The sequence below is a fragment of the Melopsittacus undulatus genome, chromosome 6 (genome assembly GCF_012275295.1).
Source record: "Melopsittacus undulatus isolate bMelUnd1 chromosome 6, bMelUnd1.mat.Z, whole genome shotgun sequence".
Lineage (NCBI taxonomy): Eukaryota > Metazoa > Chordata > Aves > Psittaciformes > Psittaculidae > Melopsittacus > Melopsittacus undulatus.
This window is the reverse complement of record NC_047532.1, coordinates 71,953,866-72,242,223: the sequence shown is the minus strand read 5'-3', so window position 1 is coordinate 72,242,223 and position 288,358 is coordinate 71,953,866. Positions and strand designations below refer to the sequence as shown.

The following is a 288,358-nucleotide window of genomic DNA, read 5'->3' as shown; positions in this document are numbered from 1 at the left end:
TTCATTCAAGACCCTTTCCTTTTTCATGAAGGGATTTCAATCCATACAAAGGGGGCCTACAAGAAAGCTGGAGAGGGACTTTTCACAAGGGTATGTAGGGATAGGACAAGGGGGCAAACACCTATAAGCTGAGAGAGGGGAGGTTTAGATTAGATATTGGGCATTTGTTCTTCCCTGTGAGGGTGGTGAGGCCCTGGCACAGGTTGCCCAGAGAGGCTGTGGCTGCCCCATCCCTAGTAGTGTTCAAGGCCAGGTTGGACAGGGCTTGGAGCAACCTGCTCTAGTGGAAGGTGTCTCTCTGCCCATGGCAGGGGTTGGAACTGGGTGAGCTTTAAGGTCCTGTCCAACACCCATTGTTGAAGCATTCTATGATCTCCCACCTTCTGAGTGAAAATTCCTATTTCTCAGACACTGCAGTTTGTGGGCCAGGACTCAGCTCTGTCAGGGTAAAAGCATTTGAAATGGTATGGAATAGTTAAGTCATATATAGAAGAAGTATATATACGCCAACACAACCATATGGCTCAGGGAAATCACCTGAGTTGGAAGACACCCTCACCCCCCAACCAAATCACTACATTCCCCAGGGCTACAGGAGAATATAGTCATGTGCACTCTTGTCCAGTTATTTAATTCAAAGCAAATACCTACTATATGCAGGCAAAGCGTTTCTAATGACATCAGTGATGCATGGATAACATTTGCAAGGAGACCCAAAAGGTCAAATCAATATTTAAAAATGGAAAATGTAATTTGTTCACATTCTGATAACACTGGATTGCAGGAGTGAATTTTATGCAACTTTAAAAACTGTTTTTAGTATGAAAAAAAGGTTAAGAACTGATACTTTAACAGAAGTCACAAGTACAAAACAGATCTTTTGCAGATCATAACTTAAAAAGTTAGTATGGTCAGTTTTAACCTAAACTGTTGCTGCAGCATCACAAAGTGTTAGAAGTTGTGGATTTTGGGTGTTCACTATCATTCATTACTTCAAACTCATTTAAGCAACTGCTTCCCTGTAAAACAAACTAGAATTGCAACTTCTAGGCAAACGACTTTAACATTTGGTCTTCATGAGCTAACTACAGAATGCCTAGTGTGAAAAAAGATGTATTTCTTTGTGAAGAGAGCTGTTATTTTATCGCTTGAGAAGTTGCTGATAACACTCTCTTGATAGTCAGATACTATTTTAATTAAACATAGATGTAAAAATAAATTTCACTCTTGTCACTTTGTTTTAGCTCTTGCTTTTCTTCTGTCTTTACCTCTACAGAGCCAGAGTTGTAAGACCAGGGAGGTCCTAAAAATCTCCAACATGAGCTCATTCATGTAAAAAGCCATTAAATTTTACCTCATCACCCCTGTTTGGAGACCTGTAACTTTTCTCTCCACGCTTTTGTTTCCTCCAAAGTGTGACCTTTGGCCTGTATTCACAGTCTGTGCTTAGACTGTGGAAGCAGAGGGATTTGAGGTAGAAATATTTCCTCGGGCAATAGAAGTGTCAACAGCAGGAGTCTCAAGGAAAACCAAGTGTTAGGATAAATCTCCTCTAAAAGAAAAGAAATCACAATGCCAAGCTATTCCTCCCAGCTATACATATATATAGGGAAGAATCTTAACCACCAGCACATGAGGTACAGAATATAGATCTACAGAACTTTAGAATTAACTTAGACCCACAGTATTAATTAGAAATAACAGTAATTTTTTTTCCTAAGGGGTGAAATATTCTAGAGTGTTAAGACGTAAACCCAGTGTTCATGCAATTTTAGAGCACATTTATTGTGTTGCCAGTCAGCATACTGTATCTGAGAGCTCTGCTAGGCAGGTCTAACCAGTGCTTTCCAGATGCCAAGGAGAGCAAGAGACACAAGGCAGCTATTATAATGCAGCTATCGTAGAATAGTTTGGGTTAGAAAGGCCCTTAGGATCATCCAGTTCCATCCCCCTGCCCCAGGCAGGGATGCCTCACACTAAACCAAGTCCTGTCCAGCCTGATCTTGAACACTGCCAGACATGGGGCAGTTACCACTTCTTTTTTGACAACCTGTGTCAGTGCCTCACCACCCTCACAGTAAAGAACTTCTTCCTTATATCTAAGATGAACTTCCCCTGTTTCAGTTTGAACCCATCACCCCTTGTCCTGTCACTGCAGCCCCAATGAAGAGGCCTTCTCCAGCATCCTTGTAGCCCCCTTCAGATACTGGAAGCTGCTCTCAGGTGTCCATATAGCTTCTCCAGGCTGAACAGCACCAGTTTTTGCAGACTGTCTTCATACTGGAGGTGCTTCAGTCCCTGATCATCCTTATGGCCTCCTCTGGCCTTGCTCCAACTATCACCACAATACAAACCATGCAAGGAAATAGTAGGTATCAGTTCAGTGGGGGAGGTTTACTCAATAAAGGAAAAAGTCCAAACCACCAAACAAAAAAACAAACAAAAAATAATAACACCACCACCCCCCCCCCCCAAACCCACCCTAACCAGTAACAACAACAGCCACCAACCAACCAAAAAAGCCTCCAAAACAACAAAGCAGCATAGGGAAAGGCTCTGAGAGTGGCAGGGACGCCTGGAAGAAGGGGCAACTGGATTTCAACTTTGATAGCACCTACTCTGGTCAGTTCCCAAAGAACGATTCCGTCCCATTTACTTGCTGGTATTTTGTGCTTCAAAAGTCCACTCTTATTTCCTCAAATGCATTCCAAGCTTTTCGACAGGGTCATTACCATTTCATCTGTTCCATGAAGACTAAAGGTAATTCACAGTGGTCTTCCACAGAAACTTTCTGCTTTGTCATTAGCTCACAGGGTGGGCATTGTGTGTATTTTAAGGGTTGAAAATGCAGCTTGGGTGTCACCTTGTCCTTCCTATCTGACATTGAAAACACAAAACATGCCTCCAGTACTAAATACAGGCCAACATGTACTGGAAACTAAGAAATGTAAAGACACATGTACTAGTACACATAGCTCTAAGAGCAAACACTAATCTACAGCAATAATATTTGGGAACAAGAGAGCAGCAGAACACCCTCTTTGGTATCACCACTGCTGCATGTCCAGACCAAAAAGTGTTCAACTGTTACCCCTTTCCTGATAATTCGGCAGTTGTACAATGTGTCACTGAAATACAAGAAATTTCAGGAATTCAACTACGTTCCCAGTATCTGCCACATCACTTTCTCTGGTAGTAATTTTATTTTTGACTGTTATTAAGTGGTGATTCCTTTGATGATTTCTGTGAATCCCACAAGCATTATCACAGAAGTGTGAGATTTAAAGATACATGATCCTAGCACTCGAAAGTCTGGTTGGCTTTGTCTTTATACTTAAACAGTTTGGTACAGATTCAAGGTGATGCTTGAGACATTTACCTTAACATTCTGCTTTACTCTGTTAGAACTCTTATGTTTCTGTTGAAGACCATGTCACTTGATGTGGTGGAATAGGACAGAATCAGCTTTGTTCTCTAGACCAAGAGGGCAGCTTTCATTGCTGACAGAGAACAGGGAAATAAAAGCTAGTGAGATACTATGATCATCATTAACGTGACACAGGAATTAGCTAGAATTCTAATAACTCCAACTGCTTTCAAAATACCCTGTTGTTTTGAGACTTTCCATCAAAACATTGGGCAAAGGCAGGTATCTCCAAGTGGAATATTCTGATGGTGAAAATTTAGCAGAACATGGCTTTGCTTTAACATTTCAGTAATTTCCATTCATTCAGAACAGTCTTGTAGAAAAACCCCATGAAAATGAGATTTTGCAGGTACAGTTTTTTAAATATTATTTTTTTCCTAGTTTTAATTTAATAGCAGAAATCTTGGCAATGTTATTTGCTTAATATTCTTAACATGATGACTTATATAGCTAGACAGCATGTAGCATGTATCTGAAGTCATATAGAGTTGAAATTTACAGGAAATAGTATTTTTTAATGTTACATTTTGACATGCTAAGAACTGTTGACCATATATTTGGAAAGGATTAAAAGATATTCATTAAATGGGGGAGAGGAGATGCTATTTAGCAAATTTCTACTGGATAGCCACAGCATTTTAAGTAACTGCTATTTTAAGTATCAAAACCCACAAGAAATGTCTATAGAAATACTGAGAAAAGAAAAAATCCTAATGTTAAATACAAAAGATGCTTCTGCATTTTATTACTAATTGTTACATTAAGCCAAGTTTCTAGGTTAATAATCTACCAGTTCTTGGGAAAAAGACAAAATACTTCAATCATATACATTCAGTTTTTCTGCTTTAAAATGAATTCTTTTCAAAGAAGGTAACAGTTAACACTACAGAGGGATTTTTGCCCCTTTGCAATGCTATAGTTCTAAAACACTAGCTAGAAATAGGACTTCAAGGCAGTGGTGGGAAGCATAAGATGAGTTCAGGAGCTTTCTGTGATTCTGCATCCATTGAATCATTAGTATTTCTGAAACTCAAGAAAACTGGGTATTGTGTAAAATAGCTTGAGGGAACAGCTTCAGAACATTAAAATACAGTCCACAGGCAATTTTTGAAAAGAACTCCCTTTTCCATAGTTCTTTCCTCCTTTTTAATATTTTAAGATACATGCCTTAAGTGATATATGTATTACTTTCCTTTCAGTATACAATTTCTTAGACTGCTTTGGTCTGGGGGCCCCAGCGCTGCTGTCTGCTCAGTCCATGGGGACCCTGGCACACCTCTGCTATGACTGCTGCTGTGCAGGGTAGAGCACAGCTTCCTTTGTATGCGTTGCCGCCTTCTGCATGGGGTATAGAACACTTCTCTTATAAGCTGTGGGGCTTTGTTCTTGTGTTCATAGCTCTTCAGAGCCGAAAGTATGGTAGGCACATGGAAAATACCAGACAGTACCACTGCTGCTTGTCATTAATTGGTGAACTGAGGGATTAATTTTATCTCTGTTACACTGTTGTAAACAAGGAGTAACCACAGTTGGTCTGTAATGCTAAACTAAGATAAAATACACATAAACAAGAGTAGCTAAGGCCTGGAGTTCAGGGGAGGAAGGTAGACACTTAGAGATTTACAATTTTAATTGTTCTTTTAAACAGTGGGAGTTGGAGGCAATTTCCTGTGGTTCATGAGTGGGGGCAAAGGCTGAAATCATACCAGTCTCTTCATCATGGGAGGGGTGGGCTCAGAAAGGCTTGCTGGTTTTGTGTGGCTGTCTGTAAAAATCATCTGTAAGGGGTTTCTGCCAAGCAACAAGAATGAAAGAGCTCAAATTAAAGCACAAATATGTATAGTTTCTTTTGGTTTTATGGTAGTAAAACCTTGTGTGCATGTCCATATACATAAGCTAAATAGCAGACAAGTGGACACAGTTTTACTAATATGCAAAACCACATTCTCACATCAATGACAGCTTTAAAAAGTAACATAAATCCTACAAGTATGAAAGGTATTATCAGAAAAGTGTTTCATACAAAGTCAGTTTTCCTGCTGGAGCTGGTTCTCTTCTTTATCCGTCCTTTTTACGCCACTGATGCCAAAATAACAGAAAATGAGACTACTAACACTGTAAAAAAAAAACCAAAACAACAAAAAACACCCTAAATATTTTTAAATGAGCATCAGTGGGTAGAATGTAGACAGAATTCACAGTTTCAGAGTGTGCATAAAATACTGTACAGTTCAAGCAATAGTGTGCAGTATCATGCTTTCCTAGAATGATCTTTTAATTTAAAGAATTTAACCTTGCTAAGGGAGAATGCACATGTGAAACAGGTAAATACTCATAGAACATACACAGGGGAAGTTCAGCAGTATTAAAGGACCATAACAGTATCAGCAGTGGAACAATGAAATTACAATTGCTTAGAAACAGTGTAAGAGTCAAATTCTTGCCTTTTGCATCATTTTAAATGAAAGCCTGCATGTATGTCATTAGATCATATTGAAATTGACATTAACAGGATTCAGCCAATAAAGTTGTACTGGTATATATGAAAGGCAGGGCCAAATTATGCCTGAGCTTATATTATACGTGCAGTGCTTATTTTGTTTTGTTTTGCTCTATTCTGACCTAATGGTTGCTTCTGTCATCTGTGATGCTGACTTCATCCTTGACCCCAGCTTTCTTCCACTCTCTGTATCTCATATTGCTGGATCTTACTGCTGTCATTGGTTTAGCCATCTATTTTGCTACCTTAATTCTATCCTCACTGGAATCTTTCATTAAGAAATCTGATTAAAGTTATAATTGAAGCTATTTGCTTTCCTAATTGGAAATGCTTGTATTTTGACCTTAATGGTTCTCAGTATAAAGATCCAACAGAAACCTTAAAAATTGATCCACTTAAGCCACATTAATTGTAAAAACATGACCATTTTAATCTTCAGCTATCCCTACCAGCTCATCATTGATTTAAAAATCTGCTAGAAAATGTCTTTGTTTCTTCCATGGGTTTTCTTGAGACTTCCTTTTTTTCTAAAAGCTTGGCTTTCCATTCCACTTCTCCTTAGGAAGTAACTTTCATCAGAGCTGTGTGGGTACCAAATGCTGTCAGGTAAGAGACAGCATTGCACACAAGTTTATTTGCATTGTATGTATACGAATGCAGATAAAGTCAGTGGCAGATAAGGTCCCATTGGTCAGTGCTATGCAAGAGTGCCCTGGGATAAACAGACCATCCATGACAATACCCCTAACTGTCCAAAGGGTGTATTTTTGATGGGGGAAAAAAAAAAGAAGGAAAATAGGGTTTCAGTTGAGAAGGAATGGTTTGGTTAGGACCCAAAGCCTGTGGCTACAAGAATACTGACTACAATTTAATAATATAATATAATAAAGGGATTGTGATGGTACTCATCTCAGCCTTTCTCCTGGCACAAAAAGCAGCATTCATAGGGGTGGGGACCATTACAGTTGCCTTATTTCTTTTCCCTCACTCATAAATCTGAAGGAAGACACCCTGCTAAGTTGTATGCTTCCACAACAACTTAAAGACCCTTGTGACTTGGATAAACATGAGGACTTGTCAGCTTTCCCCAGCAATTCCAAATTAGAGCTGTAATGTTTCTGGGAATTCCCCCCACATTCCCAATTAGCACCATTCTCCATTTTATCCTTTACCAACATTGTTTATGGTAACTGCTCCTAAGCTGTTTCTGCTATCAAAAATCACCTCACTTTTCTCAGTCCTTCCATCCAGTCCTACTGCTTTCCCATTTGTCTTCAAGCTTCATACAATAATACCCATTTCTGAGCAACTCCTTTTATTTTGCTACAAATTCCAGTTAACAGAGGCACAAAAAAGAGTAAGAGATTGCTGTGACAGTGAGCAGCCTCTGAAGAGTGCCATGGACTTGCACAAATGTCAGTTTGCTATCACATTTGTAGGGAAACCAGTGACATCTCAGCACCTCATGTTTGCTGAGTATATGAGCTAGTCACTAAGTAGCTGCAGCTCATATGGACAAAGTGTGAACAGCCACCGTTGTCTCCCTCATTGCCCTTTCAGGGATGCTAGTAGCAAGTCTATTTCCAGCTAGGCAACAAGAACTCAAATACCTCTCTGTGTTATTAATAAATTAATTTTCAGTTGTGTTCTTAACATAAGGTATTTTAGAAATGCCTGTTGGACAACAGTATTACAGCTTTCTCTGGCTTACTGTATTCTTAAACAGTGACATTACTTTTGATCTACTTAACTCATCATTTCCACATTTTGTGGCTATAACAAGGAGAAGTTGCATGATCAGCTCACACATTGCTGGAGCAGGTTTGCATACCACAGAGTGAAGAACAAAACTAAAAATCAGAATGTAATCCTCAAAACCCTGCCCTGGAAAGCTCATGTGCAGCCACACGCTCCACTTGGAGCATGCCCACACCAAGGCACAGCACTGAAGTTTTCCCTCACTGAAGATATGATCCACAAACTCCAAAAATGACGTTGTGTGGGCGGACTTCTGGAAAAACTAATGTACTACACACCAGCCTGCAGAAACATCCTGTGGCAGAAAGCAGGCAAGCAGATTCAGGCAAGGCAACATGACATGGTAAGGTTTTCTCAGTTAGTTTCTATATTTAGAGGGATGTTAGAAACTATGGCATTTGAGGACTCTTTTGAGTTCATTTTTCATTTTAAAATGACCATCTTGCCTGTTTAAGATGCAGCCATATGTGCTGCTTGGTGCTGCATCTTATCTGCCTGGAGAGAGCTTGTCTCATACACCCAAATGTGTAACTTGACAGCAAGGGAAGCATGGCTCCCATTTATTTGCCAGGGACCACAGTAGACTAAAAAGATGGCATGCTTTTCCATGCAGGGAGGAGAAGAAAGAGCAGTCTCCCCTCATATCACATCTGTGCTAGAACCCACACAGGGCCTTCTGTATTCTGACACAGAGCTTCACCTGGATGGAAGCTACAGCGAACTTCAACATTATCCCCTCTCCCAGTCCATAGATGTTGCCATCTTTTCACACAAGTAGAAAGTCGGCTCGTTGTAGTTTCTCATAACAGTGAAGCTCATTTTCCTTTCATTACTTGTAGCTGAAAGTAACAAAAAAGGAAAAGAACCTCAGACGATTCTCTTTAAAAATAGATGAATCAGTCAATAGGAAACTCACAAGATAATTCATCCTTGGAGTTTAATACAGAACAAGCTCTACAGTGTACCACTACACACCTAGGTAATGCCTTTCCAAGGCATGCTATCTTCTCCTCTTACCGAAGGAAAAAAAAGGTTATAATATCCAAGTTCAATAACTGTTATCTCTACAGTAGCTGGTAGGCACTGCAGTAGTATTAGAGACAACTGAGTTAGAGGTATGACTACTATTAGCACAAGCAGATTGCAGGAAATTAGTTGCCCCAGGGAAAAACTGAAGTGGCAAGAGAAGCAAGTTACAAGTATATCACAACCCTGACTAATTGTTCTTATTTACTGCTGAGTTGGTAAAGCCTAAAAATCAGGTTACTTAGCTGCCTATGCCAGGATATACAGTTCCTGATTTAAATTCCTGTGTTTTTAGCCCTTGGCCAACTGACCTGGGAGTATGAACCAGAAACACACAGTTACATGCAAAGAGAGGTGCCAGGCTGGACACATGCAGGTCAGGACCTACCTGTCCAGAGGGTTTTCATGGAGAGTCTCTGCTGTACATCTCTGTAATGGAGGAGAGAAGTGATGGAGAGAGGAGTGCTGGATTTTTAGTTCACTAAAATACAGCTATAGTAATAGTCTTGTGAGGGCACATTAACAGGTGGCAGCTGTCTTCATGCTGGAAGGGATCCCCAGGGTGAGCAGAACCTCACCAGCCCCAACCAGGGGCAGCCCTCAGCACACATCTGAGGTCTCCCTGAGCATAGGACAGCCCAAGGCATCAACCCATAGGTTGGCCCATGTCCAGGCAAGGCTATGGGGAACAGAAAACCAGCATTGTTCCAGCATCACTAAAACAAAGTGATGGCTCCAGTCTGGGCTTCAACAGGGTCCTGGGCAGGGTGGGAAGAGGCCCTAGGTGAGGCTGATCAGGGCTGACGAGGCCTCCAGGGCCCTGGCAAGTCCAAATGTATGTAACCACTTCCAACAAAAACGGATGATGAAAAGTCAACATATCCCTGGTTTCCTCCCTCTGCAGAGCTAGGAGTAAGATTCCCATTCATTTCAGTACTCAGAATTAGCATCTGTCCTCTCCCAGGTGTGGCAAGTTAGGAACTGCTTATGAATATTTGGACCAGTAGCTTATCGCCTCGAGTCAGGCCCACAAAATGGTGTAATGTGCAGGTTAACAACTCATGCCTCCACATTCAGTATGTACTGAATTTCATAGGTGAAACGATACTTGAAGAATACCACGTGCACTTTTTCTGAACTCCCTCTACATTTAATTCTAGCCTTAGTAGAATATTGCACAATAGTCTGCCTTATTTTCTAGATGACATACAAGCTGCTTTAATTTTCAGTTTGAAATGGGGGCACCAGATACAACAAAATTCACATTGCACTGCTTCTTTTACTGCCCTTTTTCTTTGTAAATAAAGCTTCATTACATGTCCTAGGGGTTAGAATTGGAGTCTACTTTCAAAAAGAATTTTGGGTTTGGCATATCAAATGTCTGTAGCTTTAAAAATCTGCTGTTCTTGGCTATAATGCTGTTACAGCCACCTCAGCAAACCAGACATTTATACTTGTTTTACTTCTTGTTTTGCCTCTGCTTATTGTGAATAATACCATGAACAGGCAGCAAATAGATACTGTTAAAGGAATAACAGCATTACACTGTTGTCTAGAAGTTTTAGTTCTGTATTCCACATGCAGAAGATTAAAGAGTCTGCAGAAAAATGTTTACTGTAATGCCTGTTTTTTAAATCAAACTCCTGAAGTGAGTGTGCTTCAGTATTGATTCCTCTTCAGAAATGAATGCAGTGAGTACTTAGGGTTAGTGCTTTCAGGACTAATGTTATGAACATAAATGAAATCTGTGGTTTTCCAAGGTATCATAAACAGTGGTTATTTTAGGACTTTTGTAACTAACCATTGTGTGAACATGTGTAAAGTAGCACAGAATTAACATACATGATTAAACATTGCTCTGACCAGCATTAGGTTCATGATGACTATGCAGAGTTGAACATTTTTGGCACATCCTTTGCCTTCCTGATTCTGTCAACCAAATGAGGATCCTAAGGTGCCACAGCACTGGGTATCTCATGACTTTATTGCTCTATAGGTCTCATGCTTCAACTCCACGGGGAGAATTCAGAGCCAGTATTTCAAAAAGTGCCTATTTTAACTGCAGTATAGGGAGCTAATATGGACAAGCAATTTACACAAACTTAAGCACTTCAGTCCCTATGACTTTCTAAAGAAAATCCCTAGGTCCCTAAATTCTCCCTGCTGCATACATGAAGAGGCTGATGCCTTGACTAAGGAGGGCATCAGGGCATCCCTGTTCTTCCTGACCCCATTTGGAGGTTACAGACCCGGCTGTCCCAAACCAGGGTTCAGTGCCAGGGCTCAGCCTCTTTCACAGCACAGGTACAACTGAGTTCACTACAGGAGCACATTGACTGTGGTCTGTACCTGAAGGGAATATCAAGTGCTGGACACTTTGTGGTGGTTTCAAGGCTCTCCATTTCAGGCTGTGAATTGTGCCATCACACACACAGTTAATCCTCAGTCTGCAGAGCAGCTCCTCTGCCATTTTCCAGAAAGTGCCTCTACCAAGGAGAAATACATAAGGAAAGAGTATTTCATCTGGATAACTCAACGTTTCCATTACAGTCACATAACGTCTAATTATGTACTCCATCAATCTTCATATTTTGTTATGAAGCTCATAATAACAAAGTCTGATAAATAGATTATTTCCCCTGGCCACTACCAATTGAGTAGAAAAAATACTTATTTATGAAGCTTTATTAATAAAATCTGAATAATTCAAACAGCTTCTTCAGTGAAGAAACAGCAGTAGAGTATATTCTTATTTGCATATAAATGAAATGATGCTTTAGTGTCAGAGTGAAGAATTAAATAATAGGAACTTTTACAGTGCAGTCCTGACAGCCTCATAAATATTATGGTCATAAGTTGCAGTTCCCTAAAAATCTCATTTTATCTTTTATTACAAAAATATGACCAAAGGGCCAACTCCTGCTCATTTTACATGTGTGAGTATTCCCAGTGACAACACAATTACTCAGTAAGTGAGGTTACCAGAGTCAGTCTTATGTCAGATAGATGGAGCAAAAGCACAGTGTTATCTACAGATCTATTAGGAGAACAGAACTTCTTATTTAACCATGAGAAAAACCTCATGTGTTGATAAAATGCAGAGAACAACAAAGAAAACTGTAGCTCTGCATTCAGACAGATGCTCCAAGTAAAGAAAACAGGCAACATGGGGAAAAGGAAAGGAAAAGCACTTGGCACATAGCCATAAGATGCCACTTGTCCCCTTAGTTACCAAGGTACCAGTTTAGCCAAACCTAATATTCCTGTTAGACTGTGAGCAAAACCTGCAGCAACTCTTAAGAACATTCAAATGACTCTGAATGGCTTGTTGCTGCTGAGTAAAGCTTTGGTTTTGTCTATTCTGATTTGTTCTAAAGTCTGAAGAAGTCTCTGAAGTGCAGCTCTGATCAGCTGGAGAGAACTAAGCTGCATGAAGTGCATTCTCCTCGAGGACAAATAAAGGTGAGGGCAGGGGACACTGCATCAGAAACTCCTGAGGGCTGCTGAGCAGCTCAGCAGCTGGGACGAGAAGTCCCCATTACCTGCCAGTGATGTTTTCCTGGCCACAGTGCTGTGCAAGTGGGTCAGGATAGTCAAATATGGAAAAGGTGTACATGGAAAGGAAAGCTAAACCTGGGGTGGTTGGAGGAACATAATTATTTATAGAGATTTTGAAGAGTTTATGAAGTATAGAAATTTGTATACGAAGCCTAGAAGAGAGGGACTATGGGAGCATGTAGTCTGATCTGTAAATTACAAGCAGCTGTATCTAACCCTAAACTGAGCCTGCTGCGCTGAAATGCAACACAGCCTGCATTTGGCTGGCCTGTGTTTTCCAGTCTGAAGGCATCAAGAGCCAAGGAACCAACCACAGCTCTTGACTGTTCCAAGGAGTTATTTATTGTTAGTGGTTCTGAATCAGGTACTGAAGACTATTCTATTTTCATTTGCTTGATTCCAGTCGCTAGGCATTACCCCTTCATATTGCACTCACTGGTAGGTTCAGGTGGCCCTTATATTCAGTATTTTTTCCTGTTCATAAATATATACACTGTTATTAACTCTCTTTGATCCGGTGAATAGGTTAAGATTTTACTATCTTCAATTACATGGCATTTTCTCTGACTCCAGATCATACTGTAGCTCTTCTCTACACTCAGTATCGATCTTGCAATGTGAGCATCAGGACTGTGTACACCATGCCCTAATCACCCTCAGAATTTGCACAGACAGGTAAAAACTGCCACCATGAACTTCTGAGCTCTGGCTATAAGCTAAGGTTTTCATGAGCCTTTTTTGCTACAGTAAACTCATCAGTCTTTTTCAAACTTTGCATTGTGGAGGAGAGCCTGCATTCTTTATTCCCAGGTATGTCTTCTATTGATTTTATTACAGCATACTTTGTTTGAATGAGGCACAGTTTAGAAAAGGTCAAGAATTCCCCTGCATCTTTGCCTGAGGTAATTTTTCTATCTATTTTTAACCCCTTTAAATAGGCTGTGTTCTAGTATGTTTCCTGACACCACAGTAATTCTTGACATTTCAGATGCAAGTGATCAGAAAACCTTGGCAGAGATAGTCACTGCCACATCCCAGTGCATTCCTGTAGGGCTGCAGAGCTCTGGAAAGTGCTCATCTGCATTGTGAGAGCAAAGCTGGCAATCTCAGCTTCCTGCAAAGTGGTTAAGGTATGAAAATGGAAAATGAGAAACAGAAAAAAGGACTTTAGTCCCATGGTTTTCAAATCAATCTCTTCATGTTAGTGCAAGACTCATGAGTCCTGAGTGATTGAATTTGACAGGATTCCTAAAGGGCACAATAGTATGAAGAGATTTGTCTCAGCCTGGTGCTAAAGAGAACAGAATTTTGCTGCAGACTTGTATTGCCTAACAGAGGAATTAAAAGTTGGAAAGCATGTGGCATTTAGGCTAATGAAGACTGAATAATACATTTAACAGTCTATACTATCACTAAATTGAATTTTTATATATATGTGTATATGTATATATATTTTTAGTGCTGTCAGGGCAAGAGCCACTTTCATTTGCTCATTTGTAAATAGATTGATTTCTAATTCTAGGTTTCTTCTACTGGTTTAACTGATCCAGGAAAGGTTAATAGATGTGCTCTAGTGTCAGCAGGGATGCTTTTAGATCTGTCAGCAGACAGAAAAAATTGGATTGAGATGTGGATTCTGGCAGCAGTTGATGCAATCCACAGCAATGTTTGGAACCTTTCCTGGCAAGCTCCCAGAGGTGGGTTTTGGCAATTGCTTGTCAGCTGTAAGGAACATTCTGCATGGGCCTGGCTTGTCATTTGGCTTCCCATCCGTCAGATCCAACCAAGATAAATTGAGGTATTGCAGGGAAAGAAACCACAGCTAGGCAGGGTTTAGATCAGAAGACAATGAAATGGCTTTCTCCCTATTGTGATAAACACATAAATGTATTGGCTTTTGCAAATCATAGGTGTGGTTATGTGGATATAACTATACAAGTTTATAGTAACAAAACCAAAGCTCAATAAGGACATAAGATGAGCAAACTGGAGTTGTATAGTATAAGAATCTGTAAAGTTAAAAAGAAGAAAGGGAGGAGGGGGTTTTGCATGCTTGATAGAACAAAAGCTAGTGCCTGTAAAATATACAGTTAAAGTACTTTTTAGCTTAACTTAGGTTGTAGAAAGAGAACAATGTTTATGTTGTTAGCCTGTGGAATTTAGTTGCCCCACTAAATGTGAGTTAATTGTTTCACACTGGTCCTCTAAAGTATCTTTAGTTTTAAAGAACAATGTTTGTGTTTTAAGTCTGTGGTGAGATAACAAGATTTAGTGACCCCACTAAATATGAAGGAGTTATTTCACACCATCCTTGTACTTACCAGTTAGTTTAGACACAGAGCCTCCCAACCATCTGCCAGCTTGGGATACTCCTTTTCTGCCCGTCCTGCTATAAATTTTGCAGGAAGGTCACACTGTTTTAAATCTTTGTTAGTTATTAGAATAATTACAGATAGGACTGGTTTTAGTGAGTTGTGTGATTACTGGGGCGTCCAACTGTGCCAAAGGTGAAAAGTACATTGAGGAAGACTGCTTACTTCATCTTGAAGACCCCTACTCACATGAGGAAGACTGCTTACTTCATCCTCAAGATCCCCTGCCCACAAGTATTGAAGAGCAGTGCACAGACACCAAGAGGAGGAGACTTATGATAATAAATTACTGGACTTAATGATAATGTTCCCTGCCTATATGCAGGGATTATGAATAGGTATGTGATTAATGGGATTGTGAAAGTATATAAATCTGTAACAAATACTAATCATTTGCGCCTCTGGCTATGATCATGCACCCAGCGCTGTTTGCTTTTGCTTTATTGACTTTGTCCCTTAATAAAACCTTGTTATCTTGTTTAGAGAAGTGAATTTGTATTTCACACTATATATGAATGCAACCTAAGTGATGGGGAGAAAGGTGGTATGGATACGACTGACAGAGCAGTGCCAGTAATGGAGCTGTACAGAAATGCTGACAGTTTCATATTGCACAGGATGGGATGGTTCAGTACAGGATTCAGAAATCACTGCTGGTCCGATTGTTCCAAGAGGTTAATTCAGAGTGACCATACCTGTCACTAGCACTAAGACAAGCACTCACAATGCTTATGCTGCCCTTCCAACTTCCATAAGATTACCTGGATAAAAGCAAGAGGGGAATTTGGCCTGCATTATTCAGTCATGATCCTTCATTTAGTTCATATTTGCTACAGTCTGCCTTTAAATACTGTCACCCTTAACTGGAATTCTGAGAGTACTTCAGTAAATCCCGGCTGCTGCATTGGGCTTATTAGAGGTCTAAATAAGAACAGATTAGAGCAACTGTTGAAAAAAAGCCCCCACACATCACAACAATCGCACAAAACCCACCAGAGGAGCTCAGAACTCTGTCCTGCACCTTCCTTCTAAGGTGTGTAATGGGAAACAACACAGGTTAGCAAAAGTGATGGAACTTGTTTCTAATATCTTTGTTAACCTGAGCACAGTTATTGTAAGGAAATAGCTCCAGCATTACCTTGGGAACTCTGGCAACCCCTACTTGTTACTTACCAAGGGGTGCAGTTAGATACCTCTACATGAAGCATGCATTAAAAGAGGGCATTATATTCTAGTGAACAAGAGATTTATTCATTATCAAATGCCAGAGAGCGAGTCTCTAGTAAGAGCAGTGCTATTTTATCTTAGATTAAAAAGAAACAATGACCAAAATCGGATAAAGACAGAAAGTGCTAAATTCTTTTATTTACAAACGTGCAACTGCGTCAGCTTCAATAAAATCGAACTACTTTGAACAACAGCAAACCATTATTCCAACAGACACTTTTACTACGTGTGCTCATTGTTGGTCAGTGGCTACAGCACAGGTCAAAATAAGATACTTATTGTTGTATTCTGTGCCTTCATGTCTCACGGACCATCGACTACTTCAGTGTAATTTATGGCAGAGCTAACGCGACCAAGCTCTTGCCCAGGGACTGCAATCACTTTACAACGATCCCATGCAGAAAAGCAAGCACTCCGAGGGCTGGGTGCTGCTGTTCGGAGCACGAGTATCACGAGCAGCTGTTCCCGCACAGCTCCGAGTTACCGATGCCACCGGCCACGTCCTCCCACCGTGACACCGAGGGCGGAGGGTCCCCGGCCTCCCGTTGTGGTGACCGCGGTCCACAGCGGGCCCGAGAGCCGCGCTCAGGGCGCGCACCACGCCGGGACGGCTGAGGCCCCACGGCCCGGCGCTCGGTATGAGGCCAGGCCTCGCCTGACTTGGCCGTGGGGGATGTACCCCTGCCCCGGCCCCTCCGGCTCACCGGCGGATGCGGGACCAGGGCCAAGGCCCTAACCAGACCACATCGGCCGCAGCACCTCTGGGCGGGCCTCTCCGAGCTTGCCAGCCAATAGCAGCGCCCGTTCCTGCGATCGGCGCTCCCATTGGCTGAGGCCGCGGCTTCCGGCGAGGACCAGGATTGGTGGCGGAGGGGAGGTCGGCAAAAGGCGGCAGCAGGCAAAAACCCCGGTGCGCACCGCGAGGGCAGCTCTCGCTCTGGGTGAGTCCCGGCGAGAGGCCCCACACCGGCCCCGCGGGCTGCGCCATGGCGGCCCCGCCGCGGCTGTCGGGATGGGATGGGGGGTGGGAGGGACTCGGCTCGGCTGGGCTGTGGGGAGGCCGCGCTTTGCCCCCTTCGGGCCCGGCGATCCCCGTTGTGCCGGTCGGGGCCCCACGCCCGCTGGGGAGCCCCCGCGGATTCCCCTTTCCCTCACTCCCGCCCCTCCTGTCCCCGTTATAACCGCTCACACTTCCAAACCGCCGTTTAGTGCCCGAGTTCCTCCCGTTTGCAGTTCGCGCCCCCTCAAGAGTGCAGCTTGGAGACTGAGGGTCTCGCTGCCCTGTTGAGCCAGACGCGGTGACGAGCTCCAGATGTTTCCCTTGCGCCTGGCGGTAGTGGCACCGTTTTGGCAAACTGAAGTTCTGATGTGCGGCTTCTGCCGCTTGTCTTGTAATAAACTGGTTTATTGTGCGTGTGTACAAAATATCAGCTCATTGCAAGGCTTAATCCAGCCACAGCGTTTGCTTTCTGTGACTGCCCCATCCCTGGCAGTGTTCAATGCCAGGCTGGACAGGGCTTGGAGCAACCTGGTCTAGTGGAAGGTGTCCCTGCCCATGGCAGGGAGTTGGAACTGGGTGAGCTTTAAGGGCCTTTCCAACACAAACCACTGTAAGATTCAACAGAGTAGAGATATCAAGTTTTATTTTTGTCACATTTATGTTTCTCTCAGCGGTGTTCGTGTGTGAGTTCCCACTTAAAGGAGCTCTGCATTTTAGTATCAGCATTGCTTTAGCAAAGGATTCAGCAGCAGGATCACCAGTTTCTGTGTACAAGGTTCAGGTACCTGATTCAGAAACACCTGAAGCCGTGTGGGCTGTTTGAGTCTGTCACTATCTGTTGTTTGTGGGGTTTATGGTTTATTTCATTGGAGATGTGATTTAACTGCAGGGAGGTTCTTTGAGCTGAAATTTGGGATCATTTAGTCTTAATTTTTTATGTCTAATGATGTCGTTTAAGTGTTTTTTTAATATAAAACTAAATGCCCGACTGAATCAGATTTCATGTTCCATTTTATACCTGTTAAGCCCACTTCCAATCAGTAAACCATTTGTTAATATATGCATGCACTGAAGGTTCTGCACTTTGTAGCTTGTGTGTTACTATAAATGAATGGAAATAATACATGGGGTTTTGAGCCCCCTTCACCCTCTCATGGCCAGCAAGCCCTGAGTGTGTTCCCATGGCAGTTTGCAGGCAGAAGCGTTCATGTGCTTTTCCCAAACAAGGTGCTTGCAGCCAGCACTGAACTGGAAGAGCTGGGGCTGGCATGGGGCCGATTAGAGCTAGGAGGCCGTGGTGATGTCTGTTAATTTGCACTCCATATTCTGCTAATGAGGCCGTGCTCCTTCAGGGTTGGAACAGGCTTATCTGCCTACTCAGCAGTAGCAGAGGGAGTGTCTACCCGTGAGAGACCAGAAATCCTTCTAATCTCATTCCTTCAGTTTCCAAGTCCCACTCTCCAGCAAAGCTCCTTCAAAAGAAGAGGCTGTTCGCTGTCCCTGTTCTGTTGCACGAGGATGACAGACTAAAGGTAGCTCAGCTTCTTCGGGGATAAAATACATTTCTAGCTCCATGGCTCCAACAGATGAGTCATTTGATTTGAAGTTTTTCAGGATATGTTTCCCCCTTGTGGAAAAGTTCAGCCAGAAATTGGAAGGTTTGGCAAAGTGACAAGCAAGGAAGGTCTTTGGATGGAACTAGAGCTGGGCAGCTGGGAGAGGTGGTGCTTCCAGGCACACTGATCACCCGTTATCCTGCCCTGAGGCTCTCTGCCTTTCTTTTCTTAAGGAAATAGGATTATCAGGGGTTTTTGATTGTACAGTATGAGTACACTTTACTAATTTACAGTTTTATTACAGTGTTTCCAAGATTTGGAAAGAAGCAGCCCAAAATAAGCATATTCTATGATTTCTTGTTACTGGGGAGAACAACACCTAATTATGCCCTTTGTTAGTCTTATCTAGAAGAGGGAAATCTCATATTGAGAAGATATTTTGTTTTTTTCTTACAGTTTCTTTCAGGATGTTTGCTTTGTGTGTTGCGAACGCATTGCAGCTATTTTTTGTGCCTCAGTTCTTTGCCTTTAAAGCAACCTCAGGGAAAAGAAAATGCTTTTATGTGAATGAGGAAACACAAAAGAGATGAAAAAGGATCACTTGTGTCTAAGCTTATCCTGCAGTCTTCCCTCCCTTCCCCCTTTTTTACCTCTTACTAGAGATGAGTGGATTTACTGGTTTGTCTCTGGGATGATGGGTGACACTCTGTTGTTTTAGGTAGCACAGAAGAACTCTTCAGGCTCATTAAATCTCATCTCAGGAACTGAATGTGGGGCCAGGAAGTGTCTTACCTGATCTGCTGCTCTGCTGGCTTCCTAGGGTGTCCTAAAGTGGTCCTCACAGTCTTGGGTTTTTCACTTCAGGTTTGTTGTGTGATGGAGGCAGTGTTGAGGTCTCACTGTGATGAACAGCACCCTCATCAGGTTGAAGACTTCCATGGAAAGCACGAGGAGAACGGCAGGCTCTCAGGTATGTGCTGAAGCAGGGATTGCTGACACTGTATTTTGTGGCTGACATGCTTTTTCATCACTTCAGGAAGTTCCAGCATCGATTGTAAGCCTCTCTGTATGTCACCCTGTTGTATAAAGCAGTAATGAAATGAAAACATTTGAGGTGGTTCTTGATTTTAAGTTTATTCCTGCGTATTTTGCGTGTTACAGAACATCAGCAGCAGCAATTTGTCAGAATTTGCTCATCCGATATTCATTTATTACAGAATGTTCTAAGAGAATCACAGAATCCCAAAGGTTGGAAGGACCCTACTGGAACTCAAAAAAGGCAGCCCTTGAGAATAAAATTGTATATATAATGACTGTTGATTTTCCTAGAAATAGATAGTCCTGTCATTCCCCGTCACATCCGTGTCTGGAATTACAGAGTAATGCTGAATAACATTTAATTATCTCACTTCTTGCAAATGCTTTTCATTTGTGGAAGTAAAGGAAATTACTTTAAAATCTTCTCACAGGAAATGCTGGACATTATTTATTCTTACACTCTGATGGAATGATGACTGTATATTCTCTATACCCAGCTGGGGATTTGGGCCCTGGAAGAGAAGATGTGATGAGTATACTGAGAGCCTGTTAGAACTGTGTTGCTCTTAAACAACCTCTGTCCTGTAGCTGCTGACCTTTTGGGATGAAGATTGTATAGGACGTTTCAGAACTCAGCAGCAGGATTATCTTCCTGAAGGGAAAGGCCTATGTCTTCAAGTGATGCAATAACATTTCATTGTGAAGTTCTTTATAGTTCTGGTACATGGTTTCATCTCTTGATGTCTGTGAGTATTTGTGAGGAAAATGGAGCATAGTGCAAATCTCAGCCTTTCCTCTTCCTTTCTGAAGGTTTCAGAAAGCTTTTGTGAGTGTCTTATACTTGCCAAGCAGCACATGAGCATTTGTGTGAAAAATGGAAATTACTGCACAAACTACCTGTAAATACCACTTTTTAAATGATAAAACTTCCTAGTGACAAAGCAACAAGTATTGCAGCAATACTAGATATATTTCTTACTAGAGTTCTGAGCACACGGGCAATGTGAATACCATCAAGTCCAAAAGTGTTGTGTGGTAACTTCCTGAATTTTCAGTGTTACTTCAATAGAATTTTTTACTACATTGACAGGAAAATGAAGTGATTACTCTCTGTAAAACTGAGGAATACCCAGAATAACTGTCCAGATGACCTTAGCCTTTTCCTTCAGGGATTATTGGACGCAGGGCCCTGTACGTCTTGTACTAACAGTCAAGTCTGGTCATTCTTATCCTAGGATAGTTTTGCAGATGTTAGATATGATTCCTGGCATAACCAATTATGCTTTTACTTGTACTTGTTGATCAAAAGCATCTTAAATGACTGTTAGATGTTCTGGTGTGTAGCATAGAGGTTTGTTTTTTTCTTCCATTCCTGAAATATCTCCCCTGGAAGGACTTAAAACAACCTGGAGAAGCAGAGGAAACACCTTAAAGGAAAACAGTAAGTACCTGAATGTAGCAAGAGAGGCATCAGGCTCCAGTTCTCAGAAGTATTTTTAGTGTGTTGGGTTTTATGAATTATTGAAACAAGAAAAGTTACAGTCAGAAGTTACTTGTAACTTGAATTGCCAACTGATTTCTTGTGCTTTTTGTTCTTTAGGCATCCTTCAGCTTTTGTTGCTGTATGAAGTGATCAGACACAGGAGGTTCTGGTTTCATGCTAACCTGTACTTTGTTTCTGGCGTATCAGTGATACTTTAAAAATCATTCTCATTGCTGATGGTTTCCTGCCCTGGTACAACAGCACGTTTTAATGGATACAATACTATTTATGTTAAACTTCATTTAGTATTTATTTTTGGGGTGAAAAAAATCTGTACACTTTTTTTTTCCTTACATTTAATGGACTTTACAAATACCAGTTTGTGCTTAGTCCTGTATAACCAGGTATTCCTCACCGTTGCTTTACAGAAATGAGTCACAGCCTCTTCATACCTCATAGATTCAAAAGAAATGAGTTGTTATGCAGGAGACAGAGAACATTTAAACTACAAGGATTTGTAAACTGAATGGAAAACTACTTGATATTTTGCATTACTACGGTATAACGTCCTTGTCCTGCCATCTAGTGATAGCAGCACGAAGTGCAGCAACTTCAATGCAGGGCAAACATGGGGTTTGGTGTTTGCTATTGTAGGTAACACTGTGAAGGATTGCATTCTTGAGCTTAAAAAAAGGAATTTCCTACATTTTGGATTTGCATCTGATGGATGTGCTCCAGTGCTTGCAGAAGCAGCTGTTGTAGTTTTGTCTTTTAATGTAATTGACATTGCAAATCTCATGAAAACATTTATCAGTGAGCTGTAATGTGATGTTTTACTAACCAGGAGCCTTTTGCCCCATCAGAAACCGCAGATAATGGCAGTGTCAGCAGAGACAGGTACCTGACTCTGCTGGTTTTTCCTCTGCTGGTAAATTCACTGTCCTATGAACTCAAGTTACGATTTGTGATCTCAAATAGAAATAGAACATTGAATCAAGCAATAAAATTCCTATTTTCCCCATTCTTTCCAAAGCAGGAATAAAAAAAGATATTGAAAAGCTTTATGAAGCAGTGCCACAGCTTGTAAATGTGTTCAAAATCAAGGAGAAAATTGGAGAAGGTAAACATTTTATTTTAGCTACCTTAAACTTAGATTTCTTTTGGTATTTCTAACTTAAAAAGTATAAATCTAGGATGTCAGTTTATGCAATTTAAACATTTACTTAAATTTACTTGATTTACTTCTTAGTTTCTGTATCTACGTTGCTGCCAGTACATAGGGATATTTGCAAGGTATTTTCTTGAAAATCTGTCGTATTAAAGCCTTTCAAAAAAACAGTATTCCAGTTTTGACAACCACAAAGTTTGAGGTAGACTGGAGTAAATGCCTTAGCGCTCCATTCTTTTTCTCTTTTACATGAGGAATCTGTTCATATGCAGCTGAGTTTTGACATATTTAACTACTGTTCCCTAAGGTGGCCTTGTTTCTCCCAAAACCCTGTAGGCAGAACTGGAGGAGACTGAAAATTTATAGCTGCTTTATTTAAATCACCAAAAACTTACTTTCTCTTTTAAAGACATGTATCAAATTTTAGAATGCTTGTGTACACCTTGCCTTCAACAGACATTACTGCGGATACCTTCAGTTAATGTTAGGCAGGACTGTAAGTTAGATGCTCAGGGATTTCAGCACATTTTGGAACTTTACCCCTTGATCTCTGAAATGCTTTATGACACTACAGTTTAAACAAAGATGTTGATGAGAAGCTGGATTGTTCTATGGCTGTTTCATGATGGAATACCTGTGATGGCAGGCTACATGGCTAAAAGTTCTTGTCTCAAATCCTCTCAAAAAAAAAAACCCTCCCAAACCCAGCTTCGTTCACTTCAGCAATAACAATTTCAAAACCAAAACAGTCTCAAAAGGAGTTCTGCCTGTCATAAAAAAGACAGTATAATTAAAGTAAGTTTCTGGTTAAGGACAGTACTCTTGCTTTTGCTCTTGGGAGCAAGCAGTGCTTTTAAGAAGTACCATTTGCAGTTTGCAGCATTATGGGAAAACAACTTAGGATTCTGCTCTGGAGTCACTTTCATTTTAGCAGTTCTCACCACCAAAAATCATAGAATCATAGAATAATTAGGGTTGGAAAGGACCTTATAATGTCCTACATCAACTTGGTAACCCTTGTTGCTATAATCAGTGATACTGAATGTAGGCGACTCCAGGGGTTTTGTCACAGCAAGAAGCATTTAGAGGTTTTGCTGACATTTTTGCATGTATGCATGCACTTACACACTGTTGAACTGGCATGACACAAATGCAATACTTAATCGATGTAATTTGTAGTGTTTGTTCATGTGGAAGAATTCTTCAACTAGTGTATTCAGGTGTCTCAGATCATTAGGATAAATTAACTTTCTAAGAGGTATAGTGGGTTATACTTCAAAGGAAATGGGTGAGTGAATACTTCCTTTCTCAAGTGAGTCTGTCACATTCTGTCTATGCAGCAATGCTCTGGGCAAACAAGTAATAAAGTTATACATCATGTGAGAAGTCTTACTTTATAAGTAAGGTAACAGAATTAAGAAAAATGTAGCAATTTTAGAGGTGCTTTGAATAGTAAAGGCAGTGCTTTCCAGATTAGCATTATATAGCCCACTTATGTTGTAAGCAGAGAAGTTAGATGTCAGATGAAAGTACGCTACCCAAACAAGAACGCAAATCAAAAGACAGGCAATTTACATTCAAAGAGCTCTGTGTCCTAGGCAAGTTAGACAGTGTTACATTTGCATTTTTACTGACATAAAAAACTTGTATACAAGATCACTGAATTCAGGAGTAGAAAAAAGGAACTGCATTTTTCTCTTCTTGAATTGGCTTTTGATGTAGCATCAAATATACAGCAGCAGGATTGTGAACAGTTAGATTACTTCTGTAGAAATCTGAATTGACCTAATTAAAAATGCTGAAGACAGTGTTTTTCTCCTTTCCCTGCAGGTACTTTTAGTTCTGTTTACTTGGCCACAGCACAGCTACAAACAGGACATGAGGAAAAAATGGCTCTGAAACACTTGATTCCAACCAGCCACCCTCTGCGAATTGCTGCTGAACTTCAGTGCCTCACAGTAGCAGGGTACATAAAGAAAGAAACACTGGTTGTTTCAGCTGCTGAATGTTGGTCTCACTGTTCTTTAAGTTTTGGCATTTCACTTGCCTTTTTTTTTAAGCACAGAAATGTATATTCCTTTTATCAAGAGCAAATAAGAAATGGAGTGTCTTACCCTGTAATGGATGCCCTTTCTTGCTAGTCTCAGTTTGCAGATGTGTTTTCCATCTGAGAAGTTCTATGAGGTATCTCTGATAACAAAAATTCCAGGTCTGAAATGCTTGGGAAAAAAATGTCTTCATCAGAAAATGTGGTTTCAGATATTAGTAATTGTTACCAGAGTGTGCTGAATAACACCTTCTTAAAGGAGCTGGTATCATAAAGGTTAGGTCCTATGTATAATTACAGCGGTAACTACAAACCATGGTCCCAGAAATAATCTGTGGAGCCTTTACTGCAATTTGCAGATGGAACATAGCAGTGAGTGGCACCAGGATGTCAACTGACTGCTGCCAAATATATAATAAACTAGATTATAAAAGAAAGCCTGGCTGAAGTTTTTAAGAAATAAAGGGAAATAAAGATCCAGCTTCTGGTCTTTATTCAGTGACATTACTTATCTTCTAGGGGACAAGATAATGTTATGGGAGTTAAATACTGCTTTAGGAAGAATGATCATGTGGTTATTGTTATGCCATACCTGGAACATGAATCCTTCCTGGTGAGTCTCAGACTTTTTACATGTAGTAAAACCTTTTAATTGAAAGCACTTGCGTAATTACAGTATTTATGTAATCTTTCAGGACATTTTGAATTCTCTTTCCTTTGAAGAAGTGAGGGAATACATGTTTAATCTGTTCAAAGCGCTGAGGCGCATTCACCACTTTGGGATTGTTCACCGTGATGTCAAGCCCAGTAACTTCCTCTACAACAGGCAGCTAAAGCAGTAAGTCTGTCCAGATGCCCATGTTGTAATCTCAGGTGGGGATGTGTGCCTTGGCAGAACACAGTCAATTGAGCTTTTGGTGTTTTTTTTCCCCTTCCAGCTGCATAAGATGTGCTTAAGTAATAAAGCTAAAAAATACTAATTTGTAAACCTTTTATTTCTGTGTTTAGGGATTTGAGGGTAATTCTAAAGACCGTAAGCTTAAAAACTGGAGAAGTACTGATTATTTATTTATTCAATCTGTCAAAATGAATCTGTAGTGGTGTTTTGCTCTTCCAGCATTTATTTGAGCCTTAATCTCTACTTCAGGTATGGAGGCCATGGAGTTAAGTTTGGGGCCCAGAGACAGGGTTTTTGTCTCTGTACTGCTTGTAGCAGAAAAATAATTCTTTTAAAGACACATCTGAAGTGTGAGCAAATGTGGTCTTACCTGTTTGAAGACTGAAGTTAATTCCAGTAATATTGTTTGAAGTCTGACAAAACTCTCAGCATTTTTAGCCTTGTCTCCATCATTCCTGCATTTGTTCTCTGACCATGGGAATCCTGCACGGGTCAAGTCACTTGACTTGGCTGCAGGCTTGGAGCTGTAGAATTAGAAGAATCCCATAAAGGAGTTGCTGGGAATATTTTTTTAACGCCACTGGAGAAAGTGGAGCAGATTTTGAGGCAAAAACAGTGAAATAAAATAGGTATAGGCTGAAAACATTGAGGGGGTAGCTAAGAAAGGACAAGAGGAATAGGAGGAAAATAAGGCTCTGATGCTGGCAACAGTATAGATAAGCAATATATTGAGTAAAGCTTGAAAGAAAGATAAGTAAACAAGTAATGAATAGTAATTTGAACTTACTGATGAGTACTTTGTGACTTCTAATTGTAAGTTTGTGTGTTTCAGGTATGCCTTGGTTGATTTTGGCTTGGCCCAAGGAACCCCTGATACAAAAATTGAACTTCTCAAAACTGCCCACTATGAAGATCAGCAGGGAAGTTGTTCGCAAAATAATCCCACCATAGCCTCAGGAAATGGGGTTTCTGTCAGTGTCACAGCACCTACACAGATAGCTCAACAGTCAGCCTCAAAAGCAGCTGATAAAAGGTCCAGCTCACTATCAAAAATACAGATTAAACAAGGAAGAGGAGGAAAGGTTCTCAGACTTTTTTGTTAATATTATTGTATGCTTAATGTATTACTTCATCCATCAGGGGGAGATGTAATACTAGAATAAAAGCTGTACATGCATGTCTTGCAGGTCCTAATGTGATGCACAGAACTACAGCTTTCACATCAAAGTGACTGGTTTTACTGGCATCATTCATTACCTGATAGATATACAGTGCCAAAGGCTGTGTAAAAAAACCTAGCATGGGTTTCTATTTAGACAGCCTTAACTTTTCAGTGATGTGCTTTGGAACTCCTTTCCAAGCCAATAATTATTCATCTGTGCTTAGTTTCTAAGTTGCATAACAAATACAGCACAGATGACATTCAGATTTTCTTGGGGCGCTTCTGAGATGTGACTGGTTTTGTAAGCATGTTTGCTGTTCTGTCTAGACCATGTTTTCTTCATTCCCAGTAAACTGATGTCTGAATATGACTTACCATGCGCTGTTCTTGTTTTATGTCACTTCACACTTTGTTTTTCTGAACTGTCAGTATCCAGCTGTGTTAGATAGGATCCTCACTGTCCTTTCTGTTGGTATTGCAGGAGGATTTTGTGCACCATTCTGTCCAGCGCTCCGTCTTTGGAGAGAGAAATTTCAATGTCTATAGTTCCACATACCAAGAGAACTCGAGTACAAAAGTAAGAAGTATGACTTACCAGTAAGAGCAATCTGTTACGTATCTGAAAAATTACAGAACTGGTTGTTCGGTAAGATTAGACACTACTCCAGGATGCTGTGAAACTACAAGTTTTGGAGCAGATTATTAAGTGTGTCTTTGCTGAAATACTTGAATAGTTTTCCATGTCCATTTCAGCCCCTTTTGAAACTCTTCAAGAACTAGTCATGTAGCTGTCCCCCAAGCTGATCTTGTTTGTGTGCGGAATCAATCTTTTCTGCTACACGTGTATCTGTACAACTAAGATACACTTATCTTGTCAGAATTCTGTTTTATTGTGCAATTGAAACTGGAGATAAAACTTGCAGTAAATATTTTTCTGCACTTTTTCTAGTTAGTATGTAATATGACAGGGGGGAAACCCAATTAAATTAGAAGGTTTGGCCAACAGTGATCATTTTATTCTAAATTAGAGGTACTGCCTGTGTATTGCTGTGACATTTCATATACTTTGTTATTTTATTCTTATGTTGAGGCAAAAGAATTTGTGAAGCACTAGACTAACCTGAGAGATACCTCTGTTGTAGTTTCAGAATATCTAATGCATATTGGTTTTTGGTAAACACTGGAAAATGTTTTCTGAAGGGAAATGGGGGGAAGCCATGATATGTAGAAAGCTCCAGTGTCTGTTTTATAGATGTTGTGATATTATTGAAAAGGTTTGCTATTTTCTGTTCTAAAATTGCAGCTTCTTGCTTATGAGCATCTCTTCAGTCTTAGTATTTTAGGAACTGGCCTATCTGCATATAAAAGGGAAGTTTCTTAAATATGTCACCTTCTCTAAAATACCTACATTGCAGCTCATAAAACAATCCAAGGTGATAGACGTTTCATCTAGGAAGTTAGTAACAAAGAAGAAGATTATTTCTACCAAAGCAGTGAGCAATGGGGCAGCCAGGAAAACTGCCAGTGCCTGTCCCTCAAACCTGACCTGTGACTGTTACGCGACAGACAGAGTTTGCAGTGTTTGCCTTTCAAGGTAATTTGCTTTGATAATGTTGTAAAATTGCCTGTGTGCTACCAAACAAGGTCAGAAACATGGATTTTTGGACAGCTGATTAAGTAGGTAAAAGATAGCATTTGATCTGTGCAACCCTTAAAACGCTAAGCATTCTCTTTTTAAACAAGAAGTGTTCATGGAATTCATGGAGTAATTGGTTCACTATCTGCAGCAAGAAGGATTCAATGCTAATGATTTTGTTGTATTTAATTATCCACCTTCATGTGTTGTAGAAAATTGCTTGAATTAATTACAACACTTAAAGCATCAATCTGTCGTTAGTAGGTACCTATCTAATAGGCCTAAATCACACCAATGGTTTAGATTCTGGAAATCATGGAAGGTAAAAAGGAAATCTGACTGTTTGTATTTGTTCATTTAAAAATAATGCTTTTTTATAATTTTTAATAATAGGTTATAGAATCTTAGTAACTCAGCTCAACTACATCCCTCTGCAGTTAGCTTTGGTTAGGATCTGCTACTGCCTTTTATCGACACATTAAGGCACACAGATTAAGGCAGAGAATTCTGCTTACTAGGCATAGCCATGAAATTGTGGGGTCCCCTCTTCCCAGACTCAAAATACGGTGTTACCAACTTCAAACTTGGGGAATTTGCCCAGCTCAAAAGAGAAGTGGCCACAGAAGGAGGTCATACAAGAAAGCTCTGGAAGGTATTTTGGGGTTTTTTAAATAATGATAATCTCACACCTTTAGGTAATCTAATGAAAAGTGATTTCTTGTCAGCACTCAGAAATAGTGAACATTAGTTTGCTGTGGACTAACACAAAGTCCTGAGGCCAGAGCAGCCTCATTCAAGAACCTAATGCATATTTTTGCCTTTGGTTAATCAGTCTCAACTATAAAGCTTCCTATGGAAAGAAGTCTTTAGGGAAAACCAGTGCTGCTGTTGAATGAAACTAAAAAAGGTCATTGTGAATGAAGTATGCAATAAGTATTTCTGTGGCATTACCTTATGGTAGATAATACTATAAAAATAATAATAGAATAAGGCTTATAATTATCTTATGCAACATAATTTTATATTAGGTAATTATAAGACACTTCAAACTCCTACACAACTGGAGCAAGACTGGGTTAGGCTGTTTGCGTATCTTACATGAGTAACATTTAGCATAATTATAGTTAGAACTAATTTTTCAACTTTTATATTCTAAACATGTTTATGTCTTATTACAAGGTGTCAGCAAGTTGCTCCCAGGGCAGGAACACCTGGATTCAGAGCACCAGAAGTATTAACAAAGTGCCCCACTCAGACCACAGGTACTGCACCACAGACTGAAGCCAGTGCCATTTTCACCTTTTTATCATTGTTACTTATGCATATTATGTTGTCTTTTTTATGGGAGGATTTCTGTTTACCTATGAGATTCATTTTATCATCCCTTCTAACACTCATGAAGTATTTCCTGATTTTAATTAAAAGTATTATTCAGAGTAAGAACAAGTTAGGAACGTTTGTCCTGTGTTTAAAACCTGAATGTGTTGTTATTCACTTCAAGGGCAGTGCCGTGTGCAGGAGTTGAACCCAGTGCGTTTTGAAAGAAAACTAATCTGTAATTTTTATCAAGTTTCTTGGCTTGTGGGCTTGTTTATTCAAATAAAATCATGAATAAATCTGAGGGAGAGTTTGTAACTTTAGACTTCGCTAGTCAGATTGTCACATGTAGTTTGCTGTCACACAGTTAATGGTATAATTACAAGTATGTTTTAGAAAGCATTTGTTAATACTTTTTATCAGATTTTTTCCTTTTGGCTGTTGCTTTAAATAGCTGGTCTGAAAGGGCAGATTCTTTTCTTACTACTTTTTAATTCCTCAGTGTTAAAAACTAGCAAGCGAAGTTTCAATAGTCTGGGGAAATACCAATGAAAAGCAAAGGGATACCTTAATGCATTAACTGATACAAGTAGGATAGGAGAGATAGTGCCTATGTGGGGAATGGCGGACAAAGAAAAGCAAAGTTACCTGTTAAACATTTGGTGTATGACAGGAGCTTTCAATCCTGGGGAATAAATACAAACATTGTAAAAAAAATTTGATTTAAAATAAAATAAGCCACTTTTGCTGAATACCTTTTGACAAAATTGTGAGTTTGCAGTACTTAAAGTGTGTTAAGTCTCTTCTGAGTGTGCATACAATGTCTTTGATCAGCTTATCCCCAGATAGCTTAATGTTATTTGAAACAACATCTGCACTGGGGGCATGACTGGGGTTTTGAGAGGCATTGAAGGCTGTTTGGAGTCAGTATGCCTGTGCTGTAACAGCCAGCTTTATGGGCCAGAAGACATCCAGAAATCCAGGACAAGTTTAGACAATCTCTGAGTCTGTCTAGACAGAATTTAGGCAGAAAGAAGACATACCTAGGAAATTTTGGACACATGCTGGTGCTTAATACGTTTTCAGATTACTTTCTATTCTCTAATGGAGACCAGAATTACAGAGAATATGGATAAATCTGGAAAGCCTTGGGTGTGGCACAGACAGTACTGAAAGTACTGACTCACTGGTCCCAAGCTCTTGTATGTCAACAAAGGCCTTCATTAGAGCTGGGTAGACTAATACTAATATTTATGAGATGATGTTGTATTTGAGCTAACAAATCTTGTCCACTTCCATCTGGGGCTGCTGCAGTCACCTCCTTGTATTTTTGCAGTCTTACTACTAGTTTTGGTCTCTGTGCTGAGACCAAGTTACCAGATGGATCCAGCTGACTCTATCCAGAGCTACTTTAGTGCATCTGACCCAGGCTCACAGTGCAGGGAGTACAACCTAACCCCCCAAACTGACATTAATGCAGCACCAGTGACACTTTAACTTGTCCCTCTGTTCCCCATTCCTCAGTCTGCCCCACTGGTTGTCACTAGACAAAAGCATAGAGAGAACTTTGATGTCATTGCACAGGATTTTGCAGTGTGCTCATGATTGCAGCTCTACCAGAACTATAGGGCCAGGATTTACCAGCCATTCAGATATATAATGGCTGTTAATTTCACCATGAGTAATTAAGCTTCTTTAAAGATCCTGATCTACCACATAGTTGGGGTGATGTGCACCACCTCAGAGAGTATGGTCTTTTCAACAGTGATACAGGAACTACAAAGATATAACTTTTTCCACTGTAAATTATGCCAAATTATTAACTCAGGGGTTATTTTTTTCTTGAAAGACTTTGAATCTGGTTTTGCAACTGAAGTCAGCTTAATGCTCTTTTTTCCCCCTAAGTCCTGTGCTAATAGTATTTCTAAATAAAGCATTCAAATTAATTACTGCCTATTTTACTAGTTAGAGGAGAATAACTATGACTTTATTTCTCAATTGTTTTTCGCAAATTTTTTTCTCTTCAGAGTTTGAGAACCTTTCAAACTCTCTCCTGCACTTTCCTTGCCATCTCACAAACCGTGCACCTCAGGGAGCCAAAAACTTATGGCAGACAGGTATTCTCATAACTTTCAGTATTAAAGTTTCCATTACACGTTGGCGTCCATCCCCAGAGCACTCTCTGTACTCTTCATAACACAATGAAAGTGATGAATAACTTCTACTATTACAGTTCTTAAACTAGCTATCTTGTCAAATGATTTCACATTCAGGAGGAGCACAGTTCATAGCAAGATAAATTTCTTTAGTACTGCCTAACTGTGGCAGTCTCAGCACCAGAAAAAGTCAGATTTGCATTCATTTGTGAGTTAATTTTTATTTATGATCCTTGGATAAGGTTTTCTTCATATCGAAACTATTCATTTTTTTGCCCCACTCTCATCACCACAGGTAAAACAACCTCAAACATTGTTTTGGCACATTATAAATTTAGCAAGTTAATGGAATTACTCACATGAATTCTATGGAAAATCTCAAACACTCCCTTTGCATCTCCAATCTTAATGATAGTTGTTTCCACTGCTGAAGTGTTATCTATGTGACCAAAGTCAGTACCTCAGAACAGAGCCTTCTCCTGACAGAAGCTCTTCAGGTCATAGTATCTTTTTGCAGAAAGTTGTGATTTTGTTTGTGATGAAACCCTGCGTTTAGTTATCACTAAGTTTGCTTTCAATTCCAGCTATTGACATGTGGTCTGCAGGAATCGTATTCCTTTCTCTGCTCAGTGGACGGTATCCATTTTACAAAGCAAGTGATGATTTAACTGCTTTGGCACAAATCATGACAGTTCGTGGATCCAGAGAAACCATTCAAGCTGCTAAAACTTTTGGTATGCAAACCTTAATTATGGGGAAGAGGGGAAAATGTGTAACTGGTCTGCAGTTTAGTGCAGTGACTTACAATCTATGAGGTTTATAATATGTATATAAATACGTTTATAGGTTTGCAAGTCATCTCGGAGGTAAATCACACTTTTTGCATGTAAAACACTAAAAGTACTGGTCTGTATGTACAGAGTTTTAAGAAAGCTTTGTATTTTGCTATATTTTATAATTCCTATATGGGGCACTTCATGCCATAGATTTCCCAACCTTTCTACTGTTTTTCACTAAGCCAAGGCCACTCGAGGTGAAACATGCCAACTCAATGTTTTCTGCTGGCATTTAGTTAGAATTCTTGAGGGAAATGTTTCTATTCCTGCAAAATTTGCCCTGGAGGCTTATGTCAATATGACTTAATATTCAGATGATGTAAACCTTGCTTCCTGCCCACCTCCCCTCCCCAGAGGGCTAGGAAAAGAAAACACAAAACCAAACCCCAACAGATGGCCTGTTAAAAAACAACCCCAAACAACAAAACCCCCACCAAGCACACAAAGAACTGAAATAACCATTCACCTAATTGTTTGCAGGCCAAATGCTGCAGCACTTGCTACCTGGCAGTGTAACAGCACGGAATTTCATTCTCCAGAGGTGTAAGACATGAAGTTTCTCTGAAACAAACTTAGAATCCTGTTACAGTTGCATAGAAAATATAATGTTGCTTCCTGTAATTTTATTTCTAGGCAAGTCAGTTCTGTGTACTCAAGTTGTCCCAGCACAAAACTTAAGAACCCTCTGTGAGAAGCTGAGAGGAACACATAGCAGCTGTATGAGATCCCAGGATGAAGTGCCCAGCAAGGCTGGAAATGACTCAGCTGTGCCAGACAAACTGTGTGCTCCTGAGCCACTTGGAAAGCAAATTCAACAGTTAAAGAGTTTTCAGGAAGGTGATGGTGCTTTAGAAATGAAGGCAACAGACATGAAAGGATGGGATCAGGTTCCTGATGAAGCATATGACCTACTTGACAAGCTACTAGACTTAAACCCTGCAACAAGAATAACTGCAAAAGAGGCTTTGCTGCATCCTTTTTTTAAAGACATGAAACTCTGAGAAGATCCCATGTTCTGTTCTTCCTTTCACGTATTTTATGTGGAAATGGGATACTGAGATAGTTTTACCTCGTTGCTCTCAACATTTACACTCGGTGAAACGCCATCACACTGGGCACAGAACTCCTGAAGTTGTCTTGTACAGTTGGACTGCAAATGTCAGTTTAAGCAATACTTGCAGATGTAAAATTTGCATAAACATCACTAACATGGTCTTATCCTAAGACACTTGTGAGGGGTTATTGCTGTGCGTACCCGTTGTCTGAGAAAGTTAACTTTGATCAGAAACTACAAAGAAAAAGGATTTCACAAGCTCTGTGCTAAATTCTCAAGATATTCCCTTAAAATTTACAAACTTGCCTTAAGGTACAACTGAAATATGAAAGTGCTTGAGAAACTTTTTGCCGTACTTACATCTCTCTGCCTTGTTCCCCTTTAGTACGTGGGGGACTGACAATGGAACAAAGTGTGTTCATTTTGACTGTTTTCAGAGAGCAGGGTTTCTTTGGGAGTGTTGCTGGAGGAGGGGCCAGGTGCTGGGGGTTGTATCATCAAAAGGAATGCATAACTGTTTTAAAACTGGGCTTTCATATGGAGGCAATAGTAATAAATGCAGTTACTAATTTTGCATAGCCCATGTTTCCTCAGTGCTATGGGTAACTGTCTATTCAACAGCTCCTGCCTTCGGAATGTCTCATGTGATGTGCATAGGTTTGATTTGTGTTATGGAAACTGATTTTTTAAAAATAATATCTTTTAAATAAAGGATTTGTTTTTACAACTTCAGAAGGTTGTCTAGAGATGTTCTATAAAAGTCAGGTAGGGTCTTCCTGTGGGATGGTGCTGTTCAGGAAGAATCATGCACGTTTGTTTCCTGCATAAATTCCTCAGTGATAGAAACGCTTTTCAGATAGCTCTAGTGTATTTGACTGTTAAAGTGGAAGTATCTTAATTTTCAAGGAAGTCTTACCACAGAGTTAGGAGCTATTTTCTGGTGCTGAATAAGAAAACCAACCAATAACCCCATACATTCAATGCACAAAGTAAGTTCCATTATGCTCAGCAAAAGTTATTCTAAACCCGTTGATAATTCTGGAGACTGAAACTTTATACAGTGTTTTTCCATGTGCATTTCTTGAAATGCTAATGGAGTTGCTATAAGAGGTTACAAACCATTGCTTTGATAACTCCTATATAAGTGCTCTCACATGAGCTGGTGGTTCTGATAGTGCAAAGGTCCTGACCAGGGCTGGGGCTCCAGAGACAACATTTCAGTATATTCAGACCCTTCAGCACACACAAAGTGGGGGTAACATTGCTCTGTTCCTGGCATCAGCTGTTGGAAAAAGATCTTTGCAGATGTCAGAATATTGACTACAGAAACTCTTGAAGCCCACAAGCCCCAGGGGCCCAGGTCTTGGTCATTTTTGCTGCTTATGTAATTTAAACACAGCGCGTCACTGAGAAATTATTTGTCTAAAGGAGCTGTGGCCAAATTTGGCAAGCAATGTTGTCTTGCCAGTGTCTCCAGATGTATTGTTTCCTCCTACGTTCACTCACACTGTCTATGGTCTGATGAGAGCACTAGCTGACAAGAAGCAAAAATATGTTAACTATTTATTGTTGAGCTTTCTAAAGGGCTTCAGCTCTTCAGGCTTCCCTGCCAGACACAGCACTGAGCAGGCAGCTCCTTGCAGCTGGCACTGCAAACATTACCACTGGTGCAGTTTAACAGCCAAACAGGGAAAAATCATTGCTGATGGTGTGTCTATCAAAACTTTTGGGGTAAACAGAATTCTGCAAGGAACAATTCTAAGATTTGTATGTTCCATAATATGCTAGAAGAACACATTGTTATTCCTGCTTCCATACACCTATTAAATAGGCTAAATAATAAATAGGTTAAACCCCAGAAAGGTTTGGTTGGTTGTTTTTTTCTAGAAGGATGAAGTGAAAAGAATAATATGTTTGAACAAGCATATGTTCATGAAATACTTAGTGTAGCACTCTACAAAAGAACAAAAGCCAGAAGTAAAATGCAATAGACTCTCAATGGAGAGAGAGAATTAAGGAAACATTAGAGGCGAGCAGTGGCTGTCACTGAGTTTCTGCTGCACACCCCTGTGTGTCAGGTGACACACAATCTAAGAATCCCTCAAAGCCATAGGGAAGAGCCAAGTACCATATTCCTTTAAAGTTTAATTACACTATTTGAGATATTTGAGATGTTTATAAACTGGATGTCAATCTCCTATCATGAGAGCTGCATTTAGAAGAAACTGCATAGAAACGCCATCGCTGCAACACATGTTCAGTGGTGGTGAGGCCACAGCTGGGTTGGTTAGGTGCTGGCCACCATGCTATGACAATGATACTAATGAATTGGAAAGAAAGCAAAAATGGCAGCAAAAAGCAGCATGGACTTGGAAAGATGAAGAGAAACTGATATCTAAAATCCTGAGAACAGAATACTGGGAGCAAATGTAAATCCACCTGTGTATCTACCAGAGAGAACACTAGATTAGTCTCAGTGCTAAGCCAGACCAGGTTAGGAAATTGTGGCATGCATTAAGTTTATGGTATTTTTCCTAATTTTAAATGAAAACTAGCAAACAGGAGGGCATCCTATTAAAGAGTGCCCGAGGAAACACCTGCAAGACAGCAATTAAGTTTTTCTAGCTAGTACTGATAATAGTGGATAAATAAAATGAAATTCTACTATTGAGTTTGTAGTCAGATCTCTTTTGAGATTGTACTCAAGTGTTTATTTAAAGAAAAGTACTATGTGGATGAAACAAAAATAAATGGGGCATCACTATTCTGTTTGGAAATAATCAGTATGCTCCTTTTTCATGTATTTGCCACAGGCAGAGTTTAGATACTCTGCTCTCCAGAAAGTAAAAGCAATGTGGAACCAATATGCAGCTGAGACTTCCTGTGCAGGTGCAAAAGGCTCCCCTTTATCCTTAAGTAGCCTCTTGAGGCCACCAGGTGTGATGAGATCCTAAAGTGTTTCCACAACCACTCAATATCCAGCCAAATTCCTATGGTCGGGAGCTATGTTGGACCTTAAGGTAGAACATGAAGGATATTTTCATTGCAGAGCACCTCTGACATGGGTAATCTAGCAATTGGTACAGTGTGGTTTTGCAGGAATAAAACACACATTGAACTCACAGTGGACTCTAATCTGTTCTGGCTACAGTCCAACAGCTCATTTTGGATATGACTGCCAAGCAAGAAAATATTTCTTTTATGAAGATGTGTTATTTTTTTAGCATCTTTGACCATTACTTTCTACCAGGCTGCAAAATACACAGAAAAAGACAAAATCTTTAGAGCTTGCCTCAAGTATTTGTTGGTGATGAAGAGGTGCATTCTTCTGAATTAGCACATGGAAAAGAAAGTGTTTGCATTTAGCAGGCACACCTGAAATTTTCCTATGTTCTGAAGGCAGAGCACACAAGAGAAGCAAAAATACAAGACAGTTTTCTCCCATTTGTTCTGTTTATCACCACATTTCAAAGCTGCTTCAGCTAGGGGGAAAATTACCAACTATTGAGTGTAGCTCATAGAATAACAGCGTTTGAAAGGAAATTAATGGCTTCATGAATTCCTTTTCTATAATGAAACAATAGATCTCAGTTGTTAGGCTTACAGCAAGGACAGCTCTCAGAGGCATTACTTAGGCAGTGTTCTTACTGCAGCAGAGTTGTAGATGGGGCTTAATCTCTTTGGGTTTGTATGTTCGGGGTTTTCTTAAAGTACACAGTGAGTTTTTCTACTAATGTAGCCACAGAACGTTCACTTCAAATTCCTCATCCCTTTTCCAGAGAGCAGAACATGCACCAGGTCAGTGGCAGTACATACGTGGTTCATACTCCTCTCTGCTGCTGTGTTCCTGGCTGGCCAGCTTAAGGGGTAGTAAATATTTAAATTGGCAGCCTGCCCACAGTGGGTGGAAATTGGATAGTCCCTTTGATCATATGCTTCTGAAGGCCAGTGTATAGTCCTGCTATCCTGGGAACAGAAGTATTCTGGTACCACTGAGGTGAGGGTCCCGTAAATCGGGTATTTTGCAACAGGAAGGCACAGCATAACCCAGATAACTGAGGGGTTTCAAATGGGCCTGTTGTGTACTTAATTCTGCCTCTCTATGACTCAGCCCTTTTCACTTTCATGTCCTTTGACTCTGCAGGAATTTTATCCCTATACAATGCTTTAGTGTATCATGTTAAAAAGTAACCACTAATAACATTCCTGAGTGTCCCCAGAGTATCGTTTATTCCATTTCTGAAAAGACTTAAATCCTCCTGTGGGGCTATGGCAGGGAAGAGGGTGGTTTTGTTACATGTTATTTGCTTTCTTGCAGAAAGTTCTTCCATGGTTGTCAGAAGAATTGGATTTTAATCTAAGCCCTAATTATACCTTTGTTCCAAAAATACTAGTGTTAAGAAGTGCTTTACCCAAGGTGACAATTCAATCAATTTCTTTCATATAGCATGAACAAACTACTTGTAACAAACAATGCATAATTAGTGTTACTTCTTCATGTGAAGGGATAGGATGTAGCCTGAAAATGGGAATATTTTAAAGAAATATCCTTTTTATGAGAAAAGGTTATATAATTTGGTTTAATGAATGCTATGGGTCACGTCTAGCAGGAGGCAGCTCACTGATAAAATCTCTTGTACTTTCCATTCCTGTGGGCTCAGATCAGGAATATTTTTGTTCCTTTAGTACTTTCTGGTTTAATGGACTGTACCAGGGTAGTTTACCACAGTAAATCCACCATGGCACAGAACTGTCCTGCACACAGCTTATAGCCCAGTGGTTATCTCCTGCTGGGATCCTTCACATGTGTAACCTGGCATATGTTTTCCATTGTGGGTCTGCTTGCAACTAACTCTGTAACTTGAGTCACATTCATTACAGTGGCTTCATGAAAAAAGAGTGTGTAGTTTGGATTTATAGGTACCCCAGTTGCCTTTGTTAAAAAGAATCACAGTATTGTGCAATTCTCACTTACAGGCAGCATATTCTGGGAGAGGAGAGAGGTTCAGGTTACCTCCTGATTGCTATGCTTTTTGTTTGCTGAGTATCAATGATTTGATTAATTTGATGCATTATGACTGATGTACAGTAAGTCTCCCAACAGCCAGCAAAATGAGGACTGCAGAATCCCTGGTAAATTATTTTGGACATTTATGCAAATACACTGGACCAACAGTGCTCCAGAAGTGCATTCCCTGACCTTGTGTAGACTTAATCTAGCGCTTTTCCTTGAGACATTCCCATGAAGATCCATCATCTACAAATTTCATAGAACACATTAAGCTGTTTAATAAAATTGCTTCTGCCCATTTTGAATCCTCATGAATTTGGTAGGACATCACTGTGCCACTTCAGCTGACTGCTGCTGAACCCTACAGGTCCTGCTCTCACACCCCCTTTAGGACTACATACAGATCCTTGGAGATGAGAGCATCCTCTGGACATGCTTGAGTCTGCCTAGAGCCTCACAGTAAAATTTGAGGTGAAAACTTACAATTCCTTTACCAAACCAATTCTTTTTCACATGCTGACTGACCACGATCACAGTTCGTGAGGTGGTATTTGAATAAGTACAAATACGTACTCATTCAAAAGAGGAAGCTGTACCATCATACTTATAACCCACTAGTTTTACCTCTAAGACTGTGTATCAGGGCCATGAAATGCTGAGACATACCACACATTTAAATTGTAGCTACAACATCCATATGTCACTTTTAAGTGCCTCAGTACATGCTAAGCTTTGGCATGCAAACCTGAAAATTAGATTTACCACATAACTTTCAAATGTTAACATCACTCATCTCCTGTTGCTAGTATCAGCCTAGGTGAAATGCTAATTTGCAGTGTTCAAAGAAGCCTCAGAATATCCAGGGGAGAAATTCACTGCTGTGATTCAGCCAAGTGTGTGTTTGGGTTAATCCCACCAGGTCTATTTTGTGTCTTCCAGTGCAACAAACTGGAGTTTGGAAAATAATTCCTCCTCACGAGTTTTCTGGGAATTATGAGAAAGGATTTTGAAAAAGCTTCTGTAAAAACAGGACTACATTAAATAAGAGGTCAAAAGAAAATTCGGGTAGCACAACACCTGCAGTCATTACAGACAGTGGTAGAGCAGCGCTCAGCTTTTGGAGAGCAGGACAACACTGATCAGCAGTGCCCCGAGATGGCTTCATAGTCTCATTCTTGTGTGTATGTATGTTTCATAAAGAACTTTCAGATGCCAAGGCTGGAGTAGGTCAGCTCTAGATGACTGTGATTGTTCTCCAGCTTTATGTGCCTGGATGGCAGCCATCCCATGCCCATCACTTTCTGGAGGTTTGCTAAGGAAGAGATGAAGGAAAGCAGGACACAGTGCTAAGGTACCTCTGCTAGTTTCAGTGTCTGGGGACACAGGCAACTCATGGTCCCAAAAGCACTGGAGCTGGAGCAGTTTAAAGTGACCTGTATGACTGAGTAAGGGAGCTATAGGTGCAGAGGAGGAGCTCTGCTGGCCACAGGCTCTTGAGGCCATGGTTACCAAGAGGACAGCTCTTCCAGGGCACTGCTTACGGCCCAGCAGAAGAAATCATTCTTAAACAGTTAACACTGGTTCAGATAATCAGCAATCCTCTCTTTCTGTTCCTACTAATCTTTTCCAGTTTATAAAACTGACAAACAGAGGATAATAGAGGGCTTTTAAAGATATGCAGCTTATTTATCAGGAGGAACAGAGCTGGATACAGCAGCACAGGATTTTTTCCTTATCAGAACAGATGAAGAAATGAACGATGGATGCTACCAGATACCACAATAAATTCCAACTCCCAGCAAACAAACTGTAATGAGTTATTAACATCCCACACACAGATAGAGGGAGATATTCCTGCTAGTCTGTTCACAGAAACATGCCATTTGTTGTTAAGCCATATTTCCCTTGGTTCAGAATTAAGTCTTTCTAACAGCAATGAGCAAAAGGTGTTTCCCCTCTGCACCCTTCCTTTCACTTCTGCATTCATCTTCCAAAACAGATAATGCATGATTAAGTATACCAGACCTAAGCACAGGAAGGATATTTAACTTTTCCAAACCTGCTAGTGATCAAAAAGTCAGAAGAGGCCTCCAAATTGAGTTCTATCATTTGAGTGGAACAAAGCAACAGTTTGCACTGCCTGGGAGAGCAGAGCTCAACCAAAAGTGTTCAACAGACTAGTGCTATTTTGTCAGTAGTTTTTCAGGTATCACATCAGTGTCAGGGCAAGAATGTCATCTCTTCTGAATATATTCAGCCATAGTTCTTCTCAAAAGCTTCCCTCAGCTGTCTGCTGGGACAACTGAGATTTTAATTCAGACCTTTATTATAAATAATATATAGAATATTTCTACACAGACTGTTCCAGCTAATAATCAGCATGAGTACAGGAAGAGTCTGGACAGGTGTCCTGGGTTTAGCAGTAGCAGTCAATTTTCTCCTTCTTAGTAACTGGTGCAGCTCTGTGTTTTGACTCTCAGCCTGGGAACAGAGCTGATAACACTGATGTTTTTAGTTGCTGCTCAGTAATGTTTACCCTGACGAAGGACTTTGTGAGTCTCATGCTCTGCTGGGGAGGAGGGGAGGCCGGGAGGAAGCAGAGACAGGACACCTGACCCAAGCTAGCCAAAGAGGTATCCCATACCACAGCACAGCATGCCCAGGGAGGTAACTGGGGTTACCTGAAAGGGCTCTTTCTCTTCGGGGTCAGGCTCGTTTCAGTGGGTGGTATCATATTCTCTTCCCTTGTTATTTCCCTTATCATTATTATTATTATTGGTGGTAGCAGCAGTGATTTGTGTTATACCTTAGTTACTGGACTGTTCTTATCTCAACCTGTGGGAATTACATTCTTTCGATTCTCCTCCCCATCCCTCTGGGAGTGGGGAAGGGGGGGGAAGGAAAGAAAGAGGGGGAGAGGGTGAGAGAGAGACTGTGCGGTTGGGTTTAAACCACAACAACAGGCAAAACCCAGAAGAAAATAGATGAGAGAGAAACACACAGGTGGAGCAGCAACAAAATGAAATAGGAATGCAATTCAATACAAAAGGAAGAGCAATTTGTTTTCATAGCTTGAAGGAGTAGAAGAAACAAGCCCACTGCAAGTTTTCACAGCCAGATACCTCAGATAATTGCAGGAATATTGATCAGCCTACACACTGAAGTATTACTGAGCACACCACCTTACCTCAATGTGAAATGAGAACACTCAGAGCATTTTGTAGGCTATTTGTGTGCTGGGGCAGGTGTGCAAGCAGCAGCCCTGCAGTACCTGTCTCTTGATTGTCCAGATTGGAGATTCATATGAACAAGCTACAGCTGTCTTTTAGACTGGGGCACCCATGGTTCCCTCGCTCTGCAAACCTAACATATGGAGAAACAGAAAAGAGAAAGAAAAGGAAGAGAGGAATTTTGGGACTGCATGTCTATGTCTTGCCATACTATGAAAAAACAGTTTGAAGGTAAGGAACAAACTCCATCCTGCTCAAAAAGTGCTTTTCCAGCACAACCTTATGAAGTAAAACACTCAGTACAGTGATTACAAACAATCCCCCCCCCCTTTACTTAGCAAGTCATGTGGGAGAAGCTTAAAGCATATGCCTAAAGTTAAACAGATGTTTAGGTTTCTGCCCGAGTGGGGCCTGTGCTGACTCTGCAGTACTGCAGATTTACAGGACTGACTAGCAGCAACTGCAGGCCCTGAATTCTGCTCGTACCTCTGCTTTGCTGATACGGGCTCCTTGGTATGCACATACTGCAAACTCTGACCCAGATGCCAGATCTCTGTAACGTACACAAAGCCATAAAAGTACCTCTCAAACTCTAGCACTCTACCTGATTCAAATAAAGCACATACATTTCTTGAAAATGAAATAGGTATTTGTGTGCTAAATAGGTACAAAATATTTTCATAATCTGATTGTTGACCCAAATATCCTATAATGCCATATTAAACCAACACTGGGAAAGGATGAAATGCAAGAGAAAAGTAAAGAGAAAGTAAAAAATAGAGAGTTAAGACTGCTACAGGACACACTCTTTTCAAGTAGTGACATGTTAAAAGAGTATTGTATCCACAGGGTCTGGAAACAAATCAGTGTGTTACACATACTTGAGTTTAATCTCTAAACCGTTCTTCAAATCTCTGCCCTTTTTTAGCCTAAAACATCAGGTTATTCCAAATGGACGTTATCTGCTTTAGAGACAAACTCCATTGTGGGGGGAAGTTCTAGTTGCCAAGCACTTGGCAAGACAGATTTGCAATTAGGTACTTCCCTCTACCCTGGGGAACCTGGGCTATAAAAAGAGAGCAGGAGACAGACCCAGATTTAACTAAATGAACTGCACCCACTCCAAAAGCAGTATGCCAAGTTTCAGAATATTCTGGCTTGCAATAAAGCTTTAAAGATAAGTTTCCAACAGCCATCTCAGTACACACATGCATGCTAGGATCTTATACAGAAATATAGTTCATAGGGAGGCCTGGTCAATGCAACTTTTGCCAGAATTAGGGCATATATAGAGAGAGAACATGCTCATGCATTGCTTATAAAACTCAGTCCATTAATTACAGTTGGCAAGCAACACATATAAGAGAAAAGAGTGGTTATGAAATAGATTTCAAGATCTGCTGGTTAAAGAAAGTGTCTGTGCCAGAGGTACACAAGCAGTCTGAATAAATAAGCATATTTCTGCAAAGTGTTGCTGACTATGAAGACAAACTGGCACACAGATCCTTCACTAGTGCTACAGACACACAGCAACTGACTTGCTAATCAAGTTACACTGAGCATACCTGTTTCTTACAGTTTTTTTGTCCCCAAAGCCTCAGATGTGCATGTCATGTGGGAGGAAGAGGTAAAATGGCCACAAATGCTCAAGTCTTGCCACAACTAAAAAAGAATAAAAAAGGAATTATTTCCTAATTCTTCCTAGTTTTTGAAGCATAGAGGGCAGAAGCAAGATGAATGATCCATTTAAGAAGAATCTATGGAAGAAAGCCTAAGCCTTCCTCTTAAAAGGTTAAACGAATTTAATCCCTTCACGTGTGAGAATTGCAGAGATATTAGCAGATTCTTCCTTTCCTACCTGGCTGAGTTTGGTGAAACAGATTGGTCCCCCAAAAACCTCAGCTGTTGTGGTGATGAATGCACACACAATTGCAGGCAATCAGAAATATGCCTTAGACAGAAACAAATGCAATATGAAGCATATAAATGTATTAGGAAATATTTTCATTTACAATTTTTAAACAATCTCAACAACAACAGAAGATTATAAGATTTATGAAAGATTACTTTAATATTACAACAATTATGAAACTCATTCTATTAAATACACATGATTTTGAAATCTGATCTAAAGATGATCAATAGCTTGTGTAAGTCTTTACTGTACTTTGCTGGTCAGGCCAGCAGAAAGGACAAAAGCCTTGCTTGAATTTTCACATAATTTCCACTGCCTCCATACAGACAGAGCCCACAGCAAGCACATGGAAAGGGACAGCAGATCCACAGCAGAAAGGATTAAAATTCCTTATAAAAATGCTGGATTTCTAGTAGCACAAATCTACATAATATCTTTTCCAAACCTGATTTTCCCATTAGCTTTCATAATAACAAACAGCACTAGAAGTGTATAAGATACTTCTTCTCTTCCCTAGAGAGCCATAATTTTTAAGTGCTCTCTCAGATGAGGCAGTTCTGGAGGCACCAGAGTTCTGCAACATTGGGTTAAAGATCCTTTCAGAGGAACCAGAGAATATACCCCAAAAGATACAGCCAGTACTTCATGACCTTTTAAATTTCATACATCTATTTTAGCCTGGGTTTGTCATTATAAAGCTGTAATACAAGAAAAGTTTACAAAGTGTCTTGCTTCGGGTGCTGATGATGATAGAAGTATGCAATTTCAAAACAAAAACAAGTTTAGTTCATCTCTAAAGAATGCACTATCCTGATAACAACCATCTCCCAAGCAAACTGAGGAACCACTGGGAACCACAGCAACGTGAAATTCATCCTTCTCTGAAATACACAGGAACTGTTTATTTCTTCATGTGCTCAGCCATGATCTGGATTTTCATTTAGTTATTACTGTAGCACAGTGAAATGAGATCTATAGCATCCTGGTAGATTAATTATGGCACAATTCCCCTCCATCTTTTTTGTATTTTGATTCTAATGCTATAGACAGACAGTTTCCCTCACCTCCCATTTCTAGTTCATCTTTAGAAAGGACCATCCCACACCCCAGTTCAGAATTTGCTGAGTTTTAGCAAGACTTTTCTATATATTCCTTTCAAAACACAGGTTTGCTTTTAGATAGTGTTTGGTTGTTTCCAGTCATTGCAGTGCTGCTGGAGCTGCAGGTCCTGCTTCAGGTCAGGCTAGCCTGTCTTTGATACATAAGCACATCCTTGGCAGGTAAGCATGGAGGTACCATGGCTCAGGTGGGCTCTACCAGGGGAAGTTTCACCCTCTGGAGTAGAACCATGTAGGGCCAGCCAGGATGAGGGAAGGAGAGAAGGGAACATGCACACAGCAGCAGGTTTTAGTAAAGCACAGCCTGCTCTTTAGCACCCACACCACCAACCTCATCCTCCACTGCAGCAGGGGGGAGGTGGGATCCCAGTCTGTCCTGATTGCTTGCCTGGCCAGGCTTTTTTACTACCTTTCTTTTGTTTTAGGTTGTTCATACCAGAAAAAAAGTAGGCAGGAACTGTCTTTTTGCATTCTAGCAGGGGAGATCACAACTGTCCCAACCCTACCCATCAGACATCAAGCATCATTCACACCTGGTATACAGGGGAAAAAAGAAGTTTCTTCCTTATATCATCTCCTCCTCATCTGGCTCAAGATTTCTGTTTGCTTCAGTCTAAGATATCTGCACTATAGCTACTGAGCTCCAAAGGGCTCCAGATATCACCACAGGCTGTAAAAATACTTCTCAAAATATATTGGCAAGGTTCAGAGATGCAGCAAGAGCCCCAGAGCCTGGTAGCACACTGTAGGAAGAACACTGACGAAATTGAGCGTCGCTCCTGCTCCGGTCCCCACAACAACAGGAAATTTGTTAAACAAAAGTCTGATCTCATCCCAAGAAGCAATCAATGCCCCCAGTACACAGGAAAAAGATATGACCTGGAAAGAGAGGTCAGGAAACATGTGGGCAATCAGCTCAGTCTCAGTACATGCACAGCCACTTGAGAAGTTTTGATACCCCTTGAGATGCATAACTGGCACAGTCCTGCTCAGGATGAAGTTCATTTCCATCAGCTTCTGTAGTCTGGTGAAGCACAGGAGAGTTCAGCAGGCACATGACTGCACAGTTGGTATGCATTACTATGTGCCAGCTGCTTGGTACCTCCCAGCATCTGCAATTCAGCAGCAAGGAAATGCCTACTGAAGGCCAGTAAAAAATAGGAGCAGTGCTGCTCCATGAGAGGATGAGAGGCAAGAGCAGAGGTGACCACAGTGCAAACAGCCCCCTCACCAACATGCCACAATCTCACAGCATGGGAACAGCACAGGCAGACCTGGGTGCTGGCACATGGGCAGTCCCCAGTGAAGCAAAAGGGATATAAACTGGGTCCAACGTCTATGTAGAGGGTCCAGTCAATAGCAAAAGGGGATGGAGTTGGACACAAGGTCACAGCACAGGCCCAAGACCTATCCAGGAGGGAGGGCCACGATTGGAGACAGGAGCACTAATAAACTTGACCTAAAGCACAGTCTCAGCGGAGGCTGGTGCTGCACTGGGGAACCCAGCAGAATAGTTCACATCATAACTGCTCACCTTGTAGGAGGAGGTCACTATTGTAACCCTATTGCTTTTACTGTCATGTTCTCAAAACAGAAAGGCAGCTGCCTCAATACTTTGTCTCTCTATTAAGAGAACAGTTTTTAAACCAGCTGTTTGGGTAGCTTAAGCTTATGCTGTCAAATAAATTGACCATGAAATTTTTGAGGTTTACTTCATTTATATCTTTTAAAGCCAGCCTCTGGGACCCCAGAGTTGCTGTTCAAGTGAGTATTTAATTGCTTTAACTTAGTATTGAAAACATATTACTGTCACCTTTCAATCTCTGTGCCTTTCATACAAGCTGCTTCCTGCCACATCATACTCATTAATTTCTGGTTTTCTGCATAAAGAACAGAAGACAGAGGCCCAGCATGCTCCTGTTACGTAAACTCCCGCTAACAGGAGCAGGAATTTGGGATGCTGAGTGTCGTGGATAAGCGAGCACTCTTGGCAAGCTCAGATTTTACTTCCTGTGGAACTGGAATGCAGAGCAGTTTGCTGGGCTTTGGCATTTGTACAATTATTCCACTAAAGAGTTACTCTGGGAAAGGAAAATGAGGCAGACATTGAAGAAAGCCTAGTGTTAGGTCTGCAGAGCAGAACTCAGCTGGAATCAAGTGTTTTAAAGTAGGTCAGCACACCACATTGCACAGATGAGTAAGTAAGTGGTCACTCTGGTCAAATTGCCTGTGGGTCACTGGGCTGCAGCAGAACATACAAGAGCAGGACTCCAACTCAACATGACTCAGAAGAGTGAACAAGCTCTGTTGTTCCTTCTCTTCTCCTAACTCCTATACCAGCTTCTCCATGCCCAAATATTTCCAAGCTGCTTCATTTCTAACCAGATGGCTGCTCTGAGTAATGAAAGGAGAGTGAGTTTACTTTTGTGACTGCTGGATCTACAGAAGAGTGTCTTGTTCTCAGGCTCTGGTACCATGCACCCCAAATGTTTCCAGTCTCCAGGAGATGTTGCTGCAGGACAGGCTGCCCAGCCCTGGAGTCCCAGAGCAGGTCCCACTGACCTGCAAATTTTACCTGCTTTCTCCCAGTACTCAGGAGCACTGTGGAAATGGAGAACATTAAGCAAAGAGATATTCGATGCAGGATCCAATAGGCTAAATTCAGATAGGTCAAATATTTGCACATCCCCTGGAACTGGGCTGAACTGCTGCATCAAAACACGAACAGCTATGTTTCTCAGTGCAAACACAGACACACACATCCTCTCCTCCCCCCCAGGCCTGTGGTTCATGTTTTCCATGGAAGCTTAAGTATAACAGAGATAGTAAGTTTCATACTGATCATTTAGGGCACTGTTATCACCACTCCTGGGAACTCTGGAAAAGGAAGGCTAGTTGGATAGTTTTGAACAATTTATACATGCAAAGTTGTGAGAGCAGTAGGTTCTTATAACTTCAGCTAGTACAGGAGGCAGAACCAAAGTGTCCAATCCATAGAAATGTCCCTGCAAAGGGACAGTGTTGGTGGCAGAATGCCCACACCTGCTGTTCCCAGGACACTTGACCTCCCAGATCCCACTGGGCTTTGAGCTTCATCCCATCTGATACCCAAGCAAGTGCCTGAGTTACCACCAGTGTTGCTTGTCACAAACTGTTATTTAGTAAGCATGCACTAGTGACCCTCTTCATTTCTGCATCTGCTAGCTAAGATGACTTTTCCTAAGAGCCAGAACCAAACCAGCTCTTCCCAATTGAAGTGTTTGTATCAGAATCAAGATATGATCATTTCTTCACTGTCTGAGGGTTCTACCACTTTGTGACACCCAGCATGTTACTGGTAGACACAGCACCTCTGCTCAGCACTGACAATGAGTCAATGATTAACAATTAACATTGGTATATTCTCCCATTTTTAAAGGAGTTCACCATTTGCTGTAGGCAAAACACAGCACTCTGACCTTTTAGCTCACATCCACTCCTCTGCTACTTCCCTCTAACTTGGCACAGGGGCCACCATCGTGGGACTCCCACTGACTGGGCTCCTCCTAGCACTGAAGTGGTGGAAAGTGAAATATAAGCAGGACCCCTCCTCCCCATGCATGTTACTCATTTAAAAACCGGTAAGAAATAGCTACATCTGTTATGATAAATTTAGAAATCAAATCCTCTCAGATTTTTGACAGATCATTTTCCTTTGTTTTTAACAAGTTGTTTTTGTGAAGGATTCATGTAAATCCTATATTCTCCAGAATTCAACATTTTCTTCTTTTTCTTTTTTCCTTCCTGAATTGGGATTATAAACACATCACCAGTTAAGGACACGATCTAGCAACAGTTAAATAGTCCTCATTCCCCTGAAGATAATGGGATTGCACACATGAGACCATTTTGAAGCACAACAGATTTTTTTTAAACATTTCTTTAGGCTTAAAATATTTAGAATAAAATCTCCCAGTTTTCCAGCAGCAGCTGTTCTATATCTGGCTTTTCACCCGAATCTGTTTGTACCATACCAAGATTCCCAGTGAATAGCTGCAAAACCTCAGGGCTGATTTTCCCTAGCACTGGCAATTTATTCCTTAATCATGGAATTTTTAAATGGACTACTTCAGTTAAATTTCCTTCATTTCATTTTATAGCATTCCTTTGAGGATGCATTCTGTCAAAGAGCTATAAGATTAGGGATAGCTCAAGTTCCTGAGCAAATACCTGGAAGTGAGAAGTTTTGGCCAATGTTTCAGTAGGAAGATTTCAATTTGGGAGAAAAAAAAACAAACATCCCAATTTATTGAAAATTTCTCATAGGGAAGACCTGGTTTTGAAAAATGTCCAAAAAATCCCCAAAAGCAATAAAGAAATAAACCCCCAAACTCAAAGCCTTTGACATGTCTGAATCAGGTATGTCTAACTCAGAAAGAAGAGTTTGGGTCCAACATTATATTACTTAATGTATTTAAAAGGCCAAAATGTATACTTTCATTGGCTGAATTTATTTTTATAATCAACATTCAAAAAATGTAAATTCCACATAAAATTAGATTTTTATTATTAGAATATTATTAATATTAGAATATTTATATCTAATGTCTCACAGAATAAAAAAATCAAAGAGGGGAAATTTTTACTTCTCTAGACCTTTGCTTGTGCTTCTGAAGCTGGAATCAAATACAGTTTAACTTTTCAGAGTTTAACAAGTCTATTTATTTCTTTGACATACCAATGAAATGGAGGAAACCCCCAAACACCCTGATATCCTGCTTCCATTTGTGTGCAGGCTGAATCACATTTATCCAACCACCTTCTGACCGAGTTGAGGCAGTGGGAAATAGTTTGCCATAGTGATTTTTTGCTCCTGACAGTGGTTGCCCTGATGGAAAGTGATGTTATACTACACAGAGGACTGTGGGTGGTTTTGTGGAGGAAAACACCACAGAAATATAGTATTTTTCAGTACTGTGTGTTTCTAAATCTAAATTAAATGACAACAATAATAATAATCTAGATACTAAAAACTAGAATCTGGGCTTGTAAAGTTTTGAGTATCTTTGAGCACTGAGGCAGACACAGAACAAGCTTTTATTGCTCGTTTAACTTTAACAACCACTGAAAGTTAGATTTCAAAGCACAGTATATTTGACCATGCTTTGTAAAAAAGACCCAAACAAATCTAAGAAATATGTGGAGGTATTCAGACCAGAGAAGGAGCTTCACAGATTATCCATTTCCTTCACTACTGTAATTGAAAATATTTTGACCTATATTAAATAAGATACCAGCATACATTAGGCAACCCATTTTGCCAACTTCTACCTGCTAGCAGCTACCAGAGAAAGGACAGTCTCTTTTCCCCCATTCCCCTCACAGTGACTAGGCTACTTTACCCCACTATGGGATGTATATAACACCACATGCACATTTGTCACAGAAGTCTTATCTCTCTGATGGTCATGTACATGGTTATGTACAACCAGAGGACTTCAGAGATGCAAAAAGCCAAGACCACTGTCTAAACTAACTCTGCCCCACACTGGCTCACCTCCAGGCTCAGGCCACAAAACCTCCAGTTCAGTCCAGGTATCCTGGGCTGCTTACAATCTCCTACAGGCAAACCGCTTCCTCTTAGATGACAAAGAGGAGTAATAAACAAAGACTTTTCTGAATAAAAACCTTTCTCTGAACAAGCCATTCAGAGTTTGGGTATTTCAGAGCATGTTGCAATCCAGCCACGACAGAACAGTTTTGATCCAAAGTACAAAGCAACAACATAGTCTTTCAGCTGTGAGCTCTTGGCTTTGTGGAGCCATGCTGACTCCAACATTGACTCACTTGTGCCTTATGCTGTTGCTGCTATTAATGTATTCCTATAAGTGTGCACAGTTTTATAGTTCAGAAGTTCCCCTTCACGATTTCTGTATTACATATAAGGCAATAGCCTCCTGGCAAGCGGGCGTGACTAATCTCTTAATTTCTTTGCTCTGAGACTCTTTGCAGAATAGACTTGACTGAGCTATCTGTGGTCCCCAATAATAGTTCAGTTTCAATTTAAAACCTAAATAAAGTAGGAATTGACAGATAATCTTTGTGTCCTAAGGAAAAAAGGCATAGGCCTTTACAGCCAGAATACAGCACATAGCTTTTGGTGAGTTTCCTCAAATCACTGGTAGGATCACTTAAAAATAATAGTCTGAGCAATTGTTGGCTTCACTACATTTACCTTCTAGATTGTGATAGGAATCTACAGACTTCAAACACTTGGAATGCAATGGGGGAAGAATGCAGCAATAACACCTTTCTTCCCAAAACACATTTGGTTTAAGAGGACCCCTCCTGCAGCAGAGCATTCTCTACCCTCCTTCTCTCCCTATCTCTCACACTGACACAGTTGCTTTTTTATCCTTGTTGCAAAGTGAACCACTGAAACAAAGGAGCCCCCCGCTGTTTGAGAGACTTTGGTGCACCACCTGAGAGGCCGGATCAGTGCACAACAGCACCAACACTTGCAAGAATTCATCCAAAGATATAGTAAAGGGTAAGAAAAGCAGAGGGGCATGAAAGGACTAGGGTGTGGGAAAGCCACTATCAAGCTATAACTTCAAGTTCATTTAATCCAAATTCATGGTTAACAGAGCTGTTGAAAAGGGTACATCAAAATCCCAACCTAAGCATATACATAGCACACATATCTACCACAGTCATATTTATAGGTTTTCAAAACACACATGATCTTTTCTGATCAGCTCAACACTTTTGAAGTAATGTTTGGTGGAAATTTTTCTTTTGCTGGTACTACAAGTTCAGCTGTGTCGGTGCTGATGTTCAGAGCAGAAATACCTGATTAATAGTTTGGTTTTTGGAAAAGTGACAACACTGCCAAGGTGGTTTAAAGGCAGCTCCAAATAGAGAACAGATTTTAAGATACTGCTTTGGTGTGCTTCTGCCTTTTTTTTGGTGAAAATATACTGTGTGCCCATCAAATACTTGGATTTGTGTCCTGTGGCACAGGGTGTGCAGAACACTAACAGAAGACAGGAATTGACACTCCTCAAATAGTTTATTTATAGTGAATATTCTGGAATTTACCTCATCAAATAGTATTCATTGGAGCAAATCTAGATGAAAGTCATTTGGCTGATGCTATTCTTCCCACTATTTCATTCAAGTCAGCAAATGAACATGCTCTCTTGAGAATTTCTCTGCTTTGTAGAAACCCTGACGCTATTGTCTGGTGCTTTGAGTGGTACAATCAAATGAGTCCCAGCCGTTCATTCCCCTATCCAACATGTTCTTTCACTCAGCTCAATACACCCTTCACTTACAGAACTGATACTTTCCCCCTTGCATTCATTCATAGGCTTAGCTTTCTAGTCTGGTCCCCTACAGATTTAGTGATTGCACTGTTTGCACATCTATCACTTGTTTACCTCACTCCACAAAACCACTTTTGACCTCTTCTACAAAATCTGCTAAAGTGTAGAAATCTCTAAAATTTGTTAATAGCTGGCCCATGGATAGAAGAGAGACTCAGATTTGTTGCCCACAAGGGGACCATCTGTAGAATGCATGTCAGTATAGTATAAGACAGCAAGAAATCCACCCACAAGCATGCTAGGAAACCCATGAGCACAAAGCCTGAAGCATTACATCAGCGCCCAGCTGGATTTCCACATGCACAATCTCAGCTCTTCAAGAATACCTACAGATATAAGGCACGTTCATGCTTTAAAATCTGCTGAAGTAGAGCCATATAGTACATAGTACTGGCAAACTCCCAAGCCCTTGAAATACATTAGCAGAATTGCACAATCCTGCTGTTCACTTTCTTTCCTGTTGCCTATTTTCAGGGTTGGTTGGTTTGTTTTTTTTTTTCCCTAATTTTTCAAGTATTGTAAGTTTGCTACTATTGCTTATCTTTCCTTTCTCCTACTTTGCCATTACATTTCACATGGCTTAGGTGCAGGAACTGCCTTTCACATAAACAGTGTCACTGGTTAAAAATTGCCATTTAATCGTGATTGATCATTCTGCAGACGTTTGCACAGGAAAGGGCCTGTGCAATCTGCTCACATCAGCAGGATTTTCCCTGTTAAGCGCAAACTGCTAAAGCTTAATTCTCTTTCACTGAAGAGTTTTAAATGCAGAATGCATTTAATTCACAGAATTATCTATTGCCATCTTCTTACATTGCTTGTTTGAACTGCACTGCTTTCTGTTGTATTCCTCCCTAAATGGCACAGTTTACAACAGAAAATACTGAAACAGCCTTTATCTTTTATTCTCCAATCCCTTGCATTACTTAGTTCTATTTTCAGTTAATAAAAGCTTATTGTAGCCAGCAACACTGACTGTTGCTATGGTATTGTACCCCTTACGTTTGTTTCCATTTCTACTGGTCCTTTGTCAGTTGTTTGACATGTTTTTAGTTGCTTCAACTATGGTTAATCTCTCTATTGCCTCACTTGCTTAGGTATCATTTGGACTCAAACCATCTGATCACATATCTGGAATATATCCAGACTTTCAAAACAATATTGCAGGAGATTATGCTTTGAGTTAGATGGCAGTCTAGCTCTTAGCTACCTTCAGTTTTCTATTGGGTGACTGCAAGTCTTTTTAGGAATGTAACATACTCCACATTTTTATGGCCACATCAATGATTTTTTTTTTGTTTTCAACTGAAAGTAATTTTATATCCTATTACTCTTTATGATGTGCAGACAGGCAGACCTCAGGATGGAGCTTCTGCAGCCACCATTTTATTCCATGGATCTAACTTCTGGTGGCTTCCAACTGGGACTCTGGTGTTTTTCTGACCTTGCCTGAAAAACAGCAGGCTCTATTCTCTCTTGGATTAAGTCATTTCCAATAGTTCCAGCACTTAATATGCAGTCCTGTGTGAAAATCCCTTTGAAGCAGGCCATTTTCTTATCAAGAAAGAAATGGATGTCTCTATACTTGTGATCAGTGCTTTAGTACAAGATGCACCTACTTCCAATAGATGCTTTGAGCAAGGTTGGAGAGAAATAGGAAAATTAGAAAGTAGAAGTTGGTAGTGTTGTAAATCTTACTCCCATGACCACTCCACCAGGGCCAAAGAAATGACCTACACAAATGTTCACCATCACAACTACAGATTACACAATCAAGAATCCTAAAATAGCAGCAAAACTTACACAGACATAGTACTATTCTCAAATCTTCACCCAGACAGTTCAGCCTTCAAGATTTCAGGCCAAATAACTTTTCATACACAGATTGGCTGAAAAAAATTGCCAATTCTCTGTTTTTATCCTTCTCCAATACAACCCAACCTTTTTTAGGTGACATTTTTCTACCTTAAGTAATCCTGCTAAAATGGGCCATGGACTTACAGTTGCTGAATCTTGAGATACACTACACAGAAGATGACCAAGAAGAAGATTCAGGTTAGCCTTCTGGTGAACAATCATTGCCTAATCTATTCATCAGGGATGCTTTCAAAACCCTATGTCTTTATATTTGGTAATGTTTACCACTTTCCCATCCTCATCCCATTTGTAGTTACACTGGGTATGGGGGTGTTAACATCTATGCCACCAAGACCTAGACAAACAATTCTGCTCTCTCCCACATATTAAGAAGTGTCTAAGCTGTAATTACACTTCACTTGTCACAAGTACCTATATTCCTTATGCAGGACTGTGAAAGAGTATTTTGTGTTTTCTAACTCCTGTTAGAAGTACACAGCTGGTACACAAGTACAGCTGGTGGTCCATGCACAGTGGAGGTCAAAACAATTAGATCCTGTTTAGATCTGCAAGATCAAGGACACTGAAAATGTGCACGTTTGCTCTCAATATTCATGTTGCATTGTCTTATATCTATTCTCTAATACTGCTTTTTAAAAACTTGTCTTCTCTGTTCTGGGTATGTTTTCTTCTGCAAAATACAAGCCTGCACAAAGAACATGCTTAGGCAAAAAACTGCAAGCCTTCTCTTCCAGAACATTCCCCCTCCTCCCTGCATTTCTAAGTCCTTTCTTATCAGGGATTCAGAACTGATTACAAGTTGCTGTGCAGAAACAAAATATCTACTCAAATCCCACATATGGCAATATCCTTCATAATTAAATATTTATTTAGTGGTAAAGTTCATGTATGGAGTGTTTATAATATATCATTTAGTAAGTTGCATGCTTTCTATCAAATTTTTATAGGGAAAATCTACTTTGCCAGGGGAAAAAGTGACTTTTTTTACTAGTGAAAAATCACAATGGAAATCCTGCTATTAAAAAAGCCCCTCATAAACACTATCAAAGAATCATACCAAATAAGGTTTGTAAGAATCTTTTATTTAAATAACTAACAAACTATTTATACTTTTACAAGAGCCTGTCCTATTTTAGAAATATTTGGCAAAGTCATTTGATTAAGAGAGCAACCTGACCCTCATTTAACATGTTTTTTGTCAGAACTTAATCTTCCATCATTTGGTTTAACTACACAAATGATTTTTAGGTATCTTTAGGTTAAGTAATACTTTTTCCTATCTTGGTTAAGACTGGATTTGCCAAGTTAAGTGACCAAAGATCTTTGAAAAAGCTTTTATAGAGACATCTTAAAGTTGAAAATACTCTTAGCAACTTAGCACTAAGGGCTACATGGAGAACAGCATGGTCACTTCTTGTTTGATCATCAGATGCATCTCTGACTCCCATACCAAGGCTTTCTTTAGAGGCTATTTTTTGATCTCTGAGAGAAGCTGTGATCTCTCTTCTCTGCTCAGACACTGAAAGAACCCACATCCCCATGGCATGCTACCTGACATAGTGTCTCCAAGTGACTTGTATGTATCATAATCAACAGAGAGCTTGGCATTAGTGCTGCAGAGGTGCAAGGCAGCAAGGCACTATCATGCATCCTGAAATCATCTGCATGCTGTCTCCTGGAATATACCAGTCACTAGTACCTAGGCACACTGTACTCCTCAGACCGCTGCAGCATTTACAGCTCATCTCCAGCTCTACCACACAGCACCATTTTGCTCTCAGATATTAGGCATGGCTACAATGTACCACTCCACTAATGTTTTTTAGTTTGACTTTTCTGAAGGAATTTTAAAATTATTTCTGTAGAGCACTTCTCTTTGTAAAAGTGGAAACTCACTTTCTCATTCTGTGCACAAAGATAACAGTTTCAGCACAAATATCGGATGCACAAGAAATGCAGGGTTAGCTTTACAACTGATTTTTGGTTTGTAATGCCCAATAACTTCAAATAAGTAAAGCTGGTAATAAAAATCATATGCTCCACATATGGCACATCTGGAAGAACTTGGTCAGAGAGCACAGAACTCCAACAAGAGCATAAGCCAGTCCATCAGTTGAAACGCATTTTGCTGTACTTCATGCTAGCAAGGTACCGGTGTGGCTTCTATTTCAGAGTGTGCAGTGGCTGCCATACAACAAAATAATTTCATAAACCCATGCTAAGGTAATGATTGGCTCATATTACAAATACAGTGTAGTCACGAAGCTCTGCTGCAACACAGTTCATGTGGACAAGCTTTAGCCTTATCAAGATCCTGTTGTGATGGATTGGAGCTACTCTGCAACTATTAATGAACACTCAATGTTTACACAGTTATCAGGATGTTTATTTTATAACTAGATGAGGGGAATAGTCTCTGCAAACACTTGGGTGCTGATAAGAGACAAGTACAGCTGATGGCCCATGGGTATTGAAGGTCAAAAGGATTAGAGTAACCTGAAATGGACTTTCTCAAAGGAAGAAACAAACAAACAAAACATTTGGGAAAAAGAACAAGTAGACTGACACATAACTGTTTGGATGTCTATGGAAGTTAGGTCTGCCATGCTACAACAGACTAAGAAACGTTTATATAAATAACGGTGTATTTAGACTTCAATAACCAGTCACCTCCACATCCCAAGCACTTTCCTCCTCCTGATGAACTGAACTACTTGATTTTAGGAAGCTCATTGCAACTTCCAGAAAGAGATGTATTTTCAGGACCCATTCATGTTGCAACAATCAGGCTCTTGTTAGTACCTGTTTATAATTTCACCTCCAGGGAGGTAAAGGGACAGGTCTGTAAAAGCCACACTCAGTAATTAACTAGCATTTGTAGCATCTTATTTGTGGCATTTTGTGGATTTTGTCAACATATTCTAATCAGAATACAGCTATGCCCTCAGAGCATGTTAGGCCCTTTGGAGATCTGAGGCTGTTTTGAATATCAATAATTTGCATTAATTCCATAACACATGCTCTTCATAGTTACAAGCAATGACAGGACAACTTTTCATTCACTGTTTTTGACTAAGCCAGATGTTTAAAACAGCAAATCAAAAGCTGTCGAGAACCACGCTTCTGATTCTCCTGCAAAATGCGAGAGCTGTGCAGACCAGGATTTGAGCAACCACTTGTTTTCCACTTGCCTTATTCTGACACGAGCATGGGCTGCTGTCAGAAGAGCCTGTTGTACATTCTCGTTTTCCTTTACAAGTAGCAACAACAGTGAAACCATGAGACAAAAAATGGAGATTATCTGGCTGAAAATTAACTTCTTTCTCCTCTCCTTTCTTCCCCCTAAATTTAGTTCTCATTTCTGCAGGTTTGCCCCTGTCTGTCACAGCAGCAGTCTTTCATCTGATGAAAGCATCAGCATCACCATGACCCAAGTTCCACAGGAACTGATCCAGAGACCGTTTTCTGCAACTCATGACTTTCAAGAAGTGAGGAAAGAGGATTGTATTTTAGACTATAAAATCTTGCCACTGCTATTAATTTTCCTTACAGAAACACAGGTAGTCTCTTTAGACTAACCCTCTTTCTTGAAGAGAAGACACAACATGTCACATAAAGATACAAAAACCACAATGTGGCACATACTTGTCTAGCTGTGGACAGAAGCAGCCTCACCATGTACATAAAACCACCTATTTTATCATAGTGAAAACTCCTTAAATAGGAGATGAGATGTGAAATTCTCTTCAAACCCTGAGCTGGTCTAATCCAGAGTGTATAAGCAATTGCTCTACAAAGGGCTCTGTCAGAAGAAAGTTGGTTTAGATGACACTTCTCTCCAATATGTGAACTAATAAGATGCTAGTAAGATGAAGAAAAAGGAAACTCAAAATCATGATGGAGATAAGCCATCTTCACTGAATAGGCTATTTGTCTCTTGTTGCTTGTGTCTGGCAAACCCTTTTGTAGTTCCAGTTCTTTCTGGATACCCTGCTAACTGCTGTGAAGAGGACTATTTATCAGGACATCACACCAAACTATTGCTGCCATCTGTAAATATTTGTACCTATTACCAGAGCTCTGACTGTGCAAATTTCTGACAACTGAAATAAATCAAGCCATTTAAGTAAAAAGACGCAAATGCCAACCATAACAGCTGAAGAAAATATCAACTCTCACCCTCCCCCAGCAGAGGCTTAAAAGGAGAATGCTCTTGTTTCTGAAAATGAGCTTGTCATTAATTTAGTGAAGTTTTCCACTCCAACACTGAAAAAGCATGCAAAGAGGTTTTAAAGAGACCAACTTGTCAATGATTATGTCCAGCACTGGGGAGAAAGGTCTTGGAAGATCAGCAGCATTTGGAAGGAAAGTAAGACTCTCAAGCAAACAGATATCACAGCTAATAAGCAAGAAAAAGCTTAGTTCCTGCTGTAAGAACAGGACTGCTGCTGCCTCTTAGCTGACAGAATCATTAGGATAACCTTAAAAGATTCAAAAGGTATTTCTAATGATGACTGATAACATCACTCTAACAAGCATTTATGAGCTTCTAGTCACAGACATCTTACTAAATGGGATTTCAGCACCATGGGCCTGAAATAATGTTGAAGATACCAAGAAAAAAAAGATATTTAAAGCATGAGGCACCATGTTTTAAAGAGTAAAGGAGAAGTAGAGCACCAGACCAATCGCTGTTTACCTTTCTTAGCCACTAAATAAAAACCAACACCTTACTTCACACAAAAGGCAGTATCCATTTGAGAAAGTTTGTGATTCTTTAATCTTAAACTGCCCATAGACAACATGGACAAGAGTTTTTCTGGTATTTGGCCCCATTTAATAATTAATTGTATTTTTGCATATATGTTTGTGCATACACACACATGCTATAAAACCAATACATGAAAACACTGCAATACTGCTACTGCTTTTTTGCACCACTGCTGGAAAAGCACAGATTTATTAAGAGTTTTAAGCTTACTGACAAAATGCTCATTCTTGAGAGCTAGTCAGGAATAGATAAAGCTAAATCCTGTGCCAATAAATAGTAACATCCACTCACTAACATTAGCAGGAAACAGGTATCTGTGTAATGAAACCTCTTGTCAATAGAGATGACTTGAGCTTCAGAACACTAAAGCAAGCAAGTCTATGAAGCAACTGTAATCCTAATGTACCTGTTCTTTCCAAACACAGTGCTGCACAGGTTCCTTGAGGATGCTTTATTACAACAGGAAATTCTGTTTTCTTTTAATGTCACAAAATTCCTTTGGACTGTTTTTTACTTCAGTTTTCACACAGTAAGAGAGTGTTTCTTTGAAGCAGACCTTCAGGATTTGCCTTCAATAATTCAGCCTTCCAGATGGATTTTTTTGTGTGTGCTTGGTTTTGTTTTGGGTTTGGGGGCTCTGTGTGTTTGGTTTTGATTTGATTTTTACTTTTTTTTTTGGTAAGGATTTCATCATATTCTGGTACTTACAGGGAAGATTTCATAGATTCTACAAAACTCATGAACTGCACTGCACAGTTTTAGCACTTTCTACAGCATGTTATTTATGTACATTCACGGGTGACTAGGACAGATGTGATGTATTATCTGATTCAGTGCCCACTGAAGGAAACTGGAGAGAGTTTTGTACAACGTTATTATGAGAGGCTTTCAAGGAGAGAAATGTTGTAGCCTGTCAGTTCTCATTAGCAACATTAAACTGTAAAGCCAGTAATATTTGGTCACCTCAGTATAGGCAAGGGGAGCAGAGCATATGAAGTCCCATGGGGGATATCTCTGCAATCAGAGCTTGATTCTGCTTTGGAAGATCAATTTGCTTTCCATTAAAATGAAGGAAGAAAGTGTCTTTTATGTTTTAATTTTTCCTTAATGCACTCTGCTGGTCTCATACTGTCAAACACACTCTTGGCCAAGAAGCAGTCAAAAATCCAGTTAAGCAAACATGGCATTCCCCAAGAGAGCTGCCTTGCATGCATAGTGATGGCACTCTTGTCTGCTCTGTTTAAAACTCACTGCAGCCCTTCTGAGTGAGTAGCCTTTGTACTTAACATGCACAAGTCTCGTTTATAAAAAAAGCTTTAATTAACATCCCAGACAAAAAATCCAGGCCTGTAAAGATACTATAAAACTACACAGGAGAATACTGAATAAAGAAGAATTAGTAACATGCAACAGGAAACAACTTTTCCAGCTCTGTGCAACATCCACAGGGAACTGAGAGCATGCAGCAACTATTAGATTCAAGCCATTGATAATTCTTTTTCCCTGTTCATTTCAAATTAAACTTCCAGCATGAATCATTATGCAGAATATATGACTCAGATCCACATGATTATTTACACAAAGTTCACACTCCCCTGCAAACTCCACATCTTTGCATCTGTTGTGTGTAACTCCTCCTTGTCATTTGGACTCCTAAGAGCCAGAAGCCACTCACAACAACCTGGCTTGTTATGAGTGTACCCAGTGCAAGCAAGAATTGAGAACTACAGCATAAACATGCCCGCCTTGGCACATGCCCTCCAAGAGTCTAGGTGGAAAAGGGAGAAAATGGCCTTTGCAGGGTGCCCGTGGAACTAACATGTCCAGCATCAGGCAGACTTCTGGAGCAGTGTGCTCCCAATGACACTGTCTAGTGTGGAGTATAAGAAGTCCCCACCAGCAGCTCCCTTCCACTTCTCTGAGGGTACTCCAGCTCAAACACCACTGCTGATCTCCAGGGAGGCAGCACTTCCTCTGCAAACAGCATCCCAAACCATTTCAAGCTTCACAACATAAAACTGATCATAAAAAGAGAACAAGTTGCTGTAACTGCAAGTTATTATAATTGCCTATTCAACTACAACATAAGCTATGAAAAGTTTATATTATAAACATTCCACATAGCATTCTTGGGAAGACTGAAATAGCTAATTGGGCAGTGGCTGAAGGTGCACAACCTGGGAAGCTCTATCCTGGTGGGCAGGCTGCACCATCCTGCACTGGTCCTGTCTTCCATATCACAGAACTGTTCCTTCCGTCAGACTTTGAAAACAACATTTTCTATCCCAAAAACCTGATTTACTGTATTCAGAAAAGACGTTTTTGCTTTCAAGACTTAAAAGGGCTGCGTGTTCCTGTGGAGGTAATATACATCACACAGAATTTTAAATCTTGTTTTTCATAATGCATCATCATCTAGATCTTTCTCAACCTAACCCTGCTTTTCTGAAGGACTCCTGAAATGTGAAAGTTTGTGTCTTCACTCCATTTGATCTGTTGTTTGTATGCTCTCCTTCAGTTTTTCCATCTACTGCACTTATTCTAGGACTCCACATTTCAAGGAAGCCAGGAAAGATTATAGTTCCTGGTATCTGGAAAATATGTCTTCAGACCAATCCTGGTAGTCTGCTCAGTCTCAGCTTTCTCTCCACCAGCATCTGCAGCCAGGCAGGGCATTCTGCAGCATCACCCAACTGGCACACAGTGGATCAGGCCAAGGGATTTGAAAATCATTTGCTGCTTCTCGTGGACTAAAGATTCATTCCTTCCCAGAAATGACCCAGGTAGCTTCTTTCACAACCAAATGCTTAGTTTAAATAAACTTTATTCTAGAAGCAGACAGCTTCACTGTACTTCCCTTTGCCTTCCCATCCCTCTAAATATGGTGGCAGTGTTTGAACAGTCCCTACATGCCACATTGGCATAACAAGGTTGGTCTGTGTGTTTTCTTGTGTGAACTAATCGTTCAATAAAGGTCAGAAATGTAGTAATGACTGAAATATGTACAATAACTATTGGAATCCTTCCTAAGAACCGCTGTTGTCTGCTGATGTGTTTGATAGGTTTCTGCTAATGGCAGCTTATATCAGCAGAAGGCATCTACAGTGTTTTCTTCAGCACTGAATAACTCAGACCTTTGTGAACAATAAACAGGCAGAAAAAAACCTAAACATTTAAAGATCCAGCATCTTTGAAGAAAGACATCACCTAAATATGAGTTAGTCCTCATGAACACAAAGTTGACCATTGACAATCAAAACCTTCCACAAAAGACCATGTGAGGAGATGACAACAGCCTTCATGTACCTATGTGATATCAGAAAACTGCATTCAGGCTAAATAAAACAGCAATTTAATAGCTCTGCATTTCAGAGAAATAGAACCAGAAGTCACTGCCCAGGATAAGGGGTGATAGAGGGCAAGGCTTGGGCTATTTGAATCTCAACTATGTGGCTTCAGCTCTTCCCTCAGAGATGGAGCACAGACATGAGCTGGAGCACTGAGGGGTTGCAGTGGTGGGAGCTGTGCCGCAGAGTGAGACAGAGCCCCAGCCCAGGCAGTGGCTCACAGAGCTGGGGTACAGGACCCAGGCATGGCACTCACTGGAAGACAGGCTTGGATAACCAGAATTCTGCTCATTTCCAGTGTCTGAGGAACAAGGACATTGTGTACTATTTTTTTTTTTTTGTGAATAGAGCAGTTGCATTTCTGCCAAGGAAACACATGCTCCTGCCAGTGTCTGCTGACAGAGCAAGCCCTGGCCGCTCTCCTGGGCAGAGACAAGAGCAAACAAGTGGAGGAGGCCCAGTACCCTTCTCCTCTTCCCCAGCTAGTGACATTTGTGAGCATAATTATCTCCATCAGTTCCTGTTTCACCAGAAGCAGGAAAAAAAACACCTAGGTGCTTAAATCAACTAAGTACATCAAGCTCAGAGGCTAATAAAGCCTTTTATTGCAGACTGAAGTTAGATTTCAGTCTGAGTGGTTAATGTGCTTTGGTCAGCTGTTTGTTTTTCTCGTCAGTTTGCTCCTGACCACTTTGTTTGCTGTGAGGTATTTATGTCTTTTTATTACTTTTATTATTTATATGAGACATAAACCAAAACCACTTTCCACCCTAACTAGCAAAACAGTCCAGTGTTCTGTTTCTCTTACACAGGAACAGTCTGGAGGCGTGACAGCTATCTTTCCTCTCATTAGGTTAGCCCTTAAACAGGCAAGACTTTCTCCAAGGCCAACTGTCTGGATCCATCACTGCAGACTGTGTCAGCAAGCTCATACCATCATATCAACATGATAAAATACCAGTTCCAGCCTAACTTGTACTGCTTCCTAGCATTGCTAATGGTTCAACAGCCTCAGTAACACAAGAGATTAATGACAACCAGCAGTCTGCCACTCAATTTTTGTACAAGACATTATTCACTCAAGTAGGATATAAATCATCAAAAGCAACAAATTAGTGGCTGTCATAAAAAGAGTTTACATATTAAACTGTGTGCTACCCTGGAGATTTGACTTTGGAAATAGAGTATTGTGGACTGTTCACATCTAAAACTGCTTTGAAAGAGCAAGCAGGGAAGACCTCCTCTCAGAAAGCTTTCAGATGGACAGACCTCTCCCAGAGCAGAAATGATGCCAACTTGAATTTCTGCTGTATAAAGAGGGGAGAGGAGGGAAGAGACTGATTCAGAATGTTTTAAGTCCATGTTGGCAACTACTGCAATTTTATTGCCACTCTTCAATTTTGCCCTGGGGACCTATTTAATTAAACCCCTCAGATTTCATTAAAAATAATACCTTTGTAGCTGTCCTTGCAGAGAAGCCTTCTTTAATTCTATAGTAACTGCTATGCAGTTAAGAGACCAGAAATCCATACCAAGTTTTAGCCGCTGAGCATGGCTTGCAGTGACTTCTTTCTCCTAGTATATGCTTCAGCATAGGCTTCAAAACCTACTAGAGAAGCAGGCTAAGTACCAGGAGTAGCTTGCTCTCTCTGAACTTTGTGCTCCAAACTCTGCATGACAAAGCTTCAGCAACCTGGAGAGTGTGAGTGCCAGCTTGACAAGATTTTTACTAGATGTGATTGGAAGGCCTGAAATATAGCACTAACTGCATGCCATATCCAATGGGACATGAGGGTAGAAAAAAAGAGGGTGTTGTGGGAAGGGAGGAAAAACAGAAATAAGGAAAAAACCCAGGAAAAAAAGACAGGCAGACAGGTGAGCAGAAAATACAGCTGGAAGTATGGGGAACTAAGCCTAGTTAAGAGCAGGAATACCTGAGCGAAGCAGCTACAGACAAGCATATGAGAGGGAGTTGGTGCCATCTTATTAATGACATGACAAATGCTCACAGCATATTCAAACAAAAGAACTTGCCTTCTCCGCCTATCTGGGCAAATTTATTTCCACTGGTGCTCTTTTTGGCTAATTCATCCGTACAGAATGGGTGACAACTCCTTCCTGGAGTGGCAGTAGGGACAAGTTTTGAATCTCCCCAAAACACCATGATTTCCTTTCTTTTAAAATTAAAATCCTTTCAGCTTTCCACCGAAACACAGGCAGAGGAAGAGGGAGAGGTTGGGAGGTGCACAGACTATAACAACCCCTCACATGCACAAGTTTCCACACCAAAAGAGGTGAACAGGGTATACTGTACAGTATACTCAAGGATCTTTAGACCTTCAGATCCACTTTATTTGACAAGGTAGAGTAAATTTCATTACCAACAGGGATGGTATGAGGATTCAGACACTGTTGCTTTAGACACCGTACCGGTGCTTACACCAAACACACCACCAGATTCAGGGGAAGATTCTTTATACAGCCAAACACCAGTAGTACAATAAGTTCCATGCTAGGGAAAATTGCTGAACAAATTGTATTCTTTCATATCAGCATTTGTTTCTAGCAGTTGTTATCGCAGGAACACAAAAAGAGAAGTTGCTGTTAATGACCTTCTATATCTTAATTGATCTTAGCTTCCTTATCCAAGGCCAGGCAATGTGGTCTGCAAGTCCGTGAGTTAACACTGCATGGACTGTTGAATTTACCCTTATTTGTGTTAACACAGTAGAGATCTAAAAATCTCAGTACATAGCCTTGACTCTCAGCATGCATGAGAATCTGGCAAATTCCAGCTGGATTATAAAATGCAAACCCTCCAATATAAATTACAAAACAGCCTCCTGAGAACAAGCTCAATGGCTTCAAAATCAATATTCCACAGAGGGCTAATTGTGGCAAAAAAACTGTGTTGAAATTCTTGTGTTCCTGATGGGTTTCCAGCTTTCATTTTCAGCTGTAAACAGTCAAGGAAATAATGTTTGAGTTCCCCCTTCCCCTAAAGGAAGGGATACATAGAGCTTTCCAAAGCTTTGTGGATTCCTTTAGCACCTCCTAATTGAGATCTCCCATTGCCAAAGAATGAGTATTTTACTTTGTGATTGTTCTCAAAAATGTGCGACGATGTACTAGACATTTGGTCGGAATTACATTCGTTAGTATATTTCCATGGGCTTGACAGTAAATCTATCCTTAGCTGCATGGCTTGGGTCAGTACTCAAGGCTACATATAAAATGAAGTTTCCGAGCATAGAATCACAGTGATGAAATATTGCAGTTATCCAACCTTTGAAACTGTGGCCTTCAAGAAAGGACATATTGAACTGCCTTACCCAGAGATGCCATTTGCCCTGTGTCTGAGAACAACATAAACCATGACAGGGACGTTTTGATAGAGGTTCTGCCAAGTAGATTAACTACAAACCTCAGAAGCTGTATGGCTGCCAAGTAGGATAGACCTGGAGAAGAAGCATCTTGTCTTGTGTTTTCTTTGCAGTGTACTTGTCCTCAGGTACATGATGTAATCAGAACTGGATAATCACCACCTAATCTGCTCATTACCTTGAAAGAATAGCTCCATGTGCTGGTGGATTAAAAAGGGCTGCCTAAGCAAGTGGTGGGCTGCACAAGAATTTCAGTCGTGGCCTCTGGACCATGCCTGGTGGTCATGGGGTCATGTTCAGCCCATAACTAGGGTTATGAGAGACACATAGCTCCAAGTAGGGCCAGAATGCAAAGGGGCAGCCAAAAGAATAGGTTAGCAAAAATGAACTCCTGGCATATTTGTCTGGGCCATAACTGGGCATTATTATATACTGATTAGCCAACACGTGGGGTTAGTGTTAGGGCAAAAAAGAGCTCCTAGGGTTAGGAGCACCAGGGTTGCGGAGCAGCTAAGGGATGGCAGAGGGAAGGATAGGCTGTGCAAACATTTCAAACCTGGCAGTTTCAGGGCCATAACTGGGAGTCATGGGCTCAACTCATGACTAGAATTCAGGTTCAGGTTTTGGGTTAGTGTTTACTTGGGCTTTTTCTCTCTGTTAACCCTAAGCCCAAGTGTAATAAGACATGGACTGAACCTTTTTCTACATCTACCAGTCATCCCCTAAATTGTCAAGGACAAAGTCCTCATGCAGCCCACCCCTTCCTTTGGTAACCACTTTTTGCCTCTATACCACCTGGAGCCCTTGGCTTTTTCCACTTACTCTAACTGTAACTCTGGACTTGGTCTTCACCACATTCCCCAAGGTCAATGGAGCTTTATCAGCAGCTGATTCATATTGCTGTTTTTCACTTTAATAATTATTCTTGTCAAACCCACTTTGTGATCATTGCTAATCTTAGGGCAGTTCCACTGACTCTGGGAGTTCACTATCCTGGCCCTGAATATATCCTATATCTCATGGGAAGGAAAGAGACAGACCAGCTTGCAGCCTGCTAGCATTGCAAGCTGTAAGCACAGTGCTGTTGTAAACTGTATTTGTGGCCATTTTCTTGTCTTAGCTTTAGTATTTTATGAAGTTAAAGCACAAATATTGCTATACTACCTTAATGCTTTAACTGCTTCTATCCATCATCCCTCAGTTTGAACCCTTGTCTTTGATGCTGGACTAGGGGTCCAGAGAATAAAAAGCCCAGGAATGCTACACTGCTTGCTGGAGTCCTAAAATAGGAAAGTGAGATGATGTTTCTATGTAATGTCAGACTATTTGCAGAAGGGAAGGGAACAAACAATGCTGTTAATGATGTCAGCAACTGCAGATTTGTAAACACTAAAATAACTAAGGCAGCTGGCAAAAACTTCTTGAAGAAAAACTACAGCAAACTTCTGACTCCAAAAGCAGAAGTAGAGATTGGTTGGCACACACAGCATATTGTATGTTGAGAAGTAGTCCTCAAGATTCCTTAGGGGTTAGATGTGTTTTGCAACAAACACCACCTGCAAGAGCACTGCAGAGCCAAGGGATATCAGGGGTAGCACAGGAAAGGGATGATGATAGAAATCTTGCTGGCCAAGCTCACCATTTTCAGGAAATATTACAATATCACATACCAAAGTGCCTGGATTGTTTTCCTTGATTTATCATTTGATTTTCCGTATGGTTTTGTAATAAACCACCTTAGTTCATAGTACCATTTAACATCACTAGGAAATCTGTGTTATAAAATGTTTCCTCAAAGCAGTTTGTAAGCAGGTAACAGAAACTCTATAACACTGGCTCTGTGCATACAGCAGAGATAGAATTAACCTATTCCTGGCCATCTGCCATAAAACAATGTCTCTCAGGTCTGCTTAGCAGGCAAAATAGCATGGAAATGGCAGCCATCATGGCATAGTTGTACCAACCTCTTGTAAGTCCATAAACAAATAATTAGTTGATAGAAATAGAGCACAGGTTGCAATACCCCCAAATATTTATTGCCTCAACAAGCCATTTGCCATTAAAACAGATGCTGTACCTGGATTACTTGCCATTGTACAAGTATTTAGAAGTATTTAGTGAGCTCAGGCCATTGCACAACACCGTCTGCATAGAGAGGGAGGAATTAGTTTTTCCAGACTTGGAGCTGTATCAGAGACATCTGAGATGCATTCACAGCTGGGTCTTTTTGGACCCAGCACTGACATGAGTGAGCACTGAGCAGCAAGCGATCTGGTGCCTGTTTGTCAGTGGAACTTAGAGCAGACCAGGATACTGCAGTCACATAAAAAGTACCTCAGACACAGTTACAGACTGGCCTTTAAAAAAGGAGGAAAAAAAATCCATGAAACAAGCAAAGAAAACCACTGCCAACACAAAGATTTAGTCATCTGAAAAAGTTTAAGCAGCAATAAATAAATGTAGCAATGGCAATCACTGGCTATGATTCCCTATTGGTATTTACAGCCAAATCTGTTTTCAGCTCTTTCTGCGAGCCCTGTACACCAAGTCCCCTGATTTTTATTCAGAACAAAATCATGCTGTAAATTAACTAAGTTTATGGTGCTCTTGAATCACCCTTTGCCACTGTCCTCCTCTTTCAAGCACGATGACATTAGACTGCCTTTGCAGGCCTGTGCCAAAGCTAACAAGTCTTAGGTACTTCCTAAGCATTTTGGTATGAATCAGTATCCTCAATCTTGCTCCATTTAGAAACATGAAGAAATTTAATGAACCCATACATTTTCAGAGTTGCAAAAGTGAAAGAAGTGTAGATAGATATTATAGCCAAAGCTGTTTGCATCTGCATGTACTAATTTTTCCTCTATTTACCTTTTCTCTTGAAACCTCATTTAATGACCAGACTTGCTTAGATAAACAGCTAAGCACATCCAAAAGAAACAACAGCTAAAGTCTAAGAAAACTCTCAGTCAGCAACATTTTAATCATTGTTTCAAACCACCAATATTTTCCACAAACCAACATTTCTTAGCTCTCAGCTTTAGTAACACACTTGTTGAAAGTTGTGTTTCATCATCACCAAGTTACAATGTAGTAAATCTCCTATATATTAACATTGCCTCTGTCAGAAAGCATCTTTTCTGCCTTTATATAAATAAAAATAAATAAATCATTGGTCCAGCCTTCCACCACCTGATGTAGATGAGAAACCATTGGCATAAGACCCTGCTCCATATTAATAAATCTACAGAAAAACTCTTAACTCCAGACTGTGTTTGTGAGCCTGTTGGAGTCCCATTGGTTGCTGGAAGGCAGAGCACAGTCTGCACCAGCTGTGCTGCATTGCATCTGGGCTGTCAGTGTGCTCCTGCCTTTCCCCTCCTGAGCAATGACCCTGGGATGCTTGAACCCTGGTCACATTTCTGTTCCTCTGCAATGCTTGCAGGGAATCCCTAGCAGCTTGAGGAGCAGGAAAATAAATTTCTGCAGTAACACAAATACTGAAACAGTATAAAATCACAGGGAAATGGAACCACACCTAAGCTCAAGCATCTGGGCTCAGCTCTGGGAAGATGAGAGCTCAGTAGCCAAGTCTCAACTTGGCTCACATAGCTCACAGCTATGAGGGCAAGAGCTGAAGGTTCTGCTCTGTGCTGCATATCACACCATTTCCTCTGCCTGAGCAGCCACACAGGGACACCCTACTGCTTTCAGTCTCCCAGACGTTTGCTTCCATGAGAAAAACTTTGGTATTACCTTGGTGGCTGAAGAAAAGGAGAATATCCCCAAGGTTTAACTTGCCCCCTTCCCTGCCTGCAGAGACACACAATCTCCTGCCACTGTGGCCAGGATGAAACTCATTGTGACATTTTCATTTTTAATCTTAAGTAGAAGTGGACAGAAAACTGAACTATAACCCAAGCTCCTGCTCCACAAAAATCAGTTTTTACATAGACTTCAGAAGACATATCCTGACATGTGAATTTATTATGGATTTTAAAGCTGATATTTCTCTTTGCTTAACATGCACATTTTTCCCCAGTTTGCACTCCAACAACAAGCCATTCCTCTCTCCCTGCTAGCACATACATTCTTTTGTGAGTCTTAAGTGGAAATAAAGGAATGCAGTGCTTATCTGACATTCTGTTTACTCCTATATATCACCATGTGTAAGATCTGTAAATATTTCCATATGTTAGCTAAAGCAATCTCTTTATTTCAGCATCTGCAAGATCTGTCCACACAGCCTTTCAAATTAGCCTTAATACACTACTTCTGATGCAAGTCAAATAAAGAGAGTTTAAGGGCTCTTTACCCCCCCACTACTGAATATAGCTTTACCCTCACGTGCAAAATCACTGTAGGGTTCATATTCACTGTACCTCTGCAATTTTAGTTTCAAAGGCCTGTCTGAAAAGTAGAACCCCAGTACCTAAACTTTGTTAAACTACTTTACCTTAGTCTGCAGAGCTCAGAGAGGGCTCCAACATCAAAAATAGTCGAATGCTTCCCCCTGTACCAGGAAGCAGACCCTTGCAACATCCGCACCTGAGATGCACAACCCACACACCCTGGTGGCAGGTGTAGGCTGTTGACTCACTGATGTGCATTTAACACAGCTGAGCTGGGGAAACAAGCTGTGCTCAGCTGTGTTAGCTGTAACAGAAGGCACATAGGAGAAATCCAATTTAAGTCATTTAAAACCAAACCATAACTTGGCACCAAAACTTCAAGTCAATTCAATCAGCTGACATGATGAGGAAGGAGGAACATTAGAATAACTTAATGTAATTCTATTCCACCAAAGTCATTGATTAAATGAAGTGTTCTTCCTTATGGAGAGAGTCCTATCTCCATGTACAGGTTGCTGTGCTTGGCAGATTTTTGTGGGTAACAGATTCTGTCATGGTCAAAAATCAAAGTAAGATTTATGAACTTAATATTCTGTGTAAACAGATACTCTAGTAGAAATACGAATGTTAGTGCATACTCAGTATAAGAGAGTTAAATGGAGTAAAGAAATACATGAACCATACTCTAGCGCCTATTGATTTAACTACCTGCATGGATTTCAGTTAGGATCATATCTGGATTACTACATTGAGGGGAAGTATTTATACAACCACAAACAACCATAAATTGCAATCTATTCAAAGTTCTGTTTCTACTTAATCTTCCTTTTACCCTCTACTTCTCCTTCCTTCGCTATTTACTCATCTCCCTTGTAGCCCTTATTCCAAGCTGGCTGCACAGGCAGGAAAATGTCTTCCTCTGTAAGTAAAATCATCATTAACCTGAGAGTAGGATGAGAGGATTTCTCTGAAAAGTTAAAATGGGAATACCTCAGAGAGTTTACTAAAGAAAACTCAAAAGTTTTCTGCAAGGATACAGCCAATTTATTTCATTTCTCTTTCACCTCCTCCACTCAAGCAATGAGTGAGTCAGCTCCATAATGCGCCCAGCATACACTAATTAGATCACACAAAATAAATGTCTCAAAAAACAATTTGTGCTTCTAACAAATCTCCAAAACAGTTTGAGCTGCCCCTTTCCATGTCATCCAGTTTCTCATCCTAATTACAAAAAAGTCATCATGGATAAAGCACACCCTCCCCCAGTAAAAAACTGCTGCCTATGGATAGGATTCTTGTTTATTTGAATGTGGTTGCTCTCCAGTCTGAGTGGAGTGCACAGCAGGCAGAAGTCAGAATGGAGAAGACAGTCTATGGAAAGAGCCCTTCATGTGTGTTGGATATGCCTGGCTAGAGATGGAGCAAGATGTCCCAGAGCAGGAGCAAGATGTGTGCTGCAGGATGCTCCAGCCTGGTACAGAAGCAGGGGATGGAGGGCAGGAGTCCAGCAAATCCCAAGGGGTCAGGATATCCCTCATTCCTAGTAAAATGAGAGCACCACATTGCAAAGCCTGACAAAGGAAAAGGCAGATTTTGCTGCCAAGCATTCAGACTTCCTGAAGACAAAGGCTGGGCAAAGAAAACAGTACAAAAAGGGAAAACTGTTTATCCAAATTACAGAGCAGACAGGGCTTAGGGTCAAACCGAGTTACCCCAGCTCCCAACCTGATCGTCAGCCTCTGCCTGGGGGCTGGGAAGAGCAGTTCTGACCTCAGCCACGCCATAGGCTGTGGTCACACAGGTCTCTAAATAGAAGGGTACTTTGTACCAAATATCTCATTGAATGATGTGATTCACCCGGCTGTGATACAACATTAATCCTCCCAGCATGAGAACATGTTAAATACACTAGCCCCGGTGGAAGTGTGGGATCCGGTGTATTTCAACATCCTCTAATCATCTATGATGATTATTAGATTAATTCTCTTGACCTACAAATCAACTTTATTAAGATGGGATATTTTCTATGTCCATCTGCAGAACATTCTCCTTCCCAAGAATTAAAAGCTTATTAAATAATATAGGACACAGCATTCATTGCTCAGAGCCAAAGTAATCTCAGAGCATGCAATTACTTTTGAAATATGGAGTCAACAAAACACGGTCGTTTCAAGTTTACCCTGGACAACTATGTTTCCTCCCCGCATGAATCCCTTCATGATGCCTCCCATTCCTGGGAGTGTTTAGTTTACAGCCTGACATTTAACACTTGTGCAGATCCACTCTTCCACAAATTCCGCATGTTGTGACAGATGCACCATGCTGTAAACACACTGGATGATAACTGAAAAGAGGGAGAACAGCCTCTTACATCCTATGTACTACCCTTTACTGTAGCTTATGAATTTACAAGCTTTGTCAAGAAAAATATTGTGTCTATAAAATAACATCTCCCGAGTTCCATTTCTTCATGGACATATCAGTTGTTAGTGGTAAAATTGCCTCATTTATTTCTAATTCATAGTGTTATTTGCAGTAGGAAACAGTACTGAGTATTTCACTGTTTTACCATTGAAGATAGCATGGGGGAAACAAATTACCAATAAGAACAAGAAATACACACCTAAAAATTTCAGAGAAATCTTCTCGATGTACTGCTTTAAAATATAGTGAAGGATTACACTTTTTTTACCTGACAAAAAAATGTGCCTTTCAGCAAAAGAAGTTAGAAAACACTTACAGAAAACTGTTTTAACCTTTATCATTTACTGTTGATTGCCAAAGTAGCTAAACTAGAACAGAGACCTCCCCCTGAATGCCAGCTCTCAGATGTGCATCATCTTTAACGTGCTGAAGTGGATGTGAAAGGCTCATGTGCAGGAAAAGTGAGGCATAGAAAAGCTAAATGCCTTGGCAGGGCTACTGGCAGTGCTGGGCTCTCCACTGTGCCATGCCCTGCAGAGTGGTTTATATTGCTCCATAGGAAGTACAAAGGTTATCTTCTTTGAATGGCATTTTGGCTAGGGAATGTCATTCTTCAGAACCAATGCCTAAATGAAACAGAGCAGATAAGAGTTTCCCCCAGAGTGCTTCATGTAGATTATATACATCTCAAGCAATGTAGTAATACGTCCCCAATCCCCTGGATTTAGAACTATCAAGATCTGCTCTGAGTTTTCTGCGTCTGGGTACCAAAACCTGACTCAGGGAATAATCAGGAGTTGTGTCACAGAAATCAGCACTAATTCTCTGCTATAAAATCCACACCAAACCTCGAGATGTCTCAGACATGCAGACAAGCTGGCCTAAACAGATATTTTCTGTGTTCAATTTACAGTGTGCAAACCTTTTATTCTAAGGGTAATTCCACTATATTGCAGTACCTGGAGTATGTAGAAATAACAAAAACTAACAAGAAATAGTTTGCTAAGACCTATTTGTCACTATCAGGATTTAGAAAGGAAATAAACACAAGGTGCTTTTATTGCAAAATGAACTCAAACTGTGAGAGGAGGAAGATACATAAATGGAGATTAACAGTAAAGAGTCAATTGTTCAACTCGTCTGCAGGAGAGATATTAACATGGAAAATTCCCATTAGGGCTCCAACAACTTATACACAAACCCCCACATGCCTTGATTGGAAATCAGACCTGCAGTATTAGATACTATTGAGATACCAGTAAGCAATACAGTTTCAGCTCTCTGGCATTTGCCTGTTTGCATTGGCCTGATAGGAGCATCAAAGAGAAACCACTGCCATGGAGAAAGGTTTTCCTTAACTGGCATCACCAGTGAAGGTTCTTAGGACTAACATAGTCATAAGAGTAAAATCTGATGGCTTTGCAAGACGTACATGCTAGCTTTGATCAACCAGTTTCCCTCAAGAAAAAACACACGGGCATCTTCTCCATGAGTATGTTTTTAGTATCCCAGTGACATCCACATGAAGTTATCAAGTACTTTAGAAGAATAAAACAAAGGTGTGAAATTTCCTCAGCTGGCTTCCAGTACATATCTGAGTTCACAGCCAGAGGCATAAAGCTGTATGACGTAATTTAGTAAAGCAGTTTAACATAAGGCTTAATTTTAGCACTAGAAATCTTCAGGAAAATAAAGTCAGGCTTTGGGAAAAATACAAGGTTTCCCATGAAAGCTTTGGTGAAGTTTCAGTCTGAATCACATGTTGTATATGCCTTTTGTTGGGGTCATCTAGTGAGTACTTTTGTGGCAGTCAGTCCTGTGAAAGATGAGAAGTTCACAGAACATCCCTCCAATCTCTCAGTCCTGGATGATGAATCACAGAGTATGTTGAAAGCATAGCCCATGATACATAAAGAGTGGTTTTCTTAAATTTGATGACTGATAAAAGAACTACTCTAATTCCTAAAAAAAATAAAAATATCTTAGCACTGTGCAACAGCTTCATGTGTCTGTATTTACAGAACTGGAGAGTCATTTCTTTCCACAAACTTAAAATCCTCCCCCAAGAGTTCAACATAGTGCTTACAGCCCTTCTGTTTGTTTTCCTACCTCTGACTTGTCTAAGAGCAGTGTGTGATTTTACTGTTTTGATTGCTATTTCAAAGCATTTGATGAGCCCTGAATGCAAGTTGCAGTCTATTTGCTGTTTGCAGGCTGCTTTCTGGAAATAGTTCTTTATTACTGAAGGCTCAAATGCTACTTCTTTGTTTCCTGTGAGGTCACCTCTCTTACACACTTCCAGAAGACAAAGGCAGAAGCGTCAAGCTAGAGATGTGCTTGCTTTGTCCAAAAAACATGATCAGAAGCATGAACAGACAGCACTCAATGCAGGAATGGCAATGAGCTCAAGGGAGAAAGAGAAAGAAACCCTCCTAAAAACTTGGATCAATTAAACAGTTTTTAAGCCTCACTGGTAAGCAGCCTTCATCACATGCAGTGCTAACTAGCCAAGTCCCAGCCCAAGCATGGACACTCTTAAAGGAACTGCTAGCTAAAAACATCTGGAAACAGGCAATGTGAATAGGATTTATAATGGGTGGGATAGTTACAGCTGAATCACATATGACTAATGCTAGCTTTTTCCTTGGAAGACTAAGTGTTGCTTAAAGAAATGACACAAGAGCAGCAGTGGCCCATTGACTGCTGTCACCTCTGTCAGGAGCAAGCCCATAGGCAGCCTGGAAGCCATTTGGTTTCACAAGTTCAGAAGTGACAGCACCTGAGACACACAGCAGCAGCATTTCTCTACCTTTACAAGAATGACATTGCTCCAGAAAGACAATGTGTCAAATATATCCTGGTGTACTTGTCTGGGCAAGCCCACAACCACTCCATGAGTAAACAGGTACAGATCCACCAAGGACTTTACAGTGTCAGTTAGAGCTTGTGGGCTTTGCTGTAGAGTGTCTCTGTGACTAATCAGCACATTATTCACATGTGCATGTACCCTGCCCAGAACACCTGCTTCAGACTTTTGGGGGATTTTTTATAGTGAATTCACACACAATTCATTGGTGCCAGAATGGCTCTAGTGCATTGATACCTTGCAATCTCTGCTCAGACCACAAGCATCTTTGAAAAATTACCATGGCATTTTGTACTGGCTGATCTGAAATGTGGGTCATCTTGACCCAAATGCAAACAGGAAGACCAGCGCTGCAGTTGTCAGAACCTTGTCTGGAAATAAAAGCTTTTAATGCTGATAAAGCCTTTAAATCTGCAGAGCAGAATTCAGCTGAACTAGTGTGCTGAAGTTGCAAGAAGTATGACTTCAGAGACTAGGGAACAAGTCCTGTTTTCAATAAAAGTCTAAAGAAGGAGGGAAGAGCTGGGGTTCAAGAAATCATCTTTGCATGTGAAGTACACTGGCAGCTATTCAAACTGGCTGCTTGCCAGGTTATGTTTCTGTTATTCAGTGCTAAAGAGCAGCTTATACACTTGAGAGATGCTCTGCTGGTGTAAACAGACAGAATTGGGCTGAAGTCAGATGAGCAGGTTTATACCAGCTGAGAATCTGGCCCTTAGTTTGCTCTAAAAATGAAATATGGACTCTGAGTTACAACAAACTTTTTTTTCTTCCAACATGGCACTGAGCCTGGCTGCTGGCAAGTGGGTAAGTGCCTCCTGTTTAACACAGGTTGGTTTCTTTCAATGCTGTGAAAAATCTTCTGAAAGGTTAATAAGCAGAAGGCAACACCTGAATTATCCCACCTATAGATGGAAGCTGCAGGGCAGTGACCCTGGTCTCCTCTTAGCCTCATCCCATGTAACTGTTATCTTCACTGATTGTGTCGAAGTTACATCACTGTAACTCTACACTGGCACCACAGCACACATAAACACTGAGAATTTATGAGTTCATTCCCATTACATGATTTTTATGAGAACTCCCCAGCCTGAGCAACGCAATCTAGAGAAGATGGATGTCCAGATTCATCCTGGCCAGCTGCAGGTGCTCAGTTAGGAATGAAGTTCCTCTAGGATCTCTCCGGTGCCCATACAAGAGATAGGCAAGGTGTGCTCAGTCAGCCTCCAGCGACCACACAGGAAGCACAGGCTGATGATTCCCCTAACTGCCTGAATTAAGCAAAGGGAATCCAGACCTCTAAGATTTTGAAAGAGCACAACTAAGTCATATTTCCAGATGTACAACGCTTGTTTGCAGCACTGGCTTGCATACTTGAGATGCTTTCTGCACTACTCATGTGTCCACGTGCATTTGTCCTCTGACATACACATTGGTACTTTCCCTTCTTGAGTTCTCCCACTACTAGATGGAATAATTTGTGTTTGTATATATCTGTGGGTTTATATTTAAAAATGTAAATGCACAACGACCAAGACGGTTTTGTCTTTGCTCAGTAACAGCAATACAATACAAATACAACAATAACAGCTGGGATCCCTGTAACCACACTATTTGTCATTACTCAAACACAGTAATTAAGATTTCTTACAGCTTCTAAGAGAGAGAATGTCAAATTTGTTCTTAGTTCACAGCTGTTTAACCAGATATTGACTAACAAGTATGTGCTCTAGAAGTATGAAGTCTGACTTTCAGCCTCTTGTATGCTTGGCCTATGACGTAAATTTTTATTTAAGCTTTTTGTATTTTACCTCTGAATGAAAAAGCAATGCCACAAATGAAAGTTCACAAAAGCAAGCAATGGGGAAATCTTCTAGAATTAACTTAGCATAACCCTATTTTTACCATTAAACCAGAAAACAAAATCAGCTGTACACAATGCCTTGCCAGAGCCAGATTTCTGAAGTTCCCAGTACAATTACGGTCTCCTCAGTATGTTATTTCATAACGCTGGTGACAAGCACAATGCAAGCAGAGAAATCACTCCTTGTCCACAGAGCAGATAATCCTGTGCATTCCATGGCCCATGGGTACAGGAGAAAGGCCAGGCAGCCAGCCTGGCAAAAGCTTCTTGGTTTATGACAGACCCTTGTTGTCTGACATCTAGTAAAATATGACTCACTTCAGGGACACATATTTGAGGGAAGTCAAAGAAAAATTAACTAAGCACTGCCAGTAAAAATACGGGTGTACTTACTCTGGCTTTGTAATGGTACAAAGCATGTCAGCAGGGTACACGCTTTCCAGTGTAATCATCCCTCAACCCTCCCCAGACAGAACCAGTGCATTCTGCTTCTCATGCTACAATACTCATCATCGCAGCATTGATCCAACTTTCTCTGTCAGACAACTTGACAATAACCTCATCATGGATTCCTTCCTTTTTCCATCCTTAATTACCAACATCGCCTCCCCACTGAGGGCAGAGCCAGCTTAGTCTATGTGAAATAAAAATACAGCCTTACCTTTTTCCTAATGTCGATGTTTATCACCCCATGCTCGGTCCTGTCTCTCTCTGCTGACCATCTTCCACATCTTCAGCACCCTTCACCATCTTGCACCTGCAGCAGTCTGCTTTTTCCATGCTGCCTTGAGCACCAGAGGTGCTGACAAGAGAGCCATGCTTTATGACTCTCAGAGAGGGTTTGAAACACGTAGTGAGGGGACTGGAATCCAAACCCCACCTTTGGGTCTCTTTCCACTTAAAGGAAGAGAGAGAAGGCAGGTCTGTTTTGTGACCAGAGCCGCAGATCATGCGGAGGTGCTGTAGAGAGTCTCCAGAGGGCACAGGTGCCCTCATCACTCCCCACATGGTGGTTCAGTTAGATGGCAGTGGAACTATGGAGCTAAAAAGTGAGGCACCTTCCCTTGCTCTCCATCAAAATCCTGTGGAGCCTTTCTTGATCACTGCCATGTACCCCCGACTGTACCCCAGCACCTCTGTGCTGGAAGCTGCCTCTCCTCTTGCTTTGTCTGAGCTCCACCACAGAACCCCCTTGGTCCAGCCGCCATCTTGAGCCTGGCTGAGAAGCTGCCGGTCTCCCCCTGCCCCTCCACTCTAGTGTGAGGCACGAGTTTGCTCTCATCCATGACAGAGATTGTTAGTTAGAACTACGATTCAAGCTAAAGTTTCAGGTTGAACATGGCTTTCAGCAGCAGAGGAGCTCCTCAAAAGGCAGAACTAGCACTTTACTTGTTCTGACACTGCAGACACATGCCATCTGAGCACATCCCAAGTGCCAGCACTGTGGCTTGTCATTTGGTTCTGTGACTTCTAACTAGAGCCTTCTGTATTTCACAGCCTTTCCTCCTGAAGCAAAAGACAGAGAGAGCTTACACTAAAACCTTATTTGTCTGAAAAAGCCTGTTATTAAAGGGTTTATTACAAGAGATACCCCAAAGTTAGTATTGCCAAGTCTTGTCCATAATAATCCTGCTTCAGTTGCTGATGCCTAACACTCTGTGAGTTCCCAGTGATGGGTAACATCCCACCTGAACACTCTCTGCTTGCCAGAGACCAGGTCATGACTGCAGTGGTGTGTGGTGGCCCTGGGAGCCAGCCAGCTCCAGCTCCGTTCAGGATTAAGTGTGGCATTGAGTCTTCAGGCTCCCATTTCCAGACACTTCCTAACTGCTTCCTTCATGTTATTTTATTTCAATGATTTAAATTTTCTGTGACATGTTTTGGCACTCAAATATTTTGTGAAAACCTAAATATTCCTGCTGAAAGTGCCCTGCATGTATGAGCCTCTTAAACCTTCCTGTTTATTTTATTTTCCATTCTTAACAGCTAACGTTACTAATCACTTTTAGGATCACAGGCTAATAAAAACACAGCACAAAGCAAAGACTTTCCCTACATCCCAAGCGCTTACGACCCCATGGGATATGCCTGCTTGTACTAAAGGACAGACTGAGAACTCTTTTGAGCCTTTCATCCTATTTACAAAGCAAAGCTGGAAGTTAAATGCTTATAGAGAACTGAGAACACCGATGTGCAGGGACTGCACTTTAATTTTAGCAGGCATATCATAAAAAATGGACATGGCTGACCAAACAGAAAGGGAGTTTGCTGAACCACTTAAAGCATATTTAAATACCACGAGTGCTTAACACTCAATAGCCTGATTTTTACAGTACTCAGTCTTTTGCCAGTACACTCTGTTCCTTACCAGAGCTGGCAGTTTACAGGCAGCAGTAAGTAACGTCAGAGTGAAAAAGAGACTCCACCCAAATATCTTTTAACCAATTCTCCAGCAATACGCACCAAAATAATTAGATGGAAAAAACCTTGTCATTTTAAAAAAGTGCAAGAGGAACAATTTTATGCTGCTTTTCTTCCTCGACTGTCCATAAACCAATTCCTCTTTATCCTGAACACAGGAAGAGTGCAGCACTAAATGCCAGGCTGGCTGCATAGCAGGCCTGGAGGCACCACAGTGCACATCATCTTCTGAACGTGCTGCTTTGAGTTCCTAAGGGCTTGTAGCAAAGGAGAGACTATAAAAACTTAACGTGAGCCATATCCTTCTTTGGGAAGGTGAAGTGATGTAATTTGATCTTTTTTTATGCAAAGAATTCAGAGTGAATGCACACAGGTTCGCAAAGCCAGGGCTAGGGCCCGCAGATCTGGGAATACAGTACAAAAATCAAGCTGCAAACAGACTTCCAACCTCATAAATATCTGCTTTACAATTACAAAGTGACAGCTCTGAAAATGTATCAAAATATTGGCTCTTTTCCCTTTTGTATTATTTTGGAGGGAACACTGTGATAAATCTAATTTTGTTTAAATTTAAAGAGCTCTGGACTGTGTTTTTGCTGAAACTGGCACTTGGTATTTTTTGACTCTCCGAAGTGTTTGCTTCAATCGCAAATGCTTGATAGGAACAAACACGCACAACACTGACACCTCCTCTGTAATATGAGGAGACTTACTTCTTAATGTTATGCAAATATATCACAATTTGATGGCTAAAAATTGCATTCTAAAATTGATTCCTCATTTGAAACACTGATCAGGCTTTCAGGTCATGTTTCAGTTGAAATTCAAATCTTGAAGGTGAAGAACAGCTCCAGTATCTTTAGGCTGAGAGGCAGCTCTATGGAGTTCATTTCCAAAGGGGAAAAAATAGTCTTTACGCAGAAACTGAAACATGGTTGTTATGAAGCAATAAATCTCTGCACCTCTGGAAGATGTAAGTCACAGGCAACGTATAAGCTTACAACTGCTTCTAATTACTGGCCTTTTCTGTACTGAAGGAATCTTGATATTTACAAGTAATCATTGAACATTTTAGATCCCTTTCTTGTGGAACTTTCTTTTTCTGAGTTAATAACCACAACCTTTGAATAACCCAGTGAAATACCACTGAGACTGACTCCCCCAGTGTGCTCATAAAGAATATTTTGCACATGAAATACAGGAAACAAAGCAATAAGCAGGATAGTAAACACCCAAATCCTTGCCCTGCTGACACAAGGCCAAACTATTTGCTCTAGCACAGGAAGACCCCTCAGTAATGAAAACACACCTCAGCCTTGCTCATGTGGCTCCAGTGTACTTGCAGTCAGGGGTACAACAGTCCAAGGGAGCTCTTCAGGCACAGGACTAACAGCAGACTCCTTGGCTTGACTGTGCTCAAGCCAGGCTTTGTGCAGGATGGGACTGAGGCTGTGCATTGACATGCAACAACTAAATGCCTGCAGAATCAGAGCTTTGAACTTCAAATTCGAGTGAAGAACAGCAGCATTTAACTAAATAGATCTACTGGCTTCTGCAAGAAGCCATGATACGGAGAAGCCTGGGGATAAAAGAACACAGAAGGAAAATGGATGTTGCCACCCAAAATCATATACCACCTTAAAACACACAATCCTCACTGAAGTTCATGGGACATGAGGATGCAGCAGTGAAACAGAACTTGATCTACTGCTGTTGGCCCTGCACAACTTCAAATAAATGAATCACAGCACCAATTATTAATAAATTGGTATATACTTTATTATGCACAAGAGACTAAGATGACATGACACTGTGGTTATCAAAACTGTACAACTATGCATTTCCACAAGTCTCTGAAATACTGAATGTAATATGAAATACAAATGGGGTGTTCAGACTGGCCACAGGTATTAGCAAAGGTATTAGCAAGAAAATTTCTCCCATTCTTTGATTTAAAAAACATCTGGCATTTAGATCCTAAAGAAATGTACTTATTGAATTCAAACATGAGAATACTGTGTTAAGAAACACAATGAGGAACATGGCAACAAAGACCTCATAATGCTATGAACATCCCTACAAATGACAAACAACAATAGGACAGAACAGTCACCTCACACGAAGGGCTGTCAGCAAACCAACAGTACAGTCTTCTTGTGAAGCATGAGGTAGATATACGTAACCGAAGGAACAGTACATACAGGAGAACAAATGGTTACAAAAGGGCAGGGGGAAGGTTACAATCATCAGCATCTACAAATATTTCGCAAAATCCATTTCCATGTGGAAAATGCTACAAAAATAGCCTAACACAGAAAGATGTGATTTCTCAAAACATGAATATAGTAATGTCCAAAACCAAATGCTGTAAAAGGTTAGACCTAGTGATTAGACAATGCATAACACACGGAGCAGTCTACTTTGGAGTTTAAGTATACTACCAATAGCTTTTATAGACAAAAGGTGTCCCTTTTAAGCCCAATCCTCCCATTATTATATAAGAAGTTCCTTTGCAGTTGCTAAAGTTTACCCCTGTGCCTGTCCCCCTGAAGTCCTACTTTAAAGCCTCTGCTGGGACAGGACTGCCTTGCTGCCCTTCCAGCATGGCAAGACCAGGTCTGACAGAGATGGGAGCCAGTGGCTTTGCAGTTACACATTCACCACACACAGAAACTTACTGTAGAGACAAATGGCTGTGATAAAAGTAGAACTTATAGGTGGATCAGTACTCTGAACTGCAGGCAGCTACCAGCTGCTGGGAAGTACTATCCATTTTCATTATAAAGCTATTATCTGGGAATGCCCGGGTTTGGTTCTCTCTCTCCCTCTTTTACTGAAGCAGAAATGGCTGTTCCATCTGCTAATTACATGTAGTTTTGGTAACTCCAATAGTTAATTAATTCAGACTGGTTAAAATGTCTGAATTAAACAGCTGAGTACATCAAGTTCAGTTCATTTAAATTGTATTTAAATACAAGGCAACAAATGGAATCTTTCATCATTCTGTATTTTTGGTTTATCCAAAGGTAAATATAAATCTGTAAATTATTTTAAAATTAGAGTATTTTTTTGATAAAAAACACTGATAATGCAGCATGTTTCTCTCAAAAATATACAATTATCTATTTTACATAAAAGTTTTCAACCTGTCCATCCCAACAACCAAATCCAATACTTTCTATGAGAAACTACTTAATAAAATATCTGAGGAAGGAAAGGGTTAAAACAGGGAAAAAAATTTACAAGATATATAAATTTCACAGTAATTGAAATTAAACATTTCATATAGAGTAACTTACATTTATCTAAAACATTTAAATATATCTTTATACAGAAATTTAATGTAGTAAAATATAGCTATGATTGAACTTAAAGACTCTAGTCTTCTTTGAAGACATCTTTAAAGACTTTACACATAGAATATGCTTATGCAATACATTCTGCTGAAGGTTAGGCAAAGCGCTTTCTTTTCAACCACACAGGAGGCACATTCATCCTCCCAACATCTCATAACAGAGCCAATCCTGCATCCCCTTAAGCATGGGATTAACTACACTTACATGTCATCCTCCTGATGGTACCAGCACAGCTCATTGGCCTGGTAACATAAACCATTTTTTGTATAAGCAACCCTATACACTGACCATCTACAGGGACTCCAAGAATAGCCATAACATGGAGAGTTGGGCATGTGCTTGTACTAGCAAGGGCAAGGTGTGTAGTTACTCATATGCCTAAATGCTTGCAGGATTAGTAACAGATTTGATTTAAAATGAGCAATATTCCACCTGATCCTGTGCACTTACATCTATTGCATATCTTGCACTTTGACCATCCTGGCATCAGCAAGGCACAAGTGTAGAATCAGCAAAATAAATTTGCAGCTCAGACTTCAGAGCAGACTATCACTCTAGTGTAATGAATTCCCTTCTCCTCTTGCAGAACACAGGTAACCTTCTCTACAATTAATGTAAGTTACTGATCTCATTTTTAGAGGAAAACAATGCCTGTTTTTCTTCAGAAGGAGAAGGATCAGTAGAACACATTACAAAGTGGCAACATAACAGTCGACAATCACACATTAAAAGTGTCTTTTTTCATTTGGCATTGATTTGGAGGTCAAGATATGGCAATGACACTAAAAAATACTGTGACAATTAGTACCTTTCCGCCATTTCCATATTCCAACACTACTTTGGGACTATCCAATTGCAATGTTCATACACCAGTTTGACACAAGACTGCACAACTATCTTAATAGCTTCATTTTGATATGCAGTGTTCTGCACAAACAGGCTGTACTGTACATTCTTTGTGCCCTCAAAACCATCCCTTATTTCAAAGGGAATTTGGGCTAGCTGAGGGATTAGAACCAAATCACCTGTTCTATCTCCTCTATCTACCTACCGTAAACTGGAGAACTGATTTTTTAATATATGTATATATATGCATTATATCTTTCATGTAAGGAAGGAACACTAAGCTAATTTCCCAACTGTTAAAGTGGTAAGTTAGGCTCTGTATACATAGGTATACATCTATCTCATAAAGACATTGCCATTAAAGGTACACACATCTATGTTAGTGCACAAGACCATTATTTGTCTAAATGTTTGTGTGTGCCTCGATTTGGTATAGGATATTAAAAACCTCTGTTATTTAAAGAGCTTTGGCCCAAAGAACAAGAAAGGGAATGTTAGAGTGTGCTCCTCTCCAATTAGCAAATCAATACATAATAAAACAAAATACCTGGAACAAACTTGAAGCTGCAAACCCAACGGGAAAGCAAATGAGATGCTGTAGCTGTAAGCTGAACAAAACAAAGGTTACTCAAAATAGCTAAACATAGCTGAAGTAATAGAATGTTATTAACTAAAGAGATCTGACCTTGAGGCTTTCTTGCTTAAGACAAATAAAAAAAACCTTTGACCTAAGATTATCTTTCTTTTGCTTATGTTGTGTAGTGATAAGACAAGGGGTAACAACTTTAAGCTGAAAGAGGGTAGATTTAGATAAGATATTAGGAATAAGCTCTTTACTGTGAGAATGGTGAGGCGCTGGGGCAGGGTGCCCAGGGAAGCTGTGGCTGCCCCATCCCTGGCAGTGTTCAAGGCCAGGCTGGACAGGGCTTGGAGCAACCTGGTCTAGTGGAAGATTTCACTGCCCGTGGCAGGGGGTTGGAACTAGATGACATTTAAGGTCCCTTCCAACTCAAACCATTCTATGACTATGACTGAACTCCTGTAATTAATACCTCATGTCAATGAGAAGGCTTAGGGAAAGAAAAAGTCATACAGACAAAGCAGCATTTTCCCAAACTGGCATAGATTTCACATTGAGGGCCCACAGACCCCTAGAACAGGTTGCAGTACTGTAAAATTAGTAGCTTTGTCACATGTTGCACAACATCCTATAGAAGATCCAACAGGCTGTGTTTACCCATGCATTGTGTGCATGTATAGACACACACTCACACACACAGTGGCTTCCCCAAAAGAAAATAAGTCTTTTTCTTGTTTTTTGTAGAAAAATCCCTCCTCTTTTTTCCTTTTCTTTCCCAAAAGCAATCCTTTCAACTTTAAAAAGCTGATGTCCTCACACAGTCCTTTGAACCTATGCCCTCCTATGGGCCTCCGCAGCATTAGGTGGCACTGCTGCTGGAGCAGGGAGTGCTCTGCGTGCTGCCGATGCTGTGTGCTGCACTGCTGTTCTCCGAGGCTGGAGGGGATGTAGGCACCTGCTGCCTTCCCGTGGTTTCTCCTGAGGGAAAGGGGAGACAAAAAGTAGGATTGGGAGAAGGGAAATAGAAAATGTTAGTTGTCATAAAAAACAATACTCCATTCCTGCCCAGTCTTCCTCTTCTGGTGATTTGTATTGCCATGGAATGAATATCTTGGGTGACAGTCCTCAGAGTACTGCTGAAAATGTTACTAGACTTTGACACCTGAGCATTGCACATGGGGAAAACAATAGAGCTATTTTTTTTAAGCATTTTTAAAGCAGCTGATGAAAACTGCCACGATAGACACTGTCTATCTTCTGTTGTCAGCTGTCACTCAAATGGGTCCCCTTTCATGACTCTGACCTCTATAGTTTTGCTGTTTCATGAAAAAAGGCCAATGAAATATAGGCTTTAGTTTTAACGTCAGCTTATAGAGCAGCAGACTCAGTAAAACTGGAGCTGAAGACTAGGATCTTCAATTAGCTGGATACCACATACCCTGAGACATGGCCAGTCTTCTTTGTGTACAAAACCAACAAGCTACCCTGCAAGCTTGACTTGATTTACTCCAAGTATAATTTGCAGGAAGTTCCCCTACAGCTACCACAGTACATGCAGCACTTACAACCTGAAGTGGGAAGAAGTCTCACCATTTCTTGTTAATTGTTTACCGATGGTAAATTCAAAGCTCTTTGTTATTTGCACTGCCAAATCAACTATGAGTTAAAGCCATATGTATGGCTTCTGATAAAACCTAGATTTCTGTCTGTCCACCTCACACCTCTCTGGCACCTGTGGCTCAGATGCTATGAAAAAAATCCACGTCTCAACTATGGTGGAAGTAAAGATTATGTGAATACCTAACAGATCATAAAGAGGCCATGTAGGAAACCACAACTGACATTTTTAAAGTTACAGTGCTCAAATCTGCAACCTTAGCAATATTAAAATAGTCTCTTCAAAACAGATGGCAAGACTAAGTTTGTATGACATGCACTGTAGCTGGCCCCTCCCTTGAACTCCTCTCTGAGGCTGCAAAGCTGTGATCTCAGCAGCAGTAACAGATTGCTGCTGCTTGAGCTGCAGACCAACCATGGCAGCCAGCGCCGGTAAAGGAGCAAGATGGACACATTTTGCCGCATCATGGGCAGGGATGACTGGGGAAAAAAATAAAATCAAAGGCTGTTACATCTTCTGCCTCATGAGTTTATAGTGACACAGTTTTCCTGCTCTACATTGCCCTGATGCCATGGGCCAGTTCTGCAGAGTCCAGTTTTTCTACCCTGGTCATTACCCGGTGTCTGCTTCAGTGACAGGCTGAAGGCTGGAAGCACAGCCTGCATCCAGAGGGTTACAGAGCAGGAACGAGCCAACTTCCTCCCCCAGGAGCTGCTCTGGCACATCCCCATGCCCTGTGTGCTGCTGCCCAGCTGCCAGAGCTCCGAGCTCCTCTGGAATGCGGCTCCGGAGGAAGTGTGCCTTTAACACTTTGTGTCTCGGGCAAGAAGATGTCCTGCAGGCTGCTCAGTATTCAGAGGTCTGCTACAAACAAGGTTGCTCTGAGGACTCCTCACAGCAGAGGCTGCATCTGAACTTTGTAATAGGAACCAGCAGGTTCGCTGTTAGCTTGTGCCACAGCTGTAAGTGCACCGAAGGCCCCACCATGCACAGCTCTTGCCTTGCACCCCGCTGGCTTAGGAATGGGGAGGAAAGGGGGGGACGGGACAGGACAGTGAAACAACAGACCAAACCACATCGCTCAGGAGACCAATGAAATGCTCAAAAAGAGGGTGAGGATCTCACTCTCGAATTCAAGAACTCAGCCCAGCATTTACTGTTGTTGAGCAGATTTTGATTCTCTTTTTCTCAGTGTAAGAAATATCTACGTAGCTCATTCACGAGCAGCAGATTTCTGCTGCAGGTCAGAATCTACCCTCAGTTGTCAGTAAATAAACTGAGTTTCAGTTCTAATTTGCATTGGAAATGGGTTTGCAACCCATCACAGGAAACTGTAGCAAATCAGTGCCTGTGTTATTATACTGTAAAAGCTTTCATGAGCCTTGTTTGGATGTCTTCCCCTCACAACTCACTCCGTTGTCCTCCAGCTGTTTGTGTACACGTCTTCCTTCTTTTTTGTACTACAGGGTATATTTACAAAGACAGTGATAAGCAAACTCCCCTTCATTAAAGCAAAACAAGCGAACACAAACATGAGAAAGCAGCGAGGCAGTGAACCCTACCCCGGCAGCAGGAGGAGAAGCCGCGATGGGCGTGCAGAGGAGCCGCAGCTTCCCCGGCAGGGCCCCTGTCAGCCCTCCCTGCAGCTCCACTGTCACCCATTTTACAAACCACATGGTAACACACAGCTCTGCGTCAGCCTCGGCATGGCAATACAATCTGCATGCGTTTAGCCATAAATTCACTTATAAGCTAAACACATGTTGGTTTTGTTTTATGGCAGAGAGACAAACGCAGCGCTGGGGTCCCTGTGTGAGCCCAACAGCTCGCTTTACTCCTCCCAGCTCCTCTGGAAAGCATCTTAGGAGGCACCCTTCCTCTGGTTTGGGATAGGAGCCCCCTTCCCTCTGCTGTAATTCAATTGCCTCTGCAGCACCTCATCTCTAGTGCACAATCAGCAACTCTGATACACCAAACATTTGTCAAACAATAACAAATTCTCAATGTCCCCAGGCAAAAAACAATCCAAATCACAGGGACATTATGAACGTAGTCTAGCAACCACATCTGGGCTGGCTGACTTTGCCTGTATTTTATTTCCTCAACACCTAGCTAATCTGTAGTGAAGACTTTTTGAAGAATATTCACAAAAGGATGTAAAGAGATGTAAACTATCACCGCGAAGGCATTTTCCATTTGCCTTTTTCATGTAAACAGCTTCATATATCTCATGTTCCTGAACTAGAACTGCTCAAAATGGACATGTCTCATTTATTGACAGTAAACAAGCTTTTACCCATCTGAATGTGACAACATGCACTTTATTATTCACACTTAGGAAAGCTGCCAGTTGTACTCCCTGTCCAGGAAGTCTGAATGTTTGCTTTTGTATCTCCATTTGCCAAATATAATTGGTTGCTATGTTCGTTTATTTTAAATCAGATCCATAAAAAAGGGAGCAGTGGGGGAACATTTTACCCTCTATACTTGCAACACTGCCTGGAGAAGGAAAAACACTCTTTCTAAGAGAATGAAGCGACTGATATTCTGTGTAACACGGTTTACATGGGTTAGCAGTCTCACTAACTCATCAGACTTTCACATGTTCCTTCCTAAACACAGTCAATTATCCCTAAGACAGATACTACCTTGACAGATATTTATCTGGTTACATTTTGAAAGGTTTCTGCATCCATGCACACTGCAATATTCCTAAAGACACCCAGGTAAATTGGGTTAATTGTGGCAAATCTCTGCTACCTTCCCTTTGTTCCTCTCCAGCAGAACCCACACAACTGTGGAAAGCTTTCAGTCACATTCCATGTCCTTTCACTGACTGGAGAAAGAAAAGTATGGAGTCCTTTTGCAGAGCAGTTAGCTAAAATTCCTCCCCTGTTGCTGTAATCCTAGCCTTCCCTCTCTCTTCCTCTACTATCTGTGTATCTTAGGACATTTGTACTCGATTATTAATTGTTTCAGAGAGTCTGGAGTATTCTAAAGCACAATTCTTAGGCTTTGGCAGAAGTCGTCCATGACTGAAATTGGCAAAACACTACACGTAAGAAAACCACAACCAAACCCTCAACACAACAATCCTCTTTTAATATCTCGGGATGAAATCCTACGTATTTTGTAGTTCTCTTCTGCTGTCAACTGTTTGAGATTTAAATGTTAATGGCCTATCAAGATGAAAAAACCAGCTCCTTTATGTAAAGTTTTGTGTATGCTAGAATGAGTCTGACAGTGGAGATATAGTGATAAAAGCCTTTTGCTGTATTTCATACAGGACTACAGCAACAAAAAATACCTTTCTTCAGAAATTCCCAGTTGCCATTCTCCACCAGCAGTAGCCTTTGTCCATGCTCTTGAGCATCAGCTAAATACTTTAGAATGAGCTCCTATGTCTCAACCTTTGGTCTGAAGTACGTTAGAAACCCCCGTGCTACTTGCAACAAAAGATGAGATTTCAGAGCACAGTTCTGCAATACATGAATTCTCTAATGGCAGAAGACAGCCACTCTGTAGATGAAATTTAGATTATCTTCCTCCTCCCTCCCCCTTTATTTTAATAAAGGCCTGCAGCCAGCTCCAGAATGTTTCCACTGCAGCTGGATTATCTTGTCTGCCACAGCAGTTGGCCTTTAAGAGACTGTCCCTGCCAGAGCCTTCACTGCGCTCTGCTGCAAGTTGTGCTTTGGAGATAGAAGACACTATGCACAGAAGAATTATGTGCACAGGAACACAGTTTCACTTTCACAATCCTTTCAAAATCTGAACCTAGGGTTTTTTTTTATCATTTCTGCAAATCTCTGATGAGTTACAATGTCCCCTTCCTTTCTTCTCATTTACTACTTTTGTCTGGCTTTTTTCTCCACTTATTTTCATTTCTCAAACACAAACCAAGAGCAGCTGCCTGCTCTACTACTTGCATGCAGCCCCTATGATGTACTTTGTTAGTGTAATTCTTTTAATGGGACTGGTCCAAGTCCTGTTGTTCCTGAAGGATTTTTCATGTTGGCTTCTCAGTGCTCTTTGACTACTGACACACAACATGTGTCTACATGTGTCTCTGTTCTACATGTGAACAGACAGAACTTCCATATATAACTTCCAATATAAATTATATTACTTTAACAATGCTTAATTTTATGTTAATAAAATCTACCTATTTGGGAATCTTCTTAACTTACACATTCACTCATTGAAATTGCACCTACTTTGCTTCCACAATGTTTCAGTAGTCTATGAGGCAGAATTATGCTGTTCATACATGTTATCACAACCTTTAAATTTTCTACGCCTCAATTCAAAACAAGCTTCATGCACAGCTGAGGCATTGAGAAGTATTAAACTGCTTACACAAAGCTCTTGTACTGCTAACTAGAAAAAAAAACCATACATGTTTTGGTTTTGTTTTTTTTTTCCAAATTAATATAAACTCCTAGGTCATAATATTTACAAAAGCTCTGACCAACAGGGCTGGATGCTCACTCCTAAATAGCCTCCATGAGGTTTTAGATGTTGAAAAACCCTTTGGTGGGCTAGAGGAGAATTCCAGTGCTCCAGAGCCTCATAGGTTTGCAGTAACTGACTTTATTTTCCCCACATGCAGAGATCTTGGAAGGGTCTTGTCAGGTCAGAAGTGGAAGCAGTAGGGAATCCAGCAGGCTGTATGGATCCTGAAATACCCATAATCCACCAGCATCCAAGATAAGATGTTGCAAATCAAAGCCCCATCAGTGTCCAGTCTTTGTCTGTACCACCCTGCAGATTACATGCAACAAAGTTCCCAAAACTCTCTCTTCCTTCAATACAGTACTGTGTTTCTGCTAACTTGTTATGCGAAAAAAAAATCTAAGATACTGAAAAACCACCTATGCATAAAGGCTGCACCAATTCAGGCACATTCCTGGTTATTTGGTTGGACAAAATTAAGTGAGAAGACACTTGGCTTCTATCAATTTAATGTCACAGTTGAAGAATGGAGGAATAAATAACTGGGGCAAAATTTCTATGTAATCAAAGCACAAGAAACATTTTCAAGTCTAGTAACATTCCGAATATATCTATGTAAATAAAGCATTCTCTTGGTCATTTGGCCTACTACTCATACTGATCACATCACATTCTCAGTCACATCAGCCTAATTTAGTAACTGCAAGAAATCTTTTAAGGAGGAATATGGGAGCCAAAAGGGATCCATTGACTGAAACATTAACTAAATCTGAAATACAGAGATGCTACGGGGAATACTCAGTTTCATTCATGTCCCAAGTGAATTTTCAAGATCTGAATTTAAATTTATTTCAGCAAATTTCAAATCATGTTCATAACACATAACATGATTCCATCCCTTTAGGGAAGGGCGGGTTTCAATCTGCTGAGAGGCACCAACAGGCTCATGGGAGGAGGTGCTGGAAACACCCTAGTAAGAGCAGAGAGCAAGGAACAAAGCCCAGGATAGCCTCTGCAAGGGGGGAGGAAAGGGAAGACCGCATTTCCTGCAGCATGATCTGCACTGAGGTCTGCGGAAGCCCTCACCCTTACCTGTGCGAGAGTAGATGAACCAGAGTGCTCCTGTTAGCAGGGCGCCAATTACAAATGCCGCAAAGGCAATGCCCACCACAGTCAGTGTGTCCAGCCCGTAGAACACAGCTGCAAAGGTAAACACACATTATAAGCACTTCTCATGTTCAGTGGCAAATAGTGGTTTATAGAAATTCATCTTATACTTTCATGTGAAAGTCTTTTAAAAATTCACAATTAATTAAGCACTATTTTAAGGAACAGATGAGCTGATCTGCATCAAGGAAATAAAAGTGATGCTTTCAGACACTGGCTTCACTCCAAGCAACTGTTCCACATCACAAAGGAAAAACCCACCTCAGCACACCCAAATCTGGAAAATGTTGCAAAAATTAAGCATTTTCAGTTGGCATTAATAACCTGCCTTCAATGATACGTCCATTTATCTTACAAATGTATTTCCAAAGGGCTGAGGTTTTTAGCAAAAGATGCTTTTAATTTAAATTCCCTAATATTCAAGCAAACTTTCCCCTACATCTCCTACAAGTTCAGTCTGAAATCTAGGTGGGGAACGGAACTGCTGTTAAGAGGAAAGAGATGCCAGCAAAAAGTCAGTGAAAACATAAATAGAAACAATTGTTTTTCACATTTGGCAATGCTTTCAATAACTGAAATTAATTCCAGAGCACAAAAATAGAACCACACACACACGCAAATAACATTCTAGGGGAGAGGCCCTTTTGCAGTGCCATTTCCAGGGTAACAGCATCTGGTTCCTGCATGTATTGCCCCCAAGTGTTAACCAGCCAAACAGTGAAACTTGGCTTTTGTGGTTTTCTTTCTGGTGATTAGAAATACTTCAAAAAATAATCACCACTTTTAGTGATCATTTGGGGGAATTTCTTCTCACAAAACTGATTCCTAGTTTCAGTATTTTTAATGTCTCCCAGTGCACAAATGGTTTAGGCCAGTGATTAACATTTTACTAAGCTTGTCAGGAAATGAGCTGACTGGATCTTCTCAATAGTATCCTTCAGTGGAATTTCAGTTCCCAAACCATGACCAACACCTTCACTTTACATGTGCCTGCATCCAGCAGATATCCCTATGGACATCCCCCAGTCCAAAAACTCCTGAATTCCTGAGGGTCTTCTGGCAAATGGCTTCTCCAACAGTTCCTATTGGCAAGGGCCTTCAGGACTCACTTCTAGGTGCCTGTGATCAAGTTTGCATAGGCAATAGCTGACAGATAGTAGCTTAGAAGGTTTTTTCTCCCAGAAGCTTCATTTCTCATTCCCCTTGCTATTTTGAACAAATTTATCCCCAAAGACATAGGGACAAGGGCAGAGGAAAAAAAAAACAAAACCTTTGCACTTCCTCTTCTCTATCCATTCTTGATTTTGGCTACAAATCATTATCACTTTCCTGTTTACTGCTGTCTTCTAGTGATGCTTCCCTCCTTTTCTTCCCTTCCTATTGACCCTGATTAATTCAATACGTCAGACAACAGAAAACACAGAGAATTTAATCCATATCAAGTCAGTGATCTCATCTCCAGCATGACTTGTAAATGCTGGTGCCAGAGTAACTGGGGATGTGGCCAGCTGCGGTGCAGAGTAGGAGCAAGGTTTGAAGTAAAACATGGGAGCTCCGTTAGCTGACATTGCTGCTGAAATGCTGGTACAGGGAAGCAGTGAAGGGGAAAATAAAAATACACACCAGCAAATGCATTTCCTAAGGCTTTATGGTGTTTCCCCAGATTTGGTTTGCACATGTACAAAAGGTCACAGCCCTTCTATCTAAACGGTGATGGGAATCTTTCAATCAGCAATACAGTCAGAATTCTGTCTTGTCCCAGAATTTCACATGTACACACACACACTCTCAGAAAGCTTTAAGATAATTTTCTTCATTGAGCTAATACTCTCTAGATAAAAAAATTAAGCTTAAAGAGAACTACTTACGCGGCTGTCTCACATTTGGCTTTGGAAGGGAAGAATCTAATTAAAAACAAAGAAAGAAAAAATCAAACACCAACCATTAATCAGAGATCCACATACAGCCTACAGACTATGTAAGCAACCTTCAGGACCCGATCTGAAATAAACACATTAACTGCAATCTTTACAAAACAGGAACTTCAGGAAAACCAGCCCAAATTCAATAATCCTGCTCAGCTCAGAAGAATTCTGTTTGTGTATCGATCATTCCTTGGAGAAACATATCTATAGCACAGCTCCTGTGTGATATATTTTGCTGGCAAGTACACTGCAACTTTTCACACCCAGATGTCACCAGGTCTGACCCGTAATAACTGGTTATTCCTACATGGAGCTCTTAAAGAGCACAGATTGCAAAGGCTGGTTTTAAGGTGATGACATTCATCTGAGTATTCACTAATGACAAACATGAGATATGAATATGCTAGATCACAAAAATTCAATCAAACACTGGCTATCACAACTGAAGAAAAGTTAGTATTATGGCATGATACACACTGCTTTGTCCAAATTGCATGAATATGTGTTGATTCACAGTTTCCTGAGTCTATCCTACTTGGTATTCTGCTTTAGATGTTTGGTGATATAATGATACATACGAAAGAAACGCTCATAGCTATTATATCAAAGCTATTATTCTTGGCAAGAATATAAAATATCATCATTATCGGCATGTAACAGAAAGAGAGAAGTAAACATATACTTAAAAATGAAGAATTTTCCCTTCTTTTGATAACTGGCTTGGGCCACAAGGACCTGTTTGGTTAGCTGCAGTTTGTTTCTGGACTGCCCAGTAACCCAGGGATCACATTTAAATTCTGGCATATCTGAGTGTGTTCAGTGCAACAGCTGTAAAAGGATTTGGTAAGACAGTGTCCCAGTAGTTGTTTCTGTATCTTTAGCAACTGAGAAAAAGACTTGTTTAACTGCTATCTAAACACAGCAGCTCAAAAATACTGCAAATAAGTACATTAAATTACCCTTAAAACAAGCCCATACCTTCTGAACCCCAAATGGCAGCACTAAACTGCCAGTGATACCCTATAAGATCATTAGGCTCACATGCGCCTACAACATCCAAAAAAGCATTTTATTTGTTATGATTGTCACTTGTTCTAACACACAGCAAAAGTGTAACTTAATGCAAGATCTGTGAGGAGGACTGGACTGAAACCAAGGAGTACTGAACAGTACAAACATGGGTAAGGGCACTATCAGTTTGTCCAAACGCTCTGCTAGCACATCTCAAGTGCCAGGAAAATGCCTTCTGAGCTGAGGGGAGAATGAATTTTCCATGCTCATTCTGCCACTGGCCTCTCTACAGAGGATATAAAGTCTGCTAATGAGAGGCTGCATCACCCACTATCAATTCTCCCCAGTCACCCAGTTCTTACACATATTTTCATGTGATTTGCTCAGTGCAATACAGAAGCAGAGGAAATCCTTAAGGTCCAGGAAAAGCAGCTAATTTAGAATCACCAGCAGCCAGTCTTTAGAAATCATCATGATTTTGTACAGTTTTATAGCATAGAGGCACTTGTTAGCTGCTCACCTGACCTGCTTTCTATGCCCTGTCTCCTTTTGCTGTGGAAACAATAATCTATAGTTTCCACACTTAGCAAAAATCTGAACAATTGGTAGATCATTTCAACAGAAGAACACCTATTTCTTAGCATTTAAATGGCCACCACTAAATATGCCTCTCATTGAAGTGGGGGAGAATGTGTGCATGAAATGCAGGAATGCAAAGACAAAGTATATGGCATGGAGTTTTAGACACTTCAATTGGGATCTACTGCAGTAATGTAAGCAAATGATCTTGGAAATAACTAACAAAATTAGGAAGAGAATTATTCCCATTCAGACACACAGTTCTGGTTTCTATTATAGTCAATGACAGTCATAAGCCTAAGTTTGAAGAACAAAAGACAACACCTTTGCAACTACCAGTTTGTTCTGACTTTTGAAATGTCAAGTGCATGACTTCTGCATTTAGCTCAGAAAACAGGTCCAATTGCAGTAACTCATGTAAGATGTTTTACAACAACGAAAACTGGCCTGTTCCCATGAAAGCAAATGAAGGACACCACACCTCTGAAATATCAATTCTCCTGTTCAGCATTTCTTCTCCAAATCATATGTTCACATATTGGCCAACAATGGCATTTGTCTTTTAGAAAGGGGCTGCTTGATTCACTGCAGAACAACTGCATACCAACAAAGCTATTCTGTTCATGTGCCACTTTGTATGATGTCTGAAAGCTGTGATATGCTGGAGAGATTTCCACAAAACACCCCACAATTAGACTAAAGCACCCACAATGCAACAAAATGCTCTATCACACTGATGTCTTGTAACTAATCTTTATAAATTTAGCTCATCTTTGCACACTGAGAGCTTGTGCCGCTCACAAAGACAACATTCTCAGTGAAGCCCAAGACAGGAACTGTGCACAATGCTCCACACATCGGAAGGGCAAGAGACCTCGAAGTACAAGTCTATTTATTGAAGGCTGAACTTCAGTTGCAGGATTTACTCATTCCCAATAGAATAACCACTAAGGAAACAAGAAAGAGAGCTTTGCAAAAAGAAAGAGTTGCAGAATCAGGCCCAAAGCACAGTTTGAATTGTACCACACTGACAGATCAAATACTCGCCCTTAATTCAGACTGGATTTGATCTGTAAATTTGTAAAACCCCCCAAAACTAAATATGAGCTGACTTGCAGAGTTAAACAAAAGCAGTTGTTGCTTATGTCCCCTAGCAATGCTGTATGGAACTTTACACTGTTTGAAGACTAAAAGCATGCACTGTACAAGTGACGTTAAAGGACTTCTGATCTGCATCCTTTTGACACTCCCCAGAAAGCATTTCAAGGGTCAAACAGCCTTTGGACACAACTGGAAGATTTTAATGTGCACGTGAAGCTACAGAAGCTTCTGGTTAAACTCCCATGCTAATACAAAAAAAGGAAAAGACAACACACGCATTTTCTTCTCCAAATGCACCAGAATGTGACTGATGTTGCCATAGGGATTCACTATGAAAAACTTTCAAATTTAATGTAACTGTGAACACAATTCCTACTTCAGGGTATATTACTCTCAGGGCATAATCTTAAACTAGAGTCCAGTCCCATCGAGCTGTTTGGCATTATCTCATAGCGCTCTTTAGCATTTCCAATGCCTTCAACCAGATACTAGCCACATTCATGGGGTTTTTCCTTAAAGATTATAAAATCAAACAAGCCCCAAAGTGGAGCTAAAATCCCTTTTTGTGCATCTCACCTTTTGCTCTGAATATTAGGCTTTACAGTCCCCAATACTCTGAAATTCCATTGTTGTTATTCCTAAATATGTATTTACAAGCAAAATAAAGATATCATACAACAGGGAGAAGAGTACTGCCTTTGATCTCTGGCCAACTAGAAGTTGCTGCAACAAAATATGCTATATTCATAAATATTCATACTTCTGAAAACCATAATGGTGTAGGATGGTATTCCTTCCACAATGCCTGTCAAAACCAAATGCCCAGAGATCAGTAATAACACTCAAAAACCAGCAATGAACTGCCATGATGATTGCTGCCAGGGAGATGTCTCAACTAGTAACATCTTACAAACACAGTATTGTAAGATCATACAATGCCACATGGAGCACTCTCTCATTTCAAGCAGCTGTATCTTATACAACAGTACAAGCTCATTTTCATACCTTCTGGTTTTCCTTCATGTGATACTACAACAAGGGGCTTGGTGAAGGTTTTCTTGTTGTGCATCATAGCCAAAATCATATCCACATTGAGAGAAGTGCAAGCTTCATCAGGAGGAATGCACTGCAAGTGGAAGAAGCAGTGCATGAGGTCAGAGAGAGTCACCCATTGCCAGCTCCACAGCTGCAGCATCATCAGTTTTATCCTATATTCTTTACCAAAAAAAGAGGACAACCTCCAAACAACCCCATATAATGTACTGGCAAAGGTAATTCTTAGCTGTGCTTCAGGACACAACCTTTGCCTTCATTAAGGATCCTCTAACCTACATGACAGGTGTTACTATTGAACTTAAAAAGTAATAATTATTTTATGATAAATCTGTTTTTAAAAATCTGGTAACCAAAACTGTAGCTCCCAACACATGTTGATCAACATTGAAAAGTCATCTTTAATAACCCCAAACAAAACATTTTAAGGAGAACACACATAAACCCTAACGAAATTCCAAATTCTTAGAACATGTTCTTTAACAACTAATTTACAGTTATTTTCATTAGTTATAAAGCAAAATTTGGCAGTTCTCTTTTGTAGCAGTCAGATAGCTGGTATTTTGCATGTCTTTGGAAATTAAAGGTAACAGTGCTTGTGCTTTAGATTTTAGGTAGCAAAGATAAATTTGAACCATTTGTACAATAAAAAGCAATTTCTATTTATCCTATGTAACCACCTAATACAATTTAAACAAAAACTGTAAATCATGCAGTCAAAATGCTTAGCATCACAAGTCTTATCTATTAAAGCCTTGAACCTAGAGATAAAATGTGCACAACATCAATGCCACAGAAAAAAACATTTATTCACTTCAAAGTAAAAAATCTCTTATTTTCATCTAAATCAGAAACTTAAGACTTCAATAAATTACTGACCTTTGGCAGTCCTTGAGTATCTTTATCTTTGTTGGTACACAAAGTCAACTCACAGTGAAGAAAGAGCAGTGAGATGTTGAATATTGGCTTAAACACAAAGCTAAACCTCTTTTTGTCCTTTTGTGCATATGGTATCAGAAAGTTCACCTTCTCAGTGCTGTAGAATTTAACAGATTCATCTTTAGGACAAATGTTTTCTATAATGGTGTAGTCAGACATTCTATCGGGATTTGAGAATGCAGAAATGAAGCATGTTTGAATGGCAAAGCCCAAGGATCTGTCAGCTTTAGTCACAGACACCTGCATTAAAGAAAGGCAGTGAGATGTCAGAAATTGCATTTTCACTTTGCATTTCATTAATATTTTCAACAATTTTTCAAGCAGTTTTCCAGTGCCACTTCCAATCTGAACTATTTTGAAGGCTAAATGTTAAAGATAGGCTGTCAAACTGTGAGAAAGAAAAGCTGTCGTTTCAAAACCAGCAGCTGTTAAACCACACAACCGTGTCTAAATACAGCAATCTCTTATCTTTCCGAAAGCAGAACTAAAACCCAGTCTAGATCAGACACATAGTTAATGCCTGCAACTGCCACCTGAAATGGCTCTGCTTCCCTTAGACATACAGGCTGGAAGAGAGCTGTATGGAAGTCAATTATTAATTCCATGTCTTTGTATCCGCTTGAAACATTAATGAAAAAGGGCAAAAAAGAAAGGCAACAGACACAGCAGAGAACCCACCCCCAGCCAGGAGAGGAATGCAGAGGCAGAGAAGAGGTCATGGTCTGACATGTGGGTGGCACTCGTGGACTCAGGGGGCAGGGGAGACTCCTAAAGGATCCTTTTAGTTTATTGTAAGTCTGAAATTCATATTCCTTTATGAAAAATGACTGCAAACTTCCAGGACACTGATGCTGTTCAGCTGGGCTGGAATGCAGGCAAGAAATGTTACAGAATAATTAGGGAAAAAAATTTAATGGAATTTGTGACAAATGAAGCATGCTGCTCTTAATAAACAACAGAAGTGTTGTGCCTCAACTATTAACACTGCCTGATGAAAACAGTTACACAAGAAATTACTTTCTTCTTAGAAGAAATGTGCTTTATGTGCACTTAATCCTGATGTGCTGCATGTATATTTAAGGAAGAGCCTGCCAAAGTTTCCTGTGGTCTGTACAGAAACTTTTGGATGCTATGAGTTGTGCAGTGAATAAAGGCATTTTTTCTCTCCCTTACGTGAGCAGCAATCAAATTAGAAATAAAGGGATGTGTTAAAGCATCTAAGCAAGAAAGACCATCTTCTAAAATGAACAGAAATAAAGACTGATGAATGAAAGTCAAGTCACAGTTACTGACAGTTAAATAAGATAATGACATAAATTATGTCAAGGGTAGGCATGCTACACTATCATGAAACACCATCAGGTAAATAAAGGGAAGAATGATATTTCAAGGAAAGAAGAGAACGAAGGAGGATAGCAAGACCAAAATGTGGTAAGAAAATGACAGGAGAGAACAAAGATGAAAAAAAAATAGCCAAAAGATTCAAATACAAAGAAACATTTCTAGCAGAGAAACAAAAGGGAGCTATAGCATTCTTACAGGTTGTGACCTAAGCAATCTTTTGACCAAAAGAATTATGTATATTAATAACAAAAGCAAAACAGAAACAGAAATAAAAATGTTAGAAATCTGCATCAGCTAAAAATAGAATCACAGAAGTTCAAAACTGATACAGGTTTTCCACTGTGCAATAAGAAGCAGGGAAAATAAAGGCTTCTGCCAGGACAGGTGATGAAGAAATTAGAACATCTGTCTGAATAAACAGCTCCAAAACTGATCAAATCCAGAGGGCTTGAAGCCACAGGGATTCATCCCAGATCACTGAAGGAAGCAGCTGGTTTTGTCCAAATGAAAAAAAAAAAAAAAACGTATTCTTAACTGAACACAACACATTTTTGCTTCAACTGCCTTAGGTATTCTCACTGGGAACAGAACGAGGAGACACAACACATTGAAACAATGATGAAAACTGCACCAATGTCAAATGGGCAGCTACACTTCTGCAATATGGGCTCCCAAAGAGCTACCTTGGGCAAGAGAAACATGGCACAGTGCTGCTTCTGGCAACATCCTCATTTTCCTGGCCTTATAAGCCCAAAATACTGACTGTATTGGTCTGAAGTTCCTCACCATATTACCAAATAACATGAACTCTGAAGTCTTCATCAAGAAATGCCAGTTCAGAAGAGCTCAGAGAACACCTTGAAATTCTGCACAGAAAAGCAGATTTGGCAAGAATGACCCATTTACCTTGTTTAATTCACCCATTTTGCAGGAATCCCTTGGTTTTGACCCAAAATAGATTGTCCTGCTTCTTACCCCACAGTTTCTGTTCTCTGCAGCCACTAAAGTCTTGTCTGACTAAAGCAACTTCACAATGAGACCTTTCAATTGACAGGAACAAATCTGGCGCAGCTGCATGGCCTTGCAAACCATTTCCATTGGTTTGAAAGCCTTTTTCAGTTCGTTACCTCTACGTATACTGGCCCATTCTCAGCCACAGAGAAGAGTCCTTGAGAGGGAGCAAGGAACAGATCTGTTTTGTACAGCTCCATGTTGAAGGTCACATTGGCGATGTGTGGTTCAGGAGGCCAAAACATGCCTCTGTCATCCTCCGGCTGGTGCAGTGTGCAATTAAACTGAAATCAAACAAACCAATACAATAACATCCTGAGTCAGGGGTGGTAGCTGGATAAGAAGAAATTAGAAGTGTACGATACAGTGTAAATCTTCAATAGGGTCACAAGCAATATAAGAGAAAGGAAATGCATTAAAAGACAGATTAATTGCTACACAATTAATGTGATTTCTTGTGAAGTGCCTAGTACAATAGGCATTTCTCTAGTGTCAGGTGCAAACCCAAGAGGGACATACCGCTATTTCAGGCCAGCTTGAGAAAGCAACATCTCCTTCATCAGCATCCCCTGGAAATCCATTATCACCTGATTCCAGGTCATCATCATCAAAGCCACTGCTCTCAGCTGGTGATGACAGCTGAATAACTATCTGCACAAAAGGGATTGCAAATGCATAAAATTAGGGGACAACTCAGCACTCTCTCTTCATGGTTATTATTTCCTTCTCTCTTCAGAACAATACAAAGGCCAGAAGAAGTGCACCAGCTAAGCAGATAGTGAAAAGCACATCTTAAACAGCCTTGTGCTGAGCATGTAAGGTATGTAGGGTCTATTTAGAGAATGTCCCTTAGTTTTTTTCCACAATTCAGAGCCAGCAAAGACACCAGTCTGGGTGCTAGCGTCTGAATGAGCAGCCTAGCATTTCCATTCTATTTCTGGTATTCCTATAACCAATGCTGAAAAAAGAAATGGCTTTCTAAAGTGTTTTTTTTTTTTGCAACTTAGTTTTCCTTAATGAACTAATGGAAAATCACTGCAAGTGTTCGGGTCATTAAAGGATTTTCTCTTCTGTCATTTGACTATTTTTTTCAGAGATGTACACCTAAAACCACCATATCCCTTTCTTCATTTTTTCTTCCTTTGTTTTTCTCTGAATTACTACTGAATTCCCTGTCCCTTTTTGTCCTCCTTTACACACTTCTCCATTTCTTCACCTGACAATTCCTCTTTTTGCTTTCCAATGTTCTGCACTCTGCTGCTGTAAGCCCTGCAACTCCTCAGCTAGTTTCCTCCCCTCCAGAACTTCATCTTGGTTTTCTTGGCTATTGAGTAACTGCTCAGAAGTGACATATACACTCTGAGAGTCCACTGCATTGTGCTCATTTTTTTTAGGTGAAATGCTCCCAAATTCTGAAAGATACCATACATGTTTTGGAGTGTCAGGGATTAGCCAAGACCATTAAAAGACGTGATGCAGAAAGGAGAAGAGGCAAATACCCATTTTAGTTTGGGCCATAATATAAGGGCAATGACAATATTTAACTCTAGACCTGTGCTATTCTGTAGCTTGGAGATTTTTCTATCCACAGTCTTGGTCTGGGACTGTTTCTAAAGTTAGGTGCTACAGACTTGCCAGTACAGAATGGTTTTAAGCAGGCAAGGTAAGATCAGATTGCCTTAGCTGTGTTTGGGTTGGCCCATCATTTGCTGAGGTTAATTCTGTGTACTGGAAAGCTTAGCATGAAAAACGTGTCATTACTTTCTAACCCAGATCAGCTGCACTGTACTCAAGCTCATAAACTGAGTCAGTCTGGAAGCAGTTGCTTAGAACTTAACTGGCTCCTTAGCATCATCACTCATTCAGAGCACTCAAGAGTCCCTTCATTGTGTACATCAACTGATAGCAAATATGAATCCAACTTAGAAGAGAGAAGCATGCAAAAATAGTATCTTCTTTTTCACATACAATTTGGGAAGAAAAAGCTTCATTTAATGAAATAATGAATTAGCGAGTAATTCATAGAATCATAGAATAGTTAGGGTTGGAAAGGACATTAAGATCATCTAATTCCAACGCCCCTGCAGCATATGAATTAAATGGTATTGCTTTGTGCAATTACAAAACTTCATTCCTATTTCTCCTTACAGCTATGTAGTACTGTTATGTACAGGTACATCGAAGCTGCATAGGAAAAGCTGGTGAAACTTCTCTGAGATTGGTATGGATGGTCCCCAGATTGCAGTCACGCAGTTTTATAACAGTGTTTAGCTCAAACTCCTCCTTTTTCCTTTGGAATACTATCTGACCACAGGAACACACTGAATGTGCAGCCTTCATACCTCCTTGAATACAGGGACTGTGACTACAACTAGGCTTGAGCTAGACAGGAAAAGATCCGGATGCATCCCTTTTGCTAAGACCAAAGATAACTACAATGGCTTCCTTGTCCTTGTACCACTATGATGTGCAGTGCAGGAGGCTCTTCTTTGTAAAATACTCACAGAGTTAAAATAAACAATCTTGTTCAAGATATATGCTGTCCGGGTCCCACATTTGTTCAGCAAAGACTCCAAAATGAAATGGGTACCATTCATCCTGGCTTTGCAAGAGTGATCCAACAGCGAGAGTTCTGTCCTTGTGTAGCCACTAGCCTGAAACAAAAGTCCTTTGTAAGTGGCTGAAACACAATTGTGTTAGGCTCTTGCTTAAAGTGCAGCTCAGACTACCGCTCATGACTGCTAATAGGAGGAAGTGAAGTTCATTGTACTGACATTCAGGGAAGGTCACTCTCAGAATGCTGTTGTACAAGACATGGAATAAATGTAACATGGAACAAAGAAAACAACAGGTTCATTATTAATCTACTGATTAATAATGCTGACTCTGTTTGGTCTGAAACGAGCTAAAAACGCTGCCTGTGTCAGGCTCATTTCCACAATGGCCACAAGCAACCTGTCAGCTGGTAGATGGTAAAGACAGATCTATTCAGGTCTCATGCAACTATCAAAAGCAGCTTCTTTGTATTACAGAAGTTAAAACCAGACTGATGGCCGAGTACAGTCGTTTTCTGACAAACCAACCCTTCAAAGCTTTAATCAGAAAATCCCTCCACAAACTACCTGATTGCTGGGAAGAGGAAACATGACTTGAGTTACAACTATATTATAGTTTCCTCACAAAACTCTTTTCTGGGAGGCTGGCTGGTGATGGGTATAGACCTTAGAATGTTTATTTTTTATTATCAAAATACAAATACAATGATTTGCCCAGAAAAGCCTTCCCAAATTTGAGAAAAAGAGACACCACCAACCTGCAGAGAGTCTTTTTCTACAGCTACTGTCATGATTTTGTCATCACACTTTACTGACAGGGCCATATCAGCACTGCCCTGAACCTCTTCAGGTTCTTTATGTTTTGAGAGGGAATGCTCAAAATCATGATTTATTAATTTATCCACTGATTCCCTGGATGGGAAGATTCCTTCTCCCACTGTGTCATGTCTTCCTCTGTTAATGTGAAAAGGAAAAGTCAGGCCATCACTTAATGCAGGATTCTTTGGGGCAGGCAGTGGGTTAGCACCCAGCAATTCTGTCAGCTCTGGAGGAAGGGAATGATCTTCTTCATCATTCATCTCTTCTAAAACAAAAAAGGAAGGAAAAAGAAAATAAAAAATGGGAAAACATTAGGTTATTTGATATTTTTTCCTAAAAGTATTCAGAACTAATCATTTTCATACAAAAAAAAGAAGAAAAAAGTATTATCCAGAAAGGAAGTTCCTGAAGGACACCTAAAGCACCATCTTTGTATTTTCCAGATATCTAGCCACAATTCCCCCAGTAAGGGTTTAGTTGTTATTGTGACATCTGATCTTGGTGTATTTTAGTCCCTGCTAGAAATCTGCTTCACCAGGAGCTAAAAATAAAACTTTGAGGAGTGGGCCTATTATATGCAAAAGGCAACCACAGAGGTAAAAGGAACATCCCATTTAGAAAATATTCTAGTTTATTGCTGCTGAAATAGCCGAAGTGCAAATCATGGCATGAAATACATCACACATTCAGTCACTCCAGAGTTGTGGAACTACTTACATAACCAAAGTCAAGTTAAACGAGGCTTAACTTTATACTGTGTAAATGAGAACACTATCTGCTGGCTTAAACACGCAACTGCTCAGGACACAAGTCTCAACACCCACCCCAAGCAGGTAGTGCAATTGATAGAATTAAGCAGAGAGTGCAATTGATAGAATTAATGTGAACATCAGCTTTATCAAACCAGCTAAGCAACACTTCTAGTGGATGAAGTAATGAATAAGCAGATGCAGCTCTACTAGCTTCAGTGGACACAGATAATTATACATCAGCAATGCCTCTGGCCAAATAACTAATTTAAGGGTTGTATTTATTCAATTTGCTCAGATTTTTATGGTAAGACAGTTTTGTCTGAGAGCAATTTAAAAGTTTATTTAATTATCTCAAGGAAATACTATGCTCACACTTTTGGGAAAAATATTGTAGAACCAAAGCTGGGTTTATTAACTTAAAAGATATCCAGCTACTGAAGTCCATTGCAGTGAAGGCTGAGCATGGTCAGCTGTAACAGCTTGTGAGCTGGATAAACTATAACCATTTAATTCCACTAAAATTTCAGGAAATAACACAATTTGCCTGGATTTTTCTCATCAAAAAGCCACAGGATACTTAGTTTAACCAGCATTCACAGATACTCCAACACCAACTTTCTTGATGATGAGTAACGAAAGTAGTGCAACCCCCAACAACTGACAAAGCACCTTTCAAATCATCATATTCCTGGAAATACAAGACATATTTTCTATATGCTAGAAGTCCATTTCAAGTGTACCTGTATCTTCAAGTTGCAGATGAAATCTGTTAGCAACAGGGGCTTTTGTGTAGGAAATAACTGGACTGTAGTTATGCTTATAAGCCCACTTGATCAAACTCTCATGCGATGAGGGAAGATCAGGTATTACTGATTTACTCATGCTCATGGATCGTTCCGTTTCCTTTCCAAAACCAATGCTATTTGATGTCTGCAAAGAAAAACTTGGTTTATAATTTACCATTTAAGGATAATTAAAATGGAATAGTGACACTAACTGAACATGTTTTTTTACTCTACTAACAGAAAGCTGAGAACACCTGGGAAATAAACCAAACTCTGCCACTTTAGGCACAGAATTGCTGCATACACGGAGAAAAGGCCCCCCTTCCTCCAAGCCTCTACCAGGAGTACAATAAATCAAGGTAGCTCAGAACTGTTAATCCCTAATGAGACAAAGGCATATTTACAGCTGTATTTTCTTCAAAACTGAATTGAAATTACTTCTGAGGTAAAGAGAACTCAAGATGACAACTGATTCTTTCAAATGTCCCCTTCATTTCTTTGAGGAGAGCATTACTTAAGCTACATGTGGGAAAACCTTTGGTCAAATGAGCATTACTGAAAAAGTCAAAACATAGCATGCTCATGAAGTAGAGAGCTGATACCAGCAATGCTTTAAAGTCAGCTGGAACTGAGGATAGTCTATGTCTCTCTGAATGAGCTTCATGCTGTGTACCTCCTGCAAAATGTTGAGTATGTTAAACAGGACTGAATTCAACCCTTAATAGAGCAATAAGCATGAGCATATGCATGTATGCAAGGCCAAATTGCTTCAAAAGACAGCATACACTTTCTTCACAATAAAATTTCAGATTTCATTAACAATGTAAGTTTTGCACAAACACATTCATACAGTGAGCTCATAATGCACTTGCTGACCTCTTAGTTTTACCATTAAATCATTAAAAATAACAACTCCTCAGAGTTGGCCACGGAATACAGATGAGACACACAACCAGTTTTACTGTAAAAGTTCTGCAAAACCTCCAATTTTCTTGTACAAATGGGTGAGTATAACAAATGTAAGAAGCATCTCTAGCTGTTAGAGGGGCAGGTACAAAACATTCACTGATATTTCACTTGCTTTTAAGTGCTTGGCATCTTAAACTAGTATTCACACAAAGCTAAATACATATGTATTCATTTTCATATACACAACATTACTATTATGCCTGTAACAATCACATCAACTACTACAGAACAAGCTGAGCAGACACACAGCAGGAAAGGCACAACGACCCACTTGTCAAGGATTTCTGCAATGGGATCAAACTGCACTTTCCATATGCAGATGACACCACTGAATGCTCTACAACAAACACCTTAACTTCTATGTCTGATTACCTTCATGATATAGGCTGCATTTTTGAAATCCCCATTAGTTTCCCTCAACGTAAGCCACTCTTAATTCTCTTTCACTCTAGAACATCAAAAGATTGACTGCACCAATCTCTTTTGCCCAGATTGTTTTTACTCAGTGGTTGTATGGACTTGCTACCCAGCATCACTGAGCTCAGCTGCACGTCTTTGCCTGACCTCAGAAATGGAGCTTTTGAAGAAAGTAGCGAATAAAGCTTGTACAGAGTCCTGATGGAATGGCACAGCACAGTTTTTGTTTGGCTCCCTCCCTCGTTTCTTCCTAATGACCCAGTTCTACACCCTTTAAACACTCATAGCTTCACAACTGAAGTTACAGAGAATTTTAGGTGCAGAGTGTCTAGCTTGAAGATACTGTTGCCAGTACAGTTATCAATGACCAGCAAAGGCCACTGAAGTAAGAAACAGAAAGGAAGCAATAAGTATCCTAATTTTAGTGCCTTATTACTGTTTTGGATCAAAAAAAATCTCTTATTCTTCAACAGATACTAATCTGGATATGATTTATCACACATCTTCACATTACCACACAGCCTTGACTGGTTGGAATTATTATGCTACCCCAACATTGCTGGACCTCCCTCTCTGCTTTCCTTCTCTTTTTTGTCATGAGGAGACAGCTGAATAAACATTTATCTCAGAATTTTACTGTCCTAACTGGGACCTGACCATTTTGTTGGCTTGTTTTTACCTCTCCACTCCATGCTGAGTCTGTAAACATTCAGTCCTGCATTGCCTCAGTGAAACAAAACCAAGCACAAGGGCTTACAGAAATAGATATAATGAAGTGCCTTTACTTGCCTGCACTGCCAACACATTCACTCGCAGTAGATGAAACCAAGCAATGAAAGCCACCTTCTAACCTACTGAGACCATTTCAGAAGCTGCTGGGCAGTTGTTCTCCTGTAAAGAAGAGTCCCTCCAAGCTTCTGAAACCCTCATGGGTTTGCTCTGTGCATTTCAATTCTCTCACTCTTTGCCCCTCAACACATTTACTTTCTTTCTGCGACTTCACATCTTTGCCCACTGTGCAGCCCACAGCTTTCTCAAAAGATACTGAGTCCAAAGCAATGTGAATGGCAGAGTCCACAAGCACAGAAATACACAAGAACTGCACTGGGGTGAAGGAAGGACAGACTGCACACACAAGTTGCACACAGCCTGGGCGGAAAGCATTGTGCCTATATTACATGCAGTTACTTAAACTATTCCCATTTTACTTATTTTGTGTTCATCCTCTTTCAGAGTTTCAAAAAACACAGCAAGCTGGGAGCTGAGCCAGATGACCCAAAAAGTCTTTTTCATTTTGTCTATGAACTTAGACCTTAATAACTCATGGTCCTGAGTCTGAGGCAGCTTAGCACTAACCTTTCCCTCTTGGTTTGCCAATCCCCTCAAGACAATTCTGATTAGTACTGAGGGCAAGAAGTTAGGAAAATTGAAGTGCATGGAACTGCTTCAACTAATAAAAAGAACATTGTGAAACATTACCTAATTGTTCAGTAATGTTATTATGCATTGTCTAAACTTGGGCTTGGATAGGCCTTCAGCTTAATAGAGATATGAAGAGATCCTAAATGCTGGATGTACAGGCTTTATAATGACATGGGGGTGTTCAGTTCTCTCCCACACCCCTCTAAATGAAGGAGAACAAATACACATTCAGAAAATGAAGTATCTCTATAAATGAAGCAGTATAGCAAATGAAGCAGTATGGCAGTTACAAATCCTAATATAAATATACAGTATTTTATATACTGACATTTCCATATATAGCAGTCCTTTCTCTTTTTCTTAATCTAAATGTTATGATACGAAATATGGTACTTTGGCTATCTCCAAGCATGAAGTAAACTGATGCACAATTCTCTATCCTGTAGACCTATAAGCAGGCCTATTCAGGACCTGCAGAATGACCAGAACATCCTTTCCTGTCCATTAGATAAAGATGTGTCAGAGATCAAAAGGGAATTTCATCATCCACCCTGGACAATTTTTCCATTCAATTTCCTGATCAGCACAATAATTTATTTCCTTTTATTTCCCTCACTGTCAAAATCTAGCAAGAAATCCTGCTTATCAATCTGTCCTCTTTAGACTAAGCAACCTTCTGATCTTGTCAGAATTGCCGTTGCACTCATTAAAGGGAGAAAACTATTATGCAAAGTAAAATTCTTGTTAATATAGATAGCTGGAGCTTGAAAATGCATCCAAGTTACTGCAAAGCTTAATCAGGAGGCCACCCAGAAGTCCTGAGCAAGCATTCAGCTCAACTGCACAATATGTTCCTGACTGGTCACTTAAGATTGAAACAGGCCACACATTTACATGCTGCAAGATCTATTTATTTATTTATTTATTTATTTATGCAAGACCAATTGTATTTATTTGTTTATTTCAAAGCAAGAAACATTTTCTTGGTAGAAATGGTGTTGAGCCACAAAGCCTGTAGCAAAAATCATTCTGCATTACAACCTCCAGTTATGTGTAAGTATGGTTTCAGAAGTTTAGCTTTACAGATCCTGGGGTTATGTTTTTTAAAGCTTCCTGGTTGTGGTCTGAGGAGAGGCGAGGTCAGTTTGAACAAACATTGCTGGTGACAGAAGTACTGGCAGGGAAGAGGGCTAAAGACTACCAGAACCACAAGTGGAAGGAGTAAAAAAGCCTTCACTTCCACAGGGATGTATGTGCCATGTATCTAGGATTACCCATCCTGCATTCATAGGCATCTTTCCAACTTCTGAGATGAATCTGTAGTACACCCACTCACCAAAGTAACAGCAGAACATTCAACTCAGTGTTTAGGGTACTTAAGCAGAAGCCAGAAAGACACAGACCCTAGATCCTTGCATTTTTACCACCTGGTTTCTGTGATGTGCCGATCAGTTTAATAGCTCATATATTAAGTTAATAAGGAAAAAACCCATAGTTCATGATTTTACTCCTTGAAATGCACGTTTAAATGGATTCTATATTGTTGCAGAAAATGAAGGTGTCTTAACTTACAATCACTTCCAGCTTTCCTTGGACATCATGCGACTTGATAACCCAATTGACAGACTTTCTACACTTGAGGATAAGTATGACATCTCTGACAAGTTTGGCACCTGGTTGAGATGGTTTAATGTCAACGATTATATCCACCTGGAAGGCACTGTATGTGGAAAATAGGGAGAAAGTCAGACCAGAATGCCAGAAATTTTCAGCTATCAACCTTCTTCCAATCCATCATGTTTCCACTGTCTGGCCAGCTGATTAAAATGCTGGAGATTATCCCAGGCAACACAACATGTGCAAAACAGATTGTTACTCCACATACGCTTAAATGATTTTGAACAACAATAGAAATAAAATATTTTTTAGATAAATCATATTTTTGGTCTCTTGTTTATGAGAGCTCTGCTACTCATTTCAGCTATTAGTTAGAGGAGGTTAGTTCTATGACTAGCATTTTGCTTTAGAAAGTAAATATTGTTTTCTTATTTCACTGTGACAGTGCTGAAATATAGCTGTTACAATTTCCTTTGGCTATAACAATATTAAAGCTCAAAATCATACCTTAAAAAAAAAACAAATTAAACAGGTTAAAACAAACAAACAAAAAAAATGCACAAATACTACATTGGGGAGTGTCTCTGCCTAAGCAGTTAAACTGTGGAAATGACTTTGCTTAGGATCTTGCATGTGTTGAAGAATTAAGCTGTGTATTCAGTTTCCAATACTTCTGGATATATACTTTCTTCAAAATGAAAAGAAAAGCAGATGTCCAGCCTACTGCTTGCTGGAAAATAGATGAACACTATCCAGATTTTCGAGACCTCAGTAAAATAAGCAGAGCAAATAGGTTCGTACCCATCAATAATAACTTGTCGTGCAAAGTATTAGTTGAACAGAAAAACCTTTACTTCCAGATTGTCTTATGGGGCCATATGTCACAAGAAGGTGCTCATCCCTAAGTAAGATACTAAGTAAGATAAGGTAAGTATCTTGGGACCTTTGTTTCACCTCCTACAGTTTTACACATGCCCAGCTTAGCTTCTGTATGCTTTTTTCTGGATATAAACTTTGCAAAAATAGCTGCGAATAACAGATAAAACTAAAACTAAACAAGAGGAATTTATTACTTTTTTTACTTTTAATAACAAAACATTTTGCAGTGTTATCATCTGAAAAACAAATTCCTATCATACTACCAGCCAAAGCCAAAAGCCCATAGGACTTGGAGACAGGGCTGTCATTGCGCAACACTGCAAGTGACTTGCTGATGTGGATGCTGAAGAGCAGCTGTGTTTAGAATGGGACTGCAACTCAGGCCACTCAGAGGCAGATAATTTGAGTTTACCTATACTCCACTTCCACTATACCTCAGCACATTTTTACTCTCCTGAGGTTGATAGGCACGAATATTCCAGGCTCTGGATTCACCATCTTGCAATGAGATATCTACCCTTCTTGCAAAGACCCTTCCTCCCACCTTTATCTCCCTGTGTGAATGTCTCCTCATGGAATGGATATGCCCAAATGTAACTATATGAGGAGTACAATTAAGACAGTGCTGGATATCCAGTGTCTGCAGTACACAGAGAGGATTTTAATTCTACCTGATCTGTGAGGAAATTGTATTTTCTTCTTGCATACAGAGAGTTAAGTGATTTTCCCTAACCACTATTTATAAGCCTTTCTGGACAGTGGACCACTGTCAACTCTGAACATTTCTTGCAATACTCACTATCCATTAAACTCAACTGGAAACTTGACAGAAAACACTATTATGGTTCCGCAGACCCGTACTGCAACAATTATCATGGACCACAGACCACTTGTGACCTCTGGACTGTTGCTTGAGAGCGACTGCCCCAGGCCTTGCTGCCAGCTACCCCTACCTGTGACAGGTCAAGATTACTTTTAACTTCTCTCTCACTTCCTCATACAGTGGTCCCATATTTAACAGTCTGTCAGATGCCGATTGACTGACCAAGAAGAGGGGCAGGATACAGTCCATAAGAAATGTGCTTTGCCGGCTCGTCCAGAAAAATCCAGGGATCATGAAGCAGAATTCAAAATCTTTACCTATTGAAAAACTGATCTCTATTTGAGGCAAAGTACTAAGGTCCAAGCTCTTCTTGTAAGGTTGAAATGGCTAGTTTCAGCTGATTTTCAACAGACAGCTAAAACCTTTAGCTGTGATTTCAAACAGATTTAGTGTATTTAAACAATACTTTACCTGTATGGATTGGAATTTGGAGTGATTAGTTCAATGATGTGAACTTCTCTTTCTTGGACTAAGTGAGACATAAGGCATCCCTCTGCTGTTTTTGGTTGTAGGTATCCTGCAAGGTAATTTAACGAGAGAAAATTCTTCTCTATGTTGCACGAGGGAGGAAAAACTTGATCTGGAGGAGGAAAAGAAACAAAAGCATATGCACCTTTACACACAGATATTACCTTACGTGCATGTATGCACATCTACTTCATTGCCGCACTATATGACACAGGTCTTTAAGCTATAAAGTTCATCTATTAGCTGTCACAAGCATTTATGACAAATCAACATAATACTGAACGGAAGATCACTGTTGCAACAATACAGCATATACCTGATGTAAAAGATACACTTCTAAACTGAAGAGTTTATATTATGGACTTAAATATTTAATGAAAGAAAATCCCAAGAAAGAAATCTGAAAACAAAACTGAAGAAAAATATGGAGCATTTTCCAAAACGAATAAAACACATTTAATTTGTTCCTTGCATCTTTAAAATATTTATTTCTTTGGAAATTAACCATCAGAAAATGTGATCAATTCCTTCTCCCTTTAGAAAATGTTTTATTCTTGTTATTATGAACTTAAGGTATTTAAAAGATCATAGAAAGTATTTTCCATTTCCTTACTCCATATATTTTTCCTATACATTGTATAGTATCAGCCTGTCTAGAACTATTGCAGTTCTCTTGTGCATGGAAAATAAAATATAGTAAAAATATAACAAAACCAGTTATTGATATTAAAGAAGTCTGACCATAATATCCCTAACTGAAATGAAGAAATTCTAGAGTATATATTCAATCTCTCTTTTGGTCTTAAATGCCGAGCTGATGATGAGCATTAACTAGCACACAACACCAAACATAAAACATAGTTACTTAGTATAAAGTTCTGGGGCACAGCCTACAGCTATGCCAAGAAGCAATGTTTCCATTGAAGTATGGGAATACTTTGTATTTCTGATATAGCTTTACATATGAATTGTAACAACACACAGAAGGACTAAGTATCATGTTCAAAGGCAAAGTCCTGTAAGAATGTAATTCCAAAGGGCTGGCCCTTTGACCTTTGCTTTACAAAGAAGGCTTTCCTATTACAGTTAGAAGCAAGACAGATGCATGCAGAACTGTGGAAAAGCTCTTAAAAGCTGAGTTGAGATCACAGTTAGCACTTGCTCCCTAAATGAAAGCTGAAATGTCACTCCTGAAGAGCATTTGTGTTTGGTACACAGCTTTGCAAGGAGACCAGACACACGGGTGAACCCGGCCTCTGCAGAAACAATTTGGGAAGTTTCTTCTGATCGTACACAAAGTAGCCTTTGAATATTGACCTTGCTGTCTTCCCTACAGAATCTATGAGAGCTGTACGAAGCTGTAACAATTCATACTGCCCAGGCAAAGCACTCTTCTAACATCTGCTATGTGCCTTGCCAGACTAGCCTTGAATGCAGCTGCAGTTTTGACCAGCTCCTCCCACAACAGCACATATCCTAAACAGTCTACACTGAGCTTGACTTTATATCTGTACATACACACACAGATGGATATACTAGGTACTTGCTTCTCAGCTGCCATACAACACAATTCAAGCCATAAAATAACAGCCTCTGAGTAGTTTGTGTATAATTACATATGTGCTATCATTTGCTATGGCAAAGAATATGGTTCCTGCTGCTGGTTTTGCCAGTCAGCACAGAGGCTCCCCAGCCTGGCCCTCTGCTCCATAGCATGCTCTTTTTCTGTAACAAATTTTAACTGTCTTGATGTAACATTTACTTCCTTCTCCCCCCACCTTAACAAAATGTATTTGCTCTTGTCTCTACCAGTTATCAAGATCTGTGCTGGAACAGAAAAGAAAAAGGGATCTATTTCATCTTTCTTTCCTCACCACACTACTTTCTTAGTTTCAGGGCCGTCTGCTTTGGAAAGGGAGCACAGGTGTCTGCAATCAGTTAAAAACCTTACTAAACCAGCCAGCAAACAGTCACATCACAGACCCTGTGCCTCTCTAATCTCCACAGACACCCAGTATGGAATCAGACATGAGGTTAGCCTGTAATACCCTCAGCAGAGGGGCTCTGGCCAGCATGCGATGGAGCTGTGCACAGCGGCCAGCAGCAGATGCCAGGCTGCTCAGATGAAGACAGAGTATTGCACACTGGGATCTGGAGTTTCTGTGCACAGCACCTCCTTCTTAGAGACAGCAACAGACACTGCTCTATTCTGCACTAATTAGGTGCCATCTATAGGCTGTAGCTAAGCTGGATAAAAGTTGAGCATCCTGGCTTAAACGAGGAGGTCCTTATGAAAGTGAGTGCCATTAATCAGGTGTAACTCTCCAAGACAGGTACCCTGGGCAGCAGCAGCAGCTTGTTTTTGCAATAAAAATCCCATTGAAGCAGAGCTTGCCTTTCAAAGTGTGAGCTGAGAATAAGCAAGGCATATGGGATTTCCCCCAGCCACAGTGATGGTAGGGCTTTTTTATGTGTGTTTTGCAGTTTACTAGCTCTTAGCATGACAGAGATCAGAACCTCAACTGACATTTAATGGCAGGGTATAAATGGGAGCAGAGAAGGGACTGCCGTGGTCTCCAGAGGCAGGGTGGAAACTCTTGGCAGTGCTCATTCCCCAGCAGGACACACAGCTAAAGCCTGACACCATGCAATCACCTGCAAGTACTAAGTTAAGCAAGTACAGTGGGCAGGATACATGCACTGGGTATGTACAGGCTACAGACTGAAAGTCAGGATCGAACCTTCAGCTTCTGTGAGGACAGGAGCAGTGTTACAGTCTGTAAAAAGACTATTTTCCAGTCTAGTTATTGTTATGGCTGATAATTACTTTCTTTTTTTCTCATTTAGCTAAGAAATGTGTTGAAATTAGGCTCCCTCCAGGCTAGAACATCTGCCCTGGACTTATACTGGATGCATTAAGTAACATTTAGCTAACTGCTAAGTCTTCCTGACTTGTACAATTGTATCTTATTAAAGCACGAAGAATTAAAGTTAATTCTGCTGGGAAACCTGTACTAAAATCACTTTCATCATGAGCAGTTTTGCTTTCTAGAATCTAACAGTGTTTATCCTGACAGTCACTTTGCCATTCACTTCACTAAGCAAATTAAACCAAGAACAAAAATCCCACTTTTTGTACCCCCTTCCTCCAAACCCCCATTCTGGCCCCTTTAAGTTCTCACTGTCCTCACCATCCCCGCAGTATCTGAATCACCACTCTTCTGAATTGATAGGATTTAGATGCACTCGGCTCTGACCCAGTTTGTTAGCTCGCTCAGCTGCCTTTCATTTGCAGCTTCAAAAGTGATTTCAGAGACCCATGGCATAAGAAGTAGCTTTATTCTATGAAAGATCACCCTTCTTCAGATCTTTGTCCTCTGGCTTGCACTCTCTGTTTGCTGTATTCAGCTACAGCCTCCAGTTCTAAAATGTTGTAGGTCTTTCAGCTTCAGACTGTTCTAACTTGAGCAAAGCTGAAATGTAGACCATTACATGAACACTGCCATTAAATTCTGTACTGGTCACGTAGCAAGGAACTACTTTATATGACTGCCTACATACTATGAGTAATATTAAGCTGTGATTCACAAACTGGCAGCTGAGAGTTACCTGACTAAAGCACTTGAGGAGTGTGAGTTTTGTAGCAAAAGCCTGAAACGTTCATCAGCATACACTGGGATCTATGGAATCCAGTGATTCCATTGCTCACTCTGCAGAGAAGCAGACCAGGTCCTCTTCCCACATGGTTTCCACAGAACTCCTCATACGCCTAGTGCAGTTCAAGAACTGACCCTCTCCCCACCCCAAACAGATGCATAACCCCCAAACATACACACTTATTCACTCATCTGCCAAGAATTTAACTCAAAATCAAACATGGTTACAGCTGAGCTAGCTCATAGCAGCTTTCTCAGAAACTGTCTGTTCTGATTGCCTGCCAAGTTCCATTTTGTGTACTGACTCTTAATTAAATTGTGTTTTTACACATTCTAAGGATGATGCAAAGCTCTCCTATTTAGTTGCCTGCTTTAACTGGAGATGTGCAAATCAACACAATTTTATCTGCTTTTTGACATGTGTAATTAAATGTTCATCTCTGCAACGCAGAGACCACTACTCCCATTTACGCGTTCCAAGAGCACTTTATTAAGCTAATAAATATATTTCTGAATGATTTTCTGGCTCTGAAATCCAAAACTGGTGCCAAGAAAAATCACACAGGGGAATACTGTACAAATTTGGCAGGATTCAGATAAAGCCAATACAGACATGTTCTGATTTTGGGGTGCATACCTCAGGCTTCAGGAAATCAAATGATCAGATACAGGTGGTTAGGAAAGAATGTTTTCTCCACAGAAGGTTTTGGGGCTGGGTTTTCTGGTAACCAACTAGTTCAGCTATGCAGGGGTTTCTCTGGAAGTATTCCTGAAACACTAGTAAATTAGGCTGCTGGTACTAGTAAATGCTGAGCCCACCAGTACAGGTTGGACATTGACACAATGTTTGGTTTCTACTCTTGCCATCACTGAGCTTCTTGAAAGACAACAATTACTTTCAACGTATCTGGACCACTCACTGCAATGCAAATCAGTTCCAGTTCGCTTTTACCAGCCTTTATTTTTCCTGCTTTTGATTTAGCTTAAACCTAGATGTGTGCCTTGGCCTGAACTTGGATGCCATCTTCAGAAATGAAAAAAAAAACCCAAAACAGTGAATTGCACGCTAGTAGGTGAATCTTAAAACATCTCACACCTGCAAGAAAGCAAATTTCACCCCCAATCATCCTGCATCATAGAGGAAGGTCTGCTTTACCTGTGAAGCTCCTTTTGCTAACTATAAAAAACCAAACTTGAATAGAGGTAAGTAGGGGATAAACCCCTCTGAACCAACTGCCTTTCTCCAAGAATGTTGAAGAGCCATGGCTCCTGCGTTATCCCTGGTTTATGATTGGCTCAGGTGGAATTCCCCTGCAGGTGACATGCTATGTGATCAGCACCAGCTTGAGGCAAAGTTCTGCAGAGGTTCGTATTGTTAAGTTGTTCCAGCACTGCTCAGATACAGAGCTACAGCCCAGACCCTACCCTAATATGTGCCTGTGAAATCCCTGTGGAGCTGGAGCCCTCTCCCATCAGCCCTAGGCCACCTGATGAATTTGGCATGCAGCTCACATGGACAGGAAATCTTTCTCCTTGGGATGAAAACATAGAAAGACATGAGACTGAGCCAGCTTATGTCTGTGAGGAAAGCAGTAATTCTTTGTCCAAAGTAGTCTGGAGCCTTATACAAGCAAATGCTAAAAAAAAACCCAACCCCGTAACTCAGGTTGTTCTAGAAACTACCCCCTACCTCAGTTTCTTCAGTTCAGTCCTTTATACAAAAGATATCCAAACAATCACCATAAGTAGTTTATTCCTTTTTAAAAAGTGAAACTTTGACTCCTGTAAGATTCTGGCCAATTGCATCCATGTTTATGAGCGTAAAATTAAGGCACCAGAATCCACTAGAAGTTGCCTAACTCCAAGGTCTGGTCTTTACACTTGCTCTTATTTCTCCGCCTTCCCCTTTCATATCACATCCCTTGGAAAATGAGTTATGTTTAAAGATTCAAATAACTACAGCAAGACATTCTCAACATCCAGAAGTGTTTATCAGTTCTGTTAGGTTTGTTTTGGTTTACCTTCTCCTACTTTAATATAGATGTTTCTTGATATTTTGAGCTCAGTGAAAGATGTTACTGCTCCATATTCCTTCTGGGCCCACTGTAGCAGTTGTTCATTTTTCTCAGGAAAAAGCTTTTCTTCTGTTTCTGCTGACAAGGAGAAATTTCCCTTCTCAAACTGAACAATGGAACCTAAGGACACCTGATGGGAATAAAAACATAGTTTTAATGTGGTATATTTATCCCCACAGACAAGGTAGCAGGTTTAAGCAATGTAATCTGTCACACCCACATGCATTCACTGCAGGTGATTATGGCTTATTTCCAACGACGCCTAAACTTCACATGTTTTCACATCTGCATCATGATTCCTTTTTCAGAGAGGTTGTTATAAAATGAGGCACCCCTCAGCCCAGCTGGGGTGCTAAAGTCCAAAATCATCCTGCTGCACAAGCAGTACAACTGTGCTGCAAGAGGAGCTGAACTGTGCAAGCGAGGTGAAGGCAGGAAGACAACAGGAAAACTAAGACAGGAAAGAGTAAAAAGATGGTGGTCTGAGGAGCTGAAGCAAGACAAGAATGTGAAGCTCATTAAAATTTGGAAGTACTGAAGCAGCTCCTAAATCAGAAAGAACATAAGTCCAAGCCCAGGGACAGATAAAGGCCAACAGAGAAACACAGAGTAAGGAAAGAGAAAGGCTAAGAGGAAGGGAAGATATTTATTGTTGCTTTATTTACAGGAAGCAAGGAATTGCTTTACTCTAACATATAAAGCAGATGAGTTATACATCTTTGGAGAAACCTTTATAAATCTTACACTAACTCAGGTCTTGACTGGTAAAACTATAATGCTGCTTGAAATAGTCAAAATGGAGAAACAATAAGTGGGAGTGTAACAGGTTCTGCAGGAAAGCCTAAGATTTTCAAATACAACTTCACTGGAGTGGTAACAGCATCATTCAAGAAAAGGCAACAGCACAAGGTCAGGCTCAGATTGGGACCTGCTTCAACTTCCATTGGTCTCAAAAGATAAACAAGTCATTCCAGATAGACTGCAAAGCTAGATTGTGCCGGTAGCAACCTTTAGGCTCTCCTGCTCCTACAAAGGGACATGGCCAACAATTTCAGAACAATGTCAGCTCTCAAGAGGTCCTTATATCAAATAGTGAAAGAAGAGCACTTCTTCATGTGCCCAACCTCAGGAGCCACCACTCATCTATGCACTTCCCTGTTTTCCCCTTCAAGGTGCTGGAGGACTGAGGTATGCATGCCCTACTCAGGCTGGTCTTTCCATCAGTGCTTGATTCCACCAAGATCTAAAACATCAAGACACGAATAACATGTGCTTGAGTGAGAAAGCACAGAAAGACAAACAAGCTTTCAGGTCTGAATGCATCAGTGAAGATTTCTTTGGACATACTCCCTGTAGTAGTGTGTTGCCCAGTGCTTGCCGAGATGTAACACAGCCCTTATTTCCAGACCACTGCAGTAGGCTTCAGGAAAGAAGTACTACTTTCTGTCCTAAGGGCAGAATAGAAAGATGCTTAATGCACTCAACTGCTCTCTCCCCCTTTCCCTGTCATTCTATTTTTTTCTCCAACTGAAAATCCAAAGTGATTAATGATGATGACCGGAAGAGTGAAAAATACATTAAACCAATTTCTAACCTGTTCTGAGTACTATTCACACATTGTAGCAGGATAATGGTTATTAGTATCTCTCTCTAACCTTTTAAACAACAAAATGCAGCAATGGCAACTATTTAACAAAGATTATCTAAGGTCAGGTTGCTGTCAGAGAAATGAACTAGTAGCAACCAACTGCTGCCTTCCCTGGAGCTGTTGTTCCCAGCACTATTTCAGGATGTTATACATCAGTTTGTTTAGCACCTACAAATATTTGTCAAAATAGACACATAAATTGCACCCTTTGGCACAAGGAAAGTATTTCGAAACTTCTCCCTGTGTTTCCAGCTATTACACTAGCATTTACATATCACATACTCTCCTCTAAGAGGAGGCCCATGTAATTCAGAGTTCAGTTTGACCAGGCCTGTGACAAAAACCAGCTTAGAAATCCTTTTGCCAGAAGAGTTTTCAAAGTTTAAACTAACATCTGTTTCAATTCTGAATGATCTTCCTCATTTGTTGTTTTGCACATGACTACCATAAAACATTTCCTTGAAATGAAAAGTCTTTATTCAGCATAATGCAGAATACACCATATTCTTCCAATACTCTCAATACTTGTCAAATCAGAAAGCAAATTCTGCCATTAGAATAAACCAACTGCCCCCAAATTTATAACGCTAGGAAAAGAGAACAATAGTTATCTTTAAAATGTAGTTATCAAGTAGCATTCACTTGATACTTTCACCACTTGAAAGCAGCCACACCATGGATTGATTTTACGGGGCACCTCTACAACGCTCCTAGCACATGAAGGTTTATAGCATTCACAGTCTTGCAGGACAATACTGACGTAGCACAACGCAAGTATGCAGGGATCACATACCAAGAACCACCTCTTAGCAATGCTTTCTTTTACATCTGAGGTGTGTGGAACATCTCTTTGGAGCTCTGGCCTAACGATGCTTAAAAACTGCAGGGCCTAAGGTTCTAGAACATCTGAGGAAAGTGAGGAAAATATTATCCCTCCTAAATATTGAGAAACGCCCCCAAGCATTAGCCTGTGATAATGCATTTTCAATGTATTTTTCATTTGAGATATTTAAATGTTAGCTAATACAACAGCTTTCTTCCTCAGAACACACTTGGCTTTCCATTTATTCCTAATTAAACTTGAAAACCTTCTGCATCATTCTGTGGCATGACAAATGTCTTCCTCAGAGACAGATCTTATCAATGAACCCCCAGAGCACTGAGCCCTACTAGGGAGGAATGGACAGACAGAAAGCAGAGTGACTAAAAAGTCTGGCACAGGCATCCTCCCTACATGATCATACAGTAAATATCTTTAAACAAACATGAAACTTATCATCATTTATTTTTCTAACCACATGCTCAAGTCTATTTGAAATGCTGGTTCCACTACCAGGTTTTAGAAAGGACTGAACTTCTGTGCCTGCCAGTGTTGGGATTTTTACTACACGGACCTAAGGCAAGGTTAAGTGAGCCAAGCACGTTATTTTCTCTGGAAAGAATTCAACAGCTTCTTCCAAAAAAGGCAACCATCACTGTTTCAACACCTGCCTTGAACATTAACTGCTTACTCTTCAGAACAAACCAAAAGCAGCTTTCACTAACGTACTTAGGATAAGCCAGAGCATTAAAACCAAAGAATGCTGTACGTATTTGTGAGTATATCAAGGATTTTTATCTGAGCACTCATTACACAGCTGACTGGATGATTAAGGAATTGCTGCCACATATGCTTTTATCTCCTCACTTCATCCCCAGTGGTTACTTTTTGAGGTTGCAGAATGGAAAAATGTGCCCCAGGTCTATTTTTCCCGTTGTTCTGAAAACATCTGAAATGACTGCATTAGAAACATCCTCTGCTGCTGAGTTCACCTACATGCCTCACAACACTTCTGAGGCTAAATGAGGAAACTTCCAAGCCTGACTTGGAAAAATGAATCTGCAAGACAAAAAGATGGTTATGGTCACTAACCGCAGCAAGTACCACAGTTCAAAGGGCACTTCTGCACTCAGAGGAAGTGTGGATCAAGTACACGATTCTGAAAATATGCTACCAAAACTTGAGTATTCTATCAAAGAGCAGAACACACACACTGCTGCTCTGCTGACCATTGGGGAAAATAAGGACTGTGATTTCCTTTGCACGGTATAGAAGCAAGGAAATATACATCCCTCATGCTGGGAGAAAATACAAAACTCAAACAACTTTATATGCCCCTTAAGAAAAATTTCCAGTCTTAAAAAACCTCACCTTGCCAGGCTGCTGTGGTAGTTCAGGACATCAGCTACCTGCCAGATGTGCCAAATGGTGTAAGTTACTACTCCCCAGAAAAAAACAACTCTCAGAACCATCTCTGAGTTGTCTCACATACATACAGTGGTGAAGGTGAACACTGCACACACTCAAAACAGCGTCTTCTGTTTCCTATTTTACCTACTTCCTTCTCTCCTTTTAAATGTTTATTGCTTTTTGTTTTCTTTGAGCCTGATCCAAGTGGGATATTTACTTTGTTTTATGACATTTTAAGTATTTAATATAGCTATAATTCAGAACCCCCAAGTAGGAAGAAGTAGGAAGCAAGTTTGTAATTTAGCCTTGAAACAGAGCTAGGCACCTTCGGGAGATAACTCATTATACAAAGTTATGTGCCCATGGCTACACAGCATAAACCAATCCCTCCCCTTACAGCAACGACTACACCACTACCCATCAAGTCCCCTCCAGCACAAGGGACCAACAAAGCCACCCATAAAGCCAAGACAGAAGCAAAGCAGCCCCCATAAAGCCAAGCAGAAGAAAAGCAGCCCCCTTTGTAGTTTTATCTGAGCTATACGGTATCAGATCTCTGGCAAAACGTGTAGGAGAGGAGTAAGTCTGCTCAGAATGAAACTCTAAAACTTGAACCAACTTGCACAGTGGCCAACATGGGCTTCAGACTCAGCTGGTGGTTTTTGTTAATGTACTTTGATGTGTTTTAGTCCCCTTACAGAGGAAAAGTAAAGTCACGGATGGAGAAATATCAGGTATTTGGGAACTCAAAAATATATCCTTTTATGTTCATAAACCTACATTCAACATTCAGTAATCATCAAGAGAACAATTCTCTTTGGTAAGTGACTAAGAAACATGCTGCTTTTGAAATGACATGTAACATTCATGAATCATCTATCAGCTTTGCATGGACCTTACCAGCCACAGAGGTGTGATGCTTTCATGCAGCAGCAAAGCTTTTAATTTTCAGTTTAGTGTTCTCAAGACCACATACAGTCATAACGAAATTCTACTTCCAGTTTTCAAAAGCAAACACATAAAAGCAGCAGCATTATCCTAGTTATATTTTAGATTTTAATTCTACTTCTAGAAGATGCTCAACTACAAAAGATGTTGTTAGGAATTAAGGCTGCTCAACACTTCCTCAGGATGAAAGCAGAACCTTGTGGGATCAGACTCTTGTACATCTTTATGCACCTACAAAGAAGATCCTGGGATTTTCAAACAAAGCTGAAACAGTGCCAAAACAAGTGCAATGTTCAAAACCCCCACGGAACAGTTACTAGAATGATACAAAGGAAACAAGAAAGAAAACAAGTTCATGTAAAAGGGAAATCTGTTCCCAAAGTTTAGGCTCAGGAGAGATTTATTAATTGCACACAGGTAATTGTCCACTCATCTCACATTAATCTAACAACATCTTCATGAACTCAATGTAACACTCATTTGATCTGAACAAAATAGTGTAGCAGAGGCCTTTGCAGGGATTGTTTCAAGTTAGATTCAATGTAGTGGAAGAAAAGAAGGGGAGAGTAAAAGCGTATCTATGCAACTGCAGCTATACTTTCCACTGGAATTGGTGACTCAGTAACACAACCTGTTGTGATTTATTATCTCCACGTCACTAACACCAATAGCCTGCCAGAATCTGCTGCTTGCCTCTGTAAACTTCCACTAGCTAAAACCCCTGTTTACTGAAACAAGCAGAGAAGGGAAGGAGCCATGACCATACAGAGAAGACCACCACAGACACCTGTTCTGGGCCTTTCAGGCTCCTGCACTATGGATCTGCAAACACATCTCAACTACAAAATGCCTAAATGTTGTTTCTTTCCTCACTTTTGCAGCCTGGTTTAACTTAAAACCCAAGTCTTCCTATCTATCAGCCTCCCTTACTCTGAAAGTGTGAGCTCCTAGAGGAACTGTGAGAGGGAGCACTGAGGATCAGTGGCGGCAGTGAGAAACACCGGCATACTCCTAACACAAAGTTTTGGTTGGAGTGGTGACCCATGAAGACAGCCTGCTCCTGATGCTGAAAGAAACACCAAGCAATAAAGCCTGAGTTTTGAAAGATGGTTTGAACCATCTGGGACAGGAAAAGATCTAGTAAGAACTAGGTGACACTCTTAACAAACCAGGCTGCAGAAAGTACAGGACTTAAAAGCCACAAGAAAGGAGAATCTAAAGCACACAGACCTGTGCCTTCCTTCTTCTGAAATTTACTGGCAAGTTGGTATTTTTGCAATATTTCTGTCCAAGCTGAAGTGCTTCCAGTGAAAGCAGAGGACACCAAGGCATCATAAAATTTCCCTATTTTGGGACATCACATACCACATATAGACATTTTTTACCATACACTGCCTATTTGCTTCATGTACTGTGTATCTTGCTTCCTAAGCCAGAAATATCACTCTCTTCTGGAATGCCTTCCTGAAGAAAGCTTTGAATAAAAATAAAAGTAGAAAAAAAACACAAAAAAACCCCAACCAACCAAAAGAAGAAAAACAGATATTTAAAGATGCCTCACTAGGGTTATTGTACTCAAACTCCTTTTACTGAATGCAAGCAATGCATCACTTTCAAACATGGATTTACCACCCTGTCACATTCTGACATCCCTATTTCTGAGAAAATCCTTCCACTCTACTGCCAAGACCTTCAGAACAACCGCCATACATAGCCTGAGGTCCCCCCGATATTCTGGGGAGTAAGCCAGTTATACAGACTTTAGAGAAGCAAGATCCCTGCAAGATCCGCACGGGTGGTGAACCAGACCAGGAGACAAAGTCTCCAAGGAAATTGCCTATTGTGAAAAGCACTGTAAGAGCTACTGTTTATTAAATGTTGCTTTTAATTAGACACTTCATGTTATTTTCACACTCTTTGAAAAGGCAAGGAAATGGTGTGGGGAGGGTGACGGGGAATATCAACTCTGCCAAGTGAAAAAGGGCAACTACAGGATTACTTCCAGCTCCTGTGTAGAAGCAGGATGAACATCTACAAAAAAAAAAACAAAACCAGACCCAGGTTTCTATAGGAATGTAAAAGTCCTTTTAAATTCCTCTTCAAACTTTTACACAACACTGAAAATCTCCTGCTTTTACTTTGAATAGTGAAAGGTCAGTTTTTATACCAAATTTATCACTAGTCATGCATTTCCTATCCTTCCTCACTCTTCTCCTAGCAGAGCACTCTGTTCGCATCTGGGTCTGTTTAACCAGTGATTGGAAATTTAGCCTCCTGATTTCCCGTTAAATACTAGGCACAGGAAAACAAATAGCACTTGTTTTTCAGTGAGTTTTGTCAATCATCCAAAATCTAGTGCAAACCATAGAACAGCCTGTGGTTTGGTGGCAGGGACCCAAAATATGTGAACCATATTTTCATTAAATGAAAAGAATAAACCAGCTATTGGCTGAAGTAATAAGAACATGGCCTTTTTCTTCTTATAAATACAGAAATAACTAATAATTAAACTCTTAATTTTATCACTTACTCTTTTTTAAAGCTTTTTTCTTTTCACATCTCAAGCCAAGAGCATGTGACCTGGTTTTGCAGTTATCATTAATGCTTTTGCTTCTTCCATTTTACTAACTTAATACACACATTCATTCCTATTAAAGGGGTTCTTGTAAGTAAGGTTATTTGCTTGCATAACTTACTCATTCAATCATCTGAAAAACTAACTCAGAGAAAGAGCTGAAGCATCACATCTTGAATCAAATATTATATAATATCACATACGTTAAAGGGGTTTTAAAATTTAACACTGATTTCTGTCAGGAAATCACAAAGGATTGGGTCCTTAATTCTCACTGACTTCATTCTCACTACTTTCACTTGCCCAGTAAAGACATTCCTAGGTTAGAAAAGCAATAGAGAAGGCTACCAAATCTAAATTAAAACTAAAAAATATCACTAGCAGCACCCATAAACCCCTCTTTCTGGGTAGTTACATTAAATTGCTGGTTTTCTGCCAGGACATGTTCACAATAAATTGCTTTAGGGAAGGAGAGAAATAACGACTTGATGGAAAGGGAGGAAATTACTTTGTTATATGAAAACTTCAAAGTGTGGTGGTGGGAGATATCTGGTAAGGTTTTTCTGTAAGACTGACCTGCAAAAAGATCACAGGTAAAAGCATTTTCTACAGGTGCTACCTCACTTATGTAAAACTGCAATCTGCTGGAATCTAAACATCCTTCAACTTCCTCTCCCACTCCCATTTTAGGTTATAAATTTGGCATTTATTTCCAGCTGAGAAAAAAAAATTAAAAAATTATATATTATATATATTATATATTATGTATATTTTATATATTATATATATTAAAATACATATATATATTTAGCACAGATATTAAGTGTTCCCCCCTTGCTGAACTGATCAGATCTTCCCACCCATGCACTGCTCTTCTGAGTGACATGAAGACCAAAGTCCAGGCCAGGAACACCTCAACAGAAAATGCCGAGTCCCAAACTGTTGAATTTTTGAGATATGTAAAAAATATCCAACCAGACTAATATGACTCTATATACCAGTAATCAAACGTGATTTTCAATACTTAGGTCAGGTGGAGCTCATGCACTAATCCATTTCAGGTGTTTTTGTACTGAAATGCCATAACACTTTAGGTATATTTATTTTTAACACAATGAGACTTACTTTACTAAAATCACAATAATTTTCCCAGCACCACCTACTTAACCCATCAAGATATATATAACTCACACAGAGTCTGAAAATAACCCTGTCTATGCCAAATGTATAAAACCACACCACATACTCACTATACATTCACTTTTCTCCAACACACATATAGAAATTTAAATCAGGTTTTTATCAAGATGCCAATACTTAAGAATATTCACTATCATTTTTTCTGGTTTACAGATGGGGAAAGGACCCTGAGGAGCAAAATTACAATACAGTAAGGCAATAGGCTTTAATTTGACTGACAGTTTGCTCCACTCTGAGGTTTAGGTACCAACAGACAATTTGTGAAAATGAAACTGTGAGCTGTGTCCATGAATCATAGAATCATAGAATAGTTAGGATTGGAAAGGACCTCAAGATCATCTAGTTCCAACCCCCCTGCCATGGGCAGGGACACCTCACACTAAACCATATCATCCAAGGCTTCATCCAACCTGGTCTTGAACACTGCCAGGGATGGAGCATTCATTACCTCCCTGGGCAACCCATTCCAGTACCTCACCACCCTAACAGTAAAGAATTTCTTCCTTATATCCAGTCTAAACCCCTGCTGTTTAAGTTTCAACCCGTTACCCCTTGTCCTATCACTACAGTCCCTAATGAATAGTCCCTCCCCAGCATCCCTGTAGGCCCCCTTCAGATACTGGAAGGCTGCTATGAGGTCTCCACGCAGCCTTCTCTTCTCCAGGCTGAACAGCCCCAACTTTCTCAGCCTGTCTTCATATGGGAGGTGCTCCAGTCCCCTGATCATCCTTGTGGCCTCCTCTGGACTTGTTCTAACAGTACCATGTCCTTTCTATGTTGAGGACACCAGAACTGCACACAGTACTCCAAGTGAGGTCTCACGAGAGCAGAGTAGAGGGGCAGGATCACCTCCTTCGACCTGCTGGTCACGCTCCTTTTGATGCAGCCCAGGACACGGTTGGCTTTCTGGGCTGTGAGTGCACACTGAAGCCAGCTCATGTTCATTTTCTCATTGACCAACACCCCCAAGTCCTTCTCCGCAGGACTACCATGTATTTCCTTTTTGCCCAACCTGTAGCTGTGCCTGGGATTGCTCCCACCCAGGTTTAGGACCTTGCACTTGTCATGCTTAAACTTCATGAGGTTGGCATCAGCCCACCTCACAGGTGCGTCAAGGTCCCTCTGAATGTCATTCCTTCCCTCTAGCGTATCAACAGAACCACACAGCTTGGTGTCATCGGCAAACTTGCTGAGGGCACACTCAATTCCATTGTCCATGTCAGCGACAAAGATATTAAACAAGACCGGTCCCAACACCGATCCCTGAGGGACACCACTTGTTACTGGTCTCCAGCCGGACATTGAACCGTTGACCACAACTCTTTGAGTGCGACCATCCAGCCAGTTCTTTATCCACCGAGTGGTCCACCTATCAAATTGATGTCTCTCCAATTTAGAGACAAGGATGTCATGTGGAACAGTGTCGAACGCTTTGCACAAGTCCAGATAGATGACGTCAACTGCTCCACCCCTGCCCATCACTTTTGTAGCTGCGTCATAGAAGGCCACCAAATTGGTCAGGCAGGATTTTCCCCTAGTAAAGCCATTCCCCTAGTAAAACACCAAGCACCTTGTTGTTTTTCATGTGCCCTAGCATGCCTTCCAAGAGAATCTGCTCCCAAACTTTGCCAGGCACAGAGGTGAGACTGACTGCTCTGTAATTCCCAGGGTCATCCATTTTCCCCTTCTTGAAAATGGGGGTTATATTTCCCTTTTCCCAGTCATCAGGAACTTCACCTGTCTGCCATGATTTTTCAAATATGATGGCCAGTGGCTTTGCAACTTCATTCGCCAGCTCCTTCAGGACCCGCGGATGGATTTCATCAGGTCCCATGGAGTTGTGTACGTTCAGGTTCTTAAGATGGTCTCGAACCAGATCCTCTTGTACAGTGGGCCCAAGGTCTAAGTTTTCACAGTCCCTGCGTCTGCCCTCCAAGACTCGGGTGCTGCGGTCAGAGCCTTTGCCAGTGAAGACCGAGGCAAAGAAGCCATTCAGAACCTCAGCCTTCTCCAAGTGCTGTGTAGGCAGTTCTCCCAAAAGCTTCCAGAGGGGGCCTACATTGTCCTTAGTCTGTTTTTTAGCCGCTACATACCTATAAAATCCCTTCCTATTATCTTTAACATCCCTTGCCAAGTTTAGCTCCAATTGGGCCTTAGCTTTCCTAACTTGGTCCCTAACTACCCGGACAACATCCCTGTATTCATCCCAGGCCACCTGTCCTTGCTTCCACCTTTTATAAGCCTCTTTTTTCTTGTGAATTTTTCTCAGCAGCTCCTTATCCATCCAAGGAGGTCTCCTGGCCCTCCTGCTGCACTTCCTTCTAGTTGGGATGCAGATAAAGCACATGCCAAGCCACTGTGCTAGGTTAAGCTATGTTCCTCACATGATGAATATAAGTACAAAACCACATTTATACACCGAATTCATATTTTTTTTGTACTGAGAAGCATTTAACAAGGAGGTATTTTGTGCTTTCCTCTACACTATAACTATATGCCCAAATGCTGGATTTTCACCCCCATTCATTTTAAACTGCCTAATGGAGGACCAGACTCAAGGCAAAAATCCAAGCTTGAACTGTATGATAAGAAGTTAAACTCCAGCCCAACTCAGTAGTAGTGTATTTTCCTGGTCTTTAGAATATGTGCTGACACAAGCTTTAAATCTTTTAATCCTTTCCTTTAAATAGAGCTTTAGTGGAAACTCAAACAATGAATTCACAGAGCAAAAGCAGCAGACCATCCTCCTAATGAGGACACAGAGCCCTAACTCTATCCTCTACTCCAATATAAGCACCATTAAAGCTCAGTGTGCCCTAGTTTCTCCACCTATACAGTGGTACTAACAGCACTTAACAGAGTGCTCCAGTTCATTATCTGCTCATATCCTGAAGTTACCTTCTTTGTTAGAAATAACCTTGGATCTTCTAGCACAGCTAATCTGTATTTTTGTGTACTGATTTATTCAAAACACACCTCCCTGTAACAGTATAAGGACTTTATTATGATGCTTTAAAGGGAAAAAAAGAGTAGCTAGCAATAAAAAGAAATAACCAGCTGAGACTTCACTAATGGTTACATGATTCTTTAACAGCAAACCCTGACCTGGCTCCAGGGTTGCTGTCTTTGTCAGCAGTAAGTCCCAGAAGTTGCCATTTAAACCTCTTTACTTATCTTTCTAACTAGGGATCCATCAATGAACTGGTGCAATTCATACTTTACATACAGTGTATTAATAAAATTGTGAATGAATGTATTGTATGCAAAGTCTGAAAGAGAAGCTGGAAAGTCAATGATTATTCTGCCCGAGGCTTCCATAGAGACAGACACAATAGTTATGACATTCCTATGGTATGTGTGACACAGATTTCTGTTCTGGGCAGAGAATTTGTGGGCATTAAAAAAGGTTTTTAAATTTGAAATCTTTTCTGATTCAAAACACTCTGCTCTCTGGCTTGGCTATACATTTAAGGAGAAAGAGCAGGACAGAGCTGCAGAAGTACATGGATAAGCCAAGTATTTTCAAACTAGGGCCAAGGCAGCAAGCTCTGTTCTTCAGCCCTTGGAGCTGTTATTTACACACCAAGGCCGCAAAACTACAGCCACTTCTTTCTTTTCAGCATATTGCACTCACCCACAGGTGCTGCTAGGACTTCCTTAGCATTTCCCATGTTTTCTGTGCTCTTTTCTTAAAAAAACTTTTAGGAAAACAATGCATTTGTCCCTGTGGAAAACCTATGGGTAATCACTACAGTTGAAGTTGTTCAGTCTGTAACCTTATAGCCTATCATCCCAGCCACACTAGCTACTGAGAAACTGGTACATGAAAAGCAGGAAACTGATGGGCTCCTGATAACAGACTGAAGTTAGCATATGCTTGCAGCTAAGAGAGCATACAGAGAATTCAGTTCTGTGGCAATAGCGGATGAAGGACTAAACTGGGAGAGGTAATGGTGGATCAGTACCCTGGCATTTTTTGTTCAAGCTCTTTACAGAAAAGAAAAGAAACCTTAACACAGTGGAAGGAAGACTACATAGAATCATATGGCACTTGAAAAGATCCAAAATTGTTATGGACAAAATTGTTATTCAGTTGTTTAAACATGATTAGGGATGGGTCAACATTCAGAGCCAGTTCACTCCTTGCAATGGAAAGGTGAGCTCCCTGTTCATATCTGCACAGTTTATATGGGAAGCAGTGCTATCCTACCACCACAAGCATGTGCTGGGAGGATGGATGAAGTACCATGACTTTCAGCCCTTACTATGGCCAGCAGAGCATAAGAGGCTGGAGTACTGAGAGGAGTTACAGGAGTCCCACCAAAGAACCAAACCTGTAGAATCTACCTGAGAGACAGTCCTCCTTCCTGCAGCATCAGGTTTAAACCACTGTGGCAGTTTCTGAGGTCTGACTTCTTGTTTGGCACAGATCATGAGTGCTGCTGCTCACATTTTCAAGCCTGTTTTTGTAACCAGGAGAGCTTGCAACAGTTTTCTGAAGCAAACAGTTAGCTAATGGTACAGTTTGGGCAGACAAGGCCTTAGGCACATTCCTATTGTTCCTGTGCCCTAATGCAGTCTGCTGAAGCCCTGCTGAGCCAAACCAAGCAAGCCCAGCATGATCGCAGCCTGAAACACCAGCACAGTCTGCTGAGCAGAAACGGATGATGGCTTTCAGCGGAGCACCTCTTTGCTTCCAGAGGCAAGGTGAGGGGAGAGGGGAATCCTGGAGGAGGAGAATGAGGAGGAAGAAGTGGAGGAGAGAGGGGGATAGCTAAACAAACTAGCTGATATGGAGTGATGATGTAATAATTGTAGGAGGAGATCTAAACTGGAAGTAGATCCAAGACTTGATTAATTGATGAAAGGTGCTGTTTCTTTTGGCTAGGATAGGAATGAAGACTCTTATAATATTGTTGCTCATCATCTTGTTCCTCAGTCATTTTCTAAGCAGACCTGAACTGTACTGGTTGCATTAAGAACATATACCAGGAATGGTCAATCAACAAAAAGGTAACAGTCAAGAGCCTCTAACACAGTAATGAGAAAACCTAACATTATGAATACCTAAGAAGACAAAAAAAGCAAATGTTCTTTGCACCAATCAGTAACACACTGTACCAAAACCAGGATGGAGTCCTTCAGAGTTCAAAATGTCAAGGATACTTCTACTCATGTACCCTGATGACAGGAAAAAATAAAACAAGCCCAGAAAGCTTCAGGTGTCCAGGAAGCGACAGGACTCTTGGTGCACTTACTGGTGTCACCACTTATTGCAAGTCAACTGAGAGAGTATTGTCCCTTTCCAGTGCACTAATGCTGCAGCACTGTCCATCTTCCCCTGCTGTTGATGCATAAATGGCAGCATCAAGTTCCTATCTGGTACTGCAGAAACAGTCTTGCCTACCACTGTCAGCTGTGCTGGAGGAGCAAAATTAAACCCTATAAGGATATAGCTAAAAATAATCAAGGTTAGTTCTGCAATTAGAATTTAATATAGTGAAAGCTGCAACTTTGATAAAGACAACTCGTGATTAGACATGATGTCACACATTAAAAATTTCATCCAAACAAATTGTCTGTTTCACTACAAATAGCAAACTTGAATGTCCTGGCAAACTGTAAGGACATGATTTACAAATACTAGGTAATATTTGGATCCTACATTATAAGCAGTGCTCCAGTCTTTCTGAGAAATAAAAATTACTTCACTCTGGGCTTAGCTCAGTCAAAAAAAGCTCCATTAGAGAGTAAACCATAATTGTACATATTGAGCTCAATGCATACACATTTCTGTTTTGGTCACAGACCACACAACTAGCGTCCACCCATAGTATTTCCCATTGCTTTAAGACTTTCTGCATTATGGTACTATTAAACTTCTAATCAGGACTGGTAATCTATTATAACCTCACAGCTTTCTGAATTGAAGCAGCTGCTAACTGCACGATATGCACATCCTGAAGAGGCAGGTTTGCTTTCTTTACCTTGAATTCACCTAACAAGGAATTGGTTACTTTTCCCAAACTGCTTTGCCCTAGCACCTAACTGTTCCCCAAAGCCCTACAGTGAAACCTGACCTCCTCTTGTTGGTTTTTTTTAATGTATGCTTGAAAACTTTCCAAATGAATGCCATTAACCAAGTCTTGTGCGACAGTAGCTACGATACAGAGCAGGCAGAGGTCTGTGTGTACTTACAAAGAAAACTCTTCGGATTTCAGGTGCCAATCTTTCTGTTTTCAGCTTCCAGACCAGAGGCAAAGGCGAGTTGAGAAGAAACACCAAAGGCTTCTGGTGAATATGCACTGATGAAATTGGATTCAAATGTAACGTGACCTATAGAGGAACGCATAAATATGTGAATACCTTCTTGCAAGTTTCAAAACCAAAGTGAAATTTGAAAGGTCTTTTTTATATATATTATAGCTTTCAGCATTCAGACCTCATGACTCAAGATTACAGACTAATCTATTTCCCCCAAAAATCAGCCAGCAGAGCACAGATAATACAAAGAATGAAACAGTTAACATTTGTGCTGTATGCTTGCGAGGCACTGCTAAAGTGTTTAAGAAAACCTTGGCAAATGCTGATGAAAAATAGCTTATGCAAAAGGTCAAACCACTAAGCTGAGACTTGGAGAACAAGGAGATAAAAAGAATTGCAAAGCAAACTCTGATTTCTGGTTTCTAGATGGCAGCCTACAAAGCTGGCTTAGAGTACAAACCTCGTCTGCTGATGCTATTAGGGCATAAATCTAACCTGCAAAACAAATAAAATTAAGCAAACAAAAAACAGGAATGACACATCCAGAAACACAAAGCAAGCACTGCACTAATTTGTGGAAGGAACTGCAATAAAAAACCTAACATACACCAGGGAAAGAAAGTGCCTGTCTTCAGGGACTAAACAAATACATGTGGAAAATGATCCTAGGAAAGCGGACATCATAGAAGAGAGGCAACCTGTTAGAAGTGACCTGTAAGCAACCAGTCTGCAGTTGCTGGAAGCCTCTCCTACCTAGGCTCCTTCTGTCCCAGTGCTGTCCTTCTAGAAAGGACAAAACCTAGGGCAGAACCTTAACCAAACACATGACAGAACATCCTGCCAGTGTTCAGCTTAAAACAACTTGTAACTGATATTATACTGGTTTTGCAGTACCTAAGATTTTAAGCAGTCAGCATTTGGCTTTATAGCTCATCCTGATTTACAGGAAAAAGGCTTTAGTGCACAATGTGAAGAAGATCTATCACACAGACTGAGCAGGTAAGCTGATGTCTCAACAGTGGGAGGCAGGTGGGACAATCACAGCTCTGCCTAGGAAAAGTGTAGAGGGAGCAAACAAAGCCACCATTCTGAGTGGCGGCATGCACAAATGAGCACACAGGAAATTCAGAATTCATTTTGTCTCCTGCTAGAGAATTTGAAAGGAAATCTGAGACACAGACGGTGCTAAGAGTTCATTGTATTATTCTTACATAGCAGTAGGCATCAGTTTACTACTTAAAGTAGTGAAACAGGTGTCTAATCCCATAAGTACACCTCTGGGGGCACTGAGGACATCCCTATCTGTTATCCTTATTAAAACTTGCTGGGAAACTGATATTAGAAGAATAATTCTGCATTAGTGCTAAACCCAAACTGCTTTAAAGATGAGGGGCTCCTCCCTTCAGCCAGCAGCCCAGGCAGCAGTAGTCCTGTCTGCAGGAAGGCTGGGCACCACCACCTTCCACCTAAAGAAGCCACTTTCCTCACTGCTTGGCCCAAGCTGTATTTGTGCATTTCCAACAGAAAACATGAAGTACCACAGATTACCACATCCTCCAGGGACCACATTTCTCTCCATTTTCTGCCTCAAAAGAACAGAAGACCTCATTTTAGGTACCTGCAGGGTGTCAGCACTCTGAATGCTAACAGAATGACAAAGACTTCAAATGCCAAAGTCATGACCTTAGCTATAAGAACTGCTTTACAGTATCAGGCTATAAAAAGAAAGACTCCCTAAAAAAATACCTTAGCCTTGGCCACATTGACTACCACCAGTGGTCCACCTTGGCCTCCAATCGGGAGCCTTGGAGACACACTATACATAATGCCATTGTCTCCTTTGAAAACACACACAGAACTAGTCTCAAGGAGAAAAGACGCTGTAGAAAGAATTGCACCTCACCTATACCACCCAAGGAGACCTTTCGCTGTGCTTTTTACAACCACATTTGCCTATCCCACATTGGCCTTTTTCGTCATCAGCGCACTTGTAGTAAGCATGGGTAAAACCCTTCCCAAATCTTCGTGAAGTCAAGCCATGTGATAATAAGAAAGAAGATAACATTATTTGTTTTACAAGGCTTCTACTTTGTTGTTCTGTCTAGAACTAGAGAGATGGAAGTGGAAAGAAAAGGTGTTTAGAACTGCTATTAAATTCATGGCTATTAAAAAGCTTTCAGTAATTCTTGTGGGTTTTCAGCTGTAATCACAGCTAATTAGTAATAAGCTGTTTAAGCTATTAAATATTATTACCTCGTTCTGGGTTAGATTTTCTTATAAAGCAGGAAAAATACTGTAATCTAAGCTGACCAACGCAGCCCAGTTATATCTTTTGCAGTCCTGATCTGGCAAATATGAGATCAATTTTTATTCTGATTAGGGTTTTCTTAGCTCTAAATGGCATAAAGTGCATTCAGCTTAAACTTTTGTGAAGTTTCTAAGAGAAAGTCTACTACACTAAATGGAATAAGTATTAAACACATGCACTCTTAACATATACATCCATTTTCACACCAAATGATAACTGCGTTTCCTAAAGGATACTGATCCTAAAGGTAGTAAATGCTAATGTAACTATTGATGAAATCAGCTGTAATACAGGTTTATGTAAATAGCCAAGAGTAGGAAAACAGTAACAACCCTGTCACTCTGGCCCACATGTACTCAGTTTGGGTTTGCATCCTGGTTGTGTTTTCATTAGAATGTCAAGTCAATGTAAAGAAGCAGCTCCTATTAGAAATCTTTAACATTTCTGCTATTTAAAACCAGAAGTGATACAAGAAATATGACACACTCTGAAAACTTCATCTCAGAAACAGCTAGGCCAAGTCCTTTGGGTAATAAGGAAATGGAGAAGTATCTCAGTTTCAACTAATCTCAGAAAAGTTTATTCAAAGCCAACATCTATCAGACAAGACAGATGTTTTAGACTTCAGGAAGATTTCTGCCTGTTGGTTTGGTCACACAAGAGAGCATGAAGAGCAATCACAGCATCTTAGTGAGGAAATCAGAGACTCTTTGCAACTGGATCTATGATCAGATTTTGTAGCTGCTATTACTTTCTACTTTGGAAATTAAATATGTATATATTACACACATATATGACTATTTCCATACATGCATGGAAATAATCAACAAAGTTTGAGCCATATTCAAAAGTAGCAATGTATCTATCCATGCCTTTGGCTGGAACTGTAGGATAAGTTATATCACACAATGGAATTTTCCTGCATTTCTGCCTGAAATGTGCAGACTGATCCTTAAGAACAGCTTAAGAAATGCTACAGGTCTTGAACACAAAATAAATTAATTTTTCATTAGCAAATTAAGTATCTCTGTGAAAGTTTTCAGAATAAATGTAACTTTGCTCATGAATGAGACGTCAACAAACCATAGAATGTGCAATTCAGATTCCTAGTCCTCGACTTGAGAGATAATATAGTCAACGTGATCATGCTTCTGCAGTAGCCTCTGTCACTGTATTTCTTGGCATATATATTCCCTGTCACTACACTTCTTAGAATAATGAAGTCCTAGCATCAGCTGGTTTTACAGGCAAAAAAAAATAACCCCCAGAGCTGCTCAAAAATGGCTCAGGACCATCCTGGTAATCATATTTTTCATCATTCATTTTTGCTTCAGAGGAGCAGCTGGGCAGTCTTGTCTGAATGTGACTGTTCCCAGTGAGAAGTGACACAAAATTAGCAGACTCCTCAGTGTAATTATTCGCCTGCCTCATATTTATGCTTGTCCCACCCCTGCCTCTTGATGATGCACAACAGTGGTATCTCTTATGGGAGACTTTTTCCTGGCCCTTGGAAAGATTTTCCAGCAAACTGCTGTGGGGAGTTATTAGCATCTTGCCAACAACCTAGTTGCCAGGTATGTGGGTTTTACCTTGTGTAACAGCAGTCAGTGGACTATCACACTTGGTTAAGCTCCCATGCTCTTGCCCTTTTGCTAGCTTCTGCCATGGTTGTCTCCACCCACAGCACTGCAGTGGACGATCTGCAGTGTTATCTCACCAAAACGTCATTTCTGCTGGAGTACCCCCACTGTGGCTCCAGTTAAGCCAGATACTGGCTGAAAGCTAAGTGGTATCCCCTTCCCCTGGCTATCTTTTTGTCTCACCTTAGCTTATGAGCTCTTCAAGGCACATCCTTTCTCAAGTGTCTAGACAGTTCACAACACCTTCTGAACACTCCACAAATTAACAGAAAAGTACTGGATCACTTCAAACCACCAAACAAAATGTTTCTAATTAACAGCAGAAAAGCTAAGTAGAATTTTTATCTTTCTTTTTGTATTTTCACTGGCAGCATCCATATTATTAAATACTTAAGTGAAGCATTGCCCAGAAACTCCATCAGAAACCAGTTGTGTTCAGTGCTGTACATCTGGACATGAAGACATGGTATGAAATTCCGAACTCAATGAACTCTGGTAAAATTCATTATTTTTCTGGAACTCCCATTTAAGCTTTTTTTTTTTAACAGTAAGTATCTAAAAAGGGATATTCTCCATCCATTCTTACAGGTTCAAACAAGCTTATAAAAATATGCACATTTTGTACTTGTCAACAATGTAATGTCTCAAAGTTTTCTGCATCTTAGGCAGTTTGATCAAACAATACCAAAAGAAAATTAAACCAGAGCTATTAAACTGACTAATGCACTTTTAGCTCATCTAGTCCATGTAACAAGCAGTTACTACTGATCTGTCCATGTTGATTTTAAAACATATTAAAGACCAGCACTTTAGCCATGTAGATATCAGCATAACAATGGCACAGGACAATCACAGAATCATAGAATGGTTTGGCTTTGAAAGCACCTTAAGATCATCCAGTGCCAACCTCCCTGCCATGGGCAGGGACACCTCACACTATACCATGGTGCCCAAGGCTCTGTCTAACGTGGCCTTGAACACTGCCAGGGATAGGGTATTTACCACTTCATTGGGCAACCTCTTCCAGGGCCTCACCACCCTCACAGTAAAGAACTTCTTCCATGTATCTAACCTGAACTTTCACTGTTTAAGTTTAAACTCATCATTCCTTGTCCTATCGTTACAGTCCCTAATGGAAAGCCCCTCTCCAACATCCCCGTAGGCCACCTTCAGATCCTGGAAGCTGCTATGAGGTCTCCATGCAGCCTTCTCCAGGCTGAACAGCCCCAACTTTCTCAGCCTCTCTTCATACAGGAGCTGCTCCAGCCCCCTTATCATCTTCATGACATCTCCTCGTCACTTGCTCAATGTCCTTCTTATGTTGAAGACACCAGAACTGCACAGTGCTGCAAATGGGACAGTAAGTCCAACACATGCCTCGCTTCCATAGATGAGCATAGCCAGCACCTCTATTGTGCAATCAACAGTTAAGCCAGACCTTCTGGCAATGTGTCAGCAACAGTCCTCTCAACAAGGCTCAGCTTCAGCAGCTGTTTGTCAGAGCAACCTCCTCTTCCAGACTCACGTCTGCCCTTGCAGCCTCTTCTGGCACACACTCCTCCACGTAATACATGATTAACTTGTGAGGAATATGACAACTTGGTCAGAGGTGAAAAGTAAAGATTAGAGCTATTCTAAAAACATCTCATGACAAACCCTACAAATTCACTTTTAAAAAGCATACCAACAGAAAGCATAGAACTGTAACTAGAACATGAACCACAGAGAAGCTCTGCTGGTTTTTATATAATATGTTTTTCAATGTATGTCATAAAAACTGTAGAAAAATAAAGACCTTTAAAAGATAGTGCATTTCAGAGGTGCCATGTCTATCAAGCCGGCTCTGTCTGCATGTATCCATGCCAGTCACTGCTGTCTGCACAGTCTCCACAGAGTTCTTTTAAGGTCTCTTGCAGCAGCATGGTTAAGGCGGCTGCTGAGGCTCCTCTATCCCCAGGGATCGCAGTTTCATGGAAGGCTGAGTATCACCACAGAAACCAACTACAAAAACAGTCTGCGGGCTCCTGCTCCGTTCCTCTGGTAAAGCAATTTGTACTACGTGAAATGCAAGGGCACAAATGGTGAAAACTGATCAAAGTAAATGCTGCTGGTAAAGTATCATTTTGTTTTGCTGACTTCAAGGCATCAGATCACAGCCTCTGTGTTTTGTTCTAAAAAGATGAAAGTCAAGTGCCAAGGATTCATAAGGCTGAACTAACTATTACAGCGTGAACGGCTTTAGAGAAATTCATAGCACATTTTCCAAAACAGACATTATGAATTTGTGCTAATAAATGTGCACAAAATGTGCTGTGCTGTACTGAATTACACTGCCCAGGCTAGGACACCTGTTCTTTAATAGAGAAAAGTGAATTTTAACTCTCAGATCATATAAACACATTTTCTGACTTAAAAGTGATGCACCTAGGAGGGACCTGTGACTTCTTAATTCACTGCTCAGCTGCAAAGATTAAGGTAATCAGTACAAAGCAGACAAAATACAGAACTGAAATCTGAGGATCTGTGCCCTCTATTAAGTGTTTTCACTCTTTTCATTAATATTTATAAGACAAATTATTCTGATATTGTAGCAGTCAAAAAAACTAACATGAAGAAATGTATCTTCACAGTTCATCACTGTGTAATACCCAATATAAGAGGTTTAGAATTTCTACTGAAATCCACATGAAGAACATAATGTCCATACATTGCTTATAAAAGAAATCAGTCAAGGATTAATCCATGAATCCACTTCCTGTGGTGGGATCTGGTACTGCACTGATTTATAAGAGTTTATCAATTGCTTTAGGAAGGATCACCAGGCCAGTTTTAATTCTAAGATGAAACCAAAAGTGTATTCTTTAGGCAGGCACTGTGAATCCAAAATGGAACACTTCCCTCCTCCCCCTGCCTTGTGTTTTTGCTATGCTCACTGAATATTGTGTTACAGATTTGACAATGAGCCAGCTATAGTAGGTTGCAACGTCCAGCTTTTTGGGAGCCAACAGTTTCTGAGAGAAAGTTTGCTGATTTTTCCAAGAAACACAAAATATGTTCACATGGTGTTACTGCTTGAAGGTACTTTTGCGTAAAGGGTTGCATAGTTGCACTCTTAAATCAAACTATGGTATAAGCCAGTTCCTATAAGCACAAGACCCCTGCCACACTCATTTGCACAGGGCAAGGACCTATTTATTTTTAAAACTTACCCCAGCAATAAGACAGAAGATCTTCAGAACAGCATCACAGAAATAAATATCTCCAGGAAAACAGCAATGCCATTAAAAACAAGCACTCACATCCACACACAGTTACCTTTTCTCCTGCAGAACTTAACACTGTGCCACCCTCACAGCCCTTGCCAGGTGCACTATGCTTCCATCCTTCTGTCAGGCCAGCACTAAAGGATGCTGCTGGGGCAGGGACCAGCCCCTTTGGGAGAACACAGGGGGGCTGCAATGCACAAAGCACATCTGGGGCAGGAAAGCCTTTTCTTTTTGCATTACTGCCAGGATGAGGCATGGTTCAGTCCTCAGGAAGGGGTCTAAGTCCCTGGTAGCAATTATCAGGTGTGTGGAAGACTGAGATTTATTTCCAAGGCTCATGTAACATTCTCATTTTAAAATAAACCCTTTGCTTATTTTATCCTAAATATATGGTTGGAAATGGACTGGTAGTGCCTAGACCTTCTCACCAATACTCTATGAAGAGAATCAGATTGACTAAACGTTGTGGTTTAAAACCAAACCTGCACAGCTCGTTCACTCCTCCCCCCCTTGCTCCCCAGACCCCTGGAGAGTTGGGAAGGAGAATCCAAAGAATGTAGCTCCCACGGGTTGAGATAAGAATGGTTTAATTGCTAAGGTATAAATAACACAAATCATTACTGCCACTACTACTACAAATAATAATGATAAAGCAAACAACAAGTGAAGAGAATACAACACCTCACCAGCCACTGACCCATAACTCACCCCACCCTGCCTGATCGAGCACCGAATGATACCTCCTCCATCCCCCCAGAGCTCCAGCCCTTCCGGGTCTCTCCCAGTTACATCCTGGGTATGACGTGCTATGGTATGGAATACCTCTTTGGCTAGTTTGGGTCAGGTGTCCTGTCTCTCCTTCCTCCCGGCCTCCCCTCCTTCCCTGGCAGAGCATGAGCTCAGAAAAGGCCTTGGACAAACCAAACATTTGAGCAGTAACTCAAAACATACTTGCTATCAGCAACCGTTCTCAGCCCGAAAATCAAAACACAGCACTGCACCAACTACCAAGAAGGAGAAAAATGACTGCTACTGCTCAAACCAGGAGACTAAACAGTAGCTATAGCTCAGTTCTGAAAATCATGGGAAAGATTCACCCCTGGCATAATTCCAAGGAAGCATTAAGCTGGACTGATGTGGTACCATACTACGGCAAATCTGCTGGCGCTTATGATCTACTACCACCCAGAATGGAAAACTGGGCTCCAAAAATTATGCAATGGAACAGAAAGGCTGTTAAGAACTACCCAACTATAAACTACAGCCTATTGCACACTCCTGCACCATGTTTGTGCCAGGATCCACCAACAAACTATCCTGAAGTATACATGATGCTCTCAGAAGGCCACTTTAAAATGAAGATGCATTATTAATGGCTCAGAGCAGAAATGCAGCGTCAGCTTGTGTGTTCAAGGGAAGAACTAAGCAAAGCTCCCTTAACCCTCAGTGAGGACACAGCATCAGCTCTATATTTGGCACATGTTATCCTCAGAGCAAAGCAATGTACTCAGATGTAACAGTACCTTTAACAAAGATCTAAAGTTTACCCTCAGAACCAACCTCAAAACTGACCTGCCCATCCACTGACATGGTAGCTGTGTCCAATAGCCTGGTAAAGAGTCCATTTGAACAAAACACTAATAGCTTGCAGCATATTCAAATGTTGTCTGTAGCTCTTCCTCCAGTCTATGTTCTGGTACCTTTCTAGCCCTAAATATTAAATGACCAAGCTGAGGATTTGTGTAACAGGACGGTATTACAGCGCATTTAGGTATAGACTCCTCACATGGATTTGTAATTCAGCTGCTTCAGACAGACTGAAAAACCCAGCTACAAGTAAAATCTAGTGCTATAACACGGTCAAATACATTATGTGCGAGATGAGTACGGTATAGTACAGTGGCATGTTGTATGACACTAAACATACTGCTCGGTACCTGGCAGTGCTGCCATTTTCAACTGCACCAGTAACAACTTTCTCCTCAAAAGTTTAAGAGTAGGCAACTGTGCTGGCAAGTTTTAACTGGAAATGCAGTGATGGAAGTGCCTATTCAGAAAGCACCACAGCTCACACAGCATCAGACAGTTCATACACAAGTAGTAGCTCTTACACAATGCTATAAAATACCGGTTCTAACTTCATGAAAACATTGGACTGTTTCTGCCCATGGTTAAGTCACATAATTTATCTTAAGGTAAAAATGTAGCCAGTTAATTTCTAGCGTTCCAAAGTTGCTGTTTTAAGCTGGAGCTGCCTAATGCAAGCACCTTATGTTAGATGCTAATCATTTATGGAAATACCTAGGTAATCAAAATATTCAGAGCAAAGCTATTCCTAAAACAAATAACTTGGCAAACTGGCAGGATGGTTACTGAAGTCCTAATTGGCACTAGAAAGTGGTATTAATTTCACAGTAAGAGAATAAGAAAAGTGAAAAAACTTGAGGCTTTATGTAAAGACAGCAGATTGAGAACTCAAAGGGTAATAACTGTATTAGCACAAGTCATATTTAGACTGTGCTACTTATGTGACAATAATCTTAATGGCTGAGGGGGGGTTAGACTGGAGACAAGAAGGCTCAGGGGGGATCTTATCACTCTCTACAACTGTGTGAAAGAAGGAGGTAGTGAGGTGGGCTTGGTCCCTTCTCCCAGGTAACAAGCAATAGAACAAGAGGAAATGACCTCCAGCTGCACCAGGTGAGATGTAGATTGGATATTAGGAATGATTTCTTTCATTGAGAGGGTACTCAGGCACTGGAACAGGCTGCCCAGGGCAGTGCTGGAGCCACCATCCTTGGAAGTATTCACAAACCATGTAGACAAGGCCCTCAATGATATGGGTTAGTGGCTGCCAGGGAACAGTTGGACTTGATGATCTTAAAGGTCTTTTCCAACCTGGTTGATTCTATGATTCTATAATTCAAAAGTATAACTCAAAGAGTTTACTGATAAATTTTACGTAGACATGATACACAGTGTAAACTGTCTACTTAAGTTTTGTTTATCTGAGTAATACAAGATCCATCTTTCCTTGTGTATGTATATATTTCAACCCAGTTTTTACTTCTGCTGTGTTATCTCATGCATTAGATCATTTGGAGAACCAGAATTCTCCTGAAAAGCAAGAGTTTTCAAAACCATCTCTGCACGAATATCTCACCCAGCTCTGACAATCAGAGCTTGAAAGAGTCCAGTGCAGAGCCACAAAGATGATTAAGGGAGTGAAACACCTCCCTTATGAGGAGAGGCTGAGGGAGCTGGGTCTCTTTAGCTTAGAGAAGAGGAGACGGAGGGGTGACCTCATCAGTGTTTACAAATATGTAAAGGGTGGGTGTCAGAATGATGGAGCTAGGTTTTTTTCAGTGATATCCAGTGGTAGGACAAGGGGCAATGGGTGTAAACTGGAGCATAGGAGGTTCTACGTTAACATCAGGAAGAACTTCTTTACTGTGAGAGTAACAGAGCATTGGAACAGGTTGCCCAGGGGGGTTGTGGAGTCTCCTACGTTGGAGATATTCAAGGACCGCCTGGACAAGTTCCTGTGTGATGTACTCTAGGTTACCCTGCTCTTGCAGGGGGGTTGGACTAGATGATCTTTTGAGGTCCCTTCCAACCCTTGGGATTCTGTGATTCTGTGATCTGATCTTCACAGGCCATCTCTGCTGTGGGCAGCTGCAGAACAAGGATGGCCCACAGTGACAGCCCTACAGATCATCAATGGAAAGCCTGTGCCCACCAGAGCAAGGCTGGGGCCACTTCACGCATTCCTCTTGTGACCTAAAATATATGCTCAGGCTCCCAAAGATTAAGCGAAACCATTTGTGCCATCTGCCCTTCCACATGTGCCCTTCCCTGCTCTTGAGACCTAAAACCGTAATGTTTCACTCAGCTTTGCATAAATCATTAGATGTCAATACTGTTCTCATGCCATATAATGAATCCTAAGGGGAAAGTCATCCTTTTATACATTTTGTGGGAAAATCTCTTGTTGGCAAATCTCTTGTTGGCTTTAGATCTTCTTAAGGGCACAGGATCCATTCCTGTAAGCCACAAGTACAGTGTCTCCCCTACTGTTCTTAAATGGCCTATTCACAAAACGGTATCACATCAGACTAAGTTTTACTTTAACAATTAAGGCAGCAGACTCATGTGAAAAGCCAACATTTTCCCAGACAATTCTGCACTTATGTGTAGATATATTGCACATCTGTGCTTTTCTTTGGTCTATCAGATGAGCTGCAATGTAAGTTTAATTTTATACTCCTTTTCCTTTCTCCCATCCCCATACTGTTACCAGATAACATAGCACCCAACACCTTGAAAAAAACAAAGGTGGGGAGGGAAGGATTTAACCACTAAATTGAGGGATATATAGGTACGTACTAAAGAGCAGCTTCTATCCCAAAGAAAATGTTTCTTAAACTGACAGGTGGAAGACAGATGACAAACTGCTGCCAGGACCATTTTTCTTAAATGCATTTGGTGCATTCTGAGCAAATCTATACAGGCTTTTCCAGTAACCACAAGATTCCACCACCTGTATTTTTCAGCTGGTTAGATATGTGCTAGCCACCTAATCAGAAATTACATAGCTGCATTAATGTGTTGATACTGTGGTGGTACATCTTGCCTCCCAACAGGTCTCATTAATCAGAGTATGATACTAACTGTGGGTTCAAAGACTCAGCATTAGCACCATCTCATCTCTGCCAGTAGACACAGTAAGTTCACAGTTCTCTCAACTGCAGAACAACACGCAGATGTAACAGAGCACATGGTGTCACAAGAACATCACAGAAAAAATGGAATCTGAATACAGAATTATCCAAGTCTCAGGGTAAATCCTGAAGGGATGAACACCTCTGTCCTGGGTTCAGCTATTAAGGAGAAAAAAATGACTGCTATTGCAGAACCCATTACATCTCTCACTTGTTTCAGAAGCTGCAGGTGGGGAATGGGAAGAGGCTGAGACAATGAGGCTTCACTAAGCAAGAAAACATTACAAACAAATATGAGATGATGGAAAGACTGCAGAACAAAGGGTTATACCATTTGAAAAACATATAAAAAAATTTGTTCCTGTAGGGTTTTGCAGCCAGATCACACATAGATCTAGATGAGTGGAAAAAAGAAACGTCATTCTACAGGTGTCTGTCAGAGAGGCATAATCACATTGGGAGGTGTAAAATGTGGAGTTCACATTTTTATTGGACATGTAAAACTAAATTCTTGCTTCCCAAACCAGAGTAAAGAACAGCATGTTTGCATGAGTCATAAAAAACCAAAACACTGGGCAGCACCACCAGATTTAGGGAACAGTTTTGTTGACTCTATTGTCAGTAACACACCAGCCTGAGCAGGAGTTGGTGTAACTATGTGTCTGTAATACAGACAGTCACAAATGTATTAGAAATTAAATACAACGGAAAATGGTTTCAGAAGATTCAAAGTAACTGTAACCAACACATTGTCTTCTTATTCCTCTGCATCAGGTCTTTGTTCTTCCCAAGTTCTTTCTACTTGGAAACTTGAGAAAACAATCAGAACTTTTACTACTCCCTGCACAAACAAAATAGTATTCTGGGAATAGTTCAAAGAATGAATTTTTTATATTGATCACATAGAAAAAAGGGAAAAAACCATAATCACCAAACCCCCAACAAACCAGTTCTTCTATTTAATCAGGCCTTATATATATATATATATATATATTGTATATGCTTGCAGAATCAAAGCCACGAGAACTGACAAAATGCACCAGAAGACATTACTGAGGCTGCCATGCAAGTATTTGCTTGCACAGTGATGCTACTCCATGCACTTATCTGCACTGTGTTTCAGATTCTTGCTTGAAAACAGGTTTACTGAAGAAAATACTGGCATGCTTTCCACCTAAGTGTAAGAACAGACTCCTTGTGTGCTGTATTTTCCCATGTCACTTCAGGTGCATTTCAGTGTCCTCAATGCAAGTATCACTTGAAACCCAATTAATGGAGAAAAGAAACAATGTCCCAATGGTGTATTCGGAAAGGATACTGCAAAGCAAGTGCACTGTGCTTCTCTGCAAAACTAATGTCATGCAGTCACATTTCCCAACAGGCCTCAAAACCATTTTTACTTACATATTTGAATCCACTAGCAGATCATGTCTGCAGAAGAAATGAAGACTCTGCATCCCTGGGTGATGACAAAAGAGCAAGCCAGGCTTCAACCAGCCTTCAGGATTAGAGAATGCCTGTTATCTCCAGAAAGGTGACATATTTTAATACTTTTCCCTTACTGATAAGATTTGGCTCATCACCAAATATTACCTCTCATCTAAAAACACTGCCAGAGTCATGTTTATCACATATGGCATCAGCTCCAACCAGAAGAAAAATACTTCTATATTCTAAATTGCCATGGCACTTTTTAAAGAGTCACTAATCAGCTATAAATTACCTGTAATTCCTTCAAACTTTCTCATAATTGAAGTTTCAGATGTTTGTACCTCACGGTGGTGCTATTTTCGCATCTTCTTTAAATAACAAGTTTTACTCCTGAAGAAGTACTCTGTTTATGTGTCACAAGGGAAATAAAATGCTCTTTTAGAGAAACACAAACTTGAGTATATGGTGTTATCAAAAGCATAATCTACATAAAAAAAACAACCCACAATTAAACCATTTGTGCCTCTTATATCTTGCCACTGCAAGGTTTCACTTTTTTAGCTGATGCAAAAGGAGCATGACTGTCAGGCACAGCTCTACACAATTTGTATCGGAAGTTTTCCTCAGTGCTGGGAAGTTGGAGGAGAACAGGTTCACTAAATACAGCTTTTCGTTCAAACAGACACTCCAGAGAACAACACAAACATAACCACTCATGACAAGTGGTACCTCTCTCATGTATAGCTGGGGGTTGGAACTTAAGGTCCTTCCCAAGCCAAACCATTCTGATTCTATGAGCTCAAAGCTAGACTGGAACCTGCCCATCAGGTTTGTGATAGAAACAGACTCCTGGAAATGTCATCACTTCCTTAATTACCTTTTCTTGGGGAAATTGACTATAAACAAAGCAGTAATTCATAAATACTCCAGGGCATGTCAGAGAGAAGCTTTGAGGAGGGGGCTGAAGACCACAAATGTGAATCACAGTTTAGGATGAAAATCAAAACACACTAAGAGAACATGCAAGTATGTGCACAGAGTGCTTACACACACAAGCAGCAGAAGAGTTCATCTAGTAAAGACAGCAGCAGTAGCCCCCTTTCCCTCTACAGTCCTACAACTGCATATCAGTACCTGCTGGGCACTTGAAGCAGAAGAAAGAAGAGTCCAGCAGGTCATTTTAAATAGCAGTCAGCAAAACTGAACAATATGAGAGATCAGAGAAGTCCTTCTGACATTCTTCTGTTTGAACCCTTTAGCCTTCTGTGCTGGGCCTTGGCATAGCTTCAGTCACCGTTCCATGCAGCTCTGAAACTGAGAACAGGTCTCACTTCCTGTGCACAGCAAACAGTCCCTTTTCTAACCGTGGAAAATATCATGGCTTTCCAAGGCAGGAGAGGTCACTGATGCCTCTTTAAGGGTAGCATGCACCAAGCCACGCTCCTGCAGGACAGCAGGCTCTGCACAAACAGACTCCTCTGGCCGACACTTGACTTCCTTTGGCAGTTCTGGTGGGCAGAACTTGAAAAGATTGCCAAATCCCAATGACCAGCAAATTCAGAGCTGGCTAAAAACATCCCACAAACACTGCAGTCCAGAGTAAACAAGATGAAAAAAAAAAAACACATTAAAAAAGGCTGGATTTTATGCAAGCACAGATGTTTCAAAGTGCTAATGAAGAGAAGGAAGAGGGTTGTAAGGGCTCCAAGAAATGGAGGCCGGGTGGCTGTTGGTTTGTTTTTTAAAGACATGGCAATTCAGTGCTCCTTTTAAGACATCAGTGCCATATAGTGTATTAGCTGCATACAAGCTGCCACTTTCAGTAAACATGGCATCATCTTAGAAAAACACCGAATGATTACATTTCTGTGGAGCACGCTGCCAGCATCATTTAGAGCCTTAAGGTCTACCATGTGCTTCACTTCTGATTCAGTCCAGCACCCAGGCAGCCTCAAAAGGGCTCTTGAACAAGGCTGTGGGGAAAGAGAGTAACAACAGCCTGTGAAACCATGCTGGTGAGCCAGCAGAGCTACCACAGGAACGTAGTCACCTGCACCACTCTTCTCTCAAGCTATCTCGCTATAGGTAGTTCATGCCACACCTGGTTCTAAACCCCTGCATATACTTGCACTGCCATTTGTATGTCTGTTGCCATAGCTAGATATCCATTACTGCTGCCAACCAAGGGTGGTCAGAAAGTTGAGACGCAAGAGCAGCAACATTCCCATGCAATGTTCAGATACGGTCAGTACCCTGGCAGAGGCACAGGCACAGTCCTTTATCTTTGAAAGCTTCTTCTAAAGCAGCAGCTGTTTCCCTTCAGAACAAAGGCTTTTTGGCCAACCAGAAGTACCAAATACACCCATGCGCAGCAGTGCAGGCTTCCCACTACACCACAGTAAATGAGCACAGGGCAGATGCAATGCAGCCTTGCAAACCAAAAAACATGTCCTTTACTTCCCAGCTTAATTCTGCACCACGTGTTCTGTTCAGCTCACCAGAAACATCAAATTTGTACAGCCAAGTGACCTGGCAGTGCACAAATCAAATATGAACATTAGTGAAATCTGTGGTCTTACTCAAAGGTTTGATCTCACAGAAGTAACAAACTCTTTGTTCTTGAGCTTCTTATTTTACTGTAGGTTCAGGACTGCATTGAATAATGACCCAATTACTTTAATTTGGATTATTAAGCCCAAACTGCAGGGTGCTTCAAAAATACAAATCAAACCAGCCTGTCTTGTCAGTTTTAGAGCAGCTGGTCAAGCTGACATGGAGAGCTTAGCACTGAAAAGCTGCAGTAGAAAAAGAAAGTGAACTTATTTTTACTGTGTGAGATCCTAAAGTCTCAGGAAACAGCCTAGAGCAGACATTGACGGACGCTAAATGGAAACTTGCTTTAACAAATGCACTCTTAGAGGAAGGAATAAACAAAATGGAATCAAACCAGTGACTAGGTAACAAACCCATCACAAACTCCAGCTGTCAAATAACAAACCTTAGATCCCCTTCCTGTCTGCTGGTGACACACGACCTCCAGGGCCCCCCAGCCATGGCCCTGGTGCAGCAGGTCAGCATGTTTAAACCACACTCAAAAAGTGGCCCCTTTATCACAGCTGAATCTCAAGGTTGTCCTCAGATCTCTGGATGCCTGAGCATGAAATAAAACGTTTTTCCCTAACATAGCCTTGGGTAAAGCTCTGGTGTTAAATTTCTGAGAACTGTTACAATGAACATACTGGGAACTAGAGTAAATATGTGGAAATACACGCAAAATGAACCAGGTTTTCATCACCCTCCTTGTCCGTGTCTTCATAGTCCTAAAATACATAACCACTGTGACACAAAGGAATTATCTTGAATTCAGGATGCATTGCAAAGGCCAGGATGTAGAAATACATTATCAGGTGACTGTTCCAGAGTCTTTTCCTGTCACGTTTTTACAACGTAGAGGATCTCTTCAAAAAGTACTTAAGCACTGGACTTACATAAGTTTGCCCATCATTTTATGACTTCAAAGTGGGTCAGACTCAGGAATCTGAGATACAGCACTAGTAAATACCTGGCTATTATCATTAGCCAGCTCCACAGGAACTAACAGGCATTCTAATATCAGGTTTGCTCTCAAAGGAAAATATTTTTTATTCTGAAACTGTTGCCAAGTAACAGTGATTAAACCATGGGGGAAATCTGTCAAACCACTGTAGCCTCAGTGCCGTTACTCAAAATTATAGAAATAAAGATGAGGCCTTGATTTTCCTGCCTTCATTTCACATAACATGTGTTAAACATCTGTATCATGCATAAAAGCTATTGAGGATGAGGATGTCAATGAAAACAATAGTGAATCCATCGCCAGGAACTTTGTCTCCATGTATTCATATGTATTCGATCCTAAGTATTCACATGAGATTAATTTTATATGCCACTGCTCCGCCTTCAGCTATTTCAATTGTGGCTGCATGCCTGAAGCAGCTCAGGGAAATCCAACTGACAGGTAAAATAAAAGACTCCTCCACTAACTTAGGACTTGATAACTAAGAAGCGACTTTCATCTTCAAATAAGTTTTACATTTTCTAGATGCATTTTTTCTGGTGCAAATCTCTAGTTTCCAAGTGCCTCCACAACAATAACCTTTTCTTAGAACAAGCAGCTCCATGAGAAAGCAACTACCTGCATTCTAAAACCAGGGAAACTGAAACAGTGAAGATACAGTAACTTTCTCTTCGTCTTTGGGTAGGGTTCAGTAGCTGCAGGCTTTTAGCTGAGAACCAAATCAGAGTACAGAAATGCACACATGCACTCACTTCCCCAGGAATACTTGATCAAATAAAACAAACAGAAAAGGCTTGCGTTCCTCATGCCAAATTCAACATAAACACTTGTGGCTATTACATGCACCCGTATTCTATTTCCTATGATAAAGCATAGTCAATATGAATTGTGATAAAAAGACATTTCTAAGAAATACTTGAAAAAGATTGGAACTTTGGGGGTTTTTACTTGAAGAAAGTGCCTTCATAGTCTCTGCAAATGAGATTTCACCCCAACAGGGATTAATGAAGTAAAATACAAATCCCTTGAAGATCACAGATACAGTCACAGCATTTGATCACAGACAGGACCAGATTTCAGTCTTAACATGAAAGCAGTAAAGTACTGATTTAGTATTGCAAAGTTTGCTCAGAACTCATAAACCCATAAACTTCCAGTTCACCTTTTTTATTATTATTATTTATTCACATTTACAGGGAAGAAAAAGCACCCAAACTTTAAGTATCTTTACAGAAACCCTGCATGTATCACAGGAGAAACATGCCCCTGCCATGCCTTCTTCTCTGCATCAACCACCCCTCCTATGCTTAAATTTGCTAGCACTTGTCTGCATATTCTACACAAATGTCAAAATAAGTTAAACTAATGCATACACATTTTAATGAGAACCGGGATAACTGCACGAGTATGTTTCATGCATAAGCCCTCCAAGGAATTTGCTAGGGGAAGTTTACACTCCTCCCAGCAAGTAAGGAATGTGTAATTTAGCAGCATCAAGCACAGAGCAGGTTAAAAACAAAACATAAGCTGACCTCCTCCCCCAGAGAAAGCCTTCACTTAAAGATTCTCAGATTTTGCATTCCACATTATCAAAACTACAACCAACCTCTGAACAAGTGCATGATTTATTTTAAACATGCTTTTGATGCTGCTAAATCTAACTAAGGCACTGTCAAACAAAAATACTGGTTTTATTTTGGAGTATCCTGGAAATACTGGGTGACAAACAGATCTCTACCTTTGCTATCAGCATTGGCAGGCAGCAGGAAATACCTCAGTTGGTAAATCAAGCTAATGTAACTGAAGTGATGGGTACATTCTACTTTAAGACAAAAGGCCACTTGCAGCTGGTTTTTACAATAAGTGAAAAGATAACATTTGCTCTGCTTTGTTTTCCGGCTCTGATCCTATAAGTAAAATCTGATCTTTTCCATGTTGTTTACGCTTTTTTGCTTGACACTGTTGCCAGCAAGCCTTGCTTCAGTTTCCTGTGCATTTTTAGAGCAGCCCTCTATCTCCAAGGAAGGGCTGTGACTGGAAACTGGTTGGGAGATGAGGGAAGGAGCTTAAGGGCTACAAATCCTTAAGCATGTTCTCTGCCCTACACTTTGGTATACCAAAGAAGCACTTGGAAAGGACAGCTTGGGGCAAACTGCTTTCTTACTGTAAGCATGCTAGAGGAGGCACAAACAGCCTCTTTCTGCTAGACAGCAATTATTTTTATTGCAAGCCAAATATTTAAATCTCGTGTCTTTCTGTCAAGGACCAGACAGCAGTGGTGCAGCCTGCAGCCTTGTGCACATGTGACTTGCTCACATTGTGTGTGCACACTGTTACACAAGCAGTGCCAACAGCATTAAACCAGAGCGAAAACTAGGGTTATGCAAATGGGCTCTTTGAGCTGATTCATTCTGGTCTCTTGGGAGGCACAAGCCCCAGCTGTAGCCTGCTCCATCCCATCCCCGGGCACCCTTTAGTAACTTAGAAGTTACCAGTTCCCACTATCCCATGTTCTCACAGCGAGAACACTCTTCTGCCTGTTTTCAACAAAATTGGTGATCGCCTTGTAAGAAGTACCACCTCCCATATTAAATTTGTCTATGACTCACTAACAGACTTAAAGGTCCCTGAGTGATGAAAGAGGCAATGACAAATACATAGCAGAATCACATACAGCTTTAGCTTTCATGCCCAAAGAACTGACTGTACCTATGCTTTGTCAGGCATTCACAGTGTACTCAACACACGACAATCCAGTGCCTGGCAAACTAAGTAAGGCTTTTAAAACCAAAACAAAAAACCCAGAACAAATATAAAAATCTCTGTTCCTCATTCCAAGCCCCACAAAAAACCCAAAGTGCTTTTCTATTCATTTAATGACAGCTGAACTGAGAAAGACCTGACATTTTTGATTAAGGGCAGCCCATGAGATGCCTACTGAAAAAATAGTAAACAACTTTTTCATCATACACCAGACATTTTAGACAGTGTATACACTGAAAGTGAACACAACAGCTGAAGTTTCATGGATGAATCCAAGACACATTGAGCTGAACATACCACAAACCCAACAAAGCTGCTATTGAAGCCAGTGGAAAGACTTTGATTATGTCCAAGAGTATCTGCCTTTATTTAAATGACTTTATATAAAAGACTCCACTTAAAAGTTCTTTCAGCACAGATAATAGACCCTCTTTTTCTAAGCTTTTGCCTGCAAGATCATCATCTTTGTTCTCTCATTACAAATTCTGCTAATTGTGTACATGCTCATTGCTCTCACAGGACACAGTATTAAGGATTTGTGTGTGTAATACTATAAGAACATGAACTAAGAAGCTCTGCTGTCATGCCATGAAATGTTTTCTTTTCAGCACTCTGTTTTGATGTGTTTTGAGAGTAAACAACAGTACTGCACAACTTAACATCAAAAAATTTCTGCTTGTGCTGTTGCTTTCAGAGCAGCTGAAGTTCTTGCCAGTCCCTCTGAGTGCAACGTACATAAATAAGTAATTGGACTGTACTGACGTACTTCCATAGTCAGCAACACTTGTTTTCTGTATGGCAGTCCCCCCACAGCGAAACATTAAGGATGTATTACAGAGGTAAAAGAATCTGAACTTAAATATTTGTTTAAAGTGGCCTTGGCAGGGATCCAAAGGTATTCACGCTAATTTACAACACATTTAGGTAAACGATCTGCCTTTGAAGGCAGCCAATTCTGCAAAAGGCCTCTTGTAGATCTAAATCTGTTTCTTATTTCCTTTGCCCACCCTGCCACCTTTTTAAAGTATACTTCGTGGTTGTGAAAGGTGATGGAGAGAGTGGCTGGGTATGCAAGTGGTTTATTCATGACGCACAAAGCATAGGTGGAAAGTATCCACACACACTGTGCATGCTTCCTTCTGGTCACAATTCAAAAATAGCTTCATTCAGCAAATTAATGCAGAACAATCCCATTTGCAGACACACTCGTAGCCAGGGATCAGGACAAAAAACAATTTCCCCTTTACCTCTCTTTCATGATGGCCAAGCCCCTCCTCAGGATTTCTGAGATTGAGGACGTGCACCTCTTGTGGCAGGGCTGTTGTGCCTCGGCTTGCACAGCCAGACAACACCGTGAAACTCTCCAGCAAGGCATGGACTGGGTGCGAATTGTTAACAGGAGACAAGACACATTCGTTCCTAGGCACAGGACCTGCAGAGGAAGACACAGAAGCACATCATTTGGAAAAAAGAGCTATACACAGATTACACCTGTCAAATAATCATCACCCTTTTGGTCATAAAGCCCATAGGAACACAAACAGGGGCTTCGTGTTCATTATCCACAAAATGAAGACATTTATTTTCACTGAATACACTAACTCGTTCGTTCATTTCTCTCTGAAAGTATGAATTCCAAATTGAAGGTAGTCCTGTTTTTACCAGGGAGAAAAATCAAGGATTAAAGAGGAAAAAAAAAACCCAAAACCAAACGAAAAAACCCCAAAGTGGTGATAGTAGTAGGAGGAGTTGGGTCATCTTAGATGTGAATTATTTATGTCAAACATTGTTATCTCCAAGCATTGAAAAACGCAATCATGTACACATAACAATGAAAAGTTAATCTCTAGTACACAGGTAATTACATCAGGAAGGATTTGGGAGAGTTGGATTTGTTGCTTTTGAAGCAGTGCTGATTTATAGTGAATGTTGTTCAAATAGATTGTACAAAACAGCAGGCATCTGTCACATGATAAAAATGAAATGTTTGTTTACTGAGTTTGTGTCTGACAGCAATTATCTACACTGATAACAGATATCTAGTCCAAAACAGAGTGTACGCCCTTTTGAATAATCACCACAGCATGATGTAGTGCCATACTCTTATATAGTACGTGAGACAGCATGATGTGATACAGCAAGATAGCACAAAAGCTGAAACATAGGCAGCAGTTTATATTTAAACTATATCTCAGGAAACTAAAGCAAGACAAATATTTATGAAACGCAGCCCTGCTTTTCCAAAAGGACTCAAACCCACCCCTGACAGTAACAGATACTGTATGTTTTTGATTCAGAAGGTCACAGGGGAACACAACTAGCTTAACCCCTGATTTGCACCAAAACCACTCAGATAAGAATGAGACACACATCAACCAGTCAGGTCAGAGGCTGCAAGGCATGAAAGAGAAATAAAAGCTAGAACCATGACTTTTTTCCCCCCTTGGAGAGCATGCATCTGTAACAGAAGTAAAATACTTCTTTCAAAACCAGTTCAAAATGAAAGCAAATCCTCAGCTGATCAAATGGCAGAGCTCCATCTGCTTTTGTGAAGTCTACATCCAGCTATTTGCAGCCCCAGAGGTCATTCGACTTATGTGCACACATATGTTTAATTATATTAGCACTGATTACAAAGGCAGTTCACTCACGACACAGCTAGCAGCTGGCTGTTTGGAAGACAGAGTCCATCTTAAACCAGACTTCATCTGGAAAAAGCAAAGCCCCTGAGCACAAGGAGATTTCCACAGTGGCTTGGGCCATGCGTGCCTTGTCCTGCTGAAGGGGCCATTCCTGAAACCCACCAGTGCATAGTACATATCCCACCAGCTCCCGCAGAACAGGAATATTTGTTAACAGCAATGCTCAAGGCATGAATTAGACATGCCTGTGCTTGGGAAACATGATAAACGTTCTACTCTGTACAGAAGGAGCTTGGTAGTAGCACTGACCACCAGCCTGGAGGATTTAAGGTTGATTTGGGTTTAATTCCTCCTTAAGAATGCATACACAAAGTGTGACCTGTCCAAGCAACAATACTCAGTTAAAAACCAAACCAAAACCAAACCACTAAAAACACAAACTATGAAAAAGTTGCCCTTTGTAATGGTTGAAGAAGTATTTAGAATTTGTAACAGTAACACAACCAGCAGAGAGGCCTTGTTTTCCTGATGTACAAGCGTAGATCAGAGAACCTACTAATCAATTAGGCCAGCCACTGGTGTTCAAGCCCTGCAGCAGACCAGGTTATACAAGCTGCACAAAAAGCATTTCTGAATGCCACAAGCATTTCTTGGGTTGTGGAATAAATAGAGAGCCAAGGAGTGTTCGTTCCCTGAATTCTTTCTTGCAGACCAAAATGGAGTTGACATTTGCTAAGATGCTTGTATCATAAAGCACACATGAAGAACAAGGTGCAAGACTCAGAACTCAACAGAAATGGAGTTGTTGACAAAAACAACTTAGGAAAGATTCAGGAGAAACAGCTAGCAACTCCCTTTCTGAAGAGGGAATTCCCTTGTGAACACCTGTTTCCACACAGGACATCTATCAATCCTCCCATCCAGCCTTCATTTGATCTTTATCCTGTACAGATGGGTCATATTAGAAGAGAAGACACCTGGATTTTCCCCTCAATTCCTACAAGGACTCATCAACACAAAGACGACAGTGACTGGTACATTCAAGCTGTCTGTAACTGACTCCCTTGCTGGCACCTCAAATGTGCTTAAGCAAGCCCTTCTTGCAAGGCCCTCTGTTCTGCTTGACATGCAAGACTAAAATACTCTCCAAAGGGAGCAGAAGTTCACATCCTGGATAACTGTGCACAGCTGAGCTTATCTACACAGCAAAGAGCAGAGCAAAGCATGCCTGCTGTGCCTGTGCTCCATCCTGGCTGGAAGTGGGCCAGATATCCTGCAGAAACCCCATCGCCCCACTGGCATGCCACTTCTGTCAGCTGTGTTTTGGACAAACAGGGCACAGAGCTGCTCTAAGCTACTCCATATGAGAAACTGTTTTTGCAGAGTTCCTGCATTTGGTAGAGTTGCTTTCAGACCAGCCTCTTAAGCAGCTGGTCCTCAAAATTGGAACAGAAGATCAGAGTACCCACTGAGGGCTGGTTCCACTGCATTCAGACCACATATGTTGTAAGGCTGCCTACATACAAGGAATGATGGTGGGGTAAGTAACAGAAGGGCTACTCCAGATGAGGCATTTTTGCCAAGTTTTGCATAGGTGCTTGTGTAGCTATGTCCTAGATCCATAATACCATTCCTAGGAGCTCAAGACTCTCATGAACATTATTTCTCTTAAATGTGCTGCTGGCAGTACCAAACAGCAATCTTAATGCACTGAAATACATACATTTGCCCAGCCACTACATGGGGTGCAGTGCCATACCCAGCATATGTTTGCATGCCTGGAGGTAATGCCAAGTGAAAGCAGAACTTGTCTCAGGCTCACAAAGTCCACTGATGGTCAGCCTGTCTAAGGCACAAGCCACCTTCTCTCCATTTATCCATTTCTTTATGCATAAAATAGTTTATTTTTACACTGCACACACCCCAGTGCTGCCTGAGCTATTCATTAAATGTTAAGTAATTTTATTTCCAGCACTTTGTACTGCACTTGCAGATCTGGCCCAGTCAAAGACAGGTAAGTGCCACTACAAGCATGCTCACCCCAGTGGCAGCAGCAAGAGCTCTCATCTTTTCAAGTTAGCTGCTCTGGCTCTTGGCTCCCTCACAGACCCCTCCTGCTCATACTCCTTCCTGCCACCATTGGAAAACTAGCTACTTCTCCAAGGCAGTTCAAATCCTAAAAATGCATATTTACCACACTGAAAAAAAAACCAAACAGCAATCCCTTTTTATGACACTACAAATCTGATTATTTATCACTTCTGCACTGCCTGCTTCTATTTGAGAGCCAATGTGAAGCTGCAGGCTCATCCTGCCTGGATTTTACTGTTGTGCTGCTCAGCCCTCTACAAACACTAGGACTGGGCTCTGTCAGCTTCCTGCTCCAGCCCCACAGCCTGTTCCTGCTGACCTCACCTTCATCAGCAACAACAACGTCCTGCCAAAATTCACTACCGTCACTGCTGAAGGGCAAGTTCATCCAATGAGCAATCCAAGATTGCCTCATCAGCTCCAAACACATATACTCTTCTGCATTCACCCCCATCGAAGTGGCACTTAAAGAGTCAAAAGTATCTTACAGTTTATACATCTTTGTGCTCCTACAAACCTTTCGTTTCTTCTCTGTAAGAACACACACAAGTATGCACGCACAGCCACCACTGGGCTTTTGTTTAACTTTGGAGCATGCATCCAGTTAACCTTGTTAGCAAATCCTGGCTCTTCCCACAGTCAAACTTCAGTTGCTTAATGCCTCAAAAGCCTTTTGAAGATGGAAAGCAGGTTAGGCAGTATTATAAGAACCGCTTATTACATATGTGTTTTATGATGGCAAGTGTTTAATAATGGCAAGTGTTTAGCAAATTCTGAATTCTAGAGAATCATTTAGAATTGAATTATTTTCCACTTGCAATTAATAAGAGTTTTTTAAAGGAAATCTTAGTGCAGACCCAACCTTGTTTGATACAAACATCTGGAACCTATTCAATACAATTTTCAACATTCTTGTTTCCCATATCATCCATGCTACTAATGAGTAACATGTGTTCTGCTGGAAGAAAGTAGCAGAAATGGGAGTAAGACACTAAAGGGGATAATACAGCAACCCAAGAGCAGCTCATAACTGTGATGGATTTTACTCAAATTGTAAAGGCTAATATACATTCTGTTGTATTTCCATGGAGATTTCTACACTGTTGTCAGCTGAAAAGCATGATCAGCTCCTGCAGATTGTGTCAATCTCTGCTGGAGGCCACATGGCACGCTATAGTGGTTCCCATATGCCACGCCAGAGGATACAAGCTACACCAATGGGATATTACACTCCTTAGGAGAAGGGCAGCTCTATTCTAATTGTTTTTTGAATGAAGGAATGACACAAATCTAGTCATTATACAGGAAGACAAAAAATTCAAAATCCAGACTCGAGGAACACCAGAGATCTCTGTGCTGTCAGGTACAAAGTAATATAAATGACTGCAGATCCTGCCAGAATTCATAACTTCATATGCTGAAAAGCACATCTCGAAGGAGGCTGACTGTCCAAGCAGAGATTTCAGTATGCCCAAATGACAGACTTTCACAAATTTCTTTTGAAGAAGGTTAATTTAAGGGTATTTGTTTTACATCAGCTAGTGACAATGACAACTGGAAAAGGAGGAAGAAAAGAGACAGGATCCTTCAACCTACTTTTGAATGATAACAGGATTATGTATAAACAAGAGGAGGGGAAGCCATTTTCTCTTGAACTGAAAAGGTTAAGATTCACTGCAGAGCACTTGAGTAGATTTAGCAATAACTTCTTTCTATAACCTTTACCATTCATTTCTAAGGATACAAAGTGCATGGGCAAAAGGCCACTATTCCTTGTGGAATAGTTACCACCTACACAACCTTCCTCTCATTAAGCGTTTCTCACTGAGGGAAGCATTTATACCCAACAGTTGTACTCAAAAGATTGAAGTAACTCAGAATCTACAGAGAGGAGGAGTGCCTGTCACTTAAAGAGAAAACATAAGTCATTACTATTATTTAGTATGGGTGGCTCTGCAACAACTACTAAATTCCTTCCTGCATACCCCTTCATGGAACACCACCTGGGAAGCCAAGTGGCTGGTGATTCAAATGGAGTAGAGGACAATGGACAACCTCTACCACCAATACAAAGAGCAGCTTTTACTACAGATGACCATGAAAAACCAGCTTCAGCTCCTAAGTGAGCACCGTAAGAGATCCCTGCTCAGGATCAGTCAATTCTGGCAAGCAGCCCGAAGTCATGAGAGATGGAAAAGACAAAATGAGATGGTAGGAAATACCACAGCTGCTTTGTGATGAGAGGCAGTGGCATAGAGGAAACAGCAGTGTTTCTCCTCATGGAAAAGGAGAAGCATTTCCACCATGATCATCAAGAAGAAGAAGCTGGACTGTCAAAGACTCTTCGGGGACTACACAATTTTCCTCTCTGAGCAAGTGTGACCACCATAAGATGCACAGGAGAGAAACAAGATATTGAAAGAAGATTTGTACATAGGGCCTTCACACTAGCCAGTAGGAAGACTGAAGTAGAATATTACTGTCCAAAGCATTTTGTATTTGTACAATCTACTGCTGATTTTTGTATCTTCCAGACTGTTTGGCTGGGAGGAGGAGGAGAACATTATGGTTTTCTTGTTCTATACAGCTCATGGCAGCAGTTCCAACTCTGAGGAAACACAGCACATACAACACAAAATGATACTGCTGCTAATCTGCCATCACTTTGGTAAGCAGGAAGAAATTCAGTGCCAAACAAAATTTGGGGATGTTTTAATATCACTTTTCTGCCTTAGTACATAGTCAGAGAAGGGTGGAACTAAAATGACTGTAGATATGTTCTGACAAAAAAAAAAAAAAAAAAGCAACTCCTGGATACTTTAAGAAACAAATTTTAAAGTGTGGGATGGGTTTTTTTGTTATTTAACCTTCATTTTCAAACCCTCCCAGCAATTACAATAGGATATGCTCAATACTGCAATAAAAGCTTTGATATTTCAGAGGGCTGGGGAATGAGATAAAAGCAGTAAGTGCACAGAATTAAATAAATTCCATTCTTATTTGGATATTCTCTCCTCTTTGCCCTTTCTACATGTTTACTTGATACTAGGACAAAAAACCTCAATGACATTTGGCCTTTTCACAGTATGTCCCAACACTTATGTACTTAAGTAATATATTACTTAAAACAGATATATAGATACATCTACTAATATGTAGATATTTTACAGTATGTTCCCAACACTTACTTATGTACTTATTTTAAGTAATATATCTAAGTAATCTAAGTAATATATCTACTAATATGTAGAAGACCTACGTATTAGGTCTTCTAAGCCTTTCCTCATGCAACTATGCACTGTGTTGAAATGCAGCAGGTATCTCCCTTCAATAAGACTACTTACATGAACTAGGAATTACCCAGAAAAAGTATTTTAAACATTAAAAGCTCACATTTTCTGCATTTGTGGAGTAACTGATGAGAGTTTGTTCAATCACTGCAACTTAACCACTGACTGATATCAATGAACTTAGAGCAGATTCTACTTTAACAGAAGGAAAAGCAGACCCTTTGTGCACTGCAGCCAAAGCAGGACTGAAATGGAGTAAAGGTTAATGAAGACCCTTGAATGCATTTCAGGATTTCAGCAGAAACTGACAGAGGAACAAAAAAGTGTATGAGAAAACAAATAAGCACTGATAATTAAGTGGGGGTGCATGAAAAAAAGTACTGAAACCACAAACACAGCATAGTTGTTGCACACAGGGCTGGATACGTTTCCCTTCATATCCTGATTTTTCAGGGAGTTCTTTTACCACCACATCTAGCATAGTCTTCTCAGCAATGAAAGAGTACTTTTCATGATGCAACTACTTTTGACTGAATTACCACAGGGGCAAGGGGCACAGGTTTAATGTTACAGGGGAAAAGATTCATGGACATAGACTGATTTTTTTAAAAACCAAACCAACCAAAACACCCCAAATCTTAGCCTGTGCATACATTTTTTTGAAATGAGCTATAAAACCTGAACTGAGAAGAGGAAAAAAACAACTATATCCTCAAGAAATATTCAATACGGATGCAAGATTTGGTTGTAGAAAGAGTTAAATAAAATGTATGAGCTGTACTAACTAAAAACATGTGCTTATGCAAAAACACAGCAGAGCTTCCCCATTCTAGTGCTTGAAGCCCACTAATCTTCATCAACTCCCCTTCCTGACACTATCTCTGCTCCTTCCGTCTTTCTCAAAGGGAAAAAATATCCAAACCAATAATCTGGAACTATGCATTAATCTACGTACCTTACACTGGCTTCTGTTGTTAATGCTTCAGTCAGACTCCTGCTCTGTGTGCTCCCAATCCCCAGCTATCAACCCCCAATTAATTCCAATTCCACTATCATCAACCCTGCCCAGATTTATTCCATGTAGGGGTCAAACTATTCAGATGGTTCAATATTGTATTTAATCTGCAATGTATTTTGATCCTCAATTTTCTTTAGTCTTTCTAGATGTTTCTGTGAGGCAGAGTAAAATCTACCTCGCATCTTCTGCCTGCCCACTGGGAATCATTAGCACCCACAGATGACATGCTTCATACCTTTTTTGGGTTGCTGTTATGTTTGGTACAACATTCTGATGCTGCTTTCTTCTTCTAAGCAAAATAATCCTTTAGGCCTCTCTGGAGAATGTGTTGCAAAATATCCATTCCCACTGTTTCTAACCACTGGTAAAAACATGAGGTTTATCTCATCTGTTTAGAAGAGATGATCTAACTTCAAATGGTGCCTCCACAGATCTCACATTTTTTTCCATGCAGGAAAAAAGAAAACACAAAACGAACAACAAATTACATTTCAAAAGTAGAAATGCTTTCTTCTACTTTCTTCAAAATAGGCTTCTATTGAAGTTTTGTCCTCACCAGGACATAAAATTGATGCATGTTCAATTGGAAAAGTTTACCATCAAACAGAGCTCAACTTCTGTAGCAAAGTACTGCTATTTAGAAATGATTAATTATACCTAAGCTACCCATTTAATAAAAATATGTAAATTATCAAGTCCAATTAATTCTTTATACAGCTAAACTTATTTCAAAGCCTGAACGAGCACAGCAAAGCTAGGCAAGGTCAGTCAGTATCTTGCTTAACAAAAGGGACTCAATTTGTCTTGTTTATACACCTCAAATCAATTAAACAGAAAAGGCAATGAGTTTAAAACCTGTTTGGTTTAACATCTGCTGAGCACAACTTTGAGATACAGCTATGCATGAGGCATAATCTTAGAAAACAAACATCTGTACCTGGAAAACAAAGAAGTCTTTCAAAGTAGATGTACTGTACCATAGAGCTCCATTTCATGTAACCTCTTTCTGACCAGAAGTACTGTCAGATCTCTACCTTCTCTTGAAGCTTGTAGCAAAACATCGCTTATGGGAATTCCTCTCTAGTATTTTTCCATGCTTAAACATCCAAATACTTCCATCCATGTTCTTTCTCTCTTCCCATCCCTTCTCCCAAGCGAGTATTTGAAAAACAGGCCACTAACATAAGAGCATCTTTTTAAACTGTATAAACAGAACAACATGAATGTGTTGAACTTCATTTAAATAAACCCAGAAAGCACAACCTGTTTTCCATGCCCAAGAACTGAAAACAGAGTAGTCCACTGTTAATGTTTCAAAAAGGGTTGCTGAGTTTTTCCCAGTGTTATCCTCAACTAGTAGAAACAGACAAGTTTCCAGCAACTGGTCTAAAACTCAAGTGTAGGTCATGCTCTTGTACAAGTCCCAGGTCCATGGAGCTCCTATCCTTTTTCAGCAGTAGCTAACATTACTCAGACTGAGGGCTTTCCCTAACACAGAGACAGCTTTATTTCAGAGATGCCTGACTTCCATCACAAATTCTCTAAAATGCAAGTAAATCATTGTGCCTTAACAGACTTAACAGAAGGACCAAATATAGCATTCAGTTTTCACCAATGTTAATGGATGAATTTGTCTTAAGCACTATGATTGTATAAAAAGGAAGAAATGAACAAATACAACCTATTTGTAACATTCCTTGTTCATTATTCCAAACAGCAGTCAAACTTCTTGTTGTGAAAGTCTCTTTTCCCCAGAGATAGCCCATAAATTCTCTCAGATTTATCCCTCTTTACCGTAGAAAGGATAGGAAGTTGCATGAAAACAATGAATGGAAGTGCACTTTTTATCAGACAACGACAGGAAGCATTCTGCTTGGTTTACATGAGAGCTCTGTATTGGGGCCAGAAGCCAGGGTGGGGAGGGGGGGGTAGACTATGAAAATGAAATGCCTGCTTAGAAAAAAAAATAGCTTAAACAGGCTTCAAAACCATTGTATTTTCAATAAATTGAAACTCCCCAAGCCATCTTACCCACACTACTGCTGTTACTGTAATGAGTAAATTGAAGATGACAGAGAGGAAATGCCAGACTTCATAAAATCAATTTCAGGAGGCAAAAAGAAAGAACCATACTTGCCTGCATGATCAGCCACACAGGAATTCATGCATCATCAAAAAGCATGCATAAAAACACGTGTAAACATAAATCAGACCTCAGCAGTCTATGCTTATTTAAGAAAAAAAGTCTTTTGAGCCTCTCAGCAAAGTGTTACCTACTTAAATTGCAAATGTATACTTCAGTCCTTTGTATACTCATGGGTACTCTGGAAGGTGCTGATACAAGTTCTAACAATTTTCAAACCAGCACAGGAAGTGTTAATATCCCAGCTGAGGCAGCATCAATAGCTATAAAAGAACATACCAAAATACACAGTAATAGTAAGATTATACAAGATACTCAATTGAGGGCAGGAGTTTTGGTTTAAGAGGATTTTGTTTATGCTTGATCCCCACTGACTTCCATTTGGAGCTACATACACAGCCATCTTTTTGCCCAAAATACATGGTGCTGTACCGGTTGTCCAAGGGGCACTACCATGCAGTTAAAAGAGTTTATAGCCCAAGTCTTACCTGATGGCTAATGAGAGCACCCTCAAGGAGATCAGGAGAGATTAGAGATGTCTTATGGTAACTGAATCAGGGTGCAAACCAACCAGAGTTGATAGCTACTCTTTCAATTTCCAGGATTTTATAATTGTTGTTACTGGAACTATTAGACACTCAATAAACATTTCTAAACCATTACAGCATTAGAGACTTCTACAAACCATTAACAGATTTTCCTTTAATTCAGAACATGAGCATCATTTTTGACAGGTCATCCAAGCTCCAAAATAAATTCATAGCTAAAGTTTTCCTTTTTATTTGATTTCTTTTATATGGGCCCAAATTACTGCTTCTCCTTCACACACAGACACACTGAATTTACAGGGGCTCTGTCTGCACCTTTTTTTCTCCATGCACTCCTTTCCACAACTCTCAAACTTCTCTGTAATTTGTTTTCTGCTCTATCCAGCCCTTATTATTCCATTAAACAGCTCCTATGCAGTCACTTGGCTTCACCAGCACTTGTCATTCACTGCACCTACATACATACAAAGGACTCTCAGTAAGAAGCCTTGCTTTTTTATCTATCAACTGGCTTATTGGCAAGTAATTTTCGGGTCTTCAAAGAGGAAATAATGCATTCTGGATGTTGATGCATATTGATGCCCACACATCTGGAGAGAGAGAAGTGATTTTCTTGCAAAGATTTCTTTCTGATGAGTGAGATGTGGAGTACCAGAGGATGCAGCTTTAAGCTCAACATCAACTTACATGCAATGTTCTGCTTTAACTTTGCCACTACCCCTGGGGGCATATGAGAGACTTCCCATTCATGTTTAACACATCTGAACTACAGGCTAGCAGTCACTGCCTCTAATCCTTGGCCCAGTACTGGAGTATGTGAACCCTGCTTGCAACACCAAGCATCCAGTGAAAAGTAGATGAAAGAGGCATTTTGCTTTGGGGTTTGGTTCCCCCTCCTACCACTTGGTCTTGCCTGTCAGATGCCCTTCTATGCTGACATATAGGTGCTCCACTCCAGCATAAAGCTTTATAAGCCTTCCCCTCCCTAATCCCAGCTAGCACGTCAGGAACATCACTTTATACTAAAAAAGGGAACATCTGCTCAGTGCCGAATGTGGAGAAGATCTGATAAACGCCGCTGGCCACAGAGTCGGAACGAGAGCGGCGGCTTTGAAACGCGTGATGCACATGCTGCCAGGCAGACTGGGACGTGCTGGAGCTGCCTTTCCCACCTCCTCAGCTGCAAACGGGTTGGAAATGCTCAGCAGTGGACAGGCCCCTTCATAAAAGGGAAAAATGTTGCTCCGTTACTTGGGCTTCCAGCTGTGGCAGTTGGCAATTGCTTGCCTTGGTCCCATCAAAGCAGCAGGCCTCAGAAGCAGCACAAGCCAAAGGGAAGGAAACAGGCTTGGGAGAAGATGGCTCCACAACTGAAAGAGCACCAGCCCTTTCCTAATTAAAAATAACAAGATTACAAGTTCAATTGAAGGCTGAATTCCTGTAACTGACCCTTTGAGGATGAGTTCACTAAACGTCTCACTGCACAAACCTTGAAAACCGATCCATGCCAAATGTTTAAGCAAAACAAATCTTCCCTCCTCAAAACAGTTAAAGTTTCAGTCTTGCCTTGAAAAATGTAAAAACTTCGTACAAAAAAAAAGGGGGGGAAAAGAAGCAAAAACTGCTATACTCTTCCCCATCCCCCACTCAGTTAACCAACTCTGCTCAGCCTCTGTTGCAGAATCAGCAAGGAAATCAGTTTTGGAACCCTGCTACAGGTTTTCTCTTCAGACTTGCTAATTTTATTATCTGTTTTGTTCTTAACAAGGAAGGACCCTGTACCTAAAACTGTTTGACTCTGCATAAAGGAGAGGAGGCAACATGAGGTTGGCCCCAGTACTGAGGAATGTTTATGTAGTCCTTGATCTATCCTGAACTCAAGGACAGCATGCCCTTGGACAGGGGAACAACATCCACACTCCCCTATCTGAAAGCTATAAAACTAACTGCTGGCAAATGTTTTTCCAAGTTTATCAAGGTACCTCAGGCAAGTTGGGTGAACCAGGCTGATGTTGGGGATAGCTCAAACCACTGCTCAATCTCCAACAAGGACTATAAACATTACAGAACAGTGGTCCTAGAACTGTGGTCCACAGGTCATTGATGGCTCAGCTGCCCATACATGGTCTGTGGTATGTGTAACCATACTTCAGAAGGCTTGACTACACACCTGGATATTGCTGCAGAAGACAAAACCACCAATTATGCTTCAAAAAATTTCTCCCATTTCTGATTAAAAATAAGAAAAAAATCCTTAATCGTGTTTGTTTTCAAGCTCCTCAGAAAAGATACACATTAACCTATAAAGCCCACTTACATCTGATTACCTTAAGGAAAAGAAGAAACATGTTAATAGAGATCCACAGGCATCTGCCTGTTTAATAAACAGTGTCAAGCGACATCTTGTAGAACAAGACCAAAGAGAGTTTTCTAAAGTCCACATGCCAGAATCATTAAAACATTGTTTAAAATACTTATTACCAAATATTCAATTCCCTGCTGTGTGACAAGCTCAGCTATAAAATTACTTTAAATCTCAAGACAGGCAAATAACTGCAACAATAAAAAAGAAAGACCAACCAAACCTTGCAGCTGCCTTTTCTGTTTAAAACAGAAGTATCATTACAGCAGAAATACAAAGTGCCTTTAAGTTATCATGGTAATAGGCCTTACCCTTGCAAGCTAATCCCCAGAGTCATTTTTTTAAGCCAAGTGCAGTCAGCATTGGCTGACTGCAGGTATGATGGCTCATGTAGGTCAGCAAGACCATGGATACTCCTAAAGGCAGCAACCAGCAGGGACTTGGCTCAATGTATTCAAAAGCTTGTAACGCCCCCCAGTCAAACATAAGAATGCACCTTAAAGGATGTTCCTCATGCAATTTTAGTAGTGAAGAATCAGGGAATTCAGGTTTTGTTGCTACAATTATGATCTCCTTCCTTCATATCTACTCTCAATTTGCACTTGAGATTAAAACTCTCAGTTTATTAGCCTAGACTTGCCTCTGAAGTGAAAAATCAGAAAACAGCTAATAAATGAAATTCACTCTGCAATACTGCTTCATGCTCAGGAGATGGGAGCCCTTAGACCAGGGAAAGGCATGGGCAGACAAGTGCAACAGTTTGGCCATGCACCGGGGTGAAGTCCCAAGCCACTGTGAATTAGTGCACAGATGGTATTTGAAGTTTTCTGGGAGCCCCAGCCTAGGTGCAGGCAGGCCTGCAGATACTGGCTTGTGGGTGACAAATGCTATGACTGACATCTAGGGCACAGCTTGGTGCTTCATGTACATTGGGTGTTGTGCCATCCACCTGGGACCATGGGGGTGGACTCAAATGAGCAAGTCTCTCACAGGATGGCAGGTTTGACAAGCCTAATTCTACAGGCACAGGAATGAAAAGCCACTGAAAGCAAACTCTGCAGGTTTATGAGACAGAATGAATCACCCCACATCTCAACACAGCCAAAACCAGGGTGTCTCATTCCCTCCACCTTTCTTCCCACCAACACTTCCCTGCTACTTTATGCCTATTTTGATGCTCATCAGACCTGTCTTCGCCAGGAGCTGATTCAACTCATTAATGTGACAGGAAACTAACCCAGCAATAAAGAGACTAAGCAAGTTTCCGTCGGTCTTTGGTGCAATGAATGGCAGAGAGGAAGGCTTGAGGAGAACCTAGGCTGGCTCCCACCAAGGGCAGTAGGACAGCCTGCACCCCTGTCCCCACTGTGGGCAGCAGAAAGCTATCACACTTGATTGTGCTCACAAAACCACAGACTGAGCATGAAAAGACCTTCCTAGAAAGAGATACAGGTGACTTCAGATAATGCGCTATCTGTGCAAATATATTTTTCCTCTAGTCCATGATCAGCACAACAGTGACACAAACTACCACTTTCAAAAGTCCCTCATGCATTTTCACTTTGACTAAACCTTTCCACAGTGAAGAACACAAATAGTCACAGCTTAGCAACCCCTCTGATTACCAAAAGAGCTTCATGCAATGCCTCACTTTCATGTACATATGTGTATGTGTAAATATGCACGCACACACATATTCTCCAAAGCTATTTGACCTCCATGTTCACAAAAAAACAGTGGAAATAAGATAAATCAATCACACTTCAGTAATATGAAGGTATTTGTTCCACTTTTGAAGAGCACTCAGGATACTGTTGTTTTTGAACATAGCTCTTCCTGAAGCAATTTCGTTTACTTTCCTCAGCATTACTAAAGAATTCACCATTCACAATGACAGGACATTGCAGGCATGACAAAAGGTCTCTTAAAATTGCTTCCCTAACCAGCATTCCTGTAAGCCCCCTATTAATACCCCAGATGGAAGGCAAGACTGAGGCTAACTCCTTTATAAGTAGTACCAAATTGCATTTCAGCACACCTTTCTCATCATGTTCATCTTCTGTGTTCAGCTCCTGGAAACTGCATTTACAGCTACACTGGAGTATTAGACCTGATGTGGGAGAAAGCTGAGGTTTGAATGGGTTTAATAATTTCTTAAGTGGATACACTGTAACCTCAGGTAATTTAGATATTTGGGACCCCATGGCACTTCAGCTACCATGAAGTTACTCACTCTTGTTGAATCAACCTAATGCTTTCTTTTTCATACAGAATCATTTTTGAGGAGACTGAAGGAGCTGTCAAATGCTTTTACTAGATGAGCTCTCACTCCAAGTTAGACCAACCTCTACATGTCACAGGGGAAGGCTAAGGGAGGGGAAACGGAGGGGAAATTAAAATGAGGATCAGGAAGTTCTACTTATTGTTCTGATTAAATAGATCCTGAGTAAATCCTGTTTGGGTTACAGATTCTTATAATTATCCTGGGTTACAATTATAGTATCTTTATGAGACAAAATGTATGCTCACAAGATGTATGCTACAGATTTGAAAACTACTGCAGGGCATTTTTTTTGCAGTTTCTTTACACATTCACCTAGCAAGGTCAATATACTACCTGAAGGCATAAAATAAATACTACACCACATACAGCTTTACCTGCGTTACTACTGAAACAGAGTAGGTTGATAAATATCCCAGTATGTCCAGGGAGAAGTTTGCAAGGATATAGAAGGGGTCTATATTAAATTTTACAGTCTTCCGGCCATGGCAGAAGAGGTTGCTTGTAGGCAAATGCCCTGCAGTAGAAGAGCTTGGGATAAACTCTTCAGATCACTGTAAAATGCTGTTTCACCCTGAACTTTTTCTAATACAAAGACGAGCAACCATTTGTCAGCCCATAACACACACAACAGCAAAAAGAAGAATAAAAGGAAGTTAAGCTCTGCAATGTTCAATCCTCTCTTTCAAAAGCAGAAGGGTTTTCATTGCAATTCAGGGTTCCCATGAGGAGATCCTGCATGGCTATACAGCAGTGTGACACCAGTATGCATCCAGTTTGTCCATGCACCATGGCCATTTCACCAGGGCTTCCAAATACCTGGAAGCAATTCTAGACCTGTATCAGTAGCTTTAACTAAGCTCCTAGATCCCATAAAGTCCTGAAAAAACAGGCAAACTCTTGTTATTTTGTCCAGAATAAGCTTCCAGACAGAAAAAAAAAGACATGGTGACAAAGGGCAAACTACTTTCTGATAATCTCAGGTAGCCTGCTGCAGGCAGGCAGCACCTAACTCGTGAGACCAGCTACACTTAGAGCATCTTAAATATAGATGAATGCTCCAGTCGTCAAAAAGTAACTCAAAGTAGGATTAAAATATGTTGTTTCTAAGAATTGCATGTATTTCAATGTCTGCATCCATTACACCCAACTAGCTGTAAGGGTCATGCCAAAACGACCAACTGCTGCCAGGTACCTGTAGCAAAGATACCAGTCACTCCAGTACAGAGAGATGATCAGTCAGAACCTCCGAACAGAGAGCTGGGAACCAGAAAGTCTGAATCAGCAACACAGAATTTGAATGACAAAATTCAAATCCCTTTACATTATTGGTTTTTACTGTGCAGGATGACTTGATACATAGTTTGTTGACCAGAGGAGGAGAAAGCTTTCTATGGGAGGAAAAAAAAAGCACCACTGATTCAGACCAGCTCTGAAAGCATTTCATCATGAAGAGCTGTATCTATGGTCTTTAACCATAAAAAAGCTTTTTAAAAAATTAATAAGTATCTCCTCAATAACAAAGAGGCTTGTTTGCTGGGCACAGTATCTGTCTAGATCAAGGGCATGTTTCTTCTCGCCTGGTACTGCTTCTATTAAACTGTCAGTATTCAAACAATTAAATAAATACATCTGCTCTTCAAACTCACTGCTTTTGGATTATAGTTATGAAAAGCAGAAAACATCTTTGTTTTTTCCTCCCCAAACTAGAAGAAATTGAACTTTGTCCTCTTCATAAGGCTGACTCAACAGGATGAGTGGAATACAAGTGCAGAGGTCAAGTGGCCTGAGAAATCCCTGTTTTGAATTTCCATACAAAAAGGCTGTTTAGAAGCAACAGAAACAATATCTGAACATTAACAAGTTCAGTGCTCACACCACACTCTGAAAACAGGCTCTGTTTGAAGTGTGATGTTACATATTAAACTCAACTTTTAAGCTAACATTGAAGTGGGAAAAAAAACTAACCAACCCTCCACCAGTCCAGAGGCCATTCCACCATAGCTAGTGTTGCCACCATCCCAGTGATCTCCAAGCAAGATGACCTAAAGCAGAAATGCCAGGCCCTAAGACCTAGACAAATATTTTTCAGAGTATTTTCAAAGAGTCAAGGATCTGAGGCTGTTGAAATTCTTGCACTCAGCAAAACAGGTCCCACTTTCCTAAATATGTAACTATCATTTAAAAGGAAGCTTAGCTTTTAAGATAAATGCTTTGCCCTCAGTGTGACTCCAAGGCTATATTTTCCCCTTTTATAACCTGTTAACATTACTACCACTAATTTATAGAGCAAAGGAAAATTAGCAGTTGAAAAAGTGAGCTTGTCCTAAGGCAAAAAAAACCCACCCTTGATGGCTTTTAAATGAGACTCGAAATTAACATATTTACCTAACACAGCATGTTCTTTTTGAACTATTTACACAACAAACACGACTTGTGATCTACATCTTCCCTAAAAAAACAAACCCAACATATTGTTATACACAATGAAAGGGAAGCTGAAGGCCTAAGCATGCAATGATACAGCACCTGGCCAGAACAGCATTTTACAGCATATGCCCCATGATCTCTCCAATTCTTTCTTTCAGTCTTTGCTGTCTGCTTTCTTTTCACAGCTTCGCACTCTTCTCAGTCAAACTCCATATTTACTTCCTTAAGCTGAACGAACACAAATTTCTTGGCTGATAACACCTTGTACACAGTTCTTGCTGCAAGTTCAAGAACACCTTTGCCTGTCGCTTTCATACCTTTTTTCATTATAATCTCTTTGGGGCAGGTTATCACTTGAGCCTTAGCAAAAGGATATCCATTCTGCTGGACTTAAAGCACCCAAACTTAGCTATTCCTATCTGCATAAACATTATGTGTCACTAGGTCATCACAACGGAAGTCCATGTTGCAGGAAGATAACAAGCATGACGTGTTCTAACACACAAGTGTTATCTTGTTTGACCAGATAGTACCATGTGTCAAATCACAGTGTAACCCAGCCCCATGAATCTTCTGTGATACCAATTATATGGGGAAAAAGAAGACTGCATGCACCAAAAAATGTTTTTATAACGAACAGAAATTCTAGTCTTGAAAGGCTGAAAGAGCTTTAACACCAAAAAGCTACCTAGTTTTTTAGGTGACAAATACATCTACATTTTCAACAAATGTTGCTTTAATTGAAATTTAATTGAATATTACCTATGTTTGTGGTTTGCTTTTCAATACAAGGTGATTCTTTTGGTAGGCATCATGAGGCCATGCTGTAGCCTTCAACTCAAGACACTTTTAAAGATTATCCTTTCAACATAAAATTGAGCTTCCTTATGCTTCAGCACAGCAGTAATCACAGAGGAACCTATAACAGCATTACAACATTAAAGAACAATTTTTCCATGTCAAAAATATCCGCAAGTCAAACTGTATTATACATTTACCTGGGTTTTAATTGAAAGCTAATTTGGGGATTGTGTAAGAATTTCCATAGTTCATTCTCCCTTCAAAGATTTGGTGGGAGTTCTGTTTTTCAAACAACAAGCTTTAGGTCTGGTAGTCTGCTTTCTAAATAAAGTCTAAAGGGTATTATCCACACAAAGAGCTGAAGGTCACTACTCATGTGGCCTAAGTATGTAATGTGTTTTTTTCTGGGATGTGATAATTAGCTTTGTGTTTCTTTGTTTCTAACAAGAACTTGGAGATACTGGAATCTTTTAAGGAAGCAGTGAATCATATTGGAAGGTTGTGTGCAGTAAGAAAGTTACAAGCCTTTCTAGAACTTACAATTTCATGGCCTCCACTTCCCAAATGAATCTGGTCTTGGATCTCTGCTTTTAGGAAAACAGTTCCAAATGAATATGAGTACCAACAAGCCAGAATTTTCTGCTGAGGAACATCTCAATATACACATTCAGAAAAAGAAAATTCATTCTAAATAAGCCACAAAATCCACAGAGACACCATGTGTTTTCCTTTCCATTGAGGATTCAAATCATGGTAATATACTTGCAGTTGAATCAAGTTAGGGCCAGCAGTACGTATACTGTAAAGCAGCCAAGTCCTAAAATCATTACCTTAAACCCAGCATACATGCTGAACACTGTAGCAGCACATACCTCCTTCATCTCCCATTGAAATCCACAGGTTCTTGTGGGGATGCTGAGGGTTTATTATCTCACAGGGTCAAGCTCTTAGTCTTTCATCAGGCAAGAATCCAGATGAAATCCATGGGAGATTTGCCAAAGAAAGGACTAAACTGAGAGTGGGAAAGGATGACTCTAAACAACTTGGGAGCAGATCTGCATAGGGAACAGAGAGCACTCATATTGTATGCCTGATTCATAGGGAGTTATTTAGCTCACGCAGATGGCAGCCACATGTAAAAAGATTTGGCCGTATATATCCTATACTTGCACATCTTCTTCATTAAAAGAAAGAATGTCTCATCAAAGGACAGGCATGATTTTGATTGTCTCAAATGTACATTTTGACAGAATGAGTCAGGAATGAGATTCAGTCAAAGCTGCTAAAGTAGCCATAAAAGTATGTAACTTCAATTGTAAAATAAAGCACTTACTAATCAGTACCCTCAAGATTCTTCTCTGCCCTTCAGACCCCCACCAGAAATGAAACTAACCCCACACCAAAATAAAACCATTCTCAACAGACAAGAAAAATTGCTCACTTAAGAAATCTCTCTCAAAAGGTGATCTGCAATATCAGTCAGAGCTCTTCAATGAATTACTAATGCCTCTCTTTCCCCTTCCCCTAACGTAAAGTTTTGCCTAAGGACTTCCCTACTAAATGCTACTACTCTTCTTTCTACCTAGGAAACAACTCAATGCCCTGCTCATTGCACCCCTTCTTCCTTTCCAAAACGCAAAAGGATTTTCTCCTCCCTGACCTCTTTCTGCTCATTTCTTTCCTTATTAAGCACGCGCTCTTTGTGTTATCCTACTGGATTACTCCCCATATAGTTTTGACAAAGTATCTGAAAAAATGCAGAGATGTGGTTCTACAACAGTTAACTGCGTCCAAATTTTGTTAATGTACTGACCAGCTGCTTGTTAGCTGTAACCACAAGGAGCATGCACACTGGCAGTTAACTGTTAAATGCATTTGCAAAACTATTAATAAGCTGGAAACAATTCAAGCCCAGGACGTGAGTACAGTGTATACTCCCACGCGAGCATTGGATATAAAAAGAGAACTGAGATGGCCTTCATATGAAATCACAAAGGATCTTCTCCTCAAGTAATCTTTTATTGACTTTTGCCCTTTTTTTTATTTAAAGGGAAGTTGGAGAAAGGAGTTTTAACTCAGGAAATAAGTCATTTGTGCCCAATGCTAACATAACTTTTATAAGGCATGTATCGCAGTATCACTGCTGCCTGGAAAAAAAGTCTCAGGGAACCTCAAAGCTGATTCAGGTTTCATGAATATATAAAATGTTCACACACACATCTAAAGTACTTCCCTTGCAGAGACCCCACAGAGCTGAAATCCATCTCTCTGTATGGCAAGGGTTCAACTCCTGTTTAAGGGCTTGCATGAAGAAAGCAAGAGCCCCCTAGACACTATGGGCAGCAGGGATTTTCACAGGGAACCCTACTGCCAGTGATGCAGTGCAAGTCATTGTCTTTTCCAGTACTCAGAAACTCTAGATGCTCCTTCTTGAATGATCAAACAAAAAAGGTTTCACGGAGGGGAAAAAAACCAAAAGGAAGGTAGATTCTGTAAAAACTAACCACAAAATATTAATTAAATGTAAAAGCCTGAGGATGTTCATGCTGCAAGATCACAGAAGCTCTCTTGCCACAACTTAACTGGAAGCAGATACCACAGTGAGCAAGGTGGCTTTTTCCTTCCAACAAAAAGACAAACCAACAATCCAGCCCTACATAGGGGTGAGCAGTGAGAAACCTTATATGTGAGACTTTCAAAGTGACTTGGCAACACTTACAACAGCATAACTGTTTTCAAGTACAATCAGTAAAGGACAGTGGTACTTAGAAAACAGTCTCAATATCCTGTAACTTACTAGATGTAAAATAACTTTGCAGTGGAGTCAGCAGTCTGTGGGGCCTCATACATACTTTGCAAGCTTTGAAACAATCCCCCAGAAAGAACACTAAAAGTGAGTAATATCCCTTCCTGTTAAACATTAGAGGTGCACATAAGAACTGTCACTGAGTCAGCACTTGGTGGTGGCAGTTCGTAGAGTAAAATCTGGTTTGCTGGAATTTGTAACAATCATAGTGTGCCCACTGCTATGCATCTCACATACCCGTGTATGTATTTTTTTAGTTAGTGCTATTATTCTTGTAGAATAAAATAACAGTCAAACGACCCACTTCAACATATCCATAATTATGGGGTAACATAAGGTTTTGATTTTGGGGAAAAAAAAGCTAGGCGCTATCCTTCCCAGCTGACAAAAGTTGGATATAAAACAAATAGCATTTTCATACAAACTGGAAAGAAAAAGCAGACAAAGAACCCAATCCAGGGCCTGGTTAAATCACCCTAAGGGTTCTTTCATATTGTTTGATAGGGGTGAGATAAACTTAGATGTTTCAGGTTTTCACTGGGGAACACTGCAACGTAACACCCCAAGTGTGAAGGGCTCCAGCTCAGTCCAGATTCAGTTACTGCCTCTAATCTAACAATTTTAATTGGAAAAGCATGTGAGTTTCAACATCCCATTGTACAATGGTGCATTTCCTTTCCATAATGTATTGTATATCAGCATTGGAATCTGCTACATTGGCAAACCCTTCTTATTGGTACAGTTACATGAACAAAAAAGTGTTTCTGACAGCCTTTTGTGTATTTTTGGGTAAGGAGGCAGAGCTAAGGAAGTAAATCAAATGGCTTTGTTGGCATATGTTCCAATCTGACAGGATATGTTATACTCAGTAGATGCAGTCTAAATGTGCCACCAGGTGAACCACAGATGAAGCTACTCAAAGTACTTGAACAATACTTCAATACTTGACTTCTATAAGAGGAAATACAGTTTTGATCTAGTACAAACATGAACTGCTGCAAAAAAAAAAAAAAGGGAGACCACTATTCCTGCCACCTACCTTCAAGGGTGCCTGTGTTTGCTCTAGCAATCATGAAGGTGCAAGGAAAAACCAACTGCTCTTCTAGCACTTCAAAAGCTCTCATGTAAACATACAGGAGCCAGGCTGAAGCTCCTTCCTATCAGTGGAAAAGTGGTTAAACTTCCATTCTGTTCAACGAGCTTAATACCCATTATTTTACTAACATCTCATGAGATTTGTGATCATTTACTGGCTGTACAACTGAAAGGCAGTCTTCACATTACATTGCAACAGAAGTTACTTAACCACCCCCTACTGATCCAGCTGAAGAGTGGTACCACCATTTTCTAATGGAATACAAACAACTGAATAAACAGACACAGCACAGACACACCCCTGAGGTCAACACAGACCTGACTCACAAGAGAGAAACAAGGCAGAGCAGCTCAGCAGTCCCACTGCTCTCAGCCCTACTCCCAGTGCCACAAGATTGCTGGAAAAGAAGAATGAAGTTCTTGTTGAGCACAAACACTCTTCTCTATGGGTAACAAGACTACAATAACAAATAAAATATATTCAGAAATAAAGTACGGAAATGTACTCCCATTCACCAATTCTTTAACGGCCCTTAATATAATCATAAACAGCTTAGTTAACCACCTAGGACAGTCAACTGCAGCTTCCATTCACCATAAATGCAGAGAGAGACCCCATATATAACCGAGAATGTTAAGCCATTGTATGAGAAAAAAATGTTTACATTTAAAACTTCCAAAGTAACTGCACTGTTGTATTTAAATGTTCTTTGAGATTAACCAGGAGATTACAAGGACTGTTGTTTAAAAAGTCTGTGCCAGCTGCTCTGTGTGTATAATAGGAGCATTACAAAGGCATCAAATACTCATTTGTGATGAGATCATCCTAACTAAGAAAACATATTAATACACATCTTGGATATAGACAGTTACACTGAGGTATGAGCCACAGGAGGAAGAATGCATCCCCAAGGAAAGAAGGGAGCAGAGAGCATCACAGTCATGGCAGGGTCGCACTGGAAGTAACAAGTATGAGCCCCTTCATTGGCACTAGACCAGGTTCTCACTAAATCTCTAACTGTACCACTCATGGCTTATTTAACAAAACAGTGTGGAGGACCTAACAAGAAAAAGCAAATCAGAAGTGGAGAAGTAATATCAGAAGACTTTGGACCAGGATAACTGCTTGTTACCCACTTCAGGCCATGAACCCTAGGATTAATTCCATTAAGGAAGCAGGAGCTGTACTACACTGCTCTCAAATTTCTGCCACAAAATTGTCCTAGAGACATAGTGTTATAGGACCATGTCAGAATCAGACGCCCAATAACTGGTTTAGAATTGGATTAAATGGCAGAAGTTGTAGTGACTTTGTACAGAAAGTAAATATCAACCCTTCCCAGGTTGTAGGGCTTGTAGGCCAGGAAGCAGCCAAACAAATCCTTGGAGAAACATTCCAGCAAGGGACCCTACCAGGGAGCACTTGGGCACCAGCATACAGGCTGGCACTGAGGAGCACTACAGAAAAATCATATCCTTTTTACTGGAAAAGAGCATTGCTCCTTTCAAAAATTTAAGGAGAGCAAGTGGAACAAGGAAGACAAAGGTATCAGAACTGAATCCACATAATTAGTTCAGTCAACTAGAGCAAAAAATGTTTACTGCTCTAATTAAATTAACCCAGACCATTGCTCAGGAATACTCCCCAATAAATCCTGATTTCCTTTCAGCACTTCTGTCAAATCACAGACAGATATATGAGTGCTTGATCTACAAAACCATCTTAAGTGCATTATGATTTCACTGGAGAAAGAGGGAAGCTGCATTCTAGGACTCCTTGAGGCAGGCGGGCTTCTTTGTTAGCAACAACCTTTACTTGAAAGTTCTTGGACAATTTCCTTTGCTGAAAACTTTTGCTTCTGTGATGCTGAAACAACCAGAAGAATTAGTCAATTAGGTTTTCTCCATTTCTTTAACACCATCATCAAGCAGCTCAATATTCAGTACTGTTTCATTAGAATTCTTTTCTCCTGAATCACACCAATGAAGTTCAGTTTGGTATTCAAAAGAGCTGACCTAGAGGCTTCTTGCTGCAAATGGCCTTTTGAGATTCAGTAAATTTAACAGACCTAGAATTAAGGTTCTGAAGGAGCTGGCGAATGAAGTTGCAAAGACACTGCCCATCATATTTGAAAAATCATGGCAGACAGGTGAAGTTCCTGATGACTGGAAAAAGGGAAATATAACCCCCATTTTCAAGAAGGGTTACAGACCAGTCAGTCTCAGCTCTGTGCCTGGCAAAATCTGGGAGCAGATTCTCCTGGAAGACATGCTGGGGCACATGAAAAACAACAAGGTGCTTGGTGACAGCCAGCATGGCTTTACTAGGGGGAAATCCTGCCTGACCAATTTGGTGGCCTTCTACAACAGGGCTACAGAAGTGATGGACAGGGGTGGACCAGTTGACGTCATCTATCTGGACTTGTGCAAAGCGTTCGACACTGTCCCACATGACATCCTTGTCTCTAAATTGGAGAGACATCAGTTTGATAGGTGGACCACTCGGTGGATAAAGAACTGGCTGGATGGTCGCACTCAAAAAGTTGTGGTCAATGGCTCAATGTCCGGCTGGAGACCAGTAACGAGTGGTGTCCCTCAGGGATCGGTGTTGGGACCGGTCTTGTTTAATATCTTTGTCGCTGACATGGACAATCGGATTGAGTGTGCCCTCAGCAAGTTTGCTGATTATACCAAGCTGCGTAGTTCTGTTGATACGCTAGAGGGAAGGAATGCCATTCAGAGGGACCTTGACACACTTGTGAGGTGGGCTGATGCCAACCTCATGAAGTTTAACCATGACAAGTGCAAGGTCCTACACCTGGGTCGGAGCAATTCCAGGCACAGCTACAGGTTGGGCAAAAAGGAAATTCATGGTAGTCCTGCGGAGAAGGACTTGAGGGTGTTGGTCAATGAGAAAATGAACATGAGCTGACTTCAGTGTGCACTCACAGCCCAGAAAGCCAACCGTATCCTGGGCTGCATCAAAAGGAGCGTGACCAGCAGGTCGAAGGAGGTGATCCTGTCCCTCTAATCTGCTCTCGTGATACCTCACTTGGAGTACTGTGTGCAGTTCTGGTGTCCTCAACATAGAAAGGACATGGTGCTGTTAGAACAAGTCCAGAGGAGGCCACAAGGATGATCAGGGGACTGGAGCACCTCCCATATGAAGACAGGCTGAGAAAGTTGGAGCTGTTCAGCCTGGAGAAGAGGAGGCTGCGTGGAGACCTCATAGCAGCCTTCCAGTATCTGAAGGGGGCCTACGGGGATGCTGGTGAGGGACTATTCATTAGGAACTGTAGTGATAGGACAAGGGGTAACGGGTTGAAACTTAAACAGCAGGGGTTTAGACTGGATATAAGGAAGAAATTCTTTACTGTTAGGGAGGTGAGGTACTGGAATAGGTTGCCCAGGGAGGTGGTGAATGCTCCATCCCTGGCAGTGTTCAAGACCAGGTTGGATGAAGCCTTGAGTGATATGGTTTAGTGTGAGATGTCCCTGCCCATGGCAGGGGGGTTGGAACTAGATGATCTTGAGGTCCTTTCCAATCCTGACTATTCTATGATTCTATTAAGTAACTTTTATTTTTAAAATTCTTTCATTCAAAACCAGTCATCACAGTCTTTTATACATTGTTTTACTTTTTGCATGAGATTGCTTAAAACAACCACCCTAGCTTTGCTAATTTAAAAAAAGATAATTGGGATTTCAAGAGAATTAATAAGAATAGGGCTTTTTCCAGGGTTGCTTTTATTTTTCTGCTACAGGCATGAAACATTCCTTATTCTAAGTATTTTAGTTAAATGATTTTTTTCCCCTTGTTATAAAACCTATTACTAAAGTTAGTTAGCTGGCTTTGTTAGAAGAGACACTGGAGAAGCATTGCCTGGGTGTTACAGTTTAGACAATTGCAATCCTTTAAAAAACCTCAAGTCCTTGCTATGATGCATATTTTAGCCCTCTTACTTCCCTCTGTGATGATATCAGAGAGATCAAACATTAGAACTCAGTATGGCCATGAGACTCTTCTTCAGCAAGAAAAACTACTCCTCGCCTAGTTCCAAAAGGCAACTGAGACAAGTACTATCCAAGATAATCTCTGAACAGTTCTCTTGCCAGTTTTCTCAAACACCTTTTACTTTCTCAGCCTAATGGTGAAAGTATCCCATAGAACAATTAATTACTGCTTTGAATTCATTAGTGCTGTAAGAGGAAGTTTTGTCAGACTGATCTAACATTCCAAAGCACAACAGGCAGAAAACCAACAACTTTCAAAATTACATAGTTTAACAAGTTATCTTCAAAGGTGAAATCTGCCTTAATGGAAGAAACTGAAGCCACATATTAAACTTCTAACATGTTGCTCAAAATAAGCATGAGATGTAACGTAGTCCTATCTGCTAAGTTTTCTTCTAATGATGCAAGAAAAGAGAACATTTCACCTGAAAATCCTTTTGCCTACAGCTAAAGTGGGAGTGCTCCATACTCCCACCCCTTTGCTTCAAGTATGACTGATTCTACTTCCTGTAAAATATAAACTTAAATTTTATTTTTTTCTTTTAAATAAGGGTTGGCATGGCAGGAAAAGAAAGAGAAAAGAGAAGCAGCCCCATCAGTTCAGGCACTCCTCAGGACATCGTAACTAATTTACAACATGCCAAAACTTCAACCAGTTTGCTCCTTATCTGAGATCACAAAGAACTTCTACAGTTCAGCATCCAAGAGTCTAAACACAAACAAGACAGGCAGAAAGGATGACAGACTTTTAAATAAAACCTCTGCCATTTTCATGCCTCCAAAAAAGGGCAGGGGGGAGGTTTTGAAGAATTAACGAGATAACAGCAGTTAGCACTGATGTGATCCAAGTACTTTAAAGCTATTACTTGAGCCCTTCAAACAGTCTGTATGAAAGATGGCAGGGCAGAATGCATCTGTTTTACATATTAAGAAACCAAGATTGAGAGATGAAATAACTTGTGATGAGATCACAGAGAAAGTCACTAATCCAGATACAAGCCTTTCATCTTTCAGTCAAAAGCTGATGCTCATAGGTTAGGCCAGTGCATTTAACATACTTAATTATAAATTAAATATATATAAAAATATAATTACTATACTTATGGCCATCAGGCCACCTTCATCTCCACAAGAAGGATTGATCCAGCCTCTGGGCTCTTCTCCAGGAGCTTTGCTTATGGCCAAGAACAGGCCACAGCTGGGAAAAATCGGTTTGTCAGCGCCTAACTCACTCCACCCTCTCCCAAAGGTCCTTCAGACACAGGCACTTGTATTTAGTCACACATAGGGTGAACACACACACACGCACGCATGCACGCACACGCGAGTCTCACAGTACATCAGCAGCCTGGAGAAAACTCCACCATGGAACTCAGACACAGCAGAGCGCTTCTTTACCATTACTGAGGCCTGAAGAACAGCCATGACATTGTGATGCTCAGTGCCCATTTACTCCCACTGAGGCACACAATCTTCTGGAGAAAAAAAAAAATCTCAGCGTGACTTAGTGGTTCAAATCAAAATAGCTTGAGGAGAACCTCTAACAGAACAGATATATTATTGCTCCATTTAAACTGAAATTAATAAAGGAAAGTTTTATTTATTCCAAAATTAACTGCATCAACCATCCTTTCCAGACACAAGGCAAATTTGGTGATCTAGAAAGGGAAGAAAAAGAGGACAAGAAGCAAAGATAACCACAAAATCAACTCTTCACCCACTCATGGCTCCAAGTGTTAGTAAACTAATTAAAATTTTTAAAACAACACAACAACCACCTGCAACACCAAACCTGCTCCAAGAGGCAAGGAAAATTTTGCTAAAGAGACAAAACAGCAACAAACCTTACAAATGTTCCCATCATCTAACTCTGAATTCCTTTGTTACTACTTCCAATAGTGAGAGTAATGACATTCCTTGTTTAGTTCTTTCCATCCTGGACAGGTAATATCCTTTTTTATTAACTGCCTGTTAGGAAGCCTCACAGTGTAGCAGCTGCCCAAGAAGGGAACAACACATCCATCCTATGAAGTACACTTAAAAAAATGAAGAAAAGCTCACTGTGCTTGGAGTAGCTACACTTCACTGGAGTTGTTTAAAACCTTTGCTTTTGTCACCTTGGGTCAAAACTTGTCCTTGCTGAACTACTACTGACTTAAAAGAAGTTTACACCAAAGAGGAATCCAATTTCATGCCTTCAGGTAACAAAACATGGCACAAAGTCTTCATGCTAAATACGTATTTTTAACTCCAAATTCATCTCTCCTCTGACTTACAGCCTGAGGGACTTCAGTTTCTTTTCTTGTCATTAGCTACAGAGGATGAAATTATTTCTCTTTGAAAAGGAATATATCTGTACCCTCTATTTTCTCCACATTATACCATAACCAGTAGTAAACCAACAGCATTGATTCATGCAAATATATTTCAGTGCAAAAAGCTTGCAAAAGACTTGCAGAAACTCAATACATTCTTCATGTGCAAGTAACAACTGCTTTTCTAATAGGTGATCCATTTCTTGTTGCGGCACCCCAGGATTGCATGCAGGAATGCTGGGTATGGGGTCCTAGAGCCCTTGGATCCTCATTCTTTCTGTTACAGATAAAACAGTTTGATGCTTGCACATGCCCTCCTTAGTCCAAAGGACAGAATTTATATGACCTTGCAGCAAAAGAAATAAACATGCACAGTTCAGTCCATCAACACCGGAGGTTATTCTGATGGGATTAGAATAATTCCTAAAATCATAATGATGCAAATACTTGTTAGTTAGAAGACAGTTATTTTCAGGTATGTTCCAGAGTACCTACTTCTTTACTCTGTAAGACCCTTGAGTCAGAAAACTTTTGTACCTCTCCTTGACATCAGACAAGACAAAAATACTGTCTCTAGTTAACCAAGTATGCCCTTTTCATTTTTTTATTAATGAGATCAAGGGTTTGTCTTATTTTTAAGATAAATGACAAATGGAGAAACTAAGAAAGAGTTAAGAAGGGCCTACAGTGCAGAAAGGATATTAAAAGATCTAAAAGCAAAATCCCAATTCCCTTCGGAAAACCAAAGAATTTTTTTTTAGAACAGTATTTATATAATAATTACATGATGCTTAGGACATCTTAAAGACTAGTTTCTCCTTAAAAAACTTCAACAGATTTCCTTAGAAAGACAAGGATTAATGCCATTCACCAGCCTATGCCATAACATTTTCTGCAGAACTACTTTTCATCAATTGAGTACTTCCCTCCAGAGACACTACTGTGTCTCAATCTATACTGACATATAGATTTGCCTGCATCTATACAAGCACTGCATTATGGACTTCACATTTCTTAGGATTCCTTTGGCATCACCCAGAGTCAGTTTTAGTCAAAGAACCAGACTTTCATGTTTACCCATCAATGCTCTCGTTCAGCAAAGCACTTAGACACACGCTTGGCTCTTTTGCTGAATCAGGACCCACAAGCCAACATCCTACTGCTCCACGTGGGTGCAGAACTCTGCTGAAATCCAACTGTTTTTTGTTTCAGAGCCTTGCTGATACAAGAAAAATGCAGTCTGCTGAGTTTAAACCATTCCAAGTCTGTGATACAATTACCTCTCCTAAAACACATAAACTTTCTCTGTATCGTGATGCTCCAAAGTTCTTCAGAATTTTTGTGTGGTTTTGGAAGATGAAAATACTATTTATGCATAAACCACAAAGAAACAGCACAGGATCTGAGCTGCTCGAGAGACAGGCAGAAAACCAGATTAAAAACCCAAATTTACACAGGAACAGATCCCTATACTGCAGTGCTGAAGAAACGTTATCTCAGAGGACCTACAGATTTAGTCTAAAGTCCCAGTTCTGACCAGTCTTTGTATTTATATTGCTCACTTAAAAACATCATTTACTGATTGAAAGGTATTACTTTTTTTGTGTGAAATTTAGATTAACTATCAATACTTTTTATGTCTATTATGGCTTCTCAAAGCTATCTCACCAGCTCACTGACATGAAGTTAGGAATGCATCATTTGGCTCCCTATCAGATAAACAGCTGACATGAAGATGCTTCAAATCACCATCATGGTGCTGAAAGGAAAAAAAAAAAAAAAACAAAACAACAAAAATTAGAACATTTTTCACCATTAAAGGCTCATCAGTGGTTCCCAATTAGTATTTCTCAGCATGACAGGCTCTCACAAAAAGAGCATGGCAGCAGTACAGGTATGAGACAAGCAAGCTACAGCACATGAACCAGTCTTCCGCTCTTCTAACTCTTCTCTCAACTTGCAAGACATGCTCAGTATACTGGTTCATATCATCCTCAAAAAGACTGCCTATCCAGACCATAAAGGGATAGGACTGGGCAGCTTTTCAATGAACGTAAAAATTGGCTGATTACAGAATCACAGAACCACTTAGGTTGGAAAAGACCATTAAGATCACCGAGCCAAACCATTATCCCAGGACTGTCAAGCCCACCACTAAACCCTGTCACTAAGGACAAACTTGTCTCCTCTCATGTCTGCCCCTCATGATCTCCAGTCACAGCCACCCCTCCTCTGCCCCTTCATAGTGGCCCACAGTATATGGCTGCCAGCCCTACCCCTCATGGCCACCCCTCACAGCCCGTGACTGCCCCTGCGCTCACCTCATGATCTCCCTTCACAACTACCCCTGAACTCCCTTCGTGATCTTCGCTCATGGCCACCCCTCCTGTCCCCTCATGACCTCCCCTCACACCTTCCCCAGCACTTGCCTCGTGGCAGTCCCTTCTTTCCTTTTATCATCTCACCTTACCTCTCACAGCTGCCCCTGCTCTCCCTTCACCTGTCATGGTGGCCACTGGTCTCCCCTCAGAATCTTCCCTCGCCCCCCATGGCTGCCCTGTTCTCCTCTCCTGACAAGCTGCTTTCCCCTCCTGACAAGCATGAATTCCTGCATCCCGTATGTAATAACCCTATGGAGACATATAGGGTTGGCACTGATTGGCAAGGAAGCAGCCTTGCTGCAAAAGACCAGAGTTCTGGTGAAGCGAAGTGGGAAACACGAGTCAGCTGCATGCCCCTGTGGTACAGAAGAATGACTGCACATGGGTATATTAGCAAGTGTAACCAGCAGGCTTATGAATTTATTATTTCCCTCTATCTAGCATTTCTGACAACATTTCTAGAGTATTGTGCCCACTCTCAAGCAAGACCATCAGAGGAGTGCCACAGAAGGCTAGACTGAGCCTGAGAGATTCAGCTTATCAGCTTCACTACATCACTTAATCATTATGAGAAAGAACTGAAGGAGAAGAGAGGTGGACAGTGAAATCTCTATCCATTCACAAGTTGCAGTCTGTGCTTTACTTCAGCCCTAACAACTCAAGGGCCAACCTATGTCCCTTGGTTCTCAGCCTCTAACCACAGTTTAAACAAACAAAATCCCCCACACCTCTGGCAACAAATGCACTGAGGAAAAAATAAAGCTTACCATTTAATTACATTAGTAAAATACCCAGCAAATACTGTTTAAAACAAAGAAATGTGTGTGAGTGACTCCCAGCATATGTATTTTTAGGTTGTGTTCTTTACCTTCCAGTGGAAGGACTTTCTATCATACTTCGAAAGATCCTACATTGCTTTTGGAAACACCATGTTCAAGCTCAGGGGAAGCTCCTCTTCAAAGAAAACCAAAAATGATGTCATGACAAGGCCTGTTTCTTCCTGTTGTGACGCTTATTAACATGGCACCCACCACCACCATATCTGGGGGGGCATAAACCCAAAATATACCTCAGATACAGGCAAAGAGCCTTACTGAAAATGCAGCACACATGCTCTGAACAACGCAAGATTACTTACAAGAGCAAGTATGCAGAAAGAAAGAAAAAAAGCTAGGATAACAATAGAGAACTAGGTAACAAAGAGCTGTTGAAAGAAAACCATAGAGACAGACCTAAAATAAGCAGATAAACTAGAATGGGCAATCTTACAGTAATGGGTGAATTCTTCAATATACCAATTCTTACAGTCTTTCTCTCAGCCCGACCACAACCACAAAACTCCAGGAAGGAATAAAAAAAATTGGAGCAATTTCCACCTTTAAAAGCTCATCAGGTGGCTCCTAATTAGTTATTTCTCAGCACTGTTCACAAGAACCCTTACAGCCCCTACAGGACAGCTTCGCAAAGAGAAAAGTGTCTACAAGGCAGGCACAGGAAACACCTAATATGAGGAAAGGAGAATAGAGCTGCATGGATGAATTGAGGTTGGTATCAACACCACAGCTGCACTGCTTTGTCGGCAGCAGGAATGATCTGCACCACTAGAGGATCTACTCCAGGAGGCTTGAATGAGACTCTGGGCCAGAGCAGGTCCACAGACTCCATCATCCTCCTCCCAGTTCAACAGTAAAGCAGGAAAGAAAAAGGAAAAAAAACAAGTTTAAAACACATTCCCATTCATCCGTGGAAGAACCTATCTTGTTGATGGTTTGGCCCTCAGGGTCTAGGGCAAGTGGCTGCCCTTCGATCAGACAGACGTCATGCACCCAACTGCACAAATTTGTCAGCAAGTAAAATAAATACATTTCAGACTTTGATTTAAGCCACATTAGGGCAGAATATTTTTGCTCCTAAGACTACAAAGCCAGACTTGCTTATGAGGTTATCCAAGGCTATAGCGTGCGCAGTTCTGAGTGTTTATGTGGAGTTCCTATTGCAGGTTGCCAGACCTTAGTCTAAGCCCACTTCTAAGGCATAATTCCTTCAGACAGGCAGGTAGCTTGCCAGCAGTTCTCTTCTTCATCCTGCCTTGAACTTTCCATTGGGAAGAAAAGGCTCACAGTAATCGAGGTTTTCTTTGCAGTCTTTTTTTGTACAGTTAAAGATGTATAAATAAGAGCTTACAAGAAATTCATGTACAAGCTCAAAGCAAATCAGATTCAGATAAGCATTTAGCTACGTACATCTGAGCAGTAACAGAGGGTAGAGGAATAGACAAATATTCTTTGAATACTTATGCAGACCATTTTCAATGCAAAGTTAGTAAGGTGTATTCTTCATGCTATCAGCATGATAAACATGCAATTTTGTAGCTTGCATTTGAATATGCATCTCTGTGCATCATGCCATCCAACACCTGGGGCTTTTCTGAGACAGATTTCACACATTAGTACCTTAACCAAGAATGGCAAGAAAATAAAACATGAACACATGTCCAGAAGATCACCTATATCTAAAAATATAACAATGCTGAAGGTACTGGAATGCCAGCAACAAAACCTAGACCAATAGCAGCAGAGGCTAACAAGAAAAAGGTGTGTTCTCCTGCAGCTGCCTCACTGCTTCAGAAACCAAGAGTAAGCTGGAAAAAGCTCAGTGTATAAAACTGAACACCCTCGGGAGGTGGCATGCTGCCCCCTGCCTCCCCCAGGCTTCACCACAAGCACGCAGGGATTTCATTTATACTGCTTAGTCTTATTTATATGCCTCAGTTTTATTTATACTGGCTTGGTAATGGTTCAAGCCTGAACAGGCAGGGGTTCTGTACACCAGCAACTAAGTGCCGAGACTGCAGTCCACCAGCTGTCACGCTGACAACAGCTCATGGGCATCTGTCACACAACTAGAATGTGCTGCTTGCTCCCACCTCTATTTCACCTGTAGAGACAAACTCCCTGCATTTAAAGTATAATTGTTCAGGTTAACAGGACTACTAACAGAAAAACACTGCAAAAGCTCTATCTAAACAACCTTCAGAGAACAGTCCTTCCTTGGTTGTAACTACATCTGCCGAGATCACTCCCTGACACACTCACTTCATCAGAGTACAACAGTTCTTTATTGCTCTTATCTCACTGTACTCACTATACTCTGTAAAGGACATTAAGTAGGTGTTCTCATTAAGAATTTATTGCAAAAATGAAAAGTATGGAAGAAAACCAAAACCCACAGGACCACAATCAGAGTGCTTCCTCACCTCCTCCTAACAAACTGTGACTCTTTCCACTCCCTTCTGCTATCTACTTCCCATGAAGACAGTGGGAAGAATGAGTCTCCAAAAGAGAAGTAACTTTGAAACTAGCCCTGCTCTGAGCACGGGGCTGGATTAAACTCCCAGAGGCCCCTTCTAGCCAAAATTGTTCTACTATTCTACTTATGAATAAGCATCTGATCAAATTCCAGGCCATAGTGCTTTTTTAAGAGTTTGCTTCAAGAATAGCTGCCAGAGGAAAACACAGAATTAGAGAGTAAAACCAAAAAACCACAACAAACTTCAGGACAGACATGCTAATAATAACCAATAGTAGTACTGTGCTTGATAACACTTTTAAATTAGTGGGTTAGTTAAAGCTGGCATTAAGAGGTAAGCTGACTTCTTGGGCAAGCAATCTCTTCAGCAGCAAAAGGGAATTGTGGTTGTGATCAATTAAAACAGCTTTTATTTTCTTCACTGGCATCTTCTTTCAAAGCAGATTTTTATGTATCTCTAAATTCAGATTCACTCCCAGCAATCGCTCTTCTCAGCCAAGACCAGCATTCACATCCTCAGCTCAAGCCGCAGACACACTCAGACACACCCTGTACTGCTGCAAGTTCATCTGGAATGAAGCTATTGCAAAACCTTAGCATCATGTACTATTAAACAATCGAAGTTACTAATGTTGGATAGATGCCCTCAGGAGGTCAAGCCCAGAGAAAGTCCCACAAGGCTTGAGGGCTTGAAACAACATAATTTTCCATGCTGACGATGAAAAGAAGCCAAATTGTAGCACATTTAATTGCTCAGCCCTGTCTCTTCCAAAGCTGGTCATCTTTTCCACAGTGAGGACATCTCAGATTTAAGCAAACCATCTGTCCACTGTCCACTTTTCCCACTATCTCATTTTGACTAACTGTAAATCCACTTAGCCTCCTCTCCAATGACCCATGCTGTATGCTGGACACATAAGAAGAGGCTTCTCCTTGCAACCACAGGAAGAACTTTGACAAACAAACATAGCACAAAGAATCACTTCAGCACTTGAAGAAACTACAGTATAGGTACTTGAATTGTACAGATCTCTCTCTGGTCCACGTTACTGTAACACGATTTTTATTTTGATGAACTAAAATAACAGGGACTCCATTCTAGATTACAGCCATCGAAGGCAGCACTGAACTGAAAAGGGGTACACCCTTTCAGCCCAGCTCTGGAGAGAGACTCCAGCTCAGCTTCACCAGCACAACCCTGCATCCAAGGGAGTAAAACAACCTACTGGCAGAGCTAATAGCTCCACAGCATCACATACTGGCAGAGCTACCCTGCTTTCATTCCCAAAGGCTTCTACAGCAACCTTCCCCTTTACAATATATGTGCACCGCACACTTCTTACTTTCTTTTTAGAATAAATAATTACAAAAATAATTTATGTTACAACTGCAGTTCTTTAATGATTTTAAAGGGGAAAACAGGGCAAGAAAAACCTCCATCAGGAACAGCACTGCTCCTCACATCCCCATACCAGCAGTTATGATCACAATAGTTTTATATAAAACCCAGCTGACCTACATTTTTCCAGCATGAAAAAGTATTTTTGATCAATAATTCCACATATATACAATAAGTTCCAATGAATGCATGATTTACATAATGTCACCTACCTGCAGCTGCAAAGCACAAAATCATCAAAGCAAACACTGAAGTAGCACAACTTGAAGACATTTTTGCAAGTGCTGTATCTTCTCAAATCAACTCCCTTTGTAGCTCTTCATGTAGATTTACTTCCTTTGAAATCTGTGGTGTGTTCTGAAATCAAATCTTCCAGACTTTTAATTGCCTACAGAAAGAAGTAAAAATACATCTGAATACAAGTATCACTTACAGAAACATTACCAGGTAATAAGAGAAACAGAATTCTTTCTTAAAGGACTACTAGAGAAGTCCATTTCATATTAGCAGATACCCTAGGTACTGACAGCTCAGCACTCTTCCTTCTCTTGCACTTCTGTGCAGCTACTGCTCTTTCATATTATACATTGTGCAAGTTGTGATCTTCTTGGAAGTGAAATCCCAGAGTTTTTTCTGTTAACTGAAGACTGCCAGTAGTACTCATAGCTTCAGACCTGTTTATTTTCAGTATTCAGACTTTCTCTGGGACATATAAACATTTGTTTGCTTAATTATCTGCTGTTACCTTTATTACACTACAGACCAATGTTTCACATGTACTTTAGCTGATATACCAATAACACGATAAATTTAACTCATCACTTCTCAGTATCACAAATTCTGAAAAATTTTCCAGGCAACTTGACAATAAATATAAATACAAAGCTGCTCAGAATCATTATGTCAAAAGATTTCAAGACACGACATACTAGGTCAGTAAAACAACTTAAATACGCCATACAAATAAATGGTGATACAGCTGATGCCTACAGGCATTAAAAGCATAAGGAATTCTGACCGCAGAATGCACACTGCAGATTCTTGAGGGGAAACGCTCACTAGATGTGTAATATCCTCTTCCACTTTTTTAATCTATTCTCAGTCATCTAGAGGTCTAGAATGAGACTATAGACCAAGCAGGTAAGGAACCAGAATGGTGGTATTGTATTCAATCTAATACAAATCTCACCTACTTTACTTCACTACCAGTCTTCAGGAGCAGACAGTAACAGATGGTGCCTCAGCAACTACTAACACTCACCACAAAGCAATGCAGGCAATTACTAACAACCGTCACGGGGCTAAGTGAGAGCAGAAAGTAAGGACCATCACAGGGCTAAGTGAGAGCAGGAAGTAAGGACCATCACGGGGCTAAGTGAGAGCAGAAAGTAAGGACCAACATCTGAACCACAACAACACGAACACCATTCAAGAAGTTCTTGCTGACACCAAACTGGAATGAAGTGCAAAGACAAAAGGCTAGGCTGTTATACAGCATGTGCTGTGCACAATCAAGTCTGTGTAAGGAAAACCTGTACCTAGACCAGTGCTTCAAGACACCTGCTCATAGCACTGCAATGTCTATGAGGAGGACACTAGAAACTCCTTTGTAGAATATCTCCATAGGTTATTTGGCAGAGCTGGCACTGCCCTGTGCGGAGGAAGCTGCAGCCACCCACCAGGAAAGCTGTGTCAGTGCCCAAGCACAGAACTACGTTCTCCAGGAGATATTTCCCTCAGCACCCTGCTCCCAGCACTTCTGACTGGTCTTGACAGTGCCCCAGGTCCCATCTGTGTCAGAGAAGAGCCCAGGAGTGGCTCTGTGGGGTGCTGAAGCACCCAGACACCACACTGCTGCAGGACAGGAACTGGGCAAGGAAGGAGTTTAATATCTATCACAACACAGGGTTTCTCGCAGGTCACTCTCAAGCTGAGCATCCTGTATGAAGCACATTCACTTTTGCTCACTGCTGGCTTTTGACACTGGGTATTTTAGGTTGAAATTCTGTAACTGGTTCTCTCTCATGTGTACCTCCTCATGGCCTCAGTTCCACTGACTTCGAAACATTGTCATACTACAACAGTGAATGAAGGAAACCCCACGAGAAAAGCTAGTTCTGCTAACACTGCCTACTAACCTTTATCTGCTACCTACTGGTACTTAATCTGGGGAAAAGGAGTTCACTCTTCATTCTGAAGAGGTACACATCACTTTGCACAGTGTAAAAAAGATTCGGGTATCTTGTTATCTGCTATTCACAAAGTTATGTATGATTAATGTATGACTGGATACTGCAAGCTTTTCCATCAGTTAAATTCAGACTGTGATTATCTGTGAAATGATTCAGTCAAATTAACCTAAAACCTTGACCTCAAAAATTAAGAACCTGTGAAACTATCCTGGGACATTTAAACTAACCTTAGCCACAAAAACAACCTCAAACTGCATTTTTGTGCTCTGCCATGCATTGTCCTTTTCAAAACCAGCCATGAATTTAGAAATAGAGATTCACCTAACAGAAAAACATTTCGATAAATAAACAAATACCTGCTTATATATATATCATTCACATAACAACACCAGTTCTGTATCATTTCACTTATTCCGTCTTAAAACATAGCACTGTTACCGACATTGAATGTTTCATCACTTACAGGTTCACCAGCACAAACTATTTGCTAGGATCAACACCACCACATAACCTGACTGAGGTAATGAGACACTGCAACAAACTTCTATCATTGAGAGTAAGACAAACAACACAGCCTCTTAAAGCAGCAAGAGTCCACCCCAAAAACCCAAGCAAGCATGATTTACACAGATTTCTTCCACAACATTTTATAGAAGATGGATGTTGAAGAAAAAAGTTCTGGAGAAGGATAAACACGCACACAAACACAATGCTAGAGAGAGCTCAAAACAGGAAAACCTCATAAAACAGCAGCTTCCTTGGGCAATTTATAAGGCTTGTAAAAATTACTCATCCTGAACATACTGGAAGCATTCAGTGAGTTCCTAGATATATTGCATCTTTCCCTAGAGTGTAAGATTATATAGCTAAACCCTCAAATCCATGAGGTATAGGAAACCCTGTGGTAAATTAAGGTAAACAGGAATAACAAATTGTTGACAAGAGTGTTGGACAATCCTGTATACAGAAGGTTTTGAACCTGAAAATCCAAATTAAACAGGTTTCATGCCAGAATGGCAAACCATAAGGAATTCATTACTTCCACTGGCCAAACACAGGAAGCTGGCAACTGGCATTGTCAATGGTTACATGGACCTTGTCTAGGCTAGAAAGAATTAGTCTCTGCAAGTCTCTTCCAGCCAGTGTGTATTTCATGTTGACAAATGAAGGGGGTTTAGCAATAAGAATTCTATACACTACCTTGTCCCCTGAACACCAAAAGCTGCATCATCATGCAGATGTGGCACACAGGGACATGGCTTAGTGGTGGACTTGGCAGTGCTGGGTTAACAGTTGGACTCTCATCTTAAAGGTCTTTTAAAACCTAAACCATTCTATGATTCTATAGTGAACATCATTTGGGAAGTCAAATGTAAGATGGAATAATTTTTTGCAATTTCTCTAGATAAAAATAAACCTACTCAGCAAGAGTATTCACCTAATAACTCCATAGTTAAATGCTGCCATGAAGAAAAAATATCAAATAGGGCAAATCTTGAGGTTTCCAGCCAGTGTGACCTATAAAAGACCATCATAATGTCCTGCACAATGTCATTAATAAGCATTCTGAAACCTGAGTTCTTGACATATAACCATTCCATCAACAACAACAAAATACAAATCAGAGTAACTACAGCACAAATGCTCACTAATGAACTGAATAGGAAAACACAAGCCTTTACTTAGACCACTCTTCCACCAGCACAGATCTCATTCTTCGGTGAGGTTTCTGTAAGGCACACAGCTGTTCAGAAACAGGGAGCACAGGGAAAGAACTGGAGATAAAGCAGTGCTGACAAGAACCCCATTCTGTGCTGATCACCTATGTATGTTAAAAAGACAGTTACCATTTGACTTCAATTTGAGAAAAATTATTTTAAAGGGAGAGAGAATATATACACATTGCCATCTCTATGTAAAATCAAGAGAGTCATTCGATGCCTGCCACAAGCTACTGACCAGTAACATTTACAAGGCATAAGTCAGAGCAGGCAATACATGAAGGGAAAGCCCTAGGCTTCTACGCTGAGAACTAGAAAAGTCTACATAATAGGTGGATATTTCCTTTGAAATAAAAGAAGAAATCTTTGTAAAGGGATCATGAACCTAAACTATTTATCCAAGCAGCAAACACAAGTGCTAGTCCATTTGAGATTCAAAAGACATTTCCGAGAGAATCATCTTTTCCTTTGGGGTATATCTGGGTGGCTATTTCTGTAACTAAGGTCACAAAAGAGCACATTTAAAGTATGACCAAAAAAAGCCCAATGAAGAAGAGCAGGAGAAGCTGACATGAGAGTTCAGGTTTTCTAAACACTTCATGCCAATGCTTTATACTACCAGAAGCTGCAAGAAAGGCTGGCAAATGAGGCCATCTGCAGCCAGAGCCATTGGAGACTCTGCCTAGGAGGCACACACTCTGCTGGGGTCATTTTCACTGAAGTTTGCTGTCACAGAGGCCATTGGTCCTGAAAAAAAATGATGGTCTAAAAGGCACAAGAGAGTCTGTTTTGTTGAGAAGTATCATTTCGCAGACACAATCAGGAATGAGAGCTACTGGGAACATCAGGAAGAATTTTATTACTACTAGATTTTATTAGGTATGAAAGAAGACTGGGGGAAACACTGAAGTGCATGAGGACAAGAGGAGGAAGTATGAGGTTTTAATGTGGTCTGAAGTAGAAGCCTCTAATGTCTATGAGAATTTTAATACATTAAAGGGGACAGGACACTGCTCTAAATGCAAGTTTCTTGCAAATGACAATGACCTAGGATTAAGCTCTGCCTTCAGAACATTTGAGCATCTTTCTACTCAGCCTATTCCTGTTCTTCTAGCAAAATACCCATTACATATTACTCTTGGGATCAGTGATCTCCTTAACTTCAGTTTGTACCACTGGTCTTCTGCTGCTCAGTTTAATTTTGCCTACTTACTCAAAGCTTTTCTGCCCAGCTCAACCTAGTAATATATGTGCCTGCAGGTGGCCATAGCCACAGATCTGGGGGTGTTTCTATTTCCTATTGAAAGGCTTCTATACCATAGGAATTTGCCACATTTATTGCTGAACTGCATTATTATTGCTTTATTTTTCCTTTTTATTTTTGTTCCCTTAAGCCTTTTCCCCAATAGTCACCATCTGTTTCTTTAATCACAGGCTACCTTTCCCCATACAAGTTCTTCCCTTGCCTTAACTCTATCCTCCTCGTTGTCTAACCTTTTCCTCTACTGCCTGAAGAATAACTTCCACTTCCTCTCCTCCTTATCAACATGGACTCTGGTAATTCCCTCCTCTTTCCACACATGGTGCCAGAGGTTGCACAGCTCTCTACAACACTGATAACAAACACTTCTCTACCAAAGTGAGCCAAAAATCCTCCTCTTACGTGTCACAAGTCCCACTCAAGTGAATCGGGATACTAGAGTGAAGCCAGAAGGATCTGTCCCTTTGTGTTGTTTTGCCATAGCAACGTGAACCCAGGTTTCTAGGCCATCCAATGCGGCCTTCACAGCCAAAGCTTTTTCACTTTTTGTTTGTTTGCTTTATGCATGGCAACCATTTCACTCAATTAGGTTTTCCCCCATTGCTCCATGTTGGTTCCCTATGTGAATGCATGAATATATGCATACCATGAGAAGAGAAAAAGGCAATCATTTGTAATCAAGTAGACTCAAGCTCAGTAAAAGAAAAACAAACCCCCACAAATGGTTAACTACACCAGTAGCTCTTTCAAAACCTCTTCTATTCCTAGATTTATAGAGTTTATTTATAATTCCACTCCTATTAAATATACATGTTAGCAGATTTCTTTTTTATCAGATCAGATTTATCCTCTGTCAATTCTGCATGATTTGGACACATACAGGTTAGAAAGCTAACAGGGCTAGAAAATATTAATATGGAATTGAAAATTTGTATCTTTTTTTTAATGCCTACATCCAAGGCATATACATGAAGTCCCACCATTCAGAACTCAAAACAGTAACTCATTCATAAACCATTAAGGGGACAGATTCTGTTTTAGAATCAAAGTGATTTCATTTCAAGGAATACATGAATAGTAATAAAGAATAAAAGTCCTGACATATCAAAAGCCTAAAAAGAACTAACCCTGATGGCCTGCAGTTCACATGCTGCTGTGCTTGTAATGGGACATTTCAACAAGTCACAGTTAAAGGCTATGGGAACTGGACAAGCGCCAAGGGAAGATGTTTTATGCCATTTAGCAATTGTGCCCCTCTATTCCATGTGACTTTTGTTTTAACATTTTGTTTATTTATTTTCTTATTAATGTATTACAATGCAGCCTGTCAAATGACAGGAAGCCACAAAATATACATAAATAAGTCCATAAAAGATGTGAAATCATTCCACCTTTTTAGTATGGTTCACTGAGGTTGGTTTTGTTACCTGGTACGTATTTTGCCCACAGCTGGCATGAAGCTCTGGTTTGGATGACAGTGGCTACTGTCAGTAAAATTTCATAACCAACTTTGCATTCAGCTTCCCAACATGTTTCTTTTTCATCACTTAATGAACTGCTGTGAATTTAGATCAGAAAAATAAAGTCATGACACCAGACACTGTAGAAGTTTCAGCTGAATAATCATAGAATCATAGAATAGTTAGGATGGCACAATATAGCACAAAAGTAAGAGACAGCCTACAGAAACAGGATAAAAATCGTTCTGTTTAATGTTCTCAGGACTTCCCTTCCCCCAAACAGAGGGAGGTATGCAGTTAAATCTGCACAGGCTGAGGGGCAAGGTTTTGCTTACCAAGCATAAATAAGAGAATAGCCTCTTACAGGATCAGGATGTAGGAGGCTTTCAATAGGTAGAAGGGAAGGAAGTGCACTTCGGGAGTCTTGAAGTGGAAGGAGTACTCAAGAATCTTCCACAAGAAGGAGGCTGGAACAGATTCCTTTCTGACAACAGCAGAAATTCCTAGAGGTTAGCATATCTCTACAGAAGGAGGCACACAAGACACTGAAGACAGAGTTCAACAAGACCAACATCCTATGTGTAACTTAAATACCAAATCAGATGTTTACTACTTTAACACAGAGCACTTTGGGGCATCCTGTTTCAGAGCATCTCTAAAGGGAGTGGGGAAAACAACGTGCTGGGATGCTGTACTGTTCCTGTACTATAATGGCTCAAGCAATCTGCAATCTAGTACCAGGTTCAGCCCCGAATTTTCTGTGCAACTCAGTCTATTCTTTCACAACCAAAACATCTGTAGCAGGACCGTGATATGCCCACAGCAGCCCCCCCATAACAATCACCTAGGAAAACAACACTGCTTTAGGGACTTCTGCTTTCATCTTCTTGTTAGAAGATGGATAAAAAACATCTCACTGCTCTTATATCAGGGAATACCAGTGGCACAATTATATGCCATGTTCCTGATGAATATTTAGGTAGCAGAAGGAGGAAAAAGCAGAGACTTCCAGAAAGGTACATACATAAAGACTGGGTTAAAGTTTTCATCAAAGCTCAAGAAATCTATGATTCTCATATCTACATTTAAATAAAACTCAGGTACCAAATGAACTCAACGAGTAATATCTCACCACAACTAACAGGAGCCAGGCTAATGTTTTTTAAATGGGGCTTGCTGTTTCTGAAAAGCTTACCCTGAAATAAAAACATTTTTAGTGCACAGGAATCTTCAGGCTGAAAAAAACTATCATAAATTGCACAAAACAAATCTCTACAACTTTCCCTCCTCATAGTTAATTTTATTTGGCCTAATTACTTCATTTTTTATGGTTTCTAATTGGAAACATAATAGGTTTCCTGGCACTGGACTATCTTACTCTACACAAACACAGTAGCAGCCAACAACCTCACACAAATTTCATTTATCTTAAGTTTTACTTGGCTCAGTTTCTAATTGCACACCTAAACTAAACAGATAACAGCTCTAATGTACCTATCAAGACAGATAAAACTCTAAGGACGGCATCTCCTTGTGGAGAAGGAGCCACAGTAGGAAGGAAAGTTACCAACATTTCAGCAAGGCTTCTTCCACTCAGGGTAAAAGAGTTCAGCAATTTGTTCCATCAGTGAGTGCTTGATGCTGTGTTTTTTTCAAGACTGAACTTCAAACCCTTAGCCCTGTATCTAGAAATAATCCTGCTGGAACCTTTCTACCATGAAAAAAGTAAAATCAGTCTCAGCTGGATTTAAAAATCTTTAAACAACCTTTAAACATTTAGAGAAGTGGTTCTGAAACCATGGCCTACAAATACCTGAAATTCTCTGGGTTAATTGTGAGAAGCCCACAAGGGGTAATAATGAAAAGCAAGACTAGAGCATTAAGCATAAATTTGTTATATAAAGATGCAATCCGGTGGAAGAGGGACGAGAGGAGAAAGGTGGACAGCAAAGGTTGAACAGGATTGAAAACCAGCATTTCCCATTACAGGGGAAGTAGATGAGGTGATATAAATCAGCCCTCCCCACTGCCACTGGCCACAAGATATTATAAGATGTAAAGTAACAGGTTAGTATTTTAGCCAGTAGATACTTTAACCGCATGCATTATAAAAACCACATTTCAGAAAAAAAAGAAGATATTGAGTTTTGCTCTCTAGAATAGAGCACAGTCAAGAAAGAAGGTAGATGAACAGATTATCTCTTTGTTTTGCCAACCAAGAAGATAAATGCATTTATCTAAGGTTAGCTGCTAGCCACTACATTTTCAGATGTACATATGGAAGATTGGAAACTTCTCCCACACAAATAGGGAAGGCCTTAAACTTACTCACAGCTCAAAGAATGACTCAAAAGGAGCTTCTTCACTTTGTGTAAGGGGTAATCTACCCTCTCCCCACTTGTCAGCCAGATAACCAGTGTAATTTAATTTATTGGGCAGAGAAACATATTCAGGACAAGGCAAACTTTCTTCATAACAAATTATCACTTATAAGCACTGTGATGAGGATTTGTTTCGATCAAGACACACATCACTGTCATGTTCCACTCCCCTATAATAAACTCCCCTATAATTTTTACCATGCAGAATTTCCCATCTTTCAGTATCTTATATTAAATGTACTTATGAAGACCATAAAAAGCTTTGAACGCAAGCTTAGGGAGATGGAAGGCCACAATAAATTCCTGTATTCATATAAATAATTTGTGCATTTCATATGCCAGAAGGAAATCACTACACCTCATCACTGGAACAAACCACATCACCAGATCTACACGGATTCAGCCACACTGGTCATTTAAACTCTGGAGGGAGAAACTAATTCCTCACATACCATAAGCTGTACATACTGGAGGAGTGACTTGGTCCATTGATGTAATAGGTTTAACAAAAGAAAAGGCCCACCTTTTCAAATATAGTAATAGCTCTTGTAAATTAGCAGAATTCTACTTTACTCAAATCATTGTCAAAAACAAAGTATCACATTTTTGATGAAATACCACCATAGTTCTCAGTTACATGTAAAGTATGGCTCTCGTCTAACAAGCAACTTCTATAAATCTAAGACGAAAGAAAGAGGACATAAAAGTCTTCAATCCACCTCCAGCTTCTTGGCAAAGAAATACATGTATTCAGCAGATCTGTATTATGCAGTCAGCTCACTGGATAGTTTGGGTTTTTTTTAATTGTCCCCAACTCACAATAAACCTACACCAATGTCCAAAAGAAAATGCCTGTGCTTGCAAAGGAAATCAAATTCTTTATTCTTTTTCAGGATCACTAATTCTTATAGATAGCTTATAAATCACAGCCCCTATTGCCTTCTGTGCAGAAAAACAACCTATACATGTTAGCTCTATAATTAACCTGTTTCAGACCCATGACATCTAGATAAGCTATTCTTCTGCAATCTAAATAGGTCTCTTGCAAGGTCACAACTAAACTTATATAAGAGGGGCCCCTCCAGCCAGCTCCCAAAACCTTACAACATACTGCAACAGGAAGAAAAAATAAATCTGAACTTGGCCAGCGACTGTGCTGAGATTAGACAGACTGCTAAAGTGCTACATGTAATGCAATTAAATTTGTTAAAATGGGCTATATCTGAGTGTTGTTAAAGTACTATACCCAGAACAAATATAAAATACTTTCACATTTTCCTCAATAAATTCAGTTACTATAAATACAATAAAAGAGCATATTTTGCCAAACATGCTTATTTGTAAGGACTACAACAATATTAACAGCTACAGTGCAATACAGAAACTGTTCTCTGCTGAACTTGACAAACCTATTTAGATACTCAAGGTCATAATGGTTGTGCTTTAAAAATAATTAAAAAAAAACCTCTATTTTGCCAGAGTGGAAATAAAAAAATGTGGGATATACACAAAGTAACAGCTTTAAAGTCCCTCTTTCAGTGATTTCCAGAGACGTGTGAATCTGTTTCCTTTTGGCTACCACAGAGTTAATTGTTGCTGTAAATAAATAGCACAAGAAATGCTGCTCTGTTGGATGACTGCCAGGACATAAAAATATGAATCCACAGTTAAGGATAAAACAATTCCAATTGCACTGCTTCTTTGCTAGTATGTTTTTATGGCAAAACATGCTTCTATTCATGAAGTGGCTAGAAACTAGCATACTGCTGTTGATCACCACAAATATTACTGCTGTCCAAGTAATGCCTATGTATAATACAAAAGAATGCTGTGGAACTAGATCAAAGCAATGCAACTGCAAAGATATTTGCAATCGGTGTCCCACAGAGTATTTTCTGAGATTTACGATTGCACAAGACTTGGTAATTCGTATCTTAACAGAATATTATTGGAGATATCAAACAAAACAGTTCTAAGACAACTCAGGGAAAGCTTCAGTGCTCTTTCCCAATGACATTTACACAGAAATTTCACTTTGACTTTACACATTACGTACTTAAGCATCTCAGAGAACCGTAACGGGGAAGTTTTGTGATTCCACAAAAACAAGGGAAGAGGGAGATTGTCAGTGAAACTTAGCATGCACCTTTTTGTACCTTCAGTAACTGGCAGCATCACATAATGCTCTTGGAGAAGAATGCACAGCCACTGGGATACTCATACACACAGTCACTAAAATACAGGGAGGAAAATTCATATGCAGTCAATACCTCAGTATTCAGGCAGTGCCATTCCAGAACCAGAGAAGCTTGCATCTCTTCCTTTAAAACTACCCTGTGACTGTTCATTTCAGTTGAAATGTATTTTGTCTGCACTTCTCCTGATGCTAGGAGAATATACAATTGTTACCACTCACAAGTACCAAACCAGCTACCCCATGGTACATACTCCCAAGCACATTTTCACCCCAGCATCAGTGAAAGACAGCTTAAGCCCAAGTATAAGCAGAAAGATAACTCACATTTACTGCAGGGTGAGAGCCCGTTCCATGGCTCTTACTGGGGAATAGCTGACATGCTGCAAATTCCCATTCTTCATTCAGCAATCTGTATACTCGTACCTTAAGTATTTGCCATTTGGCTGTACCGTACTCAGGCTTCACAGACTAAAAAGCAGTAAGGATCAATGCAAGTCATCCAGGTGACCTTCTCAGGCACAAGACTTTGCATTTAGTATTCTTCATGCACAAGACATAGTTAATTGTAAAGCCAATACAAATTAAAAAGAAAACTTATTATTGATCTGTGCTAGGAGTGTCACTTGACCTTTATAAAAATAAACCAGTAATGACTTCTTAAAACCTAGGAGAATATCTAAAAATACTCTCTCTTATGGAAACCCTAAATACTAGGAATAGTTTCTTATGAGAATACAGCTTTTTTGCAACTCAACTTTAGCTTTCAAGAATTCTATATGCAACCACAAACATGCTACAGCAACAGTTTTACTGTGGAAATGTTTTGTCTAGCTCATTTTCAAAAACTTTACACGATTGCTCAAAATATTTATTCTTTTTGGGGTTTAATTAATTCACCTCAAATATCTTCAAAGAGGTTTATCTTCACTTAGATAAACCTCTAATGATCTTTTCAAGTTTGCTTCTGGCTAACATGACAAAAATTCAATTCAGAAGAGTGGGAGACATGCCTGCTAGCAAACTAATATCAAACATTCAAAAATTATGTGTTTATTCCAAAGTATGGGGTTTTCTTCCAAGTAAATTGATAACCATCTTCTAAGGAAATACTATCAAAAATACAGGCCCAACATTTTAACAAACTGTAATTGTGGTAGGAACAGAGACCTTACAGACAGATCTGTGTTCCCCCCCTGCTGGCTTAGCAATTAACTTCAAAACACTGTTCCTAGAGGTAGGCATCAAGATGTTGAGGTATTAAAAGATGTTCTGCATACCAGTGAAGAAAAACTGAAGCTTACTGTTTAAAAGAAATCACACCCATAATAGATAGTACTTACATGCTCTGACTAGGTGATGCCATGGAGACCCAAAACATGCATCAGAACCATCAACCAAACAAGACCTCCTCAGAGAGAGAAAGCATGATAGAAGAGAAAAATCTGAAGTGTCACTTTAAACTTAACAAGGTTGGACTAAAGCAAACAATTGGGGGAAGCAAGATTCAGAGTAAAGGACTCTTCACTGAAGGAAGCCAACAACCTGCTCCCCCTCAAACACCCGTCCCTCCCTTCCACCCCCAGCCAGCCGGGAATGCCAAGCACTGGCTGCAGCCGTTGGTGTCAGCTCAGGTCTGCATCCTAACAAGAGCAGTTCCTCAGCTAGCACTCAAACTCTGTAAGTTTCCATGGGTTCAACTGGAGCCATTAAAAGGAATAAGCATCTGCCATTAACATTTTGCTAATGCTCTTGTTGGAAATACTTTTGACAGGGCACCTGTCTAAAATTAAACAGGTGCTAATTAAAAGCAATTTATGTTGTCCCTGACATTCACTGAAACAGACATGGACTTTAAGGGAAATAAAGTATTCCTAGCAAGAAGCAATGAACAAATACTTTTTGTCTTTGTAAGAAATTGCATTTGCACGTGTAGTTTTAAGTCTTCCACATGCAAGACTACAATAGCAACAGCACTCCTAGTCACCTAACTGGTCCCACAATTACAGAGCAGGCAGCTCTCATTATGGGTTTTCTCCCCAGATGAAGGCTAATATCAGCCTGCTCGGCCTCATCCAAAAGTAGTAAATATATCCTTAGCTTGGTATAAATACAGACGCATCCAGGAAAATTTCCTTCTTAGAACAAAATCATGACACTTGTTCATCCAACTCTAATTCATTACAAACCTATAGAGAGGTTTCTACTGAAATTGAACTGTGCTGATGATCAAACATCTGAGAATAATAAATTATGGAAATAAATTATAACACCTACACCTTAACAGAACTGAAATAAGTAGCTTTACATCTGGTTACATCCACAACCAGGGGAAAAGGAGCAATCACACACAGCTACACCTGAAGTCCTTTCTGTTCAAAGGGACAGGAAGTATCACCTCCCGCACTGTTTGACTTCAATGGCAGTATTTCTGGAATTCCAAGTACATCTGAAACTGGGGGAAGTTGAAAAAGGTACTTAACTTACATCTAATTTCAATGGCATACTTCTGCTACTGCTTGGAGAGGTGTAACTCAGACGGCTGCAGGGAACTGACCACAGCACATCCCCTACGAAGCCTGCGACAGTAAACCCCACAGGCCAACAACTGCTCTGTGAGAGTACTGAAGTGACACGTTTTCGGTGTTTGTACTTTTCTCACACACACCGAATTTACATTCTGCTAGTACATTGCTAAGCTCCCAGCAGGGCTCGTTACGGGTGCGATACCTCAACACGCACAGCAGTGTTAGCATCTGCAGAGGACTTCACTCGGTGCCAGCGAGTAACTCGCCCAGCACGTCCCATCCATCCTGACAGAGCCCACGTTCGCTAGGACACCTGTAGCTGCTACTCGCCACAAGCCCCTTCACGGCCCTGGGCTTAACCCCTGCACGCACGGAGGGACGGAGCCCGCAGGGCTGCACGCTGCGGACGGGCGAGCCGTTTCCAGCGCTCCTCACAGCACCGCGCACACACCGCCCGGCCCCCGGAGCCTGGCAGCCCCGTGGCGGCCACGGCCACCCTCCCGCCGCGCCCAGGGTGACTTGTCCCAGGGGACCCGGCGCTTCCGCCCGACCCCGGCCGGGCCGGGGGTCGCGGCTGTCGCGCTTACCTGGCAGCAGGTCTGGCCTCGCCGCGTCCCTCAGGGGCAGACGCACAGCTGCGCAGCTAAGCCATGGGCACCGCAGCGGCGGCCGGGACGAGTACGGGAGGCGACGGGACGTGAGGGCAGCCCTGGCCGAGGCCGCCCAGCGCCAGCAGCTGCTGCCCGGCCCGCGCTGCGCGGGAGGAGGCAGACGCTGAGGAGGCGCGCGGCCGCCCGCCCGGCCCCCAGCTCGCGAGTAACCCCATGGAGGGGCAGCGCCGAGAGCGGGGCGGGGCGGGGCGGGGCGGGGCCGGCGGTGGGAGGGGCCGCGCCGCCATTGGGAGCGGGGCGGGGCCAGCGCCGTGACGGGCTCTTCCGCCCGCCCACAAAGGGATGGAGGGGCTCGAAGCCGTGGGAAGGGCGTAAAGGGGGACCTATAAATTGGGGAGAGAGGGTTTATCAGGGCCTGTTGCGGTAGGACGAGGGGTGTTGGATTTAAACTACCAGCGGGGAGATTCAGGCTGGTGCAATGAGGGTGGAAAAATCCTGGTACCGGCTGCCCAGAGTCTGGCTGAAGATGTCTCTGCTCATTGCAAGGGGTGGAATAGACGAGCTTTGAAGGTTCTTTTCAACCCACACTGCTCCCTGATTCGGTCATTTCAACAATGTTGAAGCCATTGAATTCTGGAGCAAAAATCCATCATTAAGGCAGCTGCACCATGGATGAGGCCTTACTACACATAGCCCAGCTTAACAATAATTTTCTCCTTCAACAAGGATAAACAGAGTTCATTTCTGATAGAGTCTCCCAAGACTACAGCGACTCATTTGTGCTGCTCTACTGCTCTCATTACCTACGTATCTTTTAAAACTCATGGTAATTCTTAGTGCTACTGGCACTTTGCAAACATTAATACAACAATGTTCCCATCTCAACATTAAGCTCTAATCCTATTATCATCCAAAAAAAGCAAATATTCCTGCAGAGGCACTGAGACCATGCTGAGACAGAGAGAAATGCAAAGGACTTACAGAATGCTTCAGTAAAACTTTACTAGCTTAATGTGGTTTCTCACTTGGGGGGGGGGGGGTGTCAACAATTTTTATAGTGCTGGTCTTGTTCATTACCAATCAGGCCATTTGTCCCTGAATCACCATTGATGAGTTCCTACATCTACCCAAAAGGTGTGTGAAGAGTGTTCAGGCACTATTCAGCCACTCTTGAAATGCCAGCTTGCAACATAGAAAAACCATTGCCACTTACACTTAATTTTGATCTCTACCTATTTGGATGAGCCTTACAGCATTCTGCTGCATGTGCCATACACCAGTAACTGGCTGGGACCTGGGAAGTGCTCAGCACCCCAAGACTAGGCCTCAAAACAGCCACATGATCTGTGTATGAGACCTCTAGCAAGTAAATCAAATGCTGCTGTAAAAAGCATTTAGTCTACATTAAATATTTTGGTGAACAGGCTTATAAAACCTGCAGAAACAAGTAAAATTCAAGTTCAGACTGCTTGTTGGCAGCCTAAGGCCACTTACATAAGTTTTATTTTTACTGTTTCAGAAGTTGTGCATGTTTAAGCATGACACACTCTTATCACTCTCAGTCTACATGTAGGATGCAAAATCTCTGCAAAAGATATGGAGGCGGGGAAAGTCCCTTCAGCAAAGAAAATTAATACTCTATAGCACTAAGTGCAACCTATGTATTGCAATGCATATTGTGTGTCTACTCTATTTCCGCTAGCCGAAATTCCAGAGTGCTGATTAAAAATGGGATTGAAACTTAAGCAAACCAATTATTTTAAATACTCAGTGAGGTCCCAGTCCTGCAAAGATTAAATTAAATAGATTAGGTTCACTCAAATGAGCAGCCATGAGAGCTGCTCAAGTGTGTCAAGTCAAATGTGTGCACAAGTCTTGGCAAAATCAGATCCCTTGTACACAGATCTGAACCCAGCCAAATTGTTTTCACCATTTTCACTGACGCTGATTAAGAACTGATTCTTATCCTTGGTGCCAGCTCTGTTAGGTACTGAGCATCCTTGACTGTAGTTCAGACTTTATACCACTTCCTCTGGTGTCTGAAGAAGTTCAATACTCTCCGGGACATGCTAAACACTAATGTGTAGTTAATGTACCTGGAGTGCAAAGTCTGAAGATGTGAAAAACTGCTACATGAAAGTACAACTATATGCATGAGTTGGCTCACCCAGAAACATTTCATGGCACAATAAACAAAACCCACCCAATATCCTGTTAAAAACAAGGAAAATTCCTGGAGTCTTAGCTGTGGTGTTCAATCTTTGCGGCTGCGAAACACAATTATATATGTAATTTACATTTCTACATACTTTTTACATATTTGCTGATCTAGTAATTAACTTCTTGTCCCTCCTTTCCTTTTTTTTTAGACAGCATCAATTCTGAGTCATTAGCACCAATGCTTTTATTTGCACAGGCCCATAAAATTCTTTGGGGTTACTTCTGTGGGTAACAACCTCTAATTCGCTATTCACACAAAATTACGAGCCAGCCTCAATTACTAACTTCACATTATGGTCACAAAGCTCTAACCTGCACTGAAGAGTCAGCTGAGTTTACATGACCCAAACCAGAAACAGCATCAATCCGTTAAAATGGCATTCAACTTGAACTATTCCTTCCCAGGGACAGAAATTTGGATACCACTCTATATTCATAGAATCACAGAATAGTTTGGGTTGGAAGTGACCCTTAAGTCATCTAGTCCAAGCCCCTTGCAATGAGCAGGGTGATCTTCAACCAGATAACTTTACTCAGATTCCCATCCAACCTGGCCTTGAGTGTTTCCAGGGATGGGGAGTCTACCACCTCTGGGCAACCTGTGCCAGTGTTTCAACACCCTCATTGTAAAAGATGTCCCTCCCACCCTGCACCCTCCACCCTCCACCCTCTTTCAGTTTACAACCATCACCCCTTGTCCTGTCACTACAGGCCCTGTTAAGAAGTTTGTCCTCATCCTTCTCACAAGCTTCCTTTAGGCACTGGAAGCTGCTCTAAGGACTCCCCAAAGCATTCTCTTCTCCAGGCTGAACAAGCCCAGCTCTCTCAGCCTTTTCTATTATTTTAGACCTTTACAGTAACAAGCAGCATACATACACAAGCCTTCATCAGCCTTAGGTCAAAGGCTTCACATTGCCTTCTTCAAGGTACACATACATCCCATATTACTCTGGGTTTACAGGAGCCTGAAGACTTGGCATTAGCCAGGTTCTTGGGCACCCAACATGCTGGATATCCAGCAAGGAGCTCAGCTTAGCACATTTACCACTGATTCAACAAATAACTTCAGGCACAAAGCTTTAAGCAGACACTACTGAAGATAATAAAGCATTACTTATAGTTAACCAATGCTAATGTATTGAATCAAAGCCACAGTGTTCAACTTCTTATGAAATCTAATTTCCCATGAACTAATTTAATACACTGGAGTTCAACAACAGAATTACAGTTTCTTGTTTTCAAAACTCTGCCACCCTAAACCCATTATTGCCTGGGTGATTTCCAAGGGTTTAAGGAACACAGAATCCTCTCTGCCTTCTGTACTGATGCTAAACTGGGGCCTTGGGACTAAACGTGGAGCAGGGGACTACGTGCTGTAGCTGGTACAGCACTGAATATACTTCCTGCTAATGAACATACTCTTATGTTGAATCCACTGCCACAAGTACAAGTGGGCTTTAAATAGCTGCTGCAGGATGTTGGCTTCTGATGATCACTTGCCTATTTATAGCACTATTAGTATAGCACTTACAGTAATTATAACTATATATTATATATATTTTAGAGTATACATTATTTAATGGCAATCATCATTCATGCACTATACCACTAAAAGTACTTCACCCACAAAAAAGAAATAGAGGGTAAAAGCTCTACAAAATATTTATTTTCAAATTGAGAATAAGAATTGGGTTAGAGTTGGAGATTATAATCCTGAAAGCACAGACATGCCTAAGTGAGTAATTTATGCTTTCTTGTCATAAAGTATTTCAAGATCACAGAAATTACAGTCAGACTTACTCTCACAAAACTCCATCTTACTTCATACAGCATCTAGAATCTTTTCAGGGCTAAAATACTGTGCCATAATCAAAGATGAGAAGGACCATACTGTTCTAAAAACTGTTCGATTGTTTGCTTTTAAACTTGCAGATCATGTTCTACATTAAGCCAGCACAGGTTCTGTAACCCTTGCTCCAGAAAACAGGCCAGTATCCATGCTCTTGAAGTGCTAAGGAAGCATTGGTAATTTTCAATGCCCAAAAAAGAGTAAATATCCCAACTCACTACATTTCAAAACAGGAATGCAGGAATAGGCATCCTGCAAGTGTATCATCTTGTACACAAAACTGGCTCGGAATTGGGATCAAGCACAAGGAGTGTGTTCAGATGACTGCAGTTTTTGCCAGGTGACCAATTCTGTTCCTCTCTGAGGTAAAATGCTATTATTTAAAATTAACTTTGTGATTTAAGCTGAAGTGTTTTATTGTGCAGCTGGAGGCAGGGAAAGGAAAGGTCTAAAAGCCTTAACTGTAAGTTGCTGAGTAGATATTGGGTTGTTATGCTGCATCATTACAGTTATATGACTCTACCTACACAACCTTTAATATGAAGGTTCAGTTAATAAAATTAAGTCATTAAAAGCTTTTTAGGAAATAACTCATTAATACCAACTAATGAGGTAAAATTCTACATTCCTCACTGAATTATTCTGCATTCCTTGAACACCTAAAACTTCTGCCAAAGGTAAATAAATGTTGAACTGTTCAGCTTGCCTACACTTGAAAGTTAATGTGGATTAAGGTAGGGAATGAATTTCAAGCGCAGCAGCAAATCTGGAATAATTCCAAACACAGACAAGCCATGGAAGGTACCAGGGGTTTTGACCTCAAAACTGATGCTACGTATCCAATTCAAATAACACATTTTTAAAGATTTCAGATTAAAGTAAGGAAAAAGACCAAAACCCAGCATGACTAACCATTTCCTTTGTGCCTCCCATTCTCACCTGCATGCCTTACAGAGGCTCTCCTATACCCAGCACTCCTCTTATATTGACTCTGATATGCCCCTTACCCTCCTTCCAACATTTTTCTGATAAGACATTTATAGGCCCTCAACCTAACAAGTGCAAACACAACAGACCAGAAGAGGGAGGAAAGACAGATTGTATGAGAGAAGGGGAAAATCAACAAAAGATCAAACAAGAAGTATGTGAAACTAGCATACCTTCAGTGCTCAATAACTTCTTCCTGGATGGATCCCATTCCTCATATTGTGTGTTGTCTGTTTATAGCCCAGTCCAAAATCTAATCAAATAGGCCAGAAGTCAATAGGTGACTTTAAACTCTTCAGTTCTGGACAATAATTCTCTTTATGTTTGAGCAAACAAACCTAGAAAGTAGTCATATATAAAAAAAAAACCCAAAAAAAACCTTAAACACATACTTTCAGATTCAAGCCTATACATTACTCATATTCACCCTTGCTAATTCTTATAATATGGAATTATACATATGACTAAAATTGCACATGTGGTGTGCAGGATCAGGTCCCAAACTGCTGGATTCTATTTTCAAGTTTATATGGCACACTTGTGGTTTCAAGATTATGTTATGTGATGGAATTCTTTGCAGCCAGGATGTCACAGGCTAAAATCTTCTCATGGTTATAATGGCCTAATTACTTTATTTTTTTTTTTATTTATATAATATCCACAGGGTGCCAAATGTTTTACTGAAAAACATCAAGACAAAGCTGCTGTATAGAGAGTGAACAGCTTCAATTAGCAAAGGTGAGTGAAAGAAAGGAATGCAATACAAAGTAAATGGGCACTGAAGTTTGAAACACTGTATTAGCTATGTGGCTTGGATATTGGTTTAGCCTTTTGAACTTTTGTTGGCTTGTTTTTCTCTTCTTCTTCCCTTCCAATCCAATTTGATTCCAAGGACACAATCCACTGGGTCTTAACACAGAAATAGAAGGAGAATCAAATACAGCCTTCCTCAATATGAAGCAGAGCCAAAAATCAAGCAGGTAGATACATAGTCATTATCTTTCATAATGTAGATTTCATCCAGCACACTAAAATGCCTGAATTAAGTCTACTTAAGCTATATTTCTATCCCAGAATAAATGAATTGGCTAAAAGTTCAGGATCTAGCTATAAATCCCAGTGAAAACAGAAAATTTCATGTGAAGTAAAAAACCAAACCAAAACAAATCTAACAACAAAGAAAACCCCAGAAGTGCAAGTCCTTATTTCATTAAATAAAGCTACTGCTTTGTTATCAGTCTGTTTGCAAAGGGGCTTGAGGATGAAGAGGTCATGAGATGTTTATAAAGTGATACAGTAGGATATTTCTGGAGCCCAGTTTAGGTAATCACATTTTAAAGTGGAACCATAACATAAGCCTCTTTTTAGTACACAGTTCCCAAAATTGCCCCCCCCCCACCCCCCCCAGCAAAAGTCACCCATTTAAACCTATGAGTTATATGATCTTAAATTCCAACCTGTGGCAACATTTCTGGATATGGGGATCACTGAGTAATGTATTGCCAGGCTCCAATTTATTTCTTGTTTGGACTGCAAAAGTTCAAGGAAGGAATTTGCTCTCTGCTCACATTTAGAATTCCTCCTGGAGAAAACACCTCTATTTTCCTTTTACAATGGAAATTACCAATACTACTGCAAAAGAAATGTGTGAAAGTGTTTATTTTTGTATTTTCCTATGTGACTTACAGTTTAGATCTAGCTGCAATTATGAATTAATATAAAAGTTTTTTTTCATATATACTGTACAGTGTTAGCTATTTCAGAGGGTATATTCTTTTATCTTTGTGTATATGTACAAGAATTAGCCTTTTTGCAAGTGTTAAGATCTCAATTTCATCCCTCCAAGTGATCTGTAATACGTTATATTCCTTATTTTGCTTTAGACTGATACTGATTAATGCCTTATGTCAGATATTTGTTTTTCCCACATGTTAGTTCATCATCCTTGGAATTACAATAACACATGTGCCAGGGAATGTGACCTCTCACTCTTCACTGTCCTTCACCAAGTCTGAGTGGAGATGTAAGACAAGCGCATACATTTAATATTTGAAGGGCTTACACTTAAAATTTACATATAATTTGCTGCTGAAAGACTTACATGTTATACATTGATTCATAGAGTATTAATTATTTAGTGTAGATGTGTGTGAATTGCTATCAAAATCCATTCCTGCTTGCCATTCATACATTAAAAAAGACAGATGTAAGTCTCTTTTTCTTTCGCATATACACAGATGATCATGGGAGGTCTTGAGAAAAGAGAAAAAGGAGGAAAAGTCACCCAGCCTCCTACCTGCTCCTTTACCAAACTTTGAGAGAAAAATTAGTCTTTCCAATTCTTGGGTCTCTTGGCTGCACTAGTGAGAATGGGGCTTGTGGAGAAACACAATAATTCAACATGCAGCTGAAAGAACCTTGAAATAAACTGATCAACACCACCAATCATAGCACAGCTCCAAAGACAAAAAATGTGAACTGTCAGTCTGCAAGCAGCCCACAGTACATTCAACTAGCTGTATTTTCATTAATATTCCTCACTAAGGGCCCAAACACAAGCCTTGGTAATTCTCACAGCTGCTTCTTGTAACCCGCCACGATTCCCCAAGATTGCACAATTTACAAAGCATTGGCTGTGTTTCTGAGTTATCTGTTCCTCAGAACTGGCAATGTCAATCATGAAGGCAATAATGAGCTGATGACATCAGCAAACTAAGGACACCAGAGCCAGTACCCCCAGTGTTATCACATGGAAATCACTTAAAAGCAAGGACTGTCCAGACCTTGGTATATCACTGCACCAAGAACCTTGTGTACAAAACAGATTGCTTACACTCACCACATGTGAGCTGTGCATCTGCTGAACCATTTGAAATTTGTCAGACAGACAAAAAAATCCACACTCACTGCTGTTGAAAACCATGGATAGAAAGAAACAATCAAAGGCAAGTTATACATTTAGCAGAGATCATAAAGTTATGTATCTAGTAAATTTGCTATTCAGGCCCTTTAATTTTGCCACTGCCTTAAGGATTAATTTTATCTTGAGGACTGGGAGTTCCACCTGCACCAAACTTTTTTCTGAGTTATTTACAGGCTGGCATGGTAGGTGTCCACCACAGCAATATAGAGCTGCAGGAGGTTTCAAAGCTCATACTGAAAAATACATGCTTTTCTGAACTAGCCAAAATGTACCTAAAAAGTTCAACTCGCATAAGGTGTGACCAAAATTACTAAGAGAGAAACATTATGAGCTTACATTTTTGTTTTGGTACTTAATTTCATTCAGTTTTTGGGGGGGAGAGAAGGGGAAACCCCCCAGATCATTTCTATACAACATACTCTTTTAAAACATGGAGGATAGCATTTACCTACTCTACAAAATACATTGATACATCCAAGTACACACCAACTGACAGGAGAATCTATAAACCAGAGAGCTCTTTGTTATCTCACGGATAAAGAGAACACATTTTTTCATGTTAATTAGATAGCTATACACTTGGACATCAAGATATTTGGATATCAAAAGACAAGAGAAGCAGAACAGTTAACTACATTGAAAACTGTCCTAATGTGTGAGCCACAAAACTATCACTATGAGGGTGAGAAAGGCCTCATGCTAAATAACATTGGCTGGCCTCCATTTGTCTCATCCTGTCTCTCCCATGAAATAGACCAACCACTTCATTAATGAACAGTAATTAATTCCAGAAGGGACAGGAGGTACAAGAACAGATTCCCATAACCATTTTTAAAAAGAGCAAGACATGATCAGACTGCGAGTATCTCTCTACTAACAACTAGCACTGTAAAATGGGAAGGGGTTTACAGAACAAAATCGTGTATGTTGAGTGTCTGATGTCTACATTAGATGCGGTTTATGGGGAGTTACTTCCAAACAATTTCAGGGTGGACTACATGTCCATTAGTTGCTGAAGCATGTTAGGTCCCAGGTCACAGTTTAATTTCACCCAGGAGGAATCCTGTTTGTGTACTCTAAGACTAAACCATCTTGTGAACCAAAGCTCCAAATATGGGAATGAACAGGAGGTTAATTTCCAAACCCTGCTCCTGATCCAACCTAAAATGCTGAAGTAGGCATAGCCCAAATACCTCACAGGACACAATCTTAGTCTAATTGCTGTACAGGGACTCACACGGGCCAGAGAAACTAACAGACAAGAACAGTGCAGGGCACTGACAGCGTTAACACTTGATGCTTGCCAAATTGATACATCTAATACTATTCTAAGATATTCTCACTCAAAGTGAATTCAAATTCATGAAACATTTTAAACCTTTGCTTCTAAGCATTGAAATCTGTGCCGATGCAGAGAAACATCTTTTATGTACTGCTCTGTCCTTTTTTATTCTTATTGTGACTTAATGTGGTGTCCAGGCTTTGTACCAGCTCTCTGCTGGGGAGGTCTTCACTGACTGTCTGTGAAGAAATTGTAGAATCCTTCTTTACAATCCTCTTTCTCCTCTAAAACAAAACACAAAAGACTTTTCCATTACACTGGGAACCTCACCTATCCATACTGTATGTATGAGGCAGATATACCACAGGAGACACTGTCTTGTGCTTACCTTTATTTCTAGAATATTTTTACAAGAAAAAAGTAAAAGCATTTAACCACAGTCCTATTTAATTGCAGGGGATAGAATTCAGATCCTGCAAGAGAAAGCAGCTGGGTTCTTCGGGTCCAGTTTTCAATGTTCAGTATATAAAAGGCAGCAAAGCCTCTTTAATGCAGAAGAGATTACAAAGGTAATTTCTTAAAAGCTGCATAGTAAATCCCACATACATTCATGATAAAACAGACTCATTTAGCATAGGTATGAGAACACTTCTTTTAAAACCAAACCCAAGAGTGGTTTCTCTGATGCAACATATTTTCTTTCACCTTATATGTAAAAAAGTGTGATGGCAACAAAAGAAGCCATCCATCCAGCAGAAAGGGTAAGTTAGCAAATGTTAGGTCAAATCTGCAAAAGACAGAAAAAAACATGACTGATATGCTTGCTCTCTTTTCCGATTACAAGAAATGCAGTTAATGTTTGAAAGCAATTCCTATCCTAAGTAATAAAAGCTAAAGCCCAGGTTGAATTTTGTGTATTTGTTGAATTTCTGTGGGTAAAAAATTTCCCAACCAACATATTCAGCAGTTTAGTTGAGTTTTCTTGTTCTACATGTAGTGTTTGAAATACAAGTTTGTTGTGCTACTCAAAACTTAGTCCTTGGTAACTATTAGCATTTTATTAACAATGCCCATAAGTACATTTTTTAGTGTAACCATATACATCTCTCATAGGGGCATAAGCTGGGGACCATTCTTAGGCTGTACTTGTTTTCCTCATGCAGCCACACATGTGGTGAGCAGCTGTGGAAGTCGTAAAATTGTCTTTACACACTGCACATGCTGTTGAATGTAATATGCACACACATTATATATGAAGCAAATCCTGAAGCAAAATAATGCACTGGATAGATCTTTTTTACTTATTTTTGTAAATATTTGGCTTCCTTTAAATAAAGACAAACCCTGCCTGCTTAAATTCCTTCAACGAAATAATAGCACTAATTATTCCTAATTGCAAGTTTGCCAGTTCTTACCATGAGCAAGTCTTTTAACCACCTCCACTATAGCAAAGAATCAAACGCTGTCAAAAAGTGAATCTGCAAAGCAACCATTACTATGGCAGTGTGACCAGCTCCACCACAACGAACCACAGAAATGAAAACGTAAATTGTTACTTAGATATACATTTTCCTCCAGGGTGCTATAAGCCAAAACTGAAAACAGCTGACACTGAGTCACCCCTTTTTGATAATAAATACTACTAATATGAGTCTGATGTGCTAAAGGGTGGGGGGAAAGCTCCAGAGACCAACACTTCCCTTGTTAATATTCTACCACCAAATTGAAGGAAAGGTGGGGTGATTGTCTCATTTCTGCTGAGAGCTTATTCTGAAGGCAGTTAAATCAATCTCCACAGAGATATCTTATCTGCAAGGCTCATGAAAAATATCTGAAGAGTAAATGGTTAGCATTTGGAATGGACCACACTGCATGAAGTAACAGTTATTTCATAAGAGATTTCCCATGGTATATATATATTCCCAAACCCAGCTACAAGGTCTTCACTCCCACACCCACCACAAGTGATATTACTTGAATGCTGTGCTATACTATTAATATGCTCAGGGCAATTTTAAGCAACAAAGCACATCTAGCCAAGCACACTAAAAGTATACTTTATTTCTTGGTTATTATTAAAAAACAAGAAAGCAAGTCCATTTAAATGAGAAACACCTCCCTCTGCTCACATCTTCCATCTGCCAACAGATACCAATACTGCACATGGGGCTTATCACGCACTAGAAAGGAAAGCCTTATACAAGCCCACTGTTCATTTAGCTATGTAAATGTGAGCAATCTTTTCTTAAGTCACCTCTTTTCCTGCTTTCTTACGATCCTTGTAACATGTTCCAAAGAATAAGCATTATTTTGAAACTTTCAGAATTGTAAATTTTTAATGTATTTAATTTAATACATTTTTAATGTATTTTACCAACTGTGTGCTGTGAAAATGTGTCATCACTTTAAACTTAGTTTAAACTTAGCTTAAAATTAGCATATATGAAAATAAAAAGACATCAATTGCACATACAAATGGTTTGCAAGTCTTTCCTGCTTGAACACCATGCGTGTTTTCTGCATACACTAAAACTGGACAGATTAAACTGAAATATTTTTCTTTCAATAATTAAAAAAAAAAAGAGCAAAAATCAATTTAATCTGATTTATGGCTCTGGTGAAAGAGCTTACAAAAACTGACAGCTAATTTAAGGGCATTCACAAAACATTTTCATCATAACATCTAATTACATTGCTCTCTCAATTTTCTGCACACTACATGTCAAAAAACTCCCAAAAAAAGCCAACTTTCACAAAGTGATTTTACTTTGCTGCTTTTAGTATTAACGTATGTTTGTTCTGCATTCCGGAACAGGGCATGGATTATTCTGGTATTCTGATTTAGGGCACCAACTCACCCATTCCTGTCAGTGAAGTTTTTAGGGAACTTGACCCATAATATACATCTTGTTAAGCTCCAGTTTAACCAGTTACTGATGTGTTCACCAGTAAGTTTATAAGTTGCTCTCCTCAGAGTTAATTTAACTGCGTGAGTGTCTAAGTTGTGTTGACTAGTGCTGTAATGAAGTCATATGCCTGGAGAGATGCAAATTGGAACCCCTCACTATTTCAGTTTACATGAGTTCAGATCTCCTAGGGGTACTAACAAACAAATACTAGCCAAAGACCAAGACTCAAACAAAAATGAGATTCAGGCCAAAACAAGCAGAGAAAAAAGTACATACTACTTTGTAGGATGCTGCATTTTGTTCCTTGTAGAATCCTGCATTACTCAGCTGATGTCCCAGTCCTGGTAGCTCTGCTTATTGGGAAAATTCACACATTATTTGACACAAGAAAGAAGGGCTGAATCAGGCCACTTCAGATTAAAGAGCCTATGAACTTTAGCATTTAAACATATGTTCACCAGACAATATGCTCTCCAAGAAGTTAGGGTTTTTTTCTTTTATCACACTAATTGTCATGTAGTTAAGCCATTGTTGACACACAGGAGAGAGATCAGACTTCTGCATTATCCACATAGCTACTACAAGAGATACCAGAATCAGTTTCTAAAAACATGCAGGGGCTGGCTTTTTTTCCAGCAGACATCTTGGAGAAGGGGAGGAGGGAAGAGTTGGAGAGATCCTTCAACCAAGAATGTAGCTTCCAAGAATGACTTACAGATGTCAGAGTAATGTTCTAGGATCTTCCTATTAGTCCAAAGCTATTATTTGTAACATATGCAGAATAAAAGCCCCTTGCATAAGACCGTAAACAAACTTCTCAGCTAGAATTAGCTGTGGCTCAGCCAGCTTCAGCCCGGGGGGCAGGGAGGGGCAAAGGGGGTAAAAGGGGTCTAATTTTGTAGTATTACATTCTGGTTTTCTTAAGATTTTACTGTTCCTTTAGAGCTGGGGTATCTCTATTATTCAGGTTCCAAATCACCACCACAGAACTACTGGAATTGGCAATGATAAGGCAAGTAAAACCACACCCAGAATTATGAGAGATACTACAATTCAGACATGCAGCAGTAATGGAAAAATATGGGAGTTTATGTTTAGAATGTATGAAATTGGCTGCCAAAAACAAGAATGAAAAAGCATAAGAAGCATCCACATTGGGCAGCTCATATATATTGAGGAGATATGATATTTAAGTGCATCCAGCTTTCACAGTAAGTAGCATTATATATCATTAATCGTATTTCAGCAGTAAATGGTAAGATGCTGAACACCTCATTTACTGTGAAGCACTTTCAAAGTTTTCATTTTCATCTTCATGCTGGTTATTAATTATCAGATGAAACTCTTAACAGTGTAAAGCAGGGGCACATAGATGGGGATGTATTTCCTTTACCTTAATTGTAGGTTTTTACCTTTCAGTTTGAAAGCTTTTCTGTGTTTTTGCACTTTTTTTGACCAAACTAATCCTGTTACAGCCTGCTGTAATTTGGGGCAAGAAAGATGTTGTGGCAGCCAGAGTCTTACCAACATATGTGACAGATAACTGTCCTTTCTACTCCTGTTAATTCACAGTACAAAAGGAAAGGCAGGGAAAGCCCCTTGCATGAGTGGATACAAGCCCCCCTGAGGCAGGGAAAGCCCCTTGCAGGAGTGGATACAATGGGAACTGAAGATGCCTTGGAATCAGCAGCACTGGCCTTTCTGTGTTCAGAGATGTCAGACAAGTAACAGTATCATTTTACTTAAAGGCAAAGCATTTTGCCCAGCAGTAATAACAAGAAGCCCCTCTGTAATAAGAAGAAGCAGCAATGCAGAAAGTGAAATGTTTCTAGCATCAAGGTTAAGCATTTTAGGACAAGTCCAACAGCTCTTGTTGGAAACTTTGTCCAACTTGAGGACTGGCACTTGACAACACTTTTAATCATAAGGGAACAATGAAAGAATTGAAAACTATTTCAATGTAATGGAAAAGTATGTTGCATGTTCAAAATTTTACAGAGTATCTCTTTCAAAAGAGCTTCAGCAACACATTCAATTTAGGTTTCCCATGAGCCACAAAAAAGAGGAAGTATTGAACAGGCCTTTATTCATATTTCATGAGCTATTAGAATTATTTATGTTCCTACATAATTCTGTTGAAAACTGCAGCTGAGCATCACCTGAGAAACTTCCATATTCTGTGTAAAATCATACAGACAAGACAAGATCTCTTCATGTGGTAAAATCTGCTGAGGTGCTCAGACCCTCACTAGAGGGCAATAATGCCAGAAAGAAGCAGATTCTGCACAGAAACATTAGTCTGAGATTTGTCTCAGTGTTTCATTTTTCCTGGTAGCACAGCCCATGAGCAGGCACATATAATGCAAGAATTCCTCAGTTCCAGCTTCTCTAAGCTGTCATAAACCTCGTATTTACAAAATGCTGCAGCTGTAATGAAGCTTATTGCCAGCTCTGTTCATCGCATCCATCAACACATAACACTTCTCAGAATCTATCATTAATGCATGTAGTAGAGTGTGTTCACAAAATAGCTCAAGTATCCTGTAAGACTCCACTTCAGCTCCTCTATCTAGACAACTGCCTATACATTTGTTCACAACTATTACTGTACAAACTGTATGTAATTAGGTACTGACACTTGAAAATTACTGAGATGCAATATGAAATGCTAGATCAGATTTTTACTTATTCATGTTTTGCTAGATCATCATTTGTAATAAATAATAGAGGGGACAAAATAGAAATCTCAGTTACTATTAACAATACAAATACTTATATTAAAAATCAGTAATTGCATAGATATTGTACATAAAGATCTATACATGTATAACATTTGTTCTTAATTCTAAGCAGTGCAATGTCTCAATTATGTTAGGATTACAGAACGGAAGAGTACTTGCCATGCTACAGCTGTAACTGCTGCCTCTGTTCTGTGGCAGCAACAAAGAAAAATGCAAACATTAAAAAAAGATTCTATCTCCTTTTCAGCAATTTGCAAATTCTGCTGCAACTCAAATTCAACAAGATGTTCTTTTAAAAAGAGCAGGAAATGATTTATTATTCTACTATAAACCTCCCTGCACTGTCAGCCTGAGATTTTATCTTGATCAAGATTGATACTTTAATCTCTGATTAATTTCTTTATGTAAGATATCATTCTAAAATATATAGTTGTATATTCCTAAACTGAACTTTCTCTCTGTTTCAGTAGTTCTCCTATAAGAGAATACTATATATATTATAATCTATTATACACTCCTGTAAGTATAGCAGGACCTAAACTAATGCAAGATATTTGCTTTAATAAAGCAAGTTTTACCATGTTAAATCTACCCAGGAGTTGTTTCTTCTTTAGCGAATAGAAAGATACAGGTCATAATTACTCAGTTTTAATTCTTGATGAGTGAAGTCAAGAGCTACGGTGCCTTGTGAGAGCTGTAACAAATCCTAGCTTTGATCCAGCTCTTATTACCTTTAACAGCAGCTGAAGTGGGTTCCTTTTTTTCCCTTGATATCTCCACTGTACTGCACGCAAACAGTCCTTTTTCATTTCTGTTCTTGTGCCCTTTCACACATCATGTGTTTGTTTATAATGAAGTAAAATAAAGAATATTTCCTGCTCAATATAAGGATCTTTCTCAGTCACTTGTTGATATTACTTATTCTTTTGTATATTTTTAATATTTTTTAAGTTGATTAATTGAATTCATCAAATACCTGAATAAATACAGAGCACTTCCACCCTCCACTGCATTACAGCAGTTTAAATACACTTCAGGACTAAACCCTCAAGACAGAACATTCTTTCAGAATATATTTGCATAGGGTTATTCCATACATGATGCGGGAACTCATGCTTGTCATGAGGGGAAAGCAGGGCAGCCATGAGGAGAGTGGGTGCAGCGGCTGTGAAGGGAGATCATGAGGGGAGAGCAGGGGAGGCAATGAGGGAAAGTCATGAGCAGACCGTAGGGACAGCCATGAGAGCAAGTTGTGAAGGGACAGGAGGGGCGGCCATGAGAGGTGAAGGAGGGGAGATCATGAGGGGACAGGAGGGGCAGCCATGAGATGTGAGGGAAGACCATGAAGGGAGTGTTGGGGTGGTGGGGATCATGAGGGGTCAGGAGGGGCAGCTATGAGACGTGAGAAAAGATCATGAAGGGAGTGTTGGGGTGGTTGTGAAGGGAGATTGTGAGGTGAGCGCAGGGGCAGCCATGGGCTGAGGGGTGGCCATGAGGGGTAGGGCTGGCAGCCATATACTGTGGGCCACTATGAAGGGGCAGAGGAGGGGTGGCTGTGACTGGAGATCATGAGGGGCAGACATAAGGGGAGATGAGTTTGTCCTTAGTGACAGGGTTTAGTGGTGGGCTTGACAGTCCTGGGGTAATGGTTTGGCTCGGTGATCTTAATGGTCTTTTCCAACCTAAGTGGTTCCATGATTCTAATATGGCTGTAATTTTATCTGCCACTCACATACCACAAGAACCTGCACAGATAACTGAAAATATACAAAGTACCTGGATGAAATATCTTCCTTCAGCAGGGACATTGGGCACCTTGTACTCACAGTGAGAAGTACACAAGGTACAGTGGGATTTGCTTCTTGTAGGCAGGAAGTTTTATTGAGATAGTGCTGAAAGATCACACTAATAATGAGTCACATCATTTCCTGCATTTAGAATATTCCAGCATTGGATGGATACAACAGTGGATTTATGTTTGCAGGAATCACCTGGAAAAGGTAGATGAAAATAAGTTGCACAGATTTTGTTACTCAGGGGCAGAAAAGCTGTCCAGAACAATTTGCTTTTAATGGCTCTTTTAGCTCAAAAGAGGCCCTGAAGTGAAGAATAAACAAACTGTCACAGGAACAGAGAGGAAGTCTCTTAAGATCAGGGTTAAGGTTCATTGGTACAACTGCTCTAAGGCAAAACATTACTGCATCTTGGATTAATCTTGGCATGTAGATAAATATGAAGGTACAGCAGTAATGCACATATAGTGACTTTTTTGTAACCCTTGCACATGCAATACAGCCAAAAGCATAACACAAAATGCAGTGTCCTGTAAAAAGGAAATAGGAATTCTACATAGGTTGAAACAGGGGTTTAGAAATTCAGAAGACTAGATGATAATAAACCAAAATAAATTTGCTTTGCTGTTGCAATCTTGCACAAACTGTGTGACCCTTGTTTAAGCTAAAACAGGGACTCCAGCCAGCCATCTATCTCAAAGAAATACACAGTTTTACCAGCTACAACTTGCTCTTTTCCATCATCTAAAAGAAAGGCTGTACCAAACCCCTATTCCCTTCTCTCTGCTCAGCATTCACTGTCCATGAGTACCAGAGTCCATAATTTACCCCCATGTCTCTCACCCCTAGCAGCACCCCTGCATGTTGCAGAGCTGGGTCAGAGTCATCAGCACACAGGCTCCGATCTCAACCCAAGTAGTCTGTTCTCCTTTGCCACCTTCAGAGCTGCCCCTCTATCAATTGCTCAACTTCAGCTGCTGGCCAAGGACAGTCCAAGCAGCAAGAATAGGACTCAATGAGGACCTCTTGTCTCCTCCCATGTGAGGTTCCTCATTCCCTCTCTGTGGACTGTAGCTAACGCAACACCTCACCCCACAGAGAAGTCACATATGGCCATCCTGATACAGTGATAAACCTTTGTGACTAGTGAAGGACTGTCACTGTTGCAGCAGCAGAGCTGTATAAAGCTGTAGGTCCACACTGTTTATCCTTCCTCATTTATTTGCACAACACAGCTGAGGTACAGGATGAAGGGGGAAAAACATTCTTCCAATAGCAAGCATCTACATCCCAGTGCAGCACTACATTATCAGTTGTCCTCCCTAGTAAATAGTTCTGGCCAGCATTATTTATTAGAGCAAGAGCAGTAACAGTCCATCAGATTCCTGGACAGGGCAGATGACCGAGGACTGCAGTGACCACTTACTAAGCCTCTCCATTAGCTGATACAGCACTCCCTTCACAGGCTCCTTGGCAGAGAGAGGTGGAATATTCCCACTGGCCTCAATTACTTCTTTTTTCCATTATTGTATTTTTGCAGCTGTTGCACTCTCTAAGACTCCTCTGGCCTAAAACAATGTTAGAATCAGCACTGGCAATAGAGGCTCTCCCAGGCCAATTTCTAACATAGAATCATAGAATAGTTAGGGTTGGAAAGGACCTTAAGATCATCTAGTTCCAACCCCCCTGCCATGGGCAGGGACACCTCACACTAAACCATATCACCCAAGACTTCGTCCAACCTGGCCTTGAACACTGCCAGGGATGGAGCATTCACAACCTCCCTGGGCAACACATTCCAGTACCTCACCACCCTAACAGTAAAGAATTTCTTCCTTAGATCCAATCTAAACCTCTGCTGTTTAAGTTTCAACCCGTTACCCCTTGTCCTGTCACTACATTCCCTAATGAATAGTCCCTCCCCAGCATAATGTGCCTGTAGACACTAATAGCAAGATCTGCTGCTGACATGCACAGAAGGAGGAGGGGTTAGCAATGGAAGAAAGTCAAGCAGGCTTGGACGAGTTTTCCACAGAAGTGAATGCACAAATGCACAGGCAGAAATAGCAGAGCAGGTTCCCTGCAGAAGGACAGAGGCTTAGGAGCAGGATCTTGTGCTCATGAAAGCACTCACCAGTTTGGAGCCAAGAACTTGCATATTGCAGCTGCATAGCAGCTTCTCTTCATAAAACCACTGCTCTGAAGCATCAGCATCCATATACTCAGCTTCAAACCACTTCATTCAAGCAGCTACAGGAGCTGCTAAGTCTGGGAATGCCTAAGAATAGGAAGAGTTCTTCAGATTGCCATTACCAGTGAGTCTGAGCTTCAGTAATCTTCCTTGTGACTCACATAATCTCACTACAACTATTTGAGATGTTTTGAGCACATAAACGTAGGGAACACTTCACATTGCATGCGGGTTATTTTCTCTGCATATGAACAAGCAGCTACTAGGTTTAAAATGGTTTGGCTTTAATTCCATAGTTAATATTGTGGTTTGCTTTTACAATACACTACTACATGGGTTCTGCATATGCAGAAGAGCCAAGGAACAGATTACTAAGCTTTAAAAAAGTCACAAAATGTCATAATTGCCTGAGAACCAAAGCCATAATAAGACATTAAAACATACGGTCAGTTATCACTTAGGAAATCTCACCATACCTATAATCCCATAAAGCCTGTGACAAATTAGCAGATGGTTGTATGCGGAGACAGTAAGTAAGTACAAACTGATTAAAATTCTTCAAACCGTTGTAGCCCCCCTCAGAAATGCACATCCTATACCACTTGAACTTAGGTATGCAGGTTGCCTCTTAATTCCTCACCTGCCTTGATCCAGACCCAGGAATGAAGGGATTCTCTCTGCCCATATCAACTCCCTAAACAAGTAGAATCCTGGAAACACCTCATATAAAAATATCTCTGGGTCTACAAATGCTGGGTTCTCAGCTCAGTCTAACTGATGGCCCTGACCACACTGGTATCCAAATGGATTTTTGACATCACCATCAACCTGCACTCAGTTCAACAAAATTGCCCTCTTATATTGGCAGATATTTACAGCCGGTTCTACTGTGTCCAGTCCTCTGACATTAAAGAAGTACCATTTGTTCAGCAATGACAGCAGTGGGGAAGCCCCTCTCCCTCCCCCAAAACCTGGTAATGACACTTTGGAAACAGCAATGTGAATAGCCTCCTGTTTTAAAGAACACAGGCAGCTGATCTCCTAAAGACACTGGAACCCTGCAACTTAACTTTTCTGAATTTAACCCATTCAACATTCACAACTGCACATGGAACTAGGCGACAGTCTGCAAAAATAAGGAATAATGTTCCCTTGGAACTGATGTATCTGTTTTCTTTATTTACAGGACCAAGTGAGAGCAGGTTTGCCACCCACAAGATGCCAGTTGCGAAGACACTTAACCTCTGAAAATCATGGAACCATAGAACATACAGTGTCACACATGCCTCTCAGATGATGTTCTAGCAACACAGACAAGCTACAAATAGCCGGGTAATTCTAAGACAAGCAGAAAGAAACAAAAATCCCAACAGAGCAGTACAGACCAAGCACACCCCCTCCTCACATTGTTTCACAATTCACTGGGGCAGATGCTCCCTCAAATGCTCCAGTAATTCTGTTCTGGCAGTGTAGAGGATGCCACAAATTACTACCACCCCCTGCACCACTGTGGTTCCTTTGACCTGGCTTATTAATCTAGAAGTACTCTGACTTGGAACTAGAGTCTGATCCTGCAAGATCTTTCCTTAAAGCTTAATAGCTAACAGAATAACTGTTATTCTGTAACTGTCATTTCTTTCTTCAGTCACACATTATATGTGAATTCGGTGTGAATTATCTCTCTTTACAAATGTCACAAGAGTATGCAAATGTCACACTGCTCACACGTTGAGCGTGAGACACGCTGAATGTCTGACTAGTGACAGGATGCTTTCTCCTGTTCTGAACAAGCAATCTGATATTAAAAGTCAATGACAAAGACACAGAACCACACTAACTTTAATTACCTTGAAACAAACAGAATAAACTTTCAACGGCTCTGAGCTGACATCTACTGGCAGGAGATTGCAGCAGTGTAGGACACAAGGAAAACAAAGAGATTCTTTGTTGAGGATCTCCAAGTCATCCCTGTGAATGATCTGGGACTGGACAGGATGAGAGCTCATATAAGTCTAAATGCTATACAACTCCTCTGTAAGGGTGGTAATCTCTCACAGAGAGATCAGGAACATAACTGGCGATGTAACTCCTCAATCATCACCTCAAGTTCTGCATGTCAAGAGGTTTTATTAATATAAATAATTATGCTGAAATTCATTTTAGTCAGATCTGCTTTGGGTTAGCTTAGATCATGGAGGGTATGAACATATGATAGCTTGCAAATATGTTCCAGCAGTTCACAAACTTCTTAGGTCTCAACTGGGGCACAGTAATTAGTAACATGCACACCCTCCTGGAGAGCTGCAGGAGTCAATGCAGCTTGCACAAAGCCACAATTAAAGAGGGTATAAAATCCAAAGTATTCTGAAATAAACCATTAGTAAATCAGAAAAAGATTGTTTTCTCAGAGACCTGAACTAGTAAAAAAACACTGCATTAACGAAATCAATCCACTATGCGGGTAAGACTGCAGATGCATCTTTCACATCCTCAGTTTCCCACATAGCATCATGAAGAGATTGTCAATATGGGGAGCTTCTAAAGATTTCAACACACATAAAACTGGACTCAAGTGCTCTGGAGTCATTTCCTCATGCTGAGGATTTGGTTCTGCTGGTTTCACACCCCAAGGCTGCTCACAGCAACCTGGGATAGTGGAAGGTGTCCCTGCCCGTGCAGGGCTGTTGCAAGCACTTCCCCTTTAAGGGTCTCTCCAACCCACACATTCGATGGTTCTGTGTTGCCTTGCAGCTGCATCCAATGACAACCAGGGGCCACCACAGCTCATTCTGCTACGGTCCCTCGATTGGGCACCAGCTGAATGCTAAGCTAGCGACGGGTGAAATTGCTCCACGCATGGCACCATTCTCGTAGGTAAGAAAGGAAGCAGGAACACGGCACCTCCCTGCCATGGATGCAGGGTTTGACCATTGTTTCCAGTTGTTACAGGTGACACCTGCCTGTATAGGTGTACCTGCCATGGGGTTCTGCCACAAGGTCTCAGCTGAACAGAGTTACACAGTTACAAAAAACTGGGAAGTTACTGCTACAGATTCTGCTCAAACTGCTCTAAATTACATGATTTAAGGTCTTTTAGGTAACAGAAATTAGATCCCTATGTATGACTAAAATATGTGATTTAACATCCTTTACATAACAGAAATGAGATTCAAAATTCAGGAGTAAATTACATTTCTTTTACATGACAGAAATCAGATCCCCAAATTATGTCTAAATCAAATGACTTGATGTCTTTTACATATCAGAAGATAAGATTCCCAATTTATGACTCAATACATGGATTCTACCATGTACTCTTGCTTTTAGGCATACCTTAGAGGACCTGCTGCTTCTGAGAACCACAAAACAGGAACAAAGCAGATTGGAGGGGGTTGGGGGGGCTTATGGGAGGGGTTGAGTGGTTTACAGGGGGTGATGGGGGCTGAAATGGGGTTATGGGGGTATTGGAGGGGTTATGGGGGGAGCTTATGGGGGGTTTTGAGTGGCTTAGGGGGGGTTGAGGGGTTTATGGGGGCCTATGGTGAAGTATGAGGTGGTTGAGGGGGGGTTATTGAGTGGCTATAGGGGGGTCTGGGGTTTATTGAGTGGTTATGGGGGTGCTGGGGAGGTAATGGGGATTATTGAGGGGTTATGGGGGCTAGGGGGTGATGTGGGTTAGAGGAGAGGCTGAGGGAGCTGGGTCTCTTTAGCTTGGAGAAGAGGAGACTGAGGGGTGACCTCATCAGTGTTTACAAATATGTAAAGGACGGATGTCAGGATGATGGAGCTGGGTTTTTTTAAGTGATATCCAGTGGTAGGACAAGGGACAATGGGTGTAAACTGCAGCATAGGAGGTTCCACGTGAACATCAGGAAGAACTTCTTTACTGTAAGAGCGACAGAGCACTGGAACAGGTTGCCCAGGGGGGTTGTGGAGTCTCCTACGCTGGAGATATTCAAGGCCTGCCTGGACAAGTTCCTGTGTGTGATGTACTCTAGGTTTCCCTGCTCTTGCAGGGGGGTTGGACTAGATGATCTTTCAAGGTCCATTCCAACCCTTGAGATTCTGTGATTCTGTGACTGTAGTTTCCTGCTCCTATAAGCCACACCTGCCTACACAACTGTCATGGGGCTCTGCCATGGGGTCTCAGATGAGAACTTCCAGACAACTGAGAAATTGCTGCCACAGATTATGTCCGTTTGGTTCTACAGGGCAGAAATTAGATCCCAAATTTATGATTAAATTACATGATTTAACCTCTTTTACATAAGAAAAACTAGCTATTAACTTCAATTTCTTATGAAACTTAGTCACAAATTAGGGATCTAATTTCTGTTATGTATAAGATGTTAAATCATGTCATAAAGTGTAGTTTGGCCAGAATGTGTGGCAGTAAATTCCAAGTGCAGCTCTGATGGGCAGCGCTGCCACCATTGGACTGATTCCAGAGCACTTGAGTGCCACTCTGATGTGTGTGGAAAGCTTTGGATGCTCCCCACACTGCCAGTCTATTCATGCTGCTGGCCGGATTGTACAGACTGTGTTCTGCAAATAAGAACTTGTGGAGAAATGAGGAAGAGTGAGGCAAGATCATTTATCAGTGAAGTTCCTGAGCCCTTTTTATTTTCCCTTTTCCACCACCCTGTACTTTCTACATTGAATCGTGGATGCAGAGCACTATCCTAGACAGCAGCATGACTTTAATGGATGTGTTAGTACATGGACTTCTCTGCAAGGATTCCACCTGCAAAATCTCTGGGTTTTAGCTGCAGAGCTCACAAGCAGCAAGCACCCCATAACTGCTATACAAGTTTAAGGCTGGCAACCCTGAGCCATGCTCTACTCCCCCCACAAGTACTCCAAAATGCTGGAGTCAAATGGAAGAGGGCTGAAGAGCTTCTGTGTTGAGACTTTCTGACAAGACTTTTTGGGACCTCTCCTAGAATTACCCAGGAGTTAATTTCTCATCTATAGTTGAGCTTAAACAAGCCTTTACCTGTCCAATCTCAAGATGTCTATTTCAGTTCAGCTTCATCTTAGTAAATGTTTAGCAGTATTTCTGTCATTGTGAACCAAAGAAAAAGAAGAAACTGCACTGTCAATTCTTAAGTCAACTTCCAGAACAACTACATTTTTATCACTGAAATTTAAGGAAACATAGTCCATAAAATCAACATGAGTGAAAAATCTTTTTTCTTCTCCCATCAGGACCCTGTACACCAAATGCTAAACCTAATGGTACAAACAGGCTAGAGAGAAGAGTCTGAAGTTCTTCCAAGAAAGATAAGTATTCCTCAAGTTCTATTTGCTGAGTAGAGTTTGAGTATACTTACCAAGATCAGGAATTCCCTGTCCTGGGATCTTCCCTGAAAATCTGGTCTTGGGATTCAAACAGTTTGTGTCTGAGAGGTTCTGACAGGTCTCTGGTTTTGTTATAATCTGTGGGGATTTACCTTGCCTCTAGTGCTAAAAACAAACACAGAAACAAACACATCTATGGATTTGAACCTCTGCAGAAGGCAACTAATGACATTCAGTTAGAAGTAACACATCCATTTTGTAATTAAAAACATAGCTTACCTCATACAGTTTTAATATTGAAACAATGACCAGCATTCCTGGAACTAGTTCTAATATTCAAGAAACTAGTGTGCCCTCCCTTGCTGATCCAGCAACAGAAATAAGAATGGCACGGAAACAGGCCTGGGTACTATTGAAAACCTGCTGGAAACAGCCTTTTGAACCTTTTTAAAACTAACTTACTGCTTTTATTGTTGCAGGCGACAAATGTTTCCTAAATGCTACCTTTTCTAGAGTAAACATTTTTAAAAAACTCATAATATTGTACAATAGAACATAAGAACTGTGGTGTGAGATCTTGCTAGATTCAGATATGGGCTACTGAAGCTTTCAACCTGTTCAGCTCTATTCAGAGAGGTCTGCAGGATCATGCACACATAAACTTATAATAACAGAGGAAGCATAATTTGGATAGAAGCTTTGCAATTCTTTCTTAATTTTTTATTACATATTGAACCTGCATACTATTCCTTGAGGTCTGCTCTGAAAATATATTCATGTGCTTTCTTGCAGAAAGAGTCTGGATTAGATGTGTAACAGCGGAGGGATATTTAGACAGCTTTTGAACAGCATCTTGAAGGAGACTAGAGTTCAGACAGAATTTCAAGACTACTAGAAACATTATAATTTATTAAATATTCTAGTTATGAGCTTAAATATCAATACCACTTAAAAAAGTATGGTATCACCTCTAAACACTCAATAAACTTGTATATTGATAACTGAAGCATCACAAGTTCTTTTTGTATTACATTGTGATTATAGTTTCATATGAGAAAATACCAGCTTCTCCATTTTTTGTCATTCTTGAAAAAGCTGTCATATCCAAACTCCTGTTTGACTAAAAGTAATGTTAAGACTATCTTCAGTGTATGCAAGCTCCTCTAAAACATTTAACAGTAAATGTTTGTTCATTGACACCTGAAGCCTCACAAGTTCTTTTTGTTGCTTGTTTATGTTCTATGTAATCTAGTCTGCTGCACAGTGGAACAGGAGCTGTTCTCTTCATTACAGTTTCATATGTTGCGTGTATGTATATGAGTAAGTATCAGCTGATTGAATTTTTCTCACTTTTTGAAAGATTTTTTTTTCAGAAGCAGTTGAGACTGTTGCACTGAGCAGAGCCAAGCTCTTTTCTGACTGTATTAACTCATAATATACTAAATAAGCACTGACAGATACTACTTGAAAAGTTCTTGTCAATCATGTGATTGCTATAAAAGCAATGACTTTACTATGGCACACTTGCAGAGAATCTAGCCTGTGACAAAAGATCTCTATAATAGTGATCATTTGTAAAGGGTGTGCAACATTATTTATAATTGCAAAAAGTTTCCTGGAACTCTGTGATTTCAGCAGCAAATCCTCTGTACTTGCATTCTCTTTAAGGCCCTGAAAAGTTGATCTCCTGTTTCATGTATTTTATGTTAACAGAACATTTGGATAAGGGTGCAAGCATGATTCCCCAACAGTTCTGATCTTCACAGGAAAAAATCACTTAAAATATTTATTGTCTGTCCCAGTTTGAAAGGCTTTCTGATCAATGGAAGATTTTACTAATGTTGGACTACTTGTCTGAAGTAGGCACTAGACTGTAAAAACCCTACATGCTTATTACAGGTACCGCAAACAAAGTATAGGACTAAGAAGACATGGTGCTGTGGAATTAATACCAAACCACAATATGTACAACAGAACTGTTGGGTGGAAGAGGTCCTCTCAAGATAGCATAGTTCAGTGGCCTCCAAGCCTTTTTCATCATGCACCCACCCCTCTATTAAAAGATTTTAAGCATGTGTATTTATGTCTTTGCAAAATGTATACATGTTCTACTGAGCCAATATGTTGTTTACATTATAAAAGAATCCACAAAAAGGGAACTCAACTCTTTTAAATTGTGTTTATTTCATTTTGCTTACTTATTTTTCTTTTGTAATTTAAAAAAATATATTTTTATTAAAGATTTTCTTTCTACTCTCCACTTTGGAGACCGCTGATTTAGTTGAATCTCCCACTCAAAACTTCCTGTTCCTGTGAAGACCTCTGGCTTGCTGAATTCCTGAATCAAAGCTGGAAGTGAAGGTAACACTGACAGCATTGTGGTGAGGGTCTGCCAAAGAGCATCCAAGTAAACAAAGTGGACAAGACTTTCTACAAATGACTGAATTTTCAGATGAAGGAAATTAACTGCATCATAAGTGCCAGCAAAAGCATTCTTAAAAATGGCAACCTGGTCTTTCAGGTAGCAGGCTGATGATCTACTGCTATCTCCAGAATCCCTCACTGCAACAAAATCCTGCTCTCTATCTTCTGCCATAGCAGAAAGAATAGCAGTGTTTCATTCAATAATGGAAAGAGTGTGTATTGACAAATGCTCAGCTTGAAATGCCTTGAAATTGCCCCTTGAAATGCCTATGAGGTCCTCTTACCTGAGCCTTGCCTGGATGCATGCTCAAGTGTATGTTGTCTGGGAGACATGTAAAATAGGAAGGGGATCTGGGTGAAAGATGGCTCTCAATGCAAAGTGATGTTGTTAGGAGGTTTTGTTTCACATCCACATCAAAAGTGATTTAGGCCTACCTTCATTTGTAGTATATACATCATTAATAGCTGTTTGCCCCTTGAAAAACTAATTCCAGCTTCCACAACTCTATGTTGTCATGAAGACTTAAAAGTCACAATGTCAGTGCTGCTAATGTTAATCTGATAAACCTGCAGGTCAGTTAAAGAGGATGATCAGTTCCTACCTCCAGACAGAAGGTGGAGTTCATAGGAAAGAGATAGATATAGTCTCCATACTCAAGTAGCAAGGCTATAATGGCTGAGTTTGCCCAAAGCTATCACCACACTTCAGGAAACAAGAATATCACTTGCATAGACACCTCCTGCAGACAACAAACTGCTTAAACTATTTTTTGTTGCCTAACAGTTAAAATATATGCTTAATTCTGGAGCTAATTTATCTTGGTAATTTATGCAAATAGCTGCACTAATGTGTCCATTTTATACTTTTGTCTACACCAGTAATTCTTATCTGTATGTAAACCAAGGGTTAGATAGTTAAAAGCTTTAACAGGCCCCTCAGTTACTAATAAACGGAACATGTTAGATTCTTCCATATTAACTAGGAGCTGAATGGGCTGGAGGTAGAGTCAGTGATGGGCAAAGTTGTCCTCTCTTGTCTTTCAGCTGAACTGACAAAAGATAGGCAGGCAGATGGCACGTTATGGAGCGCAAAGCACACTGTCAAAGCACATAAGACTATCTGCCCTGGGGTTGGTTTGGCTTGGCACCCATTAGAACAACAATTTGGAACAGAAGATAGGAAAATCAAAGTATAAGGAAGCTGGAAAAACAACTGGGATTCTGCATTTTTCTTATGCATACCAGATACATAGAACATTCTGAGCTTTCTTCTACAAGATGCAGGAAAATGTGTGGAAGATGTTTGCCTTGTACAAACAGGTTTGCCACACATGTAGCCAGCCTGGTCCTGGAGTACAAAGAAAGCGCTCCTCAATAAAAGGAATTCTAATGCTTCCTTGGCCAAGAGGACAACAGGTGCCCAGAAATGCTAACTGAGGGCATGCAGCAATCTCACTGTGTAGAAGCTGCTCAGAACTGCTAGGTTCCCAGCTCTACCTTCCCAGCTCTGGTACTGGATCCCTAATATCCGAATATGATGCAGCTAACCTCCACAGGCAACAGGTTTGTATAATTTAAGACATTTGATATAAAGCTTCCCAGGTAGTTAGTGTTGTACAAATAGACTTATTACTATTCTTGTGAAAACACTTGGTCTGCTTTTTGTATAAGAAATGTGGCATAACTTGGCTAAATACCTGCTTATAGTAAGGCACATCACACTTCCATCTTTAATCCTTCTGGCATTCTAGATGACTACTATCATTTTGTGAATGCTATCTAACCTGTTGCTGGGCTTTTATTAACATTTCTTTAGCAATAAGAGGAAGCTTGTGGTCAACTCCAGGATTTGGAGTAAAACCTTGGTTTACTGATTTTTCTTAGAGGATGTTTTTTGCTAATTCATTCTGATTACTGGTTTATTAAGGAATTTGATGACTACCATGACACAAACAACAGCATTGGTTGCTTTGCTCCTGCCAAACTTTCTAATTCTTTTAACTGGTTTTACTGAGGTGTACTACAGGAAAAACCCTGTGGCAGTTAAGTCTGATATTGAGAAGCTGAAAAGTCTTTTTCCCTACAAAACAAAGGTTATAAACACAAAGTCTGATTAGCTATATGCTAATCCTAAAGTTGGCACTATGAGTAATCTGAACATGAGCGGAAGGCTCAGGCTTGGTAGGCATGATTCATATAAACCTACTGGAGTCTGCAGAGGTTAGTGTCTTAATTGAATCATCAGCTTCTGCTGTTGTTCCTCCTCTTGCCCAAGGGAATGAAGGAAGAAGCTTTAAACAGCCCATCACCTTTTCCACCAGCAGCCTGATAAAGCTCCTGGCCTTAAGTTCATAAGGCTCACATTCAGAAAATGCGTAGGGATAGTGAACAACAGGATTCAGCGTTGCCAGCTGATGTCGGCTAATGACACTTCCATCTGTGTTATAAGAAGTGAGGCAGCTTTTTACAGCCACCTGAAGGTGCTATCTTTAGCAGTAAAAAATAAATGCAGAGAACGGTTTTGTATCTTACTTGAACTTTTAAATGCATGAAAATGCAGTAATGGGCAATTCTTTATAACATTCCTTTCCACTGCTTCAGGGGTTTTATTTGATTTTATTTTATCATCATTTTATTGATGATATTTTATTCTCTTATAGAAGAGAAAAATGTTGTACTTGTTGAAACCAGTGTTAATTCTGTCACTGCCTTTGACAGGACTAGGATTCAACATCAGTATCTATATTTGTAACTCTGAATTTAGAACAAGTAGGAGAAAGCATTTGGTATGTTGCAGACAAAAACTGCCTACAAGCTGTGTTCCATGCACAGTGAAAAATGTATCTTCTTCTGCATAAATGCTCATCTGAGTTGCTTCTACTGGACAGAGCAAAACAAATTTCCTTTGAAGTTCTAAACCTTCAAACTCAACTGGACCAAGAATCAATTTTGGTCTTCGCTAAATTCATGCAAAATCTGGCAATCCCTCTACTTCCCAAAAGGCAGGCAGTAGCACCCAGGCCTGTGTCATTAGCTGAGACTCTCATGTGGGCTCTACAGGTCATAAATCTGCCTCTAAAACCTACGTAGTCTGAGAAGCAGGTTTAGATCAAGGAGCACAGGTGAGCAGACTGTGCAAGGAACTGGAGCAGACTTGTCAGGATTTGACAGGCAAGCTCAGTTCTACTTTTCTTGAAGTCAATAACTACTGTGTCAACATTTTGTTAACTCCCAGAACTAATAAGCCCTAATTATTCATAACCTGCACTTTTATAACCTGTAAAATCATTCATTAAATATAGCTATGACTTTTCTTACAATTTTGAATTACCTGAACCATTCTGATTCTAAAATCTGACTCTTTGCAACAGTAAGGTTAATGTCAGGTAGGTGCTGACTGAAGCCTTTCTTCTTATCCCAGCACCTCTGGCCTCATCTAAGAATGTGTTTCCTTGGCTTGCACATGTAGCAACTTACAAGTGACTGGCGCAAGATTGTCCAGCTTCCAAAGTCATCCTTTGGTGCCTGAGCTCTCAGTTCTAAATGAACTCTGTTGGAACAGTTAGTAATGATGACCCAACTTCCTCTACTAGCAGATTTCACTATTAGAATAAGTAAAAAAAACAAATACGTATATATATACACACATAAATATGCATATATATATCAGTTTGGTGCTGGAGCTCAAAATTTGCGGTTTTTTTTAAGAAATATTCATTAGTAATAGCATGTAATAACTAAAGTTGTAATAGAAACATAGACTCATATAATGGCTTGGTTTGGGTTAAGTACATCCTCTATTCGATCAGGTTACTCCAAGCCCTGTCCAACCTGGCCTTGAACACTGCCAGGCATGGGGCAGCCACAGCTTCCCTGGGCAACCCTTAACAGCCTCACAGGGAAGGACTTCTTTCTTGTATCTAACTGAAATCTCCCCTGTTTAAGTTTAAACCCATTACCCCTTGTCCTATCAGTACAATCCCTGTTGAAGAGTCCCTCTTCAGCATCCTTGTAAGCCCCCTTCAGATAATCCGAAGGCTGCTATGAGATCCCCAATACACTTACAAAATCACCTTTAAACGGGCAGTAATGAAGTAGCAATGAAAGAATGCACAGGCTTGAGAACCGCTAACTTGTAAGCACCCTGCCCCATACCGTGGCGCTTCCTTTCGCGCGCAGGTAAGGCGAGTGCCTCAAGTCCGTGACCCGGTCAGTAAAGCCTCTGCCCGCCCGGACCTTCGGCAGGCACGAAGCGCTGCCCGGGGCCTAGCGAGCCCGGCCGGGGCGGGCGGTGAGGGCCGCGGGGGGCCGCGGGGCGGGCGCGCCGCCGCCGCCGCCGCTCCCGGTGCCTCCACTCGGGCGGCTCCTGGCGGCGGCGGATGAGCTCCGAGCCCCTCCCGGCCGGCGGGGACGGTGGCGGCGGCGGGGCCCGATGGCGAGACCTAGCGCTGCGTGCCCGCCGCCCGCTCGCCGGGTGATGGTGGCGGCCCGGGCGCTGCTGTTCTGGGCACTGGTGTACAGCTACTGCGGGGTGTGCGCCTGCATCGCCGGGCTGCGGCTGCTCTGGAGCATCGGCCGGCGGCCCGGAGACACCTTCCGCTGGGTGGTGCGGGAGAACCCCCCCGCCTGCCTCAACGACCCCTCCCTGGGCACCCACTGCTACGTCCGGATCAAGGTGAGGGCGAGGGCCCCGGTGCCCCGGGAGGAACCGGCGGCAGCAGCGGCGGGGGGCGCGGAGCCCTCGGCGGTGTCTTGTCGCTCCCCGCATGCTCCGTTGCTCTGCTCGCTCCGGTATTTAGGATTTGCCCGGCCGCGCCCGGGAGCGCCTGTCGCGCATCAGGCTCGCAGAGAAAATGTAGGTGAAAGGGTAAGCCCTGTCCCTAAGGTCGGACAGGTAAAGCCACCGCTCAGCTTTTATACTTGTGTTTGATCCCCACCTGAGACTGCTCCTCCGCCAAATGCTCTAGTGAAGCTGTAATATTAGCTCGGTTTGCTTTGTACCTATAGGTGAGCAGAGAACACACGGCAAATATTGTCAAATGTTATTTTCAATAAAATAAGCACAGAGATCTCAGCTCTCAGGGATCTGTGCAGATGTGTTTCTTGCAGAATTAATATAAATTACAGAGTGTCTCAGTTTCGCATGATTTGCTTGTTTGCTTTTCCTGACATCATGAGGAGGCATGTGCATGCTGTGCTCCTCATATGCCATGTTCCTTTTCCCTATAGCACAAAGCAGTGAATGAATGGGCTGCTGGAGAAGCAAGGGGAATGGCAATAATAAAAGAGCATTCGAGGGCAAATCGAACTGCTGTCAATATGACAGTCTACCACTCAGTACAGGGGACACAAAACTCTTTCTGATGGATAACAGCAGGCTAATGTGTTGCTTTCCAAGCACGTGCAGCCCACAGGTCTGTGAAGATTTCAAAGAAACAAAGAAAGAAGTCTGTTTCAGAAAAGATGGCAACATACTATGTCTATTGGGGGGCAGAAGAAAGGGGAGAGAAAGCAACAGAAAAGGTAGAGGATGGGCTTAGTTTGGGGCATGACATTTAAACTGCTGCTGGTTGTGACTGAATTTGTACAAGGGAAGGGGATGTCCTTAAAAGCAAGAACTAGCTTAAAATAAAAACATTGAGGGTGAATCCCTAGAGGACACAGACTGAAAGAAGAGGGATGGAGAAAGGCTTAGCCACTGCTCACAGAACTGAGGGGAGGAACTGTGGAAGGAAACTGAGAAACTTGTACTTTTTTAAATATAAAAGTATCCAAGGTACAGTGATGTGGAGAATGGTGAAGATGATCTGATGGCTCTAAAATTTGCCAGGAATTTACTTCTGCCTCTAGGACTTCAACTTCATTAGCATCCCAGAGGAGAAATATCAGTGTAATTTTGGGCAGAACTGAAAGAAAGTACCTATTACTGAGTATAATGAGCATAAAAAAAAATCCAGATGTTTCCTGTTCAGAGCCCTTTCAAGAATCAAGCTGTAATTTAATGTTTTCATAGCTGGTTAGTGACTGACGTGTCCTGAGGTAGCTCAGAGAATATAAAACATCTATGGCAAGAAAAAGTTTTCATATGCTTTTGTGACCCCTGGCCTGATCCAAGCTCTTGGTGTACAGCAAAGACATGGTTTTTTTTTTTCCCTTTTCAAAACAGCAGGGACAGCACAAGGACTGACATTTGCTCTGGAGCTGTGTAACCATTCTTCCTGCAGTTTCCTTCACATGACTTCTGAACAGCATGCTGTGTTTTGTGAACTACCTCTTTCCCAACTTCTGTGTCCACTTCTGTGCCAGAATTCAGTAAACCCTCTGGGTCATCATTTCAGCTTATTTAAATTCTACTGGCTTTGACCTTGAGTTAATGGAAGCTTGTGAATATCCATGCATTTCAAAGGCATTTCAGAGTTCAGCCTTAGCCCTGCTAACAATAAGGAACTTGCCTGCTGGTAATTCTCACAAGACCCATTTTCTTAAAAGATGCATCAGAAATATTGACTACAGACAGGGCGGAAGGAAGATCGTAACATTAAGGCTTTCTTTTCTGAAGCGAGTCTGAAACCTTGAACACTAAAACCAAGCAAAACCTCCATGCTTTCTCATTAGCTAATCTGTATTGCTTCTGGTCCTTAAGAATCAAGGCAGCCCTCTATTGTTCCAGAATGCAATATGATGGTTTTAAACAGTTGCATAATCTTACGAACTAGCCAAAAGATTGGAAGTGCATTTAAAGTATACTGTATCTTCAGCTTCAAAAACTGGTATTCTGGGCAGTGTATTGTTTCTTAGAATACTGTCTGCAAACATTTTCTTTCTCAAATCCTAGTACAGCAGTTCTATGCTGCAATAAAAACACACTTCTTTTTTTCTCATTTTAGGATTCAGGATTAAGATTCCACTATGTGGCTGCTGGAGAAAGGGGTAAACCACTCATGTTGCTGCTTCATGGCTTTCCAGAATTCTGGTAAAACTCCCTGCATGCTTTCCTTGTACAAAAGAGGCGTTTAAGACATTCCAGGGTGATCATCTCAGCTTAAATATCCTCAGTGTGATCCATTTTATGTATCTATGAGTACTAACTAATGGCATTGAGTTTTAATAGGGAAAAAACATTAAAACATTTTTATCTGAAGCATCCACAAAAAAATCCCGATGCAAACCAACCATCTTTCTTTGTATTGTCAAACCATTTTTCCCCAAGTATGTACACTTTTTGTCAAACTTGAAGGAGGAACTGCTCACTTCTAATGAATTTCCTGTTTGAGTAATGTTTTTACTATATGGCTCAGCTTATGAATTATAGCAGAGGATATTAAAATAAGGATCCATTATATTTTTAGTGCAATTTGAACTGCTGCATTTATTAAAAAAACTATATATCAGTTTTTAACTGGGGGAGGAGAAGAAGAACTGTGAGTTCTATAGGCTATTGTGCAGCCTAATTTCAGGATGCTACTCAGGGAAAAAGGTTCTATTATTAGTACATCACAAGATGAATGATGAATCAAACCCAATCCTAAATATTTGCTTATAACAATGAAAAGCAGCCATGTGTCTAATGATTTAACCAAATTGCTCAGGCTGTCATTGCCAGGTTTAACTAGTGAGGCTTAAAGGACATGCACCAAAAAAAAACCAATAAGGGAATGAGGTAGAAGTAATGCCAGTAATTCAGCAAGTTAAATCATCCTGTTCCTTTCTAAACACAGATATGGAGGTAGGGGCCACTGCTGGAACTCTGATCTTCCCAGCTGGATTCAGGCCATAAATGATAAGTTGACCCAGGTAAAACAGAGGTCAGTCCTCTTCCCTTAGCAATTTCCTATGGATACTAATGGCCTTGAGGATGATGGTCCAAAGTCATATTTAAGATCAATTTTCAAAGAAGTAGATTGTTCTAATTATAAATTGCTATATAAAAGAATTAAAACTGTAAACTTTAAAAGACAGATGAGGGATGAATATTCTATGCAGGCATTATGTGTACCTTGTGTAACTCATATTCTAACACAGTCAGACAACTGAGGCTCCAGCTGATTTCCCCCACAGCAGGAATAATAACAGAAAATGTAGCATTTTACACACATATTCTGCTGAGATCCAGTATATTATTCTACAAAAAGCAGAAAGCCGTTGTTACAGTTGAGAGTGGTGAGTCATGCTTTAAGTGACAGTTAATATATTGTATTATCTGGCCATTCAAAAGGAATGAGTAAGAAAGTGTCATACAGGTCACTGGGACCATCAAGAGCATATTTTTTAGAGATGTTTACAAAAAGAAGACTACATGTCCATAGTCTATCAAATAGTCAAACTACAAATACTGGTGTTGCTTTGGCAATTCAACCTGTGAGGAATTTTTTATGGAAGAATATGGAGATCATTGTGAGAGTACAATATAAAACAGTAAGAGATATTTAAAACAGCATCAAACTTTTATCATTTGGCCAGGGAAAAAAAAAAAACCCAAAAACAAAAACCCAAACCCCAAACCAGATATGATTCACAGTTGGAAATAAATAGGACAAGACTAACCAGCCAATACTGACCTTAGTACGTGCCTGGGAATGGCTAAGGGTGAAAGATCACTCAAGAATATCATGCACCAGAGTCATTTAGTGCTTTAGGTGCATAAGAACTTGAAAATCAGTACCAGTGTTGTGGAAAGGCAATAATAAAATATTTGGAATTGGGAATTGTGCTGGGACAGCAGGGTGCCTGTAAGAATTGTGTGTGAGTGGCTACATATTTTACAAGCTGGCTTTCAAAAATAATGTGATCACAAAGGCACAAAATAGTTTCCATTATTCAGCCTTAGGAACGTGAAAGCATTCATCAACATTTCCAAATTCTGCTTGCAAAGCAGTTATCCAGTTTATCCACATTTCAGGTGTGGGAAAAGGATTTCTTTGAATAGAAAACCTCCCCATTTGGTAGGTCAGACATACAGTGATTGATGGACTGTCGTGAAAACAGAAGATGAGAATAGCAAATAGACATTTTCTAAGAACAAAAATAGTATGTTTATGGGCCTCATTGTTTCTTCTTACTGAATTATATAGGATAGCTACAACAGTTACCATGGCAAATTCAGCTCCCAGGCCATTGCATAATGCCTTTACAAATTTTATTTCTGGAAATCTCAGCTACATCTTGTATCTGCATTATATGGCACTGAAATGAAAACGTTCTGACTGTTCTGTTTACATGAATACAAATTTTTGTAACTAATGAGTGGTACGGTAGCATTACTTACGTTCAGGTTTGCTAATAGCCTGGAGACAAAACTGAAGTAGAAGATCCAGTGGTACGATATATACACTTTGAATTAAGGTAGAATTCTGTGCACCACTCTTATGGTTGCTGATGATTCAGATCTTAACGTATCTCTTATTTGAGGCTGTTGCAATGAGCAGAAGTAAAAGCTAGATCCCAGCATAGAGGGATACAGCCATTGTAAATATGGCTAGAATTATTTTGGTTTTTATATATCTTTCTATTACAGTGTAAGAGAAGACTGTGTCTGTCTTGGTATTGGCTATCCTGAAATTTATTTATTATGTTTATTATTTAAAACCAAATTTATTATGGTTTCCATAACAGCTGAAGGGACTGTTCCTGCAGGATTAGACTCACCATTTTCTTGCTATTTCTGCTTCATAACACATATCTAGTCACTATGTAAATGAGGAATAACCCAGGCCTTTGCCTGAGTTCTTCATTTTATGTTTTTCAATGTGTGTAATGTTATCACTCTTTTCTACAGAGACACAAGCAATGAAATACTTTGTGTGGTACCAACACATTGAGAGATTATTCTGAAACAATTCTGGTAGAACAGATATACAGTTGAAAGTGTACTTATATAATAGAAATCATATAAACTTCACTAAGTTCATTTGTTATTCATTGTACTTCTTTCTTTGGTTTATTTGGTGTATTAATTATCTGACATTCCTTTTCTGAAAAAAAACCCAACCAAACCACAAAACAAACATGCCTTGAAGCATGTTTCCCTACTCCATCAAAATGTGCGTGGGAGAAGCCAGAGAGAGGAGAAAGATTTTTCAGATCTTATTTTTTAGATGATGCTACAGCTCTGAAGATAAAACAGATTAGTCCTCTGTATGCTCTGGTTTATATCTGCTTCCTTTTCATCAAAGGGACCATGCCAGAATACAGGAACTGTTAAAACACCCAGGCCCTGGCTATACCCCCTTTCTGGCAGTCACACTTCCTTACTGGGGAATTTAAGAAGGGATCACAAAACTACAAGAGCCACGAAGGACCATCAACATACCACAGAAAAGAAAAAGAATGTCACTGCAAACAGCCATGCTAATTTACCCTCAGCTACTTGAAAGCAAAATCCTTGAGTGCATTTTGGTATCATACTGCTTGACCTTGTAACTCCAACTTTTTTTTTCCCCCTTCGTTAGGTATTCTTGGCGCCATCAATTGCGGGAATTTAAAAGTGAATATCGAGTGGTGGCCCTGGATTTGAGAGGCTATGGAGAAACAGATGCTCCTTCCCACAAAGAAAATTACAAGTTAGATTGCCTGATAACAGACATAAAGGATATTCTGGAATCTCTAGGTGTGTTAATAGAAGACAAACTGCTCAGCTCATAGATCACTTAATTTTCTGCAGAAAATACCTCAAAGATCCCCACACTGTGTTTACATTTTCCAAACTTGGCTGGTTGTGTTAATCTCCATGGTAATACCATGGTTATGCTTGAGAAGAGCTATCCTCCTAAGTTAATTTCATAGGGATTTAAATCTTTTTTTAAGAAGTATTTCTAAGGTTTGTTATGTTTGTTTTTTCTAACTCCAAATTAAATTCTCCCGGAGAACTTGATTATATCAAAAGTGCTCCAAAATATATCTCTTCAAGAGGGGTTCTACGGTGCTTTGACAACTGTGGCAAACTGTATGAACAGTTTGACTTTTATGCATTTCATTTGTAGTCTATGTGCTCAGCATTACAATACTCATGGAGGAGGGTGATGGTATCTGTCATTGGTATGTATTATATATTCCAGCAGTAGTTAAAGGACGAATGGTTAGGCTTCCTAAAAGTCAGTCATGATTTTTCTCCCCCCTTTTACTGCTGTTAAATTACCATTTTTTTGATGGAGAAATAAGTACGCGAATGCCAAGAACGTTAAAAATTGCCATCAAAACAGCATATGGAGAAAAGCTAGAGGCCTGCTAAGTATATAAATGTGTGTATTTATGTGTGTGTATATATATATAAATGATGTATGTATACATGGTTATTAAGTATAATGCCCATTTTTTGCATAATGATGATGTTCAGTGCTTAGATTACCTGCCATACTCAGAGAAATTCATAAAGATCATTTTTGTTTAGGACAGGCTTAGGAAATTGCTCAGTCCTTTTGTCTACAGTTTCAAACTCCAAACTCCCTAGACATGGCAAATATACATGCATCATAATGACTGCAAGTTGAACTGTATGGCTGACCCTGCATTGGCTGAGAACAGGATGGCTATTTGGGTACTGACTGACTTTAGTCTGGCATTGAGGTAGCATAGTCAAAGTGTAATTGTTAGTCCAATTAAATAGTTGTAATTATTTGTGAACTTTTTAATAGCGCACTATTTTTTTTCTAGCCATTAATTATGGAGACAGTGCAGTATCAAATAGTTATTAATTACATTAATAAATGTGCTGAACCACCTATTTCGCCCAGTAATGATTTTAATGCCTTTGGTAATTTGTATGGATGCAAATTCCACTGACATAAACCCACACATCTGTGTTTATGTGGTAGGATACAACAAATGTGTGTTGGTTGGCCATGACTGGGGAGGAATGATCGCTTGGTTAGTGGCTATATGTTTCCCTGAAATGGTGACTAAGCTGATTGTCGTTAATTTCCCTCATCCTTCTGTGTTTACAGGTGAGTTTTGTAGAAGTTTTTGCTAATCCAGAGTATCTCCATTTTCATTATGATTGTGTTTGCTTTGAGGTTGCTAAAGAAGAACCAACTACTTGCCCTTTAGATGTTCACTAGATGCTTTGCCAGTGTGCAGTGCCTTTCACAATCTGGACTGTTAATAAGCAGACAGGTATCAAGTATTTGAGTTTTGGAAATAGGAGTGCTTGTAAACAAATTTGCTGATACTTATCTTAATCCTTGAAGGTAGAGAAACACAGTTCTCACACATATGAATCTGCTTTATATACTCTAACAGGATAAAATTCCCTGAAAAAGGGTGTATACTGCATTACACCTAAGTAAAAGCTTCAATGCATTATTAAATCTGCATAAAACAGCCTTTGTATAAATAGGAATCAGACATTACAATTTAATCCTGATTTAGGTGAAAAGTGACTATTTGTTGTCAAATTATTATTATGATCTGGGACAAAATTCATTGGAACAAGAGAGTTTCTTCAGGTTTTTACTAGAGGCTCAGGAATAGACTAGCAGTGAGCTGAAACAAGGATTTAAGTGCATTGGCTTGTGTGATAGGCTTTGAGCTTGTATACTACCCAGAATTACATTTATGAAAAATATTGATTTTATTTTTATGTTTATTATGGAAAAACATTTCATAGGTATTAGATCCATATTCAGTAATTAAAATGAAAGCAGTATCTCACTAATTTTAATGTCATCTGTTGCTGACCTTAGCCTGTTTCTATTTAAGCCATTTCCCCAGAAATAGTTAAGACTATTCAGTGCAGATTTAATTTGCATTAACTTTCATTACAGCTGAATGAAAATCAGACCTTACACCACTGTAGAATCGGAACCATTTGCACATGTTATTCTCACAGTGTTCTTGGGCACCGTCCTAAGATAGTAAAGAACATTTTTCAGATAGTAAAGTCTCACCCAAGGAAAGGTCTGCTCACCACCACTGGAGCAAGTAGGAGCTTTTTGCAGTATTTTCACTGAGAGCATGAGCCAGGCTGTATAGAAGACAAATAAGTTTTATTAGAGTATTTCCTAGCATTTGTTTGCATATTTGTTAAAGTACAAAATCTCTTCTATAGCTTGATAAAGTCACCCTGGCTCAAATTTCTTCTACCATGGATTAAATGAAAATATCCAGTTTATAAATTGTGCAGAGAAGTAAAGCAAGCAGTGTTGATGATGGTCCACCAAGGAAAAATGTAACAGGTGATGCAATTTAAGAATGTATAAGATATGAAAGCTTAGAAGATAGCTGACGCTTTGGTTTACTGTTTTTAAAACCCATTCTTGTGCACTGTCAGAATTAATATTTCAGAGATATCTCCCATGCTAGGAGTGCAATTTTGCCTTCTTGAATTTGCATCTCTAAAGGAATTTACAGGTGTAAATTCTAGTTCTACATGTAAATACTAGTTCTACATTTCCTAGTAGCTGCATGCATTCTGTGCTTGCTTTGAGGAAGTTGGGTATCTGAATGTCAGTGCTGGCTCTTGCAACTCAGCGGAGACACAGTTACAATTGAAAAAAAAAAGACAAAAAGACCTAATGCAAATTTGGCAAAACATTTTCTTTTGTTATATATGCTCCAGTGTCTTTAATAAGTTACACTATGTAACCTTGGCTACGGTTCTTGAAATTGCCAAGACAACTGCTAGAACAATTCCATATTTTTATGAACAGGATCGATGCTGCCTTTAGAATGTAAGCGGATTATCAGCTACAGATTTCTGTGCACCACGGTTTTGATGAGAGAAAAAGACTTGTATTTATGCCTCTTATTCCACAGCTGGAAAAAAAAATGCTTTGGGCTCGCTACACAAATAGATCTCTAAGCAAAAACCTCTCATGTGGTTAAACTCTCCAATGTCACTTCCCTCACCCAACATTTGGCAGGCTTCTTGTTTGCTGACTGTATTAACACATCTAAAAGAAGTATGTTCTAATGGCCACATCATATACTTACTCCTGAAATAATAATCATCTTTTGTCACATAGCATGCTCTAACACAGTATTTTTAAAACATTCATTTAAGTTTAAAAATAGTAATATTAGCAGTAATTTTGAGTCATCAGTTTTCATTTTTAATTCATGGGCATTTTTGTTTCAGAATACATTCTACGACATCCATCACAATTGATTAAATCTGGTTACTACTTCTTTTTCCAAATGCCATGGTTTCCTGAATTCATGTTTACACTAAATGATTTCAAGGTGAGCAAAATGAGTGCTCTTGTTTATATATGTAACTGTGATGGGAGAGTTGCCATCCATGTTGATCTCTTCTGATGTAGTTAGAATTACTCAAAAAATTGAGCTTTCTGGTTTTGCTTTTTAAGCATTATATATTTATATAAGCAGGATGTAAGTACATAGAGCCTCTGAGAGTAACTTCTGCTTTTGCATTTCTGGGATACTCCACGTAGATTATCAGCTGGTTTGACTTGTGCCCATGCCAGAGGGACACATTTGATGCCTGGGGAACTGGAGCTGACTTATTGAGGCCCCTGTGTGTGGTGGGACTTCCTCTTATCCCTCAGAGCCTGGACAGGGCAAGCAGCCTGGGAGTCTGGGCATCACATTCAGCCAGGTGATGAATTCTGCCTGAGCAACCAACAAGGCCAACACTTTACATAACCTTAAAAAATAAGTAGAAACATATAGAAGGGGGAAACCAGCTGCAGACAGGTATCCTCCTACATGCACACAGCCTAGTGCAGAGCTCCCAGTGTTGCGTACACAGTGAGCTGGGGAGGTCCTCAATCATTTTCCCTCTTGGCCTGTCAGCTGAGGTCCATCCCAAAGAAAAGTGTGTGCCTGCACTTGCTTTTGCCTGTCACACGTGCACAGCTCTGGGTGCAACACTGAGAAACTTTGGAATACCAGTATTTGCCTGTACTTGATTATTCTGAACCACATTATACCAGAAGTAAGCTTAATATATGCTTTACACATAGATCTCTAAAAAAGTTTTTAAACCATTTATTATACTCTAAAAATGTATAAATAAGATTTTTGAAAGATGTGTCCTGTTGAAGGAGAGAAATCATATTTTCTGCCTATCTTATGTAGTGGTTTTTTTATGCTTCCTTTGTAGGTTCTGAAAAGTTTGTTTACCAGCCAGGCCACTGGAATTGGAAGGAAAGGATGCAGATTAACAGCAGAGGATATTGAAGCTTATCTCTATGTCTTTTCACAACCCGGAGCATTAACTGGACCAATTAACCATTACAGAAATATTTTCAGGTCAGTATAACATTCTGAAGAAAAGGTAACATATTTTAGAGACTCCTCGAGGCCAACACTGTTACTGCATCTTCTGCCACTAAAGTAGAAAAAACGCCATCTGTCTCTCAAGTCTCAACAGGTACCAAGTGCACTCAGTGTCAAGCCGTGTGATGCAAAGTGAATTGTATCAGTTATCCACACAAAACGGGGAGACAAGCGGAGTGCAGATAAGGACAATCTTTGTTTCAGAATCTAATAAAGCAAAGAGCCTGCCTCACGCACAGAACCCATGGCAACCACAGAAATCCACCTCTAAATAATACTTACAGAATTAGCATAAATTACTTGTTTGCATTACAGTTCATATCATCTAATAATAACATCTATGAAAAGCTTATTATTAGATACTACTACTAGGTAATATGGCATCCAAGTACATTACCCTCACTTGTAAATTTACAAAACCATGTCTAACTTTAGTTTGATTGTGTTTGGGTAGGTTTTATGTTTTGGTTTGCCTTTTTTAAGGTGGGGTAGGTTTTTTTGAAACTAAGTGTAAAACTAACCTTAACTTGTGGGGTCTGCATTGGTCTCATCAGACTCACCGGCAACAGTAAGCAGGTAGCAGGGAGCGTGCACAGATGAAAACTAAGCAAGAGTATCACCATAAGAAATATTTTTCAAGCTTCATCTCTAATACTTTATTTTCTCAAGCAGTTTTCTGGTGGTTTGAACTTTCCTGGAAGGAGCTGGCTTGGCCTTAGAGACTGATGCCCCCTTTTTACCTACCAAAAATGTAACAGGGACAGAAAGTCTTTAACTCTGCATATCACATACCGATATATGTATGTACAACCTACAGCCCTAACTTGAAGGACTGTACCAAGAAGAATGGGATTGAACTCTTTTTTCCTGTGCTGCCTCCAGTCTTTAACAGTGCTAATCTTCTGCATGCTTCTCTAACACAAGACCAGTTTCCCAATATTCTTTAAAAATGACAATTCTCTTCTTTCCCTGAATTCTGACAGTAGATGTTTGAGGTAATTAACTTTTCATTTTTCCTGGTCCAAATTTAGTGACACCTTTACTGCCCTTTCTGTGTCTTCTGTGCTGTCACTGTCAGGAGAGCAGTTAGCAGAGAAATACTGTGAGGAAAAGGGGGATCTAAGATAGGTGCTGTCTTGTAGAGGCAAAGAGAAAACTGGCACAAGAAAGTAGAGAGATGGTATATTTTCTTCTAAACAAGGTAAGACCAAGCACAGATGCCAATGGGGAATATATGAGATGGCTTGTGCTGGTAACAGTATACTTATTTAATGCTATCCAGAGAATGGTTGATGACATCAGTTGGGGTGACCAAGGGCAACAGGCAGCTTGTGGCCCTGCAACAGCACTGCGTTAGCCCCCAAGGTAGGGCTAAGGAGAAGCTGGAGAGGCATGAGGACTCTGAGCCCAGTTCCTTACATTTGCCACAGCACCTCACATCAGTGAGTGTGCACATGAACCAGATGCTTCCCTGACAGTAACAGTGAAATACCTGTGATAGCTGATAGCTTTGTTGCTGTGGGATTCAGATGAGGTGAATGTAAGAGTTGGGTATGTTTAAAATATTGTTTCAGGCATTTTCACACTCTAAAAAAAGCCTAGTGTAAGTTTTTAATCAGAAAGTATTTATCTTCACAGCTATTAATTCCACTCTATGTGTGTGTGTGTGTTTGTGCCTTGTCTGGCTTATAGCTCTAATGAAAGTTACCTGTACTGAATTCAGAGAATATTATGTTAGGTACTGTCAGCCACAATGCAGGAGGCTTTGGACTGGAAGGAAAAGATAAGTCGTCAGCTCATTCACTTCTTGCCACTGGTTCTGATGGTTGCACATTATGGGATGTAAATCCTTAAATATGAAAATTGGATTGGCATTTGCACTTCCTCCCGATAAGCCATTAAGTAGCACTTATGGCTGGTATTCACCGTAACTCCCAGTGGCTGGCACTGGTGGCCTATGTGTCAGAAGCTTCCAATTCATTACTATCCACCCTGGAGTTTCATTCTTCAGAACTTAATTTTTCTGCACAGTTATTTCCAAAGAAATGACAGAATCATAGAATAGTTAGGGTTGGAAAGGACCTTAAGATCATCTAGTTCTAACCCCCCTGCCATGGGCAGGGACACCTCACACTAAAGCATGCCACACAAAGCTTCGTCCAACCTGGCCTTGAACACTGCCAGGGATGGAGCATTCACAACCTCCCTGGGCAACCCATTCCAGTACCTCACCACCCTAACAGTAAAGAATTTCTTCCTTATATCCAGTCTAAACCTCTGCTGTTTAAGTTTCAACCCATTACCCCTTGTCCTATCACTATGGTCCCTAATGAATAGTCCCTCCCCAGCATCCCTGTAGGCCCCCTTCAGATGCTGGAAGGCTGCTATGAGGTCTCCATGCAGCCTTCTCTTCTCCAGGCTGAACAGCCCCAACTTTCTCAGCCTGTCTTCATATGGGAGGTGCTCCAGGCCCCTGATCATCCTCGTGGCCCTCCTCTGGACTTGTTCTAACAGTACCATGTCCTTTTTATGTTGAGGACACCAGAACTGCACACAATACTCCAAGTGAGGTCTGACGAGAGCAGAGTAGAGGGGCAGGATCACCTCCTTCGACCTGCTGGTCACGCTCCTTTTGATGCAGCCCAGGATACGGTTGGCTTTCTGGGCTGTGAGTGCACACTGAAGCCAGCTCATGTTCATTTTCTCATTGACCAACACCCCCAAGTCCTTTTCTGCAGGACTGCCATGAATTTCCTTTTTGCCCAACCTGTAGCTGTGCCTGGGATTGCTCCGACCCAGGTGTAGGACCCTGCACTTGTCATGGTTAAACTTCATGAGGTTGGCATCAGCCCACCTCACAAGTGTGTCAAGGTCCTTCTGGATGGCATTTTCATCTGGATGAAATCCCCAACTTCCATTCATCACCAAGACAACCTTGTTTGAACAGCACAGAAGTCATTCCCTTCACTCTATTTTACATACAAACACTTTGGGAATAAAAATCCTAGGTTTTGTTATCATGCAGCACTTGTACAAAGCCCATCAGACTTTTCCTAAGTGATGCTACATATGTTGCAAGGCACTTGGACACAGAAAAAACCTGTAACCCTGCAACAGCAAAAAAATATGCATAGAAATAGTGAAGAGATCAAATATACTGGATTTAAAAGGTAAAGAGATTAAATGCACTGAATCAGAGCATCAGATTATCAATCTTTAAAACTGACGTGATGAATAAGCTATGGTTCAGTGGGTGAGGTCAGGTTGTTTGCAAAATGAGATTTTTAAATCCATTGCTACAAAAGCAATTTTAAGAATTTTCCTAATTAATCAAAAAGAAATTAAATTTTTATTTTAAATGACCTTCTATTAGTATGTCTTAATACTATCTATAATGTCTGCAAAGTCTCAATTTCTTTGTCTTATTTTAAAAATAATACATGACATGTTCTTTCTCTTTCCCTTTTTACATAGAGGAAAGAGAGCATATTCTCTTAACTAGCTCCTAAGTTTCAACTTAGCACTTAAGTATGTATAAAAGTTTGTTAAAAAACTTTTTATTTCTACATTACTGGTTTAAGTAATCATTTGAGCATTAATATAATAAAGATTTGTATCTGACCAGATGGAATCTGTTTGGAATTGTCACAGCTAATCTGTTACAGTATATGTGTAAGATTAAGCAATTCAAGCATAAATCAGATAAAATTTTCAGCATCTTCGAAATAGATGAGCTGGAATAAATAGTGGTGGGTTACTATGGTTTATGTTGAAGCAGTCTTTCCTTTAAAACTACTTGTATATTTTCTAATGTCTATATTTAATGTGAGGAAACATTTCTAACATATTCAATTTAAAATCCTTGTATTAAGAATAAACAATTTTTACTGAAAGTTTAAACAGGTCATTGTGGTGGTATAATTTTTATTAACATTCTACTTTCTTCAAAGTATTTTCTCAGGGCTATTCTTCAAAGTATTCTTCAAATGTCTTATAATGTATTTATCTTTAAAGGCTTTGTAGTCTGCCGAATCTCTGGGCTGTGATGTTGCAGTTTTAAAGACATTATGACTCCATGAAAAGCAAATTATTAGGGAGCAGTTTTCTTTCACTGCATACAGATGTAGGTATGTAAGTTCAAGGCCTTCAAAAATACACCATAGCTCTTTCTAAAGGGAACTGTGATGTACTTTGAATGTAGCATCAATTTCATAGGTGAGTGAATATGACTGAATTCTGTTCAGCATTTCAGACATCACTGGTTATAGAATGTATTTTTCCACAAATATTTTTAGCTGTACTACATGATACGTACTTTTGATGAGGTCTGAAACCCTCTAGCTGGTATCTTCCATAGTGGCCAGAAATGGACTGGCCTTTTCCTGGACATTTTGTGGTAAGGCAGTTTGGCTACTCAGGTAGATAGATGCCTTGAACACTGCAGTCTAAATGTGATTCAAAGCATCATATTTCACTAAAACCTACAGTAAATAATACAGGTTCAGAAATTTGCCACAGCACCCATCAACCAAGTGAAAAGTACTGACCTACAAAAATTCTGGCCATGTTGTTCTGTATTCCCTTCTAGAGATCATGGGGCTCCTGAGCTGAAGCATCAAGCATGTTCCAAAAATAAGACCTCTGTTGCAATCAACTGCTGATTACAGATGTTACAATAAAAGTATCTTCTAACAAATTCACCATCCTTAAAAACAACTCAAAGACTTTGAGTCATGGTACTGTTTTCTTGCTATTGTAAAAGGTATCTTGGCACCTAGAAAGTCTGCAATGAGATTCAGTATTGATTTCAAAAACTAAGCTGGCTGAAACCTGGTTTAGTGAGTTTTTGTTAAAATGAGACCTAACTGAGTGTCTTTTATTTTTAAAGCTGCCTACCTCTGCAGCACCATGAAGTCATCATGCCAACACTGCTGTTATGGGGAGAAAAAGATGCGTTTATGGAAGTTGAGATGGCAGAAATTACACGGATTTATGTTAAAAATCATTTCAGATTAACTATTTTGTCTGAAGCCAGTCACTGGCTCCAGCAGGATCAACCTGACATAGTGAACAAGTTAATATGGACATTTCTAAAGGAAGAGACAATAAGAAAAAGAGAGTGACTGTACATGTCTTAAGGGGTCTACATAAAAACTCTGCAGATTCAAACACTAATTGTTATCAGGGCCATATTTCCAGCCTGCCTTCTATTTTGAGCTCTGTTAGAGAAAAGTGTTTTCAATGTACTGTACATTTGGACACTGATGTTACTGCTAAAAGAAGAAATGAGTATAAGAATATGTGATGACAACATTGGTTTTATCTGTACACTTGTATTTTGCACATAAAAACACCTGCCTTAAGATATATATGTATTTGTACAGAAAGAAAATCATAGAAAGTTGCTTGGTTTTGTTTTCTCCCTTGCTTTACAGTTTTAATGTGTGGTGCCTTTTACAAATTTATAATGAAACAATAGAGTGGTGCCATACTGAAGTAATGAGTTTTCATTCTAGATTCACCTGATTTTTTTAACGTATTCTACCATTAAACAGTAACTAACTCTTTTTATTGATCTCTATTTTAGTGCACTGAATGATTGAAAACTTTCTGGGCACCTTTCTAGTCTTCAAGTGGGTAATGATGCGTATCTTGCTGTACTGTTGAATGCAGTTGCTTTGTGCAATGTGTATTTCTTTCTTGACTAAAAATGGGAAACCTGTACACTTAAGATGTCTGACCAAGAAGAATGGAAAATTAAGATATAATGTGTATGTATTCCACCTCTGTCTAATAAAATGCAGCTTAACGCTACTCCCTTTGATTTTCTATGGAGAGATTTCTTACTGAAGCTAAGAACTGGGTTTGAATAGCTCAAGTGTCTGTCCACTGTTCAGCCTTCCTCTCACTGACTGTTGTAGTTTCTTGGAAATAATGCCTCATTGTTGGCATTATCCTTCCTATGTTAGCAACCGCTGTTCTTGGCTCCAAGAACTGCTGCCAAGTTCCTGCATTTATAGGAAGAAGAAACGCAGTGAAACAGAGGGTAGAATTAACTTGCATGTGATGCCAGGGAGAACAAAACCAGATGCTAACTACAAAGATGAAAGAAGCATGAAACATGAGTTCCCAGAAGAGGTGAATCACCTGCCTGCAGGGATTTGAAAGGCTCCCTCTCCACCTGCAGTGCTCTGGGAAAGGATAAGGATGAACAAGGACCAGCTGGGGAAGGCGTCAGAGCCAGCTCAGCCTGAACCAACTGTTCACACCAGAGAAGAAGAGAGCTGCCAAGTTACTGGGGAGTCCCAAAGGTACCACATTGCCACATGTGCCGTCTCTCTCAAGCCACAGTGCTCCCTGTAGGTACTTGGCGCAGCCCCTGCTGACATGTTGCTTGGTGCAATGCTCAAAAGAAAGGGAACGGAGGCATGCCATCAGTGAGGATCTGCTCATGGCTGGCCAGCTGCTTCCTTCCGTGCTGTTCACAACACCTGAGGAAGTGTCCCCTCAGCATGGCAGCAGTATGGTGATAATGGCATTAGTGCACCTTTTCAACCCATGCCTGGTACCTGCTTTTCAAGGCTAATTTTCCCCAAAACACTGTCAGCACTTATCAGCTTGGATGGTTACATGCTTCTTTTACCTGAGGTTGGAGAGGCTCTTCCTTGCTGCAGTTAAATTACCTGACAAGAAAGCTGGTGCTTGGGAGCACAGCTTTTCCTGAGGAGACCCTGCTCACTGGGACTGCCACCTACCCCCCAGCTGCCAAGAGCTGCCCACCAGAGCTCCTGCTTGCTGTGAGAGGTGGACCTGGACAGGCAATAGCCCAAAGGCTCACACTGCTTTTGTAAAAGCCAGGGCTGCTGTCCCAGTCAAGGCAGGCACTGACAGGCCTTTATGAGGACCAGGTCATAGAATCATAGAATCAACCAGGTTGGAAAAGACCTTTAAGATCATCAAGTCCAACTTTTCTCCCAGCACTGCCAAGGCCACCACTAAATCATGTCACTGAGGGCCTCATCTGCATGGTTTGTGAACACTTCCAGGGATGGTGACTCTGGGCAGCCTGTTCCAATGTCTCACCACCCTTTGGGGAAGAAATTGTCCCTAATATATAGTCTAAACCTCTCCTGGCACAGTTTGAGGCTGTTTCCACTTGTTCTATCCCTTGTCACTTGGAAGCAGAGCCCAGCCCCCCCCGGCTCCATCCTTCTTTCAGGCAGTTGTAGAGAGCAATAAGGTGCCCCATGAGTGTTCTCATCTCCAGACTGCCCCCCCCCCCCCCCCCCCCCCCCCCCCAGGTCCCTTAGCCGTTCCCCATCACACTTGTGCTCCAGATCCTTCACCAGCTCCTTCTCTGGACACACTCCAGCACCTCAATGTCTCTTGTAGTGAGGGGCCCAGAACTGAACACAGAATTCAAGGTGCAGCCTCACTCACGCAGAAGAACATTAATTCACTCCAGGAGTTTCACAGCAGAGGTGCAACCAAGGCTGTAAGTATAACCCCCTTCCCACAACTGCATCCCGGTAACCTTCTGAGGTGCAGCTTAGGTCCAAAACCACCAACTGACCGCCTCCGAGGCCTGCAGAGGGCTCCTTCAGATCAGCATTGGAGGACGCCCCCTACCAACTCCGCCCCACGCAGTGCCGCAGGGGAGGGAGCGCGGATGACCCGTCGGCCCGCGGAGGGGGGCGTGGCCAGGCGGAACGCCGCTGACCCTCATTGGCGGAGGCTGGTGCTGGCCCCGCCCCCCCAGCGGGAGCGCGGAATGCACCGTAGTAGGACTCTCCCGTGCTTTGCTGTGAGGCGGTTTCGTGGTTCTCGGTGTGAAAAAGAGTACCGGTTGGCCCTTGGCGTGTCACGTGACGAGCCTTTGACCTCGGCTGTCGATCCCCTGTCCTGACCATCGCACCGGGCGCGGAGCGGTTAGGGCCATATGGCGCGCTGCGGTGGCGGCGGCGCTGCTCCGAAGGGCCCCGGTCCGGCGGCGGTGGAGCGGCAGCGACTGAAGGAGGCGCTGGCCGAGCAGCTCCGAGATGACCTCGGCAGGTAGGCGCGGGGCGGTGGCTTGGGGTGGTGGGGTACGGTGGGGTACGGTGGGGAGGGCTCGGCCGGCAGTAACGTTGCGCTCCCGCAGGCTGTTGGCGGAGGGGACGTGCTCCGACGTGACCATCTGTGTCGGCACCGCGGCCCTGCGGGCGCACCGGGTCGTGCTGCTGGCGCGGGCTCCACGTCTCTTCGCTGCGCTGGATGGCGGGCGGCCGCCCCGAGAGGTGCTGCGCATGGACGGCGTAGAGCCCACGGAGTGCCAGCGCTTCCTGCGGTGAGTGCGCGGCCGCCCTTGCGGGCACCAGCCTCGTTCCTCGGCGCTACTTCTTCTCTGTCGTTCCTCCTCTTTTTTCCAGTATTAACACCTGTTCTACAGCTTTCCCAGTATCTTAACAGCTTTCGTGCAGTGTCTGTAGAGTACTTTCCCATAACTTCTTTGCCTTGATCCCTCTGCTGACAGCATATGGGTATACTCTATGTAAAGGCTTTGTAATAGAACAAGAGAGAAAGCAGCAAAAATCCCGAATGTATCCTTTTAAATTAGCTGTGTTTACTAATACCCTTGTTAGCAAGATTACCGAACAAAAACAACAATGAAAAACCACTCCAGTGACACCTTAAAAAGAAAAAACAAACAAACAAACCAAAGTTTGGAAGGGTAGGAGGGCTTCATCCTATTAAATGAAGACATGTCAAGACATGCATGAAGTTAGAAACTGTGTGGTCAATACTTCAGCCCTAGTGATCCATGGGCTAGGCTGAGCATAGCCCAGCTTTCCCAGCAAGGTGGGATCCTGGCATGTGGCATGGTGCAGCATGTGGGTCAGCTACTCCCCAGGGACTGACTGGTGCAAGGGCCTGCATGTTCTCCCATTGCAGGCTATTGGCACATGTCTGGCATCTCACTCATCTTGCTCATACTTCGGTGAGTACATGAGGGGTGTTGGCTGGTGCCGCCAACAGACCTTGCAATCCTCCTTGCTGTAAGTGCTTCTAATCCTTCTTTCAAAGAACCAAGCAGCGTTAGCTCTTCTGGAACAAAGCTGTGGTGGTGTTACCTTCCTCCTATAAAACAGCGTTGAGGCTAGAATCAGTCGGCACTTTGGAGCATGCATGGGAGCAAATCAATAGATGCTCTGAGACTACAGGTGAATTCAGGAAGTATGCACCACAGGCTCTTGAGATTGTTCACAGAAAGAAGGGGAATTCATTGTAGTTTAGCGCTTAAAATAAAACTGAGGCTGACCTCTCCCTATTGGTTTTGCTCATTCTCTCCTTAAATTTGTGATTAAGGCAGCAGATGGCTAAAAGGATGTATTCAGGGTACTAAAGTTATAACAAATATGAAAGAAAACCTTATGACCTGAGAATAACACATAAAACACAGAATCATTGTGGTGGAACAGGCCGATAAACTGGCATTTGTCAGCTTACTGTCAAAGTCTGGCAGGAGCATTAGCAGAACAAGCAGTAAGAAACAAAACAACATGGCATTTGTCTCCTATTGTTCTGAACTCCATTATTCCTTCTATTTCATTCATTTGCTTCACATTCATGAGAGGTGGTACAAAAGGCTTCATGCAGAAGCAGCATGTAAATTTAAAAAAATACAAAATATTTTACTTTGGAAAATTATTATTTGGAATAATTACTTCAATTATTTATATACTATTATACCACTCCTTTGCTTTCCTATTGGTAAGCACTTACTACGTCTACAGTTCACTGATACTTGATTTCAGTTCTGTCTTGTGTTTGCTGTAATTATCCCTGGAGTCCTGCATGTTCTCCAAAAAGCTCACTATTGAAAAGCACCTTTAAACCCAAACCAGCTCATTCAATTATAAACCTTTTATCTTTTCACCGTGAAAATGAACTTCCCCATATATACTAAGCTATGTATGAAGTGCATTTTGCAAAATGGTTGGTTTTTCTTCACTTGGGTTTCAGTACTCTTTGATACGTCACCTTTTGAATCATCTAATGTAGCACAATCTGCAAACATTTGTGTCTCAGAATACACTGGAGTTTGACCACAGTGAACCACTTTGGACCAAGGAAAGGAAGCAGCTTTGGCTGGAAAGAACCTGATTGCATTGTTCAGATGATTTCTGTTAGTATCAGTGGCTGCTGAATCTCAGTGATTTCTTATTATTAAGATACAAATTAATTAGATTTTCACAAATTCAAACCAATGCCCTAAATTACTGCTTGAGGTTTACTGGAAGCTAGCCTAGTTTTTGGAGCATGTGAATTGCCACCATGAGTTGTAACAAAGACCTGTAGCTGCAGTTGAGCTCCTGGGAGAAAGTTGTAGTCTTCTACAAAGCTTCCAGGTTTTCTGGTTATAAATACTGTTTCCCTGCAGAAGTGAATACTAGTACAGTATTGAAGAGTTCATCAAAATTGTAACAAAATCTCAGTCCTTTTTCCTGTTGGGAAGATAAAAGCTGAATACAAAGTAAAAATTATCTTTCCTTGGGGATTTGGGGATTTGATTTTCTCACAAGCTGTATCTGGCATGCATCTCAGTGAGATGTACTTCCTTTGGGCCTCTGTCTCTCTTCATCATGAGAGATGTGGGCTACGTGTCACTTATGTGCTGAAGGCTGTGCAATGTGGGGAATTTGATGGGACTGACTTAGACTTTGGAAATGATATAAAATGCTCTATAAAGGCCTATCTCCAGTGAACAGTGAAAGCTGAGAAAGTTGAGACCAAATAGTGAACCAGAACCTTTATTTCTCATGTTAGGGAATTAAGGAATTTACTCCTCTGAATAGCTGAGCTGTTCTAACTTAATGGCTTTAATTCATACAACCATATTCTCATCTGAGTTTGTTACTACAGCACCAAGTTGTTTGTTGTGGTTATAAGTATGAACTAAACTAGTCATTGAGAATAATTAGACTTCAATAAGCAAGGAAGAGGGCAGGGAAAGAAGTAAGATGCTACATGAAGCTTGTAGCTTAGATTTTATGTTGGGGAAAGAAAATCTTCACCATGATGACTTGTTTCGTTTGACAAAAGCAGGCTTTAAATACATGCTAAATGATGTCAGCCTTATCTCCTTTCCATATACATAGGAATGAGTTTCCCATTTTTTCTTACTGCATTTTTTTTTCTTTGATAGATGTTTATATCCAACCTCAACATTAACATCTTGCTTTGGACAGCATGGTATCTTAATGCCATGGATTTATGCCCAATGTGAGAAATGGGCAGAAACCTTTCACTGGGACCGTGGCTACTTAAGAGGTAAATTCTTCTTCTGAGATGCTTGGCTTTCACAAGGAAGCTGAAAATTTAAAAGGCACCTGTGTGAGGCAGAGAAGCAGTTGATGTTGCATCTCATGAGAAGAAATTTGATTAAATACTTGTCTCAAGAAATCAATTAAGTTAAAATAACCATCTTAGCTGCAAAAATCAAGCAGATGGTTCTTTTAGCAAATCTAAAAGGAAATAGAAGAGTCTTAAGTGATTAAGGTAGCTTGAAGTTGTGCATATGACATGCCTAACTTGCATTAACATCAGGAACTAGATAATCTTTAAGGTCCCTTCCAATCCAAATTGTTCTGTGATTCTGTGACATTCTGGTATGTGCTATGCCAAATTCCTCCTGCAAACAACACACGACATCCGTACAATTTGTAAATAAAAGGAAAACATAACTTGTTTTGTCTCTTTTCATTACAGAATCACAGAATCACAAAATCCCAAGGGTTGGAAGGGACCTCAAAAGATAATCTAGTCCAACCCCCCTGCAAGAGCAGGGTAACCTAGAGTACATCACACAGGAACTTTTCCAGGCGGGCTTTGAATATCTCCAACATAGGAGATTCCACAACCCCCCTGGGCAACCTGTTCCAGTGCTCTGTCACTCTTACAGTAAAGAAGTTCTTCCTGATGTTAACGTGGAACCTCCTATGCTCCAGTTAACACCCATTGCCCCTTGTCCTATCACTGGATATCACTGAAAAAAGCCTAGCTCCATCATCCTGACACCCACCCTTTACATATTTGTAAACACTGGTGAGGTCACCCCTCAGTCTCCTCTTCTCCAAGCTAAAGAGACCCAGCTCCCTCAGCCTCTCCTCATAAGGGAGGTGTTCCACTCCTTTAATCATCTCTGTGGCTCTGCGCTGGACTCTTTCAAGCAATTCCCTGTCCTTCTTGAACTGGGGGGCCCAGAACTGGATGCAATATTCCAGATGCGGCCTCACCAAGGCAGAGTAGAGAGGGAGGAGAACCTCTCTTGCCTTACTAACCACACCCTTTCTAATGCATCTTTTCTAATTTTCATTAATTGTATTACATCTATGCTGCCAAGGAAGCATCCCTTTTTGGGCACCTGTACTTTTTGCCATAGTATCTTTTTTTCAGGGCAATTAAACTGACGCACTATCAAGCAGCGGAATATCCCCTTTTCATGTGTCAGACTTTTGTGCAGGCAGTTTCTTACCATCCATAGTATTTGTGATGGAAAAGTTTCTGATTTTCTGATAGACTTAAGCCTGAACAGTCTGTGTTGCTAGCTGATAGGGAAAAAACATATCAATAGAAAAAATGGCATTAATGTCTTTTGTTCAAGCCTGCTTTGTAATCTCTTTACTAATGCCCTATAAATCTAGGCATATACGGAACAAATCCATAACAACATATAAAAGAGCCTGTTTAAACAGCTAGTGTCTAAGAACTCAAAAGCACTTCCTGAGTGGCATCAATGATGTGTGTGCATGTATAACTTCAAGGACAATGTGGATAAGGAGAAGGTAAATGTCTTTCCCAGATGGGCTCTCAGTGAAGAACTCCCACATAGAGCGAGTGGAAGCTTCTGCAGGAAGCATTTGAAAGGTGGGGTGCTTGATTAGTTGTTATTATTATTATTATTATTTAGTTAGTAATTTATTTATTTGGTTAACAAGTACTTTGGAACAATAGGAGAGGCTGTCCTAACAGCCTTCACTAAAGGTTAGTGATGATGGTGTTAATTCCAGTGACTTCTGGTGTCCTCACAAATAACAAAAATGGGTTCCTTGTGCTTTTAAATATGGCATTTCATTAAAATAAACCCTGCTCTTTCTCTCTTCCCTTTTATTTGTGTTGTCTTCATGTTTGCTAGTGGCATACAACATATCTGCTTGGGATTTTTACATTCTTACAGACAGTGTGTATGGCCCATAGTAAAGAAATGTACCTCTTCATTGGAAGGACTAAAGAAGTGGATCATAAGTCCAAATTCTTTTTCAACCCAACTATTAACATGGGATTTCTTTGTGATTGTGTTTTTTTGTATTTTTAGTGAGCATAAAGATTTGTTACTGATTCTAGTTTGTATGGCTCTGTGGCTGTTCTGAGAACAGAATTGCTTGGTTGTTCTACTGAGACTACAATTTTCAAGACTGTATGGAGTCATGCATCTACAACTGACAGAAACAGGTGTGCTTTGAAGAGAGTTCTAAGGCTGAGAAACTTCCCAAAGAAATTTAGCCTAAGAGATATGGAATGTTCACCTTCAGGACACCTTTGAGAAAACAAACTGAATGAAATCTTTAGATGCACAAAAGTTACGTTTGGTTAGGCTGCTTAGAGTTTTCTTAGTTCTCTGCAAGCTACACACCAAATACATACTTTTCTTCAAAGTGCATTTTGAGATGCCTACATATGCTATCAAAATAGTCCCATACTCCCTGTATGTTCTGGGAAGCTCTTTGATCACAGTAAGTAAAATCTACTACTTTCCTAATCATCATTAGGGATATGTTGGAAGAACTGGAATGTTTTTACATCTTCTTAGATTGTTCAAATGACTGTGAAAACTGCTTCTTGTAAATGCTTAACTCAGTTCAAAACTGGTCAGGCTGTAAGACCTCCTGATGATAACCTCTGTGTGATTTAAAGAAGACATTTTTTACTTTACAGAATAGTAATTTTCTGCACTCTTAACTTACTAATGTGTCACATCAAGATGCCTGTAAGAAGAAGAACTATTCAGATTGTAATTCTGCAGTAGGGGTACGGGTTTCTTACAGCAAGTGTGTTTTAAAAGAGATGGTTTAACATTACCACTAGAACATGTGATCTCCAAGATCCAAGCCATGTGTTTTGCTGTGGATGAAAGATTTCCATAGCTTTTATTTATACAGGAAGATGCCATCTGATACTCTGTAGAAGACAGCCTCGAAAACTTCAATCTGCCTTTAGAAATAAGCCTATAAAATAAAGGATGTTGCCAAGCAAAGTTTTTTTCTGTAACAGGTTTTAGAAGACTGCAGAATATTCCATTCTGGAAAGAACATCTAATGGGATTTAATTGAGATAAAGGAAAATTTCTAAAGTTTAAAGATGTGCCAAAATCATTACTATTTTCTGAGAACCATAAAATGAATGCTTCCATGGATCTTTAAAAGTAGTAAAATTACATTCTGTGTTAAGCAGGACTCTTAATATACAGGTATTCTGCTGAGTTTCTGGAAGTAGTGAATCCAGGGCTGTGACTGAATTTTAAATGTTAGCTGAAATTATCAAGCTTCCTTGGCTTTACAGGAAAAAAAATCTGATTTCAAATAGAGCTAACTTTTTTAGATCTAGAAACCAGTTACTTAGTTCTGGTTTAATAACATGCCACTTGGTTTATGTACATTTATGTACATATATACATTATGTACGGAAAAGGTGCCATTACGAACTTAAGCCTAGTGATAACAGAAATGCATTCCTGAGGTTTCTTATGTAAATTATCTGAAAACACCCTGAGGATTCCCAAGAGATTGTTGCCTCATTGCCCAGCTAATCAGATTCCCTATGGATATGTTGTTCAGTTACAGACAGAAAGTAAGCAAGAAAATGATAATAATTAATTTATGGCAGTGTGTCTGTTACTGCTAATTTCTTCTCCCTCAAAGTCCATCTGTACTGTCTTTACATGGTGAATACACAACAGCTCTGCAACAACAGAAAGGTGAATAAGTAAAGTTCCAGTCCAAATTTAACCTGACACATTATGAATGGCAGTTTTCTTTCCACAAACCCTTACTGGAGATCTTCCTGCAGTTTTTCACATTCAGTACGTGTTACCAGTTTACTTTGTGACTGTGTATTTGCTTACACCTGGTGAAGATGTAGGGATAAAGTTAGAATTACTGGATTTTTTTTTTAGTAGAGGAAGTCTGTGTGACTTAAGTGACATTTCTTGGAAGATCTAATGTGGAGGAACAACTTGAAGACAACACTTCAGAACACCAGAATACTTCTGTGGAGTTTGGAAATCTGTAGGTTATTTTGGTTTCTACTCTGAATTTCTGTTCTTGAGCTCTACTGCCACAGAGCTGTAAAACACAGATGTTAAGTACTGAGAAGCACAGTGAGTGGGGAAAATGTGTGGCAGTCATGGACTTGAATTTTCTAAAGGATTGCAAAGTCTACTTGCTCAAGCAAGCAACCTGTCATCCTGTTCTTCGTAATGTGGCATGTCTTACTACTTGTCTTTCTCTCATGCTATTGTTATGCTGGTTTGGAAAGCACTGTAAATATGAAAAGCAATAGATGGTCAGGCCAAGTTCACAGATTAGGAGTTCTGAAAGTGCGTTTGGGTACAACAACCTTAAAAATGCATGTAAAAAGGATCCATCGATCTGTTACTTTCAACGTGAAATGTTATTACTCTTATCACACATTTTCAAAATCCAATAAAATATTAAAATTCCTATTGCCTACACGCTTCTCCTGATCATCCTCTCTTAGTGAGAACCTATATCAGAGACAAAAAAATCTACATAACTCAATATTTTAAATACAGGAGTCAAGAAGGAAGACTATTTCTTTGTATGTTTTCTCTGCCCTTCCAGAGGACAGTGTTCAAATATCACGCTCAAAATTACTATGTTCCCAATATTAACAATAAAGCCTCTTTGCCAAGGAATGAGTGACTAAATGCATATATAAGTACATCTGCTAAATACAAAATAACTAGCTCTTCTGTTCAACTTTGCTAACTTCATCTATGTGGTATGAAACCACTGATAAAGCATATTATCTGTTCACATTGACTTTTTCAGGCTCCAGTAATTTACTGGAGTGCAATCTTTCTATAAATATGACATATTTGCAGTAGCAGACTGCAGGCTTTGTTAGCCTTTCCAGATCTCAAGCCAAAAATAAGCTGGGGAAACAGATGGGAAAGTGGGAAGCTGGAATTACTATATAGGCAAAGTGAAAGCTCTTGGGTAATCTTAACTGCAGATTTTCATGCTTTCAAGTACTTCTTTTGAAAATGAAATTTCTATTTCTAATACTATTCATTCATATCTAGATGATTGTTATGGTTTTGTACTTGTAACCTTGATGTTGGAAGGTTTTTACGTTTTGGGGTTTGTAGATTTGATGATATTAAAGGACAATCAAATGCCTATTCTTGATCATACTAAGATTTATAAATTTGTCATCTGTCATTAATGAAACTGCTTGCTTCTGCTTTTACCAGTAGATGGTTATAATAGTTGAGCTATAAAGAACAAAAAAAAGGGGGCTTTTAATTAATAAAAGCAAAGTGAGGGACAGAAACCTGTGTTCCTTTTAACCTGATCCTACATTCTATTTGCAGTACTTGTTTGTGCTTTTTGTCTTTTGTTAGTGACAAAAAGTTATCTTTATATTTATTTTGCTCTATTAAAAATTACAGGAGTAAACTTGATGTCATCTTCTAGGCTTGTATATTCATCTGATAAAAATCTCAAAGAAGCTGAGGAGCCAGCTATGATTAAGAAAGTACTGGAACCCAAATTAGTAGAGGAAAACAACACTGCTACGCTTCAGAACACTCAAACAAATGTAAATTGTCTTGGAGACAGCATAAAACCCACTGTTGATCAGGATGTTCCAAGTGGAGCTGGGCAGAAAGTTGCTTCTTCACCTTGTATTGAAGAGCAACTTCCAGAAGTAGTCAGTGATGCAGAAAGCAACAAAGCCACTGCAGGTAGGTTTGGAGTTATGCTTTTGTTTGTTTATTTTGGGTTTTGTTGGTTTGGTTGGTTTTTTTTTTCTTTCAAATAATTATTCAAGAACTTACACAGATGTAAAAATGAAGGCAAAAATTAAAGCTGACGTGGATATTCTTTGCGACGGTCTACCTCATTCTCTCATACTTTAAAGAGATGCATTGCTGCAGAGGTTTGGCAAGAGTAGTTCCCAGCCAATGTGTAGCGTAACAAATCTGAAAGGACTTCTCAGGCATTGGCCATGTTCATTGGTATTTGTCCCCTTTCTTTTTCTCTGTATTATAGCAAACTTGAGTCCTCACCATGTGGGACTTCCATGGAGCAAAATCTCTCCATTCTTTCCCTTTTCTAGCAAATTACACTAGTTCTACTGTTGTTTCATGAGGATTTTAGAAGCTTTCAGAGCCTTCTCCACTATGACTGTAAATGAAATAAGTAACCAAGGAAATGTGTAACTGCATCTATACCAGAGGTGTTTGATGCCACAGCTGTGTCAGTAAGACAGGATCAGGCAACAGTTCTGTTCAGGCAGAAGTTTGTAGCACTATGTGACCCTGAACTTTTTCAGAGTCTACTTCTCTTTAAAGGGAGGTAATAGATCTTTAGAAGAAATGAACTGGCTACATAATCTTAGGGAAGAGTAACAACAGCACTTCTGTAGAAATCAAGTATGAAGCACTCGACAAGTTTCTGATAGTTCAAGTCAAACTGAGAAGTAAAATGCATGGTCTGGAAAACCTTTCAAGGAAAGTTCTAGCTTGAATATGCAATATTGGAAAAAAAAAATTGTCAGATTCTTCTTTTCCAACACTCTGTACTGCCAAAAGTCTGCTCCAAAGTGAAAACAGCTGTTTCTCTCCATCTGCAGGTAATGCCACACTAGAAACTGCATCTGTGTTAGGCGAAGACTTAATGATGCTCTACAAGAAGTGCTCTTGCCCAGATATTAATATCTGCATAGAAGGCAAAGAGTTTCAAGCTCACAGGTACATAAGTATTTACAGTAAAGTTTTTCAAGCAAAATCCTTCCAGTATCAAACACTGTTGGTACTATGTATCTATAGAAAGTTATTGCTGGTGCTGTTATCTACGCTCTGAAGAGAATAAAAAATCAGCTTTTAATGCTGAATATTCAATTATAAATGCTGAATAAATTACAATGCAGGTAGAAAGTTTCTGGGGTAGTAATTGTATTTTGTCTGTTCCTCAGAATCTGGTTTTACTTTCATTATTTCAGTTATGTGGGTGTAAAGATTGTCAGCAGGCCCTGTAAGATTTAAAGTCCAAGACCAATAAGAATTTTGACTTACTGGACTTCTCTATCTTAGGAAAGTAAATTAAAGTGTCAGTACCATTCCTCGTACCTTTGATATGAGTCTGTTTGCATTTCAAATAGCAAACTAGACAGAAAACTAGACAGCCTGTATTTTATTCCCTTTGAGTATATAAATAACTGGGAGAGATTGTAAAAAAATTCCCTACTTTTAGTATTTTCTGAACACAAACCAATGGGGGGGTTATTACTGACATGAAAAATACCTTTATAGAAGATAAGTCACAATAGTGTGTGTGGTGTTTTAATTCTTAAGTAATAGAATTAGGATTATGTACTAAATCTCTAGAATGTAGTGTAGTCAGGCATGTTTGCTTTTTCAAGTCTATGCTATTATAAGACATGTTCTCAGTCTACACTATTATAAGACATGTTCTCAGGCTCATAACTTAGAGAAACAAATACCTTAATGCAAAAAGGAAGTCAACAAACAGATTCCATTAGCAGAGCTTCTTTAATTTAGGCCACTTAGTGCCTGGAGCAATGTATCTAGTCTAACCAGTATCAAAAAATATGGCAGTACGTCAGAGAAAACAAGGATGCTCTGGAATGAGCACAAAACTTGCTTGTGTTAGTACAGCATCATGTGAATGGTAGGAGTCAATAAGGGCAATCTAACTTTGGGTATTGTTGTGGTGAAAGCACCGGTACGATTTGCTTATTTTAAGTTTTTTCTGAAGTTCTCATACATGAGACAGTTTAAGGCCTCACTCTCTCCCACCCACTTAGTGTTCCTCAGTATTCCTTACTTTCTCCTGAAGTCCTGTGAACTTCCAATAGACTGTACAGTGTCAGCAGCGCTGCTCTGCGATTTGCCAAGTTACGGCTCTGTGGTACTGTGTTGTATTCTTAGAGTCAATTGTAAGTCAGTTTTGTTCAGTAATAAACTTGTGGCACAAACCACAACAGCAGGAAAGCAGGGAGAAATGGACTTCCAGTTCATATGGTGGCTCCATTATTTTGTTAAAATGTTATCAGTATGTATGTAGGTAATACATACTTGTCCATATTCTACTAAGTAGCTGTCCGACTTTAAATGAGTCTCTGAAATACCCACTTCAGCTATACCCTTGACGTTGATCTGGCCCTGATCATTGCTAAAATTTATTTGCAAAAGGATGACAGTATTGGAGATAATGTATTTTGTATCATATCCATGATATTGTATTGTCTTTTACAAAAACAAGATCATGTTTGATTTCAGAATGTCACAAAGTTGTAATGTAATATCTGTTTATATGTGGACATATTACACTGAGATATAAAACAGTCTGTAAAAAATTCATTATTATTATTGCTGGGTGAATCACAAAAGAACTGTGCGAGAAGTTCCTAATTTAAAGTATTGAGACTTCTGAAGCAGGAGGCAGGAGAGATAAGAGATTCCAGAATATATAATGACTAGAAAAGAGACCATAAATAGAATTCTTCTTACTTCTTCCTACACAAAATGAGAGTGCTTTGCAACATTTTTAAGAGCCAACAAACACATGTAGAAGAAAGGATTCTCAAGCCTACTGTAACACTTTGCTTTTTCTGCCAAAGGAAATGCATGACCTAATTTTATAAATAACAGGAAGCTTAGCAAGTGTCAGGAAAAAAAATTCACATATATGAGAATATTATCTATGGCTGCAATAGCCCAGATAAAATATACAAAGGCTCACACTGTAACTGCTGTAAACCTGGAAGGCCGAACTCATAAAGCAGTTTTCATCCACTGTCTTCTCTTTTCTTCCCCCTTTCCACTTCCACCTTCAGAAGCTCCTGTTACAAAGGTTTTCCCATATGGTTTTGTGAAGACTGTGATACGAGTGCAGATACTGAGCTCCACAGGCTATCTGTCTGGGGTTTCTTTATTGTCCTTGATGGAAGCAGAAGTAAATTGAATTAGCCCCTTTATGAACAGTTATGCCTTTTATAAATGTAGTAAATCTAAGCAGAAGTAATTGATAGCTTTTCTTAAACAGTTCTGGAAATACCAGCCATGTTGTTGTATCATATGTCAGGATCAAGTTTGTTAGATTTCTAGGATGTGCTGGCCAGCCAGTATCAAGTATCTCTATGCTTCTCTCTTTATCTAAAAAAAATACACATTTTGTAGTATAAAAAGAATTTTAAGAGATTCAGAATATAATCATTTGGCTAAAACAGGGCTATGTAAACAAGGTTATTTACTGTTATTCAGTAAATAAACCAAAGTAAATAAATTTGCAATTTTATATCATATTGAGGGAAAATGCTTATGATGATAGATTTCCCCTGTGTGAATGTTAGTTATACTAGAAACAAGCTTTAACTGAGAAATTTAGAGTACTGTTTGTGTTTTCCTCTAGCATATTTTGAATTCCAGACATACTGAAGAAAAGGCATGCAGTATACAGATGACACCTTAATGCATAAAGGGCAAAGATTTAAGTCAATGTTATCAAAGAGTCTCATAATAGATATTTGTTATCTAGTGGAATAATGTTTACTTTTTCTCTCTCAGGGCCATTTTATATGCCAGATCTAGTTACTTTGCTGCTATGCTGAGTGGAAGTTGGGCTGAAAGCTCCCAAGAGCGCATCACTCTTCAAGGGTAAGTGTTTTCTTTGCAGGTTGTGTGGGAGCAAAGGTAGGCGATTTAAGATCACTGCAAATATGTAACAACTGTGCTGTGTACAGAGCTCTGAAGATTAATCTGCCTTGATGCTTTTCTTCAACCTGATACATTTCCCAGGTACTGTTTTGACTTCAATATGAAACAGCGTATGTAATATTTGTTAATGCTGTCAGGTGGTAGAGGGAAGAAGCCTTTTTTCATTGGCAGAAGGGAACTAATAATCCTTTGTTTTATATTGTCTATTTTATAATTTTTCTCTTTCACTTCACATTGTATGTTTCATGAAAAGTATTGTGAATGTCTCAACAGTAATTTTTCATACCTATTTGAACAATCAGAGTGTATTTACAATGTGAAGACAAATGAGCAATCAAATTTCTTAAGTAGAGTATAATAATGGCATTTCAGCATCATGCACTAAACCAATTTTGACTAGTATCCTTTTTCACAGTGGCTTTCTGTGTGAGAGCTGAAAATAATGGAGCTGTGAGTGTAGGAAGAATACTTAGAACTTCATAGATAAACTGGGGACTGCAAGGTTAGTTCTTTTCAGTATCAAAAAAATCAATTTAAATAGATTAAATTTTCCTTAAAAGCAAACGAATACTGATACTTGTACATGTTAGCTTTTTTGTTCAGATAGGATTTTACCTGACTGGCCTTTCTCCAGGAAGAACTGTGTACCTTACAGTGGTGCAAGACAGAAATGCTCAGTACTAATATAAAATTGCTTGGCCAAGTAATACTTTCTTGTGTTATCATTGGTTTAGTTTTCTGTCAGTGTAGTAATATTGCTGCAAACTCAGGAAATTATCTGTTCATTTGGTTATAACTTCCCAATCCTCATAAAACAATATGCTTTTAACTGATTCCTTAGCTTTTATGCTATACATAGTATGGTAGAGAAGCTGATAGTCAACAATTATTCTGATATTTACACTTCTGTCCTTCTAATTGGTTTCTTCATGGCTAAGAAAATTTCATCCTTATCTTTCAGTAGATGCTTTCTCCTGAGAAGAATTAATCTTTGTATGAGTATATTCCCATGCCAGTGTCTCATAATTTGTTATTAAGAATCATATCCATAATTTTACTTTTTCTAGTTCAGTATTCTGTTTGGTGCAGCTTCCCATGCTGTCTGTTTAAACACTCATCAGTAAGGTACATATGGCTTCCTCTGAAATAATGACAATTCTGCATAATATAACAGCTGTCAGGACTGTGGGGAAACTCCTTGCAGATTTTACAGCTATTGTGTACTAATATAGACACAACTGTGCTCTGATTTTGCTTCTTAGCATGTTGAAGGAGTGGTTTTTGTCTGTTCCTCCATTTTTAGTCATTAGTGTCTGTTGCTTAAATATGTCTTAATGTTTTAAAGGTTCTTACCTCAATCTGCATGACTCTATTCCATTTATACTAATGTATACAGCACTTGGGGTTCTGAAGATCGCACATCAAGATGTACATACATTAGTAGTATTGTTCAGGAGGTTGTGTCCAGCACTTAAATAGACATTCTGTGCCTGATTGTCGTGGTTTAAACCCAAATCACACAGCTCGTTGACTCATTCCCCCCACCCTCGCTCCCCCAACTCCCGGAGAGCTGGGGAGGAGAATCCAAAGAATGTAGCTCCCACGGGTTGAGATAAGAACAATTTAATAAGTAAGGTATAACACAAATCACTACTGCTACTACTACTACTAATAATAATGATAAAGGAAATAACAAGTGAAGAGAATACAACACCTCACCAGCCGCCAACCCATAACTCACCCCACCCTGCCCGACCGAGCACCGACCGATACCTCCTCCATCCCCCAGAGTCTATCGCCCTTCTGGGTAACTCTGCATTACATCCTGGGCATGACGTGCTATGGTATGGAATACCTCTTTGGCTAGCCTGGGTCAGGTGTCCTGTCTCTCCTTCCTCCCGGCCTCCCCTCCTTCCCTGGCAGAGCATGAGACTCATAAAGTCCTTGGATAAACCAAACATTTGAGCAGTAACTCAAAACATACTTGCTATCAGCACTGTTCTCAGCCCGAAAGTCAAAACACAGCACTGCTCCAGCTACCAAGAAGGAGAAAAAAATGACTGCTACTGCTCAAACCAGGACACTGATGCAAGGATGAAAACAATGCTCTGTGTAGGAATTCTGTATTCCTTCATCTGAATCTAGGCATACAGACTTTTCCTAAATATTCTGACATGCAAAGTTCCTACTTAACATGGTAATAAAAGCATTAATTATATTTTAATTGTAGGAAAAGCTTAAATACATCATAAAATCAAGAATTAATGTTTATACACTGATTTTTAAATAAAGAGTTGCTTAGTAATTGACTTATTACTAGTAAAGAGGTTGGAGATGATGGAAAAAACACTTTCTTCATACTATCAGTGTAAATACTCTAGATATTAGCATTAGTCTGCTTATGCCTTGTTTTCAAAATATTACAGAGTTTCAGCAAGACTACTGAGTAGCAAAATTCACCCCAAATATGGTCCATTTAGATCTTTTTACATTGCAGTAATGTTGAAAATACCTTTGATTTTATCAGATCATTTAATTTCCATGCACAGAACAACTGGATGATGTACCAACCTTCTGACCAACTGCTTTTGGCTAAGGAATGTGGTGTGTTTTATTCTGGACTTTGTGTCTTTATTTGCCTTTTTCCTCTCTTTTGCAGCATAAGCCATGTAGAAATGAGTGTCATCTTGCATTTTATATATGGAGGTATTTTGGACTTCCCAGACAAAGTTGATGTTGGGTATATGTCAACTTTTATTCTCTTTTTTTTAACTGCGGTTTTTGCTTGTTCTGTATTTTCTCAGTTCAAAGTCAGAAGGAAAATTCTTCATGTAGTGTAAGACAGAGATGTCAGATATGATCATTACACTTATAGATACTCGAGGAAATTCCAAAAATAAAGCTGCTGAAAGAACCTTGCTTATTTGTCAGCTACTGGAAAAGGTGTGCCACCCATTTTTGGAATGTTACATGAGGACAGTGAAAAACAGGAGAGTGTTTTATACCAAATAGTTCCCAATTTGCATGTACCATCTTTTTAGTTTCCAGAATAATATGTACTATGTGTCATAATTTTCTGCATTTAATATTTGAAATTTGTTTTAAAATACTCATTTAACTGATGCAAAGGCTAAGTAGTTAGCCGTAGATCCATCATAGATTATATATAGCAACCAAGGCAAATGTTGGTATATCCATCTAAAATAAAAATACGGAATTGTTTATAATATGCCCAAATGTCAATGTTTAGGTAATGAGTTACTACAGAAAGTAAATTATGGTATTGATTATTATATTAAATAATTTGCTCACTGCTTTTTAGTATTTGGAAGGGACGTAATTCTCAGGTATGATGCAGTCAGTAACATTTTATGTAATCTTCGGGAAAAACGTACAAAATGCCAAAACTCTGCTGGCACAAATACCCTTTTCACTTGCTACTATAAAATAGAGAAACTGAGAAGCAGTTTCTCAGCCAGTGGCTGAGGCTTACTTTTATGTACACTAAACCTGGTGGCTGAGAGATAATGATTAGGTCAATGCCTGTTTCTGTTCCAAGACTATCCTTTGGCAAGTTTCACACTTTGTTATCAGTCTGTTTCTGCAGTAAATTCTGACTGAACAAGGAGGAGAAATTAGCATGTAAACTGTCTTGCAAGCAAAATGCCTATGTCAAAAGGAATTTTGATTCCTCTTGCTACTGCTCCCTTTTTAGTCGCATGCTGAGCATTGCAGACATGTATGGTCTCGATGGGCTGAAAGAAGTAGCTATCTACATTTTGAAACGAGATTACTGCAATTTCTTCCAAAAGGTATGTCAGTTCTCATGCTATCTTGTGAACTGTAAAGCCCAGGAAGGATTTTTATTCTATTAGTTACACATCATATTGACAAAATACTTATCAAGTGTGTGGTCAAGGTGTGTTAGCTCAAGTCAACAGGCCCTATTCTTGTGTTTAAATCTACTAAATTCACTGGGATTGATGATGGGAGTAAGGCCTGTGGTATCATCCACCTATTTATAGAATCTTTAAAACCACAAGTGATGAAAAGCAATTATTCCACATTATTAATTCAATATACTAAGTTACATGGAGTATCATTTAATACATTCCATTATATATGCAACTGTTCTTAATAGGAATTTGGAAATACTTGCAAGTCAGATTTCATATATTTAGAAAATACTTGTGTTCAATTAAAACTAATTTAAAACAACTGCTTAGATTTGAGCATTTTCATGCATTGGGCTCACTAGGTTGCATGCTACTTTACTGACATGTGAAAGCAGATGAATTCCATTCTGCATAAAGACAAACAAACTTAAATACCATGGTAGCTAACAGTACTTCCGTTTGAACTGAAGATTTTGTGCTTCTGTGTAGTTGTGTAGTGTAAGTCAGAATGTACCATAATGATGATAATTTGCTAACAACTCTAGCCTGTTCCTGGAAAACACCAACCTGTACTAGAATGTATGGCTATTGCTCACTCGCTGGGAGTGGAAAACCTATATGCTGCTTGCATGAAGTAAGTAAAGTACAATAAATTACGGTTTATGCTTTTCATTTGTCTGCTTTCTGTTCAAAGTATTTTGTGAGACTGGGTTTATTTTGGCAAATAAAATGTTCATATTTTAAACATCTTTTTCCTCACAGTACTTTTGAGGTATCACTTATGCTAACAAATGAAGACACAACATTTTTCCTTCCTTAAATAAGAAAGGTTCTCTTTTTAACAGATGGGTAGGAAAACATTTTGCAAAGTGTTTGTCAGAGAGAAGCTTTGCCAGCTTACCTACTGAACTTCAGAACAACTGCCTTGTTATGTTGATTAACTCTTTGGTAAGTAGTATATAGTGTGCTTTGTATAAAAATACAGCAATGTAATTTATTAAAGATAAGAAATATAGAAGTTTGAATCTGTAGTACACTTATGCTATGTAAATTTCCCATTAAAATAACAATTTAAAAACAGATTTTGACGTGCAGGTATCATTGTTATGCTTTATGGCACAGAGTCTAATGATAATCACATCCAAGTCCAGCATAATAATACAAGACAAGTTTATGAAACACAGCTGTGACATCATAGCACAGCATTACATGTTCAGAGAGTAAGGAACAGGAAATTGCTCTGTCAATGTTAGGTGGTGGCATACATCATTTGTGAGAGCCTTTCCCTGTTTACCTATATTGTGCTTTGGAAAAAATTGAGGTTTTTTTTCCCAGACTTCAGGTGATCACTGGCTATCAGTGATCACAAACCATTTTTTTACAGGCAAGCTGACTTCAAAAATAAAGTAACAGTGTAGCGTATAGCATACATAACTTCTGCTTCTCTGATAACAGTATGGTACTCGTCCCTTCAAAGCTCAGCATTCATTTTTTGTGGCACATACTTATATCGTTCCAATTTAAATCTGACTAAAGTGCTTTCCAATTGTGTTTCTGTATAAAACAATGCTCAGAGCTGATTTAAAGGTAACTGATTTGACCTAGACTTGATAACAGGAATTTGGTTTAGTAGTTAGCATGTAAATGCATTGAACTGGAACAGAGATATGGCGAATATGTAGCTAAAGGTAAATCTGTACAGCTGCTGCCAAGCATGACTGTATATGTGCCTGTAATGTGGACTGGTGTACACAAAGTTTAACTCACTCAGGTAGCATTCATAGGATGATTCTGGTTCTAGCACTCATCAGCTATCTAAGTATGTGATGCCTCATTCCATGCCAAAATCCTTGTCCCCATGTTTCTTGTTATCAAAGCTAAATAGCTTGGGTATGGCTACCCACACTGCCAAACATACCCCCAATTTCAACAGATGTGCTCTTAAACAGGTCCGGCCAAGAAGTGCCCCTCAGTGTGAAAGGGCTCTGAAGGCTTGTTGTGGTTTGTTTTTTCTCAGCCCTTGAGTTTTTATTTTGATGAAGTACTTATTCCATCAAGTGCTGAGGCTTGCAGGTCAGCTGTAAGTACTGGGTGCTACTGCATATTCAGGTGAAAGCCTGAAAACAAGAGATTACAAAGCTAAGCAGCTGTACCAAGAGAAGTTTGAGAGTATCCAGTTAGAAAACCCAAACAGTCCTTCTGCCGGAGTGCGTAATTTCTAACAGAACAAAAATAGTAGCTATAGCTTTTAAGATGAGGTGTTCTGCTATTACATTAGATCAGTGTACACGGTTATTCCTAGAATATATACATAGCCTTGTATGTCATATGTTGTATAAATGCTTAAGAAGTTTTAAGGAATGTTTTCAGGATTATAGATCAATTCATTCTAATTTACAGCTATACACAGTTACACCAATATCCATCTTTAAACTAGCTCAAGTGTGTACTGTAGCCAAGAGTATAAGTAGACACAGTTCTAAGCTCCTCCCCAGGCACCCTTGTGCAACATTATCAGGACAGCTTAAAGGTAAACCTAAGCCACATCAGGCCTTCCTTCCCCTCTGTGCCTATTATAATATATGAAGATGCCGTTGTTTTAGTTTGTGTCGAAATATATGAGCTGTCTTAAAGCTTCCAGTATTTGCAGAACTGTTGTGGTACTTAGTGCTGCTCAGCTTCTCTGGAAGATTTCTGCAGTCTGGACTCAAGTGTGTTTTGGTTCCTAGTTTAGTTATTTAAAAATTCGTGTTGGTGTGTCTTTGGAAGATTCACTGGTATTTTATGGACTGAAGCCTACGAAGCCTTTAGAATTGTAAAATTAAGAAATAAAGCATAAGCCTCTTCTGCCTACAGAACAGTTCTGGTGAGTGATAATTTAACTTGGCTCTTAAGACATTCAGTCCAAAAACTTGTGGAATTCCCAGTGAAGTTACGCACAATCTGCAAAAATGCTTAAGGACGCTTGAGGGAGAAAGAAAAAAAGGTCTAACATGAATTTTGCAGGGACAGCTGTTATGTTTTATGATCCCCTTTGCTGCTACAGTTCTCTGCTGTAAAACTTTTTAACAGTTACGCCCAGTTAACAGTATGACTCTACATTATTCCTTCATTTACCAGTCTTGGAAAAGTAAAACCCTGTTAATGTGGGGCAGCCCTCTAGAGAAAGAAAAGGTGCAAAGGAAAGGAGACTGCTGATCAGAAAGTCTCTGGGAAACCCCAGTGATGAACACAGAAACATCAAAATGGGAGTGCAGTTTAAAACACTGTTCAGATTCTTACCCCTGGTGTCTCAACTACATGCAAGAAAAGTATCTTTTATGTTTTTTAGCTAAGTAATGTGGACTCTGCCTTAGAATGGCTGGGGAAAATACAACAAGAGAATTAAAATTCAGTTAGAGCCACTCCTACAACATGCTGATTTAATTAGAAGTCAATGAAGGCATTTCATATTTTACCAGAAGCAACTAATGGGAGTAAATGCTTATTGCCTTGTGAGCAGGGGCTGAATTCTGGACCATTTAAAAAGCTTGTCATTGAGCCCAGTGGGAAAAAGATTAAACCATAAGCGTATACTTAATCCACCTTATATGCATACAAGCAAACTGGATTTGCCCACAAATAAGTAAAACAATAAAATACAGTTGAACAGTGGTTGGCCAGATTTTATGTTTTAATGCTAATATACATAAAGAAAATCCTCCCTGCTTTCTACTTTGCATGAGACAATGAGGATTAGAATCTGAACTTACAGCAGGTGTCTCTGTGTCAAATATTTACCTGAACTATTGCTTTCTCCAGTGTTGCTGATCTTACTGCATCATTTATCAGTGACCTGCTAGGTCACATTGAGTACAGCCATTGTAATAGCTCTAATTCTAACGTGGATAACAAAACATTTCGAATTCTCTTCAAGTGGTGTGTTAGCCAGTAGAAGCTGCCTTCAGGTGCTGTGCTGATGCAGTAAATGAAAGAACCAAAGGCACAGACCAGGGAAATAAATATTAGCAAATGTGTTTGTTTGTTTGTTTGTTTTAAATGTAAATACAAGTTACATTTATTAGAGAAGTGTTAGCCAACAGAGAGTAAGTTCAGGGAGAAGACAAATATTTGATGCCTGACTCCTTGAAATATAGCAAAAGGTAACTATGAAAATGCTTGGGTATTTATGCATCCGAAGTGCTAGACCATCCACACACCCCTAAAACTTTCACTTACCTGTCTCATTAAAGAATTTATTACATTTTTCAGTGATCTATAAAGATTTTTGAAATTTAGTTTCTGCAGTTAGTATTTGCTTTATTTTGCTCATGACTGCAGTATGTAATGATACACAGATAAAAAAAGTACAAAAAGTACTACAAAAAGTAGTAAAAGCTACAGGGAACTTCACTGCCTAAAATTTCAGTGGGCAAAACAGCAGCAGTAGATTTTTATTTTTCTGCTTTAGTTTCAAACGTAGGTATAAAATGGTCAGAATTATCAAAATTCAGATTTATTTCAAGAAGGAAAATTAATACAGGATTAGATCCTGTGTGTTCAGTAACTAAACAGAGGCTATTTTATAAGCAGCAATTCTTTAGGTGATTACTTGGCAACAGGCTAACTTCTGGTTTATTTGAAGAGCCACAAGAATGCTGTTTTCCTTTTGATGGAGAGTGACCGCCTGATCAATAGCCTTCCCCAAGTGAAGTGGACGGAGCCAGCTGTAGCCTTGGCATCTAGGCTACAGGAGGAATGTGTAACATTTATTGTGGCCAACTTCCTACACGTAGTACAAAGTGAAGGCTTCTCTATTCTGCTTCAGGTAAAAGTGCCCTAAAGCTATAATATGCTTCCAAATGAATGGAACTGTATCACACTTTGTGCATTTCAGGCTGATGAATAAGGAAAATAGTTTCAACTCTAACTTTAAAGTACAATTCTATGGAAATTTAAGATAAAAAATAGGCAGTGCTATGGGATTTTTTTATGGGGTGGGTTTTTTTCAGTGTTGTTTTAAAGCACACTAGTACTTTGATATGCAGGGTTGATACTGCACTCAGGGTATGTGCCTCAATTAAGTTCCACTTAATGTAGTGGGACACTTCGTGTGTTGGAGAGAGATAAGTTACATACATAAGCTTCAAGAAAAGCTTTTGGACCCTTAGAACAACAGCATGTACTTATTACAGGGATGGTTATATTACCAGTCTACTCAAACTTGTACTGGAATATGGCAATGCTTCAGGTCCTGGTGAGAACATACCCAGTCATGTAGCTCATTAATTTCTCCCATTAAAGATTTACTTAGTATGTAGAGAATTAAAATAAATAAACAGGGAGACGTTAAAACATTTTGTCTTTGAATCTAGAGTTGCAATTGGCTGTAAATCCATTAGTGTTCCTAAAATTTGGGTTAACAAGAGGCCTCAGGATGATTTGCTAGAGGCCCGGAGAGGGGTGGGGTTACCGGTGGATACAAAGGAAGATGCTCTGGTTTGGAATACCTCCTGCACAGCGTGAGAGCAGAGCCTCTGCTCAGTCATGCTTTTGCATACGAAGTACACTCTTTTGTTTTAAACGGCTGTCTTTTGTTGTTTCCCCAGGCACAGGCAATGAGCAGCAAACCTGACCTTCTAGAACTGATTTTTAATGCAACTGAAAAAAGTATTAATAATGAAAACAGCTGCTTTCTCCTTGTAGCTGTGGATATGTTGTTGGACTCCACAAACGTGAAGGAGATGGTAGGTTTTTCAATGTGCTGTGTTTGTACTGAGAAAATAGTTTGGTATTGTTTCATGTAGTGGTTCAAAACAGATGATGTGCTTTGAGCTGGGATGGCTCAGCCCTGCAATTGGGGTCACACAGAAAAGCATTTGCATAAATCCAAGGTCTTAATGGAAGCACAGCAAATGTTGGCATTTGTGTAGTGGAAATTAACACTTTTCCTTTAGAGAAACTCTATCTGTGGCAATAAAAACATTACTGTGTATTACTGAGAATGTAAGTCTTACTGGCACCACTGCTCTGTTGATTTTTGTTGTCACTTTAAATTTGTGATGAGAATTTATCAAGATGTTGCATTAAATTAAACTTAGAGGGGACAAGAATTTATTATTTTCTCTATGTATCTTTGCTCCCCTAGTGTAAAAGTTACAGCTACATTTGCTTTTGTTTAATAAGGCCATCCTCTGAAGCAAGGGCTGCCTCTTAATCTAGTGTGTTTTTGGACTGGGGGAGGTGTCAGTCTCCATGTGTATAACATACCATGTACATCCACACAATCTAAATAATGCTATTTAAGCTGTGGTTGTCTGTAATGCTGAGGACAATTCATAAATAGTATGACAGAGACTGAAAAATAAATGCAAAATGAATTACTACAATCTGGTGCTATTGTAGATCATCTTGGTAAAAGCAATGAAAATTTAATCAGATACATTATTTTTCCCTAGAGGATGTGACCTTGTTGTGACACAGCTGACAGTAAAGAGCTATTATGGGGTTCATTTAGAATTAAAAGAAATGGGAAAAGGGGAAGGGGAAAAAAAGAGCAATGTGGTGTTCTGTAGTGCTGTAGTATGCCTTGGTTTTCAAGTGTTGTAAAAATCACTGTGGTGAGCACTAATCCTTCAAAACCAGCATCTCTATCTCCCAGACCATTATAAAATATAAGTGATGACATCATTGATCTAGCTTAGGGAGTAAGTAGATTCTGAAAGGAATAATGACTGGTTGCTATGACAATCTGCCCCTCGCCAGCTGCTGATTTGTTACTTGAACACAGGGTTTTACGTGCAAGATCCAGGCGCTGCGTGATAAGCTCTGGGTCTTCCTGGTTCAGTCTTTTTATGCTGTTCGTCACACGGAAAGCTGGAAGCTGATGAGGCCAGACCACCAACAGAAAATACAAGCAGGTATGGCTGCCTTCAAATGGCATTATAATTTTTTAGTTATTTGTTTAGTAGATAAAATGTAGGCAGTGTTCTAATGCCAGATAGAAATTAAAGCAAAAATTGTGATGCTGTAGGTTTTTGAAGGCACATTTTAGAATAGAAGTATGACAGCATGGTTAGCTAGTTTCAAACATGGAAATCAGTAAGTCATCTTCTGTGAAAAGTCTCTCCTGCTTTTCTTTTTAGGAGTGTACATAATAGGAACCAAACCCACGTAGATTGATTCTGTTCCTATTTACAGCTGCTCTGAACTATTGAAAATACTGCAATAGGATTAAAAACCTTATCTGTCTCATTTTTAAGGAGATAAGCACTGGGGATGACTGAAATTTGCACAAAGCAGATTACTGATTCTATAAATTCCGTTTCTATCCTTTCTTGATTTCTGCATAAGGTATAAACATTGCTGTCTCTTGCATAATGCTTCTCTCGTGCACCGTCAGTAAATGCAGACAGCTTGACTTCACAGTTGATTGGTATTGTGATATTGTGTATGCTACTGCAGAGAGCCCCTAAGGAGCTGCATAGTGTTCTCTCAAGATTTTAACAGGCAGCATTTCCAACAAAAAGGAGGTTTTGTTCTGAAGGTTTCTTTGTTTTGAAATACACAAGTATGCTGGGGATGTGGAACTGATGATGGAGTTCAGGTTATGGTGGAGTATTAGCTTTGACAGCATAGTATTGGAAAAGAAATCACTTTTGATTCAAAGGAGAAAGAAACATTTTGGTGTCCTTTTTGTTAAAAGGATATTAATAGCTTAGGATTTGATAGTTATGAAATTGTTTACACCTATAAGTAGATAAAAACCGCATTCTGAAATTACATACTGAGGGAAGGATGCAGTGAGTGTCTCTCTAAGAATGATTTAGGCATATAGTCAAATAACATTCATTGCTACTGAATGAAACAGGTTTACAATTTCTTTCTGGATTATAAAACCCTCCAGAAGCTGAGGAGCTGCCTTTGGGGTGTTTTATTTTTAGGATGATTTTGTCCATACTGAAGATAATGTTTAGGCTGCTTTGCACTATTGCTTTCAATACAAAAAAAGGTGTGCCTTAGTTTTCCAAACTCCATCTTGCCAGATATTGTTTTGTTTTCTTTTAGATTACATTATAACTCAGAGCTACCACATATTTTATGTGTAAACAGGCTGAAATGTTTGCGTAAACTATCTGGGTTTAATTACAGGCAAAGCGATCACACCACACTAATAGACACACTTTAATCTTCAGATTAGGCATGTGTAATATAACTTTAATCAACTTTCATCTTAAAGATTTCTAGTGGTGGTTTAACTTCTGGGGATTTAACCTACATAGAATTAGAGGGCTGTAACAGGGAAAGAAAAATGCCAAAAGAAGACAGATGATATTTTTCATTTCATGCGTTTTCTTAGGCATAAAGTTTATATGGATTTTGACTTAATATATTGATATGTATTAATGTGCAGAGTCATTGCTAGAAAAAGGATTAGATCCCTGGGGTGCTATTTTCACAATACCTTTTGTGTGATATTTTTACAGATCTGTAGAAAAATTGGTTTTAATATCTTCAATAAGAATTCAGCAGCTTTTTGTTATACATAAAATGTAACCATGTAAAAACATGAGGCATCGAACGTTTACATTTTTAAATGTCTTTTTTCAGCTGAACTATTAATGCAAACAAAAATGAAACCTTACTGCTGCTGGCTCTGTACAGTGTCTATAAATATCCCTTTTGTATCCTACAAGCACGATTGATTTAAATGCTTTATTGAAAAATGCTTCCCTCCCAGAGCAGTCAAAAGACAGGCATTCACTGCCTGAAAATTCCACATGACAATCACAGGGATAACTCTCATGACATGACACTGCATGCTATCTAAAGAGGCACTGTGATCTTTACTGTGTGTATGTAGATATTTTAGCTATAATGCTTCTGAAAACTAATATATGAATGTAATTAATCTCTTCTTTATAAAGAAATATTCTATAAGGTACAGTATGTCACCTTAAAGTTATGAGTACTCTGCATATTCAAGGCCCATCTGCACAAGTTCCTGTGTGATGTACTCTAGGTTACCCTGCTCTTGCAGGGGGGTTGGACTAGATGATCTTTCGAGCTCTCTTCCAACCCTTGGAACCCAAGGAAGAACACTGTGATTCTGTGATTTAAAAATCTCTTTTCTAAATGGTGTATACTTCCAAAGCTCTCAGTACACTGCTTCAAATGAGCTAAGCTTGGATAAACAAAAGTGTGTCTTGTTCTGTAAATGGGGAAACTGAACAGTTAAATAACTTCCTTATGGCCACATGACTTCCTTACAGATACCACATTTTTCTATTCTGAACATAAACTCATGTATTTCCACATAAACTTTGCCATGTCACCAAAATTAGCCTTCCTAGAATAGTTACAGGACCCAAAGAACTGCTTTCTGACTTCAGATGATGTTAGTTGAGTAGCCTGGATTGTTTTTTGTCTCCTTTCTTTCCTGCTGAATAGTAAAGAAACTGCTTGTTCCTTTTACAGCTGCATTTGACAAGGGTGATGACCGAAGACTTGGCAAAAAACCTGTATTCACTAGTTCTCAGGTAAACATTTACATCCAAACATTAAAATTATTCAGGAACATGCAAACAAAACTATTTTCATCATGTGTTGTAAATTACGTATTAGTTTGTTGTATCTTTTAATGGAACTTGCTTTTGAAAAATTCCTGGGTTTTTGGTTAGCTGTTACTTCTGCAGAATCAGCTATGTCCAATACTGTGAAAACATTTTAGGACTCAGCTTATATTCTGCTACATTGTCAAGCAGATAAGCTCAAATAAAAGGCAGGAATTTGTGTTCAGAACCTCACATTCCCCTGCTGCTACATAATGAAACTGATCTGTTTCCCAGAGCTACTGAGCTAATGAATCTCTGCTACCATCACAAGTCACTGAGTCTGATTCACTCCCTGCCCTGAAAAAACACTTTCTACTGCTCTTAACAACTCATCTACCGAGACTCATGCTCAAAGCCACAGTACTATTTAGTAGAAAACCGGTACGGATTTCATATGATTTGACAGTCTGGATACATTGCAATGGCATTGGTATCATAAAGATTCTATTTCATGCACTTAATTCTCTATGTTTCGGTGTATTTCTTCACCCGAGAGAATGAATACTGTCACTTATCTGGTTAGATATACTATTGGTAATGGTTAAAAACATGACATGTATTATAAATCAGATATATGTATTTTTGGGTTTATGTTTGTAAGAATTCATAGCCTTTACTCCTCTTTGAAAATATGCACATCTAACTCAACATAAGTTTTCCTGCTTCAGCAGATGCTACTAATAAAAACATTACAGAGTAATTTGTCCAAAGTAAAGGCAGAACTCTACTTAAGATATTTCTATATCCTCTATACACAGCAATATTTCACATGTGATTTACCATTCACTCTTTTTATTTCTGGTACTTTTATATCTTTGCAAGCCAGCAAACTGAGCTAAAAAAGTACTTTTAAGTCATTTTTATGCTGACTTTTATTGCTTTTGATTTGTGTACTACTTAAAAAATAGCTGTGTTTCAAAATGAAAGATAATTTGTTATAAATGTCTTCTGTTTTGTTTTGTTTTCCTGACTCTTTTTTTCCTAGCTAAACAAATCTATTACTGAATCTGTTGGTATAAAGAATACTTCCTGGACAGAGCACAGCAAGAAAGATTGCTGGGGAGATTCTTCCACTAATCAGGATAAAATGAAATCTGATGGATTAGGAGCATCTGGACATACATCTACCACCAACAGAAACACTGTTAATAAGGCTTCAAAGCATGAGGATGTAAAGGGGAAAGATGGCAAAAAACTAGTTTCCAAGATTACTAAGGATTCAAAACCTGGAGAAAAAGCTGCTTCACCAAAGGCTAGAGCCATCATAAAGACAAAACCAGAAAATAATGGAAATGTAAAGGCTGAAAGCATGCTTACCAAGCAAGAGATAGAAAAGACATCATCTGCAAGTGGCCAAAAAAATTCAGGAAGTGGCAAAGGACTAAAGAACCATGAAGGAAAAACTGCAGGTGCCAGACCTAAAGTGCTGTCAGTAACTTCAAGCATGCAGATTAAAACAAAGCCATTGAAAAAACCCACAGGGAAGGAATCTCCCTCCTCTGTGACTGGGGCAGGAAATTCCAGCAAGTCCCCAAACTCAACAGATAACCACACTGGGAGTGAACAAACTGAGGAACCCAAAGAGGAGAAATTGGTAGAGGAAGGGAAAAAACAGACAGGTAATTTTTTATTTACTTTTTGGGTTTTAGAAGTCCACTTCTGACTTCTCCCAGACTGGTCATAAACTGAAAACCAGCCTGAGAAGCTTTAAAAAACCCTACTATAGATTGGTAAGTGTCACCCTTTTCATCTAAATTAATATTAACTTAAGAATATTAAATTTCTTCTCTATTAACTGACTCTATGATGAAATTATAGCCATATAAAATGGTAGAAGTTCTGCAAGTTCAGCATCCATGCTGTTTTCAATAGCTGATCATAATATATTGGATTTTTTTGAGTACTCACATGCAATACATTTCCCCCTATCATTAATTGTGAATTTACTTTACAATAGTGAAAACAAAGTCATCTGTGAAAACACCAAATGGAGCCACCAACAAAACCAAAAAGACTGAGCCTGAGGCTAATATCACCACAAGCAGGTATGTTACAAATCAATGCGCTGCTTTACATATGTGTGTGTGTATGTTTGTGCAAAGAAGTTTCAGGTGAACTAGTAAAGTTACTGTTAAGTGAACATGTTCTTTTTTTATCGGAGAATGGTGGTTTATCATATGTTATTTTCAAAACCATTTGAGTTAGCTATTGGAAACATTGCTGTAAAGGTAAAATTGGCTTGGCTTTTGTGTTGGGATTGTTTCATACTGATCATATTAAAATTGTTATAGGTCATTCAGAATTCTGCATACTGGAACAGTAAATGACCATACAAGGTGTTGTAAACTTACTATTTCTGGGATAGCTTAGATTAAACTGGACAGGAAAACAGCTAAAGCACTCTGAAATGTGTCAGTTGTGTATTTATATATTTAAAGGTATATCCATGCATACAGGTTTTGTTTTCAAGAAGTATGCCTTTAGGTTGCATTTTCAATGTCTATATGTGTTTTAATATGTACACATATATATTGGTTAAGTACAATGTAAACATTGCTAGAAAAGCTTGGAAATAATGGCTATAATAATTTTTTTTGCAGTCTGACCAAAAAATCAACTGGAAAGGGTTGTAATGAACAGAATGTACAAGGTGTTCTCAAGAAAAAAGTGAATGTGAGTAGCAATTCTGCAGCACAGCAAAAGGCTCAAAACACACCTACCAATTCTCCCAAGAACCAAGGTAAAGTTTCATACAGCAATGAAATGGTCTGCCATTATCATGCAACACTTTGTCTCTCTGTCTTTCCCTCAGCACAAGCTTTTGGCAAAATCTTCTGAACAATTCTGAGTATTTTCCATATTTCACTTTGGGCGAATCCTAAATTGTAAAATGCAAATGAATGTGTGTCAACTTCAAAATATTTAAAAGATGGTCTTCACTGCCAACTGGTGTTTTCTTCTGCTTGTTTAATCTGCTTTGCAGTCTTTTATTTGCTGATCCCGTCCACTTCAGCACTTGGAACCATGCCCGAGTTCAATAGCAATTCTGTAGGTCAAGCATTTCTAGTATGCATCAAAGATGTGGCCTGCAGACTCCTTTTTGCTTATGCCTTCCTTTCTTGATCATCTCCTCTAGGAGGAGCACTACCAATACTGACCTACCCAACAAATACATGATTTCTACAGCTATTTATATCAAGTGTGGGCAAAACCAGTGAAGACCACAGAGAAGAAACCCTGTTTGACAAAGATATAAAGCATTAAAGGATGAAACTCTTTAATTCCATTTGGACTGGGCACTTACTTGGGAGGGAAGAATATTCAAGTTATATTATCTTAAATGCATTATGATATGGAAAACACAGCTCCCGTCAATTTGTGGTCTTTAAAGATATTGCAGTATTTTCTGCCTGAGCAGTGACATCAATTCTGGTATTCTAATCACATTATAACTAACATAATTATTTTCTGCCTGCTTTCATTTCCTGTACAATGTAAATTGAACACAGTACTTCCCACTTCCTGCGCTAAGCTGCTGTGCAGTGCTTCTGTGCACTGTTAGCTGCTGCTTTCTGCTCCAGTGATGACTACTTCAGTTAGAGGCTGAAGTAATTCCTTTATGTATCACCTATGAAGGGCTTTGGTTTTAAAGATGGCATGTAAACGGAAGATTATATTTTTGTCTACTATTTAAGATCTCAATTCTTAATTCTTTAGCAAATCTTAAATCCTTTAGTTGCGTAAAAAGATGTATATCTTGCCTCTCAGCTTAAACACCAATATAAATTTGGTGAATATAGTTTTACTGGCATATACAATCTTTATAGTCTCTTTTTTTTCACTCTTTGATAGAACCTCAGGGGGAATCACCCAATTCACTGAAATCAGGAATGTCCCCAAAACATAATGAAGAAAAAACTGTATTACAACATCTGGTTCAGACAACACAACCAGAAAAACATCCTTCAGCCAAGAAGAAGAGTGTTAAGCAGTCACAAACACCTGTAGCAAAAGCCACTGCAAAAGTAACCCCTAGAACTGTGGTTTCATCAAAGCACGCCGAGATTACAAATAGTAAAGAAACAAAAACGAAAACAGCTGGGCAGTTAGTATTAAAATCTCAATCCTCTGCCCAAAAACATCCCAGGAGTGAGTCTCCTGTTGTCCAGAAGAACATGCACACCTCTGAGCACAGAAGTTCAGGACAGAAACTTGAAAAAAATGTGCCTGATGACAATAATGAATGCTGTTCTGCAAAGCAAAGTGAAGCTTTAAAACCTGGGATGCAGAGTAGCAGTGAAGATAAACTGCTGGCACCCTGTCATTCCATTAAACAAAAATTGCCAGATCCTTCTGAAAATGTGGAAAATAAAATACAATCCAAATCATCTCTAGTTACAGAAGAAGCTACATCTCAACTGCATGTTTCACTGCAAAATGGAAAGGAAGCAAGTCAAATCTGTGGAGATCAGACTGGAATTAAACAGATGGAGTATACACAGAAAGATAAGACAGTTGAAGTTCCCTGTCACACACAGTCTTCCAGTGATGGATACTCAGATTTTTCCAAGGAAAGGAATCAAAAGGCCACTGCTTCAGAACTGGTGAAATATTCAAAAGCAGCAGAAGTCTGTACTGAACAAAGTGATCCATTAAACTCTGAAACAGGTGTTAACTATAATGAAAATGCTTTACAAAGCTTTTCCAGAACCATAACCAATGGAGGGGATGAGACATCATCTCCTCAGATTCATATGGAGGAACTTCTTACAGGTGATGAGCTGTGTGACACATCAGCCTTGACTGAATACAAATCAGCTTCAGCAGATTTAGATGATGTTTCAGAATGTTCCACAGAACAAATAACAGAAAAATATTCACCTAGTTACACAGAGCCTGTAGATCCTACAGAAATGCCAGAAAACCATGAAAATGCAGAAATTCCCTTCGTGGACCACTGGAGTACTGGTGCACTAGATCCAAAAGAGAGTCCTGAATCAGATACTGGCAGTGCAACCACATCCTCTGATGATATAAAGCCAAGATCAGAAGATTATGATGCAGGTGGCTCTCAGGATGATGAAGGATCCAATGAAAGAGGCATTTCTAAATGCAGCACTACATTATGCCATGATTTTCTTGGAAGAAGCAGCAGTGACACAAGTACACCCGAGGAATTAAAAATTTATGACAGCAGCCTAAGAATAGAAGTGAAAATGAAAAAAGAGGGTTCTGATCTCTTCCGTGTTAATTCAACAAGTGATGATGAAATACCAAGAAAAAGACCTGAAATCTGGTCCCATCAAGAAAGTGCAAGGACCAATACTAGAGAAAGCAAAAGTTCTACTTTCAGTAACACACAGTTTACTCAGGAAGCAGACCAAGTTTCTTCTTCTGCTGATGAAACAGAAGATGACAGATCTGAAGCAGAGAATGTTGCAGAAAAACTTCCTCCACTGAATGTTCCTACTCAGCAGTTCCAAGGAATTGATAATTTAGCTTTTGAAGATGCAACAGAAAATGATGCTACAAGTCAAGAGTTCCCTAAAACTAAAACCTTCAAACGATCTGTTTTACTTTCTGTAGATGAATGTGAAGAATTGGGAACTGATGACAGAGTGGACTCTCATACTTCACGTCAGCATTCCATAGATTCTCTTACTCCTTCAGAAGTATTTGACAGCATTTCTCAAGAGCACCATGGAAGTACTTTCTATTCAGGATACTCACTGGAAATTGAAGATGGATTCCTGGATTCCAAACAGCATAAAGAGAGAGACAAAAAATCAGATAAAAGTGGAATTTCTCTCCTACATCCTCATGGCACTGAAATCCCAGGGAAGGAAGATCAAGGTGTTTCAATGACTGAACAAAACTGCCCAGAGAAAGTATGCTCAGCAGCTAGTCTGTGTCCAGGAGAAAAACAGAAAGCAAACATGAAGAATGAGGTGGCAAGTGAATTTAACCAGTGCAATAAGTACTTAGACAATGATGCAAAATCTCAAGAAAGACCTTGTCATTTGGATCTTCATCAGAGAGAAGCTAATTCTGATATGCAGAAGAACAGCTTTGCAAAACCCATAGAAGCCAGTAAGAATCAACTACTGACTCAAGAAGGTCAAGTGAGAGACAGTCAACCAGCAACTACTGAATGCGCTAATACTGATTTACTTCCAGGTAATGTATAGAAATAGAAACATACAGTAGTTCAAAGCAAATTAATAGGGAGAGCTTTGGCAATTTGTCTAGGATTGAATCCTGAACTGAAGTAATTTTGGCTGAAACTATACTATTTTTAAGTATTTCACTTGGGTAATGAATGCTTGTCTGTTTGAAGTATCTGTCAATACCCTGCTGGTCAATGAGAAACTTCATTACAAGAAAAGAGAGTTTATATAATGCTAAAAGATTGGATGCAGTTGTCTGTACTTCAGTTATTTTTTGATCCAATCTAACATTGACAGCATCAGCTTTTGATGGAATCTCAGTATTTGTTTTGTCTGCTTGACGACGTATAGTATGTCTGAATGGGATGTGCAATAACTACAGTAATAACCTTAACTAAAGGGCACTGAACTGTTTACCTGAACAGCTACATGCATTATTATTATTATTGTAATTTATTTATTTATATATTAAACACAAATTTAGATCCTTCTCCCACTGAATATAACTGAGTATTTGCCATATACATCAGTGGGAGCAGGTTTGAACATTTAGAGCTTATGAGATGTCAAAAATTCTCAATTTTACTAGTAAAAGCTTATTTCCTAAAAGAGAGATTATACTTAGAACTAATGCTTATACATAGAAATGTTCTAACTTGTCTCATGTAGCTAGATGAATACTTGTCTAGTTTTGTGCTTTGTCTTCCTTATACCAGTAATTCAGTCTGTTTATCCCATCACAAATATACAATAGTGTTGATTACAACTATTGTGTATTCAAGAGGAATGAAATGCTGATGATCTATGCTCAGCCAGACCACAGAACAAGACATTAAAAGTTGTACTGTTTTTCTTTTAAGTTTGCTTGCTCTTGCCTGCAGCTGCCCTTGCATGTGCAGTGTAGAAATAAGCCTGTGGATAAACATTTTTCCTTTTAAATCTCTTCTAAGCTGGCATAGCTTAAGTCACCATTCCAAAATCATTCTCTATTAATTCCTTCCATGCACCTCCTGGTCTAAATTTAATTCATGTAGTAAATGAGGAATTTCATGTGCATTAAGTGTATACTGACGTTGTCATTTTCTGTATCAGAAACTTAATTCTGGAGGTTATTGTTAATTACCAGTGATGATCGCTGCTTTAACTTAATTTATAAATGATACTTTGGTTTTTATATAGGAACTAAATGCCTCAGATTTTGTCGATTTTGTATAACCTTCCATTCCTCTTTTTTTAACCTGGTTGGATTGTCCTTCCTGAATCAGTTAAATTTTGCTCTACACAGCCCTGAGGGGAGGATCATCTGCAATTTTTACATTGTACAGTATTGTGAATTATTTCAGGAGACATAGATGAGTATGACACAATGGCAAAAACCTGCATGTATGAGCATCGGCCTTCAAAAACCCTTTCTCCAATATATGAGATGGATGTTGGAGAAGCAATTGAACAGAGGATGGATTCGGAAACTGCAGTTCTAGATGTGGATTTTGAAGATCAGCAGTTTGCAGAACAGGACTGGACTCTTCTCAGGCAATTGTTATCTGAGCAGGACTCAAACATCGGGTTCAAAAACTCTGTTCCTGAAGACCTTAACCTAGCACAATGTCTCATCAATCAGACACTGTTTCTGGCACGAGATGGTTCGAATCCTCAGGGTACATCACAAGTTGACACATTCAGCAGGTGGACTGAACTAATGTCTCCACTTGATGATTCTTCAGCAAGCATTACAGTGGCAAGCTTTTCATCTGAAGACTGCTCATCCCCTCAAGGGGAATGGACAATTCTTGAACTGGAAACCCATCATTAAGGTGAACTCCAACCCATTCCCCAAATCTATTTTTGATGAGTTGTTTCCATACAATAATGATACTGCATCAGTCAAGAACAAGCAATTCTTGATACTGAGGCAATCTTTCTGATATTATGAGGTAAATATGTTTATTTATAATCTAGATTTAATTGCAAGTACAATAATTTTTAAAGACTTAAATGTATGTCTTTTCTAAAAACAAACTTTGAGCATGTATTTTCTAGAACTGTTAGAAAAATTAGATGATATAAAAGAAAAATCTTGGTTTCCACCTTCACTTTTTTCTTCTTTTCTGATATCTTCTCATTGACCAAGAATTTCAAGATGACTGCACAATTAGTAGAGCTATTCTCCTTCTTTTTTTCCCTCTTCTCTCTATACGGTGACTTTATTTTACAATAATAAAGCTTCAGAATGGTTGTGTTGAGAGGTGATGTGTGCCAATGCTGCTTTAAATAATGGAAATACATACTTACATTCAAAGAAAACATTTCAGTATCAATCTGCCTTGGGCCATATTACTATGAGCAGCTTGTTTCATCCGTTTCTTCCAGATTTGACTTTTTTGTATTTTGGGTTTGCTTTGTTTAGGAATTTCCAATAAATTTTTAGAATTGTCTTTCCTTTAAATACAAGACTTCAGAGGGTCTGTGCTACAGGAACAGCACTGCTTCTGTCTTAAAAATGCACATATTAAAGTAAATATTTGTAATGGCATAGTGCATGTATTCAGAGGAGT

At 40.1% G+C, this 288,358-nt stretch overlaps 4 protein-coding genes across 7 annotated transcripts; 3 read left to right on the top strand and 1 right to left on the bottom strand.

Moving 5' to 3' along the window:
• The first annotated feature begins 18,324 nt into the window (after positions 1 to 18,324).
• CDC7 (cell division cycle 7) lies at positions 18,325 to 33,947 on the top strand. Of its 2 annotated transcripts, none has more exons than XM_005153918.3 (12): positions 18,325 to 18,400; positions 19,289 to 19,394; positions 21,982 to 22,065; positions 23,944 to 24,079; positions 24,680 to 24,773; positions 24,856 to 24,998; positions 25,891 to 26,140; positions 26,702 to 26,797; positions 27,636 to 27,814; positions 29,036 to 29,118; positions 31,914 to 32,063; positions 32,799 to 33,947. In XM_005153918.3, exons 2-12 carry the CDS (start codon positions 19,301 to 19,303, stop codon positions 33,164 to 33,166), a joined length of 1,677 nt encoding a protein of 558 aa, XP_005153975.1. In that variant the 5' UTR covers positions 18,325 to 18,400; positions 19,289 to 19,300; the 3' UTR covers positions 33,167 to 33,947. The 2 variants fall into 2 exon arrangements, with proteins under 2 accessions (XP_005153975.1, XP_012985726.1); XM_013130272.3 differs by having other exon boundaries at positions 21,979 to 22,065.
• Positions 33,948 to 84,325: 50,378 nt separating this feature from the next.
• TGFBR3 (transforming growth factor beta receptor 3) lies at positions 84,326 to 203,373 on the bottom strand. Of its 3 annotated transcripts, none has more exons than XM_034064005.1 (17): positions 203,248 to 203,373; positions 189,136 to 189,311; positions 153,246 to 153,430; positions 132,248 to 132,385; positions 117,395 to 117,578; positions 111,661 to 111,829; positions 109,443 to 109,590; positions 105,018 to 105,207; positions 103,465 to 103,787; positions 102,656 to 102,805; positions 100,671 to 100,802; positions 100,268 to 100,435; positions 97,737 to 98,036; positions 96,810 to 96,930; positions 93,057 to 93,092; positions 91,114 to 91,221; positions 84,326 to 84,926 (listed from the first exon to the last, which is right to left on the bottom strand). In XM_034064005.1, the coding sequence occupies exons 2-17, from the start codon at positions 189,194 to 189,196 to the stop codon at positions 84,808 to 84,810; spliced, it is 2,532 nt and encodes an 843-aa protein (XP_033919896.1). In that variant the 5' UTR covers positions 189,197 to 189,311; positions 203,248 to 203,373; the 3' UTR covers positions 84,326 to 84,807. The 3 variants fall into 3 exon arrangements, with proteins under 3 accessions (XP_033919896.1, XP_005153976.3, XP_033919895.1); XM_034064004.1 differs by having other exon boundaries at positions 84,808 to 84,926; positions 103,465 to 103,790; XM_005153919.4 differs by lacking the exon at positions 203,248 to 203,373 and having other exon boundaries at positions 103,465 to 103,790; positions 189,136 to 189,196.
• A 30,950-nt stretch (positions 203,374 to 234,323) lies between these two features.
• Positions 234,324 to 250,939, top strand: EPHX4 (epoxide hydrolase 4). The gene is made up of 7 exons (XM_034064086.1): positions 234,324 to 234,566; positions 236,779 to 236,864; positions 240,340 to 240,497; positions 241,702 to 241,830; positions 243,963 to 244,066; positions 244,950 to 245,098; positions 250,014 to 250,939. Exons 1-7 carry the CDS (start codon positions 234,324 to 234,326, stop codon positions 250,246 to 250,248), a joined length of 1,104 nt encoding a protein of 367 aa, XP_033919977.1. The 3' UTR covers positions 250,249 to 250,939.
• Positions 250,940 to 253,064: 2,125 nt separating this feature from the next.
• BTBD8 (BTB domain containing 8) lies at positions 253,065 to 288,046 on the top strand. Its single transcript, XM_005153920.4, has 18 exons — positions 253,065 to 253,177; positions 253,266 to 253,451; positions 261,883 to 262,151; positions 263,042 to 263,159; positions 265,998 to 266,087; positions 268,807 to 268,887; positions 269,863 to 269,959; positions 270,589 to 270,677; positions 270,889 to 270,991; positions 274,668 to 274,850; positions 275,632 to 275,769; positions 276,813 to 276,942; positions 279,500 to 279,561; positions 280,622 to 281,255; positions 281,594 to 281,681; positions 282,237 to 282,376; positions 283,489 to 285,813; positions 287,147 to 288,046. Exons 1-18 carry the CDS (start codon positions 253,065 to 253,067, stop codon positions 287,614 to 287,616), a joined length of 5,316 nt encoding a protein of 1,771 aa, XP_005153977.4. The 3' UTR covers positions 287,617 to 288,046.
• Positions 288,047 to 288,358: the final 312 nt, after the last annotated feature.

Coding starts and splice junctions, on each gene's coding strand:
- CDC7 (XM_013130272.3), top strand. CDS start 19,301: ATGGAGGCAGTGTTGAGGTCTCACTGTGATGAACAGCACCCTCATCAG. Junction 19,395..21,978: donor GGAGAACGGCAGGCTCTCAG/GTATGTGCTGAA, acceptor TTCTTTCCAAAG/CAGGAATAAAAAAAGATATT. Junction 24,999..25,890: donor TACAACAGGCAGCTAAAGCA/GTAAGTCTGTCC, acceptor TGTGTGTTTCAG/GTATGCCTTGGTTGATTTTG.
- TGFBR3 (XM_034064004.1), bottom strand. CDS start 189,196: ATGTCTTCAAGTTGTGCTACTTCAGTGTTTGCTTTGATGATTTTGTGC. Junction 117,579..132,247: donor AAATCCGAAGAGTTTTCTTT/GTAAGTACACAC, acceptor TATTCCCATCAG/GTGTCCTTAGGTTCCATTGT. Junction 91,222..93,056: donor GCCAAATGTGAGACAGCCGC/GTAAGTAGTTCT, acceptor TTACCTTTGCAG/CTGTGTTCTACGGGCTGGAC.
- EPHX4 (XM_034064086.1), top strand. CDS start 234,324: ATGGCGAGACCTAGCGCTGCGTGCCCGCCGCCCGCTCGCCGGGTGATG. Junction 240,498..241,701: donor GGATATTCTGGAATCTCTAG/GTGTGTTAATAG, acceptor TTTATGTGGTAG/GATACAACAAATGTGTGTTG. Junction 244,067..244,949: donor TTACACTAAATGATTTCAAG/GTGAGCAAAATG, acceptor CTTCCTTTGTAG/GTTCTGAAAAGTTTGTTTAC.
- BTBD8 (XM_005153920.4), top strand. CDS start 253,065: ATGGCGCGCTGCGGTGGCGGCGGCGCTGCTCCGAAGGGCCCCGGTCCG. Junction 270,992..274,667: donor TTATGTTGATTAACTCTTTG/GTAAGTAGTATA, acceptor GTTTATTTGAAG/AGCCACAAGAATGCTGTTTT. Junction 279,562..280,621: donor CTGTATTCACTAGTTCTCAG/GTAAACATTTAC, acceptor TTTTTTTCCTAG/CTAAACAAATCTATTACTGA.